The sequence below is a fragment of the Silurus aristotelis genome (assembly GCF_946808225.1).
Source record: "Silurus aristotelis genome assembly, chromosome: 7".
NCBI lineage: Eukaryota > Metazoa > Chordata > Actinopteri > Siluriformes > Siluridae > Silurus > Silurus aristotelis.
In genome coordinates, this window is record NC_139580.1 from 10,259,887 (window position 1) to 10,548,244 (window position 288,358).

General features: G+C 37.4%; 11 protein-coding genes, 1 long non-coding RNA gene and 1 pseudogene across 21 annotated transcripts in view; 7 read left to right on the forward strand and 6 right to left on the reverse strand.

The window, feature by feature from the left end:
- Positions 1-12,221: 12,221 nt before the first annotated feature.
- On the reverse strand, positions 12,222-80,387 carry gfra4b (GDNF family receptor alpha 4b). Of its 4 annotated transcripts, none has more exons than XR_014534450.1 (9): positions 79,929-80,387; positions 37,198-37,473; positions 36,192-36,272; positions 25,672-26,017; positions 23,474-23,583; positions 21,108-21,242; positions 18,531-18,694; positions 13,579-15,700; positions 12,222-13,524 (listed from the first exon to the last, which is right to left on the reverse strand). XR_014534450.1 is itself a non-coding variant. In XM_083547130.1 (8 exons), the coding sequence occupies exons 1-8, from the start codon at positions 79,969-79,971 to the stop codon at positions 15,560-15,562; spliced, it is 1,296 nt and encodes a 431-aa protein (XP_083403256.1). In that variant the 5' UTR covers positions 79,972-80,383; the 3' UTR covers positions 12,222-15,559. The 4 variants fall into 4 exon arrangements, 1 of the variants encoding a protein (XP_083403256.1); XR_014534451.1 differs by having other exon boundaries at positions 12,222-13,116; positions 14,130-15,700; positions 79,929-80,383; XR_014534452.1 differs by having other exon boundaries at positions 12,222-13,511; positions 13,567-15,700; positions 79,929-80,383.
- Positions 80,388-111,801: 31,414 nt separating this feature from the next.
- On the reverse strand, positions 111,802-138,262 carry smyd5 (SMYD family member 5). Its single transcript, XM_083547133.1, has 13 exons — positions 138,115-138,262; positions 137,664-137,772; positions 135,993-136,132; positions 130,682-130,803; positions 129,799-129,868; positions 129,497-129,601; positions 129,344-129,406; positions 126,588-126,658; positions 124,980-125,086; positions 124,707-124,763; positions 121,644-121,738; positions 118,441-118,511; positions 111,802-116,396 (listed from the first exon to the last, which is right to left on the reverse strand). The coding sequence occupies exons 1-13, from the start codon at positions 138,205-138,207 to the stop codon at positions 116,258-116,260; spliced, it is 1,242 nt and encodes a 413-aa protein (XP_083403259.1). The 5' UTR covers positions 138,208-138,262; the 3' UTR covers positions 111,802-116,257.
- A 201-nt stretch (positions 138,263-138,463) lies between these two features.
- On the forward strand, positions 138,464-147,877 carry LOC310729061 (heterogeneous nuclear ribonucleoprotein U-like protein 2). Its single transcript, XM_083547054.1, has 14 exons — positions 138,464-139,114; positions 141,677-141,803; positions 141,898-141,974; positions 142,249-142,388; positions 142,808-142,904; positions 143,046-143,158; positions 144,727-144,993; positions 145,120-145,242; positions 145,463-145,570; positions 145,809-145,977; positions 146,465-146,647; positions 146,825-146,886; positions 146,965-147,054; positions 147,516-147,877. The coding sequence occupies exons 1-14, from the start codon at positions 138,628-138,630 to the stop codon at positions 147,588-147,590; spliced, it is 2,118 nt and encodes a 705-aa protein (XP_083403180.1). The 5' UTR covers positions 138,464-138,627; the 3' UTR covers positions 147,591-147,877.
- Positions 147,878-147,887: 10 nt separating this feature from the next.
- On the reverse strand, positions 147,888-152,540 carry nudt22 (nudix (nucleoside diphosphate linked moiety X)-type motif 22). 4 transcript variants are annotated; one of them, XM_083547146.1, is made up of 7 exons: positions 152,384-152,540; positions 152,110-152,226; positions 151,377-152,016; positions 150,421-150,534; positions 149,955-150,052; positions 148,896-148,989; positions 147,888-148,434 (listed from the first exon to the last, which is right to left on the reverse strand). In XM_083547146.1, exons 2-7 carry the CDS (start codon positions 152,193-152,195, stop codon positions 148,336-148,338), a joined length of 1,131 nt encoding a protein of 376 aa, XP_083403272.1. In that variant the 5' UTR covers positions 152,196-152,226; positions 152,384-152,540; the 3' UTR covers positions 147,888-148,335. The 4 variants fall into 4 exon arrangements, with proteins under 4 accessions (XP_083403272.1, XP_083403270.1, XP_083403271.1 ...); XM_083547144.1 differs by having other exon boundaries at positions 152,110-152,244; positions 152,384-152,534; XM_083547145.1 differs by having other exon boundaries at positions 152,110-152,284; positions 152,384-152,521.
- Positions 152,541-154,664: 2,124 nt separating this feature from the next.
- On the forward strand, positions 154,665-158,359 carry exosc3 (exosome component 3). The gene is made up of 4 exons (XM_083547622.1): positions 154,665-154,998; positions 155,998-156,147; positions 156,249-156,400; positions 157,903-158,359. The coding sequence occupies exons 1-4, from the start codon at positions 154,768-154,770 to the stop codon at positions 158,108-158,110; spliced, it is 741 nt and encodes a 246-aa protein (XP_083403748.1). The 5' UTR covers positions 154,665-154,767; the 3' UTR covers positions 158,111-158,359.
- Positions 158,360-158,968: 609 nt separating this feature from the next.
- LOC310729214 lies at positions 158,969-163,916 on the forward strand. Its single transcript, XR_014534510.1, has 2 exons — positions 158,969-159,257; positions 163,442-163,916. It is a non-coding gene; the product is annotated as an uncharacterized lncRNA (long non-coding RNA).
- Positions 163,917-172,548: 8,632 nt separating this feature from the next.
- Positions 172,549-179,387, reverse strand: cdx1a (caudal type homeobox 1a). The gene is made up of 3 exons (XM_083547249.1): positions 178,923-179,387; positions 173,996-174,144; positions 172,549-173,128 (listed from the first exon to the last, which is right to left on the reverse strand). The coding sequence occupies exons 1-3, from the start codon at positions 179,338-179,340 to the stop codon at positions 172,931-172,933; spliced, it is 765 nt and encodes a 254-aa protein (XP_083403375.1). The 5' UTR covers positions 179,341-179,387; the 3' UTR covers positions 172,549-172,930.
- Positions 179,388-193,510: 14,123 nt separating this feature from the next.
- Positions 193,511-231,779, forward strand: pdgfrb (platelet-derived growth factor receptor, beta polypeptide). The gene is made up of 23 exons (XM_083546955.1): positions 193,511-193,764; positions 206,661-206,754; positions 208,480-208,770; positions 209,625-209,882; positions 212,605-212,735; positions 214,449-214,617; positions 221,756-221,936; positions 222,026-222,141; positions 222,256-222,379; positions 223,003-223,211; positions 224,753-224,847; positions 225,508-225,640; positions 226,484-226,588; positions 226,700-226,810; positions 226,911-227,073; positions 227,704-227,870; positions 228,374-228,489; positions 228,716-228,838; positions 229,363-229,474; positions 229,613-229,712; positions 229,840-229,945; positions 230,104-230,372; positions 230,666-231,779. The coding sequence occupies exons 2-23, from the start codon at positions 206,706-206,708 to the stop codon at positions 230,781-230,783; spliced, it is 3,246 nt and encodes a 1,081-aa protein (XP_083403081.1). The 5' UTR covers positions 193,511-193,764; positions 206,661-206,705; the 3' UTR covers positions 230,784-231,779.
- Positions 210,649-211,975, reverse strand: LOC310729335 (putative nuclease HARBI1; annotated as a pseudogene). The gene is made up of 2 exons: positions 211,935-211,975; positions 210,649-211,742 (listed from the first exon to the last, which is right to left on the reverse strand). The product of its transcript is annotated as a putative nuclease HARBI1 (transcript).
- Positions 231,780-243,172: 11,393 nt separating the features above from the next.
- csf1ra (colony stimulating factor 1 receptor, a) lies at positions 243,173-264,567 on the forward strand. 2 transcript variants are annotated; one of them, XM_083546966.1, is made up of 21 exons: positions 243,173-243,374; positions 249,241-249,513; positions 249,615-249,899; positions 250,016-250,152; positions 250,943-251,105; positions 253,358-253,550; positions 254,438-254,553; positions 254,823-254,934; positions 255,041-255,240; positions 256,272-256,363; positions 256,525-256,651; positions 256,800-256,904; positions 257,647-257,757; positions 258,338-258,491; positions 258,598-258,677; positions 258,796-258,896; positions 259,052-259,174; positions 259,528-259,639; positions 261,148-261,247; positions 262,120-262,225; positions 263,137-264,567. In XM_083546966.1, the coding sequence occupies exons 1-21, from the start codon at positions 243,326-243,328 to the stop codon at positions 263,266-263,268; spliced, it is 2,871 nt and encodes a 956-aa protein (XP_083403092.1). In that variant the 5' UTR covers positions 243,173-243,325; the 3' UTR covers positions 263,269-264,567. The 2 variants fall into 2 exon arrangements, with proteins under 2 accessions (XP_083403092.1, XP_083403091.1); XM_083546965.1 differs by having other exon boundaries at positions 243,254-243,374; positions 250,940-251,105.
- Positions 264,558-283,309, reverse strand: hmgxb3 (HMG box domain containing 3). Its single transcript, XM_083546940.1, has 21 exons — positions 283,168-283,309; positions 279,900-280,067; positions 275,711-275,885; positions 275,180-275,641; positions 274,604-274,702; positions 274,309-274,440; positions 273,281-273,618; positions 273,045-273,136; positions 272,862-272,948; positions 272,205-272,293; positions 271,357-271,455; positions 271,126-271,272; positions 270,008-270,351; positions 269,199-269,329; positions 268,911-269,042; positions 268,366-268,550; positions 268,031-268,250; positions 267,651-267,784; positions 267,397-267,516; positions 266,421-266,630; positions 264,558-265,290 (listed from the first exon to the last, which is right to left on the reverse strand). Exons 2-21 carry the CDS (start codon positions 280,040-280,042, stop codon positions 264,745-264,747), a joined length of 3,885 nt encoding a protein of 1,294 aa, XP_083403066.1. The 5' UTR covers positions 280,043-280,067; positions 283,168-283,309; the 3' UTR covers positions 264,558-264,744.
- Positions 283,310-283,698: 389 nt separating this feature from the next.
- The window catches only part of slc35a4 (solute carrier family 35 member A4), a 5,295-nt gene continuing 635 nt past the window's right edge, over positions 283,699-288,358 (forward strand). For both annotated transcript variants that reach the window (XR_014534457.1, XM_083547250.1), the window contains exons 1-3: positions 283,699-283,833; positions 285,485-285,583; positions 286,668-288,358. The exon at positions 286,668-288,358 is cut by the window's right edge. Coding sequence is in view for 1 of the 2 variants with exons in the window: in XM_083547250.1 (XP_083403376.1) it covers positions 283,819-283,833; positions 285,485-285,583; positions 286,668-286,868 (315 nt within the window). In the remaining variant the exon portion in view is untranslated. The remainder of the gene's footprint in view (positions 283,834-285,484; positions 285,584-286,667) is intronic.
- The window catches only part of LOC310729117 (putative UDP-sugar transporter protein SLC35A4), a 2,326-nt gene continuing 635 nt past the window's right edge, over positions 286,668-288,358 (forward strand). The window contains exon 1 of the mRNA XM_083547170.1: positions 286,668-288,358. This exon is cut by the window's right edge and continues 416 nt beyond it. Within this exon, the coding sequence (XP_083403296.1) occupies positions 287,086-288,066 (981 nt within the window). The 5' untranslated portion in view covers positions 286,668-287,085 and the 3' untranslated portion in view covers positions 288,067-288,358.

Consider the following 288,358-nt stretch of genomic DNA (forward strand, 5'->3'; position numbering starts at 1 on the left):
GTTTGTTTAGGATTTTTCTAGGTTCTCTGTGAGTTTGTCAAGGGCACTATAAACAGTGGGATGGCAGATGGTATATGGCAGATCAGAATTATAGCATCCAATGTCAAGGAGGCAAGTAACACTAAAGCTGTTAGTGTAATAGACTTGTTCAGTGCTGAGCAGGTCTACGCATCTGTTCTTTAAGAAATTATCAAAGATTAAACCATGGGCAAAATGGTTGGCTGCTACGATGAATCATTAAAGTAAATGCAACCCTAAATAGGATAAAAAGCTTACAGAAGATAAACAAATGAAGAAACCAAAGGAATGAATAAATCAATGAATTCATTATTTAATTATTTAATTAACGAATTAACGAATTAACGATTTAATGGTAATGCAGTAACTTTGATAAACAGTAGGGGGTAGTATATCTACAAAGGAAATACATGGCATTAAAGGAAAATTTTCTCACAACAACCACACACACACACACACACACACACACACACACACACACACACACACACACACACACACACACACACACACACGTTAAACAGATGAAACTTTGACTCATCGAAATTGTTGTATATGTCCTTTTGTTCCTGTACTCCTCCTCCTCATTTTCTTCATCTCCTCAACTCATTTCATTAGCAAATGTACATCATGAGCTCATGTCTATTAGAAAATGTGATTCAGGGTGCTCAGCTGTGTCTGTATCCAATTTGACCAAAGTTGGACTTTCTGAACCTTAATGAGAACAGCAGTGCTCAAAAGAAGAAAAAGCTTGAGGCAAGAAAAAAGTAAAAAAAAAAAAAAAAGAAAAGAAAATGCTCTACTTGGTATCCCAATCAGCATTTTTAGAAGAATACCTATTAGACTGTTAACAACTAATAACTTTGTCTGATTGCGTCTGAAGAACTAAGATGATTGCCTTTGCGCAGGGTCTGATTGCAACCCACAGTAGAAAGTTCATTGTGGTTCACAGGTAATATATTTCTCTCCACTCATCTCTCGTACTCTAGCGTGAACTTTTAAAACTTTCATCTCACGTCCTCTCCTAAGGTCAACTCCTGCAGAAATATTTAACAAATGAAAGCAGATCAAGAGATCGGATGTTAATATCAGAGCATTCTCCATGTTTTTTTGCCATCTACTGACAAATTGTGGGCCAACAGCAATCCGATACATCAACACGCAGCGGACAGAAAGCCATTGTAGGTTCAGGGGAAGGAGGCCATGCTCTGTGTGTCAGGAAACGCTAGATCAAGGCTTCTGTCTGTTTTAGCCCAAGGTCTGGCTGGCCACTCGGAGATGATGGACGGGCACTGATAGATATACAGCTGGAGCCATTGCACTGGAAATAAGCTTTAACTGCATCACAATCCCAGCCAGAAAGAAAGCAAAGAGAAAAATAGAGAAAATGTGCCAATACGACAGTTAATCCTCGTCTCAATGGCGGAGGAACTCTCAGCAGGCAGTGTCCTCCTTGCTCTAGTCAACACATATGCCAAACCCATGCCAGTCATTCAGTAAAGTGTGAGGCACAGCAAGACTGAGAGCTTAGAGCCAAACTTCCAGATCTCTGCAGTCTGTTTTAAATCTTTGCTTCACCATGCAGCCATGAATTTATGAATATTGCTTATTCCTCCTGTTCTGTTCAGGTCAAAACGATTATACAAATGTCACAAGTGCAGACAAACATGCCGTTCGTAGCTACTGAAGTGAATACATAAATCTTGTTAAATGATGACCTGTCGTGAGGCCACACATAACCCCACAGTTGTGCCAAGAGTTTGTGAGTAGTAAGTGTACTTTCACTGTGTGACAGCAACAATAAGAAATTCTAGGAACAGAAGGTTAGAATGGCCCACTGAATCACATCAAAACTAAAATGTTAAGAAAGGTAAAAGTTACCCAAAATGAAAATAATCTGATAAATTCACATAAAAAAAGCTTAATGTTCATCACTGTAAATAATTATATCCCCAGTATTGAAAAATCTTGGGCCCCTTTTCCAAACTGTATCACCAAACTCAACCACATTGAATGTTTTTTCTACGTCAGCATAATTTTAACAATTATTTTACCTTTTTTGTTAGTTATTGTAGCTTTATGGTTCCCTGGTTGTCTAGTGTTTAGGATGCGGCGCTCTCACCATGGCCCGGGATCGATTTCCGGTCAGGGAACCAACCCCAGCCATTAGGGTTGCACAAGCCAGGGCACTCTTAGTGCCGATCCCAAGCCCGGTTAAATGGGGAGGGTTGCGTTAGGAAGGGCAACCATCGTAAAAAACATGTGCCAAATCAAACATGCGGATCATGAATATGGATGATCCGCTGTGGCGACCCCTAAAGGGAGAAGCCGAAAGAAAGTTTGTTAGTTATTGTAGTTGGACTTGAGTGAAAATTTACTACACACTGCTGAAAAAAACTACATTTTCAAAAGTGTTATAACTGCTAAGCTCATAGGCTTTAGTTTGGAGTGCTTCAAAAAATATTTTTTAATGCATCATGTGAAAATAATGATGTGGTTGATATTAGCCCCAAAGTTTAACAGAGGGTCTGCTGAGAGATAAAAATAATCTTCCTGGATGCTAACTGTGTTTTTTTTTAATGGTAGTTAAAATCATTGGATATGTCCACTTGTATTTCATTGTATATTGGAAGATTTGGACTAAGCCACATCACACCCCCTTGTTGTAGATTGAGCGTTATATTTCTAGTAGATTATTGAATTCTCAAATGATTTGCTATTCTTAAACAGTCACTCTGACAACAGTGCTGTTTCCTCACTCTAATCATTGATAATACTTTACAATAAACCACAAAGCCATTGTTTCGGAAGACTTTCCCACGTTGGAAAATTGTGCTTTATGTCAGGACATGTCACACCACCCTATTGTTGATCATTTATCTATAACAGCTTGTGTTTGATTCCTTTGCCGCTGCATAGAGTTAATAAAAGTTTTCTCTCAAAATATTTTTTAGTCATTTGAGCATTTCTTATAACTAAATAGGTCGCAACAATGTAGAAATGTATTCTAAATGTTGTATAATGTAAAAAGGCATGCAGAAAATCTGATTGTTTTTGAAGAATATGTTCTGTTTTTTGGCTGAACTAAAACTGTGAACTGGTTTGCAGTAATGTCAAAAATGATTATCCTAGGGAATAGTGCAGTCATTAAAAAGTGCTGAACAAAATCTAATGGTAAAACTGGTCTTAACTCACAGTTAGGGTGAATAAACATGCAAGAATATTTTCTAAGCTATAATGTGATCCGCATTAACAACAGACCCGAATAGGGGTCTTGAATTTATTGCCTTAAGACAAAAGCCTCAATTTGTTGTGAAATGATCTGATGGACTCTGTTTATATAAATTCTAGAGCTCATGGCCGTAATTATCATAAAAGCCTATAAAAAACAAGTGCTCTTTTTTCATTCAGCATGCATGCTGCAGAAGTCATTTTGGCTCATAAAGGGTGCTGTTGACATCCATCGTTTCTGTTTGTTCAACCTGGCAACCAAGTGCATTCCAATTAGTTGGTTATATAATAGGGACAGGCTCTTCACCTCCTGTTCATCACCTTTCTTCTATAGACTGAGCTAACATCATCTGTAAAATATCCTTTTCTGCCTGAACACTAATGCTTTTGTTCAACCTTACTATTGATTTGCGGTACCTAATTCCTCGTTTATTGAACATTACAGTATATCTGACCTTGGGCTAGCTTCAAGAAGGAAGGTAGTAGCATTACAAATGAATATAGTATTACACATTTACCGTGCAAAATGTGTTTGTAAACACCGTTATCCACAGAGAAAGTGGCTTTTACACACTGTGCACAGTTCACGAAAGAATAGAGCACTATGGCTTATCGGGAGAAAAATAACTATTTACTTAATGACACAGGAGGGAGTGGGGAGGATGTCAGCCATGGAGAATGAATCTTCCACAGTGGAATGAGGAGCACGGCATGAACGCAAAAAAAAAGCATTAAAACGGGTTTGAAAACACAATCCGCATATAGCACACAAGAGGAAACCAATACCGCTACTGCTCAAATTGCTACAGGATTCAAGTGCTACATTTAAGCTAATATTGTGTGCAAAGCCCAAAGACCATTACTACAAAGTTATATTGTACCTGTAAACATTAAACACATACATGATAATTACTGAACTTAAATTTTCTACATTCTGTGCTTTTATTATGTTTTAGGTAAAATTTTAAATCTTAGGAAACACAAGGGCAAAAGTAAAGACACAAAAATAGCTTGCTAATTTGATGCATGGAGAGTCATTTTCCCATTTTGTTTTTGGCTACATTTTTAAACTGAGTTAAATGGAGTGCTTAACACCTTCCAGTCCAGTGGTCATGTGTAGCATGTTTTGTGTTGCTCCCAGGGGTGTGTGGTCTCTAGAGGATAGGCCGGCTATCCCACAGGACATTGGGTAAGATGCGTGACATGGGTCAACTATTTGAGTCACTTTATCTCACTTTGTAGACACAAGGGATCCTACGATTAGTGGGCATGAGGCAAGGATAAACCCTGAATGCTGATTCATTACTAGTTACATTGCAACTAGTTGGGCAGAGCTATTGAGGAATGGGAGTAGATAGACAGGTCTTACAGAAGAATTAAGGTGGCAGGGCTTGTCAGTATTAATGGATGCAGTCATGCTGCAAGGTTCTTGAGGGTCAGAAGTACTTGGGCAGGGTTGACAGATGCATTCATTGGTTAGGGACCTTTTAAGTCAAAAGCAGTTGGGCAGAGTTTAAACATACAGTTATAGGGAAAAGTTCTTAAGGGTCAGAAGTAGCTGGGCACGGTTTACAAATGCAATCATGGAGCATGGCTCTTGGGGGCTCTTGAAGTAACTTGGATGCAGTTATAGGAAAGAATCCTTAAGATAGCTTGCCAAGGTTAAAAGTAGACATTGCAAGATGAATAGACTCTGGCATTATATAGGAAATAAATGTGGTCAGCAGCAAATGTGTGAATGGGCTGGGGCATTCAGACAAAGCTCTGGTAGTGTTTATGGGTCCAGTGTGTGCTCTGAGGACATTCCCTACTTCATTGCACTGCCACTTCCAACCTGCAATTTCTATTAGTTAAGGTTGGGCCTACAGATGTATGCTGTTGATGGTGGGTTCGGACCCAACAACTTGTGTGTCGCAGATTACTCAGACCAGGCAACACTTCCTAACAGTCTTTGGGTATCTGCTTTCAATCCTGCATTCTCTGTGGCTGTGAGTTCTTGTGCTAGACTGATGAGAGTGGTGTCCTATGTTGTCCCCTGCTGTTGTGGCCTATCCTTCACACACACCATGTTTAATATGGACATTAAATTAAACTCTTGAATACTATTTCCATTATGATAAGATTTGCACTTGCAAATTGGATAACTGCATGTAAAAGCCATTGAACAACTGTTCTTCATGACATGAAGGTATATGTATATTTAAAATTAATAGGAATTACTGTTTATATTGTCTGTGTGTATTTGTCATTTCCTAAATATTTGTTTTATAATGTAGATACAGAGTAAGTTAAGCAAATAAATTTTTTATTACTTTTTGTTCATCCTTTTCTTTTATTATTATTTTGCGTACATTTAATTTTCTTAATACAATAAAGGACCCTGAGAAACCCAGAGGTTATTTGTGTCTTTTTGCCACATTCAATGCATACATAGAGCACAACCTCATTCATTCGGCATCATTATATTCATCTTTACAATTGTACATTTCTAACAGTGCCACTTGAAGAAAGCCAGACTCTACTTTACTTAATGAAAAACCTTTTTTTCGGCTTCTCCCGTTAGGGGTCGCCACAGCGGACCATCCGCATGTTTGATTTTTCACATGTTTTTACGCTGGATGCCCTTCCTAACGCAACCCTCCCCATTTATCCGGGCTTGGGACCGGCACTAAGAGTGGCTGGGGTTGGGTCCTTGACCAGTGATCAAACCCGGGCCGCAGCGGTGAGAGCGCCACATCCTAACCACCAGACCACCAGGGAACCTCACTCTACTTTACTTGATGAACAAAATCTGAATCTCAAAATCCAAATTAAAGGGTCAAAACCTGAAAAAGGTGAAGGTACACAGGTAAACAGAACCAGAACTGTAGGTTTTTATAAGTATTTGCAAAGCAAATTGAATACAGCAGTAGATACAAAAAAAACATTAATCAAGAACATGTGAAAGTAATGGCTAATTGAAATAAGTAACAGAACAAATACACAAAGAGTAAACAAGGGAAGCCAATGTGGAAAAATCCTGTGAACCTGCCCAAAGAATTACAGTAATGAATCCCATGCAAAATGTTTCTTTTGAATGGTCAATTCTGTGAAGCATTACACTGGGGATTTACTCCTTTTCTATAATTTAGGCAACATTCTGACAGATAAAAATCATGTTTTTTTATATTTAATTTTACAGTATTGTATTTTTAAAAAATGGTGAAAAAGTTAGTATTCTGTCATGTGGCAAATTGTACAAACTGCATTGTGTTATTTGTTAATTAGGAAGGACTTTAGCACAATGCTGATTTGAGAAGCTATTAATGCATGATATTAATATGTTGCTTTTTATAGCTTTAAACAATGTTGAAAATTTTGTCAGTTGCTGATTGTAGGTCATTGTTTGCTCCTCTGCTAAGCAAAAGAGAACTTTAGATGAAATTGCATATTAGATGATGAGAATGGTGAGAATAAATGAATCATTGCCAAGAGGTGGTGTATATGTGGGTTTATATTGCACATTATAATCGAGTATAGCTCCAAGAAGAAGGTGATATAAATGGTCTTTAAATTGAAAAATAAGGGTCTTTGTGACATGTTGAGGCATAGATTGTGCACATCTGGGAACCTGTGCCCTACTTTAACACAATGTTTAAATTAATTTTAATTCAAACTCCAGCTAAGGAAATAATAGCTGTGTGTGCAAAGAGTTCCTATGAATGGCATAACATCCTTGGGAGAGAGAAGAGTAAACAGCCAGATATAGAGTCCAGATGAAGCTGGCATGGAAAGAGGTTTCGACCCCCCAGCACACTTCTCAATTGTTCTTATTGATCATGCTCGACTTTAAAACCTTGTTGGAGATGAACTTTGGAGAAAATAGGATTGCCAGCTCAAAATAAGACTCTTAGTGTCCTACATAAAAACTATGCTGCAGCAAGCAATAGAAAATAACAGCACTCCCATCATCAGCAAGATATTAGAAGCACCAGGTTGGTATTTTGCTTATGTGCAATAAGCTTTATGTTTATCAGCCAGCAAAACAATCTCCTGCTTGGTGTCCTCAACCCTTCTTTACTGAAATCTAGCTCAAATGGCAAGCACATATGATTTTTAAATGCTGCCAATGAAGAGAAATACATCCACAGCTCATATAGCATTTCCTGTCACTTAGAAAAGTGGGTCAGGATCAGCTCAACAGAGGAATCTCCTTATAGTGTCATACTCATTTAAAAGTCTTCTAAATGGATCAGCCATATCTAAATGGCGTTGATCAAAGCTGGTCATTATGTGCTGGTCATTGTGCTTAGAAAGGCATTGAAATTTCAGTGATATATGGAATGGGGTTCTTAATTTTACCCATTACTTACTGTTCTACAAAGCAAAATATCTGCATAAGCAAAGCCAGTAGATTCTTTTGATATATTCTATTTAAAAAATCTATATTTTGTTATAATATCCAGTTTTGATAATAATAAATGCTGTTTTTAAATGCAGTTGTACGATTAGAGAAGTCACAATGGTGTCCGATAAAAAAAAACAAAAAAAACCCTTATATATATTTTTTATTTGATTAATTTTATTCTTGTAAGTATTAAAAGTAATATGCAGAATGTATGTATGTTTACACTATATATATATATATATATATATATATATATATATATATATATATATATATATATATATATATATATATATATATATATATATAATTTCAATTTTCTTGATATCTCCAGTCATGCTGCAGTATATATAAATTTAATAAATATATTTTTTTATAAAAAGTTTTAGTCTGATTGCTTTAAAAAAAAAAAACTAAAAAAAAAATAAATAAATAACTATTGGCTTTATTAAACCAATATGTATGCCAATTCTCATTAAGGCTTCTTTGGCAATTGTCTTAGCTCTGTTGGCGTTAAAACTCTGCTCCAAATCTGTCACATTCGAGTAAACTCGTGCCCTACTGTTTCACCTTTTATTCAAAACTCAATCAGAAATAGAAAGGAAATTGCATTATGATTCACATTTCAACAAATCTATCAACCAATTACCCTTTCATGCAGGAGTTAGATGGATTATGACGTGGTGGGTTTCTCTTCCCAGGCAGATCAATTAAATGAAAGAGATGGAAATGAGGAGATGAGAAGCCTGGTTTGTGTGTGTGTGTGTGTGTGTGTGTGTGTGTGTGTGTGTGTGTGTGTGTGTGTGTGTGTGTGTGTGTGTGTGTGTGTGCACTATATTACAGCTTCATGCCCTTTACTTCTCTGTCCAGGGGCTCTTTTTGAAACAAACTGCTTTTAGCTAGGCAAATAGATTTAATTGATTTCTCCCAACCTCAAGATTATGCTGAGTTTCTATTACAACCGATCCAAATGCCTATAAAAATGAGTACTTAAACCAGTCACTTTAAAAGGAAAATGCATAACGGCCTCATGAGGGAGCAATGCAATACATAAACAGATGCATGTCAAGAGCTTCTGTGAATCGTGACATCAAACTTCCAGATGTGGAAATATGTGATCACAGGGGTTTGGCTGTGTTATAGTTGTTGGCATTTGATTAGCTGATTTTGGTATTTTTTTAGATGTTAATCTTCTGAGATTTTCTATGAGTCTCTAAAGTTAACCCGGAATGGTGTAAAAACCAAAAACGTAATTGTTGAGATCAGTCAGAGGAAATGGGTTTGAGTTGACAGGAAGGCTACAGTAGCACATATAACAACTCTTTAAAACCATGCTAAGTAGAAAGGAGTTTAATAATACATAAAACATTTTAAAAGGATGGGCTAATAAGCAACATTAAAACAATAAAAGCACACACTGTGGTCCACTTCTGTCAGCCAAGATCTGAAACTTATAGTTTTCGATGTTAGTGACTCCAATTGTAATGCAACAGATGGAAAACCTGTGCAATACAAACCAAGCAACCAAGCTCAAGTAAAAAAAGCTTTTGATATTTTATTCAAAATAGGGGGTGTAACATTAACACCATCAATGTCAATGTAAAATTCAGAGATCCTGAAGAAGCAGAGAGCCTTATGGTTGTTTATGTGACCAGTAAAAATGCAATTCTAATGTGAATTTACGCTTTTTTGTGTGTGTTGGAACAAGGAAAATTATGTGTGTTGGAATTTGATTGGTGATGAAAAGGTTGGGCTCAAAACTACAGACATCTCTTTTATGTGGATTAAAAAGCTTATCTATAGCTTCAAAAAGAGTTTGGGGTTTTCTATTGGCCCCATTAATAAGAGAGGACTAATAAAAGGAGTGAGCACCATTTACTGCATTCCTTTACCTGAATAAATGTTTGCAGGAAGCCAGTAAGGTCAGTGTTTCATAAAAGCACTCAATATGCCAACCTGCACATTTCATAACATAGAGCTTGAGTTTAACAAAGGAGGGTTGTGAGTAAATGTGATCAGTCCATTCCTAAGACGAGCAAGGTCACTGAAAATGGCAGAAATAAATGATTATGGGAGATGAGTATATCAACAAGATTGGAGAGATCTGTGATGTCAACAAAGGAGGTTAGACTGTACTGCTACCAAGATGGCAGAAAGGTCGAAAGATTCTTTGGTCAGTAAAGATAAGAGTGGGTGCATATAAGGGTGTTAATATGAAAACTGAGATTAGTTGACCTGAATCCACATCCAAATGATATATATTTGAAAAAAAAAAAAAAAAGAATATGAGGTTTTAAATAATCTTCTACACATCTTAATGTGTTGGGATCATCATCATTCGTATCAGAATAGCTATTATTTGCTTATTAATAATAGGATATACACCACTAAACAAAAAACCAACAAACAAATAAATAAATAACTAGGCCAAGTATGTAATGGCAAAAAAAACTAAAAAAATCTGAAAAATAGGCAAGAATTAAACAAAATGAACTTCGGGATAGTTTTTTTTATTTTTATATATATATATCTTTAAATGTTTAAGCCTTCTGGGTAAACTTGTAGACAGCTTTTTACATAAAAAGAGCCATTCAATTCAGAAGGCTTTAAAAAGCTGATGAACAAGTTGTAAACCCAGACACGAACCAAACCAAACAATAGTGAACAAGTAAATGGTGTTTCGGGAGTGTTTTTGTTTCAGTCTTGCTACTTTTTGGACCAATGATTTAATAATAATACTATTAAAAACTTTTAATATCTTGCCAATTATTTTTGTTGTTGTTATTCTTCTTAGGAGTGTAAAGTATGTCACCATGGAACATGTTATTCATCTTATTAAAGATTTCTGATCATTTTTAAAGTGCATGATGACCACAGCATCATTGCATTTGAAGGTTAGTGAGGTTCTTTAGTGTTGGTTTTTTAATTGCCATTAACAAATCCAAATCAAAGTCATGGAAATGACAGTGAAATGTACAAGAAGACATAACATGGAACATGACATGACACCAGGCTTACAGGTAAACAGACTCACAGATGGCTGGTGGGAGAGTTACTTTCAAGATACAGATTGTTTCAGTCTAGTCAGAGTGTTTATGAAGCATGAAGTAAACAAATAATTCAGCTGAACAACAGACCTGTAAAAATGGTTAACTTCTACCTCAAACTATACATTTCTGAATAATTTTATACTTATTACTGAAAGCTAACATCACTTCCTAGAAAAGAGTACTGTACCAGGGTATAATTAAGTCTACTTTATTTAGAGTATATTGATTGACAGATCAAGAAGCTGGTTGGTGACTTGTTAAAAACGACCTTATGCTTAAACAGCCATAACGAACTTGACAAAGTTCTTTTAGCTGAAGTCATAGTGGTGAAATAATTGTTTCTAAAAATGCTCAAGTTTTAGATTTTTCTCTTTTCATGTGTATTTAAATGTCTTCTCATTTCAGGTGGAGGAGAACTGGGAAGGATAAGCCCCAGGATTAATGACATCTTAAATATATTTATAAAGCTCTTAATTGTTTTTTTTTGTTTTTTTTTTTTTTTTTTACAAAAACAGCCATTATCATGTGTCCTATTGCTCATACTTTTAAAACCAATCCCAACAATCAGCAATCACCATTTCCTTTCGACCAACTGCCAATCACCAATTTCCAACAACCAACCATTTAGCACCATATATTTTTAACAATCACTTATCACCATTGTTCCAAACAACTAACCACTAATCACAGTTATCTTACTTTTGTAATTTTTTGTTCATTTTAAACTCCTTAGCTGTACTTACATTTACATTTAATCACTTGGCTAAAATAAAAAAAAATTAATAAAAGCTAGTTCTTCAATGTTCAAATGATGCTACTGTATGTGACTATAAAGCAGAATGTTACCCTAAAACTGACTGTAACTAAAAAAATGGCAGCAACCACAAATCTACTGGCACATAGACATATGATATTTCATATATTTTTCATATATATATCATATATTTCAGATTTGCATTATGAGTGTTCTAATGACAATCCAAAAATTATCATGACAATTTAATCAATACAATGTTCTTGAATATATGTTGATTAGTATATTTGTATATTCTTTTTGAATATGTGCTACATATAATATTTAGCCATTTTGCTAACAGAAAATAGAGAACAGGGAAAATAGCAAACTGATACACCAACCATGTCACCAAGAAGGCCACGAAAAACAAATGCTTATGCAAGTGTATTTTATAATCGACTGGGTGCTGTGCTAACCAACATGTGCAAATAGGCTTTTAATTTAGGTTGACCTTTTTTATTATTTCTATTTTTGAGATCTCTCCTGCTGAGATGCAAAGAGCTACTCTGTGCCACAAGTGATATTTCTACTGACATTTTTACTGAAGAAAAGCACACGTTATATAGGGAATCTGTGTCAGGTCTTTTATTTCTAGGACTTTGGGACTAACACCCCCTCAAAACTTATATTAAACATGACATTTTTTGACATAAGTAAGTGACAAAATGTTTGAAAATCTCAAAAATGTTCCTACTGTTAACATTACTACCCTCAAAAAAAATACAAAAATAAATAAGGCTTTAAATGATCCAGCATTTTTATTGGCAGCAACTGATAGCGAATTTCCACAACCTTTAAAGGAGATAACCATGTGACAAATCCCCCTTTGTGAATATGATCAAGTCTCCGTTTTACCTCAAGCTTTCTCAAGTATCATAAATATACATCCACATTTACACTCCTAAAAAGTGCTGGACCTCTACGCATTGCTGACCATATTCAGAGTTCAGGATTTAAGAAGTGAAGATTAACATTGACACAGGGAAAGTTCCTCATATTCAAAATTTGGGTTACAAAGGTACAGAAGCTAACATTCTGGGTGGCCCAATATGGTCATTTAAAAGTAGAGAGGGGTGAAAATTATAGACTGAAAAAGCAAGTTCTGTTTTATTTTTTTTCCGTTTTTTTTTTCTTTTGATGTTTAATGGATAATAATGGGTTCTTAAGTTTCAGAAAAAGGCATCTGGTTGATGATTGAGTAGTAATCCAAAGGCTAACACTGTTAGAGAGTTCAACATACAGCTTAGCAATAATAATAATATTCTTAAGAAACATTTGTTTATAATTTGTTCCTTATTGTTTGTCTCAGTACTTGACAATTCTGTTGATTTACAAGTACAACACAGTGAATGAATTAGTACTATTATATCTCTGTATTTACACTTCATTGTCAATTATTTTATTTGTTTGTTTTTTACCCAAAGTTTCCATAGATTTTACAACCCCAATTAAAAAAAAAGTTGGCACAATGTGTAAAATGTAAATAAAAAGAACGCATTGATTTGCAATGAATATTTCTCATAAACCCATATTTTATTTACAATAAACCAAATGTTTGGTCTGAGGAAATGTACCATTTTAAGGAGAAAATAAAGTCATTTTGAATTTGATGGCAGCAACACAACTCAAAAAAACTTTGGACAGAGCAACAAACGTCTGAAAAAGTAAGTGTTATTAAAATTAAACAGATGGAGAAACATATACTAATTAACTAATTAGGTTAAACAACAGGTCAGTAAGATGATTGTGTATAAATGGTGTATCTTGGATACACTTGGATGGTGGAGTCTCTTTCAGAATTAAATATGGGCAGAGCTTCACGATCTGTGAAAGACTGTGTCTACAAATTGTTAAACAATTTCACAGTAATGTTCCTCAACAAAAATTGCTAAATAATTGATTATCTGATCATTTCCAGTACATAATAACATCAAAACTTTCAAATAATCTGTAGTTATCTCTGTGCACAAGGGACAAGGGACACAACATCAATATTGTATGCCCATGATCTTAGAGCCCTCAGGCATCACTGTATTTAAACAGTCATGATTCTGTAATAGAAATCACTGCATGAGATTATTAACATCTCCAGAAATCATTGTCTGTGAACACAGTTTGCCATGTTATCCACAAATGCAGGTTAAATATCGATCATGTAAAGAAGGAGGCATGCATGAATAGGATTCAGATACCCTCCATCCTCTCTCTTAAAGCTCATTTAAAAAGTACTGAGGCAAAGTGAATTCTGTTGTGTGGTCAAATAAATCAACTTTTTTATTACTTTTTGGAAACCGTGGACACCACGTCCTCCAGACTAAAGAGGAGAGGGACCATCTGGCTTGTTATCATCACTCAGTTCAAAAAGTATATACAGCTTTTAGAGCAACGAATGCTTCCATCTCAAAAACACATTTTGCTAGAAAAGGCCTTGCATATTTGAGAAAAACAATGCTAACTGCATACTGAATCTATTACAGTAGCATGACTTGCTGCAGTCTAGACCTTTCACCATTTGAAAACCTTTGGTGCAGCATGAATTGAAAAATACAACAAAGGAAAGCCATAACGGTTTACCAGCTAGAATCCTGTTTCAGACACATATGGGACAAAAACTTTAGCAACTGGTCTCCCTAGTTCATAGATATACAGAAGACGTGTTGCTACACAGTGAAAAACATGGCCTTGTGCCAATTACTTTGAGACCTGTTGCAACCATCAAATTCAAAATGTTTTTCTTAAAAACAATTTTTGGAATTGGGGTTGTACTATGACATATCGGCTTTGGACTGAATACTTTGTCTAGCTTCAGGTCGATAGCTCAAATTGCCAAAAACAATACTTCTATTTAAGGCCTTGTGTGCAAATCTAAGTCTCTAGTTATGTCTGAAATTAACTGAACACTGATGTATGGTTTTTTTCTGTATTAACTTTTCACTATGTGCACATATCTTAACTCTGAATATGGCCGATATCATGCTGGTAGAGAAATCCACACGAAATATGAACCAAAGCTGAGTTTCCCCAAATGCATTATAGCTATAAGAACATTATAAATACTGCTTGTTTACCAGTGTTAATTCAATACACTGAAAATGTGCTTCAATTGATTGTATGTTACTGTGCTCCTGGACAGTTTGATATTTTCTCTCTAGTTTTACAGGATTTATTTGACACATCAGATTGTCAAATATGTCTGAGAAAGTAAACAAAGAAAAGAATAAACAAACAATAAACTATACAGAATTTGAGTGTGTAAACTCAAAGGTAAATAACATTGTAGAATTGTCCACTATTTGAATTATCCATTGTGCTTCCACAAGACTAAAGCAACAGATATCACAGATGTTTGGTTTATATTTGTTCTTCAGTCAGGCAAAGAGAAAGCGCTTACATTCCTGAACACACACACGCACACAAACATATAATACCTTGGAACGATCTAGAAACGCGTAGATCCAAAATGCCGGTTTAAACGTCGACAGGCCTTTTGTTTACCTCCACCCAAAGGCTTTGCAGTCCGGATATTGATCAGCGGCAGCCCAAGTCTTCGTCTTCAGTCAACTTGAACAAAATGATATTAAATCTCAGTTTACTCCACAGGCGCCTCTGAACACTTGAAGTGATGCATGAGGAGCTATTGAAAAGAAACAGGAGGCTTTGACTCTTTCCTCCACACATTTCAGCCTAGTTTAGAGCATTGCACATTAATTTGGTTATGAAACGCTGCAGGCACCACACTCATAAATGTCCCTAGAAAATGTAGGTCTTGGAGCTGAAATTACTCACAAACAATAAACTCTGATATTGACTCTGCATACTGATATGTACATATGTACATATGTACATATGTACATATGTACAAAGGATGATTTCTAATTAGATTCTACCATCAGGCATCACGTCCATAATAAATTGTCTTGCCAAATCCAACCATTCCACAGAAATACACAGATAGCACAATGAAACATGGAGGGGCTGTTGGAGGCAGTTTTTTCCCCCACAGTCTTGGTTACGAAAGAAAGAAATAACATTGCAGTTGGTCCTTTGGCCCAGGATTTGTGTCTGTCCCACACAACTTTACTGATCACAGCTCAGCAGAAGGATGAGCAGCAGACAGGTGAGTACTGGCAGACACACATGAGTGGAGACCTGTCCAGAGTTACGTTGTTTGTTAAAAGGAATGGTGGAGTCGCCCCAAAGTCTTTCCCTTTCGGTGTCCTAAAGAAAACACATATAACATATAAGGTAAATTAGCTACTTACTCAATATTTCTCTGTAGCTGAATATGTTTTTTAATATTTATAGCCCTCTTCTTTATTTACTAAGTTGAAACTGATTCTTAAAATCATTATTGTATTATTAACATAAGTATAATACATCTTAAAATAATACAACAAAAATAACATGACCTGTTGAAAAACAGATTAAGTGACTATAGAAAGATAATTTGATTTATTCTTGGTAAAAGATGATAATAATAATAACAACAACAACAACAACAACACTAATAATAATGATAATAATAATAATAATAATAATAATAATAATAATAATAATAATAATAATAATAATAATAATAATAATAATAATTGTGAATAGTAGAAGCTTTAGTAACTAGATTAAATGAAATACTTATGGCTTGACCCCGTACCCCAGCCCTTTTTGATGCATTATCATATGGACACCCAAAGAGATTTTAACACAGAAAGACAGATGGCTGTTGACCTGAGTAAGTAATGGTAATGGATATTTAAAAATACATAAGCATATGCAATGGACAGGCCTTCTATCTCCCAGTGTAGCCAGTCATCCCAGGATTTGATGTGGATCAACAAAGACCCTGACCAGAAGTGGTTACTGATAATGAATGTTTAAATGAACAGAACAGAAACATGAACATTAACAGAAAAACACAATGAAACTAAATCAAACTCAACAAATAATCAATGTTTGAATACATAAAATCTGGAAATGTTAAAACCTGCCATAAATTAACCCATGAGCAAAGTGCACTATTTGATAGAATGGCAAATCACTGATTATTTGGAACTCTTCTGTGGGTAATGGTGCAGGAGCTCTTGTAAAGATTGATGGCATCATGACTTCTGCTAAGTACCCGGATACTTTACCACAAACTGGGTTGCCTTTGTCAACAATATAATGACTCCAACATAGAATTGGTTGCAAATATTAGAATCTCGGTGTTTGAACACTACTGAGAAGTTTAAAAAAGAGTCTGTAACTATTTAGATACAGATTACAGACAGTGTCTCAGGCTGTTATTTTACCCAGTGGGGTGCCAGTAATTTTAAAAGCAATGTCAAGTTTATGTGACATTTAATGTGGCAAAACAAAAATGCAATACTTTTTTATATTAAAAAGAAAAGAAATCAACTATGTGCGTTTAAACTCACAATAAGAATTTTAAGAGTTAGATAGATAGGAGAGTGTAGATAAATACATTTAGTATATTATTAATATTATTATTAATAATACTATTTATTATTAACTATTAATAATTAACTCATTATTATGAGTAATTATTAATAGTAGCATATATGTAATTGAGACTTAAATTTTTCCTGCATAACTACTGGAGCCAATACTAACTTTGGCTCCTTTAAAATGTCTGCTGATACTAACATTAACTTTCAATAGTAAAACCGTGCCTTCCTCATGGAGATGTTCTACCTAATATACCTCAGCCTATTCCAATACCCCGGTATCTTATATATATATATATATATATATATATATATATATATATATATATATATATATATATATATATATATATATATATATATATATATATATAAAGCTGAAATACCACTGACTGACTGACTCACTCATCACGAAATCTCAAAAACCACTAAATGGATTGCAAAGAAATTTGGACCATACCTTCCTCTTGGGTCTTAGGTGCTCACTAAGAAAGGGTTTTGAAAAATTCGGCCTGGATCGTGGCTAACTCGCGAAAAACGCGATTTCTCACGCATTGTAAACTCTTCGAAATAACATTACAGATCCTAATGAAACTTAGTACATTGTTTCTCATTAGATGTTAGATGCACGATAAAAATTATTTTCAAAGTAGTTTGCCCTGTATCCGTACTACAAAGGGGTAGTACGTTATTTGTTGACGTTACGTTCTGATCTCTGATCATTCAGTCCTGCTCAGTGCTTACTGCTTATTGCCATATTGCTTAGCGTTCTGCCTTTCGTAGCGAAGCACGGGTACTTTCTGCTAGTCTACAATATAAGTATTTACATTAATTATTTAGGTCTCCCCCGAGCCATGAACATGGAAAGTCACTGGCAATGGCTAGAGTGTTACTGGGTTGTTTTACTGATGGTAACAAATATGTGGCACAGTAAGACACATAGTAATGATAATATTTAATATTTGAGAATTAAATAAATATTTCTCCAAAACGATATCTGAAACGTTGTCCATGAAGAACTTGGAACCAACTGCTATATTCCATGGTTTGCTATATTATTATTATAAGTCATTATTGTCCACTTCTAACTGAATAAAAACACCTAAATAGGAATTGTAATAGGTTGAGGTAGGCCGGAGGAAGGTAAAGCTATTAGGAATTAATATGTTCAGTAATAAATCAGTAAATATTATAATATCAGTTTTGCCAGAAAAATGCATAGCTCAGTAAATACCACTTATATTTCAGTTGATTCCTGCATCGCTAATTATCAAGCCCTAGCATTCTTGTAATAAGTAATTAACTAATTGTTCTTAGTGATTTATATAAATAACATAGATGTTAATATGTTCCATTAGAGCCGATTTTTAGTACTGTTAAGTACTAACCGGTATTAGTTAGTTGCCATAACTTTCACAATTGCAAAACAGAACAGCAAACTTTAATTTCACTACACAATTTCTGCTTTGTGTGAAATTTCCACAACTCCACAATACACAGTATCTCTGAATCTACAGAAATGAAAGGTGCTCTTTTGCTTTAGGGACGTGTTATGATGAGAGCATCAGTAAAGTGCCATCTTCTCTCCACTCCCTAACCTTCACCTGTGTGGAAATGGTTGGGCTCGCAATGTTCTCTTCTGTATCCATGGAGACATAGCCAGAAGAACTGTTTCGTGCATCTTTGTCCGTCACAGGGATTTGACGATCTGTTTGGCTCGGAGAAGGCGTCTGGTCGATCCCATTCCCAAACATCAGAAGAGCATTGTCTGTTCATAAAAACAACACACAAGAGGTCAAAGGTCATATATTTTTAGGTGTTAGAGCAATAAATACAGCCTGGTAGTGTCCCAAATCCCACTTTTGGCTCTATTTTTTTTTTTTTTTTTTACAAGGCGGATATTTGAATTCAGAGCTGTGAGAGAGGCAGCCGGACAGCCCGCCTCGAATAGGCAAGATGAGCACTCAGTATTCCTCAGAGGTCCCTGAGCTGCACCTGCCTCTCCACTTCCTCTCATTAACTCTCTCACAAGTGGCTCAGCTAAATGGCTCTCAGGATCCACAAACTCCTCCGCACACGTCCCTTATTTCAGAAAGGAGCAGGAGAGTTCGTTTGCATTAGACATCTCTGTTTGAACAGGCTCGCGGCATCAATAATAGAGATGAATCACGGTTTATAATGCAAAAGAAAAAAACAGGCTTGTCAGCTATGAGTATGTGCGAGAGTGACAGCGAGAAGAGGAAGAGAGGTGGGCATTAGGATGGGAAGTGCCTGCTGAGTTTGAGAGGAACTAAGAGGGGAAAAAAGCGTTCCTCAGACACTTCCCACAACGGATCCTGGCCATTTGCCTTGTTTTGGATCATGACAAGCTATTACAAAATGAGAAGAGAAACACAGAATAAGAGATAAAGAAAAAAAAAATAAGTGAGAAGCAGTGAGTGAGAAAGAGTGAAACATCCTCCAGTGATTCATATGTCTCATCATGATACATTGACATGTGCATGCATTTTCCCTATTTAAAATATTAATAGCAAACATTTACATGAATGAAAGCAATGGGAAAGAAATCCTTCCCACCTGAATGATGCATGAGGACACAAGGCATGCAAGACAGATGGTCTGACTTTGATTTAATGTGTTTGTTGTTTGGTAGAGCGTGCACATGTAAAGCGATTGGGTATCGCCATTAAAACAACAACTTTTTAATACTCTCAGTGGAAGGCCATATTCATTAATCATTATCCAATAATGCCCCATTTCAGAATGTGTTATTCCTGTAAGTAATATCTTGTTAACAGCAGTGTCACTGTTCATTCTAATACCAACTTAAAAATGGTGTATAAAGTAATTATAATGTTTACAATTTCATCTGGGAGTGCACTATTATGAGCAAACACTATTGTTATATTTATTTGTAAATTAAATTTGTCATAGACAGTAAAAAATAAAATAATGTAATCACTGCACATCCTTGAATTTAATGATCAGTTAAAAAGAAAAACAAAGAAAGAAAAGGTATTAAAAAAAGCATTAGAATGTATGTGTATAAATACCATTAATTATAAAATACTTAAATGATGAAAGATATATATATATATATATTAGAATATTTAAATAAATTATGTTCTGTATATTATCTGTTTAGCAAAAAGTTAGGGTTACGTAATGTATATTCAATGTGCATAACAAATATTGCTATGAACTACAATGCCTTTTCATGAGCAATTACAAAAAGCTGTGCATTTCCTTATGAATGCACTCCAACAAATTATAAATGAATGCAAGGGTAATTATACAGTGCATATGGCCTTCATAAAAAGCACTGCCGGTATGTTTAAGAGCATTATTAATTACCTGGAAGTGTACCTTTTAAATTATTATTGAGTTTTTATGAAGATGCGTGCAAGGAATCATTACTTACTTAAAGTTTGTAAAATTATTTATGAATATTGGCCAGTACTTTTTTTTTCCCTTCAAAAAAGTTGAAAGTAGACCTGTCCACCTGCAACTCATCCTGCCATAACAACAATTCTTGTTCGAGGTTGCACTAATTAGAAGCATTCATAAGTATTCTCTTCAGAGGTAATCGTTTCTGATCTGCGCACTTGTGCGTCAACGTACTTGTTATACAAAGGCAGCCGTCACATCTCTCAGCAATGCAACAGAAAGCGAAGAAGGGCAACAGTCCCTCCCACTATAGCAGCTCATTAAGCAAATTCTGCCTTACAGTGCCCACACTTGAGTTTTTTAATGCAGGCATTAACTCGAACCAAGGTTGTTCTGCCATGATTATAAATGCAATATGGTTGTTTGTGTAATGCGCTTATTTTTCGCATCGGTGCATTTCTGGGAAACAAGCGCATGCCCCGCCACCCCCCCCCCCACCCCCCCACCCCCGGCCACACACACACACACACACACACACACACACACACACACACACACACACACAAGTTATAGAAGCAATTAAAATGCTTTTCTGATGATATACAAATGATGATGAATATATAAAAAATAATCAAACTGATAATGTACAAGTCACTGGACAGTTAGAAGCTCACATCATTGATTACAGCAATATTTCAGATGAGGTCAATGGACACATGTGGCTGTGGGGTTGTAATATAGACATATCAGGCTTCAGTGAGTATAATAATCAGAAGAGTGCATGGGAGACTTACTGAGACAGATGTTGTTGGTGAAATTATCCAGAAACTCTGTGCATTGCTGTTTCTGATTGCCACTCGCTGAGCATGTACACCACGGCGCCACGTTGGATGTGGTGTTGTCCGCATAATTAGGAGTGATGGGACTGCCTGTGCACAAGACACAGTTTATTTTTTTTGCTTTTAAGTACAAACAGTCACTTGTGAGATCATTAAATCAAACTGATCGAGTTTGACCACAATACCAGAAACACTCTTAATCTGAAGCATCAGACACTGCTGCCGAAAAACTTGTGTCTGTTTACAGTGCTGGAGTCTTTTGTTGCTTTCCTCATTCTGATCATTTGTCTTTTTATTAAAGTGTAAACAGCAAGAAAAAAAATTGGATATTCATTCATACATCTGTTCATTTATCTTCAGTTATCGATTTATCCTGGTCAGTGTTGAGGGGGACCTGGATCCGAGGAAAACTGGAGGCGAGTTGAGAACACATGCTGGATGGGATGCCAGTTACCCATCACAGGATTTGCACAGAGGGGAAATTTTGTATAGCCAACCTCAAACCCGCAAGTATTTAAGTGGTGGGAGGAAACCAGACAACCATGAGAAAACATAGTAAGAACATTTCCAAAGGCAGCATTTCAAGCACAGATCGAACCACAGACCCTGGAACCTTTTAGGCAGCAATACTACAAAACTCTAATTAAAAATTACTACAAAACTAATTCTCATTATTTCACTGATATCAATTTTGTCCAATCTTGTGTGGTTAGGAAGTTTTTGACTGTTCCATTAGGTTCACCTGACTCCTGGCTTCACTTGGAAAACTTTCACACTACTATATACTTTTGAGACTTCTTTGCATTGTAAAACCTTCTACAATGTTTCTACACACTCTAAAATCGTTCCTTATTCATTATGTTTCGCAGCGTTTACTGCAAGATACAAGTGCTTTAACATGACTCTCTAGAGAAGTGCTGCTCTTGAGTGGTGAAGCTTGTGCCTGTTTTTTAATACTTATTGTTCAATTGTTACCACAGTTTCCTCGTTTTGCTTGCATTTTTACGCTCTACGTTAATGGAGACTGTATATAAAACATGTAGCAACATTAATCATTTAATAGCCTTTCAGAGATTCACCCTGAACAAACAACAAAAAAACAGCTCCAGGATATGATGTGTCAGTATTCACTAAATAGAAGTATAGTAGTAGTATTATAGTAAAATAGTAGTATTTATAGCATTGACCAGCTGCTTTGGTATCTGCTTTGGTATCTTATTTTATTTCTCACTTGGATATAATTTCTATAAAGTTCTCTCTTGTCATCAGGTTTCTTTCTCCAAAGTTTTGTTAAGTCTTTATTCACAGAAGCTACAAGATCTGAAGTCTGCAAGGACGTTAATCTCTCACCTATCAAAATCAATCTCTAAGCTGTCACACTAACCTTCATTAATGTATTTACACAATTTTATGCCTTTTTACTATTGCTTCTTTTTTTGCATTTGCATTTGCATTCCATCCCTTCATTCTCTCCCACCTTGAATATTATTACCTTTACTGTCAAGTACAACAAGATATAGAACAAGTCCAATTTAGGATTAGTGTCAGCTTCAAGTTTTAAAGAAAATGTGAGTAACCAACCAGATGAAAAATCAAGATTGAGCACAAAGACTTGCAGGATGAGTGTAGACTTTGTGGCTTTGCTGCTTGCATTTGCATAATATTCACACAAAACACACTGGTTGTGCTTATAAAGTTCCATAACATAGAGAGGTGAGAAGCTGAACTCCAAAATTGTGTTGAATGCGTCATAAAAGGTTAAAAGTGTCGCTTTGCTCAAACTGCAGGTAGACTAATTAAACCATCCAAGTGTGAGCGTGTGTGTGTATGTGTGTGAGTGCATCAGGGTGTGTGTGTGTGTGTGTGTGTGTGTGTGTATGTGTGTGTGTGAGTGAAATTGTTGTGGTTGGTCAATGAGGCGCTGCTGGCAACACTTTTGAAATACATTAAGACTGTCTAGGTTTGTGTTTTAGAAGCTGTTAAAAAAAAATGCTTGTTTCCAGAGGTGATAGAAAACGGGGTGCATTTCAAGCCAATTGCCATCAAAGGCGTTTCAGAGAGCAATAACAACTCCTGCACTTCACAGACTGGATTTGGACAGTTTCATATCCAATCCTCTAATATAATATTCTGTGTCCATCCCTCTCATATCTGCACACACCAAAGTGTCTGTACCTATTATTTGTCTTTTGTTATTCATAAAGATTTTTCTGTTTTTGTTTCACAACAACCCATCTCTCTCTCTCTCTCTCTCTCTCTCTCTCTCTCTCTCTCTCTCACACACACTTTCAATCCACTTCCTTTCATCTTTTTGTACTTACCTATTAGGCCGGTGTAGGCTACAAGACAGGCAGCATAGTTGCCATGTTTGCAGCCGCTGGAAGACTGCTCATCTGGCCGGCAGTCATACTGAAACTGAGCCAAACGGGACCTGGAGAACAACCATAGAGCACATGATCTCTGTTAATAGGGGCTGAACACACATACACACAGGAGAGAGAATAAAAGTGACAGGCATCATGCTGGCCGATGCAGAGCAACACTCTCAGCACGATTATTACTACTGACATGGAGGAATAGTCGACTCTTAAACAGCATCACTATGTCTCCCTAGACATATTTCTGATCTTCGATTCAATTCAGTTTGATTTGTAGAGCACATTTAACAATATTTTCCTTTCACTTTTCCTGTTGGGGATCACATTGGAAACAAGCTGAGAAGGGCTGATCAGACTTCTTTATCCCAAGCTTAGCCTATAGTCAGTTTCTAAAATCTAAAATCACACAGCATACAGTACCATCAAATGCCTGAGTTGCATTGTATCTTATTCCCCACCCTTCATCTTACATGTGCTGAGAAATATGGCTCTATTTTCAGTTTCTGTGATGGGCTGATTACCAGATATGCTAGTTTAGATAGGATAGACAGGATCTTTTCCGGTATGAACTTTACATGGCATGGTCATTGGGATCACCTTTTGTCTGACCTCAGTCCTCCAGGTCTGTTCACGAAGCGTGTCTATATTGAAAGCGTTATTTTCCAGTGACATAGCCCTGCATTTTTCCAAACTGCACAAACCACTTTACCACAACAAGGTTATAAACTACAGCATGTCAGATAGAAATCATCACTAAAATGCTTTAATCAAAATCCAATAACAAAAGAATAAAGCAGTACAGAAATATCTGCTGAGGTCTCTGTCCTCATGCAACTCTTTCTTTACTTCTAGGTATTTTTCAAAAAGTTAATTTTCTTGGTGTTATTTATTATATCATATTCTACGGCTGAGACTCTGCAACTCGCTGGTCAATTTGTAAAAAAAATTAATAAAATAAAATTAATTAAAAAGAATGTGTTGGTTCAATTAACTAAAAATAATTTTGGGTTTTGCTGTAATAAAAATAAATTAATAAATAATACTAAAATATATGTAAAATATCTGTATAAATTCTTAAAAAAATTTGACAATGTGATTTTCTTTGTGTCTCATAGGTGAAGTGTACCTATGATGAAAATGACAGGCCTCTCTCATCTTTTTAAGTGGAAGAACTTGCACAATTGATGGCTGACTAAATACTTTTTTGCCCCACTGTGTGTGTATATATATATATATATATAGGTACACTTCACCTATGAGAGACAAAATGAGAAAAAAAATCCAGAAAATCACATTGTCAATATATATATATATATATATATATATATATATATATATATATATATATATATATATATATATATATATATATATATATATATAATATATATATATATATATATTATATACAATATATATATATTTTTTTTTTTATATATATATATATATTTTTTTTTTTTTTTTATGTAATAATTCATAATTTATGAGGGCAGGTGTCAAAATCTTAACTACACAATTAAACAATCCCCAAATACCATCATTTATCCCCACTAGCCATTTTGGACTTATCATTATTATAATTTTTATAATCATGTAATCCGGTCACAATATTCACTTGGGTGCCAGGCCCTGCTGTTCTTAATAACAATGGACTTCAATGAAATAGGATGGAAATTAAAAACAGATTAACAAAATAGTTTAACAATTTTTTTTTTTTTTGTTCCTCATTTATGTATTATTTAAATAAGTAAATGTATTTCTATAAATTACCATAAGAAAAACCTTTGCTTTCTGGTCACATGCCTGCTAAAAGCTCTCAAGAAACTATAGTTTTAATCCAGTACAATGTTTTAATAATGTATATCACTAAGCAATGTACAATAAATGACTGTCTCAAACAAACTTCAAACCTGAACTTTTGAACTTTCCAAGAGATTTATTTGTTCCCTGCCAGCAGTTTTAGCTTATTTAACCAAGTTCATTCTTAAGATGAGAAGCTTGAAGGAAAAAAGTCACAGTCTACTGCTTTCTGTAGAGTCCTATTGAGAATTTAAGGCCCTACCTGACTATTCAGCAGAGTTCAAGTGCATTGACTCATTTTTTTCCCCCACCTACACAACACTTGACTCACATGTACTGACCTGCAGATGTAGTCGGCTCTGCAGCTCCTCATCTGCGTCAGGCAGCTGGGTTTTTCTGGCATCTCATATGAGCAGCCAGGCACGATGGTCTGGCGTCGTCTCTCTGAGCACGCCATATCGCTGCAGGGACAGAAGAGTAGCTCGTGCGTGTATTCCGGGGGCACACGGTCAAAAAATCGGCGCAGGGCCTTGTTGCAGCGGGATCGATTGCATAGGCCCGATTTGCCTGAAGGTTTGATACACGCTGACACATATTCAGTGCGCAGCCTCTGGCACAGGTCATCCACGTTGCAGGCTTTGGCCGCATCCAAGCACCGGTTTGCCGTTGAAAGGCCCAGATCGGAGTCTGCAAAAGGGAGCAGTGGGGGCAGTAATGAACATCAAGTGGTGATCAGAGGTGAGATTAAATTACTCATAACCTTTGCTCCTGACATTATTCTTTGTTGACACAAAACTACGGCACTCAGTTTCAGGGTTTCGCTACGTTCTTGGGTGAGAACAAAGTAAAATGGAAGAAGTTTGCCACATCTCAATCGAAAACTGGAAAGAAGTTAAGGTCAGTAAAACAGAAGGGAAATTAAAATAATAATAAAAAAATCAATCATCAGCTCTTGTGTCTGCCTGCCTTGCTCTTTCATTAAATACTCTTTCAAAATTAGAGTTTGTGGTTTGGGGGAAAAAATGCAGACAGACCCTATCTGCATCATTGAAAGAGAGCAGCTTTGTTGGTATTTGCAGAGCTGTGGAGAAACATGTCTGTGAAGCAGAGTCAACAAATACGTTTCGTGGTGGAGTTGAATGAAAACATGGATTAAATTGGGAGATAATGCAGAAAATATTATTTATAAATAAACAAATAAATCAATAAATATATACATACATACAAACACATATACATAAACAAACAAACAAATAAATAAATACATATTCAAATACATATTTAAGGTGGCCGGCTGTTTCCTTGCTCAGCAGTGGCCCGTGTTACATTTTGCATTTAAATGAAATGGTAAAAGATAGCTAAACACAAGCTGAGCTAAAAAAAAGAAAAAGAAAAAAAAGACACATTTATGATTGCACATACTGTATTATCTGTGTTTGTGGCAGCTCGAAGATACAGAAAGACATCAGAGGCACATGAATTTATTTACAGAATTAAGCCAAAAAATGTTTCACTGTTACTTGAATGTGTAAAACAATATTTACTGTCAATCCCTGTTCTAGCTTTTAGACATGTCAGACACATAAATAGCCCAACCTGTACCAGCAGCTCAGCACAACTGAGACTTCAAGGACTCTAGCTTACAGGCAACAGTGGGAGATCAAAAAGCTATTAGTCCTCGTCATTAACACATTAATGTCTAAAAAATGGATTCACACAAACACATAAAATTAACACCAATGTAAACCATCACAGAAATTCTAATGGTATAACTTAAAAATGAAATTTGAAGTGCACTATTAAATCATTAAATCACTAAACTAAAAACCACCACAAAAACCTATTAGAAACTAAATGCCTAATGTCATTCTAATGGTCTCTATTAGTGTTCATTACATACCAACATGTGATCTACAAGTTGCCAAGGGTGTTCTGTTGATCCTTATTCACCAAACATCACAAATCACAAATAGAAGGCAACAATTACAGTTTTCATTAACATTAAAATCTTTTACCTCGGTTGCTATTGTTTATTTGGGGGATTCTTTGCAGCAGGGCTGACTAAAAGGGCCTGATCTACAGAACAGGTACATTGCATGTCATTTACAAAGCATAAATGTGCAAATTATTTCACATGCAAAATATGAGCAGAATATAATATTCAAATAGAGTTTGCATATGATTATTGTCTCCTTACAGGACCCTATAACTAAAACATGCCCTGACACATATTGCAAAAATAAGATGTATTCTCCTTAAGCACAGTTTGCAGGGTTATTTATTAAAGGTGTCTTAAATGCCTATTAATAGTAATAGAAATAAAAGACTAGATTGGATTTTCAAACTTTTCAAAACAATCTTTTCAAACAAAGAAAAGATCGTTTGGAACCACCAGGACTCTTCTTAAAGTTGGCCACCCGACCAAACTGAGCAATCGTGGAGGAAGAGCCTTAGTCAGGGAGGTGACCAATGGTCACTCTGAAAGAGCTCCAGCGTTGCTCTGTGTAGAGAGGTAAACCTTCCAGAAGAACAATCATTTCTGCAGCACTCCACCAATCAGACTTGTATGGTAGAGTGGCCAGACAGTAGCCACTCCTCAGTAAAAGGCACATTAAAGCCCACTGGGAGTTTGCCAGAAGGCACCTAAAGGACTCTCAGACAATCGAGAAACAAAGATTGAACTTTTTGGGTGAGCATCATCTCCAAAGGACACCAATACCATCCCTAAAGTGTAGCATGGTGGTGGCAGCATCATTCTTTGGGGATGTTTTTTAGTGGCAGAAACTGGAAGACTGGTCAGGATTGAGGGAAAGATGACTGCAGCAATGTACAGAGACATCCATGATGAAAACCTGTTCCAGAGTACTCTCCACCTCAGACTGGGGAGACATATCATCTTCCAACAAGACAAGAACCATAAGAAAAGAAAACAAATAAGTGGCTATGGGACGACTCTGTGAATGTTCTTGAGTGGCCCAGCCAGAGCCCAAACTTGAACCCGATTGAAAATCTCTGGAGAGATGTGAAAATACTCTTCCCATCCAACCTGATGAAGATTGAGAGGTTCTGCAAAGAAGAATGGGAGAAACTGCCAAAAATATAGTTGTGCCAAGCTTGTAGCATCATCCTCAAAAAGACTTGAAGCTGTAATTGATGCCAAAGGTGCTTCAACAAAGTATTGAGCTAGGGCAAAAGTTATTTATTTTATTTTATTAAATTTTTTAAATAAATTAGCAAAAGTTTTAAACAAACATTTTCATGTCATTATGGGTTATTGTTTGTAGAATTTGGAGGAAAATAATTAATTTAATCTATTTTGGAATAAGGCTGTAAGATAACAAAATGTGGAAATTTTCTGAATGTGAAAACTGTGAGAACTGTTGTGAAAACTTTTCTCACAGTTGTGAAACTTTCTGAATGCACTGTACAGTATATAAATTTAAATACTTTGTTGTTTCTATGGTAACAGCTCAATCAGAAGAACTAACGTGGCATATGCTTCATCTAATTTAAGTCTAGCAATAAACAAGAACATGAAACATTAAAAAAGTAATTTAAATAAAATATTTTACAGAAAGATTAATAAAATGTTTACAGTAGGGGAGAGTTTATGTTTAACATTTTGTCGGAATATTTTCCATTGTGGGAAATGATAAAAAAAAATTTTTCTATTATTAACTTTGGAGGATGTTTAAGGAAAGAGCTGTGATATATGAAATCACATAAGTGATAATGCATGGTAACAGGAAGAAACTTGTTCACAGATGTTACACAACAATACTATAACTACAAATGGATAATTAATTTATCTTTACTTTAACAATACAAAACACTATTAAAGAGGTAGCAGTAACTTCACCATCAACAGTAAATTTGATCACCCTTTTGTTGATTATTTACCTATAACTGCACACCTCAAAGTGCTTTATTTATTGCATATCACTTATTTTTAAACTTGAACATAATTTTAAAAATGACTGTTCAAATAATACTACCTTTTGCAAATGTAATACCTGCCCTTCATTGGTATTTTCACATGCATTCGCCAGTCCCAAAGTGACTTTTAGGCTATAGGAATTTGCACAGCTGGTGCTCAATTATTCTATTACATATACCCACTTTGTATTTGGCATTTTACAGTAGTAACATTGCACATTCACTACAGAAAAAAACACTAAACAGATAAAATGTGCAGTTTTAGTCACATGTGTAATGCAAGCTTATAAATAGGGCCTTACTGAATCAGCCAATTAAGTTAGTACTTTTTAAATATATGTAAATCATTAGGAAATCAAAGCCTCTGAGTTTTTATGGGCTTAAAGCAATGTCATAGTATTTCTAAATTTATCCCATGCAATAATTAGTAATTTGTCAAATTCGCTGAAATCAAAGTTTTTACCACTGTATTAACGCATTAATAAATCATGAATTTATAAAAAGAACTACTGTATACACCATACTTACAAATGTGTCAATTGTTTATTTTAACAACCAACCAAACAATCCAAACAAATCATCAACAGAATCAATCAATATTTAACAATAGTAAAATTATTCCCACAGGAACCAAAATGAACACCTTAATGCCTTAGTGAACATGATTGTGCTTGTTATCTTGCAAAATGCAAAAGCAGACCTGAATAGTAAGTACCAAAATATATACTTTATTTTAGACCTGAAAATCAGACTTCAACAAGTTATCAACATTCGTAAACATGCTGTAAATTATTTTTTGCTAATTTATGTGGAGTTATGTGTTGCATAAACATGTTTGTGCAGATGTATTTAAACAAAAGATAATTACATTGACACACATTTGGCAGACACCCATATGCAGAGCAAATTTATACAGCTGAGAAAGTTGAAAACTTGAGAGTTAAGGACCTTGCTCTAGGGCCCAGTATTGGCAGCGTGGTATAGCTGAGATTTGAACTAATGACTCTCTGATCAGAAGTTCCAAATCATAGCATCACCATCAATGTCAATTGAAATCTAACATGGTTAGCTGATAATAAAATGTATGGATTGTGGATGCTATTTTATGTTATAAATACTGTTACTAAACCTTATTGCAAAAGCCCCCTTTTCCAATAAAACTAGACTTTATTTGTGCAAAAATATTTTCCCTGCTGTCCACTAGATCAGCCATTCAAAACACCAAATGCTTATTAGACATGTAGAAAATGAGTCTAAAAAATCTCATTTGCCTTTATATTCTATAAAGAAAAATCAATGAACAATGCAGTGTCATACTCAGTGAACTGCATGCTTAGAACTTATGCACAATAATTCATTAGTTCTTAAAATATTTTCAGTTTGCTTGCAGATCAATTGAGCTGTTAAGTAGGATTGTAAAACAAGATTACATTTCTCAGTGGGTACTTGTAGGCGCATTTCATCACCCTAGATCTTGGCTCTCAGCAACTTGGCTAATTAATAACAATAATTGAGGTCTTGTCAGCTCTTATAAGAGCATCAGAGACATTAATTAGAGGTGATTTAAATCTAGACAGGCTTTGCTGTTATTCCTGTATTTGTGAAGGGCTTATGAGTTATATATGGTGAATTTACTATATGTAAAAAAAATAAAAAAACAGAAGTATAAAGCATCAATGATACATAATATATGAATCAAATAAATAAGCAACTAAAATGCAGAAATGAATACAAAATATTCCATGAAACAAGGAAATGTGTTACTGTAAGCATTGTCAGACCCCACTTCTAATTCGCCACAACTCCAATTCCCAGTAGTCACCACAGCCTTGAAACATGGCCTCCACAGACTTAAAATCCCAGAACACACTCACTCACACATTTAGCCAGTAGCTGAAAGTGACCTCAAGCACAAACACACCGGCAATCAAATTAAGAGACTTTTATTACAAATTTGCAAACTAAATGCTTTCTATGAATTTGTTAGTTGATGTTTACCAAGCGTCCTATAATTCTGCCTTACTGCATCAATCAGGCTAAAACTCTGAGAGCAAATTGGCTTAATTTAATTACAGTTACAGACTTAGCTGTTTGCACAATAAGTGAAACTTCGTTCCACCACCTAGGTGTCAGAACAGAGAAAAGGCTGGAAGCATGCCTTTCTTGTACTCTAAGAGATAGTGGGACCAGTCAAACAATGGTTAAGGATCTGAGGGCGTGTGGTGCAGTGCGGCGTGAGATAAGTGTCTTTGTAGGCTTCACAGGCGAGTGTCAGTATTTTAAATCTGATGCAGGCAGCTACAGGAAGTCGATAGTGGGAGTGTAGCGGTGGTATGGCGTGGGGAAACTAGGAAGGTTGAAATCAAGTCATGCACATGTTAACCTGCACCCTGTTTATCAATATTTAAATGCAAAACACTTGCTCTTTAGTTTTCTATTTGCTTACTAAGCAGAAGTTCACCCAAAATAAAGTCAGAGCAAATCTACAGTAACTACAAACATCCTTTCCCCTTCACTGAGCTGACTTTTCTACTGTGTGGATTTTATTCTCATTTGATTGGATCTCTGCTTTCCATGGAAAAGCAGAAAAGTGTAGTTTTCACGTTTCCACCAATTCACTGTAGTAATGGAAGAGCTAAACTGTCACTAATGCAGGCTAGAAGGTTAATGTCAAATCCTAAGTCCAGATTCACATAAAAAAGTGCACAAGTTAAAAAGGTTTAGTCAACCAGCTGGCTATTTCTACCAGTAACCTACTAATATAAAAAACAACATACTGTATATTACAAAAGTCAGTTGTTTTTACTTAATGACTTGTTTGGATATCAGTGGTAGACTGTAAAATTAATGAAGTATGCTTTTTCACGTATCTGTACTTTACTGAAGTATTTCCATTGAGTATACAGAAGCTCCCCACTTTACAAACATTAACTTTACGACTTTCGCCTATACTAACAAACCTGTCCTCAAAGTGAAATTTGGTCGGTGCCTAAAAAAAAAAAAACAGAGGAGAGCCACCGCTAGCTATTCATCAACAGCAATGAGTCTACATGATGCGCACTTGACTATGGTGAATAAATTTTTTTAAGTGAATTATTTGAAATACATTTTTATTATTTTTCTACTACTTAACACAAAATATTGTATTGTATTGTATTCTACTGTTATTACTATTATTGTATACTTTTATTATCAGTGTAGCAATTGAAGTTTTAGGTCATCGCAGAAGTACCGCAGCTTTAAATACAAACTGTAAAAATAGTACCGCAAGAACAGAGAACCGCAATTTGGTGCCATGGTACAGGAGAGTCTACATGGGGAGAGTGGGGCTCCAAATCGTGGGGCATTTTTTCCAGCTTGTATTTAAAGCTGCTGTACATCCTCAATGACTTAAAACTTCACTGTTCACTTTATATATATATATATATATATATATATATATATATATATATATATATATATATATATATATATATATATATATATATATATATATGACATTATAGAAAAAATAAATCATAGCCCTTTGGATACTTAAGTAAATTTGAAGGCAAATACTTACTGTACTTTACTCAAGTGAAAGTTTGAATGGATCGCTATTAGTTTTACTAAAGCAATATTTTGCTAAATGTTTCCCCTTTTATTAACTCGAGCTGCATCAACAACTCTTTGGGAACACTTCCGTGTTGTCCACGCTCTGAATCACAAGTGTAATCAGTCCAAAGGAAAGTGCGGCATCACCGCCGGGGTGATGTCACAACCAGGAAGCTTTAAAAGCATGTTAAGTGAAACCGCTAGCGCTAGCTGCTGTTTGTTCAGGAAGCGCTCTGTGTGTAGGTCTTTATAGTAAATGGTAAAAAAAAAAATTATTCCCTTTCGAAGAGAGCGCACAGCCATGCCTCTCTTCCTCTGTGGAGGTGTGTGGCATGAGCTATTGGAGATAGTGACCCGAGACGTAGCCAAACTTTATATCGAGTGGCAGGCCGATCTGCAGAAAGCACACCCGACGAGCGCTTCCCGCAACCTTGCCACTGCCTCCATGCCAGGGTCTGCCCTTTTTCTAAGTCATGCACCCAAAGTTTTATAGCAAAATCCCAAAGTCTCTTTATATTCAAAGTCGGATTAAAAGAGTGTGGCTATGGGACGATGCCTGAGTTGAAGATAAACTTTCTAGCTATCTCTCCCTGGGTGCTATGTCATTTCTAAAAACCCCGGCATTGCCCACCGAGCCCCTTCAAGCCACTTCAGAGCTCGTGGCAAGGCTTATGCCTCTACAGGCCAAGCCGCAGGCTGTCTGCACATCATGGCTGTACTACATTTACATTTACATTTGCGGAATTTAGCAGACGCCCTTGTCCAGAGCGACGTACAAAAGTGATTTGAGTCTCAAGCAATGAATAAATGTACACTGGTATGCTAGATTACAAACTTAATATAAATATAACTATTGAATTAAACAAAGCAAACTTGGAAAGTGCTAATTTAAGTGTTTCAGGAAGAGGTAGGTCTTCAACCGCCGCTTGAAGATAGCCAGGGACTCCGCTATATGAAGGAAGTTCATTTTACCACCTCGGTGCCAGAACAGTGAAGTATACTTACCTCTCATTCTGAGAGAAGGTGGTACCATTCGAGCACTGCTGGAGGATCTCAGACAGCGTGGTGCAGTGTCAAGTCAAGTCAAGTTTATTTCTACAGCGCTTTTCACAACAGACATTGTCTTAAAGCAGCTTTACAGAAATATTGTGAGGTATGATGAGGTCTCTGAGGTAAGATGGTGCTGGTCCATTTTTGGCCTTGTAGGCAAGCATCAGTGTTTTGAATCTGATACGTGCAGCTACTGGAAGAGAATGAAGAGAGTGCAGCAGTGAAGTGGTGTGGGATCACTTGGGCAGATTGAACACAGCTGCGTTTTGGATCATATGCAGTGGATGAATAGCGTTCAGAGGAAGACCTGCCAGCAGAGAGTTGCAGTAGTCCAGTCTTGAAATGACAAGAGACTGAACAAGCACCTTGGCAGCCTGTGTGGACAGAAATGGTTAAATCCTTCGATTGTTGTAGAGAAGAAATCGACAGGAACAAGCCACATTAGCGACATGTGAGGAGAAGGACAGTTGATTGTCCATAGTTACCCCAAGGTTACGAGCAATGGCTGAAGGGAAGAGCAGAGAGTCAAGAAGAGTTATTCAGAGATCTTGACCTGGAGATGAATCACCTGGGATGACCAGCATTTCTGTTTTGCTGGTGTTTTAGTCGATGAGCACTCATCCATTAATATATGTCTGTCAAGCATGCCAAGATCCGAGCGGAAGCTGTGGTATCTGATGGAGGGAAAGAAAAGATGAGTTGAGTTAAGTCTGTCTGTACTACAGGCCTATCAAGCTGACCTGCTACAGGACCTAGACATGGGAGGTACTTCAAGCGGTCAGGAAATCCGTGAGCTTCGCTGTGTTACAGACTTAGCTCTCAGGACAACAAAAGAGACTACTAGGGCCATTGGCCGGTCCATGGCAGCCCTCATGTCTAATGAAAGGCACATATGGCTGACAGGGATAGGGTTGTGTTCCTGGATGGCCCTCTGATGCCGACTGGCCTGTTTGGCAACATGATTAATGCGGATAAATTCCAGGATTTCAAAAAGCAGTCAGGTGGTGTTCCAGCAATATCTCCCATGTCGCTTTCATGGAAGACCCAGCACTTCCAGGCATCGTGAGGTACAAAGGCAGAGCGCCGAAGCCCTTGGAGCTAACAGATAAATGACCACCTGGGGACCCCGCCCTCAGTAAGCCGGTTTGTTAACCACGGCCAGCTCCAGCAAACACACTTCTCGGTTTTCCGACCGGCACCATAGCGGACTTGGGGAGTTCGCCACCCCTAAGGGAGCCCCTAGAGCTGCAAAAGGGCATAGTTCCAGCTCTAGGCTTAACAGAGGTCTACACGGCCACACTGCCTGCCTCCCTGCAGAACTTCCTTCCCTTTTTATAAGCTCTGATGTGCTTTTATAGCTTCCTGGACTGATTACACATGTGATTTAGAGCTTGGACAATGCAGAAGCGTTCCCAAAGCATTGTTGATGCAGCGTCTCGCTCCCTCTGGGAACCATGGTTACATATGTAACCTGAATACGATCTCTACTTTTACTCAAGTACATGGTTTGTGTACTTCGTCCACCATTGTTGGATATTACAGTCGCTTGGTCACGAAATGATCAAGATTATACTGCATAAATCAACACCAAATGAAAATACAAGCCTACTTTTACTCTCCAAAAATCTTGACACGTGCAGCCCGTTTTTTTTTTCCCTGCTTAGCTTCAGTAATTGCCCAAGTTCTCCTGCCTAGCACCAATTATACATATCTAAATTATCTCCACCTCCTAATGGTAGTTAACGTGTCAATCCGAATTTTGGGCTCTGATTATTATTGCTTCCCACACATGTTCTTATACAGCTTTACATTTAATAAAGTAATAACAGATTCTGACACATCAATTCCATTTCTGTTCTAACCTTGAACACCCTAATCTCCATTCTGTTTTATGTGTAGGTTAGAATGAGTAAAGAAAAGTTTGCCGAACAAAAAAAAAAATTTTCTACAACTTACCTACAACAATAACCCGGTTCACCTGTTTATGTTCACAGAGAATAAAGAATTAGCCATGAACCTCTCTTTATGCTGTACTTGCAATAATGCTAGCTATTTTCTTTATAAATCCTACTGGATGCTTTAATACCTTACAGAATACATATGCAGTTATTGTAGATGCTATAAGCACCACTATCCGGATAAAAAACTAATTTATTCAGTATTATCTATGCTTCCTATTTCTTAGACTTCTAATCTTAGCTAATGAATTGAAATAAACTGCTTCCCTCTACAATCATAGAATGTTAAATGTGCATAGTCTTATTAAAGAATACAAGCTTACCTGCCGTAATGGAGGCTAGACGAACATAGTCATATCCTTTCTCAACTGTCTCGTATGGATAGCTTTCCACCAGGTTGAGCCCTAAAAGACACATGATAGCACTTGATTTCTAAGCATCTCTCATCAAAACACAACAGTTTAACCCTTCTTGAACTTCAGATGTCAAAAAGACCGGCTTTGCAAACCTTTTTCTTACAAATACACAAATATCCTATTCGCTTTATCGTAGTTACTGAATAATTCATGGTGTTTACTGAATAATATACTTGAAGGTGAAGAACTGAATAATAAAGTAGGAATATGGAGGTCAAGCAGGCCTAAATTGTAAAGTTTATTTACCCCAGGGTTAAAGAAATGCAATTTAAATCTCTAGGCTGATAAGTACTTCAAAAGGACTAGAGTGAACATTTTAGACCTGAAGTATGATTGTGCCAGCTAGACAACAAGCAACGGCTGAATGATTTCACTATATGATATTGACATTGCGATTAATTATGTCACTTAATGATTTCATGATAATGCACTTCTGAGATATCCTGCATTTTTTCATCCTGCAAAACTAAATACCATTTTTGCTGGCAATAGGTTACAAACCTAAATATTCCCGTTGTATCATGTATACAGTTTTTTTTTTTGTTTTTTATTATTAAATATTTCTATTTATTTATCTGGATTTTTGTTTGTTGGAAGATCCCATCAAAAATATAACAAGTCTGACATTTATGTTGTTATTTCTGTGTTTACACTTTAAAAACCTGAAATTTTTTAAGGATGTGTAGACTTTTAATATCTACTGTATACTGTATATACATGATTCATATCTAAAATAGCATATTCATGTTTGGCAGTTTATGACCATAAATCTAAACACTTATGTACAACAACTTCTTTGATGTATAATCGAATTATATGTGGTTGTTTATGCATTTTATATTGTTTTTTTTTTAAGAGCAATAAAGACTGCTACTTATCAGTCTGTAGAAACTGTCAAGATACGCCATCTCACCATGTATGCCAGACTGGTATAGACTCCAGTATATACTCAGGCAATTCTTTTCTCTCTTCATGCCACGTCGGCACTGGCAGCCATGCAGTGGGGTAGACAGCAGAGCAGACACGGCATTGGCACACTGGCTGCGTGCACCAGGACCCAGCTTCATGCTGCCGTCTCCGGCCACACACTGACGGAGGGTCCTAAGGCGTGGGCTGCATGTCTCATCGCTGGAGCATGAGTCCCCAGCCAGCAGGCAGTCTCTTCCAACACATAATATCACCTGCAGTGCTGTAACATACACACATAACAGCATCACTACATTCTCATTTAAAGTTTACCATCTCTAAAAAAAAAAAATTATATGACTGATTTGTCCTAATAAATAAACTATAAAGTCATTTCATAAGGTTGGACTTCAAGGGTTATTGTTATAACTGTCCATTATAGATAGAAATTCTTTAATTGACATTAGGTTATGCATAATGAGTGCACTAGACAATAACATTAGGGGTGCCAAAACATTTACTTTTGACAAAAGACTTTTGACACTCTGCTCCCCAAACCTACCACAGCACGCTATTGTTTGTTATCTTCATAGGAGTACATAAATGAACCAAAAATTATGTTTGCAATTTTATTAATTTGAGGAAGTAAAATACAGCAAATTGGGAGCATGAATAAAGCAACTTGTGTAATTATGATTCGATGACCTTAATTTAGTATCTTGTGGCCACAATGTGTAAACAACATAAAAAAAGATTATTCTCCTGTTCTTCCCAAGGTTCTTTAAAGAAAAGAATAATGAAAAAAAAAACAGTAAAAGCTAGTTATAGAGATTTTTGGTTTCATCATCCTTCATAGAGGGGAGATGTAAATTCTTGAGCATATTTCCGCATTTCTATGAGTAAAGTATGTCACTTTCTTGCCATTTCTCATTATTTAATAAAACTCTCTGCAAAAGAGACCTTGTTTTAATGCATTTTAATGATGTTTAATTCAAAGTGTGAGACATCAGCTACTTCCAGGAGTGAGGCAGAAAATACTGAATAACTACGGGCAAGAAGACAATCATTCAGCTCATAAATGTAATTGCATCAGAAAAGAGCTGTAGGCAAAAAGTTCAAAAACTAAATGACAAAACGTGTGTTATTTTAAACATGTTAAAGCATGGGTGCACTTCTGAACAGGCAGATTTGTCTCTGCAGATTCAGATCCTGAGCAAAAACAGCAAAGAAAAATAAATAAATCAGTTATGTTTACTGTTCATTTATAGCTGAATGTTTTCAGACAAGCCACATCTTGGGAGGCTCATAATATATATATATATATATATATATATATATATTTAATATATATAAAATAATGACAATCATTATCATATATATATATATATATATATATATATATATATATATATAAAGTCACAGTGCCTTTATCAGGTGAGCAGGCACGTGCAGGCATTTCTGCGGAGGCAGCACACACTTAACTAGCATGACTACACACATGAGGATAAGTGAAGATGACAGAAGACAGAATGGGACCTTGTATTGTGCTTGAGCAGTGTTCTGCATCAGCAGCTGAACGGGATTAAGGGAAGGAATAATGTCTTTGATACAAAGCTGGCTAGCAAGACTTCGATCAAACAAAACACAATGAGACAATGCATTATTTAGATCCTTAAGCTTTCCTCTTTCCCATCTTCCATAAGGAGACATAGAAATAAATCCGGCCCCTTTTTCGAAAAATTTCAATTGTTCTTTTTTTCCTTTTCTATTTTCTCTTCTGTTTATTTGTGTTATAATAATTAATTAAAAGGCTATATAAAATACATGATACTGAGTTCAATAAAAAAAAAAAAAAAAAACACGGCTTTGTTTGTAAAGTGCTCTACGATGAGATGTTAGGTTTGGTTCTTTGATGTATAATGATGTTTAGTAAGTCATTAATGATTGAGTGTTTTCACACTTGGCTTGATACTCCACATCTGGGACTGATTCTAGGTTCAAATACAAATGGACCCAAGGATGGTATATACTGTATACATGAATTTATTACAGGGAAATGTCAGAACAGCTGTAGACAATTTGGATACATGAGGGAAGTTACAAATGACAAGGCAGGGGAAGAATCAAAATAAAAACACATGGCTGCAAATAATCCAGAAAATGTGGAAGTGTACTGTAGCACTGCAGGCCGGCATAACACTCTAACACACATTAAACATTAAAAGTGCACATTTGAACAATATTCTTGTGTAAGAGTTTCGGTTATGTAGGCCATCACAGGATATGCATTTTGTTTGTTTGTTTTGAATTGTTCGGAATGTAAGCAGACACACCTTGAAGAAATATGGATCAATATATAGAGTGATATTGGTTGCTCTATATATCGATATAGAAACCATATTCTTACAAATCTTGAACAAGGAAGTACTTTGTCAATTAGCTTCACCTTACATGATACATGTTTCAAAACACTATCACTTTATGCAATAGTTCTTGTGGAAAATTTCAAAATAATTTATAAAAAGGACTGAATTCAACAATTAATGCAACTAATTACAAAACTACTTGTCAGCCTGGCCAAGGCTTTCACACACTTCCGGCAGGTCAACGCAAACTGCAGACATTAGTAGTACCAAGCATGTCAAATCGAATTGCAGATTAATTCAAATCTTTCAAACCTTCAATAACAAGAGCAGTGCATTCAGGTGTACTGGTGCAGAGGTTTTTACTTTCATTGGTCAATGACCTGTCATTTCCTAATTCTTTACTTTATTTCTATTAATATAATGAGATTTTTGCTACACTAAAAAAAGACCCAAATGAGGCCCAGATTTTTTGTGATTAAAAAAAACATTCTTTATATTCATTGTTAGCTGATTGTTCTCAAATATACATCACACTTTTAGGATTTTCACATGACCCCCCCTCTTATACAATAATTTAATTTAAAGAAAATGTAGCAGATCTCAAGCCACTGAACATCACAACACAGATTATTTGATTAAAAAACTGTATTCAACTTAACGTAGCGTGGGGCAAAATTTGCATATCCCTGTATATAATGTATACACAATGCATCTGAGAACGAGCACATAAAGGCTACTGATATACCCTCCTCAAATGTGCCACAAATTAAAGCCTCAACTACAACAATTTGTAGAAACCCCACAAAAAAACACTGACTACTGGACACAAATACTAATTAAATCAATTATTGCCATCAAAGTATTTTTCTGATGGTAACTGATATACAGAATATTTAATATCTAAACACATGAAACCTTTATGTCTCAATCAACTCGCTACATAAGCACTGTACAGAAAGTTTCTGGAGAAATGGGTTGCTTCAGCAAATGTGGATGTAAAATATTCTGTATGAGGTAAAAGCAGTTGTTTCCTAAATAGTTATTGGTTTGATGTTTTATGTCACCTTATGTAAAGAAAGACTGTGACAGGAAATGCATATAGTGGTGCTTATTAAGGTGAGTTTGGCTTGTGATATGTGACATGCAATGGCTACAGGGAAGTGTACTTCCTGTTCTACTCTGATCAATATACCTATTTTAGATTAGCTTTTGCAAACTGGGGTATAAATATATTTAATATAAAATGATATAAAACATATTAGGTGAACTGAGAAAAAAATCTTGATGTTATTAAAACCATCTCTAGACTAAAATACATTTTGTACTATATTTTAAAGAGCAGAGAATTTCAACTGCTGGTTATACTTTGAGTACCACATAAAGCTAGATATCATTGTTTAAGTTTCATATTTAAATCGAATTCTGCTTACTTGTATTTGGAAATAATAGTAATTAAACTGCACCTGGACTGACATTGGACTGCATTCATGACTCCCCGGCCACCTCGCTTAAGCAAGCGTCATTTCTTTAAACAAACCTGTCAATAAATACATTAAAAAAACAGGCTGTTCACATTGTGCTGTAATCTATTTTCTCCTACACCAACAGGACCATGTTAATCACAGACTTTCTACATGAGAGCACTTGAAATGTGCATATGTTTGCTGCAACATAATGACACAGACCTAGCAATGCCTTTAGCTTAGTCATAAAAACCATGCAAACTCACTCTATTAGAAATGTATCAATCCCAATCTTCCAGCTGTGTTGTAGATCAGAATTTGTAAAGAGAAATAAATTTGTGGTTGGATAAATGATATACTTGCATAGACTGTGTGAATATCTTAATCTAAAAGATTATTGACTTCAAATCAATGTGGGATCTCTTTAGGGAAGATGTCACCGGGTTGCAACCCAGTCCTGGACTATGGAAGAGATTCTACAGGGTTGCAGAAACACTGGTGAAATTGTCTATAATGATAAAATGTGGGTTTTGCCCTTTTAGAGCTGCTATCCAACAACCCCAGCATGCATATATACACACACACACACGCACCAGCGGTTCAAAGTGGGCCATGGTGTACAATAGGTCGGAGACCACAGCTTGCATGACCAAATTAAAACTATTCAAATGTTGGACAAATTTCGAACACTGAAAGACCTGTGTGAATAAAAAATTTTATATGATCATTTGTATTTATTTATATGCCATTTTTATCAAACCATAGAACAAAGAGAAACATTGCTGCAAAAAATTAAGTGAAAAATACAATAATAATACGTAGTCCTAGAAAAGTTCCAGAATGGTGCATAGCATTCCCTAAAAAAACCAGAAAGAGCACTAAACAAGTAAAGAGATTCAGTGCCATTTATAAAGCCAGCACTAGTGTTATTTTAAATGACAAGAAAACAACATTTATTTTACCTTGTTGTTTTTCTTTACTTTATACTTTTTGTTTGAATGTGCAAGTCAGACTTGGCCATCACCACCAGGGAATGATTGGTAATGCAACTGACATTCTTAGTTTATAACTTAATGAAATATTACAGAAGGAACACATGATGAAATAGGGCACCTTAGTCCTTTTGGTATCATCCAAAAACAATTCAATTCAAGAACTAAAAAAAAGATGAAAAATAAAGACTACGTTCACAGGTGGGCAAATGGCAAGTCCTTTCTTCTGAGTTTGTTGACGCTGTTCTAAGATATTTCCCCAAAACTTCCTTTTTTTTCCCCTTTGAACATCTGGTTGAGCAATTATCAATTTACCCCTACCTCTGATTAGGCAAAGACAGATGGTCAGTTCTAAGATTGAGAAGGCAGACTGAAACCTCAGCCCAATCTCCACTGCAATTTGTGTCAGTTTATGCTGCATTGGCAGGAGCCAGAATGGATGCTGTACATCATGAATGCAAATGAAGTGCCTGATTTGACATCTCCAATAAGCCTGTCTCTGTGTACCGGTGGGTGTAGCCAATTAGCCATGTCAGTAATCAATGCCTTTCAGAGCTTGTTCTAAATCCTTGCTTATCCTAGCACATAAATCAAACACCGATTAGTTGATCAGTTACCCAGTTGCATGAACTTAATAGCCCACTTTAAAAAGAATGAGGCTGGATATGAAAGTTAATGAACTCTGTTAGGATGGCATCAACCAAAATGCCTTTAGACCTCCATAGAAAAATTCCTGCACAGGAAATACAGTGATGTTGCTCTACAGTGACCGGGCAGCAGATTTATGATCTCCAGCAAGTAGCTAATCTCGTGTTTCTTATTTTACTGTTTGAAGGACTTGATATACTGCTCCCTGTTTTATAATACTACAAGGAAGAGTTACACTAGAGTTACATAATCACTTCAAGAGTTCATCATGAATCATAGAACTAGACAAAAACAAAAAGTCAAAAAAGAATGTAGACAGAATACACAGAAACAACTGGGATTACTGGGGTAAAAGAAACCCTTTGTTTCATAGTCATAACAGCAGAAGACCAAGTCAGGTGAAGAATAATTCAAGAGTGTAAAAATACTTCTTGGTCAGATAAACCCAGGATCCTTTTGTATCCTGCTGATGGAAGGATCAGAAAAAGGCAAACAGTGGGAGTCCATGAAGCCACGTCAGCTGTACCGTGATGCAGCGGTTTGATGGTGTTAATATCATATAAGTGTTCTGAAATAATAGAAAATGGTTAGTGAATCTAGTAGGGTTTTTTAGACTCCCCCTATGGAAGAATCTTTTATCCCTCTTCAGATGTTCAATATATTGCTGCAGCAGAGTATTTTATGTTGATCTCCAGAAAAATCTAAGCTAAGTGGAATAAAAGGTGCATTATTTTTCCCCACTAGAACCTAGAACATTCTAAAGCCCTACAAAAGAAAATATAAAGGCATTGAAGATGATTTCATGTAGAACTGTTTTAAGGGTCCCATAAACTAGCACTAGAACCCTTGAAGAATATTTGGAAGTCAAGGACCATAAACTAGCGATAGAATATTTAAAGAACCTTTTTCTAGGAGTGTATAATGTTAAAAAAATAAATAAAACAACAACAACAACAGTGCATTTGAACACGTCATTGTACAGGAATACAGTATGACGAGAAATTCTTGTATATGAAGAGTTTTAGCCACTCAGGCTAAATGAGGAGAATGAGAAGATCGTAAGATCACTACAAAACTGAGACACCCTATCTTCTAAAGACGGCAAGTTTGAATCCCATGATGCTCTATTTCTATGAAGGGTCGCATCTGTCTCTTCCCCATGTAATTCAAAATGGCACTAGCCAATCGTATGCATTCCTAAAACCTATGATTTCATGTATGTTGAAGAGGACACATAGTTATGCTGCCCTATGACATATCATGAGTTCAAAAAGATACGCTTGGTTGGTTCCATGTGTTTCAGAGGAAGCATGTGTTAGCCTTTACCTCACTGCTTAGTATCTGTCAAATAATCACGTTACTTGGCATGCAGTGCTGAGAGCGGTCAGCTTTCACACTTGATGTGGACTGCAGCGTTGTTCTGTGGAAGCGAACCCCAGGCAACCCTTTTCAATAGGATTAGGAATTGTTTCTCTGCTCCCAGACTAGAAAAAAAAAATGCTTTTACACTTTACTAAATGTACAGATCTTCCAGGCTAATCGACTCTTGGTTGCAAAAAGAATCCAAGTGTGAAAACAGCCTATGATTATACATTATTAAAAATAAGGTTACATTTAGAGCACTTTTGGTTTTCCTTAGTTGCTTTGAAGCGTTTCTCAGATCAGAAATTAAATCTTTAAAACTACTTGTTCAACCTCCACATCATTTAGTCATTTATGCTCATCATAAGAACATTTCTTGTTGCTTTGATCAAATTGTGAATGCTTTGGTACATTCATATAATAGATTGTGTACAATTGTTACAAACCGTTTCCTACACTATCAGATGTTTATGTCATGTTGATCGAAATATATTATACTGGTTTCACCTAAATAGTCTTAACCCCACAACATCTCATCATCAGTTCATTGGTTAAAAATGGTTAAACCAGTTGTCATTATCTGTCAAGCTTAAATCCAATTCCATTAAACTTTTTGGGTAAATGTGTTGAATTGATGAATTGTGCAGATGAATCTTAAATTTTACTAATGCAGGCGAGTGAATGGCATCAGATTAACCAATGATTAACTAGTTCTCTAAAACAGGTCAAGGGTGAATCTTGTGAACCTTCAATTGGAGAGTGTATACAGACAGAGCAAAACATAGAATTATACATTATGAAAATGAATGAACAACCAAGAATAGAACGGAAACTATTACAGTACAGTTAAAGTGTGAATCCTGTCCGGTCTCTTGCGATCAATATAAATCAAATATGCAATTAAATAAATGAATGTGTGCTGCTGAGATGCCAAACAGGAGAAATTCAACCTCGTGCATTTTCAATCATTATTATCCAAACAGTAGTTTATATCAAGAAATCCTGAAACTGTGCACCGTCATACTGACAACACGATTAAACATTTTGATGATCTTGTTTGTGAACAATGACAAAGGGACTTTTTATTCTGATGGGAATGACATGTTCATTGACTCAAATACTTACTTTTGAGAGATGGACTAAGGATTTTGAGAAAAGAACAGGATTTTGCAAGAAATCCAATGTGTTGTACTGTTTGTACAAATTTGTTTGAGAATGCACTTACTGGGTTGCAAATATTAAGGATGATTCGAGAAATGCTCCTAAGCAGCTGAGAAAAACTATAAGACTATTTAGTTAAAACTAGTACAATATATTTTGATCATCATGACATAAACAACTGATAATGTAGGAAACAGCAGACAATTGTACACAATCAAATAAATGAATGTACTAAAGCATTCGCAGTTTGATCGAAGTAACGAGAAATGTTTTTTTATTATGTGCACAAGTAACTAAATGACATGCAGGTTGAACAAGTAGTTTTTCGAATTTAATTTCTGATCTGAGAAACGTTGCAAAGCAACTGAGAAAAACTGTATGGTGTTTTAAATTACATAAATCATCAGGACACCAAACGTAACTTTTGCTATCTTTCCATACAGAGGGTTTTAACTGCCAGATGTGTGCATCATGGCGGATTTTGGTGCTTGATTTAAGTCTTGGTGCATCAATAACACTAATGTTTAAAAGTAATTTTTCAGTAGAGTTTTTTTTTTTTTATATATCTGAGTAAAGAAAAGACGTCATGAATAAATGTGTTGCATTCTTTTAATTTCGCTTTTGTTTATTAATTTTTTTATAAAATGAATGAATTTGCGTTATCGTGTTTTTAACGCATTTATACTGAACGCCCTAATATATCTCTAGTATACTGTATGTGGCATATATCTTCAGTGGTCCTTGTCAAACTTGCGCAAATCTTTACACTTGCCTATTTTTCCCATACCATGATAAAGAGATAATCAGTGTTATTCACTTCACCTGTCAGTAGTCATAATGTCATAACGGTATGCCTATATGTAGGACTTTCATTTTAATGGGAAGAATCTGTTAAATAAGTCTGTTGTACGTAAGGGGAGGGGGGAAAAGCCAAACATAAAGAGGAGATGAAAAGCTTAATTAGATATTGTCATAGTTTTATGTTTTTGTTGTTATTTTTATTAAGTGCCATAACATTTACACAATCCAATATTACAACTGTATTCAACTGGGTTGTGACATTCAATATCTTGCAAACTCCAGTATCCAATTGGTTAAAGTCAGCTGCTTATTAAGTGTCTTCCGTTATATCTATTACGAATTAGGCAGGCAGGCAGGCAGGCAGGCAGGCAGGCAAGCAGACAGACAGACAGACAGACAGACAGACAGACAGACAGACAGACAGACAGACAGACAGACAGACAGACAGACAGACAGATAGATAGATAGATAGATAGATAGATAGATAGATAGATAGATAGATAGATAGATAGATAGATCAGAACAGAGAAAGAATATTTACATTTGTCACTAATTCCAAATAGAGGAAAATAGAATAATATTATAGTTGCCTTTTTTTTTTTACTTACACCAACTTTTATTTTACCCATTCAGCCATATACTAATTACATTCATGCTTTTTGATTATATCAGTCAAAAACCCTGAGGTTTTAAATGTAAAAGACAAGCTCCTGGCTCCGACTTTAACATTAAATGAAAGAGAAGCCAAAAAAAGAAAGTAAAAAAAAACTTCATGAAAATAAAATGAAGTTGTCATTTTAAGCAAGCCTAGACACAATTAGTCATTTTGGCACAAAAAAAACACACTGACTTCAAAGGCAATTAGATTGCTCTCGGAAATTTGACACAGAAAAACATTTCACTTTGTTTTTAAAATGTACTAATCCCAGCTTGAATAATCTTTATGTAAGACATCAAACACTTTTTTATTTTTGTATACTTCAGATATAGCCCAAAGCAAAGACAGGTTTGCTTGTACAGTGTTTTGATAGAAAAGTTATTTGCAGAAGTCAGTTTCAGGGGAACTGTGTCCTTCTTTTCGTCTTCCTCAGTTTAAGGATGAAAAAATAATGGAAATTTTATCAGCTGTTCTGCACGCTGAGAAAGTTAAACTTCATTTCCACCCACTTGGCTTGCCCTCCGAGTTATCATTACAATTATCAGCCTCCACTTGCAAATATTTTAGATGGGCTCTGATTCTGCATGCCTTTGGGGTTATAACAGAAAAGAAGAGAAAGAAATTTAAATAAATAAAATGCATATCCAGGCCCAGAATCTAAAACAAAGTCTTTTTTTTTTAATGGAATGCATCTAAAATACAAAAAGTATGCCCAACCAAACAGGAAGTGAGCCAATGTCAACAATGCCCCATGAATGTTAAGCAAGGAAGTGAAATGCAAAACTAATAATGTTTTTGTCTCTTGTTGTGAAGCCAGGTGTTTTGTTAGAAGCATGTGTTACACACACAGGAATGATTTCCTTCATGAACTATGAAGCGGAAAACCAAGTCAAGTCTACATTCCGAAACACTGACTCCTTTGTGAGTCGGGGGGTATGGGTGGTAAACAATCCATGATGGTCATGAATTCGGCTGTCAAAATGTATCAGCTCACCTACCGTATGGATATCATCATAGCACATCATCCTAAAACACGGGTTAATGGATCCGGCACTATGCAAACAACACCCTGGCCTCCTTGAATCCACACAATCTACTCACGAATTGCTGTTTACTCCTCGCCAATTGCTATTTATTGTGATTTATCAGTAACCGTCACTAAAGGTAGAAGCATGTCGCTTCTATAATCTTTCATGGAGGCATGCAGGCATGCAGCTCCCCATAACAAATGCGCAACGCACTACCCCCTGGGAGTGATGCAAAGACAAACATTTCTGTACAAAACACTGTCTGGCATGGCCTGTGATTTCCTTAAGGGCATCCGGAATCTGATAGGCTTCATGGTAGCTCAGAAGGGAAGCTTCAGTGCACATTTACAAATACCTGCACATATTGCTTTATAGTGTTGTTCAGACATGTGGGGGTGGGTTAAGGTAAACAACGGAATGCACAACAAAGCGAGCAGCTAAAACTTATTACAAATCAGCACAAAGCCCTGTTTGGATGGAATGAGTTTTCTGGACAGCTACAGTAATTTGATTGATTTGGACTGGGTAAGAAAACCCTGTATAAATTGCATAGATGGGAGTATCTTCATAATGTTTTTCTACACTACTCTCATTTTAATACAAATCAATTCTTTTGATCATATAGATAGATAGATAGATAGATAGATAGATAGATAGATAGATAGATAGATAGATAGATAGATAGATAGATAGATAGATAGATAGATAGATAGATAGATAGATAGATAGATAAATATCTTAAAAATATATATCTTAGAAAGAAAATACAATAAAAGCTGTTTTCTATATCAATTACAATTATTATATATAATTATAAAGAAATGATGTGCTAATTAAAGCGAGAAATTATTTGTTTACTATTATTACTAATTATTTGTTATTTCAAGCTTTAAATAAATTGTGATATTCAATTGATTTATTTTCTATTAGACACATTTATTTAATATATTCATCCTGCTAACATAATTTTTGGAAATGCAACTACTTGTTACACACATATCCACTCCGCTACCTGAAAACCAATGCAAGTCATTGTAAATGTCTATATTTTATTGTTCTGCTTTTGTACTCAGGCAGTGCTTGGTTTCATTTCGGTTTCAGTGGGAAAGGATAAAAAAGGGCGCTTCATGAAGTGAATTTTTTACTAGCATAATAAATTGGACAGGCTATAGATCACCCAAGGCCAATTTTTAGAAGGTAAAATACAGCATAATCTATCCAGACGTGTGCTTGCACTGTCTGTAAAAATGATGGGACCTAGATTTTAGAGCTATTCTGTTAATACTTACATTAACTCACCATGTAACACTAATTCGATCTGGAATGGAGTGAAACATGTTAAACCAAGTATAAAAAATGAATGCAGTCTATTGAAATTATTAATGACTGGACATTTTGACAGAGGTGAGAGCACCCGAGTTCAGCGTAGTGCAGGTCACCCTAAAGGCCCTGACAAAACAACAGGTTCAGAAATGATAGCAATGGTACAGGACGAGAGACCATGGCAAGTTTCCAAATTCCCTACTCCATATAAAAAGAGCAGTCACTGGCAACATGTTAATTACAGGCAATGCCCAACATGATAAGGCAGAGCACGTTTTCTTATTTATTAAACTGGAAGAGCCAGAGACAAGCAAAGACAGAACAGGATGCACAAACACACACAAACACAGGCACATAAGACACATCAAGTTTACAATTATCCACACACAATTTTTACAATTAGAAAGCAAAAGGCAGCATTCCAGCTATTTAGCCGAGGTAGTAGATAGAAGCTAAGCATTTATCATAGCCTCAAAAAAGGGAGAGGACTCCTTATCCATTTTGTAGAAAGACACAGTCTGAATCTATATTGTCAGCTTGCATAAACTTCTATTAATGCATGAAGGGCACATTGGGTTTACATTTCAAAAACATTTCTGTTGTGGCCAGATATAAGCAGAATCCATACAAATACAGTGAGATCCAGATATGTGTTTAGAAGAGGAATTGATTGAAGTGCTAAACATGACAAGCAACGGCACAAGCACACCTTACACACATGTTAAATGCAGTCAAACATGAGATATCTAATTTACATATATTTGTGTTCTGAGCCATTTTCACGTTATGACCAAAACATACTTACAGCTAAACAAAACGTGCTGCCAACCATGAACTAATGCTTTTCCTACATAAAAGAAAGAAAGAAACGAAAGCACAATTTAAAGAAGACAGCTTTCTTTCCTTTTAATGTATTAAATGGGGCCTTAATGGGCCTGTCTGATCAAATCAGGTGATGACAGATTCGGTATTCACCATGATGGCCTATCACACTCAACCTCAACATCACCCACAAAAGCAAAGATATCTCCAGATATGCTTTGAGTGACAGCAGGGCAGCAGCAGGGTCTGTTGCTTCTTAAGAGTAGCAATTAACTTATCAGCATATTGTCCTTCGGTGTGTATGAGAATGAGAAGCAGTGTGACTCATGCCCTCGCTGCCAAACAAAGCAACATCATTAGCATCGGATAGTTTTAATGAGTAACTGTCCGGGTTGAAGGTAAACTGTACTCAGAGGGTATATTCAGAACAATGCAAATATGTGAAGCATGAGAATCTATTAGCTATTGTTTTACGAACAGGTCATAAGCCAGTACTATAAAATAATGTAGCAACTAAATTAGCAAGCATAAACATCAAGCACGAATAGTTTATAGCACATAAGATGCTGACCATTAGAGAGGGTCGTATTGCCAAACATTTGTGTCATAAAGTACTACTTCCTGAACGACACACTATTAACAAATGACTATAAGATCTGTCTCTTTTTACAAATGTTCTGCACACACCAAATTGGGCAGATTTGTAAGTACTGACAATAAGATTCCATCTTATACTTTAGAGGGGGTGAGCCATTTCATGGTAAATGTTCCATCAGAACATTATCCATCACAGAAGCTTTCTGGACAGCCTGGTGATCTGCCACATTTGGATTACATTCATTTCTTAGAGTTTATCACAAGTCTTCACACTCAAGGGTCAATCAGACTTCAGAAATCTGAGAAGCTGCCAGGCATAGCAGTGGACACACAGTGTTGTTTAATAATGCAGTTTAGAAGCTTTTGTATGAGGTTACTTTCAAGTTTCTTGGCACAGATAGAAGCTGGTGTCTTAGGGACCACTCATGACTGCAGGCCCATTGGTCATCCTCTTTCAGTCTTGTGGTGCACTAGTTAGGGATTTTCAAACACAACACTATATAAATGAATTCTGTTTCACATACCTGAAAACCTACCCTGAGGGCCAAGCTGCTTCCATTCTGAAGTTATACAAAAGTAACATTCCTTGTGCTAGCTCAGAGTACATTTTCCTGGTTTTCTTGGGCAACACGGGAAGTTAATATGAAGTTAATAATTGGCAAAATTTTGAAATAAGGCTAAAAAGCAATTTCTAATAATTGTACCTGGAAAACAGACTTCAACCACTGATCAGCATTTAGAAACTATTGCTTTGTAATTGTTTATTATTTATAATAAAAAAGTACTATGTTAACACAGAAAATTATATTATTTAAGAAAATAATAAAAAAAAATTACAAATAAATTACAAATTAAATGAATAAATTACAACCTATCCTACTTGTATCCCATGATTTACAAGCCCCTTGTCACATACTATAGTCTACAATATCTACAATCCTTTGCTCCCACCATTTGTTTTACACAGCCTACAAGATATTGGATCCGAATTCCTACAAAGTCTACAAACCTCTGCTTTAATCTTTAGCCATTTAAGGTGTACATGCTCCTCTGTGCATCCTGTAAGGTCTACAAACCCCTACTTGCATTCATCAGTATTTAAGGACTACAAGTTCCCACTTCCCTCCTGAAACTGACAAACTATACAAGCTGCTTATTTTAGTCCTGCAGTCTACAAAGTTGATCCTCTTAAACAGCCATCCTGAGGTCTTATTCTATCCTGAGGTCCTTCTCCTTGCGCATATGTAAAGTAACCTTACCACTAAATTATACTCTATAAACCAGAATATAAATAGCACAGAGTGCTGGACAATAAAGCATAAGCCTTGGATCTGTTCTCTTAACATTTATTAAATTGAGTTTGTGCTTTTCAATGCCACTCTTAAAGGTCAAATCCAGGTTTGTGTTGTACAGAACACTATAAAAAATACAAAAATTAAAAATATTTTCCAAAAAAACAATAAAAACTAATTATGCCACAAATATGGTATAAGACTATAGCTCTTCATATATATATATATATATATATATATATATATATATATACAGTGAGGAAAATAAGTATTTGAACACCCTGCTATTTTGCAAGTTCTCCCACTTAGAAATCATGGAGGGGTCTGAAATTGTCATCGTAGGTTCATGTCCACTGTGAGAGACATAATCTAAAAAAAAATAATTCCAGAAATCACAATGTATGATTTTTAATTATTTATTTGTATGATACAGCTGCAAATAAGTATTTGAACACCTGAGAAAGTCAATGTTACTATTTGGTACAGTAGCCTTTGTTTGCAATTACAGAGGTCAAACGTTTCCTGTAGTTTTTCACCAGGTTTGCACACACTGCAGGAGGGATTTTGGCCCACTCCTCCACACAGATCTTCTCTAGATCAGTCAGGTTTCTGGCCTGTCCCTGAGAAACACGGAGTTTGAGCTTCCTCCAAAGATTCTCTATTGGGTTTAGGTCTGGAGACTGGCTAGGCCACCCCAGAACCTTGATATGCTTCTTACAGAGCCACTCCCTGGTTATCCTGGCTGTGTGCTTCGGGTCATTGTCATTTTGGAAGACCCAGCCTCGACCCATCTTTAATGCTCTAACTGAGGGAAGGAGGTTGTTCCCCAAAATCTCGCAATACATGGCCCCGGTCATCTTCTCCTTAATACAGTGCAGTCACCCTGTCCCATGTGCAGAAAAACACCCCCAAAGCATGATGCTACCACCCCCATGCTGTACAATTTTGTCTCTAGTGTCTTTGGACAGCTCTTTGGTCTTGGCCATCTTAGTAGTTGGATTCTTACTGATTGTATGGGGTGGACAGGTGTCTTTATGCAGCTAACGACCTCAAACAGGTGCATCTAATTTAGGATAATAAATGTAGTGGAGGTGGACATTTTAAAGGCAGACTAAGGTCTTTGAGGGTCAGAATTCTAGCTGATAGACAGGTGTTCAAATACTTATTTGCAGCTGTATCATACAAATAAATATTTTAAAAATCATATATTGTGATTTCTGGATTTTTTTTTTTAGATTATGTCTCTCACAGTGGACATGCACCCACGATGACAATTTCAGACCCCTCCATGATTTCTAAGTGGGAGAACTTGCAAAATAGCAGGGTGTTCAAATACTTATTTTCCTCACTGTATATATATATATATATATATATATATATATATATATATATATATATATATATATATATATATATACACACACACACACACACCATGTATGCAATTTATTAAATCAAAAGTATTTCATGTAGGTGGTTTTGGGTTGTATTTGTGGCTGTAAGCAAACAAGCAAGATGTGTAATGTGAGAATTGAGAGAGCGAGAAATGGAGAGGGTGATAAGGTTATTACATTATCACTGCCTTGAGCATTCCTGATTTAAAACATAAAAGATAGGATCACCAGACACCTGAGAAAATAATAGTAAGAATGAACAAGTTATAATTCTCTTACAACGATATATGAAAGAAAGGATGGGTGAGGGGGGTTGAAAAAGTGAGAAAAAAATCTACGTGTTTGGAATGTCAGGTTATTTGAAGAACATAGAAGGTAAGGAAATAAAACGGGAGGAAAAAAAAAACGACTTCCACATTTATATCACAAATATGTAGCTTATCGATTTGTTGCACAATAGTCTATTCGACTTGCAATGATAAAAGTCAATAAAACCTATACAGCCATTTCCTTTGACTCAGATCCTAAAGTTATCCATTTTTAGAACCTTCGTCATCTGACTGAATCCCATAAGTCAAGCTGATGCATTCAAGTGAAGCTGATGATAAATTTCAAAGAGCTCATCCAGACAAATGAGGCAGTGAGTATGCCCTAAATTACCATCCAACATCCCACAATCTCATACTGCTGCTTTAGAAAGTCCTAGCAATGCACATGGGAGTGGAATTTGAGTGGGTCACGCAGTCCTGCCTTCAAGGTAGACAAACTTGCACTGGAATCACTTTTGCACCAGTCTGGATTGTATCCGGACATCCTCTGCACACACGGCAGCAACTGGAGATGAATTAACAGCACACATCTGGATGACCAGGTGTGGACACACAGGTCATCAATCATGTTTGACCCAATCAGTGTTTCTGGGATCGAGGGAGGCTGGATGAATTTGAAGCGAACTCACTTTGCCAAGACATGTATGAATTTGGTCATCTCAAATAGCTGCAAGAATAACTGGACTCCGTTTGTTGATGAAGTTAATATCCATCTGTCCATTTTCTACTAATTATTCTATATAGGGATGCCAGAAGCCAATCAAAAGGAACTTGGGGCATAAGGTAGGGGACACCCCTGATAGGGTGCCAACACACACTCAATACAGACACAAACACACACTACAGACAGATAGAAAATGTCAGTCAACACATGTGTATGGACTAAGAGGGAAAAAAGCATACACAGACGAAACCCCCAAAAGTATGGACATATACACACAGGGCAGAAAGCAGGGATTTGAATCCTCAAACCAAGGCATGCATGGCAAACATGCTAACCACTATAAATTTTGGAAAACTTTATTATAAGAAAAGGCCATCAAATAGGCAACTGGATTGAATGAACAGCAAGAACAGTTCAATTTTAAAACGATTTAAGATTAGTATATGGCTACACATAAGACAATTCAAAGTGCTAATATTTAATTTTGCAGTGGTGTATTGAAGTAGAACTTTTTCTATCACTAACATTTTTAACAAATTACATATATGGTCAGTTAACTAATCAGACCAGAAAGGGCTAATAAAATGAACTGAGCAGTTGATAAAATGTGCAGATATGCAAATGTTAAGCCTCAAGAGAGGAGCTGATGGCTCATGTTTACAAAACATGAGCTGATTTATTTTTTTTTAAAATAATGTATAGGTTTTTCTCCAGTAAATTTGTAGATCAGTCTAATTAAATATTTGTATACTTTTTTGACCACCCGATCTCAATAGGTCAGCATATAAGCTAAATTAATGGTTGTTTCATATCCATATTCAAAATAGCTATAACTATAAAAGTGATCTGTGGGAGAAAAAGTGGTGGCAGCCACCTGAAAACACAGGACAGGTGGTCTGCTCAAATTATTCCATCTGATAAAACCATTTAGGGAAAGGACTTTAATAGTGGTATTAAAAGGATCATTTATTCTCTGACAGTATAATTCTGTACCACTAAAGTAAAGCCAAAGTAACAGAGAATGATTTCCACGATTCACATTCCTTTATTGGAACCCCTTTTATACTTTCTCTTTAATTCGTTTAAAAGGAATTTATAAATCTTTGCCCTTTGAAGTTCTCATTCCATTGCTGTAAACACATCATGAGGCGTTTGTGAAAGACATTACCTGCATTTCCTGTCATAACCTATTCCACATGCACATGGCAAGCTGTTCATTTTTGGACAGCCATAAAGGCCAGACTGCCAACGTTCAAGCTGCACTCACTGGTCAGTCTGTATGGATGAACACAAATTAAGAATGCCAAGTCTCATTATTACGAAGGCTATAATCATCATCTAAAAGGTTTTATTATGACACAAATGGACTAAAACACTTGAGCTGTGTTTTGTCAAGGTTGCAGTAAGACATCTGAAATCACTTATTCCAATCGTTGACAAATTGTAAAGCATAATCAACTCAAACAAAGTCTGGGGTTTGTTTTGTACCAGAACAAAAAAAAGATAATGGATAAATGAATAGTACCTGGAGGTAGAGAATTCTTTTTAATTTGCTCTCATTACCTTCTCGCCCCCTCACCCAGCTTGTTCTGTGATCTGCCTCGAATTGACTTTTGAAGGTCACTGTAAGAACATCTCTACATATGAATGTGTGGGGGATTTCAAATAAATTTTTACAATGTTCATTGCTCTTTTTCTCCTGTTTTTCATGAAGGCTGTCATACATGTGTCATGTTCCACTTGATAAAAAGACAGTGGCAGCCATCTTCACTAACATAATATTTATTTCAAAGCAACACTGTTGAAGGTGAACATGTTTCACAAGCAGCCTCAAAGCTCAGAGTTTTGTATTCAACAGGAATCCAAGACCATTGAAAGGAACAAATTATGACTTTTATGTGCATCTATTAAAAGCATGGTTTATAGAGCTTTTAAGTATGGTATTATTTACTAGTTATATGGATGGATAGATGGATGGATGGATGGATGGATGGATGGATGGATGGATGGATGGATGAATGGATGGATGGATGGATGGATGGATGGATAGATAGATGGATGGATGGATGGATGGATGGATGGATGGATTGCAGAGACTTAAATGGATGGACAAATGGCTGATGCAGAATAGATTAACAAATGCATAATACTGTGTGGATAGATAAATGGATAATTTAATGGATGTAGATAGATAGATAGATAGATAGATTGATAGATAGATAGATAGATAGATAGATAGATAGATAGATAGATAGATAGATAGATAGATAGATAGATAGATAGATAGATAGATAGATAGATAGATAGATAGATAGATAGACAGACAATAAAATTGTTGGTATTTTTTTGGTATTAAGTAATGATCTAGAGAGCCAATTAAATTCAAATCGCATAAAGTTTACCGATGAAATATGAAATATTCTAATAAACTTTAACTAGACTAGCTAGTAAAATTCAAAGCCCTCGTATTAAAGTACTTCAAAGTCTATTTAAACATATCTTACAGCCTGTACTGTAATGAGGTTTCCAGGGTGCTTATAGCTCTGCACAAATGTCATTGGTAAATGAGCTGCCATTGCTCTATATTCTTAATGGGAATTTTTGTTCTTCTTCTCTTGCTTAATGGAAAAATCCATTGGTGGATAAATGGTTGGTGTGTGAGGCAGAAAGGCAGGCATTATCATCGTGTCTTGCTGGCGAGCCGGTAGCAGCCAAATAAAATATGCCCCCCTGTCTTTACTCTTCCACGCTAGCTCTCGTGTCACCTCCAACCCCTGGCCTTTATTTAAGAATCGGATGCTCCCAGAGAGACAGGCCCCTAATGGAAACAGTTTGTCACTTTTTTAGGAAACATGGCCATGCTTGCCAGAAAGCCTCCATGCTGCGAGAGATGATGGACTTATCCTTGTCCCAGAACCCAACTCAGTTCAAGCTCCACTCTAATCACACAATATTTTTATCAACATCATCTCTGTCCAGTTTGTTTTACCAGACTGCTGAAGTTTACGCATATACTACCTTCTACGTGTTGTAAATTTCCAAGTATATTTAGTAATTTCTAGTTACAGTTCGTGCTAGAATTGAGAACCTCCTTAAAAGGCATCAATTTATGCCGCTGACACTTGGAAAAGTTTACATAAAAAAACAACCTGCATCTCCATATTTACCAGAAAGAACTCTAAAGTCTGGGGGATTGTGGTAGCAACCACAGACCATATGTTGCTCTGTGACCCAAACAAATCTATCCTGAAGTGTAAGCATTGCATGGCACAGGACTGCTATTCCTCCGCACTTCTGCATTGGAAGGTAACATCCAGCAGCTGCAGGCTATTCATCTGAATCAACGAAAACATCTATAAATGGGTTGAACCATATGGTGCTGCTAGTGTTCCTCTGCTGCTAGAGTAGGTACAGAGTTTGAGATAAAACGTAAAAATTCCTTATCTGTTTTTACCGTGTATGTTTTGCTGCAAAGAAGAGATGCATAAATACGAATACTAGTATTGGATATCTGTCCGAAACTGTGTTTATGTACTTATATTTTGTAGTCATAAAAAATGCTCTCAGGCCAATATTAGTCCAATGCAATGTGATACTATGATACCATGTTAGCCTAGTAGACATGTCATGCTAGAAAAAGATAGGTTTTAACAGGTAATAACAGTGATCTGAATGTATTTTGTTTAATGATACCACGCTTAAGCAGATCATATTTGTTGGAATAAAGACTATTTTTTTTATATTTTTACATACAGTGCAAACTGTGCTTTTTGAAAATGATCGAGGTACTACAGCATCTTCCCAAAATGCATGCAACCTGATAAAACATCTTGAACATCAAACTTAACATTACATTTAGTATTCCTGCAGCAGTAGCCAGCTAAGGTTAGAGAACAAAGTCTAAAGATAACCATAGGTGAAAGTGATAATAACAGCAATTCATTGTTCTTGACAATCAGCCAAATGGAAGCGTTTTTCTGAAGTGAAACAAAATCCACACATGTACTGTAATTCAAACTTAACAAAAATTGTCAATTACAATGTTTTAGTTACTACTTTAAAATAATTAATACAATAATAAAATAGTTTTTTAAAAAATTTTATGTAATTTATTAGTACAAACTTTTGAGCCACTCGTGGCTTCTCGCAAACTATCAGATTTTTCCTGAGTTACATATATATATATATATATATATATATATATATATATATATATATATATATATATATATATATATATAAATATATGCAAACACACATGCCCACACATAAAGCAGTTTGACAGCAAATGTTAAAAGAATCTATTAATCATAATTTCTTTCATTCCAGTGGGCAAGTGAAGGAAATCTTTGTATTGAAATAAACTGTCCCTTGCGACTTCTCAAAAGCAAATATCTATTACTCACAGTGAGCATTATCCGAACCAAAACAATAGTTTGATTTGGGCGATCATTTTCACCCAAGAGAATAGATAATAGATAATTGCCACATTGACAGCATCAGGAACAGTGCTACAGTCTCTAGGATCTGGTTGTGGACTTGTTGAAAGAGACCCAGATTGCTCAAATTGAACTGGTTTCATTGATGCTATTTGTATGCTTTCTGTGCTTTTGCATTCTAATAGCTCACCAGTGAAGCTGACAGGGTGTACATTAAGACATTTCGTACATTGTAGCTGACAATGTGGCCATGGTGGAAATTGTGTCCAGGTAAACCAGGAAGGTTACACAGCCTCATTATACCAAGAAGCAATAAATGTGAAAAGAAACTTTACCAGCCATTTGCAACAACCGCTCCTTAAATTAGAATAGCTGACAAAGGTATGAATGGATGAAAGCATTGCCAATGAACACTAAGAGCCATATGTTTGGACATGCTGGATATATTTTTATTGGCTTAAAGACATTATTTTTAACCATTAAAGACTTAAATTATATTAGTGAAGTTAATATCCGTGTATTAATAAATTTTTTAATCCAAATGCATTTAATTGGTCTGTTTTAATACTTTTCATGGTCATTGCACAATTCCAACTGTTAATGTTTTCATTATTATTTTATAATTATAGGGATAGAACAGATTTTATATTTTCTTTTAGAACAAAAAAAATCTTTCTATGAACAGCTTTGATTATATTTTTTTAGAACAAGCCAACGAAAACAAACAAACAAACACACAAATAGATTAAACCAGGTCCAATCTTTAAATATTCACTAGTTCCTTCATTCATTTATCTTTGTAATCTACTTTATTCTGGTCAGGGTCATGGTAGATCTAAAGCCTATCCTTAGAACACTGAGTATGAGGTGGAAATACACCCTCCAACTCCAGTCCATTCCATAGCATTAAATAATCAATGGAAACCAAATGTTGTTGTCTGGAATATTCTATCAATAGATTTTTCTGGCAGTAGTCACTCATATAGTGACATAGTAACATATTGTAACAATGCTTCAATTGGTCACAATTCACACAAGGTAAAATCCCTGCCTGCGGTGCCTGAAAAACACATAAAAACATATTTACAAACTCTGAAAAATAACACAATAATAAAAAAATGCAACAAAGCCTGTGAACGACAGCTGCTAAACATAGAATCAAGATAATCTAAATAAGAAAAGTGATATGCTATGCTCCATAAAGAGTGGCTAACAGAGCGAATGTAAGGTCCCTAAAGAGACAAAAAAAAAACTTTTTAGCAAGGCAAAACAGCAGCACTTTTACTATTCAATGAGCCAAACAATAGCACAGCCAATTTAACTCATGCATGCTGTAGGCATGTGCCTGAGCCCACTGACTTTTTTTGGACTTGTGTTAAACAAAAATACACCATACATTATATATCAGGCATGAAAGAAGGTTCAAGGGCTATAACTAATAGTGCTGTAAAGCCAGTGTTGTACCAGAGAAATTGAACCTGAAACATATCTTCAAACTTTAACCATCATTAACCCTAATTTCTTTTTAAATATATGTGTGCTAACTCACTGAGATAAAACTGAGTTAAGTATAAGTTTGCAATTTCTGAATGTTTTAAATTTAAAGAAAGTAAAGTTAGTGAGTTTTTGGACCACAGATCATATCAGCTTTTATTGAATGCCCCATACCAGATTTATTTTATTTTTTTTACTGTTATAATAATCCCACTCTTCTGGGAAGGCTCTCCACTAGATTTTTTAACATGGCTGTTTAATTATGTGATCACCAAGCAATAAAAACTTTAGTTAGATCAGGTATTGTGTCTTTGTTAGAATGTCTGGGGTGCATTCAGTGTTCCAGTTCATCCCAAAGGTGTTTAGTGGTGTCAGGTCAAGGCCCTGTGCTTTGTGACACAGGTGCTACAGCATTCCTGGCAAACCATGTCATCATTGAGCTTGCTTTGTGCACAAGGGCACTATAAATGCTGGAACATGTTTTGGCTTCTCAGTTCCAGTGAAAGGAAATTGTAAGGTACAGAATGTTAGAAAGATATTTTAGTGTGCCAAATGACAGTGTGTTAGCTAAATAGCTAACTTTACTTGGCTAGTTGATTGTGTTTATCTGTTTAGCACTCTAGCTAGCTACTATTCTCACCACTTTTTGGTGCTATAATAACTTTCCTTTCAACATTGTTGCTGCTTTAATTGTAGGGTTTTTTTTAAACAAAATTATTATGTATTTTCAGTGAGAAAATAATTCTTAATCCTCTCTGGGAAAAAAACAACTGAAAAACATCTTAAGGGTCTAATTGCCACTGTTTCTTTTACATTCTGAAGCTGCAAATGTAAGTAAGCTCATGAACAAATAAACTATGAAATACGTTCGTACTGGAATCTTTGGACTGTGATTTTTAGTCTTGTGCTAATTTGTTGACTGGTGCTGTTTTTTCATTATTTTTATGGGACGTTTTCTGCCCCTTGGATGTCATGTTGCTAATGCAGTTGCAATGATTTAAAAAAAAATAAAAATAAAAGTCACAAATATGAATAATAACAATCACTAAGAGTTCTTAAGAAAAACAAACAGGGTCTTTTTTCCTGTTTACCATTTTACAATGGCATTCAAGGTTATATTAATGAGAAATCCAACAGCGAAGTAGTGAAGACCACATAAAAGCAGCACAAGCCTACAGTCTGCAAGCTGAAAAAAAGCTGCAAAGTTCTACAATATAAAGCAGGTCCGCAAAACATTTGTACTTGGGTATAGCAGCGAAAAAAGAAAGCATCAGGTAATTGAATGGCATTTAGGGTACAGTATGAATGTAAAAATAAAATAGATGCTTGAATGCCACTATAAATGATAAAGATTCTAATAAAGATATAAACGTATGTCCTATAACATTTAGATTACATTTTTCATTTAATGCTCCCCTTCAAGCGCGTTCAACTGCTAAGTAGATGCAGTTGCTGGCTTTACTCAACTTAAACGCAGTGTGTTAATCTTCAGACCCCAGAGACTTCCGAGTGGAAATTGGTGTAAAAAGGCAAACAAACAATGAAAGCATTGAAAGATTTGCTCAGGGCAATAGATATGGAAACATGGCTACACATAATCACAAGTATGTGAGACACTGGGGAGATGACCAATGCCAAAGACATACCTCACTAGGTTAAAGTACTTAGAAATGGAAATTCTGCAGGTGCTCGACAGCAAACACACCCCTGGTTAGTGTTCATCAGCACTGTAATTGTGCTAATTAACAACCAGTTACCCAGCTGATGAGCATGGAAGCTTCAGGGACAATTTGATGAAAGTCTAATGTAACGTTCATGTTATCACGATTGAGCTCATTAACATATCAGTGGTGAATGCTGTTTGATGTTAATTAAAAGAAAGGTCAGCATTCCTGTTGTTCTTTTAGGATACACACTGTTATTTAGACGTTTACCTTAAGACCTGGTCTAATTCCCATTGACGCTGTTCGAGAGAGAGAGTAAACACGCCTAACATAGAGTGATCTCTCTCCAGGGGAAGTTTCTCGGCACGGAGCCCTGTCTTTTTAAGCGCTCTTCACAGGAAGCTGTCAAATGCTTACTGACATTTCCTCCATCCAGTTCATTTGGTTCTAACAAGCCGAGGGAGAGTTAGAGGCCCAAATGATGACAAATGTTTCATCTGATATGCAGCAATACATTTACGTGCTAATAAGATAGCACTAATAGCATTTTGGGTTAGACCACTGGAGCTTAAAATAAAATGTCATTCCTGCTACAGGCCTTTGATTCACTCTTTAATCAAAAAAGAACAATCCTAATTAAATAGAATATATTCAACAAGTTGGGATGATGTGGTTGAGTGCAAAAGTTAGCCTCCCCCTAGGATTCAAATTGAAAGAGAAATTATTTGTGTGGGTTCATTCATTTTGTGTATTTATTTATTTTGTGCTTTGAAATATAACACACACACACACACACACACACACACACACACACACACACACACACACACACTATTTCTCTATCTATTCTCTCTCTCTCTCTCTCTCTCTCTCACACACACACTCTCAAGCAAATCTATAAATATACAGATGTCTATTTTTATTGACAAATCCTCCCTTATCATGAACAACAGCTTTACACACTCTTGGCATCAGTACAGTCAGTTTTTCCAAACATTCAGCTGAAATCCCTTGCCATGCCTTTTGTAAAACTAAGTCAAAGATTCCTTACTAGGTGGTGATTTCATGTCTGATCTTGTGATCCAGTTCATCCCAAAACAGTTCAATAGGAATTAGGTGCATTGACTGGGCAGGCCATTCTATGATATATAACACACCAGCTGAATGTTTGCTCCCTAAATAATGCTTTCAGAGATTAGACATAAGCATTGGGTCATTGTCATGTTTAAGAATGGAATGATAGCCATGTTGATTAATTATTCCTTTGACCTGAAAAAAGTTTCCAAAATTTCAGCTCCAAAAAACCCCCAAACAATAAGCTTTCACATCTACATTTTGACTGTGGTTGTGAGGCAGTCTGCTAACATCTCTCTTGTTCTCACTTATATAAATTCTTCTGTTAGAGCCAAAATGTCCATTTTGTACTCACCTGTCTACAGAACTTTCTTTCAGTCATTCACAGTCCAATTCTTTTCTCTAGTTTGTTGCATATAAACAAAAGTAATATGCACGTGTTTAAAAAATGAAATAAGATTAGATGTTTCCAAACTTTTGTCTGTGTGTATGTGTGTATATGTGTGTGTCTGTGTGTGTAATATATTAAAACACATTTTAAAACATACATATTAAAACAATATCTATAAACAAAAGCTCTTGTATTTTACAAGTATTTAATTGTCATCATTTCTGATTCATTTCACAGTAGATTGCCATTATGCCTGATGTCCCACTAATATGGATCAGAACGCTAATCACTGGCAACAAAATTTACCTTGCAAGTACGACAAGTAACTTATGTGCCATACTACAGACTATGGAAAATAGTGGCAACCTTCATCTCAAAAAGGGATGACTTTTATATAGCCATACTCTTTATCTTTTCTTCATGTCTCTGATGATGAGCTTTATCCTCTTTGCACCTTCAACAAAAAGACACAAATTTTTTTGGGGTAACATTTCAGCTTTGAGATGTGGTGATAAAAACATTGTTTGAATATGACTACTGCCTTAATTTTCGCTCTTTGAGGTGACTGTGTGTGGTGAAAGCATTAGAGAAGTATAGCAGCTTTTTCACTTCAAAGTTTTGATGCTTTTTAAATATAGCACAACAGAAATATATAAAAGACTATAACATAATTTATACAGATTCATGTCATTCTAGAGTAATTAACTTCTGCATCTATAGAGACTATTTTTATCATATAATTTTATTTAAAAACAGACACCTCCAGAGCACACAACCTACCAAATTAAACACAATATATTTGTGTGCTTTTATGAAAGAAAAATAATTAATTTCCTGTTTTGGTGTGCCCCTTGTTTTTCTGTTATCAAGCTGAAGCTAAAACTGAATGAATGCCATGATCATACATGAACCAGAAACAAACCTCTATATTTCAATTTGATCCCCAGAACCAGACAATTCAAAATTGATTAAAAGTAATGAAATGTATTCTGGAACAAGACAAGAATCCCAATGCACAATGCAAAATCAACCGGAAAAACTTTTGAAATCAGAAGCTTTGCCATGAATCTCCTCGTCTTCAAAAGACAGAAGACATCTGGCAGAGTTATAATGGATATGTCAAGAAAAATAGCGAAGATTTGCCAAGCAATCTGGTATAGATAGAACGACTATATAAAACAACGTGCAGAGGGTCAGTTTGGGGCGAATATAACTGCTAAAATGATTCAGAAGCTGATCATATGGTATAAAATACAACTAAACTAAAGGAAAATGCAGACATTTAAACTGATACAGTACCTTTTTTCCAAGCTGCTATGAGTTATTTGGTCTTTCTATGCTTACCCTAAGGATATGCAAACCCTTTGCACTCGGCTATATGCTTGCTGTGCAATTCATATAATGCTGTCTCATGCATTCTGTGTTTTAAGATAAACTGCCGCCTCACTATGGCTTTTGAGACTGTATTAATTGGTTTTGATAGAAAGTCCTCAAGGACATAACTCCGGACAAGAAATGGCAAATAAATATTCAATCACAGATGTCATAAAATTAAATACGTGGGAATTTAAAACAAGCGCTGTGTGCATGACATTAGCAAGTATTGCTCTTCTTTTCTTTTTCTTTTTTTTTTTGCTACTGCTTGCAATAATTAATCACAAGAGGTGGCAGGCTCTCTCCAGCAGAGCAACAGCTGTAAATCCACAGTGGCTCAGTGAGACAGGTGCCCTCCAGCCGGTTTCTGTCTACTGCTCTGGTAATGGTTTCTTTCTTGGTACTCTGGAAAATCAGCTTGCACCCAAAACCCTTGTTGCACCACCATCTCATCTTTACTAATTTTAGAATTTCAGCTGAGCGTAAATTAGACTAAAGTGTCACTTCTCCCTACTGAATTGCATCATGGTATGGTTTCCAGAAAAAAAAAAAAAGCCTGAAAGCTAAAAAGTGCCTTTGAGGTTTAAAAGAAGCTTTACTGTTGTCCTTTTACCCTTTATTCTTATCTTTAAAGAGGTCTGAGTATATGTGATGTGATGTAATGACTGATGTCAGTTTTATGAGTCATGCAAGTCTTGCTTGTCTTTTAGCCATACAGTTATACCGCTTATTTGTTCTTAATTCCTTTCATCTTATTTTAATGACATCACAAACACATATTTGGTTGAAACACTAATAAAAGCGAAAGAAATGATGCAAAAGTGGCAATAATGTTCAGCATAGCATAGACATTTTGTAGATTGTTCAACATCCAGGGTAACACTTTACAGTAACAGTACATAAATAAGCATGTACTAATATGTAAACTAAATGCTACTTTATTATTTAGTATAATTCAATTCATTTTTATTTGTATAGTGCTTTAAACAATGAACATTGTCTCAAAGCAGCTTTACACAGATAATGCAGTGATAAAGAATGAATAAGAATGTTCTTTATAAGTGTAAGTTTGTCCTGGTGAGCAACTTACGAACTAATGATGAGTTAAGGCATATACGAATCAAGAACTAACCTTAACTACACCACGAGTCACATGAACTCATGTGTGAACAACTGCTACCTTTTTTGCGTTAGTATATGTGTGTTAATTTATTTATTAATTAACAGTTTTGATTAAGCTAAATGTATCTTGCTCGTTGAGAAAGAATATGAATTAAGAGTGCACTATTTAAAATACATTACAAGCATCTAAATCACATATCATTCAGTGCCATTTGGTGGTTTGTCAAGAAGTTCAAGAGCAGAGCTGCTGTGCTTACATATAAACTGTTCATTATGATATAAAGACTGATTAGTACTGACACGATAAACCAGTCCACAGAATAGCCACGGTAAAGCAGCAGAAAACCATCATCTGTTGGCTAAAGCTGATTTGTAGTTTGGAAAGTAACGTCTGCTTTATAAATACATGTTAGTGTTGTACTTTACTCATGAGGACAATGGAGCAGTGCCTTGTGGACCAGGCCACTGTAACCACTTAAGGTGGGTAGAATAGATGAGAAAGGTAGGAATGATCAGGTGTAAACAGGTGTTTATTATTGCGCCTTTGTGCATTCCATTAGGAGTATAATTCAGCACCATCCAATGGTGTTTGTAATGTATTTTAAATAGTGGACTTTTAATTCATATTCCTACTCACAGAGTAAGTTATATTTAGCTTAACCTAAAGTTAATTAATACATTAATTAAGAAGCATATTCTAACATGTAATTAAGGTAGCCATTGTTCACGCATGAATTCATATGACTCATGGTGTAGTTAAGGTTAGTTCTTGATTAGTATATGCCTTAACTCATTATTAGTTCATATTTAAGTAGCAATAATTTATATATTAGTAATTGCTTTTTTATGTAATGTTATTGTAAAGGAAAACCACATATACATTTAAAAAAACAAAAAAAAACCCCAGAAAACAGAAACAAAGTAGAAATACAGTGTACTGAACATATCATAAAATTGTTAATGGTACATAGATAGCTAGTTAGCTTTATCTAGCTAACCTAGCATCCAACAGCTCTCAGTTTATTGGTTTCACTCTGCAAATGCAGAAGAGTAATTTTCTAGTTGAATAGTTGTTAGTAGTTTTTGTCACTGTTATAGATTATCTCTGAGGAATTATTTGCCATAAGAGAGACTATGTATAGTAAATAAGAGCAAGATTTAGAAGTTGCACCTGTGAGGAGGCACCTTTATGTAGCCATAGTCTCTATCCTCTTTTCATCAATTTCCTGGTAATGAATCCATCAACAAAAGGCAGGACATTTTTGGATAACTTTTCAGATAGGAAATGGTGTGGTGTTCTCTCACCGCACTTAAATACATTATTTCAGTGTGACTAGCACCTTTATTTTCACTCTGTGAAGCATTGTGAGGAGACTGTGTTATGTTAGAGTTATGTAATATTTTTTTTTGTGCTGCCCTGTACTGTATTTTACAAAACAAAAATATTTCTGTCAGAAAAAAATACTGGAATAGGTGGGGGTTTTTCAGCTTTCTGTCCATTTTTAATGAACCTGTGCCTAATGACCTTGTCATTGAAAATGGACAGAAAACTGAAAAAACATCACCTGATCCAGTATGGGTGAGTAGGTGCCCACTATAGCCTCAGATTTTTGTTCTGGGCTGAAAAGGATGACATTTATGCCCATCCTCCTCAACGTTCCAAATGCTGTGTGTTCTGAGATGTTTACCTGTTCACATTGGATGTAAAGTGTGGTAATAGGAGTTAACAAATACTTCCTGTCTTGACTCAAACCATTCTGGCCATTCTCCACCAACCAAGTCTTCCTGCCAACTTATGTCAAGCAAGGATCAAGAGTTGGAAACCAAGATTAAATTCAAGTAAGCTTTATTTGCCTTAGTACATGAAGCAGGAGCTTCCAGAGGGGCAAACACCGAAAAATGGGTAGAGTACAAAGCATAGGAAGTCCAGGGATGCTCTATAGTGCAAACTGCAGATTAGATAGTGAGCGAATAGGAACGGGTGGGGGGCGGGGTGGGGGGGCCTTAAAAAGGGGAGTGTAGATTGGAGACAGGTGTGGGTGATTAGTAGGAAGGATAGGTTGAGCGAGTGTGCTGAGTGCAAGAGGGAGGCATGGCTGGTGGTTCTCTGACAACTTAGCTACTTTGCACTGGATTTTGTTTTTGTTTTCTTGCACCATTCTGCAAAAACACTGCCTCTGCATGATTGGCTATATGGCTAACTGTATGATTACATAAATGAGTAGGAATACAGTTGTGAGTAAATATTTTTATTTAAAAATCTGCTATTATGAGATGAACTAGATAGAAACACTTACATAAACATGATAGAAAGATAGAAATACTAACATAAACATGTTGTAGGATGTAGGTCTAAAACATGCAGTATATTGATGCTATGCATTTCAATGTTATACATGTTATTGTATGTTTTTATTTCATTTCTTTTCAAAATAATGCTGTGCAACATTAATCAAATTTTTAAAGGAATAAATCAACTTTGTAGCTGTACTTGACATTGTGCTTTGTTTTGTTTTGTGTCTATGTGTATGTTGAGAGATATTTTGCTGCCATGAGTTATAAGAGTTAAATTAGGTTAGCGGGGTCAATTTTCAGGATCTCCCCAAGAGCCTGCGACTCCCAGAGGTCAGCTCAGCTGTCAAAAACCACTGAGACTAAAGCATTTCCAGGCAGAGTTGATCACTGAGAAGAACCTGCTTCATTGATTTGTTTCATTAAAAGTCCATCCATAAAAGTGAGGAAACAGCAGCACTCTCAGACATTAGCGTTTACTCCTGGCTTAATCTGGTGGCAACGCGTAAGGCTGTATATAAACAGCGGCCCTGCAGCAGCTGATAAAACCGCTGTTTCATTCTGCAAGTGCTGTGAAATTTACCTTCCTAAGAATATGAGCAAACATTTGAATAGGCAGATGTAATTAAATGCCAGAGATATTGAACTTGCATTGGTATTTATTAAACGGAGTGATAATAAAGAAAGGAAAAAAATGAAACGGAAATAATACGTGCATATCGTACAGATATAATACCTGTTCTGTGTGAGGAGCTCATTCATCCTGGCTGTCGTACATGGCGTGGCATGACTACAATGAAATCAGACAGGCGCATCCATCACTGCTTTACTAGTGGCATCCACTTAGTGTTTTCTATTAGTTTATTTTCTCTCTGTGCTCATTTACACTCACTCTCAAGCGCTTGTGCCCAGTCATTTCATATCACTGCTAGAGTTTGTGTCCTCACATTCACCAGTCTTTCACTCAAAAATAACTAAAAAGGGAAAGTGCTTCCTGTCAGGCATGACTGTTAACAACTAGGTGAAAAACATATTAGATTCTCCTGGACAGGGGTGTAGTCAGAGATGAACTGTTGATCAGTTCCAGCGTGTGTGGCAGAGAAAAAGATTATGTCAGGATGATTCTTGGGAAACAACAACTCTTTATAACAGGAGCAAAAAAGAAAACAGTGGGCCAATAGCACAAACCTCAGCTGACGGAGTGTGAAAAAAGGCTGCTGAGATGAAGACTGACCCTAAACATGTCTTACAGTAAAACTGACTGCTTCTAGTTGAAGGTCTGACACCTAATTTAAGAGCTTAGAGTCCCTGAGGTGCTGCCATTTGCTGCAAATTCCAGAGACAAGGGTTTATCACAGGTAAAATTGAGGACATAATATACTTTAAGTCTACTTATTCACCACCTGGAAAAACATGATCCGTGGAATGATGCTTAATCCCAAACATCCTGCGAAGGATTTTGAGGAAATAGATAATCCTTCCATCATTCATCATGCTAGCAAATACTGCAGCTTGATGTTGCCAAACACGTCTTGTTTGTTTTTGTTAAACTGCCATGTTCTCTGCAGAATAGCTAAAGCCCTCTATTTGATTTGATGAGATGCTGTCGCTATGCAGCAGAAGAAAACTAGTCGATTTCCTGTTTGTGTGGTGGGCTGGAAAAACCCACTGGACATCACTCAGGCGGAATTGTTTTAGTCAAAAATTATGCGCCATGCCCACCAACGGCAGTTTAAAAAATGAGAAATGTAGAACAAAAAAAAATAATCTGGGATTATTTTGTAATGGATGTAAGAGGCAGACTGCGATCAGTCATGTAAGACGTCAGTCATGTAAGAAGATGTTGATGATGCAAGTCATTAGCCAATTTCCTGTTAATCTTTGATTAATTGTCTGTAATGTGTTTAACAGATTGTGTAGATTAGAATGAGCAAATATATAGAGATGACATCTAAGGACTCAATCTATTTCTAAAATTAGATGAGCATACAAAATGTATTGCTCTTTTTTATTCAAATGAAGGATATAATAATAATAATTATTATTATCATTATAATTATTATTATTATTATTATTAAACTTTGAATGACTGAAAAATAGATGGCACTACTTACTTCCTGTCTTGCAAATACTTGTAAGTTTAATTATTAATTTTTCAAACTATCAGCAGTCAGTCAATTAAGGACACTATAGTTTTCAAATCCTGTAGGCATTCCTTTTATTTCTCAACTGGTGGTAAAAGCCCTGGCTTTCATCCCAACCAAATGCAAGCACTTTTGAAAGCACTGTTTCAGTCGTAGTGGTAATTTCCAGCCCGCTGCGTGGCAAACATTTTAAATGACCTGTCACCAAGATTAATCCTGGCCAAGGCCTCTTAGGTTTCTCAACTGTGACTCCATCTAACTCCCAACATTATGTACTGTTTGGAGCTATTATGGTTTAATATTGTAGGCAGATGACTGTGTGCAGTACTGAATAATGTCAGGATGAAAGGTCAAAGCCATCAAACTGACTGGCATTAGTTGAATGGCAAAGAGCCTGCTCAACAGCAAGGTTTAAGGCATCTATAATTAAACATCGGAAAAAATTTTAAAGGCCATTGATATAGCAGGGGAAAAGAAGGTGCAGTGTGAGCAACGTAGTACACATTGCAGCACATAGGTTCCCTATGGTTTTTAATACACCTCTCTGTCAGTGCAAACAATACGATCAAACTCTATTACGTCTGAAAGTACTCCCGTCCATCAAGATGCATCAGTTCCGTGGACCAAATCAAAAGTGAGCAGTGAAAGTCAAGCAAAAAAAATAATTAGAAATTCTGAAATGGTAAATGAGTCCATTGAAAAGCACAATTAATCCCCTATAAGAGAAAAAAAGGAAGAAAAATGATACTGTTCAAAATGACAACATAATGATAGCCTATATTGTATATAATAAATGCTTTATATTCATAGGTTATAAGCTTTGATCCATGTAGATATCTTATCCATGTTATATTTCCCCAACAGTGAGGTGACTCTAATAGCTGTGCCATTTGAAGAACATGTCACATCTAATACACCCTTCATTATTAACGATCTCTGTTTCACTTTCCTTCCAGAAGGAGCCAGAATACACTTGCCGACACTGCTCTCTTTTTCTTTCTCTATCTGTCTCCCTATTGCTCCAAGCTTCAGATACAGATCTCATCCACCATCCACTGTAGAAAATACGAGAACAATGTCGGCTTTATAATAGTATTATGAAAGACAACGCTCTATTCTTTCACTGATGGTGCTTTGATTCTCTGTTTCTTTTTAATATAACAGATAAGTCCTGCCAAGCAATCAGAGATCACTGTCAGTCATGTTATCAACGAGGGGAAAATTTCTGCAAAATCCTTTTCTTTTGTCATATATCTCACCTAGGATTGTCTTCTTATCATTCATTTGATGAAAAAAAAAAAGGGTTCTGGATCCCACCAGGGATCATGTCTTATCTTTGCAGAAGGTGCCATTTATATTCAACCCACTTGCATTTACCTTAAAGTTAGACTAGCTTTTTAGGACGAAATGGCAATGGTGTGACTATGATAAACTATAGCTGGTTGACAAATAATTAGAAACCAAGAAGGGCCCCACTTTATGTGAGTGCAGTTAGTTTTATATCATGCAGCTTTTGGAGGTCTGTCATGATGAGTTCCTCTGCACATTTGTCATGCAGATAAGATCAATGCACGGACTGTGTTTCCCAGCTGTGAATTCTCTAGTGCAGATCTAGTGGCTAACCACTGGGGAAAGGCTGAATTGGATGAGAAAAACTCAGAGAAACGCACAGTACATTTCAGATTTTTTGACTAGTTATAGAAAAGCCAGCTTCTTACAATCCCTCTAAATGTGAAGGCTACTTTTTTCATGCTGTGGGTATGTTTGTTTAACCCAGGTTTATGTACAATACATCTAAATGAAGGTAATTATATATTTTTTGCTGCTGAGTCATTGTTCATATTATTCCAATTAACATATTATTCCAATTTTACTGCATTTTTAAATCATAATAGAGATGTAATGCACATTTAGTGTTATTTACCAATACTAAGAATAAAAGGGAAAAAGTGTGTGGCAGCCTGGGGAAAACCTTTTACATAGTCAGACTGACATTTTATAGTCAAATAGTCAAATGTTTGTGGTCATCTGACCGTCACACTCATACCTGCTTGTTGAGCATCCCATTCCTGGTTTAGTCCCATATTTTTCATTATAATAACTTGCAGGCTTTAATTCAATTCACGTTTATTTCTATTGCGCTTTTCAAAGTGGACATCATCTGCAAAGGCTTTTCACTAGACTTTGAAACATAGCTATGGAAATGTGCTCAGGGATTAAGGCTGTGGGTTATTGTTGGGAAGGTTGGGGGTTCAAGCCCCTGTATCACCAAGCTGCCCCTCTATGCTCCAGTGGTGCTGTATCATGGCTGACCCTATGCTCTGACCCCAACATCCTAACATCAGTGGAATATGAAAAGAAAGAATTTCACTGTGCAGTAATGTGCATTAAAGTGGCAAGTATAAGTATAAAGTATAGAAAGATCTTTTTGTGTGATCAACAAAAGCATTAATGTGATCAGATGCTGATGTGTTCCTGTTCATCCCAAAGGTGGTCAGTGCGATTTAGGTCAGGGTTCTGTGATCAACCTTTGCAAAGCTGTGTCTTCCCGGAAAAGGATTTATGCATAGGGGAATTGTCATACTGGAACATATTTTGGCCTTTTAGTTCCAGCAAAGAGAAATGTTACTGCTAGGCTTTCTAGACAATTGTGTGCTTTGAACAGCAACAGGGTAATGGGTAGGAGTCCACAGAAAAAAATAAAAAGTAATTTTTGTTCAATTTTATTTATTAAAATCTGAATTTATACCTCTGAATTAACTCCAAAAAAATTGCATTGAATCAGTTGGAGTTAGTTAATCTATTTGTGGTGGCTCAGTATTTAAGGCTTTATGGTACAATTCAGAAGATTGTATGTTCAAATCCTTGGGTTGCAATGTTATATCCTGCATTGAGCAAAGGTACTGGATTATACCATTAAAACGTGTACCTGTAAACATGTTTTATAGCTGTTCACTGTAAACTTTACACTACCCAAATTAGCAGTAAATAACTGTATGTAATCTATAACATCTATAATACATATTAGCCGTTTATATATTAGGGCTTCAAATAAATAATGTCTCGATTTTGTATTAATGTACTAAACACTCTTTATTGTAAGTGAGTAGACAAGCATTAGAAATCACAGTCAAATACAGTCTGCCTCAATGTATTTTCTTTTTCTTTTTTCTTTGCATATCCCCTACAGCAAAATCTTACACTTACCTAATTGTTATACAAAGGTGTTTCTTCCTCTGAATAAGGGACTATCAATAACAATGTAATATATGCTGCAGGCTACACTCTTGCAAGAAGCTGGAGCACAAAAATGCAATCAATATTGGTGTAGTTGTGATGTCAATAACAATAATGAAATAACAAGGTCAGAATTAACATGTGACAGTCATTCCTTTGGATAATGGACATTGATAGAGTTTCTACTTCACAGGTTCCTAGAGCACAAATCGACCCCTGGCTCAGATAATTGGAGGGGAAGTGGCTGCCTGTCTGTCTTCTTTGCTGACAATGGAATTATCTGAAGACAAATTGAATTAAATCCTATATTAGGTAGGCATTAACTTTAATTCAACCTCTCAAGCTGGGCTGAGCAAAAACAAGTTTAAAATAAGCTCTTCCTTTGGTTTTCTTTGTTTAGTTAGTGGTGAATTTAGCATTGATTGCAAATGTCATTGTAGTGAGTGGTCCAAGGACTTTGTTTGTGATATATAAATACCAATAAAATGCACTCGACAAAACAGATAAGCATCAGAAACAAGGATGTCTGCTCAAATGTATGACTTACTGTACTACGCCAGAGACACAGATTTGTGGATGCTCATCCTACACAATAGCTAACAAGTTTATGTCTGCATTTGAAACCTTTGAAAGGGAACCCTTTTTTGTGTGCCTTCGATGAGATTCGCTAAAGAACTCCTATCAAAAGGTTCACAGAATCTTTGCATCACTGCTAGGGGACATACTTTACTCAGGGGTGCAATTACAGCACAGAGAGGAAAACCTGGGATATTATAAGAACCATTTTTTATTTATACCATTAATGAAAATAAGGAGGGAAAAAGACAGCGGAAATGAATAATTCATTACTAAGATATATGACACAGATTCACTGTTATTGGCATTCCTGGGTATAATACTTCCTGCCACAACGTCAACTTGCAAGGTTAATTACAATGAGTCTATATCTATGCTGTTAAAGATAAAAACATTTTGAAAGTGATCCATCCTCCACGCATATATGCGTGGAGGATGGATCACTTTCAAAATGATCCATCCTCCACGCATATATGGCAATTCATTGACTACATATGCTCAAGATAGACAGGGCCCAGACAACAGGTTTATGTCCAGGTTAATTTACCAAACTAAGGTGGAAATACCAAAATACAGGGTCTTTGTTCTTATCTAGTTGGGCATTTCAAGGTTAAATCCCTGTATCCTTAAATTAGCTAGCCCTGTAAAGCAGATTATTCAACAAATATTGTGTTATATGAATAGATTTCACTTGACTTGGCTCAAATATAAACGTACTACAATGAACATAAGAGTATAAAGGTTGTTGGATTTTTTTCATGCCATAACTGTTCTTTATTAAATATCATGCAAAGAACAAACCACATGGTGCGTGCAGTTTGAGAAAAATAATCAGGGACCGCAAATCTTGATATTTTCAAATAACAGCATGCCCTTAAATGTTTTTATTCTTCTAAAACCACAGCAATCTGCGAATGATTATATGTTTCAGTATATAAAAGAATGACACGTCATACTTTTATACATTGTTAGTTTTGATGTTGTGAAAAGTCCACAAGTCAGTGCTTGTAATCCTACTTAAAACTGTATAAACGCTAAAAACACTCGAAACACGCTTTCTTTGTTTTATTGAAGTTGATTAGAGCTGTCACAGAATCAACAGATTCTGACCAAACAAATTTAGGAATGCAACAGCACTGTGAAAAAAATATATATATAATTGTTTTAACATTGGTTAGTTTTACAAACAGATATAACTGTTTGTTTTTACAATAGATGTCTAACCTTTTAGCAGACGGATGTAATAGTTACTTTTAGGTTTCCATCTAAAAATTCATCCTGTCAGTGAATGATAATAATGGATATTTTTCCATGTAGGTAACAACTGAATGAAATCTAATTGTGTGAATTCAGTTGTAAGAAAAGAAACTGGAAAAAAAAACAAAAAAACAGATTTACCCCCAAGAAATGCTCTTCGGAGCAGATAATTGTACGTCAGTCTTTGTCCATTGTTATGCTTCTTGGTCAATTTTTTCCACTATCTATTTCAAAATTTATTTCCAACTGATTTGCCTGTGTAGCGTTTCAAAGCACACTAATTAATTGCAGCTCAAATCAATCACTGTTGGTGAAGTGACAGACTGATTTTGGTCAGGGAAATAAAAAGTAACCTCCGGAGACGTTCTGTAACGTTACTGTCTTGAAACGGTCAGTAAACAGGTTCTAAGTGCATTGTGGAGTTTATTTGAGATATTACACAGATCTGTGTGCATTATAGCATTTTTATATGCCCAAGTGACACAGTAATGGAAAATGGCTCTAGTTTTGTGGTTTATAGTATTATAGATATAATGCATTTTTATTTATGTATTTATTTAATTAAATTTTAATTCAGGAGTCTCTAATTAAATTACGCTGGCTACATTACAAAATTATAAATGAAACACATTTGAGAAATGTTTTGAACACAAATAATATTAATGTTGGTACACAATTACTTGAGGCCTTGTTCTGTGATAAACCACAGAGTCTACAGGCCCCAACCTTGTGCACACACAATTACTATAGTCAAACATACATTCTCCAAAGACCCCAGTGATCAGACACACACACACACACACACACACACACACACACACACACACACACACACACACACACACACACACACACACACACACACACACACCTAAATCACATTCTCATTCAGGTCAGGTTAGAGATCTCAGTGTTTGGATCACCCTAGAGGGAATGTACAGCTATAGATTCAATACTAGAAATAGGCCTCATTTATCAACATTTTAGTACCATTGTGTGTGTGTTATTTATTTATTTATTTATTTTGCAGGGCAATGCTAAATAAAAAATCCCACCAGACTTACATGTTCTGGTAACACTGATGTTGTGTCTCTTGTTTATGTGTTAATAAATGCAAATTACTCATAAATTAATGAGCAAGTTCACACCACACCTCCTTCACTTGTAGTGACACTCACAAAAGTCCATTAGAGGGAAAAAAAGATCACAGACAAAAAAATCACTACATTTCACTACTAATAGAGAATAAGTGCCATTTAACTATACCATGGACTCAATCTTTCTGCAAAGCAGCTTAACCATTGCATTGCATCACTCACTTTAGACACAATTAAAAATTTCACCTTCAACTAATTCGTCTTGAAGCGTTTACCAAATTCGTACATATATTTGGAATAGATAAGTGATTTAACTTTAAATACAGAGTATTTCAGTAGATTTAGGAGTTCTTGAACGATTCTGATTATCACAATGGATCACAAAACGATTAATATGTCTTTCAAATAAACGTCATGTCTTCAGACAGCAAAAAAGATCCGCAAAAAATCAATTGTGTCATATCTCATAATATGTGTTTCCTTTCAGCCTGTCTTGTATCCTATACAAACCTTAATAACCTGCTGTCTGACTTGCTGAGCAACAAAACATCTGTCTCTGATGCATCTTAGCTTCAATTCGCTCTGCTGCCGAACAAATAAAGCCGAACATGAACAAGGGATTCAATTCTGAAAAATAAAAAATTTAAATTTTTGTAAATCAGAGCAACTTTGTGATTGTTAAATGAAATTTTGTTCATTATTATTATTATTATTATTATTATTATTATTATTATTATTATTATTATTATTATTATTATTATTATATAGGAGCTTAGTTTATACGATATAAGGTCTCAGTTTATAGCGAGTATCTCATTAGGTTATAGCTAGTCCTGACTTCGAACTCTACAAGGAACTGGCTCATATCTGACCATGCCCCCTTTTGTCTACTCAGCATCATCACTGCAGCTGAAACCACTAGATTTCCATTAATACAGTATTTAAATATTCCTACAGTTTACAATTAAACACATATTTTCCAGATTGAGCTTAAATTGAGCTAAAAAGCCAAAAAAAAAAAAACTAAATTCTGATTGATCATACAGTAAAAAATTACCTTTTTATCCAATAAACACCTAATTTAGCTGATTTATGACAATATTTGTTTATTAGACATCTACTCAAGGGATTTATTTGTGCATTATTACCACAGTGACATTCGAGTGTCCCTGTATAATAAAGGTGATCAGAAGCAGCTGAATGAATTTTTTTATTACAGTACGGACAGGAAAGCCACGTGCATAATTTAGGATTCTTCTCAGCCCCTTACAGTTTGAGCCGCTCCCATCTGGCTGACATTTTTTCATTTCAAGGACCAGAAGGGACACGTATAAAAGTCTCTTTGTTCACCACATTGTCCAGGTGGTAAATAGCTATAGGTAAGAGATCTGAATACTGAGTACATTATTGTGATGCTGCTTGATTACTGATTTGCACTACAACAATGCTTTGTATAGTTATAATATATATTTTATGTCTTTTACATATGGAGATGTCAAAGGCAAACTTTACACAAACTATCTATCTATCTATCTATCTATCTATCTATCTATCTATCTATCTATCTATCTATCTATCTATCTATCTATCTATCTATCTATCTATCTATCTATCTATCTGTCTATCTGTCTATCTATTTGTCTGTCTGTTAAGCTTGACTCATTATTTTTATTATTATTATTTTCCATTACTGTCATTGGACTAGCTAGTGTAAATAAAATAAATAATGAATGAGTCAGGTGAAAAAATAAATAACAACAGAAATAACAACAAAACGTATTTCTTGTAACTATTTACATTCTTACAGAGAAATGCTAAAGTACGTATTATATACCAATTTTATCAAATAAATGATTCTTAGAATTTATAATCCCTAGTTTTTTTGTTTGTTTGTTTGTTTGTTTATAATAATAATAATATTAATAGGTAGAAGAAGGTCAAAAAATAGATTTCAGCTCTTGCATAGTGACTTATTTGGACAAATAAGAATGCTGAATATTTCCTTTGTTAAGTATGGTGTGACATAATCAATTTGAGATCCCAAGCATGAGAACTAAATGAGAAAGAAAATCACCTATCCCGAAAAAAAGTTTTTTTGTAATCTGTTATTTAATTTAATTTGATTTGCAGTTTGTGTTTACAGTAAGCTTTCAGAATTATTTTTATAATAGCATTGATTCATTTTCCTCTCCGATGAATAAAATAATCTAATTATGAAGCTATTTTGCAGCTAGTGGACAAGACCTCTTAAAAGTACAGATGACATCATATATTCGTGTAATTAACCCAATAGTAAAACCTTACTAAACTCTGACAAGATTAATGCCAATTCACTTCTTTCAACATAAACATGAGCGCAAACAAACATTTAAATCAACACAGCAACACAAAATCAATGTTTCGTAATGACAAAAACATATTAGTCACACGTTCTCAGTGAACTCTATTGAAATCCTGTGAGTGAACATAGACAAATATATATGAGCTTGTAATGCTCTGCGTAGAGGAGGGTTCCAGATACTCTAGAGGTGTTTCCAACCATGTAACCATGTTAGACATGACAGAAAATGTCTCAGTGCTGTTAATGATTTCCACTGAATAGCAATTGCGGTGGTACAGATCATTTGAGAGCAGTAATATGCCAAGGAATCTACAATGTTTAATAATAATAATAATAATAAAAAAAAAAAGATCTGTGTTGAAATAGAGCATGTATCTCTCTGTTATACTGTAGCTATCTGCCCATCTATATTGATATCATTATCATCACTATTATCCATCTATTTTTATATAGTTATCCTACACAGGGATACATGAATCCTATCCCAGGGAACTCTGTGAAAAAGTCAGGGTACTCCCATAGACTAGGTGCTAACCAACCACAGGGCACAACTGCACACCCACTCACACATACTGTCACACACACACACACACACACACACACACACACACACACACACACACACACACCCATTCACACATTATGGACAATTTGGAAATGCCCATCAGCCTGCAAGGCCTGTATTTGGAATGAGGAGAGGAAACCGATGTCCCCGGAAGACACACCTGAAGCACAAGGTGAACATGCAAACTCTATGCACACAGGGCGGAGGTGAGATTTGAACCCCTGGTGCGAGGCTAATATCGATCTGTTCACAAAATCTATCGTGTCACAAAACATGTTATCAAACCAGATGAGCAATCATTTGGGGTGATAATTCTGGAGTCGACTTTCTGTCTATTATAGCCAGCCTATTTACTATTTGATGGTGATGATTCTATCTATCTATCTATCTATCTATCTATCTATCTATCTATCTATCTATCTATCTATCTATCTATCTATCTATCTATCTATCTATCTATCTATCTAGCTATCTAGCTGTCTGTCTGTCTGTCTGTCTGTCTGAACCCATGATTAGTATTGCTGTAATTGGTTGGTCTCTGTCTCTCTGTCACAAACTTCAGTTATAATCAGTTACTTTCCGTAATACAAAATCTCTCACATCTCACACAATATAATTTTTTGTCAAGATGAAACATTTGAGGCGCAGCTCGCCATCGCACGAGCAAGCATCACGAGCTGCACGTATTGCGCGTTTATGTTTGCGTCTTTCAGCAGCTGGACTTTGTTCATACCGCGGCTTATTTCCACAGAACGCGCTCGAGCCACTCACCTGAGAACAGCAGCTGCGTGAAGTACAAAGCCGTCAGGTCCATTCTCTGTGCCTGTCACGAGGATCTCTAATCCCGACTCATATATGTTCCGCTCATATATATATATAACCACCAAAGCTGTGGCAGAAGAGGCTTCCGATTAGAAACAGACCGGAGCCGCTCCAGGGTCCGAGCGCTGAGAATCAGACGCGCGCGCCTCTTTGACGAGTTGCACAGGGCTTCAGTGAAAGTTGCCCATGCTGGGGTTCCAGAAACTCATACATAAACTCAACTTTTAATGCATGCACAGAGCCACAAACGAGGCGAATCTCATACTGTCAGCGCATCACAGCTGAAACGCCGTCAAACGCATCACAGAGAGAGAGAGAGAGAGAGAGAGAGAGAGAGAGAGAGAGAGAGAGAGAGAGAGAGAGAGAGAATATGAGAGTGCGCGCTTCTGTTTGAGGCAGGAAGACGGCGAACGTGCGCGCGTGAGAAAAAGAGAGAAAGAGAGAGAGAGAGAGAGAGAGAGAGAGAGAGAGAGAGAGAGAGAGAGAGAGAAAACGTGTTGGAATACGAAAAATAAATAAATAATTAAAAATGAGAGAGAAGTAAGACAGGTGCAGCGAGCCCATCGCTTGAAAGTGGCCCTGAAATCAAAATAGATGTTTCAGAGCTTTTTTGATCAGTCACCTAGTGTCTAGACACCCATTGAATAATATACTAATAACAAATTATATATATATATATATATATATATATATATATATATATATATATATATATATATATATATATATATATATATATATACTGTACTGCAGTACAGTAGCTCGTCTGTTGGATCGGACCACGCGAGCCAGCCTTTTCTCCCCACGTGCAATCAAGGTTTTCCCGGTCTGCAGTGATCAGTAAAAGTGGTGAACTGGTGACAGGGTCATGGGCGGCCAGGGCTCATTGAGTCCGATCTAACAGATGAGCTACTGTAGTGTAGCTCAAATTTAATGCTGTTATGCTATATATATATATATATATATATATATATATATATATATATATATATATATATATATATATATATATATATATATATATATATAAAACGTATTATATTACATATTATATTATAACCATCCCCAGCCACTCTCAGTGCCGGTCCCAAGCCCGGATAAATTGGGGAGGGTTGCGTTAGGAAGGGCATCCAGCGTAAAACATATGCCAAATCAAACGTGCGGAGGATCCGCTGTGGCGACCCCTAACGGGAGAAGCCGAAAGAAACTATATTACATATTATATTATATATATATTAGGGGTGTAACAGTACACGCATTCGTACATAAATCTTTCTGTACATGGCTTTCGGTTTGGTACACATGTGTACACGTGTACCGAATGCAGGCCTTTTTATGATCTGAACATTGCTAAAATCTGAGTTCCCTCAGGAACACATTAAGTGGCTGACCGGAAGTTTTGTTTAGTCTCCGCCTCACCCTTTGAGTGATTTTTTTGTTATTATAAAACATACACAACAATGCCAGGGGTATATAAAAAAAACTAGAGTTTGTAACTGTCCCAACTCACTCCATACCATAAGTAAGATTAGTTTTGTGCATTCATAAAAACTCGGTTAGCGGCTAACGCTAGTGCTACGGATTCTTTAGCGGTTTATGTCCAGCTTCAAGAATTTCTCTTAAAAGGGGAAAATCCTGACAGTTCTGCAAATTGAGGGAAAGAAGGAATGAAGGAGGAAAAGAATGACATTTGTTAAAGTATGCAGAAATAAGTAGAACATATCTTGAAATAATTAAATATTAAATGTAAAACACACACACAGTTCTGAATTACACAAATGGGGTCTAACAAATGTAAACTCTTTAATTAAAATTTTCTTTAAACTAAATTGTTGGAGACTGCAGTTTTGTCTTTATAAACTTTTGTAACTTCTCTATCATTAAGGGTAATCTCAGTTCATCTCAGGGAGTTTTTCCATGCCACTGTAGCCACTGGCTTGCTCATTAGGGATAACCTTATGGACACTAACCTTATTGGCACTAACATATACATTTAATTTTATAACCTTATTACCTTTGTAAAGCTGCTTTTCGACATTTGTTAAAAGCACTATACAAATAAAACTGAAACTGAATTGTATTTAAATAATTGATTTATCAAGAAATCTATTATAATTCTCTATTCCACTTCTTTTAGGTTTGCAAGAAAGCCTGGGGCCTATCCCCGAGGAACTGAGGGCACCCTGGAAAATGTGCCAATCCATTGCAGACTCACACACTCACACACTAGGGACAATCTGAAAATGGCAATCAGCCTACCTCCACATGTATTTGGACTGGGTGAGGAAACTGGATTACCTAGAGGACACGCCACAAATCCATGTTAAATCCATGCACACAGGACAGATGTAAGATCCGAACCCCCTAACGCAGAACCATTTTGCCACAATAGCTTACTATATCAAAGATTCTATTTATTTACATTTCACTCCATTTGTATTAATCAATCCAGGAATATCAGATGCTAATTATGGACATCCGAAATACTGCTCAGATAAGGTTTGATCTAACACTTTGTAACAACCTACAAAATCATTTAAACAAACAACACTTCTTTAGCTATAAGTCTTCCATTCGGATACGTTAGATGTTTCCCAGTGATGAATCTGCATCTCTCCATCACCACTGGTCCTACTTATGGTCAAACCTCTGCACAAAACATCATTTCAAAACACATGACACTTATCCACTATATTATCATCCTAGTTGGAGTCGACAAATGTGGGTAAAAGCAAAGTTGAGAAATCCTTCAAAAAATCCTCCTAACCGTTCCTGTATAATTAACTGCTTCACTAAGCTACTGACAAGCTTGTTTAGAATCCCACAAGTGTGAGTCCACAAAGTGGTATTAATCTTTAACAACGGTACCAAACTGGAGAGCAGGGATAACAACTGCAGATTAATATTATTCACCATCTTGTTTGCTTTGAGCTGAATGGGTCGCATGACCAAAAGTACATCAATGTTTTGAATATCTGTGTTTTCTGCATTTTTTCAAATGTGCCAGGTTTGAAAAAAGTCTTTGAAAAGCTCTGTTTTGTACCTGGACAAAACAATGTCTCATTATGAGTGGTAAGGGAAAAATGTACAGGAAAAATGTACAGAAAAAAATGGATTTTTAAATGTATCCACATTAATGTGGACAAAGCTGTAAAATCATCAACAGGAGGGCAGGATAGTATGCCATGAAACTCATAAGCTACAAATATGCTATTGGCAATGACAAGAATTTTCAAACCATGCTAATGAAAATAACTAAACATCGTAATTATCTCAAATTCGTTTTTCTGCACCAGCCCAGACCATGCTAGTTAAAGACATAAGCAAAATGTAGTAATGTTCTTATATCACAGGTAAATCATTAGATGATCTACATTGTAAAATGTGAACATTACTTCATAGGATCATTCTACACAATATTTAAATAGCAGTACAATCCATATGTGTAAAACAAACTTACATGTTGACCCTTATATCTTCAGCAACTAAACTGTTTTCCATTCCATTTTCCTGTGTAGCCGCTAGTAAATTTTTCTGTAAGGTGGATGTCTCAATTACCTTTTCAACTGAATGCATGTTTATTGCTTGCACATTATAATTATGATGAAAGGGCTCTGAAAGATGTGTCAGCAGCACATGTGACCAAAAATGCTGAAGACATTTGATGAGTTTTGCTAGATGAGAACAAACGGACAGCTGCCTGAAGTAATGGTCGATCTAGCACAAGTGATTTGCATTGACAACTCTTGTGGTGATTTACACCTTGATTTCGAGACCAGATCCAGTGAAAAGGTTTGCTGAACATGCTTAAAGTTCAAATTGCATCCCTGTGATAATCAGCAATGGTTTTAGGTCCCTGCAGAAAGAAGCTAGTTTCATTATAAAGTAAACTTGCTGTTTTATGCTTTTAAAACTCCTTGCTGTGGGCCAGCATACATAAAACTACTCTGCAAGTTCAGCCTTAGGCAGCTAAATTGATTGTTTTTTTAAAGGTGGGCCTAAAATTGATTTCTAGACAGAAGTGGATAGCACATGTGAATGTGGATGTATATTTCAGTGTGCCTGTCTTGGTTGTTAATTTACTGTGTAGTCCAATGTTCTGAGTGTACTACTAATAACAGTTTTAATGTTACAAGCCTTGGGGGAAAAAAAAAGACAAAATAAAATTTTCTGCTAAATTATATTTCTCACACAATACCAATATTCTTATACAAAACACAATACGATTATTCTTCATTAAGGGTTCAAAAAGATTACCCTTTCTATTGATATTACTTCCTCAAGGTTAAAAGGTGCTAATGTACTGTATAATAAGTGCACATTTTGCAACATCATTGAGAAAAATACAGAGTCTGCTGGTTGATGATTAACAGTGTGTCCTAGAAACATCTGTGTCTTACATTTAAACACAATTTATTTTAAATACGGTATCACATTTATGCAGGCTTTTAAATATATTCAAATTTCAGAAGGATATTTAAAAGGAAAAAAAAGAAAAGCTGTTCAAAATAATTCATAAAGTGTCCCTGAAAAATATGTGTACTGCGATGAATCTCAGTTCAGACCCAGTGATTTTAGGCAACATGGTGTTAGATAAATTTGAAAAGCTTAATGACTCATTTTATATAAAATGATTTGAAAAAGGTCACATTTATTAAGATGATTTATTTTAATGAATAGTCCTTCGAAATCAAAAGTTTTCCTTGTGGAGGAATTCACGTTGGATGTTATCTGTCATCTCAAGAGGGTATTTAGCTTGAATTTTACCACCAGCCATGTCAGCAGCATCTTAGAACTCCTATATAACCGTCTGCCTATTTTACATTTTGTGTCAATTTATTTATTTCTATTTTTTTTTTGTTTTTGGGGGGTGTCTACAAATGCCATAACATAGTTGCATATCAAAGTGTTTACAAGGTACTGAACCTATTTTTTTAACAACATGGAAAAATAAATACAAGAAAACACTGGTTGTTCACTGCCCCTCAGTCTCATTTTTATAATTACATCTGGTATAAGGCTTAATAATGAAAGCTCACGAGTAAACTAGATGTATTACCAAATAGGTAGCACCTGAAATAAGCTTACTCTGTCAATTAAAATACAATAACTTTTAAAATCTCTTCAATAATCACCTGAACTTGAAAATATAACCCAAAATTGAATTCTGGAGGCAGAATGCATTCAAATCAATGTGCGTTCTTCTCCTGCTAGTAAGCCATAAGGAAACAGACAATGGGAATTTAGTGTACAGGACATATGCATACTGTGTTTACCTTTTTTTTTTTTTTTTTTAAACCTACCTGCCTAATCTTTTTTAGGCCCCCCTTGTGCCATCAAAACACATATGACCCATTGTAGCATTGACCCTCAGCAGACCTCTGAAGGTGTGTTGTGGTAGCTGGCTTCAAGATGTTAGCAGCAGATTCTTTAAGTCTAGTGAGATGTAGCCTCCATGGAGTTGAGTTGTTTGTCCAGCACATCTTACAGAAGATTAATCAGATTGAATTCTGCAAAATTTGGAAGTCAAGTTAACACCTACCACTTTTGGTAAGTACTATCCACTGCATACCAGCAACAGCCCAAAAGACCTGCTGTTTTTGGGATGCTCTGAATCTACCACTCTCAATTTGAATCTTATTAAAGTTTATCAGATTCTTACACTTGTGCATTTTTCCTGCGTCCAACACATCAAATTCAAGAACAGACTGTGCACTTGCTGCATAATATATCTCCCCCTTTGACAGGTGCCACAGTAATGAGATAATCAATGTTATTCACTTCACCTGTCAGTGGTTTTAATGCTATGGCTGATCGGTGTATGACATTATTAATGTTAACTGTAGAAAGCTGATTCTCTAGCTGATGTGAAACCAGAGCAGTAAATACCACAGATAAATTAGCAAACCATGATTAAGACCAAGTAAATCATAAACAGCTGGTTTCCCCAGTAAACCGAAAACTCTGTCATGGCATAGTGTCAATATAGTCAAGATGTTCAGGTTTCTGAACTACATATAATTAAAGGTTGAATCATTTTCATGTAGTCTTAAATTATAATTTAAAACTCACATCTGCAAATCACTTAGCTAGCACAAAATGTTATCAGGTCAAATTGAGATTACTGGCAAGGTGCACATCACAGAATATTGAAAACAGTTTATTCTCAATACAACATTATACTTTATTTCATGAAATACAGTATATACATAAATTGAGATGAAGCGTAGAGCTGATTTGTTGCTACGACTTGTTAGTGAAATGCTAGTGAGATTGCACAAGAACCAGAGCACATAAAGCCCAAATAAAAGAGATGGCTAATTTGAGTCACCACTTTATTTTAAAGCACATTCTATTTGGATTTTGATGAAATGACTCACTCAAGAGACAGGCCTTGTTGGGAGTAGCCTAAATGTTACACTGCAGAAAGACAGATGCAAACCGCTAACCAGTTCTGTGTCTCAATCCTAGATGTAGTATTTCCTGTTGATTGTTTCTGATTGGCAGGTGATGGTGAAATATGTGAGGTAGGTAAAAAGCTCTAACCTACAATCAGTTTTTACTACATACTTTCACATACATACACATACGTTTTAAACTTCTCTCAACGTATGGATTAGGATCAACTTTGCTCCCTGACTTAAGCTTGTGCAACTGACTCTAGAATTCAAAAGGAACTTAGGCTCACATTTATAGCTTATAGTTTGTGAGGTGGTTCATGAGGGTCTATAGTGCACATTCATTAAAAAAAAAACATTATAAAAAATACATACCATGGTGCATTTGGTATAAAAACCCTTAAGCTATGCTCCATCTGTCGGTTATTTTATACAGAGATGAACAGAACTACATGAATATGCATTTTCTTATGTACTTTATTACAAAGATTTCCTTAATGAAATGTAACATATCCAAGTCCAAAACTGGTGACACACTTTAAAATCTCTGCACACAGCATTTTAGAACAACTGACTATCAATCCATATTGTTGACAACAAGACCGGGTTTATTAGATAAAAATATTTAGTGTCTACTAAAGTGAGATCTCTGTTTTTATAGTTGTATTTTTTTTTTTATTTACACTGCGTTCCCAGTTTATTAGGTGCTTGATAGGTGTACCTAATAAACTAGCAACTCTGTGTAATCTTTCTGTCATTGGTGACACCTTGAATTATGTGTTTTTGCTTTCGGTATTGAAGTGGCTTGCACTACTACTGGCCTGTGTTAAAGTCGTGCATTTTCATTTTCGTGTGCAGTCAGCCAAGAAACGTGACTGTCTGAGAGCTCATCTGAAAGGAAAGAGTGCAGTCTTTGTCCTCCTTATTGCTATACATCTGCACAGTGCTGCAGCAGATTGGAATGTCGTCGTCTGAGCATGTTGAAGGACTCCACAGTGCAGTCACCGCTTGTTGGAAGTGATGGGCTAAAAGGACCCTGGCATAACAGTTTTAGACTATCGGTCCTTAGAGACTGAAAAAACCTTACTGTAAGGCTATTCTCTGATGAAGCATTTAAGCCTTGTGACTTTTCCAAAAGCAAACATTTGTATGATATTAAGAAAACATCAACATCTTATTGCCAATGGCATTTTGGTTTTTAAATCGGAACAAGATTCAAAAAACAAGCTTGAGTGTTTAGAATGAATAAATTAGTGCTAACATCCACACTAATGGCACAAGCATGTTATCAAGGCACAATATCACTAAAAATTTAATTAAAAATTAAAGATGAAAAAACACTTTCTAATTCTCATCATTTTTTCCAGAAATGCACATGATGCAACGTTCTGTTGAATGTATTATTTGTAGAATGTTCCATATAATGAAAATGGATTGAGTGAATGGTGTAAAAAATAAAATATATACTTTTCAGAGCCTATAATGGACAATTCGTTGAAAGGTATGATTACGGCATAAGTTGTAAAATGGATAGATATAAAAAATAGTACATAATATGAATTCTTAGAATGATTATGCTCCAAGGAACAGTGCAGTGAGTAGTTAGAAGCGTAGACTGAAGCAGGCAAATATTTGTATGTGCTGTAGAGGTTTTATTAATGCAAAGATGTTTATCTGAAATATGCAAACAGTTTGTCGTGAAGTACTTCACCTATTTACTTTACATATTTACATCTTTGAAAATAAGATATAAGTAAGTGGAAGACAAATGCCGCAACACCCATAAGATCATTCTAATTCTTCTATCCTTCAGTGTGCGTGCCTGGCCTTGGACACATCATCTGATCGTTAATTTCCTTTTTTGTTAATTTAATTAACTTATTGACTTACTTGTGCTTTGTTCAGTGGTTACTCTTATCTTTGTATAGAAATACATATGGAGTTCTATCTTGGTCAGGGTTGTAAATTATTTAGCCTAGGAAAAATGTATACTTGTACTCATATCTAGAGTCACACGGAAAAATGCCGCACATTGAGAAACATACTAATTAAGTGGAATGCAGGACCAAACCCTGGACTCTGGAGATTTGGTGGAACAACGCTACCTGCTGTGCTACCATGCTGCCCTGCTTGACATTTGGAACAGCTTCAACAAAAAAGGGTCTGTACTTACATCCTGTTGTGTCTGTCTCCTATTTTTTTGCATTAAGTTCAAACTGGTCATGCTGTTGGTTAAAAAGCACAGGATTAAACCTTGGAAAAGCTATGTACATATATGAAAGAAATGAATGGAAATCTGAACTTGCTAAAGGGCTTGGTTTTAAGGGGTTAACATATGCCAAGATTCAGGAAGCAAAGAGACTGGATTTCCATTGTTTTGCTTATAACTGTGGATAAAATCGAACACAGTAGTCTCTGATTCCTATAATGTGTGCAAGATTGGATTGGGTGTATAGGCAAGTACATCAGACAATTCTGCTGCCTGTGCTACATTTATCCTAAACAGATGCATCTACCAAGAATGTGCCCCTTTTTTTTTTTACTTATGCACTACCCCAATGCTTTTCCACTATGAGCAACACCGACATGACATCAGTTTATTTGAAACCTGAATTTCTTACAGCTTCCTGTATAAGTATTTTATTTTTATCCAGTGTTTCAGCTTTTCTACACAAACCATCACAGAATTTCACAATGGAATCATGCGGATGTCCACGTGTAGACACTAAGAATCAAGAGAAATGCTGAAAATCCATCTCTCTTTTTGTCCAACAAAACAGAATGTCCAAAACCATCAGCATATGTTAAGCACTCATGCTGCACCAATCTGACACTGCTGTCACAACACAGAGATCTAGCTCAGGTTTTGCCAATGCATATCAGGCTTGCTACAAAACAATATGCAGGGCTTTGTCACTTAGACAGATTTTTGGCCATCCACACAAAGTTTGTGATCTACAAACAAATCAGAGAGTATTTAAAACTTTGGTCAATCAGAGGGATATATCAAATATATAAAACAAATATAAAAACACTTAATCTGTAATTAATTATATTTATGGACTCATGTCAGTGGTAGAAGAAAAATTACTAGCTAGCCTACTAGGCCAGTGAAAGCTCTAATGTAGAAGATGGCCAGTGTTTCGGATATGAGCTATGGTGTTTTGTCATCACACTGCAGATATAAGTTATGTTATAAGTTCAGCTAATATCCTTATTTTTTTACAACACATTTCACCAGATTGTGCCTTGTGTATTTAATCTGGCAAATTTATTGGGAATGAGTTGCTTGTACTGTAGGTATAGTAATAAGGTATGTTGCAAAGTGCATTAAGTTTAAACATAGCATTGACATTCAACATATGGACAAAGGTATGTGGTTTTCCACAAATGGCTACCAAGTTGAAGGCACACAATTGAAGAGGATTCTTTGGATGCAGAAGCATAAAATGTTCCTTTCACTTGAACTATGAGACCCAAACATGTTCCAACATGACAATGCCCCTGTGCACAAAGTGAGCTAAATAAAGATGTGGTTTACATGGGTTGGTGTAGAAAATCTTGAGTGGCCTGTTTTAGAGCTCTGACCTCAACTGAACATCTTTGAGATGAATGAACATTGTCTGCACCCCAGGCCTCCACACCATACATCAGTATCTGACTTTAATTTACCTTTGTGGCTGTTAGCAAAACTCCACATCCATTTTCCTAAATCTAGTGGAACATTATGGCATAGCGGCAGTCAGCTTTCACACCTAACAATAAAAAAGAGAAGGGCTTTGAATTAAATATTTACATTCAGTTGCACTGAGAACTTTGAGGATAAGTATGTTCATGCCGTATACGACTAAATGTTCTCAATGAACTAATAAATAATAAATTGTTGTAAATTCTATTGTATGAAAAAGTTTTGCTGTTAGTACAATTTGCTATAAGAACGCGCTACATGGAATTAAAGTCCCTGGATAAGATTCTACTAGATATATGCGTTTGTGCATATATAAAGTTTATTGCATTATATAAAGCAAAAAAGTGCTGAGTGATCTGAAAACAATTACTTAAACGATCATGTGTTTACGAACAGAGCAGAATATTTGAGGTAAAAGTTCAACTGCAAAAGATGACATCAAGTGGAAATATTTACAATATAGTCACATTCACTTCCTATTATAAGATTACAATAAAAGAAAATGCAATTTTATTGAGTATTTCAAGCTAGAATTACATTTAATGATTGATTTATTGTAATGTTATAAACGAGGGTCTATTTAAGGTGACTCTATTTAAAAGGTGACCTTTTGATAAGAGACTATATTTAAAATATTTTCATTGCTAGCAGGATTATTTTTTTTTTTTTTGCAATGCTTAGGTGATTGAAGATTATTATCAGCATCAGAGCTTGAATCACTTGACCATGCATTCTAAACATGCATGTTTGATAAAAAAAAAAAAAAATTAAAGGAAAGCACTGGTTATTAGATCGTCTAGTAAAACCTGGCACATTCTAACATTTACCAGACTTTCAGAGTCAGATTCATTCGTAATCAGTGGATTAATTCTAGCCACCATGTGGACTGGCAATAACTCTAAATCATGTATTCGGCATGTGTCATTGACTGAATAACAGAGGCATGGGATGGGCCGGCAGCATCTGCTTCATTCCTGTGCAGATAATCACCTAATCACGTCTGCGAGTTTTATTAACGAAACCATTTGGCGCAAAGACAACAGTCTTCACTCTGTCTTCATATTTGCTAAAAAATGAACATTCCAGACTATCAGCCACTTTTATATATTTGAAAATATTCTCCAACAGCAGAGACCTGGGGAAAAAAGGGGATTGGTCTATTGGACTACTGGTCAGTAGAGGATTACATGGAGGATTGAGCTCGACCCTGAGATTTCCACTGCGGTTGCAGTGAAGCAGAAGATCACAAAGCTGAGCACAGCTGCCAGTCCTCAGAGGAAGGATCTGAATGAGAGTCTTCTCTGTAGAGTACCACGCTTTGAATAGTCGCGAGGACACGGGTGCTGGAGACTCGGCTGCTGGTTGACAAGTTGTTTTAAAAAACAGGAGAAAAGAGACGAAGACATCTTGCAAATTGGATGGTTTATAAGAGGTGGTATTTCAAGCTGGCACTGAACATGAAAGAAGGAGGGGGGGGGGCAGCGGTAGGTTGTAAGAGGGTCTGGGGAAAAAAAAATCAGCAATTACTTGAAAATCGAAACGGTGCATCTGCAGAATAGTGTTATCCACCAGGGCTTAGTGAATAGTGTAGAAAAGAGCTGCCTCATTGTGCTAAGTGCAGTTGAGCTGAAACGATTGCATAGAGAAAGAAAAAAAAAAAAACAGAGCCTTAGAGTTTTGTTTTAAGACTGGTCAACTGGTGAAGTCATCAATAATTTTAAACTCAACAGCGGAATTTCTTTAGCATTGGGGTTTTTGTGTTCGCACAAGGAACATTTTTTTTTTTAAAGTACAGTGCAACACACACAGTCAATGTACAATCAACTCCCAGTTTCCCAAAAGCTGTTAAGCCGATCATGCCCATTAGAGAATGGATACTTATCCGACATTTCACCATGTATTCAGTGTTTTCTTAAACCCCACCCAGTAATGTAAAACGAACACAGTGATTCTAACACAAGTGGACATTTCCAGCTAGGTGGTGAGCCTCGCTGACACCGAGCTAAATGAGGTCTATGAATATTGTATGAATTATTAAAAACCGCCTTTGGGATCTTTCAGCATGGGTCCAAATTTGTAGCATATATTTGAATTTGTAATTCAAATTGATGCTAAAAGTTGCAAGGAGGTACTCTTCGAAAAAACTCACCAAGGGTCAGGTTTGATATAACTGTAAGATATCGACACAGCTATATGGAAGTTTGCTGGATTGAACAGAAACATGGTGTAATCATGTGAAGAAAACGAATGCTGTGCAGAGACTTCTCTGGTCGTCTCGTGCAAATGGCAGCTGGGGGAACTCTGCAGCGAAACACACAGCATGACCAAGCCTGTGATTGATCATTACAAATGAGACGATCCCAAGCCTATTCATTCCAAGTCGTTTTAAAGTATTACAAACATCTTAATTTGCTTTTCCTTTTTTTTATATATATCAATATGGAGCAGCAGCTCTTTTTCCTTTTGTGCTATCATCTGTTTATATACATACCTCCAACTCCTACATCATCAAAGTTGGTGTAAAAAGTGTGCACTTTTCTTCCAGTACTTCTTAAAAAAAAAAGTCATGAAATTTGAATAGTGCCAGCTGCAGGACTGGAGCACTTGTACACAACAGCCATTATGAAACCGCATCCAGAATGAGAGCTGCAAACCTGTGATGTTTTTGTGTTGGCGCAACCCTCTCAAACGTCATCTATTAATTAAGTCAACACACTACTCCATTCGACTAACCTTGACCTGCGTCACTTCCAATACGGTGTTCAACGAAAGCCAGACTAAAGATACAATGCACAGTCACGCAGCATCATGGGAAACACAGAAAGTCTGCACAGCTTTACCATGTGCAATAGATGATTACCTCTTTCAGTTTTTTCTTTCCTCTCAGTATCCATTTTGCCCGACTGGGTGCAGAGCACGTCAGGATTATTGATGGCTGCACTTATTTTCCTGTGTCGTCACCTCTATGCTTTAAAGTCAAGAGTTAATTCTCTTAATATCACTCTGGTAAATGAATGCATTGAAAGCAAGGGGCCAGGTTTTCAAAACGTGACAGCCAATGGATTAATGTAAGAACTTGGAGAACTCACTACGAATGTGAATCGTAATGCACAAGTTTGACGTCTACAGTACAAAGCCTTTTCGGGTCTGAGTAGTCATTAAAATTGCAGATATTTTCTCCAGGCTCCAGAGGAAATAAATGGAACATGTGCTTTTAAGCAGTGGATGGAGTGTGGACAGGCACGTTTCAGTGCTTTATAATAGCGAATGCCATTGGAGCATGTCTTTGTGTCCCACGGTGATGATGTCACAGAAAGGGATCATTTGCACCCAGCATGGTGCCTGCTCTCGACTCAGTGGGAAATATCTGTAACTTTTCTTATCTACACTCTCTGCAACCGAGCTGCTGACGGAGCTGTGTAAGACGAACACAATCAGTATTCAGTCTGTAGATGACTCACCCACCATTTCACCCCATACATATGCATTTTCTTTCCAAATTATCTGATGATCCCGTCACGTGAGGAAAATTAATTTCACTTTTTTTTTTTTGCCTGCACCCTGTCGGCATGCTCGTGGAGGAGAAAAGCAGAGCCATTGTTTTCCTTCTTGCCCTCTTTAGTGAAGAGGTTATTCTTACAGATTTCTCCAAGTTTTTAAGTGTCTCTGGAAAGTATTAAACACCTGCTTTAAGGATAGAACAGTGCCTACAATGTGAGGAGATTTCGTGCTGAGTTTCCAAGCATGTAATCACCTTTTCACCTCCTACAGAGACAGATGGAGTGCATATTAGCTGCTCACACAAATACTGGATGTAGAAGATTGGGTTACAGTGTCTTTGTGTTTGTCCTTAAATATAGTCTTCTTTTCACACCCTACATTTGCACATAAGGACTCTCAGTTGTAGATAAACACCTCTACATTCTGCACATCTGTACAGTTCTAGACACCGGCACACAGGCGTCTATAGAATACATAACTCCTCCATACACCTACATAGTGAAATAGAGGACACTATGCAATTATGCAAGCCGTCATAAAACATAGGAATTGTGCAAGGGCAGCTGTGGTGATGCAGATCTTAGAACGCTGACTCTGTCTGTCCCTTTACTGCAAACAGAACGGCTCTTTGTCTTAGCTGGAGCATGGACATAAAACATAAAAGCTCTGTCTCATGTCTAAGAATTGAATGCTTTATAAAGCTTCTCAGTTTCTTTAGATTTAGCGTGTTTAATAGGAGATTAACATGACGTGCACTTTCAGGCAAGATCAGGTTCCTCTGGAGGTATTACATGCCAAATGTTCTCTAATGGGACCCTCTGTATCTTTAAAGAAGGTGCAAAGGTTGAATCATGCTCAGGCCAAAAATAATCAGAGGGCACCTGAGTCAACACCAGACATTATTTTAAAGGTTATAGCATATCCACACGGGATGCATAGGAGCCAAGACCCTAAACCGATCCAGAGCCCAGAGGCCATGTTGTACAATAGCCGAAACGCATCCTATAGGTCACTAGCTGCAGGACATCATGGTGATCAATGTGGAACAACTGATTTGACCTGGTTTTGGGTTCACAGCTGTGTGAAGTAAGGGTGGGCTGGGCCTGCATGTGCGTGTGCATGTTGCAATTATCCAGATTAGGCTAGAACAGCTTGTAGAGTCAAAGGTCAAAGGGGAAACTGATGATCAGAGCAGCACAGGGTGCTGAACGAAGAGCAGAACTGCAACACAAAGGAAAAAACCATGTGGTTTTGGTGAAAGTTAGAGCCAAGACTAAAAACACAATAAGACTTAAATTAAATGCTTATAAGTATCCCTACTCTCAATTACACCCTGGCCAAAGTATTCTCACAAGAACGCTCACTTTCATTCTTTTTGAAAAAAACTATTGATATTTCACTTGCCACATCATTTCAAAATGTAATTTCTCTACTCTTTGTTTTCCAGTTCCCTGTCTTTAATAGGCCCACGAGTGAGTAAACGAATGAGACGAAAGCCGCAGCGCTTTAAGAAGAAAGATGCATTTGCATTTTATAATGAGTCTGCCATCCTGAAGTGGATGCCACAAAGTACCCAAACAGAGGTTTTGCTCATCAGCATATTTACAGAAGCTTCTGATTAACAAACCATGCAGAGGAAAAAAAAACTGGCAAATTATCATTCGGCTTCCCAGAACATTTATATAATTTTGAGAATCACATTCATGAATGCTGTGATGTGCAATAGTGCCAAAGCATCACTGCAAATCCTTGAATATGGAGAGATGAAGAAAACTTGATGAATTTATTCTCTAAGATTTCAGATGGCCTTCATATTGCAACAGTCATTTCATAATTTCATGTAAAACATTTTTCTTTAATCCATTCCACCCCCTTTCCGTTTGCCTTTATCATGGCTGATTTTATTAAATATCTAGAGGGCTATTAAAATACCCAGGTGGCTATAAAGAAAGATGGCTAACAACAATGGTATTTGGTAAAATAGGGTGCTCTGCTACACATGCACTTGATTTCTTGCAGCTTCCTGCTTGTGAGTGTTGGTTTACCAGAGCAAATATTAAAAAAGGACGAGGAGTGCACATGCAGGTGGATCGATGTGGAAAAGAAGAAGCATGAGCAGGACAAGAGCAGGTCAGACATGGTTCATTGAATATCTCATGATGGGCCCAGAAGAAAACTCATTGTAGAAAACTTTCCAGACTGCTGAGTACAGAACACTATAAATAATAAGCCAATGTTATTAGAGTGTCTGCTTCTACACCCTTAAATAAATAATTGTTAAATGTATAATACCTCATGAACTACAGAAAATCCTATTTGTGGTCGGTGGCTGCATTTTTTGGCAAGGGCATTCCTGATGTTTTAGCTTTGGGATCATATTAGGTGGTGGCAGAGCCTATTCTTGTAATGGACAAAGTAATATTTAGAAAATGTCTGATCATTTTGTTGCAAAAATATATGGCAGCATAATCACTCGTATCGTATAGCTGCCTCCTCACAAGCTCCACAAGCTCCTTAAGACAAGCAAATCTTGGATTTATGTCTCTGCAGAGTTTGGTATGTCCTCCCTGTGTCCCTGCTGGTTTCCTACTGGTTCTCTGGTTTACCCCTGCAGAACATGCATGTTGGTGGATTTGGCTATGCTAAATTGCTTGCATATATGAGTACATCCACTATAACCCATCCTAGGTGTGCCTCCATCTTGCCACAGTGTTCCAGGGATAGGATCCAGATCACACATGACCCTGAATAGATGATGAATAAATTAATAAATAATCATAATCACTGTCTGCTAGAAGTAAGGATTAAAACAAACACTGGGTATGTTCTTATAAGAAAATAATGAACCATAGATGGCTTGACTCAAAGTATATACCTTTTACCATGGTGAACGACAACATAAGAAATTAGCTTCTCTTATTATTTACTTCAGAACACCTATAAACAGCCAATCACTGATGAATCTGGCTTTCTCTTTAACTATCCCTCAATCGTAAAGACTTTCTCTTAGAGGCAAACTTATTCTGATTATTACCAAGCATTGACACTGGAGACTCCTTCCATAAATGCTAATTAAATACCTAAAAAAAACTCACCATATCAACAATTATATTATTATTTAACAATTATTTCAAATCTGTTTATGTGGTGCTCTCCAGAATTCAAAACCCTAGGTTAATGTTATTATTTAAATGATAATATATGAAAACAAACACATTTATATAAATTATTTATTTGCCAGTTTAACTATCAGAGCTGTTATTATTAAAATAAAAAAAAAATAATCACCACATTCTGACCAAACAGATTTAAGAATTCACTAGCGCTATGGAATGAAGTTAATTAAATCTGAAGAAAGAAATTGATAAAGAAACAAATAAAGAGACAATCCAATCAACTGATGGAAGCAATAAGGTTCCATATTAAACCAAGTAAAGGGGGGAACATAGAAAAGATGAAAATATGCAAAGAATCCTTATCCGTTTATTCTCATATGTCTGAAGCAATTTAGGGCATATGGCATTGTCAACATTAGCAATGCAGTGAGACACCTCCGGGCATCATGTGGTGCAAAGACAGAGTTCTGCGCACTTCCCCCAAGATCCGGTACGATGCTCAAGGCTGAACCCCTTTGAGATGGCAGATCTTCAATTGAAGCGCTACACTAAAAGGTCAAGACATAGTACCAATCTTGGAAACCTGCTGGGAAAAGGTGTTTTGCACCCCACTTTATGGTGCACACCCTGCCCTGGCACCCTCAGGGAGCTCCAGTGAACACCCTCCTCGCTTTTCGCCCAGCACCGTAGCGGATGTGGGGAATTCGCCGCCTTTCAGGAGGTTTGCTTTCGGGGCAGAAGCTTACTTATAATGGCTTCTTCCGTTTGGTCTTGCCCTCTCACCCCACACCTTCACAAAGTGTGTGGATGTGGCACTGGCCCCGCTGAGGCTTTGGGTCCTCCACATTTTAAATTATATTGACAACTGGTTGATATGGGCTCAATCAGAACACCTGGCAGTCCGGCATCAAGATGTCATTCTTGCCCACATCAAGGAACTGGGGTTAAGGATAAATGCCAAAAAGAGTGTGCTTTCTCTATCACAGAGAAACAGTTACTTGGGCATAGTATGGAATAGGGGACAAATGTGACCACATGAGGATCAAATTTCCTATGTGGTCACATTTGTCCCCTACTCGTGTCAAGTCCATCCTCTCAGCCATCAAGAACGTGAGGGAAGGCCAGTCACTCACTGTAAAGCAGTTTCAAAAACTTCTGGGTCTGATGGCAGCAGCATCCAGTGTGGTTCCACATGGCCTCCTGCACATGACACACCTTCAGTGGTGGCTCAAAACCCAAGGATTCTTCTGGAGGGGATATCCACTTCTTGCGATCAAGGTCACGTGGCGCCCTACATGCCTTAGATGTGTTGAGAGATCCCGGGTTCTTGACTAAGGACCCCATGTTGGGAGTTAAAGGTTCTGCTCAAGGTTTCTGGGGGAGGAATTTCCTCCCAGACCTCGGAGGCCACCATGTGTTGGTCTGTATGGATAACACTTCGGTGGTTTCCTATATCAACCAACGGGGGGGGGGGGGGGGGGGTCTACGATCTCGCCTTCTGTACAAGCTGGCATGTCAGATCCTCCTGTGGGCCCATGGGAAGCTGCTCTTCTTGAAGGCAGCATATATCCCAGGCTACTTAAATAAGGGAGCAGACACCCTCTCAAGGCTAAGTTCCGTTGAATGGCGACTCCACTCGGATGTGGTGGAGCAAATCTGGAAAGAATTACAGAGCTCAGGTGGACCTGCTTGCTGCTTGGTTTTCCCTAACACCCCACAGCCCCTCTATGGCTTAATACTATGGCCAAAGCCACGCCTGTACGCCTTCACCCCTGTCACGCCGCTCCCACCACTGTACTGGCGGGAGTTTGCCGTGACGGAGTCCATCTCCTCCTTGTGGCCCTGTGGTGGCCGGGCAGGCCATGGTTTGTGGACCCAGTAGCCCTTCTCGAACACACTACCCTGGGAGATTCTGCTCAGGAGGGATCTTCAATTTCAGGCAGGGGGCTCCTAGTCATAGTCAGTTGCTTGGTAAGAACCCATTGGTGACACATTTTCTCCGCGTCAGCTGTGGTACAACCCAGAGAGCCTGCTTGGGACTTGGCTATTGTCTTGGAGGCCCTGTTGGAGCTTCCCATTGAGCCTTTGACCAAGTGAGGTGCCTCACAGTTAAGACTGTGTTTCTCTTAGATATCTCCTCTCTCAAGAGAGTAGGGGATCTTCAGGCCCTCTTTGTGGCCCCTTTTTTCCTGGAATTTACTCCAGGCTTTACTCAAAATGTGGCTGCCTCTAAGGTTTAATCTCGGGGAACCATGGTTATATACGTAACCTGGATACGATTCTGGAGAATGTTGACATGATTGCATTATGCAGTCACAGCAGATTTTCAGCATGCCCTCCCATGAAACTTCCCCTGCTACCACATCCAAGAGGTGTTCTACTGGATTTAGATTAGGTGACTGGAATAAACCACTAATAATCGCCTCGTGATGTACTACACAATATAGTATAGTATACACATGGTCAGCAGCAGTACTAGTAGGCGGTGACATTCAAGCAATGATTGCTGTTAACAAACCCTAAGTGTGACAAGCAAACTTTTTCCACAACTTTAGACCACCTATTATCCTGGACTTTTGATCACCAGCCAGGTTAATTTCATTGTTTCACGCTGCTGGTGACCCTACCATCTGTGTGTTTCATCGGAAAAAAATATTTATCAGTCAAAGCTAAGTCTTAAACTGTCTAGTTTTGGTGACACTATGCCCACTTCAGCCTCAGCCTTCTATTCACGGCTGACTGAAGTGGAGCTCGACATCTCCTGCTATTGTAGCTCATACACCTCAAGGTTTAATGTGTTGGGCATTCTGAGATGCTTTTCTGCTCATTGCATTTTGTACACAGTGATTTATCTAAGGTTTTTTTTTAGCCTCTTTGTCAGCTCAAATGAGTCTGGCCCTTCTCTGTTAACCTTTCAACAAGTTGTTTTCATTCACAGAACTGGCACTAACTGGATGTTTTCTTTTCTTTATTGTACCATCCTAAATGAACTCTTGAGACTGTTGCATGTGAAAATCCCAGAAGATCAGCAGGTATAAAAAAATTTTTATAAATAAAATCTAAAAAATTAAATCTGCCTATCTGGCAGCAGCAATCATGGCCTGGCCGGAATAAGGGGTCACATTTTTCCTTTATTCTGATGGTTGATTTGAACATTAGCCGAAGCTGCTGGCCCGTATCTGCATGATTTTATGCATTGCACCTCTGCCACATGAATGGCTGATTAGATAATTACATGAATGAGTAGGTGTACAGCTGTTTCTAATAAAGTGTTTGGTGAGTCTATGTACCACTGTGGAATCATTGTTTTAGAGTAGGGGCTTCATTCATGCACTTTATCCATGATAGTTTACCTCTATCCAGTGTCATTCACAAGATGATGGGTTTAATTTGAGTCTGGTTAGTCACAAGATTTTTCCCCAAGTCATCTTAAGTACATCTGGATTTCTTAAAAGCTGCCTGCAATGCCTTTTGTTTGTAGCACGGTTTAAATAAAAGAAACTGAAGTAAAATTGTGCAGTGTCTCCTATTCATGCTGTGCAGCTTTTGTCTGCCCCTGGTCCCCTGACCCTACTGTCCTTTGCAAACAGTGCAAGTAATCATCAAAGATGTCAAAAACACACCATTCGCTGCAAGCAATCAAACTTGGCACATCTTCCCCATAATACTCCATTCAGGCTTTTCACCTTTGATCAAAACGTGCTCAAAGGTAAATATAATTGATAGATGCCAGTCATTTAATCAAAACCTCAGAATTCATCTCAAATTGCATGTTATAGGCACAATACCTTATTTGTGAGTGTGATGAAACCAATCTACTGTCTATATGCATAAAAACCAACACCTAATTAAAATAAGGTTTAATTTAAATGATAAATTATTGTGAATTATTTTCATGTAATTACAATGAGGGATGCATGTGCAAGGAAAACAGTAAAATTTTGCCAAGGATACTAAATTGCCCATGGACTCCCCTTGTCTGTAATGATAAAAGTATTTATTAGAATTATTTGTATTCAAATGAAAAATCACACATTTTCATACAGTCCTCCCAGGCATGATTTAATTTATTCATTAATTTCCTTGCTTATTTGTTTATTAGTGTGTTTGTTAGGAAATAATATAAATAATAAAATATTTATAATTTACAATTGCCTGCCACTTTTAACCAAGAATGATTTTGGCACCATATTACATTTTTATATATATATATATATATATATATATATATATATATATATATATATATATATATATATATATATATATATATATATATATATATATATATATATAATAAACCCATAGAACCATCTCCAATAGTAAGACCACAAATTTTAGTGAATGATTTAAATAATCTATATGACATAAATGAATGAAAGAAAAAGTCTGCACCAACATGTAATATCTGCTTATAGTGATATGCAAACATGATCACCCTGTTTCACAACCCCTGCAAACTAATGACTGCTATGTGGCCAAAGCAAGTTTGATGGCATTAGTCAAGAGGTGGACACTTGGGTAAGTGGTGGAACATTTCAATGAACACAAGTCCAGACGCCTTGAGTAACTAGTAGAACACAATCCAATTACAACTAAATGGTATAATTACACGATGTGCATTAAAGCTGGGCTGAGAATTAACCTCATTAAGCTCTTAAAGGTGGAGAAAAGTTCACTGAAGCCTTGTCATTTATCCAGAGTTTCTCCTGAAAGGAAGAATTTTTTTTTTTTTTTCACATTTGCCTGCTTTTGATAATGAACAAAATTTTGCCCACTAAAGCAATGCCTTTAAAGTCATTCTTACAAAACACTTAAGCTAAAGTCTCCTTTAGTTTCTATTAATATTTCTTTCCTCTTGATGGTAATATCTTTGATCAGGTCTAACCACACACCCACAACAGAGCCTCTTTTCATCTATTGTGTCTTTATAAATCAGGATCAGCTCCATACAGAATGTCCATTATGCCACATTTCGTCATGACTGACTGGTGGAATGCGTCAGTTTGTTCAACCTGCTTCTCTCCTGTGTTTGTAAAAGTGTTCAGAGGAAAGCTCTGAAACCACAACAAACTACAGAGGCTCACTGGTCATCAATAGCAACTATGCCTATTCACACAAAGACTGTAACGCTGTAGAGTTGAGTTTTCAAAATCCCATGTAAAATGAGCTGGCCTCAGAGCTGCAAGCTAACACTGCGCACATCTGGTCTGGCAGTATTCTACAGGGGTTTGACCTCTGTGCTTGGAGATTTGAATCACTGATGAGCTGTTTCCTTGAGCTTAGCTAAAATGAAGCACTAGCATTAAACTTCAGTGGTAGAGAAATAGCCCGAAGTGCACGGGTAATTCACTATGTTATTATGTTATCCAGTTCAATTAAGTAGCTGTTTGGGAAACTCTGATGAACTCTGGCTGCTAATGCACTGTTTTAGATCATGGATAATTATATTAATTAGTAATCTATTGTTACAGCCATATTCACAGAATTTTTTGGTAAACAAAGCAACTTGTCTAATGCTCATGCCATGCATAAAGAAACATCAATGTAAATTGCAAAGATGCAAGTATAATAAAACCAATTTCTGGACATTTGTGCAAATGGAAATACTTAATGTTTTATCTTGCTAAGAGAGGCCACCCACCTTTCAGAGTCAGTCCAGTGAGGTCCACAAGTCTCCCGTAAATTAAAACTAAGCTCAGCGAGGTGCTGGAGTAACCCTTGCTGCCTGCCTCTGGCTTGGGTAATTGATTAGGTCAAAGGTCAGGGGCTAAATGACAGTGGCTGAGGGCCAGAGGAATTTCCTGTTTCTGCATCTATAATTCAGTGGTTTCCTGAGTGTGTACATTCACAACGTGGCTCAGCAGGCATCCCAACCTGTCCAAACCAGCCTCCTGCCAACACAACTATGGATTCAAGGTTCTTTCAGAGAAAGACGGGATGTAATGATGTACAAATACTTCACTATTTATTTTACTTTTTACTGTCACTTATTAAATATTTTACAGAAATATCTGTACTTTTTACTTCTATTTTTAAAACTAGTCTCGTTACTTTAGTTTTGATCTATTTATTGACATGAACAATATTTTTTTTCTTATTATTGTGTGCTGTTTTTAACCAATCAACCAATTTCTTGTCATTGCATGTTTTTTCAACCTACCACTGGTGTATCATTTCCTGGCTCTCACATACCACAGATCTAGGCTAGTTTAAGAAGCTCATAAGGAGCGTGGCAGAAGGCAACAAGAAGTCTGGGGCTAACGTGGATGAAACAGAAACATTTCTGATCACCTGATCATCATCATCATCTTTTCTCTGTTTGTGTTCTATATGATGAATGTTCAGCCGGGATATATTATTCATAGATAGATAGATGGATGGATGGATGGATGGATGGATGGATGGATGGATGGATGGATGGATGGATGGATGGATGGATGGATGGATGGATGGATGGATGGATGGATGGATGGATGGATGGATGGATGGATGGATGGATGGATAGATAGATAGATAGATAGATAGATAGATAGATAGATAGATAGATAGATAGATAGATAGATAGATAGATAGATAGTTTATTCATCCCAGTGGGCAATCTACAATTCATATAGATATATTCATTAGCTAACAACATTTAAAATTCTTTTTAATTAATTAATTAATATGATGTAAGATCCAGTTACCAGTGTGGCACTAAAACAGGTAGTAGTAATGGCTACTTTTTACTTAAGTACATGTCAGAGCCCAAAGATCTTTACTTTAACTTGTGATAAAGGGTAGTCAGCACTTAAACTTTTACCAGAGTCTTTTAAAACATGAGTATCTGCACTTCTACTTGAGTGAAGGATGTGTTTACTTTTGCCATCTCTGCTTTTGGATGTTCTACTTGGATCTCAGCCTTTAATCCAAAACAATCTGAAACCCTGGGAGTTTGGACTGCATTTGTTATCACTTCAAAGGTCCACAGGCCAATTTGGATGAAAATAAACTGAAGAATAGTTGAAGCGTAGTTTGAAATAAATTTGTATTCACAGCAGTCTCCAGTAAGATTTCTATTGCTCTCATTTAATGGTCTCAAATAATTATTCTACATCTAATTCAATTTACAAAGAATAATCTGTGACAGGGTGTGCTTTAATAGTTTGTAGTTATATTTAAAGTTGTGGAACATCCACGGCAAGTTTATTCCTATTACCAAATAGCTATAAACATCTATTTAATCACCATCCTACTTATTGTATTTTTTCTTTATACGAAAAAGATACAGTATCATATAACCAAGAAACCAGAAAGCACATTTTCTGTCATGAGGACTTTCCCATGGTGGTGGAAAATGAAATATCATGGGAGTTATTTCCATAATTGTTATACAGCATGTTCTTACAAATAACTTCACCATTTCTGAAATTGCCTTTCTTTGCTAAATTATGTGTCTTAGAGTAGGCATATTAATAATAATAAAAAAATTAATTATTTAAAACCTTCAGTGCTGCTGGTATAGAAAATGAATAAACAACCAACCCACCAAATAGATTTCAGATTTCACCAGTGCTGAGAAATTAAAATTGATGATACAGTAATCCTCTGTTTATCGCGGTGTTTATGTTCCAAAACCGCCACCGATATACAAAAAAACGCGATAAACAGATGCCACCCTATTAATGCTATTTAATGTATACAGTACTGTACTCTATTTTACTTCATTTTATAATAAAAAAATATTTTTATTCATAAATATCATTATTTTATTTTTATTTATTTTTTTATTTTTTTATTTTTTATTTTATAATAAAAATTAATGTTTTTTTTCATAAATATCATTATTTCAACATAAAACTTTTTTTTTTTTTGGTCTAAACGTGCTATCCGTGAGAGACCGGGAAAATCAGCCAAACAAATTAGTTATGTGACAAATGCAATTCCGTGATAAACTATGCACGAGTTTCGAACCGCGGTAAAGCGTGGGAGATTACTGTATACTGATTTTATGGTATACCATAAAATAAACTAAGAAATTTTAATGTAAATTCACAGGGCCTGTAATAAATTGTTTTATTAATAATGCATAATAATTAATAAAGAGTTGTTTCATTCTAGAAGTTTCTAGGGCATCTAAAAAAAATAAAAAAAAGATTTGGTCAGTGTAGAACCAAACAATGACTCCATAAACTCAACATAGATTTAATGTGGAAGCAACAAAAGAACAGCACCATTATTTATAAACTGCTGGCCATGAATGTCACAAGAACATAAAAAGGACTCACAGCCCATTAAAACCTCTCTTAATAAAGTGACCAAATGGCCCAAGAGGTGACCATTTGGTTCAGGGAAAGTGACCCATGCCAAAGGATTTTTGGCCCTAAGGGTCCGAAAGCAAAAGAAAAAATCCACCAGACAATGATTCTTTACCCAGCGTTGTGTGCAGCTGCTCATGAACTGCAGCATGCAAAGTAATAGCAGGAATTTTATAGCCTTTCTCGGGGGGGGGAGAGCGGGAATACTTCATGCAGGGATTTCAGCAATGTGGGATTAAAGCTTGCCGCTAGATTCCCAACAGCCCAACAGTGACAAAAAGAAAGAAAATCCAGCACTCTCTCCAATATTTAACAGAGGCATATATCAGTTTGGCAGCATTAAATGGGTTTATAGTAAATAAAAGCTAAATGTTTCCTCTGGAGCGGTGCCTGCTACGATTCAGACGCCACGTGAGGCCGGATGGGCCGGATGGGACTGCGTTGAAGCGGCTTTAGTCAAATTTTCTGGCATTTATGCTTGCCAAAGTTTATGTGATGTAAGGCTGGGAGCATCCTCAAGTTCACACAGTAAAACTTTTCTACGGGAAGACAAGACTTCAAAGCCAGAATTGGGGATGAGTGCAGATCAAAATAAAATCCTCTGACACCTGAGTCATGCTGGGAATGAATGGAAAATGACACCTCTTTTTCATCTATGTGCAGGAATATGTAGGGTTTGCTTATATAAATCTTATAAACTTAGACGTTTTGTAGTTAACAGTTTGCATATTTTAATTTATGGGCACAAAAAAAAAAAAAGAAAGAAACACTGCTGGGACTCAAAAACTAGCAGCCATTTTGTATGTGCTAAACACATTAGAAAATAACACCCTCTGGGTACAGTTCACACAAGTTTCTTCACAGGTCTCACATTTCACTTAGATATTCTTAGCAATACTTGTTTAAAGAGGCATTCCAAAGACATGAAGTCTATCGAACTAAATAGTAGTTATTAGTAATATACACAACTAGTTGAAAGAGCAAGACATTGCAAATCCATTAATGCGATCAAGGCTGGGTCTGTATTCAAGATGATTCTGTCACGCATCTACTTTAAAACATGGAGAGTGGGCGTATGATTATTTTCCACCATGCAATAGTCATTTCGCAGCAGGCGGATTAAACATGCACACCTTTGAAAGCACTTCAACCAAGCCAGTGAAAGAAGACAAATCTCCATGTGAATATCGGTAATTTGTGTTCATACATACACTCACACTCTGTGGGGATTTAGAATTAATAGAATCACGAATGTAACATGCAACATTGAGCTTTCAAATGTCACTTTAAGTAATTGTCTTCACAAATGCGTGTGATTATTTGGAATTTGGGGATGGGGGGGGGGGGGGTTGGGGGGCAAAAAACGAAATGAATGACATCCACTACAGAGCCACATATAGTGTCATAATGTAATTGGCACTGTTGGGCATACCGCAAGCAGAGAACTCATTTAACTTCAGCACACTGGGAAGACTGCATGGATTGAAGTGTGAGACATTTATTAACCTATTTACAAAAAAAAATAAAAAATTAGGTTACCTTAGATAATTGTGTGCATATGTGTGTTGTGTGTGGTGTATGCAGCTCTTCCATTGTGGTGTTAGACCCACTTTTTTTAACATGGTAGTTTAAGCACTTTTGTTTTCTTGCTCCGAAAGGAATCACAATATGAACTCGAAAGGAAACAACAATGCCGGAGAGGTACAAAAGACAAAAGCAGTGTGTTGTTTTCTCTAGTCAACAAAAACAGAAGGATTGTATGGAAACCAAACACCTACATGACTGTTTTTTGTGCAATCAATTGAAAGTGAGGGTTTCTGGAGGTTTTAATGGCAGCGTCCATGACTGCAGGGCCCAAAGGGGGAAAAAAAAGGAATGTTGTTCTGTTCTAGAAAGAAACCATTTCATTCGGGACTGCTGGCTCCTACTGAGTATATGCCAAACGAGTGATGTGTTACCTTTAACCCCAGGAAAGGAGAGTGAGAGAGTGAGACAGAGACTCCTATTGATCTTTTATAAGTAGTTAATTCCCAAATGGTTTTCTGTTCTCCTCAGGGTGTACCCATAATTCCCACAGGTTCCAACAAATGGTAGCACAGCAGGTGAAAATGTTGGTACTGCTGGCAGAAAACAAAGCAGCCAATCATTGGGGCTAATTTTGCTACTGTGCTGCTGTAACAAATGCTGAAACAATTTATATTAAAAGGTCCCTGTACCTTAAAGGTTCTTTGTACAAGTTTATAACCATGTTATTAGACTTAGAACCATAAAGAACTATTACAAAAGTATTTACAGCCCACCAATAAAACAATTGCAATAGTTTCACCTATCTCTAAAAATATCAATTATGTTTAATGAGCTCTAATATTTTATTTCACACCACAGCATTAGTAAATCATCTGTTTCCTTCAAACATACCAAATGCATTCCTTTTTATACCACATAAAATGCTTTCCCTTTTATATTTATACGAAATGTTAAATCTGCAAAAAATAAACATAAAATAAAAGTGTATCTCCTGCTAATACATATGAGTTGCAAACATTCATTCTCTTCATTTCTTTGGAAAAACATGCATTAAGTTGCTTGTTATAGAAAGACACATTATCTACCTGCCTTGATATGCTGGCAGGACTATGTATGCAAAGTGATGGCTTTATGAAACTCCGGCAATGACTATTCATCCATCTTCCTTAAAAAGAGCTTCACTTTATCAGTATATGTTTTCTGTGTTAAATAACAACACAGTTAAATTAGTAGAGTATTAGACTTAGATAACATCGAACAAGTCCCATTGAATTAGGACTTAGGACAAACTCACGATATATACATTTGATTTTCATTGATATATGGAGCTCATTTTATGGAAATTTAACCAACAAAAAATGACTTTGCTATAAAAAAAACATTAACCACTGCAAGACTTATAAGTCACCATCCATCCTTTGAATGCTTTAAAGGAAACCTTTGGTGTCAAGTGCTTTAATTTTTCTATATAAGAACAGTAAAGACAGTAAGCAGGATTCTTGATGTCACCTTTAACATTCCACATCGAATGCTTAAGCTACAGGTTTAAATCCAATAAAATTCAAACAGATTCTTTTAAATGTGTGCGTAGACAATTTGTGGAACAATTGTACAATGGAAAAAACAAAAAAAAACAGAACATGACTGATACAGTATTTCTGTGTTGAATGGGAGTTTATGAACTCTACAAAATCTATGCTGGAAAACTGGTTATTTCTAAAATTAATTAAATAGTGGTGCAGTGGGTAAGGTCACTACATCATAGCTCTAGGCTATCCAGGTTGATCCTAAATTTGGACTACTCACCGCATGTTCTTCTTGTGTCTGTGTGGGTTTCTTCCAGGTTCTCCAGTTTCCTTCCAACTCCCCATAGTGTGCCAGTAGGTGAACTATCTACTCTAAATTGCTGCTCCGAAAGTTTCAGTGTCTCTAAAGATACATAAAAAATTTAGCAACAACTTGTAGTATTCTATGTTTTTTTGAGAAACCATTAAAAGTTCTATTTATAAAACTCTGCAGCAGTACATTTCCCCATCATTTCAGCCCCTGAAACAGTACTGTTGTGTATGGCACTACTGAAAAGTTTTGTGTCTGTAGTGCACATTGATTGCTGTAGGAACGTGTACATGATGTATGTATGAATGATGTAAGTCTGTGCAAGAAAAAGCAAAACTGCATTAAAAGAAAAGCAGATCTAAATTACCTAGTGAGTCTCCCCAAGGTTGGATGTATATAAGAAAGACAGAACAACTACCAGTTTAGTAAGTTAAAGGATACTTAAATGAGAGGCTTTAAGCATCATTAAGTGTTTTATTTGTCTAAATAACCCTTGAGGTATAATTTCTAAGAACATCCAGCCCATCTTTAGGCAGTTATTCCATCACTTTCAATTAAAGACCTGCTGCAGTGGTTCTCAAAGTGAACTCCTCAGGGATTTATGAAGAATAGCCAGGGGTGGGGGCAGAAGGGGATCTGAGTCTGGGGTCTGAGATTTTCAAATTTTGTTGTTTTCAGTGGTAAAACAGTAAGCACTTATGTTGACCTAATGCGTTGCATGAATAGAACAATCAGGTATAAAACCTTCATTGCTCTACTAAATAGGAAAAATATTATTTCACACTCATAAGAAGTATATTTAATATGAATAGTTGGTTTGCTCCATTAAGATTCACTGTCTGTCTTTTGTGAGATGAAATCGAGAATTTAGCCATATACTGTATATAATTGTTGCAGTATTGCAAAATAAACCATCTGAGCTTTCTGAAAACAAAACGAGATAGCAGGAAATGCTTTTTGATTTGGTTGTTTCAATTCAGCCTTTTTTCCTGCACATATCCATGGTCACTGTTGCTGCCGGCGTCCATGGCATTTCAGCTGAGCTGCTAATTAAGGTGACTTCACAGGGGCGCATCATTGCGTTTAGTCATAGCAAATTCAGATCAGCCAAGAGCAATTAATCAGCTGATAATGGGGGAGCAAACAAAAGGGCATCAATTCTGAAGAGAAAGCCACGGCTTCATTGTATCATCATGCTGGAGATTAGGCTTTAGTCTCTCGCACATTAGTTTTAAACATGCTTTTCGTTTAATGACTGTAAGCATTCAGAATTCAGACGGTCTTCTCATATGGCAGCGCCATTGTTTGCCTCTTTTTCCTAGACCACAATGGAATACCAATGTTCACAATCAGCTGGAGTCTGCATTCAACAGTGGTAGTGATTATGTTTTAGATCCAACATTTTTAGGCAAACAACACGATTAATAAGTTGTTCATTAGAGGGTGACATCTATTAAATTGGTCATTTGTGTCATTTCAGGCTGAGAGCTGAGCTGTGAAATGGCTGCTATGCATGGATGAAATCTCTGTTCTGTCACATTGTGGCATCATGTTCATTCTGCGGTATTCACAAAATATTTCTCAAATAACTTCTTCATGAATATGACCTTTTGTCTAAAGTGCAGCTATCAAAAAGTTCGCCCTCTGGATGTGAAACAACCTCTTGCGAATCGGGAGGAAAAAAAGGCCTATCTTGGCAGAATATCTTGCCAGACATCTAAGCATTCTGACTGCCGGCATTGGTAAAACATAATTGCACATTGTTCCTTCTTTTGTCCTAGCCAGTTTAAAATGCCAAGCTGGGGTGTAAGAACAGCTTCTTCTTCTTCCTAAAAAGGGATGTGCAAAAAAGAATTAGAGAAGCAGATAAGCAAACAGAAGCCTGAATGACCGGTATGTTTCTGTCATCTTTATTTAAGATTCATGGTACAGGGCTACAGCTTTGGCCTGGTCTGCAGGGCTGAAATCACCTCTGTAGGCACATGCAGTTTCCTTCGTAGAGCCGAGCGTGGCTTTATTTTGATTGTCTGAGCCTCAGAATTGGATAGGGTTGGCCAAGTTTAGCAAATGTCAACATATCCCAGTGGTCTTAAGGCATTTGTGAGTGGACAGAATAATTAAGAAGGAACTGAAAATCCATTTGGTATGCTGAAAACATGCAGTACAATTGCTACTGGAAACAAATAGCACATAGAACCGCACGTGTGGATTAGTTTGTTATATGTGCATTAAAAAAAAATGTGGTAATTTAGATACATGTCTGGAATTGTAAAACAGGGTGAGAATCTTTGTGCAGAGGAAGCTCCAGAGATGCACATGGGTCTTTTTCTTGTAAGGACCAGTTTGACAAATGTCCACCATTTCACTTGCACTAAGGGAAATGGTTTGTTGAACTTTCCAGAAAATTAGACCGTTCCATCTGAACGTGAAACGGTGTTGCTGAACTGCAGGACATTTATACTGGAATTATAGCGTCGCAGACTTAGTGTTTATTTCGACTGGGTTCTGGGGAAAATGGAGCAAACGATCTCTCCATCAGGCCACCTGGGCAGGAGCAGTCCATCATACAGGTTTATAGCTTCAGCTCGAGGGCTTTCGAGCAACTCATCTGGATGGCTTAATGTTGACTGCTTCCACATGTTGTGCATTTTAACTCGAGAAAACTTTCCCAACGAACCAGGTCCCTCATTTGTTATACATACAAATGTGGCGACTGTGGTATACAAATAAGCTTACATCACTATGTGTCAGGAGGTTAAAACCACAGCGCGCTTACACTCCATTTATGCATTTAATTACAGAGCTCATGCTACTTGAAGTAATTTTAGGGCTTACTGTTTCATAACAGAAATGAGGAGACCCATATTATCCTGCACTTTCTACCATATTTTCAAAAATGACAGTTGGCTCAAACATGAACCCACTGACTTGGGTTTTTTTTTTTGTTCATTTTCCATGAACTTTCATGGACAAATTTAGAGAAAACAAAACATTCCATAAAACAGGAAGGAATTTGGGAACATTTGGAATTTTTTTCACAAAGTTGACTCCTAATTGAAATAAAGAACTGACTTCCACTAATACTAATCTAATAAAAACCTGAAGACCTGTGATTTGTAAAGTTGTTAAAATGGTTATATCATTGCCATTATTTTTAATCTGTCTACCTGTTTTGGAAATAATGTGAATTCTATATAGCTGTTTATTGTCTTACACATTATACGGTATAAAAAGGTTCTCTCTATTTATCTTGTCAGCTAGCTTTAGAAAAAGGTCCTCCACAGGGGGCTGCAGGATTTCATGAGGTATTATGACCTATTTTTGTCCAAGCAGGTACACAAAAAAGAGAATACAACAACAAAAAAATGGAAGAAAAAAATAATTTTAACACAATGAAATGCCCTGAAGGAATGGTACGTCATGTCACGACAGAGAACAGCACACCGCTGAGCGAAGGAATTTTGCACTTGTCTTTATTGGTGTTGTTTCAGTGGAACATGGACTGAATGACAGAAGTTAATGTAGTAATAAGTAATCGCAAAAAATGCAAACATGCTGTGTGCAAGTCAACTGGAGCGCTCAAATGAGAGCTATTAACATTGTGACAAACTGTAAACAACCAAATGTTAAACCAGAATTGCTTTCTGTTATAAATGCAGGCAAGTTTCACCTCTGAATGTCAAATATGCTTAAAAAAGATCCAACCATTATTTTTTTTTTAAATCACAAGATGCAAATTAGACTCTCATTTCCCCTGTGTGAGTTTGCAATGATCCTAATGTGGCTTGCTTTCATTGCCCTTATTTTAAAATCAAAGCTCATTTACGAATGTAAATGCGGATTCCTTGTGGCCTTGATTTGGGGCAACTCTGTTGGCCTTCTTCCTCTCATGGCAGACACTTTGACCCCTCTCTTGCGGCCATGTGGCAATGTTGAAGGGACACAGTTGTATGGCTGGAATCACAGCATGCCGTTTTGCCAGCACAATGCTGTTGGCCTGAGCTCAGAGGTTTTTCCTCTTAGACACGGCCCCAGGTGTCTATACTTTCTCCTTCATATCTCATCTGATTTTGTCCACTTACAAGATGTTGGGCTCACATTACACCCCTATTCGCCAAAAATAACTATCAGTGGCTTTCGGCCAAGATGTTGTTTGCAGATGCAGCATGTCTAAACACGTGGAGTTCCAAAACTTTTCCACATTTTGTAACAGTGACTTGGGGGTTTAAAAGTAAAAATCACTACACATACCAATGACCCACATTTATAAATTGTCATTTTCACAGTTTCTGTTCATTAACTGCTGATGACTGGAAATTGACCAATTATACATATTTATCAATTATTCAAAAAACCTCCTGTAAAAGTTTGGGTATCCAAAATCAAGCCAAAAAAAAAATCTTTTATCTAAGCTTACATGACACATCTGCAAACCGGTCAAAACATCTAACATAAGCCTGTTAAAATATTCTGCTGGCTTGTTTCTACAGATAAAAACTCCCACTTCATTTCTGATGTCAATTCCATTGCATTACAACAACATAGTTCCAAACCAAAGTCAGTCTAGAGGCTATCACACTTGACTTGTGCTACAGACTACTATCTATTGATTTTTCTTTTTTTAATAACTGAGTAATAAGCAGTAGCGAGTTGGTGACATACATTCTTGAATTCAACATGCGCTCTAGCAGCTTGTTTTCAGTGAATTTCTATGTACCTTCATTCAACTGTGTTGAATACAGCAGGTATGTTTCCTGTCATCATTAATCAGCCTTGCAATGTTTCAGAAATGTTCCTGCCCAGCTACATACAAAATGCCATACAAAATGTTTTTCTTTTTTCTTTCTCAGCTTTTAAATTGTAAAAAGGTAACTATTGTGCACAACCATTTAGATTATGGTTGTGTACATTATCCACTTATTAATCCATCTTTCCTACCACCAATTTTTTACAACTTATTTTACATTATACAACACTTTAGTCTGGTCTACTAATTTGGTCAAGTAGCATTCCAAAAGTCCTGTATTCCCTATAACCACAATGGGATATTTCACTGTTTGCCAAAATGTCACTTAAGTAAATCAGCACAGCTGGGATTGCAAATCACAGTCATGCTAATGTTCAGAATATGAACCATACTCTTGCCTGTGTAACATTGCTTTAATAGAAATGTATAACCAAGACACTGTGTGCAGGATTTTTTGCTGTATATATCTTGGTTACAACAGAACAATTTTATACTAATTCGGATTTTTAAACAAAAAAACTGGCAACAGTGTGTAACTGCCCTGTCCATTGTTCCTCCCTTACTGAAAATGTCCATAGACTGAGTATGGGGCAGAGTGATTTCTTCCCAAATGGGTGTTTTAGTGTTTGTTGTAGTTCTCAATCTTGACCACCAGGTGAAAAGCTTGACACCCCAAGATTGTAATGTCTTCAAAAGGCAAATAGGTAATAAATTATTTACTGTACTTCAAAACATACAGATTTATGACTTTAAGAAGATCAACATTTGTTTTATAACACATCCAATTAATCTTAGCACCCGAGTTTAACAAATTATGTCAACAATTAAACAACAGGCGGATGCCTTCTATAAGTGCAAGTTTGTTACTTGAAACTTATGTAGCTATGCAGCACAAATCTTTGTCCTTATGTTACCATCCTAAACTTCTTAGAGATTTGTGTCCATAGAAACAGTGTTCATTGTGCTAGCTAAAGCAAAACTTGATTGTAGTCCAGAACTCTGGCTCTGAGAAGTTATCTGCTCAAACCCTGATAGCAGAACAAATAGAAAGTGTGTGTGTGTGTGTGTGTGTGTGTGTGTGTGTGTGTGTGTATATAAATATCAAGGAGGCGGATGTTGCACTAATGAATGCTAATCTACCCATTATTTGGTCTGTGGTTTCAGCAAGATAAAAAGCACCGACGCTCCGAAATTATTCAAGAAACGTTTCATTTCGTGTTCCGATCACGCTTAAACTGTCACATGATTATTATTGCATTTCAGAGATATCCAGTTATGGTAATTCAGCATCTGCCGCCTTCGATGTTGAATTGTTCTGGCATGATGTTGATGAAACTGACAGGGTTTGTCAAGAACACTATGCACGCAAGGAAAAAAGTGCGAATGTTCCAATGCGAGTTTCATAAACACACGATGACTCTATTAAGTGCTGGGGGATTATGACAAGTGGTGGAAAAAGCAATCGACTGCTTTTTCCTACCTCCTGTGACACCAGGGTGAGTCCTTGCTCAACATCAAAAACAGAATCCTGAGGCAAAATGCATCTGCATGGCAACTGATGTAGTGAAACTAATGCTGAACACCTGAAACATAACTTTAGATCAGCTAAGACCTGCTGTGAACTACAGACTCATCCAGAATATCAACCCTGGCAGACCTGCAGTTTGTTTACTGTGATGTCTAAATGATAAACTCCTTAATGTCTCAGCTTACTGTTCAGGTCTTCATCTTAATGTGTACTATTCACTTACATTTACGGCATTCAGCCGAAAATCTAGATAGTAAATTGTTATTCAAAAACTACCGTGAACGAATAGCAAATATGCAATGAGCTCCGTAATTATTGGCATCCCCTATTTAAAAAAAAAGCCTAAAACAAATACATTAAAACGCATGTACAATAAGTACATTACAATAGTGCATTTATCTCTTCAAAACTTTGGTTGCGCACCCATACAATTAATATTCTGTGACTCCTGCCCTAAAGAGAATACCAACACTGAGTCGCTTTCTAACAAGCCTGCAAACACGGCGAGAATGACATTAGGAAGGGCTTTTTTTTTTCCTCGCAACAGGAAACACTTTGAAATTGACAAGCACAAAAATAAATGAAGCTGTGCAATTCTGAAACTGTGATCTTCAGGCATTTTTCTCGTTGCTTCACCATCCTCATCAATTTGCGGAGAGACGATGCGTGCATGGGTCCAATTCCTGGATAATTCTAAAGACTTTCAGACACTTTTTTGTATTGCTTTAATTCCACTCAATTGCATTTCCCAATTTTATGGGTTTTTTACAATTGTGTGTTTTATGTGCAACACAGTATTTATACCCTAGGGAAACAATACATGGTTCAAGGCAACAGCAGAGTTCCTGGGGGAAATGAGGAAAGAGGAAAAAATGAAAAAAAAAAAAAAAAAAAAAAAGATAAAAAATGAAGAATGCTAAATGGTTTGCATTTCTTACTGACAGAAAAAAAGATAAATAGTTCCATTTATTGTACAAATGGAAATTTTGAATTACTGTGTTCAAGGTTCTTTTTTTTTTTTTTTTTTACTATTTCAGCAAATTTTTTATGAAGGGTGCCAATAATACTGGACTGGGCACTGTAGTTATGAGATATAGAAGGCTGGAGCAGCTGACAGATCTGGAAAGTTTAAGAAGGTTAATAAAGGCCTACTTGTTCCAAGCAAATGTTTTAAGCAAACTAACATACTGGAGGACATCACATGGCTGGTTGTTATGTCTACAGTCCAGCAAGGCTGATGAAATGTGAATTAGTTTGTCTTTGAAAGGTTTCATGCTGTCTCAGAACATCCATAATGTATCAAAAATGTCAGTGCATAGATGAAATATGTTCATATTTTATCCTTTTTTTTTTAAATCAAGGTGAAACAGATCAGTCTGAGAGAATGGAAATGGAAGCATTCTTGGCACCACTAATGTGATGGTAATTAAAGGTGTAAAAGTGAGACAAAACACTTTGCATAGCCCAGAGTGCACTCTCCTATTGCATGAACGGACCTGCAGGTTCGTTATAGTGACCCGAGTGGTTTTTCTTTATGATGATATGAAAGTGTAAACGTTCACACAAAAAAAAAAAAAAAAAAAAAAAGATGGGTATGAAATAGGTTGGAAATGATGAAACCGGAAAACAGATCATCATCACACGTCCGTCATCTCGTCCTCCATTTCGTCCCCTTCTGTTTCTCCTTCCGCTTCGTCCTCATCCTCCGAGGTCACGTCAGCGTCATCCATCTGGGCCATGCACTTCTGACACGAGCACACGAACAGGTAGTTCTCTCTGAAAGAGTGCCATGAGAAAAGACTAAACGTGTGGAATGTTCACGTGTTCTAGGTCCCCAAGTATGAAAAAGCTCTCCTAAAAACTTAGACATAAGGAACTTTAGAATTCGTTGGAAAAATTACAAGCTTAATTAGAGGCTAAATTATCTAATATTAATTATCAGCATCAGTTGACTATTGCCCTGAAAACATTGGATTCATATTTGGCATTTTCTTTTTTTTCTCCCAGATAATTTATGACCTCTTTTCCTATTTATGCAAAGTTGAGTGGCTAGGATCATTATTTATATTTTCTTGTTCACCATTAGCTGAAAAAAGAAATAAAAAACAAGTCAAATTGTGTGTCCTCGTACTTTCTCTCTCTCTCTCTCTCTCTCTCTCTCTCTCTCTCTCTCTCTCTCTCTCTCTCTCTCTCTCTCTCTCTCTCTCTCTCTCTCTCTCTCTCTCTCTCTCTCTCTCTCTCTCTCTCTCACACACACACACACACACACACACACACACACACAAACACCAGAATTAAAAAAAAAAACAGAAAAATGTTCAATATGTGGAGAATAATACTGAAAAGCATATAATTAGTCTTTAGTTCTAACCAGGTTAGTGTAATTGACAATTTTTACAACCACCCTCTCCCCTTTGTATGATTGTTACCCATTTTTAAACCAGTTTTAGTCATTGTGAATTCCTAACCACTAGCTAGTGCTTCTCTACTGTACGACAGCTACCCTACCAAGCAGGGTAAGGACTAGGACACTGTCACTGCAGCACTGTCTTCACATCTCAAACTGCTGGTCATGTACAGTCACAGCTCAGCCAACAACCCCCCTCCGTATACATGACAGAAGCCAACGATGACTCGTGTTACTCTAATTGACAAAAGGAAAAATAAAATCGCTATTCCTCCCACAACGAAGAGCAGAGGCAGTCATATCACTAGCCTTGATAAAAACTAGATTTAAAAAAAAAAACTTCCTTTTTCAAGGACATGTGGGAAAACAGTAATGGATACATCAAATCAGTAGTCTGGGCACTTGTTCATTTTATAATTCATAGTTGCATGAAAAGAGAAAGAGGTTAAACCAAATTCCCGATTGACTTTCATAATAAACGTCTCATTTTGCACACAATGTGGCCAAAATGTATGTGGACACCTGACTATTACATCCTTATGTAGCTGGGAGCAGACAGTTGTTTAGAATGTCTTTATATGCTGTAGCATTACAATGTCCCATCACTGGAACAAAGAGATGACATCTGCTCTTCTGGGAAGTCTAAGGCCGGAAGAAAATGTTTAAAAAGCACATACGAGTGTGATGTGAGGTGCCCACAATCTAAAGCACTTTCTCAAATCACCTGCTGCACAAAACATGGCTTGTAGATGGTTGTAGATTTAAAGAAAAAAAAAAGAAATTGCAATATAACTCTGCTGCTGTAAGTAACAGTCACCTCATAGTTAGACATCTCTCAAGAGAAAAGTATGAAGCTTGCCATACACTGATAACTTTTATGAGAACAATGCTAATGAATGTATGCCTTGTCGATCCCTAGATACATTGGTTACACTCATTTAAAGCACTACATGAGCTCATACTTAAGCGAAATGATGCTTTTAGTATCCAGTTCTACACAGTTTGTTCGATTGAGAATCATCACACGAACAAGAATGCATTTCTAATTTAGTGCAACTTCAGACTTTCTGAAGGTCTCACCGAATCTGCAAACACACGAAGCATCAGTAATAAAGCAGGCAGCTTTCGCTCGAGCCCCACAGCTGGAGACGTCGACAACAGTGTTTGAAGTCGAAGTGAGACGGCGCGCAGGTGGAGAAAACTGAATGTGCCTTAAATAAAATGGCATTTCCGAGTGAACATGTTTTATTTCTTCCTAAATCACAAATCAGTAAATAGGTAGGCGATCAATATAAAGCAAAGGTCCAGCACTAATCCCCGTCCCTGTGCTCTCACTAGCATAAAGCGTTGCGCTTGAATTGATCATTTTTGGAGGGACGTATAAATTCTTAAACAAGCTGAAGCATTCATTACCTCAGGATCTTGTGCCGGCTATGGCGACTCCTGTCTCGCTGGCAACAATCCAAATAGCTGATGCAGATTTCCTACAGAGAGCGCCGAAAAGAAAGACTTTAATGAGAACAGAGTTACAGTCAATTAGCAACTAGCATCAGAAGTCAAAGTTAACTCAGGTGTTGAGTAGCTGTAAAGAGATTTCCACAGCCTTCCGCTTTCAGTTACAGCTCAGTTATAAGCCAAGAACACGGATGCATTTATTTGGCTCTGATCTGATCTGACTCGCACTGAATGGATGGTTTTAATCATGTAAGGTGGCGGATGCAACAAGGGGGAAAAATAAACATCACAGCACATCTGTGACATGCCACATCTATTCAGGACAAAAAATATAAAAATCAGTGTACAGTATTCCAAATTTGGAGATTGAAAAATGTAATGGTATACAAATATTTAACAGCAAACATCTGCTTCCCTTAAGCATTTTTTGTAATACTACTTTTCACAGTAATAAAAACATTTTATTTAACAAAACCTGATCCACCATTACCTTGTTACATAAGAATTTTAAATGCAATTAGACAAGCATTTGCCCAGCATGGGGCTCATTTACAGGAAATATACAAACGTACAATATTTAATGAATAATTCAGAGTAGAAAACTATAGAACTCATTGTACAGAACTGTAATATTTAGTGGAATACAACATCTGTTTCAAAGTATTGGCACCCCAGTAAAGAAATGCCTTTTTGGTTGCCTTAAATATCACAATGAAGATATTTTAGTGTTTGCTAACCTCAAGTGATATTTTTCCTATTTCTTTTTTTGGCATTGGAAATTGGAATATCATGATTTATAATGCTTGTGTTACTAGAGGGACCAAATCAACTAGAAAGTTTTGTATGATTCTGGCAAATCCTCATAAAAGTTCAGACAAATTCTGACTGTGTAGAATCCAGTCATAGCTTTAAAAATCTCAATATTATTACTTTTCACTATTGTGTTCATTCCAACAGCACTTAGTTTTAACGCCAAATGTTTCAATGCCACTATTTAATTTCTCAATGCAATTTAACTCAATAAAATTTGCTGTTGAAATTCTTCCCCTTATATATGTAAGTAATAAATATGTCTCATTTCACATGACCTAATGCTTGCCTGAAGCATGACGACTCAACAGTGAAAAAAAGGCTCCATGTTTAATACTATGTTTTAAATATACAATTCCCAACATCTACACATACGATGACAAAATGTTGGAAATGAATGAATGGGTCGTGTAAGTCTAGCGTAGATCTTACTCAGAACATGATAATGACTCTTTACCCACAGTGAGCAATTATCAAGAACTTTTTCACCCACAAGTGTCTAGGAATAAAAAAAGAAACAATGACTCAATATTAAACCGGTCATTTATATTGATAGTTTCTGTGGCACTCCAATATGATTTCATACTAATATTAGGTTTTACTCAGCTACTGATTTACATATGTACAAGTAATTGGAAATGCAGGCGAATCATGTTTTATAAACTTTCACTAGGATAACGGCTACTTCAGTAATGTGAGATTTGAATAAATACACAATGTTCCATATAAATCTTCAGTCAGAAGCACAAAAATAGAACATCTATAGATAGAAATATCCTCCTCATTACAGCTGGCACAACAAACACTGAAGTAAACCACATAGAAAAACATGAAGTAAACAACATAGAACACAACAACTCGAAGCGTTTCAAAATGAATGCCACGCCCATTAGCGTGCAGAATATTATATATAATAAATAAATAATGTTATTTATTTATTTATTATATATAATATTCTGCACGCTAATAGAAACTGTGAGTCATTGTTTCTATTTTTATTCCTAGACACTTGTGGGTGAAAAAGTTCTTGATAATTGCTCACTGTGGGTAAAGAGTCATTATCATGTTCTGAGTAAGATCTACGCTAGACTTACACGACCCATTCATTCATTTCCAACATTTTGTCATCGTATGTGTAGATGTTGGGAATTGTATATTTAAAACATAGTATTAAACATGGAGCCTTTTTTTTACTGTTGAGTCGTCATGCTTCAGGCAAGCATTAGGTCATGTGAAATGAGACATATTCCCTTCTGACCTCACCGTGGCCGACATATCTCAAGACATTATTGTTGAAGAAGGAGGTCTCCACATGCCAGATGTAAAGTGAAGGATATTGCCATCTATAGAGGTCATATTTTTGTGCCTTTGACTCAAAGTTTATATGGACTATTCAAGGATCATTCGTGTGTGTATTAAGAGCTCACATTATTGTAGCTGGGGTTTTTTTCCCTCGTAGATGTATATGAATCATGACTTCTCTGCATATTGAATTACTAAATTACTGGTATTTATGTACATCAGTAGCCAAACAAAAGCTCATAGTGTGTGTTTTTTATATAGATAATTTTAATATAATATATATATATATATATTAGGGCTGCAACAACTAACCTAAATTTAAAATAATCGATAATGACATTCTTTGTCAACGAATGTTGGGCTGCTCAAGTTACAGGTTACCGTGACGCAAGATAACACAGACATTTGCAAAATGGCAGAGAGAACAGAGTAAACTGGCAGCTGGAAAAAGTAAACACACTGGTGTCACCGATAAAGGTGAAACATCAGCACGGTAGGCAAAACTGTGAAAATGGCTATAGCACTGGATCTGTTCTGTCGTGACTCGCGAGCATCAGGTAGTGCAGTCGCCTCGCTCGTGACAGTGATAATTTCAATTAAACTGGTGCAAACAAACTAAATCTAAAAGCAGCTAATAACAGCAGTGTTAAACAAAAAACCCTCATGCAGTCCTCAACAAGCAGCCACTAAAAGCTTAAAAAGTCAAAAGTATAGAAAGTTAAACTCAATATCTGGCTTTTGCAATATCTAAATAGATATAATACCCTGAATAATGTTATATATAGTTATAAGAAGCTTTTTTAAATTTTTTTATTATCCGATTAATCAACTATTCTTAAAAAAAACAAAACAAAAAAAACCCCGGATTATTCAAAAATCATAATACTCATTAGATGCAGCTCTAATATACATATAAATATATACACACACACACACATATATATATATATATATATATATATATATATATATATATATATATACATATATATATATATATATATATATATATATATATATATATATTAAAAAACCAAACCCCATCTGACCTCGCCAGGTTTGATGTCACTCAGGGCGCTCAGGTGAAGCAGGAAGTTGTTGTCAGGGAAAGACGCCTCCGCGTTCGGTACGCAGCTGTGGTTACCTTGACAACAAATCATATAATTTTGAGTGACCTTTCGATGAGTTTAAATTACATTAACAGTAAACTCAGTAAAGTGTTAGGTAGAAGCGTTAGGTAAAGAGACCCCCCCCCCCAAAATACATACATACACACACACACACACACACACATATATATATATATATATATATATATATATATATATATATATATATATATATATATATATACACATACATATACATACACATACACATATACATATACATACACACACACACACACACACACACACGTGCATCTCAATAAACTAGAATATCATTAAAAAGTTTATTTATTTTAGTAGTTCAATACAAGAAGTGAAACTCGTATATTACATAGATTCATCACACACAGACTGATATATTTCAAATGTTTATTTCTTTTAAATTGGATGCTTTTGTCTCACATTTATCAAAAATCTATACCAATCTCAAAAAATTGTATTGCTTCATAAGACCAATCAAAAAAAACTTTTTAGCTAATTGTTGGCCTTCTAAAAAGTATGTTCATTTACTATATACAGTGGGTACGGAAAGTATTCAGACCCCCTTAAATTTTTTACTCTTTGTTATATTGCAGCCATTTGCTAAAATCATTTAAGTTCATTCTTCTTCCTCATGAATGTACACACAGCTCCCCATACTGACAGAAAAACACAGAATTGTTGACAGTGTTGCAGATTAATTAAAAAAGAAAAACTGAAATATCACATGGTCCTAAGTATTCAGACCCTTTGCTTGTGACACTCATATATTTAACTCAGGTGCTTTCCATTTCTTCTGATCATCCTTGAGATGGTTCTACACCTTCATTTGAGTCCAGCTGTGTTTGATTATACTGATTGGACTTGATTAGGAAAGCCACACACCTGTCTATATAAGACCTTCCAGATCACAATGCATGTCAGAGCAAATGAGAATCATGAGGTCAAAGGAACTGCCTGAAGAGCTCAGAGACAGAATTGTGGCAAGGCACAGATCTGGCCATGGTTACAAAAAGATTTCTGCTGCACTTAAGGTTCCTAAGAGCACAGTGGCCTCCATAATCCTCAAAGGGAAGACGTTTGGGACGACCAGAACCCTTCCTAGAGCTGGCCGTCCGGCCAAACTGAGCTATTGGGGGAGAAGAGCCTTGGTGAGAGAGGTAAAGAAGAACCCAAAGATCACTGTGGCTGAGCTCCAGAGATGCAGTCAGGAGATGGGAGAAAGTTGTAGAAAGTCAACCATCACTGCAGCCCTCCACCAGTCGGGGCTTTATGGCAAAATGGCCCGACGGAAGCCTCTCCTCAGTGTAAGACACATGAAAGCCCGCATGGAGTTTGCTAAAAAACACCTGAAGGACTCCAAGATGGTGAGAAATAAGATTCTCTGGTCTGATGAGACCAAAATAGAACTTTTTGGCCTTAATTCTAAGCGGTATGTGTGGAGAAAACCAGGCACTGCTCATCACCTGTCCAATACAGTCCCAACAGTGAAGCATGGTGGTGGCAGCATCATGCTGTGGGGGTGTTTTTCAGCTGCAGGGACAGGACGACTGGTTGCAATCGAGGGAAAGATGAATGCGGCCAAGTACAGGGATATCCTGGACAAAAACCTTTTCCAGAGTGCTCTGGACCTCAGACTGGGCCGAAGGTTTACCTTCCAACAAGACAATGACCCTAAGCACACAGCTAAAATAACGAAGGAGTGGCTTCACAACAACTCCGTGACTGTTCTTGAATGGCCCAGCCAGAGCAATGACTTAAACCCAATTGAGCATCTCTGGAGAGACCTAAAAATGGCTGTTCACCAACGTTTACCATCCAACCTGACAGAACTGGAGAGGATCTGCAAAGAGGAATGGCAGAGGATCCCTAAATCCAGGTGTGAAAGACTTGTTGCATCTTTCCCAAAAAGACTCCTGGCTGTATTAGAGCAAAAGGGGGCTTCTACTAAATACTGAGCAAAGGGTCTGAATACTTAGGACCATGTGATATTTCAGTTTTTCTTTTTTAATAAATCTGCAACAATGTCAACAATTCTGTGTTTTTCTGTCAGTATGGGGTGCTATGTGTACATTCATGAGGAAGAAGAACGAACCTAAATGATTTTAGCAAATGGCTGCAATATAAAAAAGAGTGAAAAATTTAAGGGGGTCTGAATACTTTCCGTACCCACTGTATGTAGTCAATACAAGACGACTTTGGCCCACTGAGCAACAGTCCAGTACTTTTTGTCATTGCCCAGGTAAGACACCTCTGACGTTGTCTCTGGTTCAGGAGTGTCTCGCCACAAGGAATGAGTCAGTTGTAGCCCATGGATACGTCTGTGTGTGGAGGCTCTTAAAGCACTGACTCCAGCTGCAGTCCACTCTTTGTGAATCTCCCCAAATTCTTAAATAGGCTTTGTTTCATCTTTTTCTACCACATTATTTCCTTCTATTCAATTTTTCATTAATGTGCTTGGATACAGCACTCTGTGAACAGCAGCTTCTTTAGCGATGACCTTTTGTGTCTTACCCTCCATGTGCAGGGTGTCGATGATCGGCTTCTGTACAACTGTCAAGTCAGCAGTCTTCCCCACACAGATGATTGTGCAGCCTAAGCCAGACTGAGACACTGTTTAAAGGCTCAGGAAACCTTTGCAGGTGTTTGGATTTAATTAGCTGATTAGAGAGTGATGTCATGAATCTCCAATATTAAACTTTTACAAAATTTGAAATTTTCAGAGATACTGAATTTTGGGTTTTTATTAGCTGTAAGCCATAATCATCAATGTGTCCGTGTGTGATAAATCTATATAATATACGTGTGTATATATATATATATATATACACACACATACATACATACATACATACACACACACACACACATATACATACACATATATACATACACACACACACACACACACACACACACACACACACATTTTTTATTTTATTTATTTTCTTCCATTATTCTTACATGAGCTCTGAAGAAGGAAGAGACCGGATCCTTCACAGTTGAGGAAGTCGCCCGTTTCTGTAAGACGAGCAAAAAAGAAATGATAGTCTGTGAAAAAACCTTTCATCCATCAAACCTATTTCACATTTCACTACATATATTTCAAAACGAAGTAGCAGTAGTAATAGTATGGGAATCACAAGTAGTAAGTGCTTTAGTCCTCCAACATTTGCAGCACAGTGGGGTGTGTGTGTGTGTGTGTGTGTGCATATTGTATTGGATGTAAAAATTGACCTTTATCGATGTCCTTGTATAACTGGTCAATAAAGGCATCCAGCTGCTCCCTCTGCTGGTGAGGAAGCTCCAGTGCATCACATGCATGAACCCATTGGCTGAGGGAACTGAATAAACAGCAACAATCAGGGATGCAAACCGACCATCTTTCACATCACATCATAGCAAAATAAATATATAAAATAAATAAATAAATAAATAAATAAATAAACACAAAGAAATTATTAACCCCTCATTTTTGAAGCTATGACTAAAATTTGTTTTAAATCCATAATGATTTTTATATTATTATGAACGTTAAACTGTCATTTAATATCCATTATGCTAACCGAAAAGAAAAAATAAATAAATAATTAATTAATTTAAAAAAAACTTCAATAGAATATTAAATGTTATTATACAACAGCATAATTCTTGCTTCTGATTGTTCAGAGTTTTTCTGTAACAACAGGTCTGACCATATTTCATCTGCAATACAAACTGCAGATTTACTGTTCTGTCTAACTATTGATATGTAGATGTTTTCCATGAGAACCAGTTTAGCGTTTAGAGTCTAAAATACTGCTTTGTAATAGAAGAAAATCTACAAGTTTTCCTAGACCATAAATAAATCTGCAAAAAATTATAAAATGTTTTCGTTTCTTGAGAACTTGACAAACTTTTTTTATAATTAGCTTCCAAAGAAGAAGGAGATGCTTGTAAAGGATCTACTGTAATGCAAGTGATGCACCTGTCAGTGGACATTCGACATCAAACATAAAGAGAAAATGAATTAAATGGACATTTCACAACATTTTCTATTTATTATTCTGAAATGGACATTTCACAATAATAAATAGAAAATGTGCAAATAAACACATTCTTTTTTGGCCAAATATCTCTAGTAAAAGAAGAAATCAAAGAAATCTCCCAAAGTGTTCTATTCTGTTCCTAGTGTTTAGCTTAGACCGAGTCAAAACAAGAAGTAATAGAGGTAATATAATTTTTTTCAGGATATTGGATATAATGAAATATTTGTGCATTTAATCAGCCTGCAGGGACTGTGTCTTTTGATTTACTTTCATTTCTTAACAAGCTCCGAGGGAAAATGATATGGACAGAGAAAGTAATATAAACCTTGGCGAATGCAATGTGTTAATATTCTTCCTCCTAGTGAAAACTGACCTTGTCTGAATATCGATTTGTATGTAAAGGATACAAGAAAAAACACTTTATAATCTAGATACATCTTTAAGCTGGTACATCCAAGCATGAAGAGGGAAAAGGTAATCCTCATTGATTTCCTTTTCAATGTAAATTTAGGATGCGTTTTTACATGATGTCATAGTAATATGAACATACACTAACTAGTTCACTCATCCTTATTTCAATATAAATCACACGAAAGATAAAAGATCTTAAAGATAAAAGATCTTAGAAAGTTAAAGATTTCACAGATGAAGATACAAATTTTACAATAGTCACAGTTAAAGCTTTCAAAGAACTGCCATCCACTGTGTGCGCATGTGTGTGTGTATGTGGTGCGTGGTACATAACCTAAAGAGAAGTTCAATTGCTTCTTAAAAGAGAATTACGGTGCAAAAGAAACATAATTAAAATGGCACGAACCTGGTGCCAATGCCCTGCCCGTTGGTCCCGATGAGTGCAAAGAGAGAGCGAAAGCCATCTGGAGTGAACCACTGCAAAAGCAGAGGACTGATTAAAATGTCCACATACTAATTAACACACACTTCATTATTCAGGTTATTACACTTACATTATATTCGTTCCACTGGTACTTATGTTGGAACATTTTATAAATATTACACTGCTATTAAGGTTACACACTTTTATAATCATGACACTAATATTAACATTACATCCTTTTACAGTTCTTAAATCATTAAAAATTACTTGTTACACTGTGACGGGCTTTCCTCGCGCTACGCCGTTACTGTGACGGGCTTTCCTCGCGTTACGCCGTTACTGTGACGGGCTTTCCTCGCGTTACGCCGTTACTGTGACGGGCTTTCCTCGCGTTACGCCGTTACTGTGACGGGCTTTCCTCGCGTTACGCCGTTACTGTGACGGGCTTTCCTCGCGTTACGCCGTTACTGTGACTGGCTTTCCTCGCGTTACGCCGTTACTGTGACTGGCTTTCCTCGCGTTACGCCGTTACTGTGACTGGCTTTCCTCGCGTTACGCCGTTACTGTGACGGGCTTTCCTCGCGTTACGCCGTTACTGTGAAGGGCTTTCCTCGCGTTACGCCGTTACTGTGACTGGCTTTCCTCGCGTTACGCCGTTACTGTGACGGGCTTTCCTCGCGTTACGCCGTTACTGTGACGGGCTTTCCTCGCGTTACGCCGTTACTGTGACGGGCTTTCCTCGCGTTACGCCGTTACTGTGACGGGCTTTCCTCGCGTTACGCCGTTACTGTGACGGGCTTTCCTCGCGTTACGCCGTTACTGTGACGGGCTTTCCTCGCGTTACGCCGTTACTGTGACGGGCTTTCCTCGCGTTACGCCGTTACTGTGACGGGCTTTCCTCGCTTTACGCCGTTACTGTGAAGGGCTTTCCTCGCTTTACGCCGTTACTGTGAAGGGCTTTCCTCGCGTTACGCCGTTACTGTGAAGGGCTTTCCTCGCGTTACGCCGTTACTGTGAAGGGCTTTCCTCGCGTTACGCCGTTACTGTGACGGGCTTTCCTCGCGTTACGCGTGGACAATGTAACAATATTAGTGTAACACAATGAAATCATGTACGCCGTTACAGTACCGGCTTAACGCGAGGAAAGCCCGTCAGAGTAACGGCGTACATGATTTCATTGTGTTACACCAATATTGTTACAGGCTTTCATTGTGTTGTAATCATTACGCAATTATTAAATGCTACAGGTTTTTAGTATTGGTTACGTGGTTGTTGATATTTCAGGATTTCATATTGGTTATGGAAGGATTTGGAACCCCTGCTAGTATAATTAATATAATTTTCGTATAAATTCATAACTTACATAACAGGCTTTTACAGTTCTTATGACTATGAACATTATAGGCTTTTATATTCTTTACAGTTAATAACAGGACTGGATTTCAGATATACTATCATGTTATTCATCTTACAGGCTTTCATATAAAAACAATGAAGTGTTTGAATGACCACCTTATAAAAAAATTTAATAAAATCCAATTTGCTCCATCAAAAGAAAAAACACATTTCTCACATGATTTTATAATGTGAAAATTCAGTATTATTATTATTATTATTATTATTATTATTATTATTATTAGGGGTTCAAACACAGTGCAGTACAATCTACACTATTGTGATTGTAGAGATTACACTATTATAATTATTCCACCATAAAACTCTTTGTGCAGACCAAACCGTAAGACTTAGAGACTTAAAACTTGGCCAGAGGGTAGAGCTCAATTTGGGGAGAGGTTGACAGAGTATCGACCCAATTGGCCAAAGGGGAGGGCTAGAGTAAAAAAAAAAAAAAATTATAATTCCACACATTGTTGGCCATAGCTTATACACTGTTGTTGACTCAAAAGTTTTATATCCTAATCCTTTTATATCCCTACTTTTGCAAACTAGTCCTAGACTTGTCACCCGATCGGAACCAAATCAGTGCAGAAATGTTTCCTGGGCAGTGAATATAAATAACTATAATATTTTACAAAAAAAAAAAAAAAAAAAAAAAAAAACTTTAAGAACTTTTTAAAAGTTTAACTTTTTACTCATCGTTGCAAAGGGTTGCCAAAACATTTGAAATAGGCATGGCCACTTTTACTAAAATGGCTATAACTCCTGAACGAAATGAGATACTATAACTTCACCACGTGTGCATAAGCTCAATATTTGGTCAAACTAAACAAGAGGGGAAAAAAGGGATAAACGGCTATAACTGTGCAACCGTTTGGTTCGATGGACCTGAAACTTGCCATGCAGTGTCTCTGTCCAATGTGCCATAAGGGTCTATAAGGACTTTACATATCTAAAAAATATAACTGCTATCGGCCAATGAAGTTCGCGCACCTATTACACAAGTTTAGCAGTGGCTACTAAAACTCTGTGGGCATGTTGCTAATGTTTTTTTCTTATGTGCTTCAATGCATTATGTGCTTGAACCACAGTAATCGCTGCTTGCAGCTATAATTATTATTATTATCAGATCTTATCCACAGTACTTAATATAATTTTCCTTTATACATAGTCTATTTTTTTTACTTTTCTATCCAAGGTCTTGTTTGCACTCAGAGAAAGCACTTTTTCTTTTTTTTTGCGCTGTAAATACGTTTATTACCCACTGAACAGGAGACTGTGTACACTTGTTTTTAAGCTGAAAATCTATTCATATGAAAAATATTTTTGTGTTTACTGACCTGACTGAGGTGATCATCATAGAGTGCAGTTGTAAAAAGGTTACGCAGCAAAGCCAGTTGGCCCTGAAGGTTGAAGTGAATTGTGTCAAAGCCAGATATACTCACATGTGTACAGTCACAGTTGCATTAGGTTAAAAGCTTCTATAATTGTACCTGGAACTTCTCTCCTAGTAGTTTGTGTGCCATTTCCTCTTGCTCGTTGGCTGCACGGCTGCAAAAGTGGGAAAACAGCCTCTGCCAGCGCCTCTTGTCTTGAGCCTAAAAGGCAGGGAACATAAAACTCTTATCACAACAAGCAAATCAAAAAGTTTAAAATTAGAAAGAAAATGGATCAACTATCTACCAAAGGCCATTCACAGCACTCAGACATAAAAACCCTTCACCAAGTCCCTCCATGGTCACAGATATAACTGATTTAGCTTTTAGAAAAACAGTGAAGAAAAAACAAAACATACCTGCTTCACAACAGCAACCATTTTGGCCATTAGCATGATGCTGGAGGTTTCTGGAGGATAGTGTGCACTCCTAAAAAGAACACGCACATCATAACACAAATAAATACATCAATTTATATATTACATTTGTTTTGCTTTCACAAAGTATATGGTGTCCGATAATCGACTGATACCAGCCTAAAATACCTTTAATTGTTTTTATCTTCACAGACTTTACTGACCATTATTTGATTATAATAAAGGCTAAGCCTGACTGACCTAAAAGTCACATGTCCTCCAATCTGAAAGGTCAACAGCATGTAAAAAGTGATTTAACTCAGAATTGAAATGTGCGCATCACTAGATTTGTTCAGACCCCAGAAAGGAATGATGATTTTTGTTTGATCAAGATATGCCATGCTCAAACCTCTGTGCCATTTTCTTTATATGCAGTGTGTTTGTCTATATATTGAAACATACACTTTTTTTCCATGCCGTCACATCCTACATTTTTTGTTTTTAACATACATTTGTTATAATATAATGCTAATCTTAAGTGGTCAAATTAAGTGAACTGATCTTGCATATTAAACAAAAACGTTTTTTTTTTTTAGTTAGTTTATTTAAAATTTAGTTAAAAATTATTTAATACTTCTGAATACTAAGCCCAATTTAATGTTAAGAATGTAATGCACCAGGTCCATGTATTCATATGTATTTATTTTATTAATTTTCTTATATTTTCCGAGGTTTCATCAGTTCACAGCATTAAAACCTGCTTAAAATATTTTTATTCCCTCTCTTTTTTATTGAAAATTGCTTCGAGTAGATTTACAAAACAAGCAACACAACTAAACACTTTTCCCCTCACGAGATTATAACAAACAGTAAATCAGTGTCTCACCTCCAAGCATCCTGCAGCTTGTTGATTGGATGATCATGATCCTGATGTGAAGAGCCCAGACACAGGACCTGGTGATATTGATCCCAAGCAGCCTGCCTGCACTCACTGCTACAGTACATCACCTACAGGAGGCAGCAAGCACAGGGATAGTCTGTTAGGTGTCTGGGACATTTTTATAGACCTATTATTAACATAAATAGATTACACACAGTCAGCTAAAATAAAGAACCATGAGGAGTAAAAACATGCACTATATTGCCAAAGGTTTGCAGACACCTGGTCAGATGTATGGTATGGGCTTTTTGAGCGTCGCTTTTCACATTAAGTCCCAATTCTAATTCTTCTAACTGCCTCCACCCTTCTTAGATTTTGAAGAGTGCTTATGGAGATTCATTTAGACGCAAGAGTGTTAGTAAAGTCAAGTACTGATGTACGTGAGGTGAGGAGGCCCGGAGTGCATTTAGCGATTCAATTCATCCCAAAGGTGTTCAGTAGGGTTGAGATCAGCACTCTAAAGCAGGAGATCTTCACTCAAACACATGCAAAGCATATCTTCATGGAGTTTGCTTTGTGCACAGGGGCATTGTCATGCCAGTTCAAGTGAAAGGGAAATTTCATGCTACTGCATTTAAAGACATTTTATACAACTGTGTGCTTTCAGCACAGAACAATTTGGGAAAGAACCAAATGGCTGGGGAAATTTGGTTTCAATAATTTTGTCCATACAGTGTACACAAAAAACAAGTTGGTTGATGCTGATATTTTACATTTGTAACAAATTAGTGTAATTTTTTAAATAATTTTTTTAAATAAATGTTTTTGTTTTTATATATATATATATATATATATATATTTCTTTCTTTCTTTCGGCTTCTCCCGTTAGGGGGCGCCACAGCGGATCCTCCGCACGTTTGATTTGGCACATGTTTTACGCTGGATGCCCTTCCTAACGCAACCCTCCCCAATTTATCCGGGCTTGGGACCGGCACTGAGAGTGGCTGGGGATGGTTCCCTGACCGGGGATCGAACCTGGGTCGCAGCGGTGAGAGCGCTGCATCTTAACCACTAGACCACCAGGGGACCATATATATATATATATATATATATATATATATACATACATATACACACACACACACACACACACACACACACACACACACACACCAGACCAAAAGTTTGGACACACCTTCTCATTCAAAGAGTTTTCTTTATTTTCATGACTATGAAAATTGCAGAGTCACACTGAAGGCATCAAAACTATGAATTAACACGTGGAATTATATACATAACAAAAAAGTGTGAAACAACTGAAAATGTCATATTGTAGGTTCTTCAAAGTAGCCACCTTTTGCTTAGATTACTGCTTTGCACACTCTTGGCATTCTCTTGATGCCTACTTTGAAGAACCTACAATATGACATTTTCAGTTCACTTTTTTGTTATGTATATAATTCCACGTGTGGATGGATGGATGGATGGATGGAGATATATACATACACACACACACACACACACACACACACACACACGCACCATTTTTAATATACTAAAAATATTTAAATTAATATGATTGTTTAACAAAATTCTGGAAGGTGAGAGGATGTCTGAGGAATGGAGTAGGAGTGTGCTGGTACCGATCTTTAAGCATAAGGGCGATGTGCAGACCTGCAGTAACTACAGGGGAATTAGGTTGATCAGTCACACCATGAAGTTATGGGAAAGAGAAGTGGAAGCCAGGCTGAGAGAAGAGGTGACCATCTGTGAGTAACAGTATGGTTTCATGCCGAGGAAGAGCACCACAAATGCCTTATTTGCTTTGAGGATGTGGATGGAGAAGTATAGAGAAGGACAGAAGGAATTATATTGTGTGTTTGTAGATTTGGAGAAAGCGTACAACAGGGTGCCGAGAGACAAGTTGTGGTATTGTATGAGGAAGTCAGGTGTGTCAGAGAAGTATGAGAGGGTGGTGCAGGACATGTATGAGGACAGTATGACAGCATTAAAGTGTGCAGTAGGAACGACAGACTGATTCAGGGTGAAGGTTGGACTGCATCAAGGATCGGCCCTGAGCCCTTTCCTGTTTGCAGTAGTGATGGACAGGTTGACAGACGAGGTCAGACAGGAGTCTCCCTGGACTATGATGTTTGCGGATGATATTGTGATTTGTGGTGAGAGTAGTGAGCAGGTTGAGAAGAGCCTGGAGAGGTGGAGGTATGCAGTGGAGAGAAGGGGAATGAAAGTCAGTAGGAGTAAGACAGTACATGTGCGTAAATGAGAGGGAGAGCAGTGGAGTGGTGTGGTTACAGGGAGAAAAGGTAGTGAAGTTGGAGGAGTTCAGGTATCTGGGGTCAACAGTGCAAAGTAATGGAGAGTGTGTTAGAGAAGTAAAGAAAAGAGTGCAGGCAGGGTGGAGTGAGTGGAGAAGAGTGGCAGGAGTGATTTGTGATAGTAGGGTATCTGCAAGAATGAAAGAGAAAGTTTATAGGACTGTGGCGAGACCTGAGATGATGTATGGATTAGAGACAGTGGCATTGAGTAAAAGACAGGAGGTGGAGCTGGAGGTAGCAGAACTGAAGATGTTAAGGTTTTCGTTGAGAGTGACGAGGATGGACAAGATTAGAAATGAGTTTATTAGAGAGACAGCCCATGTAGGATGTTTTGGTGACAAGGTGAGGAAGGCGAGATTGAGATGGTTTGGACATGTGCAGAGGAGGGACATGAGTTATATTGGTGGAAGAATGCTGAGGATGGAGCCACCAGGAAGGAGAAAAAGAGGAAGACCAAGGAGGAGGTTTATGGATGTGGTGAGGGAAGACATGCAGGTAGTTGAGGTGAAGGAGGCAGATGTAGAGGACAGGGTGGTATGGAGACGGATGATCCGCTGTGGTGACCCCTAATGGGAGCAGCCGAAAGAAGAAGATTTAAATTAATATAAATATTGTCTGGGTGTAGCAAAAATCTGTGAAAATTTGCTAAAGGTTTTCGGTAACTTTTGATCATTCCTCTGTAAAAAACAGGTTCAGCTCTGAGATGTTGGTGGGTCCCCTCTAATGAGCTGCTTGCCTCAGGTCTTTTCACGACATTTCTAATAAAGGATAGCCAGGACTTTTATGTGGCCATTCTAAAACATTAACTTTATTCCATTTTCTTTATAATTACTTGTGTGCTTAAGTTTGTTATCTTCCTGACCCACTTTCATTGAGACATATTAGTCCTGTCAGTTCACAGACAGATATTTATTTTTTCTGAAACAATTCAGAATTTATCGATCCATCAGTGATGGCAAACCTTTCTAGCCGATATGCAGCAATACAGCAAAATCATTAAACTACCACCACCATGCACTGTTTCCTTTCTCCAAACAGAACAATCTCTTTTAAACCAAATGGGTTAATTTGGGGCTCCATTTTTTCCCCCAGCAGCCTTCTGGTTAGGTCACCTGATCTTTGGCAAACCTTTTTCATGATACCCTGGCATGCACACCAAGGTTGTTCATTGTTTTCCTTATAGCAGAATCATGAAAAATTAACACCGGCCAATGTGGGAGAGGCCTTTAGTTGCTTAGAAGTTCCCCATTTCCTTTGTGACCCTGCAGACTATTATCCATTTTGCTCCTGGAGTGATTTTGTTAGTCAGTTCCTCCTGGGGAGGCTAACAATGGCCTTGAATTTCACTCATTTGAACACAGTCTGTTTAATGGTGGATTGGTGGAGTCCAAAGTCTTTAGAAATCGTTTTGCAACCTTTTCAGTCCTGAAGTGCATCAACAGCTCTCTTTCCTTTTATAGAAATCTCCTTTGTTTGTGCCATGATCCACTTCTACTTCAAACTATCTGCTAATAGTCAAGTCAAGTTTATTTCTATAGCACTTTTCACAACGGACATTGTCTCAAAGCAGCTTTACAGAATTTAACAGTTAAGGTAAATGATGTGTATTAATCCCTGATGAGCAGCCGTGGAGACTGTGGCAAGGCAAAACTACTAGTGGTAGACATGCAGATAGATTTTATTGAATCATTTCCCAAACAAATATATGATCAGGAATGCTATTTTTGTTTAAATGTATTTTATTTGTCAACATTTAAGACTTGTATGAAAATCTTAACCTTGAAATATGACCATAGACATTATCCACCAATACAGAACATTTAAGGGTTTACAAACATGACATATGGTAGCACTTCTGTTTTGCTGATGTGTTCAAACTTCAATATTAAATCTAGATATTGTAACATAAACCAAGCCATTTTTTTTTTTTTGCTGAGGTGGAACAGGGTGTGTTCAAATGTAATGTTAATAATGGTAAACATATGAGACAACACATGCTTCTATATAGATATATTAAATAGTAATGCGAATTTCACGCTCTCACATGAAAAAGCACTTGTTTATTTAAATAACAAAAGTGAAACACTTCACAGAAACTCTAACCGAGATAAAGCGCTTCATCAAGATGCATGAACATGAAACTTCTCTGAGCTTTAATAAAAATTGCTCCAAACTCAAAAACTCTCATTTAAACATAGCTAGATATACAATATAAAAGGACTGGACTGGCACACACAGATAAACAAACTAACTGCAAGCAGTTTTGTTTCGTTTCACTGTGTACTGTACATGTTTGAAATGAAAATTCTAATCAAATTAAATTTTGATTTAATTTAAAAATTACAGCCTACTTGAAGTGATCTTGTTAAAAACAATATTTAAATGTCAGGTTTGGCATACTACCTCCAACTAATGTAAATGTTTTGAGCTTTAGGGTTGTCCCTGTGTTTTCCCTGGTGGTCTAGTGGTTAGGATGCTCTCACCGCTGCAACCAGTTCGATCCCCGGTCAGGGAACCAACCTCAGCCACTCTCAGTGCCACTCCCAAGCCCGGATAAATGGGGAGGGTTGCATTAGGAAGGGCATCCAGCGTAAAAACATGTGTCAAATCAAACATGCGGAGGATCCGCTGTGGCGACCCCGAATGGGAGAAGCCGAAAGAAAGTTGTCCCTGTGTTTTCACTAATTTTGCTTCTTAGATCTCATAGGTGGACTCATACGACGAGTACTACCACTAATATTTTTTTTTATTATTATTTAGAAGATGATGAAAAATTATGAGTCTGTATTTGTTATTAGCAAGTAAGAACTTCTTGAAACTAAATAAATAATTTTGTAATGGGACACATTTGATAAAAACTGAAACATTATTAGAAGTCTCATTGCATTATATTGATAGATGTAGGTATCCTAAAGCACTGGAATAACTGAAAATCTTCACAGAGACTGAACTTCGTGAAGTAAAAGTAAATCATACAGTACCTGGCAGTGAGGGCAGGCCTGCTGCAGCTCAGGTCGGACCTTACACAGCTCAGGATGAGGCAGGCTGAGGGCAGGTAGAGCGCTGAGCCTGCGTGCATTTTCTTCTGCTGTCTCCAGAGCACGCAGGCAGTATTCACATGCTATAGGAAGCACAGACCGATTAAGAAAACAACTCCAGCCATTGTTGTCTTAACTGGCAACAAAAAAAAAGTGAGTACACCCTAAATGAACATGTCAAAACTGCATTCAAAGTGTCAATATTTTGTGTAAACACCACCATTATCCAGCACTGCCTTAACCCTCCGGGGCATGAAATTCACCAGAGCTGCACAGGTTGTTGCTGGGATCCTCTTCCACAACTACATAATGACATCACAGAGCTGCTGAATTTTAGGACACATGGTTCTTCTGCACCTTCTGTTTAAGGATGTCCCACATCTGATCGATAGGGGTCAGGTCTGGAGACATAATTTGCCACTCAATCGCCTTCACCTTCCTCAGCAAGGCAGTTGTCATCTTGGCCCTATGTTTGGGGTCATTTTTATGTTGCAAAACTGCCGTACGGCCCAGTTTCTGAAGGAAGAGCATCATGTTCCGATTCTGATTCAGAATGTCACAGTATATGTTGGAATCCATGTTTCCCCTCATTGACCTGCAGCTCCTCAGTACCAGCAACACTCATGCAGCCCCAGACCATGATGCTACCACCACCATGCTTCACTGTAGGCAAGACACAATTTTCTTGGTACTTCTCACCAGGGCATCACCACACATGCTGGTTAACATCTGAGCCAAACAAGGACATTTTAGTCTCATCAGACCACAAGACATGGTTCCAGTAATTCATGCTTGTGAACAGGTCGACTTCAGCAAACTGTTTGTGGGCTTTCTTGTAAACCAGCTATAGAATAAGTTTCCTTCTGGGACGACAGCCATGCAAACAGACTTGTGTGTGGTGTATGGTCTGAGCACTGACAAGCAGACCTTCTGCAACCTCTAAAGCAATGCTTTATGCACTCATGTGTTTGTTTTGGAGAGCAACCATTCTAATTTTGAAATCCTTAAAGCGTCTTGGCCATGAGGTGCCATGTAGAACATCCAGGGGTCAGTCTAAAAGAACTTTACTCAAAGCACCCAATTCTAACTGCTCTAATACAAGATACACAAATTTGAATGGTCCTGTCAAGTAGAAACATAAACAAAAACATGAACATAATGAATAGGACGAGTGGCTTTGCATGGTTACCAGTTATTTTGACAATAATTGCTGTATGTTGAGTTATTTTTAGAGGACAGTAAATGTATACTGATATACAAGCTGCACATTTACTACTCTAAAATATCCAAGTTTCATTTCTATAATAATGTCCCTTAAGATCTACTAAAATGGTTGCTGAAATGTGATCAGTGTACTCACTTTAGTAAGATATTGCAGGTCTAACACTTCTAAAGGGATTATACATAGCCAAGACACTACATGACACTGTTAATTAGATCAAAGATGATTTATAGAGTGTATACTGAATATTGTTTTCAGAACAGAATAACCGCTGTTGTATTTATGCCAAATTAGGCACTGATGACTTAGAATACCACAGGGTCAAATCTGAATGTTTGTATGTATGCATGTAAAGGACTTCTTATACAACTATGAAACATAACACGCCTTACCTTTATACTTGTACAAGGCATTCCACAGGAACTGAGCAGACACAAGGGGACGCTCAATAAAGATAGCCTCGCCCTTTTTGAAAGGTCTCTTGGCGAATAGTCCTTTTCCCTTAATAAGTGACACAAAAAGAGTGTTCAGGGCCTCAGGCCTGCTTTGGGGAATCTCGACCAAGTGCCACGTTTTTGTTAAGGGCAACCAGCAGCCTGTCAAAAGCTTCATTCACCAATCGAAGAACTATAAGACCAAAATTACTACATTAATACCTGCCAATAACCGCCATAGTCTCAAACGCCATATTGTGACTCAAAAATGTAGCGTTTAATTCAGAAAAGTAACTACAGATCTGCGGGATGAGATATCTAAGAGCTGGGAAATAATTGTCTAAAAATAAAACGCATAGCAAAAAAAGTGACATGTTTTTATATAAGCAAATTGATTACAGATACACACCTTGACATTGTCGATAAAGCGGACTTCCACGCAGTTTGCTGTTTTACCGGGATCAGCGCATCGCGAAAACATGTCATCCAAGGGGGCCGCCATGTTGGAAACTGTGTCTCACCTTTGACCTCTGTGAAGTTATCCAATTGGACGGCTCCTTTTTCGATGTGCGCTGACGTTGCTTATGATTGTGAATTATTTCATTTTATTTTGCATGAATAAATCACCATTAAATAAATGTAACTATGTTTTTTAAAACCCCAAAATCAAAATATTAAATTTTATTATTATTATTATTATTTCAATAAATTGTATTCACTGGAAATGTCACGGTGTTATCAGGGCGCTTTGAGTAGGCGGGGCATAGAGCTGACTGACCAATAAGCGGCCAGGATGCTTTCTTGAATTTTCCGGAGCAGCTGCTGCGTTTTGTGTTGTTTTGCAGGGTTTTGGGCAGCTGTGCAGCATCTCGAGTTTTTTGTAGATTATCATTAAAGTACAAGTTTGTTCCTCGTCATCGCGATGTTGTTGGAGGAAGTGAAGAAGCTGAAAGTGTCCGAGCTGCGGGCCGAGCTGCGGGATCGGGGTCTTGACCCTAAAGGGCTGAAGGCTGAACTCGTTGCTCGTCTTCTGTCAGCTATCGAGACTACAGAACCTGATCAAAGTCCAGATTTAAGACATTTGGACACGGAACATGTTCAGACTGCAGAGGAATCCTCTGAACTAATATGTCAGACTGAAAGCACAACAACCCTCTCTACATCTGCGACAGAAGAGCAGCAGCAAACTTTGGATCAAAATCAGTCAAGTCTTGAGGGAATCTGGAGGAAAACGAGGTCTTGTGTCGATCAGAGCACACAGACAGAGAATGACACAGCAGTCCAGATCTCCCAGACAGGGTGCTCTTGTTCTAACAGGAGAGAAGAAGATCATCTTGAACCCCAGTGTGTCCTCAGTAGCAGAGACAGCTCTGATGGACATCAGAAGGAAGTCCAGTCTGCAGCACTGTGTAAGTAAATCCTAATAGGGAATTAACAAGAAAACAAACGTGGAAAATTACAGACCCTAGATCATTTGTAGGGAAGTGGTGTCTCAACAAGGGTCTTGGACATTAGAAGGTTGGTGGTTCAAGCCCCAGCATTTGGGCCCTTCAGCAATGCTTTCATCCCTCTCTGCTTCATCCCTCTCTCGTTCATTCCACTTTCCTTCACCCCTCTCTGCTTCATCCTGCTCTCCATCATTTCTCTCTGCTTTATCCCTCCCTCCTTAATTTCTCTCCTTCATTCCTCCTGTCTTCATTCCTCTCTTTTTCAGCCCCCTTCCCTTCATCACTCTCTGCTTCACCCCGCTCCGCTTCATCCCACTTTGCTACAACCCTCTTATCTTCATCCCTATCTGCTTCGGGTGGTAAAGGGTGAAAAGGAAAGCTCTCTTCTTCAGTCCTCTCCTTCATCCCTCTCATCCCGGATTTCCATCTTTCTCCTTCACTCCTCTCTGCTTCACTCCTCTCTGTTACAACCTTCCCTGATTTCCGTCTTTCTCCTTCACTCCTCTCTGCTTCACTCCTCTCTGTTACAACCTTCCCTGCTTTACATCTTTCTCCTTCACTCCTCTCTGCTTCACTCCTCTCTGTTACAACCTTCCCTGCTTTCCGTCTTTCTCCCTCACTCCTCTCTTCTTCACTCCTCTCTGTTACAACCTTCCCTGCTTTACATCTTTCTCCTTCACTCCTCTCTGCTTCACTCCTCTCTGTTACAACCTTCCCTGCTTTCCGTCTTTCTCCCTCACTCCTCTCTTCTTCACTCCTCTCTGTTACAACCTTCCCTGCTTTACATCTTTCTCCTTCACTCCTCTCTGCTTCACTCCTCTCTGTTACAACCTTCCCTGCTTTCCGTCTTTCTCCCTCACTCCTCTCTTCTTCACTCCTCTCTGTTACAACCTTCCCTGCTTTACATCTTTCTCCTTCACTCCTCTCTGCTTCACTCCTCTCTGTTACAACCTTCCCTGATTTCCGTCTTTCTCCTTCACTCCTCTCTGCTTCACTCCTCTCTGTTACAACCTTCCCTGCTTTCCGTCTTTCTCCTTTACTCTTCTCTGCTTCTGGGCTGACTGTGCACTCTGACTCCAGCTTCAAAACAACCTGGGTAATGTGACAGACACATTTTAACTATTCTTCTTCTTCTGTTCTGTTCTTCTTCTGACCACATTATTATTATTTCTGAGGCTCATAAAATGTTTTGGATTGCAATGTGTGCTCTGCTGATATGAGTGTGCCAGGTCCAGCAGCCGGTTCCGGATTGTAGATCAGAACCCTGTAATATATTTAGTTACATTATATAATCTATAACATGACTGTGCAAAAAACACAGATTAGCCTATACAGAAATACAATCTGAAAACGATAACCCGAAACAAAATTTTCTTTCATCCTTTGGAGTAATAAGAACCTCAAATCAGGTCCTAAGGACATTTTCTGATCGTTAGCATGATTTGTATCAGTATCCAGCGGTCTTATGAGTTTTGGGTCACCCTGTGTTGTCCTCTTAGCAGTTTTTTTTAACTAGTGCTATAAAGCATACTGAGGTCCTACTAAAGCTTTAGTGCAATGGCTGGAATGAGAAAGAGTCGGAACAGCAAAGAATCCAGACAAGACCAGTTTTGTGATTAGGAACTAGCAATGCTTAAGGATGTTCAAGCAATTGTAATTGTGCACTGTAAAAGTGACCATTGGATTCTAAATCTGCTCCTACAAAGTGGACAAAAAAAAGGAAGGTGTGTGTGAGATGAAGTGAGAATTAGGACTATGTGGAGCAGTTTGCATATGTTGCCATGTCAGTATCAAACATTTTCGTGAGAATAGTTTAATAAAAAGACAGGACAGACTGTTGCAAATATGTCAAGTCAAGTTTAGAAAAGAATATATAGAATAGAATAGCTATTTCTATAATGCTTTCACAATGGACATTGTCTCAAAGCAGCTTTACAGAATTTAACAGTTAAGGTGAACAATGTATATTTATCCCTGATGTGCAGCCGTGACAAGGAAAAACTACCTTAGATGTGTTATGAGGAAGAAACCTTGAGAGGAACCAGACTCAAAGGGGCAACCATCCTCATCTAGGTGAAAGCAAGAGTGTGATTATAGTATAGTATAGTGATATATAGTGTCTTTAAACAATACAGAACACTGGAGTGTAAGAACTAACATGAGCACTGGAGTGTAAGATTATGAGTAATGTCCTTTCTACAGTCTTATACAGTCATTTGAGATTATGGAACCAGAAGATACTGAGCAACTCATAAAATAGCTTAACATTAAACACTCAAAGAAGTCCAATGTTCAAACACTACATGAGGTGGAATCCAAATGGCGCTGGTTCGTCTCTAGATGGTTCGGGATGTTTGTGGGGTCGGCATCTTCTTCTTTAAAGGTCCACAATATGTATTACTGATCACAGTTATGTACAACTTCACCTACAGACCGACCTGCATGTTAGATGGACCCGATGAGATGAAAAACCAAATAAGTAAAACTGATGGAAAAGACATTCTGTCCATCCATTTCCCACAGTGCCACACATGACTCATGTTACAGCGGAGACCGGAACGGAAATGCAGGAGTCTCAGGACATCAGCATATCTCACGGCGAGAGGGGCCGGGATTATTACGAGTTTAAAGAGGAGATTCATTATATGAGGTATAATTTTTAGAACCTGGATTAATATTATAATGTGTAATTAACTGATAGCTACATGACTGAATTATTGTTTTTTTTTTTTTGTTGTCATCAGAGCCAAAACACCAGAGCCTGGTCCTGCAAGCGAGGATGAGATGGACATTGATGATGATACGGTTCGGCTAGATCCCAGTGAGATTCTGATTTTCCAGACTTGTGCTCGTTATTAAATAATACATTGACATACAGTGCAGCTTTAGAACTTCTGTATTATCATAATAATGTAATATAAAATATTTTATACATTTTTCGAGCTATTTAATTGTGGTGTCCAATCAGCCTCATCTCTAATTATAATAAAAGCATATAATTTCATATTACAGTGTTTACAGATCCTTTGTAGCCCAGTGTCTATTTGGATCTATGACCCATCTGGGTGACTCATCTTCATGTCCTCGTTTTACAGATAACAGCGACCTGCATTTTGAAGTGGGTACAGACGGGAGCAGCGGTCAGCCTTTACTCTGGGAAAAGTTTCCTCTGCTGCATTCAGGATGTCGACTGACCCACGGCTTCACTCACGGAAAAGTGGGGTTTGAAGTAAAGGTAGGATTTTATTATTATTTGCTGATTGGTTTATTATTGAGTTGCTGATTATTAACACATTGTTATGTTGTACATTGAGAGAAGGACTGGACAATAATGACATTTATCACATGGATATTGTGTAAATTTGACATTATGATTATATATTAACGCTAACATAGGTATTGGTAACCAATGGCGTATTAGATGTTAAATTTGGTGTTTGTTAGTAACTAATAATTTTTTAAGATATAATTATATAGCATTTATTTAATTTTTTTTACATTTTACCTGTGTCCCTGCTGTTTTGCTAACATGCTCTTTAACAAATCTGGATATCATGATGTATATTGTGTATTTAGAAATTGTTTTGATATATCTGATTGTATTTTACGCTTTTAAAGTTTTGAGTATTGTTAATTTTGTCTTTTATATTGGAGTATGTGAAGAGCTTGTCAACAACTACAGTTACAAGTGTCAACCTTGAGCATGTCCTCAGAGTGGGCTGGTCTGTGGATGGCTCCAGCCTTCAGCTAGGTAAAAAAACGCTTTCATTTGTGGGCAGTTTTTGTGTAACAAGGTTTTCTGTTAACTGTAAGAGGGCACTTTTAGGCACATATGTTACAAAAGTCTGTATTCCTAAATGTACATTTTATACATCTTTGTCTGGTGTATCAGGAGAAGAAGAGTTGTCGTATGGATTTGATGGCGCAGGCACAGCAGTGACTGGTGGAAAGATGGAGAAATTTGGCGAGCCATTTTCAGAGGGTGATGTCATCGGATGCTATGCGGTATGGTCTAAAGCAGTGGTCCCCTACCCCCGGGCTGCGGACCGGCACCGGTCCGTGGGTCAATTGGCCGCACAGAAAGAATACAAAACGTACATTATTTCCGTTTTATTTATTATCTGATTCTGAGCGATGTTTTATTTTGTAAAATTACCAGATTCTCTCCACTACACTCTCACTCTACATGCATGTCATGATGCCTTGTAGGCACATGTCTTACCTCCATCCGCTACCTTCTTAAAGGAGCTGCTCCGGCCGCTAACACACAATACATTACCGCTAAATTCCAACCCCCAAGCGAGCAACATGAACAATAAACAACACAGTGGAGTCACGTTTATTATATTTTTTTATTATTTGTTTTTATGCGGGTCGTATTATTTTATTTTGTTGCATTTATCCGGCACACCTTAAAGGCCGGTCCGTGAAAATATTGTCCGACATTAAACCGGTCCGTGGCGCAAAAAAGGTTGGGGACCGCTGGTCTAAAGAATAACGTAAAACCGATCCAATGCAGGAAAATGTGAAACTCAGCGCAATTCTGGCCAATAGCATTTTATATATTTCCAAAAAAGTTGGGACACTGAACAAATTGTAAATAAAACCAAAATGTAATGATGTGGAAGGTTCAAATTTCAAATTTTTTTCAGAATACAACATAGATGACATATCAAATGTTTAAACTGAGAAAATGTATAATTTTAAGGGAAAAATAAGTTGATTTTAAATTTCATGGCATCAAAACATCTCAAAAAAGTTGGGACAAGGCCATGTTTACCACTGTGTGGCATCCCCTCTTCTTTTTATAACAGTCTGCAAATGTCTGGGGACTGAGGAGACAAGTTGCTCAAGTTTAGGAATAGGAATGTTGTCCCATTCTTGTCTAATACAGGCTTCTAGTTGCTCAACTGTCTTAGGTCTTCTTTGTCGCATCTTCCTCTTTATGATGTGCCAAATGTTTTCTATGGGTGAAAGATCTGGACTGCAGGCTGGCCATTTTAGTCCCCGGATCCTTCTTATATGTTGGAAAATGCAAGCTTTTCCCTGAAAGAGACGACGAGCATTGATGGTGCCTTTCCAGATGTGTAAGCTGCCCATGCCACATGCACTCATGCAATCCCATACCATCAGAGATGCAGGCTTCTGAACTGAATTTGGGTTGTCTTTGACCTCTTTAGTCCGGATGAAATGGCGTCCCAGTTTTTCAAAAAGAACTTCACATTTTGATTCGTCTGACCACAGAACAGTTTTCCACTTTGTCACAGTTCATTTTAAATTATTCTTGGCCCAGAGAAAATGTATAGCACTCATGAAATCCAAAATGAGCCAATATTCTATTGTGAATAAAATATAATTTTATGAGATTTGTAAATTATTGCATTCCTTTTTTATTCACAATTTAAACGGTGTCCCAACTTTTTTAGAATCTGGGGTGGGTGTGTGTGTGTGTGTGTGTGTGTGTGTGTATATATAAATAAAAATACAGTGTTTGGCATAATCAGTGTATGTGATTTCAGTCCTAAGTGGTCAGTGGACATTTACTAATTCCAATCTCTTCTTTCTCCTTTCAGTTCATCAGCGATAGTGGAGAAACGGAATTATCGTTTTCTAAAAACGGGCACTTTCTCGGGGTGGCGTTTCGACTCGCTGACTTCACTCTGGCAGGTCGTGCGCTCTACCCACACGTCCTGTGCAAAAACTGTTCCATCTCCCTTAACTTGGACTCTCAGGATGTGCCATGGTATCCTAGTCCTCCTGGGTACTGCTCTTTAGCTGTGCTTTCGCCTGCAAATCGGATTCAAGCTGCGCTTCCTCTATTACACAGGAAAGACTGCGAGGTACCTTCTGCGATTCTATTTAAAAAGGCTTTAGCTGTCGAAAATAAACACTATTAAAAAATATAATAATAAAAAAAAGTAAGCCATTGGTGTTTTTCATTCATATTTCACCTTTCTCTTTTTCAGGTGCTGCTGATGGTGGGCATGCCCGGTTCTGGAAAGAGCCATTGGGCTGAAAGCCACATGGCCAAGAACCCAGAGAAGCATTATAATGTGCTAAGCACAAACACCATCCTTCACACCATGAGAGTGAGCACAAAAGAAAAAAATACTTTAACATTAAAGGATACATTTACATAAGGATAGAAAGTGGATAAAACTTTGTCTTATTTTTACATTAATATTAAATCTTTTTTTCTAATATTACAGGATTATTTTTTAGCATGAACTGAAATTTGTGGACACTTGAAATCTATACATGAGCATACAAAGACGATATTACATTTTTATATCTGTTTTTTGTGTTTAGCTGCCAAACCCAGAACACAAGGATTTAATGCTGCAGCAGGCCACACAGTGTCTCACACACCTCATCAAAATAGCAGCAACCAAGAGAAGGAACTTCATCCTGGACCAGGTTTATTTCGTTTTTGGTCAATTTAAATGTAATTTGGTCAAATATATATAATTATTATATATTTTTTTAATTTATTCTATGTTTTATAAGGTCTCTTATGCCTCTTTTCTATTTTCTTTTTTTAATATAAGAATGATTACAGTCCCAATGTGCATGTGTCCATGACTATTGTATATGCCATATACACAGACGCTCTGTGTACAATCCTGCCCTTCTCTTTTATTTCCTCATTACCTAGGCGAACATTTACCCGTCTGCTCAGAGGCACAAGCTGCTGAGTTTTTCCGGTTATCAGAGGAAGGCGGTGGTGCTCGTCCCCTCGGATGAGGAGTGGAAAAGACGTCTGCAGCAGAAAGAGCAGAACGAGGGTGCAGTGCTGCTTGAAATATCACTGCTGAAAAGCAAAGGTCAGATCATACTAACCCTTTACCATTTCATCTTATTTCCATCTAACTCTAGAAGGCCTCACTCTCGATTATTACTTTTGCTATTAAATTAATTTGGGCAAAGTTTGGAAATGTTGACCTCTGCCATGCTACAGATTATGAAATTCTGCTCTTATTTTAACGCTCTTTGTTAGTTTAGCGTTAAAATAAACTGGCGTCACCCTGCATTTAATCAGAATTTCTGTAGATTCAGCATTCGAAAAAAAAAATAGAAGTAACATTAAAACAAAAAGATTTGCGACAAACTTGAAACAAATTAAGTAAAATTAAGTACATAGTAAAAGTGTAAAAAAAAATGTTATGATACATGTATTGTAGTAATAGCAATGATTTGGATAATTTTTTTCTTTTAAATATATATATGTGTGTGTGTGTGTGTGTGTGTGTGTGTGTGTGTGTGTGTGTGTATATATATATATATATATGTGTTTTGTTTCTGGTCCGGCAGCGAGCTTCACCCTCCCAGAGAAAGGTGATCTCCTAGAGGACATCCTGTTTGCTGAGCTCTGCTGTGAAGATGCAGAGAAACTCCTCACAAGCTATAAAGAGGAAGCCACCCGTCTCCTACCTACACCCCCTAAACGCAAGCCGCACAAAAAGCGCCCCCATAAACGTCACATCCAAGCACACGGTGAGGAAAACAGAACAGAGTGTGAGACTGGATGATAATCATAACGATAAGGATGGAAACAGGAATAATTGTTGTAGTTAAATAACACAAATAGTCAAAAATTACATCTGCTTTCCTATAATTAGATACTGGCACTTTTGTTACAAATGTGTTTAATTTTGCTCTTCCATCTGCCAGGAATGACCCAAATTCGCAGTCAGTATGCGCAACAGTCACAGTGGGGATGCCATAAACAAAATGTAAGTATAATTTTTTTTTTTGCATTAAACTGGTCTTGTGCTGTTTAGACCTACATGCGGTAACCTTCTTGTCTTCAGGGATGGAACTTTTCTGCTTTTGCTCAACCTTACGGCTGTAACAGTGATCCACAGCGGTACAGAGATTACTATCAGCCCTGCACCGAACAGGTATCTAACCGTATTAGTGACACTATTTACACATTGCATGGAGTTACTAACTGGAAAGACATCAGCATATTGGTATTTGGTTTTTATACTCTGTGTAGGTCAAATGACTAAAATATTAAATCCGTGTTCTAAGAAAACACCTCTCTTCCTAGTACTCTTTTATTTTTATACTCAAGTGATTCTAACTGTAGCTTTACAACAATTTTTAATAAAAAGATTATATTTTGGGTCCTGCGTCGGTTTTCAAATATTTATTTTGTCTCAGTATGCCTAATTAAGTGTGTTCGATATAGGCTAGTTAGCTTATTTTAATTATCCCTTCAAATATTTATTGATTTTTAAACGTTTGTTAGTGAATAATAGGCGAATGCAGTGAACGCACACATTTGTCTTTCTTCTTTGTAATTCGGGAAAAAAAAAAATATAGATTCTTGTTATAACATTTTTTCTTTCTCTTGCAGTGGAAGCTGAGTAACCAAAATCAGAGCTACTATGGCAGCCAAAGCTATTATTTTGGCAACCAAGCTTTTTGGTGAATCAGAACAGCAACCCAATTAGATCTCTTTTATTCAGTTGGCATTGGACTTTATCTTGGAAAACTGCATTCCAAGTTGTTTTCCTCAGAGAACTGAAGCAGCAGGAATGCTCTAATGCTGACATTTTAAATTTTAATCCTTTGTGCATTCTGTACAAAGAAATGACCAGATTCTGGTTTTACTACAGTATTCTCAAAAAGCTTTTCCTTTTTAATTAAAGTTCTCTTTTTATATTGTCTGAACACTGAAGACATAATATTTAAAAGAAATAAAAAATATTTGCACAACCATGGCTCGTTCATGTAGAATGTTTTATTGATTTTTATGACACATGAAGTGACATAAAAAAAAAATTGGTCACATTTCAGATGTTTAAATAAATTCAGAACCCGTTTATGTAAAATATATTAAGCTCTAAAATACAATAAAAAAGTATACATTATATAGAGTCCAGAACCTTTACAGTTATAAAAAAATAATAATGTTAAAGCCCTATTTTGCCTGAAAGGCGAATAACAATTGGTGTAAAAAAAAATATCAAGCTTCTTTACTCTCCCTCAACCAGCTCCACCTGCTCCACTTGGACTTGGGCTGAAGCTCATTTTCAGAAAAAAAAAAAGAAGCTCCAGTTCCATAGTATGGCAATGTTATGAAATACAGTTTTCAAAGATATATTTAAAATCATTCATGATTTATTTAAGACCTGGGAATCTTTTAAACCAAACATTTGTTGTACTTGTACTGACTAATCAGGTCTCACTAGTTGGTACAGCAGCACGGCTCCTTTAGCTGAAGGGCACAATTCTGACCACAAGGGTGACTTCACATCCAACTGCAACATCTCCTATAATATAAAAATCAGTGATATGAGTGTGTATCTTTTTACACTTGTAAAACAAGGTGAAAGGAGTTAGTGTATTAGGCCATGTCCACACTAAAATGTTTGGTTTGAATACGCATATTTTTCTCTCAGTTTTTCAGCCTTTCGTCCACACTGAGACGGCGGCGCTTTCGGTCAACAAAAAAAACGGTTTTCGAAAACAACTGAAACCGCCGTTTTGTGTGGACTGTGAAAACAATGACACTTTTTAGTCATGTGACATTGACACAAAGTTTTAGAGCCGAAAATTAAATAAAGGACGCGATTTTACACGTTTCAGTGTGGATGAGCAACTTTAAAAAAAAAAAAAAAAAAAAAAAAAAACGACTGAAAGCGACAGTGTGGACACGTAGCGTTTTTAGATGAAATGCCGTTTTCAAATGTATTCAGATTAGTGTAGATGTTGCCTTAGTGAATGGCCTTACTGATTTACTCAGGAACACTATATCTGTAGACTCATGAGCTTCAGGACCTCCACGCCAATAAAACTCCTTCACCTCCTCCTCCGTCAGAGAACACCTGCCCACAAACAAAAGCAATTCATAGAAATCTATATATTTTCACATATGTAAGTGAGCAGTTATATCGTGTTGGGTGGGTTTTTGTTTTTTCCTTTTGTTCAGTAATTGCAAATAATGAAATAATATTTCTCCCAAAATCTATCAATGCATTTCATAAATGTAATTTCTTTCTTTCAAATGTCTTTAAGCTACATGACATTGTATAAAATACGGATTACACTTAAAGTAAACTGTAACGATCTACTTATCTTAAAAAACATCCTGAACAGTTTCACCTTCAAACTCATTAAAAAAAAAAAAAAAAAAAACTGCATGGGGGGGCCTCTAAATGGCCACCCCATTATAATCTACACAATTTAAACAAAAATCTGTTGACACCTGAGCCTAAGATTCGTATGTGCTTCCCATAATTAGTCCACATTTGCTGTTATAATAACCTTCACTCTTCTGGGAAGATGTTCCACCAGAGTGTAGTTGTGGAGATTTGTGCTCATTCAGATACAAGAGTGTTAGAAAAGTCAAGGAACTGATGTAGGTGAGGAGGCCTGGGGTGCAGTCAGTGTTCCAATTCATCCCAGAGGTGTTCAATAGGCCACTCAAGCTCTTCCACCTGAAACTATGTAAAGCATATCTTCACGGAGTTTGCTTTGTGCACAGGGGCATTGTCATGCTGTAACAGGTTTGAGTCACCTAGTTCATGTGAAATGTTCTGCTACTGTAGCCAAACTACCTCCAACTTTGTGGTAACAGGTGTTGGGGAACAACCACATATGGCTGGAAATGTCAGGTGTACCAATACTTTTGTCTGTGATATTTACAGTATGTTTATAGATTATACTAATACCGGAACATTACTACACACGTTTTGTAAACCTCATATCCACCAAGTGAAAGAATTGCATTAATCAAAATCCCCTTTTAACCACCCATACAGGACATCATGTTCTTTGTGTTTTGTTTTACCTGATGAAAAACTCTGCACTGGGCCGTCCTGCGCTGGTGTGGTTCAGTGCTATTCCCATCAGAACAGGTGCGCTGAGAAAATCCAGTGGAACATTTACCTGCAGTGATGCGATATTCAGAAGTTCAACATCTCAACCACTGAGCTACCACTTTCAATTTCCTTTACGACCAGACAACGGAATCTACTTGCTTACAAACACAACATTACATTGTGCTTTAAAAAATTTTTGTCTTGGTGGGCTTTAAAAAAGGCAGAACAGCAAATTATTGTACTGTTTGCATCGTTTCGTTCTTAGTTTACTAAACAGAATCCATTAGAAACGATTGCAAGTGGGATGCAGACAGAAAAAGCGAAGCAGCAAACCCGGATCGCTCACAAACGCGCACACCTCCAAACCCTCTCAGACGTTCCAATCGTTCTCGAACACTATGTTGTCAATACTTCTGTCGTGTAAACTGCACACACCTCGTCCCTGACCTCAGCACAGATCGAGGAGAAGATCTCTGCCACGACAGCTTTCTCACGACCCTGTAGGAGTTCGATGCTGATCCCCTCCTCACTCATCCCCTGACACACAGCCTGAGGAAATAAACAAACATGTGACGTGCATGTTTATTTGGAAACCATTTGCAAACTGTAATCTAGCTGAAGTGTCAAAGACTCTACTAGAACAATGCTGTCGAATTCCAGATTGGTTTTGGAGGTGCAGCTCGGACAATGTCTGGCTTTGAAACAAATCGGATTTATATGAATGTATTGTAATACATGAGCGTTTCTAGAGCAGGGGTCTCCAATCTTTTCCAGAAAGGGCCGGTGTGGGTGCAGGTTTTCATTCCAACCAATCAATGGTCACAGCTGATAGTCATTGAAAATGAAGATCATTAGATTTAAACAGGATTTGGTGTGGACTTGCTTGGTTGGAATAAAAACCTGCACCCACACTGGCCCTTTCTGGGAAGGATTGGAGACCCCTGTTCTAGAGTAACAAATTCAAGCAAGCTAATGCATGGAAGTGTGGCGAACATGACATTTATGGGAAGAAGACTTCAATCTCAGTGCATTGTGACAGTTAAGGCCGTTCCTTATTGTGTTTTTTTTCTTTTCTAGAGGTGAGGACTTGCTTATTTTCTCCATAATCTAAAATGTTGTCTTCAGGAGAGCACAGAAAGCGATCAAAATCTGGTGATCTCGTCGGTGAAAACCAATCAACAACCTTCTTTATGCTGACTACATACAGCAAAATAAACGTATTGCCCCATTTAACTTCTATCAGCGTGTTGCCGTCGTGCAACATTGAATGCAATTACTGTCCAATCAGAGATGAAAGAAATAGAGTCCATATAAAGCAACATACATGAAAGACCTGTTCATTGTTCTATTGCTTGCATCTATTACTTTCTATTACACCCCTTACACATCACCTTAGGCTCAGGATGCCCACCAGGTATGTCTAAAAGCCCCGCTGCCTCTGCGACTCTCTGACTCCTTCTCAGCAACACCACCTGTTCATCTGAGGTAAGAAGGACCGCACCGACACCAAGAGGCTGTGCCAGAAGAGCCTGAGGATCTCCCAGCTCCAGCTGTCCACGCTTCTGCAGGTTCACAGCCTCCTGTGACCAGTTGGTTCCTAGGAAGTCTTTATAACACGTCAAACCCAGCTGCAATCTGACCATCACCGCAGAGGTTCCTTCATCCTCAAGTTCTCCTGCACCTTCTCTACAGCTGCTGCTCTTCTCAATTATTGCATTAACGGACAAACCATGCATTTCTCTCTGAGAGGCATGCTCTCCTTTACCAATGCAATGCAAGGTAATATGATTTCGAGCTGGATAATTCCCAGGCTTATCGTGAATCTCGGCTGTTTCACAGTGAACGGTTTGCGAGGCAGGAGCTTCAGCCGTGGTGCAGAAGTGCGTATGGGCCTGAGGAGGTTTCGGGTAGAGCTCTGCCAAGTGCAGTCTGAATTTAGCCCCGTTGAAAAGCCACGGTTCTTTGGTCACACGCTCGTTCCACACCGCCTCGATATGTTCCTCGATATCAGGAACACTACTGCGGTTAAACCTGCACAGATTTATACACAAGAAGGTTCAGAGGAGCAACGCACATCCCACACCCATAAGGCATTTTTAACTTCTCACCAGGTAACATGTGTACCTGCTGGATATCTCTGCTTCTACTTGGTGCTCTTCAAAGCCCTGAGCTGGAGCACAGTGCAGCATCACAGACACCTCATGGTCCATTTTGCTGGGGTTTGTGTTCTCTGAGGAACTTCTTTTTCAAAACAGGAAACTGTCAAAAAGCAGAAGCATGGCTGCAGCTAGCCAGCTAACTTTCATTCCTTATCACAATTAATATTTACACAGCTATACAAAACATTTAATTTATGAATGAAACTATAAGCTAATCCTCACAAGTTCATAAAGCTCACCTGCTGCCCAACCTTCTATCGTCCAAACTAACTGGATTTTCGTCACTTCCGGTTACCGACCGTACTGCAATCCAATAGTAATATTCCTATAAATAATATTCCTCCCTTCACCTGATTAATTAAGATAAAATCGATACTACTTGTTAGCAACGCGAAACCAAATATTTGATACTAAAATTATGTTTAAAAACATTGACAATAAAAACAGGAAATGACGTATTTTATCATCCTTCAAAATACAACGACAAGTGTTGCAATTGATCAATAAACCAAAACGATTTATTTGCACTCTTAATTAATATATTACACTTTTACAGCATATATAAAACCTTTACTTAATATATAAAACTCTCATCATATACAGTACCAGTACAAATGTGGACATTCTTATTCAGTGGTTTTCCTTTATTTCTATTATTTTCAACATCATATATTAATACTGAAGAGACTGAAATTATAAAAGAACAAAAATGGAATTATGTAGTCTACAAAAATGTGTTAAATAACCCAGAATGTTTTATATTTTCAATTATTCAAAGAAGCTACTTTGTTTTGATAACATTATGCCATTTCTCAGCCTCATGAGGTAGTCACCTAGAATGGTTTTCCAGCAATCTTGAGGAGTTTCCAGCATTGTTGAGTGATTGTTGGCTAATTTTCTTCACTCTCCAGTCCAGCTCATCCCAGCCATCACAGCTGGATTTAGATCAGGGAAATGTGGGGACCAGGTCATCTGATGCAGCACTCCATCACGCTCCTTCTTGGACAAATAGTTCTTACATAACCTAAAGGTGTGTTTGGGGTCATTGTCCTGTTGACAAACAAATGATGGTCACACGATGCTGGCCCCATGCTGGTTAAGTGTGAACTCAACTAAATCACAAACAGTGTCACCAGCAAAGCACCCCCACATTATCACACCTCCTCCTCCATGCTTCACAGTGGGAACTATACATTCATCTGTTCACCCTCTGTACATTTAACAATGGCATGACAGTTAGAACCAAAAATCTCACATTTAGACTCATCAGAACAAAGGACAGTTTTTCAATAATCTAATGTCCATGTCTATCTAAAGTTCATTCATCATGTTTCTTGGTCAAGGCAGGTCTTTTCTTGTTGTTGGTTCTTTTTTAAATTTGTCTGCCACTTGAACACCAAGTAGCAATTTTATTTTTTTTTTTTTGCAAATCGGTGGTTTTTTGAGGCTGGTAATTCTAATAAACCTATCCTCTGCAACAGAGGTAGCTCTGAGGTAACAGAGGTAATCTTCCCTTTCTGAGACAGTCCAAATCCTCATGAGTGCCTGTTTATAGCATTTTAAGGTTTTGGCAACTGCACTTGGTGTCTTGATGTCACTCAGATGAGGATGGGTTCCACTTTTGAGTCTGGTTCCTCTCAATGTTTCTTCCTCATAACATCTAAGGGAGATTTTCCTTGCCACAGTCACCACCGCTGCTCATCAGGGATAAATACACACCATTCACCTTAACTGTTGATTTCTGTAAAGCTGCTTTGAGACAATGTCTGTTGTGAAAAGCGCTATAGAAATAAACTTGACCTGACTTGACTTGGTGGATACACTTTAAGTTCTTGAAATTGGCTTACCTTAATTTAAAAAATGAATGATGGAATGTCTTCTATTTACTTGCTATAATTATAGATTTGTATATTAGTTGTAGTAGCACTAATATGACTATTGAGTCACCCTTTCCTCTGCACAAGATATCTGATGGACTAAAGCACATTAAGAAGGCAAGAAATGTCACAAATGAATATTTGACAAGGCAACCCTGTGAACAGAAAACTATTCCGGGTGTCTACCTTATAAAGATGTGTCTAAACTTTTGACTTAATTTCTTTTTAAACTTTTAATTAAAACAATATTTTGTCAAAGTTGTTGTCATTGATGCCATAGACATGGTGTTGCGGTTAATTATATTGTAAGAAATCAAAGCCCATTCTTATCACATTTTATTATGCCTGCTTAGACGTAACTAGGTTTTTGTTAATTTGTTTGTTTACAGAAGAATTACAGATACAAACACTTCAGATTCAAGCAATCATTTACCCACTCAACATCCTGTGTTACTATAAAACATATTAAAATGTACACAAAATGGAAAAAAAAGCCTTGTGAAAATCTGCAATCTGTATTAATTTTTTTTATTTATTAAAGGTGGCCCCTGACTGTAAAACGTTTAAGAACCCAAAGCAGAATGAGTGTATAAATGAATAAATGAATCGATAAATAAATCCGAGCTCTAGCCAGCTAGTACCGTTATTTTGAATGGTTGCTCCAATACCCGGAAGTTTACCCGCACACTACCCGTTCTTCACGTGGGTATGGTGAAAGTGTACACTGTAGTGTCTCATATCTCAGCATGGACATCATCCACTCTTGTTTTAAAGCTCAGATAGGTGAGGTGGTTTTACCAGGAGATGTCTTCCGGTTTAATGTGTCCTCTGTGGAGGAGGACAGCAGAGTTAAAGCTGAAAAGATCATATGCGGACCGGGACTGCGCCGAAACGGAGACGAGATCCTGGTGTATAAAAGCGGCGTCCTCCGGTATAAGCAGCCCAATCTGTACTGGATAGAGTCCCAGCAGAAACGCGTAAGGAACTACAGGCACAGGTTTTCCTCTTACTCCATATGCAGCCATGTGGTCAGTTTTCATTTCCCTCAATGCAGTTGCCTACTGATGGTCTACTTCACCAAAGTACAGGGAAGAGGTCAGACAGGGTGAAGAGGTGCTGGATGATTGGGCAACTACTGCAGGAGTAATGAGGGAGACAGCTAGAAAAGTACTTGGTGTGACATCTGGAAATAGAAAGGAAGACAAAGAGACATGGTGATGGAATGAGGAAGTGCAGGACAGCATAAGGAGAAAGAAAAACAGAATTGGGATCGACAGATTGATGAGAAAAGTAGGCAGGAGTACAAGGAGATGCTGCAGCAGGTGAAGAGGGATGTGGCGAAAGCCAAGGAAAAGGCATATGAGGAGCTGTATGAGAAATTGGACTCTAAGGAAGGAGAAAAGGATTTGTACCGATTGGCCAGGCAGAGGGACCGAGCTGGGAAGGATGTGCTGCAAGTTAGAGCAATAAAGGATGGAGCATGTTCTAGAAGCAGCATCATGAATAATAACCATAACAAATTATGTTATTATCCGCGATTCTGTGATAATGCAGCTTCTATAACACGCTCTTATGCCAAAATACACAGAAACAGTTAAGTACTGATCATAAGGAATGGATAATAATGGCAAAACAACTTTCGATATGTCGAAAATATTATAATGCATGTACTCGTAGGACTTCCGTATGCTGATAACTCAGTGAACACCATCGTTTTTTATTTTTTATTTTTCCACTGGACAGCTCCCTTAAATAGCTTTAATGAAATTTCTTTTGTCCTACTTCCTATAAAATGGTTTCCCCATGTAGTGTTTTTTTATTTTTTTTTTAGGGGCAGCAGTAAGCTGAATAGTAGTTACTCAGATAATAACTTGTAACTAAGGTACCTTCTGTAGTTACTCAAGCATCTGCAATCTCTACAGCTGCATACTTCCAGTCTGGATATTCAAATTTACTTTGAGCAAATTTCTTTCCAGTATGTTCCGATTAAAGGCGAAAGCGTGATCGGCATAGTGACGGCGAAGTCCGGGGACATCTTTAAAGTGGACGTCGGGGGCAGCGAGCAGGCCTCGTTGTCTTACTTAGCCTTCGAAGGGGCGACTAAAAGGAACCGTCCCAATGTGCAGGTATGATTCCGACACTGTCTGCTCGTATTGCTTGTCATTTTTGTGTGCACTGAAATGAAATGTGAGTTTTGTTTTATTGTTATTATTTTACCACTGTACAGGTTGGGGATTTGGTGTACTCCCAGTTCATCATCGCAAACAAAGACATGGAGCCAGAGCTGGTTTGTATTGACAGCTGTGGCCGGGCGAACGGGATGGGAGTGTTCGGAGCAGACGGGCTTCTCTTCAAGGTGTCTTTGGGATTAGTGCGCAGGTATGCAGAGATCCATTACTGGCACCACGATTAATATTAATACACTGGGGTCCAAAATTCAGGTGAAAATTCATTCTTTGTGCAAGTTAACACACGTTTTGATTACAAGTGATATCAGCAATAACTCAAGCAGAATCTGAAATATCTTTCCATGTATTTTTCTGAGTTTCTATTATGTCCTCTTTTTGCTTTAGTGACAGTGTGCACTCAAGCTGAGTTTGAGATTTACCCTCATGTCGTCTAGACACACCTTTTCTGATGGAATGGGATTAGACTCTTTTGTACAAAGAAGTTAACAATAACAAACATATCAGTATTGCAAATTTGCTTGAATATTAAATCACTATAATTTTGTGCATCCTTTTGTTGTTCTAAAATTTTTCTCATTCTAAAATTTGTTTACTTTTTTGAATCATTTCAGAATTTCTGCCCCTAGTGTATGACCTGGGCTGAAAAAATGTAAAATACATTTTAAATATGCATTCTAGAAGTGTTCAGTATTCTCATCTTTTTTGCACACAAGATATCTTTAACCGTTTAGTAGAAATTGCTGGACATTACTACATTGCACAAGCACATCTAAAATGCACACATTGTCTTTTTTTTTTTTTTTTTTACAGTGCTCTTGAATATGGATTTAAAATATTTATATGGAATTCCTTGAAATGAAGCTGATGACAAGGAGTGATGCCTAGTTATCGGCCAGATAATTTAACTATTTACATACATATTCAACTGTGAATTAGATTTTATTAAATAAATCGTAGGTTTTAAAGCATTTTGTTCAGGGTTACACATGACAATATAAACACATTACCTCTCAAGGTAACTTTTTTTATATAAATTCTGTGCGCGCGTGTGTGTGTGTGTGTGTGTGTGTGTGTGTGTGTGTGTGTGTGTGTGTGTGTGTGTGTGTGTGTGTGTGTGTGTGTGCGTGTAGGAATAAAATATGGACGAAATGTGGCCCATGTGACTGAACATTGGACATAAAAACTCCTGCAAAATTATTCAATAATTTGTAGATGCTGAATTTTTTTAATTTGCTGAGTATAAAACGAGGAGTTTGAGGGGTTTTATAAACTAATGGATGGAGGAGTATCAGGAAGATCACTAAGCAGAACATTTTAGGGACAGTTCCAAGCAGCATAAATGCAGCTGCAATTAAACATTTTGCAGTATTATATTTATTGATTATTTTAGAAGTAACATTAAGTGTTTAAATGTTCTGTTATTGAACAGGTTTTTTGCTTATGCCTTGTTGGGCACACTCAATAAAAAAAATGGCGAAGATATAATAAGCCATTGTGTGTTTTCTTCAGCTTACGACATTCAAAACAACACATTGTCTCTTGACTGTATCCTCTTTTTTACATTATAAATTTTTTTTTTGCTGTAATATTGAGCCATTCTTTTACATTTTGCCTTGTTCCCCCTACAACCTTTACAATTGCATTCTAACAGATGGTTAGAAATTAATTCTGCTCTTTTTTTCTTCCCCTCAGGCTCCTCACATCTCAGAGCGAGATAGTGAAAGATCTTGAGAAGATCTTCCCCTTCGAGATGGTGGTGGGTTTAAACGGCAGGGTGTGGGTGAAGGCTAAGTCCGTTCAGCAGACCCTGATCGTGGCCAATCTTCTGGAGAGCTGTGAGAACATGACTGCGCAGCAGAGACGCGCTCTGTTCAAGAAAGTAGCAGAGGGCGCCCTCTAGGGCATGTGCCAAGTGGTGTTTTTTTTTTAAAGCGATGGCTCATGGACTCATCAGCACGGGCCAAATGTAGCTCACAGGAGGGCACGTGAATCATGACTGTTCCATGGATTGAAACTGAACTCTAGATGGACTTCTGTTGTGTAATGTTGGATTTGGGATCTCATAATCTTTACTTCTGTTTTAAAATATTTTTTTCTTCTACTAGTATCTTGATTTGAATTTTAATATGAATAAAAATTTTTGTCTGAAGTAAGTTTCATCAGCTAGACATATGATATGATATTCTTTTGACATTTCAATACACATGACGATGGTGAAATTGTTGTTTCTTATCTTGCACAAAAATGGATCAAATCTGGAACATAAGATCCTGATAAACTAACAATCTTTTATTTACATTTGTATGTGGCTGGAAAAGCCGTTAAAAATGAACCAGATGTCATGTTTAGAGAGCCAATGAACTGGTTTAGCACCTTAATCATCTTTAACACCATGCAGTTAACAATGTTCATACTATAGCTTACATGCTAATGAGACCAAAACAGGATTTACACATGCTATGTCTTAAAAATTCTTATAAATGGGTATGAGAAAGAAATTGTGTTTATATACATATTGTGGCTTATAAACAGCTGAATGGCTATGAATTCTTGAAACACAAGTTATGACAGTCCTTGTAATAATATATAATAATATAATCTTGAACAACTTTACTAGTGCGCCTTTAGGTTACGGCTCAAAGCAGGGTCAGTGTTCTGTTCACTCAGTATTGACATGAAACTTTTCCTCGTAAACACAATTATTCATTCAGCTCATTTTTATATAAGCTTATATAAATATATATTTATAAAAAAATATATATATTAATTATTTTATTAATCATCTTATTTTATTTTTGGCTGCAGTGTCTTGGACAGTCTAGCACCTAAGAAGGAATACAGCCTGAATGTGATACCTGTTTATCAACACGGCATCACTGCCCCCGATTCTGCCTACTATGATATTTTACTAAGTTGGTTACATTTTTTTTAAATTTTAAACAGGAAGAACATAAAACCACACAGACATTGAACCAAGCTCAGGACTGATCAGGGGATTATGGTGCTGTTTGGCTGCAGTGATGCTAAACACAAATGTTTATTATACAGTTTTGTACTTTTATACAAATTTAACCCAGCCATTAGGGGGGCACAAGCCAGTGTACTCTTAGTGCCGGTCCCAAGCCCGGGTAAATGGGGAGGGTTGCGTTAGGAAGGGCATCCAGCGTAAAACATGTGCCAAATCAAATATGCGGATCACAAATGAGAATTTCATACCGGATCGGTCGAGGCCCGGGTTAACAACGACCGCCACAGGTATCGTTAGCCGACAGTGTACCGGTGGAAATTGGGCTACTGTTGGCCGAAGGAGGAGAAGGAGAGGAGGAAGGCGTCTACAGAGACGGCAGGAAAAGGAGCAGTGTAGGAGAGTAGAGGTTCGGGTTGGTACTTTAAATGTTGGTACTATGACGGGTAAAGGGAGAGAGATAGCTGATATGATGGAGAGGAGAAAGGTAGATGTGTTGTGTGTTCAGGAGACCAAGTGGAAAGGGAGTAAGGCCAGGAACATTGGAGGTGGGTTTAAACTGTTTTATCATGGTGTGGATGGAAAGAGAAATGGTGTAGGGGTGATTCTGAAGGAAGCGTACAGTAAGAGTGTAGTGGAGGTGAAGAGAGTTTCTGATAGGGTGATGATCGTGAAGGTGGAAGTTGAAGGGATGATGATAAATGTCATCAGTGCCTATGCTCCACAAGTGAGCTGTGAGATGGAGGAGAAAGAAAGATTCTGGAGTGAATTAGATGAAGTGGTAGATGGTGTACCTAGGAAAGAACGATTGGTGATTGGGGCAGACTTTAATGGGCATGTAGGTGAAGGGAACAGAGGTGATGAGGAGGTGATGGGTAGGTATGGTTTTAAGGAGAGGAATGTGGAAGGGCAGATGGTGGTAGATTTTGCTAAAAGGATGGAAATGGCAGTGGTGAACACGTATTTTAAGAAGAAGGAGGATCATAGGGTGACGTATAAGAGTGGAGGAAGGTGCACACAGGTGGATTATCTTCTGTGTAGGAGATGCAACCTGAAGGAGATTGGAGACGGATGGTGGTCTGTAGGATGGTTTTGGAGGCGAAGAAGAAGAGGAGGAAAGTAAGGTTTGAAACAAGAATAAGATGGTGGAAACTGAAGGAGGAAGAGTGTAGTGTGAGGTTCAGGGAAGAGGTCAGACAGGGGCTTGGTGGTGGTGAAGAGGTGCCGGATGATTGGGCAACTACTGCAGGAGTGATGAGGGAGGCAGCTAGAAAAGTACTTGGTGTGACATCTGGAAATAGAAAGCAAGACAAGGAGACGTGGTGGTGGAATGAGGAAGTGCAGGAGAGTCAAGTCAAGTCAAGTCAAGTTTATTTGTATAGCGCTTTTCACAACAGACATTGTCTCAAAGCAGCTTTACAGAAAACAACAGTGAAGGTGAATGGTGTGCGTTTGTCCCTGATGAGCAAGCCGTGGCGACAGTGCCAAGGAAAAACTCCCTTAGATGATATGAGGAAGAAACCTTGAGAGGAACCAGACTCAAAGGGGAACCCATCCTCATATGGGTGACATCAAAAGTTTGGTCATTTCAACAATACAGAACAATTTGTGATCATCATAGATCCAGCATCAGCTTCTCCATGCCAGGGCCTTTAAACACTCGGCATCTACTTCTCCATGATCATCCATAGGTCCATAATCTTCACGAGGTGGGACGTGACTGGAGCTGGCCAAACCTCAGGATGCCTCGGGATGGGGAGAGAAAGAGAAGCAGTGGAGAGGAATTAGCGTAGCTGCTGTTCATGATATTAACAGCACAAGTTGATAATGTGCATGTGATCAGATGTTCTGGAGCACAAGGTTATGATGTGATGTGTGTGATGTGTGTTATGTGTAGGCTTTGCTAAAAAGATATGTTTTTAATCTACACTTAAACTGGGAGAGTGTATCTGAGCCCCGAACACTGTCAGGAAGACTATTCCAGAGTTTAGGAGCTAAATGTGAAAATGCTCTACCGCCTTTAGTGGACTTTGCTATTCTAGGAACTACTAGAAGCCCAGAGTTTTGAGATCTCAGGGAGCGTGACGGATTGTAGCGTGTTAAGAGACTGGATAGATACATGGGAGCCAAACCATTTAGTGCTTTATAAGTGAGTAGCAGTAGTTTGTAGTCTATTCGAAACTTAATAGGAAGCCAATGTAGGGACGATAAGATTGGGGTTATATGATCGTATTTTCTTGACCTAGTAAGAACTCTTGCTGCGGCATTCTGAACTAACTGAAGCTTGTTTATTAATGATGCAGGACATCCACCTAGTAATGCATTACAGTAGTCTATTCTAGAGGTCATAAACGCATGGACGAGCTTCTCTGCATCAGATATAGATAACATATTTCTTAGCTTAGAAAAGCATTAGGGGAAAGAGATTGGCAAAACAGAAGTGGGATTGACAGAGTGATGAGAAGAGTAGGCAGGAGTACAAGGAGATGCGGCAGCAGGTTAAAAGGGATGTGGCGAAAGCCAAGGAAAAGGCATATGAGGAACTGTATAAGAGGTTGGACACTAAGGAAGGAGAAAAGGATTTGTACCGATTGGCCAGGCAGAGAGACCGAGCTGGGAAGGATGTACTGCAAGTTAGAGCAATAAAGGATGGAGAGGGAAATGTGTTGACTAGTGAGGAGAGTGTGTTGAGAAGATGGAGGGAGTATTTTGAGCAGCTGATGAATGAGGAAAATCAGAGAGAGAGAAGGTTGGAGGATGTGAAGTTGGTGAAGCAGGATGTAGATAGGATTAGTAAGGAGGAAGTGAGAGCAGCGATTAAGAGGATGAAGAGTGGAAAGTCGGTTGGACCAGATGACATACCGGTAGAAGCGTGGAAATGTTTAGGAGAGATGGCAGTGGAGTTTTTAACCAGATTGTTTAACAGGATTCTGGAAGGGGAGAGGATGCCTGAGGAATGGAGAAGGAGTGTGCTGGTACCGATCTTTAAGCATAAGGGAGATGTGCAGACCTGCAGTAACTACAGGGGAATTAAGTTGATCAGTCACACCATGAAGTTATGGGAAAGAGTAGGGGAAGCCAGGCTGAGAGAAGAGGTGACCATCTGTGAGCAACAGTATGGTTTCATGCCGAGGAAGAGCACCACAGATGCCTTATTTGCTTTGAGGATGTTGATGGAGAAGTATAGAGAAGGACAGAAGGAGCTGCATTTTGTATTTGTGGATTTAGAGAAAGCGTACGACAGGGTGCCGAGAGAGGAGTTGTGGTATTGTATGAGGAAGTCAGGTGTGTCAGAGAAGTATGTGAGGGTGGTGCAGGACATGTATGAGGACAGTGTGACGGCAGTAAAGTGTGCAGTAGGTACGACAGACTGGTTCAGGGTGAAGGTTGGACTGCATCAAGGATCGGCCCTGAGCCCTTTCCTGTTTGCAGTGGTGATGGACAGGTTGACGGACGAGGTCAGACAGGAGTCTCCCTGGACTATGATGTTTGCAGATGATATTGTGATTTGTGGTGAGAGTAGAGAGCAGGTTGAGAAGAGCCTGGAGAGGTGGAGATATGCGCTGGAGAGAAAGGGAATGAAAGTCAGTAGGAGTAAGACAGAGTACATGTGTGTGAATGAGAGGGAGGGCAGTGGAGTGATGCGGTTGCAGGGAGAAGAGGTGGAGAAGGTGGAGGAGTTCAGGTACCTGGGGTCAACAGTGCAAAGTAATGGAGAGTGTGTTAGGGAAGTAAAGAAAAGAGTGCAGGCAGGGTGGAGTGGGTGGAGAAGAGTGACAGGAGTGATTTGTGATAGAAGAGTATCTGCAAGAATGAAAGGGAAAGTTTATAGGACTGTGGTGAGACCTGCGATGTTGTATGGATTAGAGACAGTGGCATTGAGTAAAAAACAGGAGGTGGAGCTGGAGGTAGCGGAGCTGAAGATGTTGAGGTTTTCGTTGGGAGTGACGAGGATGGACAAGATTAGAAATGAGTTTATTAGAGGGACAGCACATGTAGGATGTTTTGGTGACAAGGTGAGGGAGGCGAGATTGAGATGGTTTGGACATGTGCAGAGAAGGGACATGAATTATATTGGTAGAAAAATGCTGAAGATGGAGCCACCAGGTAGGAGGAAAAGAGGAAGGCCAAGGAGGAGGTTCATGGATGTGGTGAGGGAAGACATGCAGGTAGTTGGTGTAAAAGAGGCAGATATAGAGGACAGGGTGGTATGGAGACGGATGATCCGCTGTGGCGACCCCTAATGGGAGCAGCCGAAAGAAGAAGAAGAAGTACTTTTATACAAATTTCTATGATTTTTTTGAACACTTGTCAATCAAAATTTTGTCAAACACATTTCTAGATTTATATTTGAGTAGAATGTGTAAAACTATGGTGCTTCTATTTCTATAGTCTGAAACTATACATTTAAAGGTTCTTTAATTCCCCTGAAGGAACTGTAACGGTTCACTTTTTTTTTTTTTTTTTTTTTTTTTTTTGGAGAAAAAGTTGAACAATTTGAGTTCATATAAATGTTTCTTGAATAACCATGTCTACGAATGTAGGTCCATGTCTTGAAATTCTCATGAAAGCATCTTATGTAAGGCATCGTGTGACTATATAATGATTGAATATGTTTTTCCATGAACGCGTCCAACATCACTATTCAAAAAAACACCCCAACTATGTACATTGAGCTGTGACATATTTAAGTCCCTTGGTTAAACCTATTTACAATCGATATGCACTTTCTGTGCATGTTCTTTTTGTGTCTGCTTGGATTTTTTTTTCTTCAGCTTCCCTGATGTCTTCCAGTCTACACAAAACATTCACTGTGATTTGTGAATGTGTGTATATAATGCCCTATTATTGCCTGAAGTGCATTCCTGCCTTACAGTCCATGTTCTTGGGAAATTCTTCAAATCATCCTTGACTAAAATAAAGCACTGATGCTGAATGAACAAAAGAATGTGCTTCTAATTCTTTAAAAAAGCTGAAAACGAATGTGGTGTATGTCATAATTATAAAGCAACTGTAATTTCTTTAGACTTACTCACAGGACTTTATTAGTAAAAGAACATGATTAGAAGTCCAAGGATTTGTTTATTTGTATTATATCATTCGAATTTTTGAGTCAATATTAGCGTTTATAAAAATGATAAGGAATCATTGGCAGCTTTAGTTTTAGAAGCAGAGTTATAATGATTTATAAAAATTATAAAGAGGTGGGCTTCATAGAAATATCTCTCAAATAAATAAGCCACCTTTGTGATATTCTAAAAGAAATTTAAGATTTGGCAGTTTTGGCATTTGGTTTTTATGTTAATAATTATTAATTGTGTGGAGGTTTAAAAGTAATTTTCTTACAGTTTGTAATGAGCTACAATAAGGGGATGAAACCAAATTTGTAAAACTAGAGTGCTTTATAAGATACACCTTATGGACAGTGGTAATACTTTATTACACCCCTACAGTATGTGTTGCTTCACCAAGCTGTTGCCACAAACTTAGAAGCAGTTGAAAAGGATATCCTTGAAATGTGTAGAATATGATTTTGTCTTCACTGGAACTAAGGGTACAGTATTACCATGCTCCAGTGCAAATAAAGAATCTAGCTGTATCATATTCTAAAATAAATCGAAGCTTTGGTGCTCTGTAAATTTCCATGAAAAGAGTTTGTGATTAGTTTGTTTCTGCAACCTAACACAGAGTTTACAGCCCGATGTGGTGAATATTCGTGTTTCCGGGTTTAAATGCCAACAAACAAAACATAGGGCAACACAGGATGAACATGAATCAGGGATTTTATTACTGATAGCAAACCACGTAGCAGATAATGACCAAGGCTGAGCTTGGTTTTGGGACGGTACAGTAAACTACGGTCATGGAGGACAGAGAGCGAGATAACACATCACGATCATTATAACATGAAACATACAGAGCTGTTTATGTCCCAACTCAAAAATAAGCCATGTGTAAGTAGAAGTTGTAGTAATTGTAAATCTATTGCATTCAAAAGTGTATTCAAGATCGTCTCCTCTTATGGAATACTACATATAACATATATAGCTTTTATGCACACCAAAAAACCCTACTATGATTAAATGTTTCAAAGAAAATAAATGTTTTGTCTTTTTAAGGTTTCTTCAAATTTTACATTTTCCTTCATTCTTTAAAGTGAGCGACAGGATTAGAAAGGAGGGTCAAAGGTCAAAAGTATCAGAATGAAGAGGGACATTATCTTTACAGCCCATTATCACCTCATCCAGAGGAGCTCTTTACTGCTTCCGCATGGTTAATGTTTGATACATTACCAAACCACAAGCTAAGCCTTTTTGTTTTCAACATCATTCCTGTAAACAGCCCTTTTATATCAGGTGAAGAAAAAGAAAGCAGAAATTGTGCAATGAGTAGTGTGAAGGTGCTCACACCTTAGTGCACCTGACCTGCAATGTACAGTTTTAATGTGTATGTGTATTTCTCACCTGGAGTTATTTACATGTGATCAATTGGTTAAACTTAAATGTATGCTTCACCAGGATATTCCCAGAAATGTAAACAATGCCAGAAAAGGTATTCATGAAAACATTTACATATGGAAACAAGAGCTAATGCAGAACTGGTCTATTCTCTGGTGCCACTTACCACAACAAACAAACATGAGCAATCATTAATCAACTTTTCTTTAATGTTAAAATTGTGTATTATTTGGAGGCTTAACAGTAAATTTCTTCAGTTTGTAACAAGCTACAATATTCTTGTGAAACTGAATTTGTAAGACTACTTAACCTATAAGTTATACACTTTATAGACAACTAAGAAGCACACAACTGTATAAGTTATGTGTAGAAATAATATTTCTTCTTTACTAGAACTAAGATACAGGACCCAAGGTTCCATCATGGCAATGTTCCTGTGCACAAACCCACAAAGTTAATGAAAACATAGTTTGCCAAACTTATAGTTGAAGAACTCGAAAACGCTGAGCTCAACCCTATTAATCATCTTTGGGCTGAACTCTCTCCAGACCTCAACTAACACAGGTGCCTGACCTCACAAATGCTCTTGTAGCAGAATGATCATGAATACTCACAGCCAAACACCAAAATCTAGAAGAAGCCTTTTTAGAAGAGTGTAGATTATTATAACCTCAAAAATGGGATTACATGTAGAATCAGATTGTCAACAAACACATATAAATGTAATTGTCAGTTGTTCACAAACTTTTCACTATATAGTGTAGCCTAAAGTTATAATAGATAGCTATGATAATTTTAGCTTAGGTAAAAAACAAACAACATTGTGATCAGATGTGTGTCTTTTATTCCTGAAGAAATTCCTATTCAGGCCTTACTCAGGGGTATTTTCAAATTATGGCACTTAATTTTATGGATGTGGGTTGGTATTTTAACTACCCTCTAACTGCAAGATGTGTCAATGGATCTCCAATTTCCCAACAGACAGACCACAAGCCGTATGTGTGGGCAAACACACCTCATCCACCCTCACCTTAAGCACTGGAGCTCCCCAGGGTTGTGTTCTGAACGCCCTGCTGTACTTAGTGTACACACATGACTGTGTGGCCACTTCCAACTCCACCACCATCATCAAGTTTTCTGACGACACTGTTGTGGTGGGCCTGATCTCAAATTACGACGAGATGGCCTACCTACAGGAGATTAAAAACCTGGAGAGATGGTGCCAGAAGAACAATCTTCTGCTGAACGTAAGCAAGACTAAGGAGTTGATAGTGAACTTCAGCACGAAGCAGAAGCGATCATACCAACCGCTAAACATCAACGGGACCACCGTGAAGAGATTGGACAGTTTCCGGAACCTAGGTGTTCACATCACACAGGACCTGTCTTGTTCCTGTCACATCAACACCCTGGTGAAAAAGGCCCAGCAGCATCTATACCATCTGAGACACTTTAGGGACTTTAAACTACTCTCTCAGGCGAGCACCACTGAGAGCGTCTTGACGGGTAGCATCACTTCCTGGTTCGGGAAAAGCACCATGCAAGACAGGCGAGCCCTCCAGAGGGTGGTGCACTCAGCTGAACGTACCATCCGCCCCGAGCCACCAGACCAGGGCCAGGAAGATTGTGAAGGACCTCAGCCATCCCAACAATGGATCCCAACTTTTCTCTTTTACGTTCAGGGGAAGCACTTCCGCTTCTTGAAAGCAAACACAGAGAGAATGAGGAGGAGCTTCTTCCCACAGGCCAATCGAAGTTTAAACCAGGAAACACCCAGGATCTAGTACTGGACCTCTCTCTGTCTTCACTTATTTCACTTTTTTGCACTATTACTGTATACTACTTTATTTTTTTATCCTTATATTCTATTATTTTTTTCATGCTTGAATGCTGGACAGTTATATAAAGCATTTCACTGAATGTCATACTCTGTATGTATGTGACAAATATAATTTTAACTTGAACTAAATAAAAAAAAATTAACTAGGGGACACCAGAGCGGATCATCCGTCTCCATACTCCCCTGTCCTCTACATCTGCCCCTTTTCAAACCAACTACCTGCATGTCTTCCCTCACCACATCCATTAACCTCCTCCTTGGCCTTTCTCTTTTCCTCCTTCCTGGCAGCCCCATCTTCAGCATTCTTCTACCAATATACCCCATTTCCCTCTTCTGCACATCTCGCCTCCCTCACCTTGTCTCCAAAACGACCTACATGTGCTGTTCCTCTAATAAACTTGTTTCTAATCCTTCTAATCTTCAGCTCTGCCAACTCCAGCTCCACCTCCTGTCTTTTAGTCGATGCCACTGTCTCTAAACCATACAGCATAGCAGGTCTCACTACAGTCCTATAAACTTTTCCTTCCACTCAGATACACTTCTATCACAAATCACTCCTTACACTCTTCTCCACACACTCCACCCTGCCTGCACTCTTTTTTTCACTTCTTTAAAATACTCTCCATTACTTTGCATTGCTGGCCCCAGGTACCTGAACTCCTCCACCTTCTCCACCTCTTCTCCTTGCAACCGCACCACTCCACTGCCCTCCCTCTCATTCACACACATGTACTCTGTCTTACTCCTACTGACTTTCATTTCCCTTCTCTCCAGCGCGTACCTCCACCTCTCCAAGCTTTTCTTCACCTGCTCTCTACTCTCACCACAAATCACAATATCATCTGCAAACATCATAGTCCCGGGAGACTCCTGTCTGACCTCGTCCGTCAACCTGTCCATCACCACTGCAAACAGGAAAGGGCACTGCAACAACACAAAAAACAGAGAAGAAAAGTCAAACTTGATTTCACACAGAACTCAAAAATTGACTGGACAAAATTATTGGCACATTGTCAAAATTGTAAGAAATAATTGCTTTTCAAGCCTGTAGTTTGTATTTAGACACCCCTGTGGCAAGTAACAGGTGTTAGCAATATAGTAATCACACTTGCAACCAGTTAAAATGGAGAAAAGTTGACTCAACCTTTGTGTTGTGTTGTGAGAAAAAATTGTTAACAATCTTTACAGTTTTACAGCCCATGGCACTGTAGCAAACCTCCCTGGACGTGGACAGAAGTGCAAAATTAATAAAATCACAATGAAGGATTGGTTAAATGGTGATCAACTTCCAAACAAATTCAAGCTGATCTGCTGACACAGGGTACAACAATGTCAGCTTGCACTATCTATCACAATCTGAATGAAAAGGGACGCTATGGTAGGAGACCAAGGAGGACACCACTGCTGACACAAAGGCATAACAATGCAAGACTGGAGTTTGCCAAAACTTATGTTACAAAACCACAATACTTCTGGGAGAATGTACTGTGGACAGATGAGAAAAAATTGGAGCTTTTTGGTAAAGGACATTATGGCACTGTTTACAGAAAAATTAGGCCTTCAAAGAAAAGAACACAGCCCCTACAGTCAAACATGGTGGAGGTTCAAAGATGAGGTTGCTTTGCTGCTTCTGCCACTGGATGCCTTGAACGGTATCATGAAATCTTTTTATTACCAAAATATTTTGGAGCTCAACTTAATGGCCAGTGTCAGAAAGCTGCGTCTCCACCAGAGGTCATAGGTCTTCCAGCAGGACAATGACCCAAAACACACTTCAAAAAGCACTCAGTAATGGTTACAAATAAAACGCTGGAGAGTTTTGAAATGGCCAGCAATGAGTCCACATCTGAATCCCATAGAACACCTGTGGAGAGATCTCAAAGAGTTTGGCGCTATTTTGTATATTGTGTTTTGTGTATCTGTCCCACACTGTCTTGTGTTGTCTGTCTGAACTGTTTTTTGTCTGCACTGATTGCACTCGGTTGCACACGATGCACGTTATGTGGTGAGGACACTTACCTCAATCATGATGACTAGTTCGCTCTGTGTTCTGTTATGTAGCTCTATGATATGTGCTGTAGCTCTTTGTTGTTTAATGTAGTACCAGGGTTCTGGAGGAATGTCGTCTTATTTCACTGTGTACTGCGGCAGCTTTATATGGTAGAGATTACAATAAAAGCTTCTAGATTTGACTTCACTTCACAAAACAGCAGTCTGGAGAAGGCATCCTTCAAATCTGAATGACCTGGAGCAGTTTGCAAAAGAAGAGTGGTCCAGAATTCTAGTAGAGATGTGTAAGAAACTCATTCATGGTTATGGGAAGTGATTGATTTTAGTTTTCTTTTCCAAGGAGGTGCTACGAAATTTAATTTAAGTTAATTGAATCAGATTAGACTTTTCTTCTGTTTTTCTGGGTTGTTCCAATGCAAACCAAAAAATAAACATGAGTAACAAAACTCTTGTTGCATTAACAAAAGGTTGCATCTTCTGACAGAATTGCAGGGGTGCCAATTTTTTGAGCCATGACTGTATATATGTACTGCTAATAAATAAAAAGGCTGTAGAAGTGAAAAATGTGCAGACACTGCTGTGAAAGTACAACAGGTGAATAGTTATAAGACTATGGCAGTGATAAATATGCAGAGTTTTGAAAAGTACAAGTAAAAAAGGGAAAGGCAGTGAATAAATGTGCAAAAGATGAGTACACTAAGTATATATACATATATATGTGAAATATTAGTGCAGATCTATGTAAGGCACAGTATGTGTAGGGAATGAGGGGTATATACATTTTATAAATTGCAATATGCACATTATATGTACAACTGTACAAAAGTTATTCACAGTGTTTATACAGTGTGCTAACGGTGTAGTGTAGAGTTTAGTAGGGTGATGGTGGATGGAAAAAATCTTAACCTGAACCTGCTGGTCCTGGTGCGTATGTTCCTACAGTATATCACCTTCTTGATGGAAGGAGGTTAAACAGTTTGTGAGTGGGAGGTAAAGAGTCCTTTATGATGTTGTGAGCTCTGTGCAGACATCTGCTGTGGTGAAGGTGCTCAATGGCAGGTAGTTGGGTGTGAGTGAGGCGATTTTGACCACCCTCTGCATGGTTTGACACAGTGGAGATTCCGTACCATACAGTGATGGGGTTGGTCAGGATGCGCTCGATGATGCAGTGGTAAAAGCTTGTTAGAATCCTTGGGGACAGATGAGCTTTCTTGAGACTCCTCAAGAAGTGCAGGTGCTGTTGTGCCTTTTTAACCAGAGCTGAAATGTTCTGGTGCCAGGACAGATCCTGACAAATGTGAACTCCCAAGAACTTCAAGCTGGGGATCCTTTCTACTTCAGTTTCATAGATGTAGACCGGGGAGTGTCTCCTGCTGTTAGATTTCAGAAAGTCCACAATGAGCTCTTTAGTCTTCATGACGTTGAGGGTCAGGTTGTTGGTGGCACACCACTCTGTCAGGCTTCGCATCTCTTCCCTGTAGGATCATTCATCGCCGTTGCTGATCTGCATGCTTAATGAAGATGTTGGAGTTATGCAGATGAGCACAGTCATGGGTGAAAAGGGAGTACAGTAGTGGGCTCAGAACACAGCCCTGTGAAATGTTCAGAATGAGGCTTGAGGATACGTGTTTGCCCTGAGATCTGAGGTCTGTTGGTGAGAAAGTCCAGAATCCATCTGCATGTGGAGGTGCAGATACCCAGGTCACTGAGCTTAGAGAGGAGTGTATTGAATGCAGAACTAAAGTCAGTGAACAGCATTCTGATGTAAGTTTTGTTTTTATCTTGGTGGGTGAGGGCTGAATGAAGACCCATGGAAACTGCATCCTTTGTCGACCTGTTTGGACATGCATAATACCACCCCCTCCCCGGCCACATGCGCTTTAGTGAAATGTCAGTGAAGTTCATGTGTTTTTTTCTCTAACGGCATACTGTATTGGATAACCTACATAACACACAATATAAGCTGTGATATATCTCAAGGTAGGTCAGCCTTCATGCTATTTATTGATCATTTTGGTGTTGATCCACAACTAACCTTTTATCAACAACCCTTGGTTACCCCATTTTATACTTCTTTATTTACACTTTTCCCTTTAGGTCAAGCAGTGATTATTATGACCTATTATGACCCTTGTTTTATCTGACATGAGATCACTCCTCCCAAAGGCTGGTGATCACCCTTACGTCAAGCTTTTTTTTGCAGTCTTAAGAGTGAAGGGTTCTTTAAGGCCATGTCAGGGCTTTGTTAATAGTTTATGTACATATTTTATGCCCGAGGCCTAAATTAATTTGTTTTCTTCTCTTAAAGTTCCTTCTGGACCAACATTCATTTATCCAACAACAAAAAAGAATATTTATCGAGTATAAGCTAATCATTTCTTTATTGGTTTTCATATAATCTTTCAGTAAAATTGCTTGAATGAACAAATGTTATTTGCTTATTCTTTCTATTGATAGCTTTTGTTCACTGTTGGATATAATTTTTTTAAACAATATTTCCAGATGTACTGTGTAATATCATTAATTTGACCTACATTGATCTACCCTAACACAAAACACACAACTTGGTCTAGGGTGAACCTTATGTGTAGTTTTTATAATCCAATACACAGAGCACTTTGGGGTTTGTCACAGAGGGTTTGTCATTAAAAAAAAGTTCTGAATTTTCCATGAAAAGGTTTATTTTGTTGACGTGGTATCGCATGGGGCCAAATGTGGAAAACTATCCTGTATCTTTGTATCTATAATTAAGATAAATCATCTGACTATGAAGTGATGTGAGCAACTTTGGCCATGCCACACCCAGCACTTAACGATCAACAGGTCAAAGTAACTCCTTTTGCTGAAGGGACATTCCTCCATAACCTTCTTATCCGCACGACAGGTGTTCACCAGCCAAGTTTTTTCACATGACAACTGTGCATTTATTTACCATGGACACCACCAAATGAGACCACTTACAGCTATAAAACACAACACAGGTGCCCTCCTACAACTTTTTTGTTTTTTTTGAAGAACTACAAAATTCTAAAATTTTACACATTTTATTTTTTTTATTATGCATACAAAGATTAATGTATCATATTTATAGTTTATTTACTTATTCAAAATAGTTAATAGTCTTATTGGTTTAAAACACAGTACAAAACATTTCACACATACAGTTCAAGCAACATTTCAAGTGTAGACTAAAAAGTTACATAATCAATAATTAGTGAGAGCTTTAAAACAGCTGCATATCCTGGAAGCATATGCTTCTCCTCAATCATGATGACAATTTCTATTATAACTGAAAAGCAATTAAAATACTGTGCTTCATTTGCTATTTCTTATGTAGTAAAATTTCATGTTTTTTGTGACTTTGCTGAGAGTATAGTGATGTAAACGTTTGGTTTCTGTAGTTTAACGTCCACATTGCATGTTCCACCTCTGCTATCAGCACACTTTTTAGTATTCTTCTTTAATAGCCGTAGATAACGTGTCTGTCAACAAGCTGCCGCTGGTGCTCGCAACTATAGCAGTGTTCACATGGATATCAACGGCTGGTGGAGTGGCTGTAGTGGTGGAGGCCTGCTGTGACTGCTGGATCTTCTTCCTGTTCAGCTTCCTCTCTTTGGCACGTCTGTTCTGAAACCAGATCTTTACCTATTCAGCATAAAATAATCAAGAGGAACAGAAATGAGTAGTGCAGACATAGAAAGGTACAAGGTGATAAATTAGTATAAATGTTCTATCACTAAGAACTAGTCAATATATATTTTCCAGTACTTTATTACACTTGCTTTATTAATACATATTTCAGATAAACTCATTAAATATTATTAATAATATATTATTATGTAAAATAAAAAAACGACATCTCTGGGTTTGTGTCTATAATCACATTAAAAATCACATACATCACATACATATTCCTACAGTCAAATAACACAAAAATAAGTCATGACATAATTAATATAAAAAGAAGGCATGTCTCAGAACTCCTAGTTAAAATCAATCAAACCAAAAAGTAGGCCAGATATAATAGTGACATTTTTTTAATTGTGAAATATTAATGATAAATTCATTCTGAATTTGTTCCAATAAAATTTCTAAAAGTGAAAGGAAAACAAAAATAATTCATAAACTAAGATATAAAAAATTTAAGAAAAGGTGGGCCTTTAAATCCCCAAATTAATATACAATAAAAAATGTAAAATTATAATTAAAATAACTAAAAAATTTTTTAATTGTGATAGTTCATGGCATGTTAGCTAAATTAGATTTATCTCAAAAATTAAAAAAGCAAAGCAAATCGGCCTCAGATAACCAGCATAAAAAAAATAAAATGTCTTAATCAAACTTAATTTGCTGTAAACATTTTAAGATTACCGAAACATATTCAGTTCTGCAGCAAACCTGTCTACCAGTTTGAATGTTAGGAAATACACTGTTACGGCTACAACTTAGTTAATTATTCAATTCAATTATTTTCCTAAAAAAATTTTTTTTACTTGCATATATCTTTTTTACCTGCCGTTCGGAAAGATTGAGAGTAACGGCAAGCTCAGCCTTCCGCCTGATTGTGATGTAGCGGCTGAAATGAAATTCCTTCTCGAGCTCCAGACGCTGGTGGTCACTGTATACCACCCTGTACTTGTCCTTTGTCCTCGTTTTCCCTCCTGCATTAGGAGAATAAACATTACAGTTAGAGGAATATCACACCTTTTAAGTATTTGAATAGGTTCTGATGAGTACATTTCTGTCAGTTATTTTTTATATTTTGGAGGGTAAGAGTGCATGAGTGTAAGCTACATGACTACACATATAATATTTTTATTTTAAATGAATGCACTATTTATTCAGTATTATATAATCAGATTCCAGGGCTGATCTAGAGATGAGCAATGACACCTAAATATATTAGAGATGAGGCCTAATACTAATAAATACATTTTATATTTATCAAGAAACATTCTATTTCTATTCTATGAAAGATTTTTTTTCTTATCATGCTAGCTAATGTTCAGTTTAAGGAATGAAGCTTGAGGAATGAAGCTTTTATTAATGTATGACTCAATAACCAAAATACGTGTACGATTGGTAATGTAGAGAAATGTAAGAGTTTATACATTTTACTTTAATTCAATTGAATCTAATGCAACATTTACCAGAGTATTTATTAAGATTAGTATTTTAAATAAATATTGCAAGTAATTTTGCTTGTCTTTGACCAATTTAGGTACTTTTAAACATTTTGATGTGAAAAATATTTACTTGGTAAATAACACAACCTAAGTTCTAGAAATAAACGACTAAAAGAGCATGAACTACTTTACATGCCTTGATGTATCAGTTTCCCATCATGGACATCACATTGTGCATTAATATTTGCTTATGACACAGAGTTATACCACAGCACACAAAAACGTCTCTGTGTGTCCCTGGAAGAACAAGGCTCTGTGCAACAATTATTAACTACTTCATTTTGATTAAAAATTAATCAAACACTGAGAGTCCTATGTATTTTAATGTGTAAATAAAGTGCAAATTTATTTGTCATATTGTATTTATAAATGACTGTACCAGAAGACAATAGCTTGCTTTTTGTCTTCAACGATGGGTCCAAATTAAATCATTTATCTTTATGAACTGGATTAGATGAACTGGATTTTGTAACAAATAAAGGATTTAAGGCAAACAATGCTCAATATGATATAATAATTGAATGTAATCCAATGTCACTGGAATTCAATTTATTTGGACTAAAGTTGAAATTATTAAACATTTTGTTGTTTAATAATAAAACATATTAATAATAACAACCCCCCCCCCCCCCCAGTGTTCTGCCCTTACAAAGTCTACCAAAAATTCTTTAAAGTTTATTTTTGAATGTAATATCTCAATGTATATAATGCATACCCTACATATACGTTGTATTATAAATCTTTTACAGGGTCCACAAACACCAGGCTAGATTTTGTGGTAAATCTTATCAAATCTTGTTTGCACTGTGGCAAAAACAGGCCAAAAACAAATATATACACCCAGTTCTTAAGCTGCTTTAATCACTAATGGAATTGATCTTGAATGTGTGGTGACGAGACACTGAGCTGATGATATATTGATATAAGTCTAACCTGTTAGATAAAACATGCTATTACCGGCATGTTAACCCTGGCACCTTAGCACATTGAGCAAGCAAACGTGTACTATACGCAGGCTTCGACACTTGTATAAGTATTATATAAACACATCTGTAGTGTGAGTGATAGTTATTCTTAGACATATTGAGATAACTATAAACGGCTTGGACGAATTCAATTTTGCCAAAAAAAGAATGACTGTTTGTTCTGTTTGTGACTAAGCATTCAAATTCCAGATCAGAAATATTAATTTTGACTTTATCTGAATGTGGATTGCATAATTATTTTACTTGTTTCCTAATGTAGTCTAAGTTTCCACTTTCATGCTCCCAGGTAGTTGACTGTAGTTATGTTCGGGATCTCTCTTTCTTTTACTTTTTCTCACACACACACACACACACACACACACACACACACACACACACACACACACACACACACACACACACACACACACACACACACACACACACACACACACACAGAGTTTAACTATTTCTCTCTTGGACACACGCACACACCTACACACATGCACCCCTGTCCGTGTTATCAGTGTTCATGGGTTCCTCCTGAAGTGGACACAGCAGGGTGCGGCCTGCATGTCATCAGACAGCCTGGCTTCTGCTGTTAGCTTTTCAGAAAATCTTTCACCAGGAGACAGGCTGCTGCGTTCAAGGACGCCTTGCGCTTTGACCCAGTGATGGATAATACACTAATGTTGGGCAACACTGCACCACCTTTGGACATGAAACTTCACTGTAGTGTGAATTCATCTTTCGCCATACACTATGAGGAAACACTGACTCACTGTCCCTCACTAACCGAATCCAACTGATCATATATCATATATACATAATATCATATAAGCACATAGTATGTATAAATAAATTATATTTCTTGCTAATTATTATTATTATTATTATTATCATTATTATTATTATTATTATTATTATTATTATTTTCATTATTATTATTATTATTATTATTATTATTATTATTATTATTATTACTATATAAAGGTCTCAAGCGGATGGTGGAACTGCGACCCAGTACAATAGATGTAATGATTTTTGAGAATACATATTAATGTGTACAAGTAATGTGTTTTTTTTTTTTTTTTATGATTCCTTTCAACACTCCAGCACTGTTTCTGATTCTTTGATATACAGAATTGTAGAAACCCCAAATCACATCTGTTTTAAAGCTCACTAACTTTTACTTGCGCTTCAACTTCAGCAGTTAACATAGTGTAATTGTACTTCTTATCAACCCTAATATTGTAATATTGTGATATTGTAATATTGCATGATGGTTACAGCAACGAATCTGGGATGGCAGTATGTTTCTCCTAGCAAGTGTAGTACTTTCTGACTACCAACTGCAAACAGTCATGAGTTAAAAAAGGAGCTTGGTGGAGATACACACTGAAATGAGGCTAAGCAATGAAATGATATGTAGTAAAACTAGGAAGTGTTCTATTTGGTGAGCACACATATCTGATGTGTTTTAGATACATCAACTACGAACTGTAAATCAAAAGTCTATTCCTATTTTATACAGTTACAGACTTTATAAAACAGCTTTGCTCCTGTTGTTGGGATTCACTTAGGATTAACTTAATAGTTCTCAGGAATTCAGGTTCTTGTTAACAACAGAATACCTATTAGTTTTTCCTAATATACAGCCCTCCACAATAAATGTGCATTTAGATTATGTATAAAGCATGCTCAGAGTGGTGGAATAGGGGGAGTTCAAACGAGTTGGAAGTCCAAAGCTTCAGTGGAGCTCATGGAACATTGCATTCAGGTCATATGAGGTAAAGTAAGAAGTTGGGTATAAATCTCAGGATATTTCACCTCAACCAGGACTTTTTGGAGGTGAGAAATCACATAGTTGAGAACTGAGAGCAATTAATTATTCATAACTAGTATGTTACAATGCACCTAACCCATATATATATATATATATATATATATATATATATATATATATATATATATATATATATATATATATATATATATATGGCTAGAGTCACAGTATGCAATTAGTATGCATATTTAAAAAACTTTAGTAAACACTGCTTGTTACCCTTTTTCAATCTACAGAAATATTTAACTATTATTTTGCAGGTAGCCTAATGGCTCATTAACACAATCTGTGGCTCATGGATAGAGTAAAATAGTGCATGTCAATAAAATGATAAAATACAGTAGTAAAGCTTCTAGTTGTGAGGTTAATTGGTAACACTTGCTATATGAGGTCTCAAACCTCATATACTACTCAAAAGATAACCCCATAACAGGCGTTATAAAATAGTCTATATGGACACTTAAGGTCATAGAGACACACTCCAGTAGCCTCTAATAAATAAATAAATTCATAAACAAAGTAATTAGGTTAAATAAACACAAATGTAAATACTACACTTTAATGACAATTTTAAATAATTGTATAGTAATTAAATTAGCCATGTCCGAATGTGACGACACCTGCAAGTAAATCTTGTACATGATGTTGCAAACAAACAAAAATCTTTTAAAAGGAAATGCAATATTATTAGTCGTTTTTATTATTATTAGAGTTATTAGAGTTTTTAAGGGGCTTCTGATGAAAACGTACATGATATGAGAGGACCGCTTTCTTATTACCTCATAAACTCTGAGCCCGTATTCCACACTGATAAGGTTGTAGAAAGCCTCTAATAATGTGTAAATTATGTGCTACATGAAACCTCAGGATACAAATTATTACCTGAGTGTTTTAAATCACATATTTTTCTGTTGAAATTAACTTATCTCGTTATTTTTCATTATAGTGAAAAAAAGATGAATGTGAGCTTCCTTACAACAGCCAAAGAAAAGGTTTTTAGAACATTTCCTTTTATAACAAATATAATTCACTATGAAATTTTATGAAATATAAATAGCTTCTAATAGCCTTAGTCAAATAAGGAAAAAAATTCTCAAAGGTTGTTCCTAGATTAATCTTAGGTTTCTTATTTATTTATATTACTTTTGCAATAAGTGCAAAATTATTGCAATATGATAAGCAAGTGTACTTTTGCTTTTATCCTTTGACCCGACTTAAGAAGCCCAAAATATTAGTGTGAGGGGGTCAATGGAAATTTGAATCTGCTTGAAATATATCTATTGTGTGTGTGTGTGTGTGTGTGTGTGTGTGTGTGTGTGTGTGTGTGTGTGTGTGTGTGTGTGTGTGTGTGTGTTATTAAAATGTTTTTGCAAATAAACTTTTAAATTGTTTTAAAGTTTCATAAATATTTCTAACAATTTTACAGCGCGTGGAGAACTCGCCTGTGCTTGGAACCGTCCCTGTGCGTCTCGCCCACTCGGTCTGGTCCCTCTCGGACACAGGGGACAGCTGAGGGGGCCCGGGGACACCCTGTGCGCTGCGCTGCTCCTGCGGCGCCACCAGGCCGCTGACGTTCCCCGCGTTCACCTGCCCGAGGCTCGTAAAGGGCGCGTGAGTGGCGCCGTGCGCGTACAGTGGCCACTCGTCGTGCGCAGGCGCGTACACGGGATTCCACGCGCCGCCGCTCTGGGCTCCGTGATGGTGCTCGTTCCCCACGGCCGAGACGTGATGGTAGCCGGCATAGTCCGAGTAGGGCGGCGACGGGTACACGTTCTGGTGGCCGTAGCCGATGTTGACGTGACGCGTGGGGTTGCTGTACATCGCGCCGCCGTCCCTGTCCAACAGGTAGCTCACGGACATCCTGGCGAGCTGACTGCCTGGTGCATAATGGACCCGGAGCCTGCTGTCAGCCGCCGCGGGGCAAAGGCGAGTTTTACTTTAACTAAACCCTCACCTTCCTGGTAATGCTCACCTGTCGGCCACACGGCGGATGACGTAGTGTTTGCTAAGTACCTGGAGGGGTGTGTGTGTGGGGGGGTGCTTAGTGTGCCTTATACTACAGTAGCGTATGATTTTACAGCCCTAGCACAGGGACCAACACCTCCGTCCACATGAGAGGGGGTTTTATTGGTGGGTGGTGCTCGACAGGACAATGACCAAAGATCACATAGATCTTCTTACAGGAGTAGATTTTCCTGTTGATTATTCTTTCCGTAGAAATATAGGCATAAAAAAAGAACTTGTTTAGAAAGTGGATGCACACTTTCAGTTAAAAACTTCAGTTCTATTACCGCAAGATGAACTAATAGAATAGAACAGAATAGAATAGAATAGAATAGAATGTTCCTAACATTTTATTATACAGGTTTTTGCTCAATGATCAATTAAATTCAAATCAGCTCTATTGTTATCTATTCTTTTTTTTTTCAACAATAAGAACAACAATAATAATAATAATAATAATAATAATAATAATAATAATAATAACAATAATAATAATAACAATAATTATTGTTATTATTATTGTTGTAATTATTATTATTATTATTATTATTATTATTATTATAGTAATAATATTAAGCATAAGAAGAAAAAGACAATTTTATTTCAGTTCAAATTTCATTGTATGTACCTTACTGTAACCTATAATTTGCACACTGATTTGTACAGTTGTAGACAATGATTAGTACATAGGCACTGTTTAGTATAGTAAAATACACTGATTAGTACAGTAGTATGCACTGATTAGTGCATTAGTAGGCACTGATAGATAGAGCAGTATGCACTCTTTAGTAGAGTAATGGGCACTGTTTAGTACCGTAATGGGCACCGATTAGTACAGTAGTGGGCACTGATTAGTACAGTAGTATACACTGTTTAGTACAGTAATGGGCACTGTTTAGTACAGTAATGGGCACTGATTAGTACAGTAGTGGGCACTGATTAGTACAGTAGTATACACTGTTTAGTACAGTAATGAGCACTGTTTAGTACAGTAATGGGCACTGATTAGTACAGTAGTGGGCACTGATTAGTACAGTAATGGTCACTGATTAGTACAGTAGTATACACTGTTAAGTACAATAATGGGCACTGTTTAGTACTCTAGTGGGCACTGATTAGTACAGTAGTATACACTGTTTAGTACAGTAGTGGGCACTGATTAGTACAGTCGTATACACTGTTTAGTACAGTAATGGTCGCTGATTAGTACAGTAATGGTTACTGATTAGTACAGTAGTATACACTGTTTAGTACAATAATGGGCACTGTTTAGTACAGTAGTAGACACTGATTAGTATAGTAATGGGCAATGATTAGTACAGTATTGGGCACTGATTAGTACAGTAATGGTTACTGATTAGTACAGTAGTATACACTGTTTAGTACAATAATGGGCACTGTTTAGTACAGTAGTAGACACTGATTAGTATAGTAATGGGCACTGATTAGTACAGTATTGGGCACTGATTAGTACAGTAGTATACACTGTTTAGTACAATAATGGGCACTGTTTAGTACAGTAGTAGACACTGATTAGTATAGTAATGGACACTGTTAAGTACAGTAGTGGGCACTGGTTAGCACAGTAGTATACACTGATTAGTACAGTAGTGGGCACTGATTAGTACAGTAGTGGGCACTGATTAGTACAGTAGTATACACTGATTAGTACAGTAGTATACACTGATTAGTACAGTAGTGGGCACTGATTAGTACAGTAGTAGGCAGTGCGCATGGGAAAGCCTCAGTTGGTGAAGTTTCACACAGAAACCGCGCCGCTCGCTGACGTGTGTCCGCCCTTTTGTCTTTTATTTCCAGTTCCTAACACTTCAAAGACTTTCCTCAGACATGGCGGTGGGCTGACAGGCCGGAGTTGAGAGGAGGGGTCGGCCATGTCACATTCTTTGTGACGCCAGTTATTTACATCGGAAAGCGCGCGCGCATATCAAAGGCCGCGCAACAAGGACATCAAAGCCGGAGTAATAAAATCTTACAAATTGGGTCGGTGCGCTTTTCACACACGTGAAGCATGAAACCCTGTATGCTAATGCTGTTTTCACCGAGGCTTTCCTCTCTCTCTCTCTCTCTCTCTCTCTCTCTCTCTCTCTCTCTCTCTCTCTCTCTCTCTCTCACACACACACACACACACACACACACACTCTCTCAATTTCAATTTAAATAGCATAAATGTTTACATACAATATTGCCAGTAGAAAAGAAATGAGAAAAAATACAATAATAATATTCATAAAACACAAGATGTAAATAATGAAGTAAAATGAGATATAATGAGATGAGAAAGTTGAAGATAAAAAAGTATAAATAATAACAACAACAACCAAAATAATAATAATAATAATAATAATAATAATAATAACGTACAATAAATTAGAATATAGTAAATAGTTAAAACTATAATATTATCATCTTCATTATCCTTATCATCATTGCCATAATAATAATAATCATTTTCATTTTTATCATAATAATATTACATTACAGTACATACATTAGACAAAAAGTGCATACATTACACAGTACACATTATACACTGAGAAACGGCAGCACCATGAAGATTATTATTATTATTATTATTATTATTATTATTATTATTATTATTATTATTATTATTATTATTATTATTATTATTATTATTATTATTATTTTTTTTTTTTTGCAAGAGCTGAGCAAGAACTGTGCAGAAAATGTGCTTAGATGTATTAGATGCAGAAAGAGCCTGGAAATCAAGTTCTGGATTATGGACCAAAGTTGTGGTTTGAGATAAATGTACATTTGGTTGAAACTTGCAATAGAAGTTTGACAGACACCTTCTCCTTCTGTGTGTTTTCTTTATTTTTTTATTATTTTCAAAATAATACATTAATACTAAAGACATCCAAACTATGTAAGAACATTATGTAAATTATGACAAAATAACAAAAAACATGTTAAACTGCCCATAATGTGTTTTATATTTTAGAAAGCCTGAAGTAGCTACACTGTATAACTTTCATGACAGCTTTGCAAACTCATGGCATTCTCTTATCAGATTTACGAGATAGTCACCTAAAATGGTTTTCAATTCACAGGTGTGCCTTGTCAAAAATTTCATTTGCTACATTTTTTTGTGTTCTTAATATGCTTTAGACCTGTCTTGCGCAGAGGTGAGTGAGGGTGAGTACAGAGGTGATAGTCATTATAGTGCTACTACAGCTACTGTACAAATCCATATTACGGCAACAAACACTCAAATAGGTAAAGAGAAAACGCAGTCATCACTTTAAGAAATGAAGGTCATTCAATCAGAAAAATATCAAGAACTTTATCCCCAAGTGCAGTCACAAAAGCCATCAAACACTTAGATAAGTCAGGAGCAAAAAAAAAAAAACATTCGAAAGAACAACATGCAGAAAAGACTTGCTTGGGCCAAGAAACATGAGGAATGGACATTAGATAAGTGGCAAACTGTCCTTTGGTATGATTTTTTCAAATTTGACATTTCTAGTTTCTATAACAATTGTAACGGACTGTTCCTGAATGCGTGGTTCCCACTGTGAAGCATGGGGGAGGAGGTGTGATGTGTGGGGGAGCCTTGCTGATAACACCATTTTGTCAAAATTGAGGGCACACTTTACCAGCATGGTTACCACAGCATTTTGCAGAAACATAATTTGTCTTCGAACAGGACAATGACCCCAAACACCCCTCTTGTTTATGTAAGAGCTATTTATCTGAGAAATATAGTAATGGATTGCTCCATCAGATGACCTTCACAATCACCCCATCTATATCCAGTTCTAATGATTTTAGATAAGATAGACCAGATAGAGAAGGAAACGTAGGAGAAAGTGTGTCTGAACCTCTGGTACTGTATATAGTCCAAGCATATGAAAGATGAAAACAGCTGCAGAAGTATGTTCCAACAGACTAAGTGTAATCAACAGCAAATGATTCAAAGAAAGAAGAAGAACAACACACACACACACACACACACACACACACACACACACACACAGAAACTGCACACATGTACATGCAGCAGCATTTAACTATCGCTAAGTGGTCATTTGTATTGTAATTAGTCAATTTATTTTCACAACAGTGCACATAAACACTTGTTAAGGAAATAGCAGCCTTGAAATCATGAAATCAGCCACATGCAAGTCGCACTTTGGCCCCTAGTTGGCAGCAGACACCTAACAATTTTAAGTATTTGAACTATTTGTGGTTTAAATATTGTCCAATACGATAAACACAAATAAGTCCACATAGTTGTAGTAAAGACACATGCAGGATGGGTGTGATAATTTTTCCTCTTCTTCTTGACATTTTAAAGAGATATGAATATAAAAAAGGGGCTGAGTGGAGCTGCATATTTCTCTAATAAAGAGGCACAGGAATCATCCAAGACCTGACATTGCATAAAATACAAATGCAATTAATCAAATAATAATTAATTCTGTTAATAATTGAATAAATCAGTCAATTCATTAATTAATTTATCCTCAGTAACTTCAGCTTCATCCTAGCCAGGGTTGCAGTAGAACAGAATGTGATTCAGCATGAAAAACAAAAAAGGTGTTTCACTGGGACCATCACTGGATGAAGTGTCTATTAACTGGACAGACAGGAAGAAAGAAACACAAATAGAGTAAGAAAAACACTGGAGAGAAACACTGTGTAGAAAGGAAATTTAGTTTATAATGTTTCCAATAATTTCTTACTAACAGTAGGGTGTGTGTATATATGGTAAAAGAGTGTGTTTGTGGGATTGGACTTTGCTGATACTAAAATGCTCCACTGAATAAGTGCATACAGTGAGAAATTCAAGCACAACACACACATACATAGATAGATAGAGAGCGAGAGAGGAGAAGGAGGAGGAGTCTGACTTGAAATGGAAACCTGATGGAAAACACTGACACGTGAAAAACGCATTACTTCCCCGAGCCTTGACTCTGGAAATGAGAGTCTGCGGTCTGTTTTAAGTTAAAAGCCTGAACGTTTCCGACTTCTGCAAATGGAGTGTGGCGATGGAACTGTTCTTTTTAAGATACAAATTGCCATGTCAATTAAACTGGACTGATTAGGATTTATTCTTTATTATCAGTGCAGCTGACCTGTGATGTAACTGTAGTAAATGTCTGTCAAGTCAAATGTCTTGAAAAATTGAGGGGAAAACAAAAAACTAATTTATTACGAATAATAAACTATAAAAACACATTTATTCCAATAACATGCATCAGAATTTTTTATTGAGGATATCACTGCATATTGCTCCATTCAGGTTTCCCTCTAACCCTGACCAGTTGCCAAGTCCCTGCTGCAGAAAACAACCCCACAACATGATGCTGCCACTTTCATGCTTCTCTTTTGGAATGGTTTTGTGCAGTTGATGAGTATTCCCTTATTTCCCCTTAGACTTAACGTTTAAAACCAAGTCAACCTTGGTTTCACCTGAGCAAATAATTTTGTTCCACACAGTCTGAGAGCCCTTCAGGCTCGCACGTGGGCTTCCATGGGTTTTGCACTGAGGAGAGGCTTTAATCTAGCCACTCTGCCATAAAGCCCAGATCAGTGGAGGTCTGCAGTGAAGGTTGTCCTTTTGGAACAATGTCCCACTGCACACAGGATCCCCAGAGTTCAGTCAGAGTGACCATTGGGTTCTTGGTCATCTTTTATTACTAAGGCCCTTCTTCCCTGATTGCTCAGTTTGACCAGGTGACCAGCTTGTGGAAAAGATCTGTTTGTGCCACACTTTCATTTGAGAATTATGGAGGCCACTGTGCTCTTGGGAATCTTCAGTGCAGCAAACATTTTTTTTGTAGCCTTCCTCAGATCTGAGCCTTGCAACAATCCTCTCTCTTTTCCACAGATGGAGTCTCTGCAATGATTAAGAGAATTTAACGCCATATGATCTAAGTGTTGTTGAAAAGGGTCTAAAAATTTATGCATGTGTAGTATTTAAGTTTTTTAAGTGAAAAAAATGTACAGACAATTTTAGAATTTGTCTTTTACTTCGATAGATAGATAGATAGATAGATAGATAGATAGATAGATAGATAGATAGATAGATAGATAGATAGATAGATAGATAGATAGATAGATAGATAGACAGACAGACAGACAGACAGACAGACAGACAGACAGACAGACAGATAGATAGATAGATAGATAGATAGATAGATAGATAGATAGATAGATAGATAGATAGATAGATAGATATGTATAATTTAAAAACATTCATTATATAATGTCACAATTAAATTTTATTCTAATGCATACATTCTTTTTTATTTCATTTCTTTATAAATTTTTGTTAGTTATAAAAAACAAAACAAAAAACTAAAGCTTTACAGATATTTGTATTTTTTTCTGTAATTGTTGTTGTTTAAAAAAAAAAAACGTTTTAACTACAATTTACAAATTTAACTCCACTTTAATCATGCCTGTATCGGACCCTATATTAATGGAATTGCAAATAAATGTTGATTGCAATGTTTTGTAAAATACCCAAAAGTGAAAATTTGAACACACACTGAATGATTTCAAAAACATTTTATATATATAAAAAATAAATGCTATCATAATTGTGGAATAAATTCTATTTTAAATAACATATATAATACTTTGTTATAAAGTGTGAAGTTTTTTATGTTTTATTAGAACTATTATTGCCACAAATAAAATTATTATAGAATTCAGAATTCAATAAAAAATGTAATATTTTAGTTACATTTTTTATTGTTTTTTTTTTTTTTAAAGCTCCTAATGGAACTCTAAATAAATGTTTTATTACAGCCAGGTGCACTTGGAGGGTGAAGCCTATAGACACATAACTCATAGACCATGCTAGTATTAACAGTAACACATACACGTGTTATGTGTTTAACAATGTATAGGTGAATATGAATAATTGACCACATTTTCAAAGTGCGAAGTAAGCAGGTCAGTGAGCACAAGATGCACAGAAGAAAAAAATAAACCAGTTGCAAATTCAGGAAACTACTTTTAGCCAGTTGGGGGCATTGTGTTATTCCAGCATGACTATTTAACTGAGTGTATGTGAAAAAACGTATGGGCAAGGAAGATTGTGCAGGCTAAAGACTAATAAATGTAAACACAAATTATATAATTGGTCATTAGAATTGAATACAACTATGGATATGCCAACATTTTAGGTTTTTAAAATGATTACAAAAATTGAAAAAGAGAAAACATTTTTTGTTTATTTTATTTAAAAAAAAATTCAAAAAGAAAATAAGATTTCTGTATTTTTGCTGTTGTTATGATAATGTTCTCTCCTGTTGTCCTGTTTCTCTGTATCCTGTTTTTTTTTCCGTCTGTGCTCTGTGTGATTGTTTATACGTCTCTCTCTCTCTCTTTCTCTCTCTCTCTCTCTCTTACACAGACACTTTTCATCACATTTTTCACCAACGTTTCCTGTTTCAGACATCAACATTACAGCATGTTCTCCATCCTGTCTCCACAGACTGGCCCGTCCCTGCCAGCGGTTCCAGACCGCTACAAAAATAATGAATTTAACTGCATAGAGTATAAAAATGCTGTATTTTTCCATGCCATAGTCTGTTTTGGAAACCAAAGCTCCTCACCTCATGTGACCAGACTTTCAATTATAGGAGAAGTAGTTTCACCGATTGTTAGTTCTGCGGGAAATGGATTTACCTGAGCTGCTTCATGAGCAGTGCAGCAGCTTCAGTCATGCCACATGATAGCTGTGCAGAGGTATAGATTCATAGTGCGTGTATTTTCCACATCTGCTCATGCGATCCAAACCACAAATGCTTTAAAAAGAACTCATGGAGCAGAAAGTTGTGCCCTATAAAAAGGCACATTCCCTTCTTTTGACAGTAAATGTGCATTTGGAGGTTGGATCTTTTTAGAAGCGTGTGCTAATGCTCATCAAGATTGCATTAGGTGTATCAGAGGGCTCGGTCTGTGAGAGCATAAACCGTGAACAAGGCTTTTAGTCACATTTGTAAATAGACGTTGGTAAACAAGGCTAATGCTTATGCATCCACTAATGAGTTTTCTTATGAGCTGTTGTTGTGGTTATGGGTGCAGTTCAGAAGCACTCAACAGAAACACAATAAGTGTTCAGAATCAGAAACTATTTATATTGAAAAAAAAATGGTTGCACATTTACATACAGCAAGCTCTTTATGCATGCTTATACAGACACTCAAAGTAGTAGTGTGTTGATTGTCAATGAGTTGACTCTTTGAATCAGCTCTTGAAAGTTGGGAGTCCTATTGTGTATTTCTATATAATGTGAAAATGTGTATTTAAAAGATTTTCTGTATGAGCATATTGTGAATAGGAGTCCTGGAATAAGCACAGGGCAGTTTTTATGATTACAGCATTTTATGATTATCCACTAAAGTAATAATATGATCTAATAAAGGGTATAAACTGTTTTCGGACAAAGAAAATCTGTAGGAACCCAGCACAAATGATTAAGCTACAAGTACAAGTAGCACAATGGGATGAACCAGACAAGTATGGTTCTTGAGAGTGGCCACAGCAATAAATCTGTGGCAGGGTAACGATCACTGTTGTTAATAGCACTGACTTATAAAATATCTGGAATTATAATATCTAATACACAAACACACACACACACACAGACACACACACACACACACACACACACACACACACACACACACACACACACACACACACACACACACACACACACACACCGTTCTGTCAAGTACTTCTCTGCAAAGTTATTGATGTTCAGTAGTTAGGGCCTAAGGCGAGAGACAGAGTGGGTTTTATTTTTATTTTTAATTTAAGTTCATAGTAAATATTTTGCAGAGATTATTTTTTTTTCAATTTCCATAAAGGATAACAGGAACAAAAAAACCCACAAATAATTATGTTAAACTTTTTTTTAGACTTTATTAAGATATAGAGTATATAATGTATAAGGTATATAAGGTACAGATTGATAAGTAGTTTTGTTGTCTATAAACCCCGAATCAGAATATACACTGAGAATCCCCCAAAAAAGTCAACACCTAGATTTAACTAAGCAAATATGTAAGCGCCTGTATTTGGATAATTACTCCATGGCTGATTATATTTTAGCTGGCAACAAGTTATTCAACCCTAACTGATGCAGTGAGTAGCAGTAGTAGTAGTTCTCATTTATTAAACATGTCCGAAGACACATCCTGCAGTCGTGGAAAAGATGTTAATCTGTTTTAGAAGGGTCAAATTATTGGCATGCATTAAGCAAAGAAAACATCTAAGGAGATTCCTGAAACTACTGAAGTTGGATTGAGAACTGTCTAACGCATTATTAAAAACTGGAGGAATAGTGGGGAACCATCATCTTCAAAGAAGAAATGTGGTCGAAAAAATCTTGAATGATCGTGATCGGCAATCAGTTAAACGTTTGGTGAAATCAAATTGTAAAAAACCAACAGTAGACGTCACGGCTATGTTTATAAGTGAAAGTAAGAGCATTTCCACACGTAAAATGCAAAAGGAATTTAAGGGATTGGGAATAAACAGCTGTGTAGCCTTATAAAAAAGCCTTAAAAAAACACCTATCAGCGAGGTTAATCAGAAAAAAAAAAGGCTTCAATTTGCTAGGGAGCATAATGATTGCACTCTGGAAGAAGTGATAGAAGGTAGAGGGTCTGATGAGTCCAGTACCCTGTTCCAGAGTGATGGGTGCATCAGGCTAAGAAGAGAGGTGGATGAACTGATGCACCCATCATGCTTAGTGCCTACAGTACAAGCCTGTGGGAACAATGCTATCATCTGGGGTTGCTGCAGTTGGTCAGGTCTCGGTTCAGCAACATTATGTGCCCAAAGAATAAGATCAGCTGACTACATGAATATACTGAATGACCAGGTTATTCCATCAATGGAATTGTGAATTGTGAGTGGTTTAAGGAACATGAGACAACATTCTCACACATGGATTGGCCACCACAGAGTCTAGACCTTAACCCCATTGAGAATCTTTGGGATGTGCTGGAGAAGACTGTGCAGTGGTCCAACTCTTTGATCATCAATACAAAATCTTTGTGAAAAATGACTGCAACTCTGAATAGGAATTATTGTTGTGACATTGCAGAAGCTTATCGAAACGATGCCATAGGAAATGCACGCCGTAATCGAAGCTAAAGGCTGTCCAACGAAATATTAGTGTGTGACTTTTTTTATTGGACAGACAGTGTATAAATTGATAAAGACTTCGGAGCACTTTTGTAAGTAGTGGCCGTCTGCCAAATGCCATAAATGTAAATGTAAGCTTGTTGCATAGCCACAGACCAGACTGATTGCCCATGCTGACCCTTGTGTACCACTGAAAGCTCTTAAATTTGGCACTGAGCATCATGCTGATGTCCGAGTGAATTGCTTACCTGGAAAAGAGATGGCACCAAGATGTATTATAGGAAAAAGACTCAACAATGTCTCAACATGAGTCAAATCTGCTTTTCAGGCAAAAGGTGACCTACACATATTAGGCAGATGGTTTTAATGTGCTGGCTGATTGGTGAAGAGTATGGTACAGAGAATTAATTTCTTTGCAAAGCAGGATGCTGGGGTCAGAGATGATATAGCAGCCCTGGAGGAGAGAAGGTTAAGGGCTGTTTATAACAGTGGCAGCTTAATGGTGCTGAGATTGAAAGGATTATATGGCCAGTGCTTAATTAACTAAGTCCTAAAATAAAAAAGTCCCCAAAATAAGAATAAAAAGTGTTTCAAAAAAGCTTTAAAAATCATGCACAATGAGACTTTGGAGTGTTTAAGGTGATATGAAAGACTGAAAGCTGCAGATATTACAGATTTAACATTTCTCACTGATGATTATGATCTCTGACTCAGCCCTTTTGGGTTTTCCCATTTCTCAAGCCAAGAGTGAAAGGCCCTGATCTGGGATTAGGTATGGCAAGCTTGAATAAACACGAGTGACATTTTCAAGATATGTTCCAGATAAGCTCTAGAGATGTCAGTCCTACTGGAGTGGTCACTGAGGTCAGCATATTTCCTGTGTCTCTCTGTTTTATTTTCTGTCTTGTCAGATGATTGATGATAAGTTCTGTCTGTCCCAAACAAACTTGCTTAAAAGTAATAAAGGAGTGTATTTGTGTCCATGTGCCATGCAGTGTGTGCTTTGCCCTCTTAGGCTTATGAAGATAAAAAAATAACGTATGTTCAGTATCTTTGACTATCTACATTCTTCCCTAGTTAAATCATGGATACATGGTTACATGCACGTCATTAAGAGTCTCTCACACACACACACACACACACACACACACACACACACACACACACACACACACACACACACACACACACACACACACTTTTCACTGTTTTTAATCCATTTTTGTTCCACAAAGGAAACAATATATGACTCATCACATTACACCGATGTTTTTGTTAACATTCTTCATTCTAAATACCACAGAGTCAGATTTAGATTCTTGGATTGTCTCCTCTTATCTGTTTCATGGTATTATCATGGTGTTTCCATTAACAATGTTATAGTATCTCTGACAGAAAGTCACACACATGCTAAATCTTCAGAATTAGTTTTAAACACCTTTGAACATGTTTTTGAATACACAAAAGGAAAATTATTATTATTTATTTATATTTAAAAGCAAAATTGTCACATATTTGGGGCGTATCTTTTTTATTTATATTTATTTTCACATTTGACTTTTGTTTTTTAAATAAACAATCCACTTATTTTCCAGATTTTACATGTAATATTTTACAATATTTTTTTTCAATAAATTATTTTTTTCACAAGATTTTTATACATGACTAGTGTATTTTCACATGCAGAGATTTATCTCTATTGTCATCTTTAAAGTTTTGCATGTAGTATTTTAATTTCACATTTTTGTACACGATTTTTTTGCATTGTAATAATTTAAATTAAGGACAAATCATTTTATTGTATAGTTACTTGTGTACTAGTAACTTTATCAAGTTAGCTAGTGGTTGACAACTTTTTTAACAACTTATTTCCATTTAAAGAAAATACCCAGCCATTAGAGTTGCACAAGCCAGTGCACTTATAGTGCCGGTCCCAAGCCCAGATAAATGGGTAGGGTTGCTTTAGGAAGGGCATCCAGCATAAAACATGTGCCAAATCAAACATGCAGGTCACGAATCAGAAATTCATTTCCATTTAAAGAAAATGAGAAACATAACTTACCACATCAAAATTTGAAATGTATACATTTATCACCAATGAACAAAGTCAGAGGTACCAGTGGGAAGAAAAAACTTGCTAAAATGTTATAATGAAAAAAAAAAATTTTAAAAAGTAAAAATAAAATCCACTTCTTACTGACACTGGATAATATAATTATAAATCATTTCCTTTGTATAACTGTATACTATAGAGTCAAACAGATTGTTAAGTTAACTGAGTTAAGAGGAATTTAATTATGTGCTTACATTTTTAGATTTTATACTTAATTTCTGTTATATCCAATAAAGTAATTTGCTGTTAGGTTATGGAGATCTAAATGCAAACTGTTCTTAGAACGGGGTTCAAATTGATATTTATTTTTTTGACTGAGATTGTATAAGTCCTGTTGTGTCTGTGTCATGCCTCTGCGTGGTCAGGACCCCAGACTTTAAGGGACTGCACACTAAACCCCGATCACCACAGCATTGCACATACACTAACAATCAGCCTTTACTCTGTCCTGCAGCTGCATTTTATCTTCAATCAGCCATCGGAGGCAGTGCAAAAGCACAAATCACCGAGCTGTTCTGCAGTATGCTTGCATGTTTGGACTGCGGTAAACAAACAAGCTGCATAGAATGAACTGATGATGAAGGGGTTAAAATGAAAGGGTTAAAATGGTTCAGAGATCCAAGGAGTGTTAATACAATGTGACTGCCCCGTTCTTCTCTAATTACTGCCTGCTCTTTCATGACTGCCCTCGTTTTTTTACTCACACAATTAGAGGAGTGAGCATGCCAGCTCTCTTTCTCTCCCTCTCTTTCGCTCTCTGTCTGTTTTGGCCTCTCCAATAAAGAGAAAAGTCCTTACTCAGCTGCTGGATGCTGTTATGCATTTTCAGGCTGCTGACTTCCTAGGACAAAGAAAAAGAGAGAGTGAAGGAGAGAGTGCAAAAGCAGGACAAGATCCAGGAGTGAAAAAAGAAAATGTGTGTGTGTGTGTGTGTGTGTGTGTGTGTGTGTGGAGGAGTGAATGCTTGCTCTAGTCACTGTATGGCACTTTTCAAACTCCTCATCAAAACATCTCCTTTTCTCCCATCTTTTGCACATTTCTATCAGAGCAAAAGTTTTGCAGGCTGATTTTATTTTGTTATTTATTTTTTCCATTTCAGATTTGTTCTCTTTCTTTTTTCTTCTTTCTTGTAGACTTGCCAGTATCCAAGGAAGGCTCTACTATCTTGCCACTTATGTTTTCAGGAAAAGAAACAAAAATGGACCTCTGTTGCTAAGGAGACCTGTGTGCATGGGTAACTTTCTCTCTCTCTCTCTCTCTCTCTCTCTCTCTCTCTCTCTCTCTCTCTCTCTCTCTCTGCGTGTGTGTGTGTGTGTGTGTGTGTGTGTGTGTGTGTGTGTGTGTGTTTCAAACAGATTAGTTTATTAAGAACAAAATACCGTTTTGGTCAGTATACATTAGATATATTTCCTAAAATAGCTGCATAGCTGCAATAGCATTCATTATATATATATATATATATATATATATATATATATATATATATATATATATATATATATATATATATATATATATATATATATATATGTGTGTGTGTGTGTGTGTGTGTGTGTGTGTGTGTGTGTGTGTGTGTCAGTTTGGTTTGTTTTAGTCCCTCTGTGAAATACGTTAGAGTGTGTAAATGTGTAAACAGTGTAATATACAAGTATCAGTTTCAGAGTTTTAGATCATGGTAGCTTAAGTGTTCGTCTTACTAAATAAACAGATGTCTGGCCCTCCCCTTTCCTCAGGACTCAGGAGTACACACGATAAACACTCACTCCGTCAGCACAGAGCAGAGTTTTAACCCAGCCTCCATGATACAAAGCTCCACATCATTGGAGACCGTTACTCACATGTAAGAAGAGAGACTGGGAGGCAGGGCACTGTAGTGAATCAGAAACACAGCAAGAGAGAGAGAGAAAGAGAACGAGAGCAGTACTGGAAAAGACAGAGAGACCGATAGAGGCAAAGGCATGTCCAGAATCTGACTCACGAACAGGACTCAGAGAACTGAAAAGCTTAAGGTAAGAAATATGAACTTTCCTTTTTTTCCTGCATTTTTTGAATAAGCTGCTCCTTTCCTCTTTGTGTCTCTGAGTGATTTTAATCACAGCATATTGACATGTACATTCTCTATGCAGGCAGCATGTACCCAGAGAGAGAAACAGAGTACATTTTAGCTGCAAAATACATATTTAGATATTAACACTCGAAGGCTTCCTGACTGTTCACTCTGAGCACACTCTTAGATGTGCCCTGAATATTGAAAGAACCTGGACAGCTCACACCAATCTACCCAACTTCAGTTTAGTTTTGAACTCTGACTCATAGCATCCCCTTGAAGGAGAGAGAGAGAGAGAGAGAGAGAGAGAGAGAGACACACACACACAGAGAGTCAGTGTCATTGTTTGATGCATCAGTGTCCTCCTTTATGACAGTGATTATTCACACATTTAATCCACAAATAGACTGTTTGGAATGCCTTTGTATATGATGAGTGTTGTTGTGGCAACTTGTTTCTTCTGGTAGCTGGGAATACCCACAGTTTTCCAGGACACTGGACAGCTGGGATCATTTGTGATGCAGGTATTTGTTTGTGTGTGTTAAATATGTGGCATCTCTTTGTCACTCAGTGTGAGTAAACGTAATAGGGTGCAGTTACACATGTTTCCCTTTTCACAGAAGTGCCTGAGAAATTTAAGATGTTTACTCTCTCGCTAAGCGAGTGTGTTTGGCCAGCAGTTGAGTCCAGTTTGTATGGGGCACCATTTTGGTGCTAATAAATTGTTTGTACAGATCCTTGTTGTAACTGGTTCCTTGTCCTGAGATTGAGTAATAGCTATTGTGCTGCTATGTACTAAGAGTTGTAACATGATCTGCATGAACGTATGCCAGTTTTACTATGATGCTGAATCTTTCTTCCTTATTCAGTATTTTGTCTTCAAAACATCTGGTGTTTATACTGTCTGGTCCAGCAGGAACTAATTTTGCACTTTTTGCCTGCAGAAATCTTTTTCCATGTTGGTGATTCTTCCTGTTTACTTGTTTATCAATCTCCGTGGCTAGCGTGAGTCGTGCATGCGTTACTACAGATGTTTGGCACAGATGCTCTGCACCTGAAGTCTTAGTGCTCCAGGCTTGAGGTTGGCAGTGCCATGCTTTTTCATGCATATCCCCCTAAAAACATCCTTTGCTGGACCATGCTGTTCTTTCGACTCCCTGTTGTAGAATTGGTATTGAATTTAAGGCTTCATCATATTGGTGCATTCCAAAGGGATTTGTGATACACGATATCGTAATAATCATTAAAACACTGTTAGTGGGCACTTTGTCAATAAAGGAAGTCCGATTTGAATTGGCAAGACTGGTTTAAATAGACAGGAAAGCTACAGAGAACAACTCAGACAACAATTTCTTACAATCATGGAGAGCAGAAAAGCATCTCAGAATTCACCACATGCCACAATAACAATAATACTTTTTTCCCCCCTAAGCTTTCAACCAAAAGAACACAACATGCTTTGTGTGTGAAGCCTTGAATTAAATGCATTCAAGCCACATGATGAACCTAACAGGCTTAAAATTAAATGAACTTAGTAATAAATTCGGGTTGCGATCTCCAATGTTGTAAGTAAAAACAACATAACAAAACAAAAAAATATATATTACAGACTCCAAGACTATGAAATCCTGAAGGACACTGCATTGAGAATCTCTGATGTAAAGCATTGTGATAATTTAAATAAAAACTAAGTATTGTAAATATTTAACAGTATAACAGTTTCCACAAATATGTCACCAAATTAGTAAGAAAAAAAAAAAAGAAAAAAAACACAAAAATTACACTATACAAACATTTAACATTAACTTCACTCTAAACCTTGATGGGTTTTGGCCATATTGAGGAGCATTAACATTGTGTGGAAGGTTGAAATTGTAAAGAAAATGACTAAAATAGACCACTTTTTGAGGATGAGCAATATATTTTGTTCTTTAGAACTATAGTTCTAAAATAAAAAACAAAATAAACAAAAAACCGTCTGAAGTCATTTTCTTTAATTTTACTTGCTTCTGTTTTCTGTCTTAGTTCTTCTTGAATGAGGTAGTATGCTGAATTCGGAGAGAACGTCTCATGCTAAAAGCGCTGTCTGTGTGTCTCTGAAAGGAGTTATGCTAACTTTGCGTCATCAGCTGTTTCCACTCCCCCTCCCCTTCCCCCAGCTGTGCTGCATGCCAGGTAGATGAAAACATGTGGTCCACGTTAAGATCAGTCTGCAATGCCCGCTGCACAACGCCATGTGCTTTCCATCAACTCCACTGACCCGCTCTGCTAGCACTCTGCTGTGTCATATGCAGTCTACATTTGACTCAGATCAGTTCTGCTGGAATCTTCTGATTTATTTGTCTAGGTGGTGAATAAGTGCCGTTCGTGCCTAAATATTTTTTCGGTGATTTGGTGATTTTTAGAAAAACTCCTCATGAGTGGTTTCCCAGTTTGCAGTCACAGTGTCATTATAGTCCTATAACAGGTAGTGTTTCTGCCTTACAGGCTGGCTTTTCTCCCAGCTCACTAAATCACACTGGTAGGTCTAATATCTAGTCTAAATTGGTGTGAATAAGTGTGTTAATATATATTTCTGACAGTTTTTTCATAACTTGATGTTTAAAAAGTAGAAACAAAAGTGGGGTTTTGGATTGAATGCTCTCAATCTAAACCATACCTTTGTAACTATCTATATCGCTTAAATCATGACAGATGTGATTCACTTGCAAGTGTGACACTATGTCATGTTTTTAAAAGAAAAGAAACTAGTCAGAAATCAGCCAGATTTGATTATCTTTATATTTTTCCAAAAGATTTTATGGTGCTGACGATATTGGAATAGTTTACACAATTTGCAAAATTAGATATATCTGTAACTGAACTGTAAGCTCAAGCTAAACCAAATCAAATCAAATCAAATATTTTTTTCTTATAGTGTTTGTAAATGTCGAGTTGCTGAAGATGTGAGAATCCAAAGCTGACATTGAAAAATTTAGAAACATTACATTTGAATACTGTAACCATAAAAGTATTTCAGTGTTGGAAACTTGCAAATATATTAGGTATAATCAATACTTAAATTATTATATATAATCAATACTTTAATAATTTAAATGAGTATAAACAAAGCATAAACTCATAAACAAATCCAATACCTAGACAGATGAAAGTTAAAAAAATAAATATCACCTGCTGGTTTCCCTTCATCTTCAGCTGTACAGTTTTGGCAAGCCTGTACCCACAGTAGCCTCAGATTCCTCTTTGCTGGCAAGGGTTGAACCTGATGTGGTTTTCTGCACTGCATTGAGGTTTGTCATGTTTTGTCCTCTAAAATGATTTTTTACTCATCACAGTTGTTGGTTATTTGAGTTTGCACTATTCTATGTAACTTCTAGTGTGAAAATTATAGTTTATGATATACAAATATATGAACTTTCCTTTGTGCATTTTTTTACTTGAATAAGCTGCTTCTTTCCTCTTTGTGTCTCTGAGTAATTTTAATCACAGCATATTAAAATGTACATTCTCTATGCAGGCAGCATGTACATTGGCATCGAAAACGATGCTATGTGTCCCTCTGGAACTAAAGAAATATTCTTTGAAAAGTGATAGTACTTCTTTCTCATCAGCCTAAAGCTGTGTTGTTTTTCAGCATTGCGTCCAAATCAAACAGGGGCATGGATAAAAAAGTGTCTGTAAGAAAGTAGGCTGAAAAGTGCACGGGGTAAAAGAAAATATTATCAGACTTTCTATTGGAGATAAGCAATATTTATAACTGCATCTAGTGCCATGACATGCCTTAAGCCTGACTTCCACATCTCTCATTTTTTCTTTGTTTTCCTTGATATATTTGTGGAAGTGGAAAAAGTGGATCTAATGCCAGAGCAATAATTGTGTTCAGCTGTTAATTTTTTCACCCTCTTTCCCGCCCTCTCATACTTTGTCCATATGTTTCTTGCTCACTCATTTTTGATGAATGCTGGCGTGCTGAGGTTCTCACAGGATTATTGGGGGGTGGGTGTTTAGATTAAGGGATTTAGGTCAGTGTGTGTGTGTGTGTGTGGGGGGGTGTTCTTAAAGCTCAATGTATATTTGTTTGTAAAGAAATTAGCTTAAAACCAGCTGAAATTGTTCTACTAATGAATAGACAAAAAGTTTCAATCTAAAACCCTACGGCATTCTGGAAGATCCTTTTATAAAGAACATTAAATTTGACAGTTTTCCTATCAGATAAGGTTAATTACACTTAGGATTAGAGGTTATACCTATTGTACAACACCCACATACATTGCATGCAATCGATCAGTACCTTGTATCAGGATCATGTAATCAGTCTTAATGAAGTGATTTTATAAACAAAGAACTGAAGGCTGTATTTTTTCTGGGAACTGGTGTCACTTGGACCAGATGTGGCGAGCGGTTTAAGGGTGCAGTTTGTTCCCTGGGCCCCTGCATCCGGTGCATTCGTCACAAACGAGAATTTTTGTAATCCTCGGATGACATTACTCTGGCGCTGCTGTCCTCCTCAGCAGCTGAGCACAGTCAGCGAGAGCAGAGAGCGAGGAAATGTGATTGCGGCTGTAAATATGAAGATATATGGTTTTGATTAAATAAGGAGGGACGGACACTCCATTAAACTTAAACTGCTTTAGGGCTTTTAATTTTAAATGGTTTCCAAACACATTTCATGCCAAAAATTCATCCTTAACAAGCTTTAGAGGCGAGCAGATATAAGGCCACATTAGAAAACACCCAAACCTCTGTTTTACCACACAATTCTTTACTGGGTTAAAACATCTTGACTTGTTTTGATGAATGGGGACTGCTTGCTTATCATCTTTAAAACAGAACCGGAGGTTTTTCCATATGTGGGAGGGCATAATACCAGTGGTGTGTATTCCAGATAAACAAAGAGTGAATCTAAAAAGAATTTGAATAACATTCATAACTAGAAAAATGTTATAATATGTGTGAAAACGAGGTCTTAAGCTTTTTCTTCATCATTAAAACACCCCAAAGAAGCACCTACTTCTATTCCCCGTAAAAAGTATGACTGAAATTGCAAAATAAATAAAATATAACACGATATAATTTTTTTATGAAATTGTCAAAAACACTTCTGTGGTGTTCAGGTCTTCCTACATACATGCTAGTACAAGCACAGTCGCAAAATTTACGAAAAGCTGTTACGTATGCAAAACTAGCGTTTGTAAGGATGTATTCAGAGATCACTTCCTCCTTGCAAACATATGTCCAGAAATGAATAGTGCTTTATTTAAATCACTTGGAGGCACTGAACTCTTAACACCAGGAAGGTCCGTAGCCAATGGTAGTTGATAACTGTGGTCTACCACACACTACTTTCTGCAGGTTAAATGAGTGTTTCCATGCCAGAGGTCTTAACCATCACGTTGAGTTCAGCAGTTATCAGTTCTGCAAAGTGGTAGCATCTGGAAAACAATATTTCTGTAACATTTGCTTGGATAGATGAACCTAATCTAATTTAATTTAACCTGTAAAAATAGCAGAATTATTGGAATTGCCAGTCAGCACCCTTCATTTGGTATGCTATTCATGTAACCTATCCATGATTTAATTAATTTTGAAGCGCTTGGTAAGCCATGTATTATTGAAAAAACAGTGCAGGAATTCTGTATGACAGACCAAACCAAAACCCATGCCATGAAAAGCCCTTCATTTTCTTCCCTTGAGTGAACAAACTTTTTTTCCCTGATTACTTCATGTTCTGATTAAAATGTTGATGTCATGCTGTGTTCTTGTTGTTGTTTTCGTTGCTAGTGGGTACAGCTGGTTTTTGGTGTGCTTTGTCATGTCTCAAAAAGAAACTTTTCTTAAGCACTTATATTTTTGGAGATTGTTGTGTTGTCTACTATGACCTAAAACACTAATACATTGTTTATGTACATGTAACTGCTTGCTTAAGACTGATATGTTTTTTTTTTGTTTTTTTTTTTTTACAGATGATGCAGGTCTTTCTGTTGAATCATGCATTAACACTTATCATTTAAAACAGAATAAAAAATAAACAAAATATATGCCAGAGCTTTAAATCTTTCTGCCAATGGGAAACTATGTTCGGAATGTACTCAAGGCATCTCCTGCTTTTTCCTTTGAAATAGTTTACAAATCTGTTTATTTGAGAAAGAATTTGGAGATGCTTATCAAGCCTGTTCAGATATATCTCTGTGGCTTGGTATGTAAATAGTGCATGTGTGAAAGCAAATCAAAATATATGGTATATATTATTCCATAATTTATCATATAATATTTTTTTTTTCATATAATAACTTGCTCATATAATATATCATAACATATCATATAATAACTTTAAACCATGACACAGTTGAAACATTTTTATGCTCTTGAGAGCTGCTAATAGTGTGATTTTCATTTTTGCTAATGTTTTGGGTCAGTGATGGAGTTGACATGGTTTGAAGTTCTTGTGGGGGAAGGGCCAGGGCTGTCCAGAGAGCTTTCAAGATAGCAGAAGTCTTGTCTCAGGGGAACGGAGGGGTGAAAAAAATGTTTGTTTTGACAGGAACATAGTAGATCAGTTTTCCCACAAGCGATGCCAATATTTTGTATTGTTAGGGGCAACAGACACTTGTTTTAGCCCTGTCATGTATAAATGGCTAATGATTGCAGGAAGGGGGGCATAGAAAAAGCCAGTGTGTGTGTGCGCTTTGCAGGTTTTTTGGCAGGTTGCCACTCTTTTTAGATTTGGACACCAACAGCTTCTTCTTACATTTCAGCCTCATTAGGATTATGGTATGTATGCTATAGAGCTCTGCAGATTATTTATTCTATATGTATTTACACACATAATCACTGGGACATCATTGTTTTTGATAGATACAGCGCTTTAAGTAGATGCAGCTCTCACAGGATTACAATTCATTTTGCTGAATGCTGCTTTTGTCAGCAGGAATGAGTCCCAGGTTCATTGGTTTGAGAAAGGATTGCCTTTGAGTCAAGTGTGAGTCAGTGCAGCAGTGCTTCCAGATTATTGCTTTACAATGTATACATTATGTAAAAGATCTTTAAGCTCACTGAGTAAAAACGCACCAATGAAACCATCAATCAAAGGGCATTGTTGTTTGAAGGATATTCCAGGACACTTGGCAACACAAAACTGAAACTGTCCTTTCTACAGGCCAATGGGTTCAGCTGTGTTATCTAAAAAGTGAAGCAACTAACATCAACAGAGACTACTGGCACACAAGGTGAAACTAACGGTACTGTTGGAGATACAAAACTGCTTCACAATATGCAACACCAGTAGATACTATGATTACAATGTGGTTTTCGTTTCTTTATATTTATCAGCAATTAATTGTAATGTAACTAAAGTATAACAGCAATAGGATGTGACATTGAAGGAAATTAATCAATAAAGGGGTTTTCTATAAAAGCAGGTCCTAAGATATTTATTCTCTCATAACACATATATTTGCCAATGCTAACCTATATATTTATTAAAGACAAACCTCTAAAGTTCTTCAAAACAGAATTTTTTTATCCAGGATCTGCTTTACTTTAGAAAAGTACTTTCATTAACACTGGAGACTTCTTCCATGAATAAAGAGAACAGAAACCTTCACTATATCAACAATTACGCATAAATTTTATTTACGTGAAGCATCTGCAATGAAGCTTCTCATATAGAAATGATATAATTTCAGGATGCTCAGTTGTGTAAAGAGATAAACATTAGTGTCTCTGTATAAAGAAAATGTGTAAGATGTAGAATTTTTACTTTCATAAATGTCATGTTCATGTTAAAATAACAATACTGCGATGTTGTTGTTGTCAGTATGAATGTTCTAGTTGTTTCTTAAGGAGATAATTGATCTAGTTTTGGGTGATTAATAAGCATACAGTGAAAAAAAAAAGGCGAAGACTTTTTTCCAAACACAACATAACCCTATCACCATTCTAAAAGTGCATTCAAGTGTTTTTTTTTGTTATTGTTGGCACTACAAAAAAGCCAGTCATTGCTATAAATGACCGCCGTTTTGGGTAAATGCAAACTTCAGTAAGTTCCCAAAGGTACATAAGTGTCCACATGCTGAATTTCTGTGAACAAATAAAATGTTACCCAAAGACAAATGCATGTGGCTAACAATTTCAGTGTGTCAGAAGGGAATTTTCAGGTTCCATTTTTACACAGCATGTGTGTGTTTAGCATGCGTGTGGGTGTGTGAGTGTTCAGCGATGGTTGTGGCTGCACTCCACGTTTGTCTCTTACACATGTTTCTCACAGGAAGTTAAAGCTCTCCAGCTGTGTGTGAAGGGAAAAAAAACGATACAACTTCTCTCTCTTTCTCTCTCTCTCTCGGTCTGTTTCTTTTCTCTTGACTCAAAGATGTCATGTTTTTTTTTTCCCTTGGGAGACCTTTATATGCTAAAATGACTCCCCCTTACACACACTCCATTCTTTCCGAAAACAGAGTGAACACATCAGGAGAGAACATCATTGCCAGATGTTTAAGTAAAACAAACTGATGTATATAAAGATATTCCCATAGGAGTGGACAACTGCACCAGAGCAGTTGAGCAGAGTGTAAAAGGTTTCACATAGACACACACGCACACACATATATACACAGCATATCTTCAAACGGTGTGATGCTTTGTGGGAATGATGGGATACAGTTGATGTGTTACGTTTGATTGTGTTAGTCAGGGACCAGGATAGTGGGAAGGGTCAAGTAGACAAGAGATTCCCATCAGCACATATATACACACACACACACACACACACACACACACACACACACACACACACACACACACACACACACACACACACATACATTTAATTGCTAGTGTCTCTGTTTTTAATATTTCACCGGAAAAGCAAACACTGCTATACAAGAGTGCTGCTATACGTCCTGTTTCTGCTCGCATTACATTATAAATATGAGTTGATTTTAAAACCTCATATCCCTAAACTGAAAAAAAGAAAGACTTTTAAAATCTCTTATTTTTCACATTACCCCCAAAACAATTCACACCTTTTCCTGGGAGTTCTGTATGGTTTCAGTTTATAATACGAACAAAATAAGCTCTAAAGCTTCAAATGTACCTGCACAATATTACCTGCAGTACCTGTGAACTAAGCTGCTTGTTAATGAACCTAGCTAATGTTAGTGACAAATTCACTTTTGTGGTTTATTTTGACAAAATTTAGTTTATTTGAATTAAAAATGAAATCAAAACAGTTACAGAAATTTAATAATTTGTGTCTATCTGTATCAAATCAGGCTAGTTAACTAGCACCTTAGGCTAGGAAAGCTAGCTAAATATTGTTGTTGAAAGGAAAGTTCAATTTAACAAATTCTTAGAATGGAAATAAAAATCATAAAAATCCTAGACTAGCAGCTGAAGTTCATGGTTGCATTTCTGAGGTGAATATTCATGTACAGTCATAGACCCTGGCATGTTTAATGAGGCTAGTGAAGTAACTCTTATTATATCATGGACATGCTACTTAACAGCAAGCATATTAATTATTGTATTTTTTTTTCATAGACTTTTTATTTTATTTTTGAATATCACGGTTAGTGGTCCTTTAAAACCTGCCCTCTGTTTTGAATGTGTGTCTTTAGGTTTATGCCAGCTCCTGTCAGCTGCTTTGTGAAAGCCACTCATACAGGTTAGCCAGTTGGCTATGGTTACACGTTTGGCTTTAGACAGATCTACAAACGTGAGTGGGGAAAATCTGTGCACATCCATAGACCACTTCCTGAAATTGACGTCAAATTCGGCCTACAATCTTCACCATGCCTACATAATACCCCCTGGTTTCTCCTCACTTTTTTCATTCCCTTTATTTCTCTCTATTGCACTCTCCTTTTGTCTCTTTCTTTCATTACTGCTCTCTTTCTCTTTCTTTTTTCTATCAAAGGAATCTATTTAGGGTGCTTTTCATTTCCGTTGCCTTTACCACTTGGCAGTGAACATGGCACCTTATTCATTTGTTTTCAGCCAACCATTATTTCTCCCTGCTTTTCCAAACCCACTTCAATCTAAGACTGTGGTTGGGTTGTTGCTCCACAGCAAATATAGTTGCTGAAGTTTAGTCTGCTTTCATACATAATGTTTTTTGCATTTCACTTGTTTTGATTTCTTGTCACTTCTTGATAAAAGTCCTAGTGGAAAAACGTTTTACATCTTCATTTCTACCCTCCAATTGTAATTTTTTTTAAAGACGTTCTACACCTAAAAAAAAATCATACAGTTAAATTGTTAATGTTTATTAAGGGCAAGTTTATTATAATTAACAATGAGGAATCTATGTTAATGATTATACTGATGATGATTTACAGTTTCCCGTCGGGCTAAGTGTTCCCGGGTGCTGTCCTTACTGTAAGCATGACCCTAAAGGGCCTGCATGCTCTCTGCCTTGTCCCATGTGTATCAGAGACCATGGGAAAGGAACTCAGTCTTATTCTGGGAACATGGCCTGCAAACCCCCTGCCTTAAAATAATTAAAACGCAAGTCCTGCTTCCTTTTGCATGTTTATTTCTATTCCAGTGAGGGACTAGTAGCATTTTTTATGAAGTGAACATCCCGGAGTAGTGTTTTAGGTAATAGTCCCAGAGAAGTGTGTGTGGGTGTTTTTATTCCTGACTTAATGAAGTTTCACCTCGTTTTTTAAAAGCTATTAAAAACCCACACTATTTCCTGTGCATTTGATGGTTAAATAAGGGGTGAAAATGTCACACAATTATTAACTAAACCATAAGTCAAATAAATTCTCCAATATTCCCATATTCATGATTTGTTTGCAGAGCAAACTCCAGTTTTAAAATGAAAGTATATTTAAGGGGAGTGCAATAATATACAAAATTTTACGATACAATATGTATTGTCAGTTTTGTACAAAGATATGATAGAAAAAAGGACAACATATGGTTACCATTACTTATTATAACACCTTAAATATTTAGACAACTTATAATGGGTTTATATAATTAATTAATAAAACAGAAAAGTGACTCTCCTTTTGGTAATTATTAATGGCGGTACAGGATGTGATCAATAATACAACTATGTAGAGTTAAAAATGTAGATTACAACCAAATAGCAGTCCATTGAGTCATTTGTTCTTGAGCCATTGAGAAGCAATCAGATACTTATTCTTCTTGTCCCAGATGCCTCGCTGCCTATTAGTTTTTCAGAAGTTTAAAGACATTGAAATAAACGCATGCAGTACTAATACGCTAAACTTTTTACCGCAGCACTTACTCACCACTGAGGGTCATTGTGCTCTTAGGCCAGGACTATTACTGTGCTCATATCTCCGATATGCATTACAACAACCAGACTAAGAGCCAGCTATGGGTCAGCTTTTACTTTTTTTTGCCAGCTTTGCTGTAAAAATAGCCGTTTATTAAATTGCAGTATCTGTGACAAGAACATTTCCGTGACGTAATAGTCAGCTCTTTTTTTACTAACCCCCATTTTTGTTTGATTCCTCCTCCAGTTTTTTTGTCCTCCACCTCCTCCAGTTCTTCCGCCTTCGCTGGTTTTCCCACCCTTGTCCGGGCTTGCGTTTCAGCTCTAACTATTTCCAGACCTCATCAATCCCCCACCCTTTATTTCTTCATCTCTTTCCACCCACAAGAGTCATGCCTCTCTTTTTCTGATTACTCCTTCGCTAGTAAACTCATAAACTCACACAACTTGAGACTTTAAGACTTAAAGGCAAACTCCGTGAAACATATCAAATATGTTTTTTATCAAAATATTTATTAATTTTTTTAACAATTCTAGTGCCAAGTTATTGGCAGGTTTTGTAATGTATTTTCAATCCTGGTAAAAAATTTGTGGTTTGATGCCGTGATGATGTCAAATGTGGTGATACTAGTGTGGTTATCGTTGAATCGAAGCAGAGACTCGGCTGATCTTAGCGATCTACAACATGTTAAGCAGAGTGCTGCTGGTGGTGGTGTTAGCATAAACGATTTCTATTTGAGCAGTGTACAGATAGCAAATGGACAGACCAAAAGGACTAAAGTGCTGCTTCAATGTTAATCATTAACACCTTTTCTTACAACTTCATTTGTAGGAAATTAAACAATTGAACCACAACCACTTTTGTTCAAAGTTGAAGAAATATCTCAGATCAATTTCCCCTCTCTTTCTCTCTCTCTTTAATGCCAGTTTTACTTACTGACACTCCTGACATTTCTCACCTTTGACCTCTCTCTATCAGTGACCGTTATATAAATCTAAACAAGAACAGGATCACTGTTGTCACCAATCACCCATATCTACAAAACACTAATGTTTATTTCTTTAAACAGGTGATGAGTGATGTAACCAAGCTTTTTTCAGGACTGCTGCTTTCACATTTACTCTGAATAAACAAGGCAGCTCATTCACTCTGTGTCCTGTGCTGATGTAAACCTGTTCATGCTTTATCTTTCCTGTACTTCATGCATTTAATGCCTGCTAAAGGAAACATTCATTGCTATAATTTATCAGTTTACAGTGCTATCGGTTCACGATAGAGAAATATAAAACAATGCTGAAGGTAATTGAATTAAGCATAGTCCCATGAGTGTAATGGAGTGAGGATTGGACTGGATTTTCCCCAGTGTTCTCTGTGTGCTTATATCTCTGCTTGGATCAGCACGGAACAATTTGGTGACTTGATGAAAATGAAGGAAGATGAGAACCATTAGGAAGTTCACTTTTTTTTGCTGATGCTTTTAAAGCACTGCTGTTCGAACATTTATGTGCTATTAAGGATAAATACCTCCCTTTAGGTAGGATGACCCTGTCTAAAGCATTTAGGAAATGCTGGACTTTATACTTTTTTTTTTTTTTTTTTTATTTGCAAGGGGTGAAGAGTTGTTTGCAGAAAAAGACGACACCAATCAGCCACTATGCAGAGAATCCATGTCAGCCTTCTCCCACTGGCACCCTTAATAACAGGTAAGAAATTAAATTTAGACTGAGGTGGTTTATACATATGGTTGTGTAACTGCAATGAATCCTTGACATTTTAGACATTTAAATATCTAAGAATATCCTTTTTTTAATTTACACAAACTATATTGATAATTATTAAACATATATTTTAGTAAGTTAAGCTACTTATTTTGGATACATATTATCATACTAAGTTTTTTGTAGCTAGCCCCTACATACTAAATTTGTTTTCTAGCTAACTCTAACATACTAAAGGTTTTTGTAGCTAACTCCTACATACTAAAATATTTTTTGCTAAATCTAACATACAGTACTAAAGGTTTTTCTAGCTAACTCTGACATACTAAAAGATATATAGCTAAATCTAACATACTAAAAAAACACCTTATACACAAAGATTTAAAACAAAGCACATTTAGAGCCCTAGAAATATTACTACTGAAATTATTTTTTAAAACATATGCAAAAAAATTATAGTTTGACAGTAGTATCAAATCCCCACAAGTGCAGAGAAAATTAGAACATAAATAGTACAATCCTATTTCACGTCTTAAATACATGCTTACCACAAAGAGCATATGATGCATTATGGCTGTACAATATTGTGCATTAATGCCTAAGTCAATATTGAACAAATAACCCCCTTAACGAATCCAAAATGTTTTTTTGCCTTGCGAGTAGTTCAATTAACCTCAGAGACTCAGACGAGTGTTTCTGTGGGCGTTTTAATGAGTGCCAGCATTTGCAAATGGAAACAAATGGAAATTTTGCTCAATTGCTTTTTCATGTTACATCAGAGGTAAATTACCAATGGGTGATTGAAAGCAAATGTCACCTGTCAGGAAAAATCAACACTGTGAGCACAGAAAATAAATTCCATTTTGAACCGCTTACATAATTCATATATATTTATTTTGTTTTTGGTTTATAGTTTATTTCTATTTTGCTTATGTTCCTCAACAACTAAATGTGCATCCATCTGAATGTCAGATGACTGATCCAGATGTTGAAATTATTTAGTAATGCAAAATCTGAAAAATAAAAACCTTTCCTTGATTCAGGACTCATGAAGACTTTTTTTTAAACCTCTTCTGCAAATGGCTCGTTAAAACATTCTTCCATCGTAGGCTACAAAAAACATTCACACACAGTTACACTAAGCACACTCACTCCAAATGTAAAACTTAAAGTAACTCTTCAGGTTCAACAGAATATTGCATTATCAAATATTTCTAATAATTATGATAAAATACAAATTCTCTAATTTTTTTCCCCCAAAGGTATTGGGACTGTCATGTCATTGTGAAAATGCAAGCCTATTAGCCAAATTATAGATTGAAAGTGAAAGTAAAAAGATATATTTATGTACTGTAAATCAATACTTTCTCACTGGTAATGTCTAGGTTATTAGTAGCGTCTAATGAATGGTAGCTTTTTTGTTTATTTGTCAACTCTGTTACTAATTTAATGGAAAAACTCACCATTAAAAAGAAACCTTTGAATGTGATTTAGGATTAAATGTTGGAAAATGATAAAAAAAATATGATATTTCACAGAATATGCCAGAATGAAATTACTGTACCAGATTTTGTCGTCCCTTAAATACTCAATGTTAAAATATTGAAGTCTAGGTTTTGCAGGATTGAAGATAACAAAGAATATTCTTTATTTGACCAAATGTTGACAGCATAGCCTAATAATGTTAATGTTGTTGTTTGTGATCTGAAGCCCTCCTGATCCTCCTGCTGTGTTCAGCTGGTTCTGGTCTTGAACTGAACCCCAGCACGAAAGAATTCATCCTGCTCGCTAATACCTCTATCTCCATTACCTGTTCTGGCTGGGCGCCTGTCTCCTGGCACTACAAAAGAGATGAGAGGGAACATCAGATCAGAACAGAGAACCGATCACGCACCTCGAGCATTCTCCACCTGGCGAATGTGACATGGAGGGACACAGGAGTGTATGTGTGCTCTGAGAATGGTTCAGCGGAAAGCAGAGAGGTGACTGTCTATGTGCCTGGTGAGAAGCAAAGCATTTGCACATTCACTGATGATACATAAACAATATTACATTCAAACATTTCATTATATATAAATAATATAAAAATATATTTTTTAAATAACATATTCTTAATTGAGACCATGGAATTATACTCTACATAGATACATGTAAGGTACTTGAGATGACACTTCACACACACTTTCCAGTGGTGTTTTTCGTCCTTGTACATAATTTGTAAATAAGTATTTTTTATAACTTCATTACTCTCTCTTTTATTCACTCTTTCTCTTTATGTATCAGACTGAGATTGTAATCGTAGTAATTTATGTTTATATTAATTTGATGGATAATTGAGTATAATTCATTGAGCTTATGAGCTTATAGGATTTGAACATATCTGCAGCATATCTAAACATTTTAGGGATTTTTCTCCTAAAATTGGTCACTATTTTCCACCCAACTATCCGGTTCTCTTCAGGCATGTAACTTCTAATAAGGCACAGAAAGGTTAACACATGCTTTCTATAATACACATGAAGCAACCGTCAGCATCATTTCTCAGTGCTGCATATTCTCTGGCCCACATACAGTAAAAACCTCTTTTGCCATCTTCCACATTCATAAGCTCACAGGCATCTGTGATTTGCTAGTATTGCTGTGATTGGCATCTCTCCCACTTAAGGAGCAAGGCCAATTTTACTCCATTGTCTCCCAATCATTGATGGCAGTAGCATCATTTGGAGTTGAACTCTGAAGTTGAATTTCTGTTGCATTTTCACCACATAAGCTCAATTACAACAATCCTTTTTATACAGCATGTAATATTCCTTTAAAACAAAAAAAATGTTTTCTATTCTGTTTCCTCATTTCAGACCCAGACAATTGGTTTTTGGAGAACGACTTTCATGCAATCACTAAAACACGCGATGAAGGGACAGTACCATGTCTGGTGACAGACCCAAAAATAAATGTAACACTCTTTGAAAAAGAGAGTGGGAGCCAAGTGGCAGGCAAATATTCACCAACGAGTGGCTTCACAGGAATACTGGAAGACAAGATTTACAAATGCAGAGGAGAATGGAATGGAGAGGAAAAGTGGACAGAATCATTTTATGTCTTTAGTATCATTGGTAAGTGCATATGGCAATAAAGGACATGAAAACTGTTTATTTCATTGTTTATAAGTCTTCCTTATAATACAATAAATAAATAAATAAATAAATAAATAAATAAATTTGAATATTGAATATGTAATATGGTTTACATGGGTTGGAGTGGAAGATCATGAGTGTCCTGATAGAGGGCCTTGACCTAAACCTTACTGAACACCTCTGAGATGAATTGGAACACTGATTGCCCTCTAGCCCTCTTTAACTCACCTAAATCAATATCTAATTTTGTATTTTAAACTGGTGTCTATAACAAATGAAAACTCTCGAAATTAAGTTTTAATAAGTTTGTGTACCTCATTAATGTTTTTTTAAGGTAAATTTATGAACAAGTCAAGTCAAGCTTGTATTGTCATTTTAACCAAATATATAGCTGAGCCAGTACACAGTGAAATTAAACGTTTCGCCAGAACGTTGTGCAACATTAAACAAGATAAAGCTACATCACACAACATAGAGCTAAATAACAGAACACAGTGCTAAGGACTGAAGTAAAAGCGTGCTGTTTTACTGACTTTAAGATCGACCTACGGTGGCCGAGAAGTGCAAAACACATTAACAAATCCGAAAACAAAATAACAAATCCAGAAACAAATTTACAAATCCAAAAATATATTCAATATAAATTATATATATATATATATATATATATATATATATATATATATATATATATATATATATATATATATATATATATATATTCATCACAATCGAAACTATTTTTGTTTTTAGAATATTTATTAGTGATGCATGCAATGATTACAGAATAACCCCAAAAATGCAAAGAATGGCAATCACTGATTTTTTAAATCCAAAACAATTCCAAATCAGAAATAGTGTCTAACTATTGCGTCCCTTGTTGCACGTCCTGTTTGCTCGTTCTGGCAAAATGCAGGAGGTTGGTTAGGGTCTCCAAGGGGCTCAGGTGCATCATTGTCAGCACAGAGAGGGACATTGCGCTTAGTAGCGATGTTGTGCAGGACAATACAGGCAAGGGTTATGTTGCATGCTTTCTGTGGTTCCGCTCTCAGGGAGGTAAGGCATGCAAAGCACCTCTTAAGAACTCTATTTAAATGCTCAATTGTACATCTTGCTCTGCAATGAGCAGTGTTGAAGCGTGCCTGCGCCAGTGTATTTGCTGTTAGAAAAGGAGTCATCAGCCATGGTAGGAGTGGGTAGGCACTGTCTCCTAATATTATGCCATCCGGTCGGTTGGTTTGAAGGTCTCTATATAGAGCGCTCTCCCTTAGGATACGTGCATCATGGACAGACCCAGGCCACTTGACAACGCAGTTGGTGATGATGAGGTCAGCATCACACACAAGTTGGACATTGATGCTGTGCCTCCCCTTTCTGTTTATAAACTCCCATTCATTCTCACGAGGTGCTTGTATATGCACATGTGTGCAGTCGATTGCTCAAATAGTATTGGGCATATTCCCCAAAAGAAAAAATCTGCGCTTGGCCTGGGCAATCTGGTTGTCCTTTGGAAAAGAAACAAATTCATTGACCAAGCTGGCCAGTGCGATTGACACATCTCTCACCACATCACACACAGCTGATTTCACCACTCCCATATAGTCACCAACAACCTGATAGAAAGTCCCACATGCATAAAATCGGGGCGCAATGAGGATCTGGTCTTCCACAGACAGACCGTGACTCCTTTGGGTTCTGTGTTGAAGTTTTGGCCTGAGAAGGTTCACAAGGTACTTTATATCAGCCTTCCCAAAGCGAAACCGGACATACAGCTCCTCAGTGGTGTATTGCTCCAGTGGCTTGGTACGTTTAACATACACCCTTTGACGGTATCCTTTCCTGGCAAAGTGGTGGTGGCGGTGGACAACACCTCCATTTCACTGTTTCTCTGTGAATCCTCTGAGAAAGGCTGATTTATATGTAGTTGGTCTTTCAGACACACCTATTACAACTGAGTAGTTTTGGCTTGTGTTCAATTGAGCAAAGGCTTGAAGCACCCTTCATCAAACAAAGATGATGATTACAAGGCACTTCTGCAAAAAGAGACTGAAAGGGCAGAAGCACAGCTTCATCTGGCAGAGGAACAACTGACTCTGACCAAACTGCAGCAAACCAAGGCCAGATTTGAGATCCGCCTCCTAAAGGCTACGCTCAGACAAGCTGGTCTCTCCACATCAGATGAGGAAGTCTGAAATTATTGTGGAGTATTTGACATTAAGTCTTTTTTTTTTTATTCAATACATCTATATTTGAAACTTGTTATAAATATCCTCAATGTACAGTGGCTCAAGAAGTAAGGTGGATTACGTGATCACGGATCGCAAAAAAAAAAATTACTAAATCCGGATCAATTTTATCAGGATTAAACCTGTTGAAAAACCGGGCCAAGATGATAAATGAACATAGATTAGAGTTTAAGTCTGACTCATTTCAGACCACCTCAGAAAATGAGCACAGTGCTGAGACTGAGCAAAAAGTGCACACTACATTATTTTAACAATTCTGTTTATTAGTTCTTCAAAACACAACAGGTCATGAGTACCATGAGTACTTATCTCTGTGTTGGAAGAAAAACAATATCTTCACATTTGCACAACATCTGTCCACTTTGTTTTCCCAACATTTCTTTTGTATTGATGTTCCCTTTGCACAGTCTTCAAACAATGCTTGTAATGTGTGTCTCTTGTTCACATGGCCACAGTTCCTGAGGCACTGGACACCCACATCAATGCTTCTAAGACGGTGCTGAAACAAGGCGAGCCACTCAGCGTCAACTGCACGGCCCACGGAGTTGAGCTTGTCTTCTTCTCCTGGGACTTCCCGAACAAAGATGTGAGTGGGCCGAAAAATAAACTGCCCCATCTCATTTTTCTTCCAGCTTCATGACCCCTTAAGGAAAAAAAAAAAAATTACAGTCCAAATTATCTCAAGATGTTCTTCCACACCTAATCCCTGAGAATCTTCAATGGATAACACATTTTTCTTAAAGATTTGAATCTGTTAAAGGAAGACAGAAACATATAGGAGTAGAGGGAGGAGAATGCTGAGGAGAAAATAACTAAATGCTGAAGGCTATGAGTCAAGAGTCAAGAAGCTTTAATTGTCATTTCAACCATATATAGCTGATGCAGTACACAGTGAAATGAAACAACGTTCCTCCTGAACCCAGGTGCTACATAGAACAACATAAAACAAACAGTACAGAACAGAAGATTACACAGGGCCGAGAACTAAGATCCTCGCCACATAAAGTGCATGTGTGCAGCTGGTGCAAACAGTGCAAAAGACAACACAAGACAGTGCAAGACAACACAGGACAGTGCAGGACAATACACAATACACAATGCTAGGATTTACACTGCTCAACATTATTAGCAGGAAGCTGTCAAGCTATTAATGTGAATAGCATGATTCATGGTGTTGTGGGTCTTTGATGGTTATCAGAAAACTATTAGTCGCATTTTATATATAATCAAAGCGTTGTGCTTTTCAGTTTGCTTTGCCGATTAGAAGAATACATGTATTGTATGGCTCTAAAGAAGTGCATTAAGTGCAATGAGAGTTGTGTTCGATTAGATTCATGTTGCCCTTTAAATCTAGTTAAAAGCTTTAATTGTTGCAGAGTTTTTGCCTTCTTTTTGTACTTCTTAATCTCTAGATTAGACATGTGATCTCTAGGTCTTGAACAACAAATCAATAAAGCTTCCACCTAATTAAAGGGGATGCCACACGCTTAAGTAATAATCGCAAGCCTCATCTCCTTCAAACAGTGAATGTTCAACCAAGTCACATTAGATTTAATCTTAAGTATCATTATATGAAGGCAAGATATAATTATCTATAAATTTACTTATCGCATGTCTCATATTGCTTTCTTTAGGTATAATATACATCGTTTAGAATTATTACAGAAAGGCCATACAGTATATAGAAATAAAGCATTTGTATTATGTTATTTAAAATCACCCACACTAGTCATTGTAAATTATTAACAGATTAACAGATTTAACTTTTTAAAATCATTAATTATTATTATTATAAATAATTCTCATAATTATATACATTTTTAAATGTGTTTTATGATTTTATTGATAATTTCCAACTGATAATTCAGTAGGACAGATCTCATTTTTTAAAACTAAAAGGTATTGGGGTTAAAATGCAACTTGCTAGCAATCTACACTGTATAAGCATAATGAATGTTTATAAATAATTATAACAAATGGATATAAAGCAATATGACTGCATTGGAACTTGAGATGAATGTAATGTTTGTCACAGAGCACAGCTGCAGTGGATTAGTCAGAGGCTAATGTGATTTCTTGTTGTTTAAATCAAAACTCTGACTTATCTAAAAGTAATTTATATGAGCTTCATAACACAAACGTGCAAAAATAGCATAAAACTAATTTATAAAACTCAATTCCTTTTAATGTAAAATATCAATAATACACAGCTTTCAAATGTCCCATAATGCTTAGCTATGCATGATTAATTCTTACCTGGTGAATCTTTTTGACATTTTGGTTACGTGTTTAACCATAGGATGGAGATGTGGAAATCTTGACAGACATAATCTCAGCGACCATGAGCATGCGCTCGTTCCTCAACATTTCCCAGACCACTCTGGCGCACACTGGACAATACGTATGCCATGTTCAAGAGAGCGTGGGCAACCAACGTGCATCTATTAGTATCGACATCACTGTGTTGGGTAAGAACATAAACTTTCATCTCACATTATAGCACGTGTGGCATTTACTTTCATTTAGCTAAATGGTCCACTGAAAATAGAGAAATATTATTATTTGTATATTTTTCCATCATTTACTGTGCTATAAAAGGAAAGGTAGCTAACATGAGTGAAAGTGGCTGGATTTGTAAAAAAGAATTCTAAAATTTATAAACAAAAAAATTATTCAGCATCTGTGATGCTGCTGAATAATTTCCAACAGTGCATGACTTGCTTGTGCAGCACTTAACAAGTTAGCTGAGGCATTAGTGTACATTTCTGGTTAAATAATGTGTCTAGGTTGTTTTTTTATTTCAAGTCAAGTCAAATCAAGTCAAGAGGCTTTTATTGTCATTTCTACTATACACAGTGGTACACAGTACACAGTAAAAAATGAGACAATGTTCTCTGGAACCCTGGTGCTACACTAAACAACAACATAGAGCTACAACACAACACAAGCTACATAAAGTGCATTGAGTGCAACCTAATGCAAACAGTGCAGTACAGACAGACAGTGCAGACAGACAACACAAGACAACACAAGACAAGACACAAAACCTGAGATAGCAGTATTTACTTTTTTAAAGTATCTAAACAATGTTTTAAACATAGATCATTCATGTTAAAATGTGTAATTATTTCCAAAAGTTTTGCCAAAATCAACACAGCTCCTCCAAATGACCAGTTCTGAACTGTATGTAATGTATGTAACCATGGTTCCCAGAGGGAATGAGACGCTGCATCAGAAACGCGTTGGGAACGCCTCTGCATTGTCCAGGCTCTAAATCACATATATAATTAGTCCAATGGAAAGCGCAGCATAACCGGTGGGATGTAACATTTAAACAATGTAAGGACATGTAAAACTTCAGGGTGGACGGAGCCAACCATTTGGCAAACTGTTCTTGAAGAAATTCCAAAACTAAGCCGACTAGGCAGTTAACTAGATCTAGGCGGTGTTGTTCCCACCATGCCGTGAACAGGCACCATGTTGCAGTGTACAACATCCTCATGGAGGGAGCTCTGGATTAAAGAATGGTCTCTACCACCTCGGTAGAGCTGTGCCCCTTCAGGGGCCACAGCCTCCACAGCTTTAGGCGGGGGTGTATTATTGCGCCCCTGCCTAAAATAGAAGATAGAATCCCTCCTAAGAGGAAGCTCCCATGGAGGGTGTTCGAGAAGGCTACCATATGCAAACCATGGCCTGTCCAGCCACCATGGGGCCACCAGGAGGAGATGGACTCCGTCCCAGCGGACTCTCTTCAAAACTCACTATGGAGCATACCATGGCATCCAGCCCTAGAGGGGCTGGGGTTGTTAGGGAAACCCAGAGGAAGCAGTGTGACATCTCTTGAGATGCAAGCAGGTCCACCTAAGCTCTTTAAATTTGTTCACAAATTTGCTCCACCACCTTGGGGTGGAGCTGCCATTTTCCGGGTCTCGGCCCTTGCCTTGAGAGGGCGTCTGCTCCCTGGTTTGAGCGGTCTTGTCTCTTAAGGGAATCAGTCTCTTGAGACTGACCTCTGACATACCTAGAGCCAGAGCAATGCCCTGGAGCAGCTCTAGGGACCTCATGAGAGGTGGTGAACCCCCCACATCAGCTACAGTGCTGGGTAAAGAGCAAAAAGGATGTTTGCTGGAGCTGGCCAAGCTCTGAAGCACAGAGAGTGGCAGGGTTAAAGATCCAGCTCACTGAGGGTGCCGGGACGGGGAAGCACCGCATAATGTGGTGCACGGTGCCCCTTCCAGGTTTAGTCGTCATCTCCCGGGGCTTCGGCCTTGAGCGTTGTACCAGATCCCTTTTGTGGGGAGTGCACATTGCAACAGTCTGTCTTTGCACCATGCAATGCAGGGAGGTGCCGGGTTCTGGTGGTAGGGGCTGTGCCCACTGAGCAGCCCCACTGCGATGAGATGGAAGGAAGGTGGGAGGCTTCTTGAAATCTGTAGACAACTGCATTAGCACCGTCGCCAAACAGGCCAACTGGTGCCAACTGGCCTTTGAGCCAAATATGCCTCTTTGTGGAGGGAAGGGTGGCCATGGACCGGCCAATGGCCTTAGCGGTCTCTTTAGTAGCCCTTAGGGCCAGGTCTGTAGCACAGCGGAGCTCACAGACCTGCTCACCAGCTGGGACATCTCTCACGTCCAGCTATCGCATAAGATCGGCCAGATAGACCTGTAGCACAGCCATCTTTTCAATCCGGGGCATCGCCCCATAGCCACACTCCCTCAGTCCTACTATATTCGAATACTTTATTTATTTCTGATGCAGCTTGAGTTCCTCAAGGTGAACTACATTCCATTTCTGAGGAAATTATGTCTTCTAAAAAAAAAAAAAGGAAAATGAGAGAATAACTCGGGGAGTGGTGGCTCCAGCAGTTAAGGCGCTGGGTTGCCGATCGGACGGTCTGGGGTTCAAGCCCTGGTATCACCAAGCTGCCACTCTTGGGCCCTTGAGCAAGGCCCTTAACCCTCTATGCTCCGGGGGTCCCTTACGAGGGAAATATCAAGGTCCGTGACGTGGGGCCGCCTTCCCGTGGGCTCACCACCTGCAGGAGGGACCGTAAGGGACGGTGCTGTGAGGATTGGGCAGCGGTCGAAGGCGGGGGCCTTCTTAGACTGCTGCCCCCGCGACCCGAATTACGGATAAGCGGGAGAAAATGAATGAATGAGAGAATAACTCATGAGCAGTTTATCCCCTAATTTTGGATATTTCCCCTTGCTTTTATATTATATTTGACAGCACAGTGTCTTTATTTATTTTTTATTTTTTTTACAACGGTTGTATAATAATGCTGACTGCAAAACATGTTTAAGTCAGGTAATTTTTTGTGAAGTGGTACCTCAGTGGTTAAGACATTGGAATTTCAGTAACACCAAGCTGGTCAGCTGGTTCTTAAGCAAGGCCCTTATCCTCAGCTGCTCAGTTGTATGAACAACACAATTGCAATTCACTGTATATACAGTATCTCACAAAAGTTATTACACCCCTCACATTTCAGAAAACATCTTATTATATCTTCTCAAGGAACACTACTATAGAAATTAAACTTAAATATATTTTAGAGTAGTCAATGTGCAGCTTGTATAGCAGTACAGATTTACTGTCTGCAGAAAATAATTGAACATACAGCCATTATTGTCTAAATAGCTGGCAACAAAAGAGTACACTCGAAGTGACGAACAGCTGTATATACAGTGGGTACGGAAAGTATTCAGACCCCCTTAAATTTTTCACTCTTTTTTATTTTGCAGCCATTTGCTAAAATTATTTAAGTTCATTTCTTTTCCTCATGAATGTACACATAGCACCCTATATTGACAGAAAAACACAGAATTGTTGACACTGTTGCAGATTTATTAAAAAAGAAAAACTAAAATATCACATGGTCCTAAGTATTCAGACCCTTTGCTCAGTATTTAGTAGAAGCCCCCTTTTGATCTAATACAGCCATGAGTCTTTTTGGAAAGGATGCAACAAGTTTTTCACACCTGGATTCAGGGATCCTCTGCCATTCCCCCTTTTTGCAGATCCTCTCCAGTTCTGTCAGGTTGGACGGTAAACGTTGGTGGACAGCTATTTTTAGGTCTCTCCAGAGATGCTCAATTGGGTTTAAGTCATTGCTCTGGCTGGGCCATTCAAGAACAGTCACAGAGTTGTTGTGAAGCCACTCCATCTTTATTTTAGCTGTGTGCTTAGGGTCATTGTCTTGTTGGAAGGTAAACCTTCAGCCCAGTCTGAGGTCCAAAGCACTCTGGAGAAGGTTTTCGTCCAGGATATCCCTGTGCTTGGCCGCATTCATCTTTCCCTTGATTGCAACCAGTCGTCCTGTCCCTGCAGCTGAAAAACACCCCCACAGCATGATGCTGCCACCACCATGCTTAATTGTTGAGACTGTACTGGACAGGTGATGAGCAGTGCCTGGTTTTCTCCACACATACCGCTTAGAATTAAGGCCAAAAAGTTCTATCTTGGTCTCATCAGACCAGAGAATCTTATTTCTCACCATCTTGGAGAACTCCATGCGGGTTTTCATGTGTCCTGCACTGAGGAGAGGCTTCCGTCGGGCCACTCTGCTATAAAGCCCCACTGGTGAAGGGCTGCAGTGATGGTTGACTTTCTACAACTTTCTCCCATCTCCCAACTGCATCTCTGGAGCTCAGCCACAGTGATCTTTGGGTTCTTCTTTACCTCTCTCACCAAGGCTCTTCTCCCCCGATAGCTCAGTTTGGCCGGTCGGCCAGCTCTAGGAATGGTTCTGGTCGTCCCAAACGTCTTCCATTTGAGGATTATGGAGGCCACTGTGCTCTTAGGAACCTTAAGTGCAGCAAAAAAATTTTTGGAACCTTGGCCAGATCTGTCCCTTGCCACAATTCTGTCTCTGAGCTCTTCAGGCAGTTCCTTTGACCTTAATGATTCTCATTTGCTCTGACATGCATTGTGATCTGAAAGGTCTTATATAAACAGGTGTGTGGCTTTCCTAATCAAGTCCAATCAGTATAATCAAAAATTTCTGGACTCAAATGAAGGTGTAGAACCATCTCAAGGATGATCAGAAGAAATGGAGAGCACCTGAGTTAAATATATGAGTGTCACAGCAAAGGGTCTGAATACTTAGGACCAAGTGATATTTCAGTTTTTCTTTTTTAATAAATCTGCAAAAAGGTCAACAATTCTGTGTTTTTTTGTCAGTATAGGGTGCTATGTGTACATTCATGAGGAAAAGAAATGAACTTAAATGATTTTAGCAAATGGCTGCAATATAACAAAAAGTGAAAAATTTAAGGGGGTCTGAATACTTTCCGTACCCACTGTATGTCATGTAACCATGCAAAGCCACATGTCCTATTCATCATGTTCATGTTTTTGTCTGCTTGACAGGACAATACAGATTTGTGTATCTTGTATTAGAGCAAGTTTAATTTCTATAGTATTGTCCCTTTAAAGATATACTAAAATGATGGATAAAATTCTCACTTCTCACAAGAATTCTCACTTTTGTGAGATACTCTAAGGGCTTCTGCCAAATGCCATGAATGTAAATGTATTTTTTAGTACAGTAACAGTATTTCTGTATTTACTCACTCTGTGTAAATGTTTGTAACTAACTTGTGATGTCAATCATAATTTATTAAATGAAACCTACATCAACAGCTTCATTTAAACGACATGTTAAATCAGCCCCTCAGTCTTTAAACGAATGCTGGCTTTCATGGCTTCTCCTCTAACTTAAAGATTTGACTTTAGAGCAACTCACAGTTGTGAATGTTGACATTCTTTTGAAATGAGGTGTGTTATTTTTAAGCAGCGACCATTTCAAAACTACACTTTACATGCTGCTACACACACTGCGGTGCATTTATTCTTTCCCTGTATCCCTGAATTCCTGCATTCCCAACTCCTCCAAACACTGAGTATCTATGTGGGGAAGGAAAGAGCTGACTGGAACCAAACCCAGCTGAATAGGCTGCTTTGTGAGAGCACCAGTGCTTCTGCAGCACACGTGCAGCTTTACATAGTCTTAATGCGCTTCACAAAGTTCATGACATTTGCCTGCTGAAAGTGATAATGAACTCGCCTGCTTTTAGGTGTGAATTATGTTTGGTGCATTAATAATAAGGCAGAGTGGTGATGTTACTGATATTCTATTACTGCTTATGATGTTAATATGTATATATTCTTTATTTTTTTCGTCTTTTCTTTTTTTTATTTAATTAAAAAATTAATTTGTTTTTTTGCATTCTTAATTTCTTGTTACCCCTGGTGTATTTTTAATTACTCAAAGCCAAATAGCTTGTCAAACCTATATATAACGTAAGATTGAGTAAAATAAACATTGCATAATTTACATTTAAATGACATGATGACATTATGATTTTACAAACTATACTAACAACTTAAAGAGTGCAGTATTAAAATGCTAATAAACAAATATTATAACAGCAAAAAAATGTCATATTGGTATACATTTATAAATTAAAATGTAGTGTCAATTGTTAAAAAATATATATAAATTAAACTAAACCGAACTGCATTATTAAATTAAGAAATAGTGAAAAAAATAAAGTGCATGCCAAAAATGCTGCGAGGAAGGAAAGGGTCACAACCTCTTGCTTTTATTTGCAAAATGTCAACACAATATCTAATTATAAAACATTTTCGTACACAATTTACTTAATATAGTCATAAATTCAAACATCACTGTTTTTTGTGATTTTTCTATTTATCCATCAGTTGCTCAGGTCATTGATAGATGAGTGCTAAATTATGAAATGTTTTATATTTATAAAATCTTTGTAAACAAACATTCATGACACGTTGAGAAATTTGTAGAAGGTACACACAGATACTTTAAAATACTTTCTTTCAGCTTCTACAAATAGGGGTCACCACAGCGGATCATCCATATTTGTGATCCGCATGTTTAATTTGGCACATTTTTATTTATTTATTTATACACTGGATGCCTTTCCTAACACAACCCTCCCCATTTATCTGGGCTTGGGACCGGCACTTAGAGTGCACTAACTTGTGCAACCCTAACAGCTGGGTTAGGTTCCCTGACCGGGGATCGAACCCAGGCCGTGGCAGTGAGAGCACCGAATCCTAACCACTAGACCAACAGGGAACCAGACACTTTAAATTAATGCACAAGTAATACAAAATAAACGGTACAGTACAAATAAAACAATGAGTTTAAACATTGCAAACACCACTGACACTACATCTCACATGATCAACCATAGGGATCACCAATTGCACTTTTTTTCCCTTCATATAAAGGCAAAGTAATGTTTACTGTAATGTTTATTGCAATGTTTAGAATGTTTTCCGGTATTGACAAAAAGATTATCTCTTAGAAAATATCTTGATGAGAGACTATTGAGATGTTTATGAAGGTCTAGACAAGATACCAGTGATAAACCATCATGACTATATTATAATATCTTCCATGACATGGCATTGATATGTAAGTTTTCTGAAGCAGGGTTCTAAGGCACTAGTGACAGAGTATATAAACCTTAAAGCTTTTGAAGTTTAAGATGCAAATGCTGCACACAGCATGAGTGGGAAACTGGTGTATTGCATCTTGTTTTTCTTTTTTTGTTTTTTTTCAGAGAGAGGCTTTGTCAAGCTGAGCTCATTTCTAAACCCCAACGTCTCAGCATTACCACATAAGAATGTGGAGCTAAGGGTGGAGATAGAAGCCTACCCCAAGCCTCACATCCGCTGGAGCAAGGATGGAGCCACGATCAACGGAGACAAGGTCATCAGCATGAGACAGGAACAGGAAACCGGGTAAGAAATGACCCCATTAATGCACAAAAGAAGCAATGGTAGTTTATTTGACTGCTTGCTTACTATATGCGCGTCTCACGCTACTGTAGGTACATCAGCACATTAACGCTAGTGAGAGTCCGTCTAGAGCAGAAAGGATATTACACCATTCATGTTTCTAATGAGGACGATTCCAAAGAGATGACCTTTGACCTAATGGTTAAGGGTAAGAAAGTTGCCTAACTCTTCTCTCTATCTACTGTCTATAAAACGCTTTCCAAGCCTTAGGCAATTTTTTTATGCGTAAATAAATCTACCTGAATATGTTTTCTGTGCTCAGTTCCTCCTCAGATCACCGAACTTTCAGATCATCACCTGCCGGAGAAGAAGCATGCCGTCACCTGTGTGGCAGAGGGAGTCCCATCTCCCACTATTCGGTGGTTCAGCTGTGAAAGCATTCACAAGTGACTACACACTTTTCATCATCACAATCATCCTCTTTAACTGTCATTCAGATGATTTTTGTTCATCATTAAGACCACAGAATATTTCAACTTTTGTCATGTGATCTACATGTCTAGCCTCCTAGAAAAAGAATGCATAAAACGTACACTTGAAACTTAATATAAAATCATAGTATCTCACTTAGAATGTGCTCAACTGGCAGCTGCTTTTTCCAAAATATCTTGCAGTACACTTTTCCTCCTTTGGGTGGCCCCCATTCATTAAGAATCACTCCAGCTGTAAAGGCCAGCCCCAGATGTTACACAATAGCTTAGGTGTCTTATAAACCTCCAACCTTTCTGACACACTAATGTTTTTTATTCAGAATAAGAATAGACATAGTGTAAGTGTTTCCATTATAGTTGGCTTTGAATATGCCTTATATCATGCTGAAGAGCTTCTGTTCCTGGTAAGCATTAAGTGAGCATGAGAACACTTTTGCAAAAAAATAAATAAATAAAAACAATTTCTATGATTTATTCATAAGCTGTCATCTTAATGCCCTGCAGAAACTTCAGCTTGGCAATGAGGATACTCTCATCCGGCTTGGTTTAATGTGTTTCTCTCCAAATGTCTATTTCAGATGCAGCAACAAAAGTGCTGTGTGGAGCCCTCTAGTGGCAGATACAGAAAACATTGACATTGTGACTAACACCACCTATAACGAGAGCCGCAAGATCCACCAGGTGTACAGCCAGGTGATGTTTCTCCATCCTCAGCACATCACTGTCCGGTGCCAGGCCGAAAACGAGAGAGGAGCTCTGGCACGAAACATCAGGCTTGTAACAAACAGTGAGTGTCCTGGTTTGAATTAAATTATTACTAGAATTATTATTATTATTTGTATGATTATTATTATTATTATTATTATTATTATTATTATTATTATTCATTGATGAGTATGTTGTCTAGCCTGCTTTCTAAGACATTTTTGGTTTACAGGTAAAAACAGAGATGATGGTACATATGCAATGGAGCAAATGTAACTGTGAAAAGACAATCCTTTGGATCCAAGGCAACAGGCCAATTTTGGAATGGCAAAACGTTAAGCTTTAATTGTCTTAATAACAAATCACTGGTCTGGAAATTAAATTAAGAATTTAATTTGTTCAGAAATGTAAAAATAAATAAATTAACCAAGCATTGGATTGATTTCTTTAAATCCTCATTACTGTTCCTTTTAATGTTGATCATTTCAAATAGTTGATGATTAAAACATTTTGTGGACCCAGACATGTGTTCAAACATTTTAATCATGAGCATGATTTTAACTTTGCATAAAAGAAGACTGTAAACATGAATTTCCCTGTTTCTACCTTTTTTTCCCCCTGACGCTGTCCACAAAAGTAAACAAGCTAATGGTGGCAGAGGAGCTCTTCTTAGTGCACTTATTTAATTCATACTCATTTTTGCTGCCCAGGGGTGTACATGATTGCATTCTGAGATGATAACCAGAATGCACAAACAAAAATAAAAAAGATCTATTTCTTCTACAGTACACTTATATTAGAATTAAACAATAGGCAGAAATTAGTTTTACTATTGCAATATCTGGCTGTTCATCAAAGAAATTCAAACCCATGGTCTCTCATGAGGGTCTGAAATTCCCCATTCTTGTTTATACTTGATCATTCAGATTTACCTCGAGTCAGATCAAATTAACTCTCAGTATATATAAAAATAAGCAAATTCCCATTCTAAGCCTCATGCTGTTTCAGCTCCAAAAACAAGGATAAAAAGCCCCATATTGCCGAATCTCACAAAGACTATAAGAGAATAGGAATATAATCGACTAAACATCATTTAAAATAAACAAAAAAGTGAAAGGAAAAACCCTGTAAAACAGGTCAAAAATAAGTAAAATGTTAAGTATTTTAGTTTTTTTTGTTAAATGAATGCAATAGAATGCATATAATAACATTTGAGCGTGTTTAATTAGTCCCAGTGTGTACTCTCTTAAATGCACAATACACAAAAGAAAGACTTAATGAGCTCATAAAGATTCATGCATGGCTGTTTTGATTAACCAATTACATCATGCCACCAACCATCTCATCTATATTTTGATAAATTACAGTCATTACAGTTGTCTTTTCCTTTTTGGCTTGTTAATTGCCAAATATTGTGTGTATATATATATACATATATATATATATATATATATATATATATATATATATATATATATATATATATATATATATATATATATATATATATATATATATATATATAAATAAGTGCTGAACAAAAATTTATTGTGTATGCTGAATCTATTGCCAGATCTGGTCTTGCATAACTTTGCTAAATAATATGTGTCTTTGTCTTTTCAGCTCTGTTCTCACAGGTAGCTGTTTTGGCTGCTGTTCTAGCACTGGTAGTCATAGCCATCATTTTTATTATCATCCTAATCGCTGTGTGGAAGAAGGTCAGTGGCATTTCAGTTTTATACATGTATTTTTTTTAAATGTTTTTTAAGTTAGCACACAGTGGCCTTTCTGCAATTACATACATTTTCAAATCACACACTTTTTATTTACATTATTACATGGCTTTTATTTGAAATAACTTTAATGGGCCAATCTGTGTCTAATATTCTGAATACGTATTTAGCTGCAAAAAAACATGAATAATTTGCCATGTTTCCAAGGCTTACATAAGCAACCCATTGTAAGCAAACAAACAAACAAAATCCTCATTAAACAATCAATGTAATCATAATTTGTGCATATAAAATGAATGGACATTAGATTTCAAATGTAAGAGATATCTTAATTTGTGTTAGTGCTTGGAGTTGGTGCCACCATGGCCTACTGTGACAATAAATAAAACTTACATATATAATATACTGTACTTTTACCAAACTGCATTATAACTATAAAACAAAATCAAAACTCTATTAAAAATATACGAAGAAAAATAGGAACCAAATGGATTTCCAGGTAAAAATGTTAACCCTGATATAAACACTACAGTATTAACACAATCATGTGCTTGTGTGTGTGTGTTTGTGTGTGTGTGTGTGTGTGTGTGTGTGTGTGTGTGTGTGTGTGTGTGTGTGTGTGTGTGTTTGTGTGTGCTTTTGCAGAAGCCACGTTATGAGATCAGATGGAAGGTGATTGAGTCTGTGAGTCAGGATGGACATGAGTACATCTACGTGGACCCTGTTCATCTTCCCTATGACCTGGCCTGGGAGATGCCTCGAGACAGTTTGGTCCTTGGTACATGCTAGAACTTGATTACAAATTCAAAACTTAACTCTTATAGACCGGAAATATTCCGTTACATCTTTCTTCACATTAATGAACAAAATCCAAGTAAAAAAACATAGAACCATGTCAATGGGAAGGCCCATGCAAACTTATTTACACTCTTTCATACTGGGGCATGTGATTGTGCTCAGAATTAATTAATAACATTCAAACTCATGATCATACAGCTGTGATCAATAAAGTAATGGTGATTAACTCCAAATAAAGATCAGCTGTTTGAGCACAAGTAAGGACACTTACTTAGACAATGTAGTGTGTTCAAACTAGTGCACTACTTAATATGCAGTGACATGACTACATCATACATACGTATTCCAACCTTCCAATTTTACACATTCTAATAATTAAACACTTGAGTAATTAGACAAACGATATTAGGAACATCAAATAAAGTTAAAACCACTCACTTAAGTAATCATTTGAGAGCTACTACAATGATACTTACACTTTTTAGACTAAATTGGCCATTTTCATTGGTGCTGAGACGCTTCAGTAAATATGACATCATTTGCAGTAAGGAAACATAGTGAGGATGGATGATCCCTAGTTTTTGAGGTGCATTGTGGGAATTTTTTTAGGGAAGCAAAAATTCCAGAGCACTGAAAAGCTTTTGAGATTAAGATTCTTAAAATGGCCGAATCCTTGATCAGTCTACTGACAACTAAACTATGGAACTGATTAAGACACAACCGTCATCCAACTACTTTGCAAAAACAGTTTGAAAAAAGCTTCCTGTCTGCTTCTGTTTGAATGTTAAAAATAAATTAAACTGTCTTGTTTGACCCTGAGCAGGTCGCACTCTGGGATCAGGAGCATTTGGCAGAGTGGTGGAGGCAACTGCATATGGACTCACCAATTCCCAATCTTCTACTAAAGTGGCTGTAAAAATGCTCAAATGTAATGCAATAAAACATGTTGATTTATCTAAAACATCTTCCTAACTGCATGCTTTTTCATTTAATATTATGGCTAATATAATTGTTAATTTAACTTTGTGGTGTCCTCTAGCGACTGCACGTAGGAGTGAGACTCAGGCTCTGATGTCTGAGCTGAAAATCATGAGTCACTTGGGGCCACACCTCAACATTGTCAACCTGCTGGGAGCCTGCACCAAACAAGGTAATGTACTGTAAAATAGAACATGAGCCAAACATATGGAAAACACAATTGGTTCTTTGTGGAGAGTAAATGTATTCTCATCTCATCTCATCGTGTGTAGGTCCTCTGTACCTGGTGACGGAATTCTGTCGATACGGAGACTTGGTGGACTACCTACACAGGAACAAGCAGAGCTTCCTGCAGAACTATGCTAACAATAGCCAGCTCATTAATGGCAGCAACAGCCACATCAGCATTGACTCTGGTGTGCCTTCTGGGAAAGGGTATGACAATAAAACATGCTTGTGATGCTTCTTAAAAGTTTCTGGCAGTCTTATTTAAAGAAAAACAACATGTAATAAATAGTACCAGTAAAAAATAAAATTCAGAACCATTCACACCTACAACACCTAAAAAAGATTCTTCCTAAAAGTATTAACAGAAGTGCTTTTATTTATTTATTTTTTTTACATTCACTAAACCTGGTCAATGCTTTGATAAATAGCTATGATTAATTTCATAGGCTTTAAAGTGATAAACTTAATTCAAAGAAATGTAGCTGTATATGTAATTTTTTATCATATAAGACTGAAAATATATGATCTAGCCTTGAAACTGAAGTGTTAGTCATTTGTATTTGGGGAAAAAAGTAAAATAATGGCGAACACATGGAAACAAATTTAGACTGGGTCATGTAATTTTTTCCAGGATCTCAGGAACTGCTCCAGAACTTCCTAACCAAATTTTAAACTGTCGCTAGGTGTAAATTAATGTGTGACCATGTGTGTACAAGTTGCTCCAAAAGGTCTACAAAAAAGAGAAAAAAAAATTGTATTTCGTAAAGAAAGTTTAACCATAAGTCTTTTTGCGCTCCTTATAATATGTTATGAAATATTATGGTCTTCATCCTGTAGCTATGTGTCATTTGGCTCTGAGAGTGATGGTGGTTATATGGACATGAGGAAAGAAGATATGACTGAATACGTGGCAATGCAAGAGCTGACAGACAACATCAAATATGCTGATATCCAGCCATCTCCATATGAGTCACCATATCAGCAGGACATCTACCAGGAACAAGGTAGACATACATTAAGACAAAAAACATTGTCTTAGTGAATTGTACAGTCGAGTGTAAAAAAAAGTAATAGTACAAGAGGCTTGTTTGAACAATTATTCATTTATTATTTTCATTTACATTTTTGGAAACAGTCCTTCTTATATCATTAATCAGTTTTTCTATCTTCCTAAACCAAAATAAAACAAAAAAGAAAAGCATCGATTTGAGAGGATATCCACTGAAGTGGACCATACACTGTATTTAAAAAAACTTCCTTTAAAATAAACCCTTAAAGGCTGAAATATTATTAAAATAAAATCATGGCTTAGTGTGTATGTATTTTGGCACCTAGACATAAAATGCCTGAACATTCCAGCCAGCTGTTGAACAGATGTGTTTTTTTAAAGGTTACTTCAGAAAAAAAGAATGCTACTGGGAGTATAGTCATTTCAGGTCTATTATTATAATCATGTAATGTTGTATGTATTAATAGAGTAGTGTGCTTGTGTGTATTTGTGTTTCAGGTCACAGAGTAGACCTCTCACTGGTCATCAGTGATTCTCCCATTCTGAGCTCTACTGATCTGGTGGGCTTCAGCTTTCAGGTGGCCAAAGGCATGGAGTTTCTGGCCTCCAAAAATGTACGGGATGAGATTTCTAATCCAAATTTTGCGCAGACAAATGGCACAGTGAACGCATATAGTTACAAGTTTAGTACTGTGTGCTGTCAGTTTACTATATAATCTGTATTCTTTACTGTATTTTACATATTTATCCCAAAAACTGTTAGAATATCTATTCATAAATATTAGTCTGTATTTAATAAAAGATGAATGTGCACTAATATACGCTCTTTGGGTCTTCCAGTGTGTTCATCGTGACTTGGCGGCTAGAAATGTCTTAATATGTGAGGGAAAACTAGTAAAAATCTGTGATTTTGGGCTGGCCAGAGACATCATGCATGACAGCAATTATATCTCCAAAGGCAGCGTGAGTAAAAACCCTAATCCATTCATGTGACCCACTTAATGTTTTCTTATGACTGTCAGCATTCTGAGTATGTTGTATATCAGTATAAAAACTTCTTGGAGTTTCAATTCAATACTTATACAGGTTAGAATACAATGCTATTAAATCCTTCATTCATGTATAGTGTTATTTATGTCTGTACTTTTAAGACTCTCTAACAGCTGGAACCAAATTAATTGCGTGTGTAAACACACTTGGCCAATAAACTTGATTCTGATTCTGATCAGTCAAAACCTTCTGTAGAATCCTTTTGTAGAACAGCCATTTGTTCCAGGTGGTCCAAATCACAGGTTTATATAAATGTACTCTCATAAAGAGTGATGTTTTAATTTACTAAAGTTTAAGTAAAAAAATTAAAGTTGAAATATTCCTCCACAGGAACAATTTAAGTCAAAATGTCTTTAGTGCTTTTTGTAAGCATGTACACTAATCTGAATGACTACCATCGTTGACACTAAATGTTGTTGGGTTTGTGTGTTTTGCAGACATTCTTACCACTAAAGTGGATGGCCCCAGAGAGCATCTTCCATAACCTCTGCACTACCCTCAGTGATGTCTGGTCTTATGGTATTTTGCTGTGGGAGATATTCACTCTAGGTGAGATCTTCATTATTTTAATCACAATTACATCTGGGTACGAGTAAATGTTTTATTGTTTAATTTGTCCATCTAGGATCAAAAACTTATTAATGGCTGATTCAAATATTATATTTCTTCTAAATACTATTTTTACAGGAGGAACCCCATACCCAGATCTGCCTATGAATGAGCTCTTCTATAATGCTCTTAAGAGAGGCTACCGGATGGCCAAACCTATGCATGCTTCAGATAAAATGTAGGTCTTATCTAATTTGTCCATTCTGTTTAAATAACTATCAGTTACTTAATATAGGGGAGTTCAGTTTAATGCAACTGTGAAACATCAAACCCAAGAAATCCAAACCAATTTTTGTTTCTTTCAGTTATGAGGTGATGAAGAAGTGCTGGGAAGAGAAGTTTGAGAAGAGGCCAGACTTCTCCTATTTGGTGCAGGAGATGGGACACATGCTTACTGAAGGCTATAAAAAGGTTTCCACCACTCTTTTTTTGTTTTCATTGCACAATGATGCACAAAATGTTCATGCTCATGTTAGTCATCAAGTGTCGAATGCATAGTAATCCTTCTCTAAATCCAGACTGTCAGACTGCTGAATGGCAACAATGAATCTCTCTGTTTCTCTCTCCAGCGATACTCCCAGGTCAACGAGAGCTTTCAGAAGAGCGATCATCCAGCTGTGGTACGAAGCAAGCCCAGAATCCCCTCTCCATTCCCATGCACACTCCCTCCCACTTCCCCTTCCACCATTTTCCCTCCATCGTCCACACCTAACCGTTGCCTGGAGGCTGATCAAGATATGGCACCTCCACTTTATAACGGTTACATCATCCCTATTCCTGACCCCAAGCCGGAGGAAGAGTGCCAGGAAGTCAGTATGCCAACAGAAATTAATTCAAGGTAGGGAAAAAGCTTCCTGTCCAACATAAATACATGGATTAAACTGCCAAAGACACAGAAAAGATGCTGCAACAGTCCTTTTATGTTTCTCAGATTGCTCACATGGGCATGGTCTCACATGGTTGGTTACATGCTTGGGCCATTGTCTGTTTCTTTTAAAGAGATTAACATATAAACAAAGTTTTTAAAATTATAAAAAAAACAGGTGTTCAAATAAAATGCATTGAATAACTTTATCATGGACTCCTAAGATATACCTATTATATGTTCATTTTTTTCTCTCGTATCTGCAGCTCTGCAGGTTCTGAGGCAGAGACAGCATCATTGGAGGCTCCCAGTGCAGAACACGAGTTTGCTGATCAACTGAAGGAACACTCTTTTACTCCTGATGCAGAGGAGAGCTTTCTGTAACACCATGTTGCTTCCTCTTACACTGGAGAAAATCTGCTACTGACATTCAAACAAAAAGCAGACACAACACCTGCCACTGAGGTGAAACAGTAGTTATTTCAGACCACTAATTAATATGTTGATTCCATAAGTTAATATTTCATAATGACACTTGAACTTGCAATCCATTGTACTTAGAACTCAAACTCTAAAAGTGCTTCGGCCATTGCTAACAGCAAGTTTCTATTTCTATGTCTAATCTCTGAATTTGAAATTAATTAGATATATTAGTCATATTAGTGTGATAACCAAAAATAAATTGCATATAATATGTCAACTGTCTTGATTATCTTTGCTTGCAAAACTTTACAATCACAATGATCTTATCATATTATTAAAACTGGTTGGAAACAGTTGAATCTAGCACTGAAAGCTAAAATAAGCTTAGAAAGCTTTTAAAATACCGTATTGTAACAAAAAGCTATCAGGTACAATCAAGATTTATCAACTTTGAGTTTATCAAGTCTGTATATTATTGTTTTACCATATTTTGTAATTCCAAACTAAATGACCATTCTATTGAACTTTTTCCAGTCGGTGGTTAGTTTTTTTGGGTTCCAAGTACAATGGATTGCATTGTAATTATTTTGTGGGCACAAATTACACAAGTGTTCATGTTACAGCATCACTGAATCCATTACATGTCATTCCATAATGTCCGAAATATTTTAATTCATGGCCAAACTGTCTTTGTTTTTTTGTGTTTGTTTGTTTTTTATAGCCAAACCTTGTTTTGTTTCTTTTTATAAGAAATTGCATTGTATAAGTAAGAACCGTTAGAATAACTACAGGCAACTAATATCAGATGTAGAATTTCTTACAGGGCAGATAAATTCCAAGGAGAATATATTATACTGGGATAGTATACTACTATTATAGTGGTAACATCTGCCCCTGTGTTGATAGGTATCAGAGCTATATAAAAAATAAAAAGGAACAGTCTGTTTTCCTCAAAAAGAGTGTTAAGAGTTTGTTAAGATTGTAAATGTTGGTACATTACAAAGTTGTATTAATGTTACTTAAAATAGCCAGAAAGCAAATGGTATTTAGGCTTTAAAAATGCCCATTGGAGATCATGGTTATATATATATATATATCGGGTTTATTTCAGTATGCCAGGCATGCTCAGAAACTAGCAGAAATCCCTGCTTTAGGTTGGGGAGAGTATTCTGTAAATCTGCTTATTGCTTTTAGCTGAATATATACATATAGTACATTTTCATTAATTTTGTTCATTGAAACATATAGATATTGACAGTGGTCCAAGTTGAGGCTTGCTTTGAGCTGCCCTTATATGTTTTTAGTGCTTGGATGTAAAACCTTTAAAGGTAAGGTAAACAATGAATGTTATTTTTTTTTTCAAACTTTCTCAATATCAGCTGAACCCTGCCTCGGGCTGTCTCCTATTGGCTGACACATAAGTAGTTCCAGTGAATGCAATTTTTATGGTTTGATGAGTGCTGATTTCAGCACCTTGTCTTTAGTAAAATAAATGGCATGATGTGCATTTTTGAGAGATCTGACACATTTAATTTTAAAGTTTTATGCCGGCGAAGTCAAGCGAATTTTTCAAGCATGTTACTATAGTATATTAAAAACCTGCAACTGATACACTCATTATTAAAGGTATATGTAGTTAAGGAAAGTACCTAACAATCAGGTTGTTCCTTTTTTAAAGAATATGGAATTAAGAATGGTACATTATAATATGCGTAAACGTCTATAAAATGAATGTGCAAACAATGCATCATCAGTATTGAAATGACATTGTATGTGGCATCGGAAAGTGCTCTCTCTTTTATTAAGAACTGAAGACAGTTATTTTGTAAATTCTTTATTTTATTTCAGATATAGAACAGGAAGTGAAAGTTTTTGGAGGACAAATCTATGAAAGTACTATTTTACAACTGTTGATCAGAGCCTTATGCAAAAGTACTACATATATTTGTTTTTTGTTTGATTTTTAAATATGTTTTTCTTATATATAATGTTTAAGAAGAAGGAATTCTTACAGCCTTGTAGCAAATTTGCACTTTAAAATTTAATGGGAACTTATGACCAATATATTTTTATTTTGTTTTTATTTTTTTGTTAACTTTAATGAAATTAAAGTTACATTAAAGGAAAGTGTATTATATACTGTTAATGCAGTATTATAAAAAAGATTGATTTTGTGCCTTTAGCATTGCAAACATCTGACTGAAACACTAGTGAAATAGCACAGGTTCCTGTACTAGATACAGTGCAACTCTTATGTGTAAACTTTTATATTTTGTGTTTATTTTGCTAATGGAGCTTCTGTCTCTTTATTGTTGTGATGTTTGGATAGAATTATAGTGCAGTAAAAGTTTCTTTTTACAACAACAAAATGCCAATCCCATCTAAAATGTCATAACTTTACTAGAAACAGTAAAAACTAACCTCAAAACAGTAGTAGCAGTAGTAGTAACTAGTAACAGTAGTTATCCGTAATTCTGGTCGCGGGCGCAGCAGTCTAAGCAGATTCCCCAGACACTTCTCCGTGTACAGGGATCGGGCTGTCAAGGCCCCCGCCTGCTGTACAATCCTCTCAGCACCGGTCCCTTACGGTCGCTCCTGCAGGTGGTGAGCCCACGGGAAGGCGGCCCCACGTCACTCTGACGTCATGGTCCTTGGTTTATTTTGCTCGTAAGGGTCCCCTGGAGCATTGAGGGTTAAGGGCCTTGCTCAAGGGCCCAAGAGTGGCAGCTTGGCGATACCGGGGCTTGAACCCCCGGCCTTCCGATCAGTAACTGAGCGCCTTAACCGCTGGAGCCACCACTCCATGTACCTACTTAAATAGCCTTTCATTTAGTAAAACAGATAGAAAATATGGTGTTTCGCTTTCTTTTTACATTTCTAGATTTTTTGTAGCCTTTGTTTCTTTTTTTTCTTTTTCTTTTTTTTTTGTGTATATGAGCCAAACCTTATTTAGTGCCACATTATAAAATCACACTTTATGAGGAAATATTATACACGCTATGGTACCAAAGCTTCTTCATTGTGTATGTTTACAAGTGTATTTTTGTATAAATATTTTGTATATTGCTCTTTATTGTACTGAATGTACTATATGTAAAGGAAACCTATAATAAAAAAGGGAAAAAAACTTTATGCCTTTTTAAGTGCTAGGTATCATTTATAATTCATGTTTCGGTTTGTTTGTTTTTTATGCTTTTTTAATTGAGGATACATTGGAAAGGGGGAACAGAGTTCTGAAAGAGTTTTCCAGGAGATTTCGAGTTTTAGCTGCGAAATGAGTTGTAGTTTTGCAGATTTAAAGACGTATCTGAATGTTGATCTATGCATGACCTCATTAGGGCTGTTTGGTGGTTAATATAAGCCAAACCAAGGGACTAACCATTAAATACAGAAATACACCTGATATGGGAGATCTCATTTTAAGCTCGTAAGAAGATTATCAGAGATTACCAACTACAATTGAAAAGCAACATGCACCAATTTTGTCTGCATGCTAAACACTGAATGTGAAGAAAGCTGTCATTAAATACACTTCAATAGCCACAGGTGGGATTTATTGCCACTTATTATTATAAAAGGCTGTGCTCTCTGGCTCCCTCTAGTAACAGAAGCCAGTCTGACAATGTCTCTGGTAATTCTCTGTCTCTGTGATGCCAAAAGGCAGAGTAAACTTTGGCCATGCAATTTTTAGTATTTGATTGAATATTTATCAATAATTAAGAAGCTATGACAAAAATAATGCTACTATAGTGATTGACATGCTTGGTTCCCTGGTGGTCTAGTGGTTAGGATGCTGCGCTCTCACCGCTGCGGCCTGGGTTCGATCCCCGGTCAGGGAACCAACCCCAGCTATAAGGGTTGCACAAGCCTTAGTGCCAGTCCCAAGCCCGGATAAACAGGGAGGGTTGTGTTAGGAAGGGCACCCATGTAAAAACATGTGCCAAATTAAACATGTGGCTGGTCCGCTGTGGCAACCCTGAATGGGAGAAGCAAAAAATAAAGTTTTAGTGCTTGACATATTTTTATTATTTTTTGAATAAATTTTTCTATCTTGAATTGATGAACAAGAGGACTGGTTTGTATATGTAACAGGTCATGCAAATAAATTATCCAAATATATGAACCAAAATATATTGCCATATTTAACATGACCTCTAGATTTTCAGATACTCTTTTCCCAAAGATGTAGAATGTGTGAGGTGTTTTTCTTTTTTCACGTTCATATTCCCCTAATTAATTTTCCTCAGGGCTAAACAAGGGTTCAACTTTTAATTAGTTATTTACTTAGTTATTTACCACTTATTTATTAATAAGGTTTACAAATAATTTTTGTTAGATTTATTCAAATGTTTTGCATTTATTGGTACATAAATGTGTGCCAAAGCAAATTAGCACATTTTTGAGACTTGCTACAATAATTAGAATATGTCTTTCCAGACAAAGGAATTATTACTTTTTTAAAAGAAAAGAAAAGAAAAGAAAAGACAACACAACACAACACAACACATTAATACTATTTTGGAAAATGCAGAAATTCCAAAAATTACTCTATCTAGGCAAATTAGGAATACTTAGCTATCTAATCCATTTTTTATCCATGAGTGTAAATATTTTTTACTTTACTTATAGGAACTATGAAGAAATATAATCTAAGGTACATTATTTACAATTTAGGAAACATTTATAATGTACCATTCAGATAGTGTTTTATTATGGCGTATACAATTTTTACATGAAATCTAACTGCATTTTTATCCCTGTAGCTGTGAGGTACTAAAGAAGTGCAGAGAAAAGAAGTTTGAGATAAGTTCTCCTCTCTGGTGCCATGGATGAGGAACATGTTCAGAGACAGCTATAAAAAGGTTTCCACCACTCTTTTTTTCTGTTTCCTTAGATTTCACAACAATAACCAAAACTTCCATGCTCATGTTACTCATCGGATGTCGACTATAGACTACACTTCCTCTAAATCAAGACTGAGAGGAAGTGTAGTTCGAATGCCATGGAGTTGATGAGTGGAATAATAGCTGGAATTAGAGAAACAACTATAGTCAATATAAAACACAAAACTTCAATCACAATTATTTAACAATGACACAACCATTCAAAATGAGAAACTCTATTTATATCTCTCCTCAGTATTACTCCTAGTTCAATAAGAGCTTACTGAAAAGTGATGGCCATGGTACAAGGTAAGCCCAGAGTGCCCTTTCAAATCCACCGCATACTAATACATTACTTTACCCATCCTCCAGCCCGGATAGTTTCTGGAGGCTAATGGATTGATGGCCCTTAAAATAATTACAGCAACCCTACATACCGGAATCCAAGCCTGAGGAAAAGTGCCAAAAGAAAAGCCCTTCAGGTATAGTGGATGTAAAAATTCTACAAACCCTTATGAAATTGCAGGTTTTAAAATATCATTACTGGACAACTTTAATTAACAACTTACATGTCAGACATCTTAGATCTTTAATGCAATATTCCAACAAACATAAATCCAGAAAAAAATTAATATATAATTATTGGCAATACAGTCAAGTTAAAAAAAAACAAAGCTTGATTGGATGTTTGCACACTTTTCCCAACTAATACCTTTTTTTTCCTTTACTATGGCATCAAGTCTTTGCGAAGTGTCTATTAACCTCACACATCTAGAATTTAAACATTTATCCCACTTTTTTATTTGCAAAAAAGTTCCTTCAACTAACAAGAAAATCTCATGTGCACTGCTCTTTTTAGGTCATTCTAAATGTTTTCAATGGGACTGAGGTCTGGTTATCCTTTTTAAAAGCTGTGTCTTAGTTGATTTCAATGTGTTCTTTGGGTCATTCTCATGTTGAAATGTGAAATTTCTCTTCATTTTCAACTGACAGACAGAGGACAGAAGATTTTGTTAAAAAAATCTTCCTATTTGGAAATATTCATTCTTCCATCTATCTTGACAGTTCCCCTTGATCCAGTTGAAGACAATTAGCCTAAAGAATAATGCTGTTGTTCACTGTTGGTAAAAAACAAATGGTTTACTGTTGTTACAGTGTTTCTTGAAGGATGCTCTGTACCGGCTTTTGGAATTATGGCTAGAAATGTGTCTCGTAAGACCATAACACATTTCCTGCATGGTTTGGAGGGACTAAATGAACCTTTTGCCATAATTCAGATTGGCTTGCATTTTCTTTTTTGTAAGTTTTTTCTTTGTGCAGAATACAGGACGTGCAAGGAGTGTCCAGTACCTGCTAGAAATTCCTTTAGTTCGTCCAGTGTTCTGTTTGGCCTCTAGGCAACATTTCATGGCTCTAAATAGAATGCAATCCCAGACATTCAAGCAAAAACTTGCTTGAATGTTTTTTTTTCCTCTGGGTTTCTGTTTGTTAGAAGAACACAATAAATATGTAACACGTCTAACATTTATGTTGTTATTTTTATCTTTATGATTTAAAAACCTCAAATTTTATAAGTTTTTTTTATATCCACCACATGAACAAATACACAGAATTGATTTAACCACAAACATACCATTTTACCATAAAGAGATTACTCATTAGTGCTCGCTGTGCTAATGCGCTGTGGTTAAGGTTTTTATGAATTTATAATTTTTTTCTATGAACACACAAGTCCAAAATTGGAACAATCAGAAGTAAGGCAAGGCATGGTTCGTTAAAAAACTTTTATTTTGTAACTTTTAATTTAGGGGGAGTGGTGGCTCCAGCGGTTAAGGCGCTGGGTTGCCGATCGGAAGGTCTGGGGTTCAAGCCCTGGTATCGCCAGGCTGCCACTCTTGGGCCCTTGAGCAAGGCCCTTAACCCTCTATGCTCCGAGGGTCCTTTACAAGGGAAATATCAAGGTCCGTGATGTCAGAGTGACGTGGGGCTGCCTTCCCGTGGGCTCACCACCTGCGTAAGGGACGGTGCTGTGAGGATTGGGCAGCAGTCGAAGGCGGGGGCCTGCTTAGACTGCTGCCCCCGCAACCAGAATTGCAGATAAGCGGGAGAAAATGAATGAATTAAAACTAAAATATCATGATTAAATTCTCATCAAAACTATTTTCTGAAAAACAAAAATTGAAGCATTTCATATACTTCCCTTAATTTATTTTGGTATCAAACTAAAAGTAGTTTGGTTTGAAAGAAATAATTATATGCAACTTTGTAAAATGACACAAAGACAGATGCATGTGTCAAATATGTTTAGGAGAGATGGCACTGGAGTTTTTAGCCAAGTTGTTTAACAGAATTCTGGAAAGTGAGAGGATGCCTAAGGAATGGAGAAGGAGTGTGCTGGTACCGATCTTTAAGATTAAGGAAGATGTGCAGACCTGCAGTAACTACAGGGAAATAAAGTTGATCAGTCACACCATGAAGTTATGGGAAAGAGTAGTGGAAGCCAGGCTGAGAGAAGAGGTGACCATCTATAAGCAACAGTATGGTTTTATGCCGAGGAAGAGCACCACAGACGCATTATTTGCTTTGAGAATGTTGATGGAGAAGTATAGAGAAAGTCAAAAGGAGTTGCATTGGGTGTTTGTGGATTTAGAGAAAGCGTACAACAGGGTGCCCAGAGAGGAGTTGTTGTATTGTATGAGGAAGTCAGGTGTGGCAGAGAAGTATGTAAGGCAGTGCAGTAGAACGACTGATTGCCCTGATCACTCTCCTGAGTAACTTTGTTTTGTTTGTCTTTCTGTTACTGACCTGTTTTCATTCGTACCTTTCTGTCCTCCGGTTTCCCGACCGCGCCTGTTATCCCGACTCTCCCCTCAGCTTAACGGGTCTACTCTGCTCACACTGAACAAGCTACTACTCCCGGCTCGGTTCTGCTCGCGCTCAACGTGCTCCGGTTCCTGGCTCAGCTCTGCCCTGCATGCGCTCAATGTGCTCCGATTTCCAGCTCGGCATCCTCGCCCTCCCCACACGTTGGCTCTCCGAATTCGTCTCCCTGAATCGACTCCCGGAATAGGCTCCCTAAATCGGCTCTCTGAATCGGCTTTCAGAATCTGCTCTGAATCAGCTCTGCATGCTCACTTCTTCCCTGCTCTCTTTGCATCCGCCTTGGTTCCTTAAACCTGAACTTTCTGACAGAACAATCTGGCCAACATGGATCCCGCAGATGTAACAGAAGCAACAAATTCAGAATCTCTCTACTGGCGTGCAGGAAATCATGGGATTTTTGCGCACACGTTTTGGTGACAGACTCCCCACAGGTGCTTCGCCGCCGTCATCGCATTCTGCCCAGGCTCCGCCTACCACCCCCCCGGCTATGCGTGAACCTCAGCTTGTGCCACCAGCCCCATTTTTGGGTGACCCAGACTCCTGCCGCTCGTTTATTATGCAGTGTGATCTAATTTTCAGCATGCAGCCCTCTCAGTTCGGTACAGAGCGCTCCAAGGTGGCCTACGCCATTTCCCTCCTGTCAAGCCGAGCACTAAGGTGGGCCACCGCGGAGTGGGAAAGTCAATTGGCCAACTGCAGATCATTCGCTGCCTTTTCTGCCGAACCCCGGAAGGTTTTCGGCTCATCTACGCCACGCCAAGATGCCACCCGCTCCCTGATCTCGGCCACACAGGGGCATCGCTCTGTTGCAGAGTTCGCAGCTGACTTCCAGACCCAGGCCATTGACAGCGGGTGGGATCGCATAGCACTTTACCTCCAGGGCCTCTTCTCTGCCGTTAAAGACGCTCCTGATCCACCCCAGGATCTGGATTCTCTGATCTTCTTGGCTACACGCATCGATCTGCGCATAAGGGAACGCCACCGGGAGCCTGGTTACCCCGCTCAGGCCCTAGGTCCTCACGGCCCTCCATCTACAAGCAGTTCCCCACCTCATGCTTCGGGTTCTGGCACCCGTTCTTTCTCTCCGCCGCAGGCCATGGAAATAGGACGCCACCACCTGACCCCCGCCGAGAAGGAGAAGTGTCGGTCGCTGGGTCTATGCCTCTACTGCGGAGGTAAAGGGCACATGGCCGCATCCTGCCCATTAAAAGGCAAGGCTCGTCGGTAAAGGAGGGAGCACCCATGAGCCACCCCTTCCCTGCTCCCTCCAAACCCACTATCTTGGTCCACCTTCAGGTTCCGGAGGCACGGAATTGGCTGCCTTTGTCGACTCTGGGGCTGATGCCGAATTCATCGACCTCAAGCTTGCCCAGCAACTACTGTTCCCCATGGAACCCCTACCTGAAGCTCTGCTGATCAGGGCCCTGGACGGCAGCCTTTTAGGCCGGGCCACGCACCGCACTAAGCCTCTACTCATGTCATTTGGGGAACGACATCAGGAGTGGAAAAGAGGAAGACCAAGGAGGTTTATGGATGTGGTGAGGGAAGACATGCAGGTAGTTGGTTTGAAAGGGCAGATGTAGAGGACAGAATAGTATCGAGACCTATGATCCAATGTGGTGACCCCTAATGGTAGCAGCCGAAAGAAGAAGAAAAAGAAGAAGTAGTGTGTAGATGTGTTTTGCAATCTTTTTGTTTTTTTGCAGCTATGTATGGTCTAAGGCAGAGAAAAAGCTATGTCAATGGAGACTCCAAGTGCAGAATAGGGATCAAGTAAACAAATAAAGAAATACTCTATAGCACTTTTGTGACACCATGTAGAAACATTTTACACTCTGTTACACTGGAGAAAATCTGCAACTGACAAATACAAAACTGACACAGCTTCTAGTTAATATCGAATAAAAAATCTAATAAAATCAATGCAATGATTCAGTGGCAAGTTGTAACAACAAATGTATATGTTGAGGTGATGAGTTGATATATTGAGATAACAAGTTAAGCACACTATATGCTGAAAAGTTTGTGGACATCTGACCATTACACCACATGAAAAAACATCGCAATCATGTCTTTATGGACCTTCATTTGTTTACAAGGTGATGGTCATGCTGGTGTAGCACTTTTTGTTACAGTCAAGGAAAACTGTACTTCACAACATACAAAGACATTTTGTACAAAATTTTGTGACAAACTTACAGTACCTTGACAATTAAACTGAGGTGTTGCATTCTTCAATATGGACATACAAACAACGTACAAAAATTGGACGCTGGCTGTCACCGATGAGGTGACATGACCATGAGTATAAAGCACATATAAGTGAAGGGAGCGGCAGCTTCTGTAAGGGAGAAGGAAGCGCAGCAGGGACGCCAGAGGTGTGGCATAGAGATGCAGCATCTCGTTCCCTCAGGGAACTAGGGTTACATACGTAACCTAGAGATGTTTCTATGGTTTCTTTTTCCTCAATGGAGTGTCTGTTCAGAGTTTCTTCTAACATGCTACAGTCCGTCACGCTCCCTGAGATCTAAAAATGGACTTCTAGTAGTTCCTAAAATAGCAAAGTCCACTAAAGGCGGTAGAGCATTTTCACATTTAGCTCCTAAACTTTGGAATAGTCTTCCTGACAGTGTTCGTGGCTCAGACACACTCTCCCAGTTTAAGTGCAGATTGAAAACATATATTTTTACCAGTGCCTACACATAACACACATCACATCATAACCTTGTGCTCCAGTACATCTGATCACATGCACATTATCAACTTGTGCTGTTAATATCATAAACAGCAGCTATGCTAATTACTCTCCACTGCTTCGCTTTCTTTACCCATCCCGAGGCATCCTGAGGTTGCTCCAGCCCCAGTCACGTCCAACCTTATGAAGATTGTGGACCTTTAAAGAAGTAGATGCCGAACTCACAAACATCCCGAACCATCTAAAGACGTACCAGTGACAATTGGATCCCACTTCATGTGGAGTTTTGACATTGGACTTCTTTGAGTGTTTAAAGGTTTTGGCATGGAGAAGCTGGCGTTGTATCTGTGACGATCGCAAATGTTGAGCTATTTTATGAGTTGCTCAGTAGCTCCTAGTTTTAACCACAATGACTGTAAAAGACTGTAAAAAAAGAACATTACTCATAATCTTACACTCCAGTGCTCATGTTAGTTCTCACTCTCCAGTGTTCTGTAATGTTTAAAGACTATAATTACAGTCTTGATATCACCCAAATGAGGATGGGTTCCCCTTTTGAGTCTTGTTCCTCTCAAGGTTTCTTCCTCATAACATCTAAGGGAGTTTTTCCTTGCCACAGTCGCCACGGCTGCTCATCAGGGATAAATGCACACCATTCACATTAACTGTTAATTTCTGTAAAGCTGCTTTGAGACAATGTCCGTTGTAAAAAGCGCTATAGAAATAAACTTGACTTGACTTGAAGTATTCGACGGCGTGACAAAAGTTTTGGAAGAACCACATTTAGGTATGATGGTCATATGTTCACATGCTGTTGGTCATTATATGTATAGTGTATGAAATGGTCATTAGTTATTATTTTGCAAAAGTTGTTATTTTAATGTTTTCTTCAGAGCATGTGATCTAGTTCACCCAGAGCAATTCAATAGGATTTATGTCTGGTGACTGAACAGGTCTTTTATTGATAGATAACACTTTAGTCCACTGTTTGCTTTCTAAATGACACATACAGCTTGGTTTTGATGGATTGAGCTAGTGTCTTGTACGGTGAAGTTGATGGAATGGTAAGCAATTTGGTTCAGTATTTCTTTTACCAGGTATTAGTCTCCAACATTCCCCAACATTCCCAAACAACAAATCCAAAACAATTCCATTCCATGTTTGTCTGTGGATGTGAAGCAGTCTAATAACATATTCTCTCGTCTTATGTAAGTTCTTTTGTTGAAGCTAAAAAATCATAAAATTCTGACTGATCCGTTCACAGACCTTTCTTCCAGTCATTTACTGTATCATTCCCTTGTGTTTTTGCCTTTTACCTAAAGGTTACCCAGGGTTTCTCCAAAGATTTCACACAAATTAGATGCTGAAAAGATTAACTTATGACCTAAAATGTGTATTTAAATGCATGAATATCACCTTATTAAATATCTTTGTTCATTTTAATTAATTCTTATGAACAATGCATGTGTATGTCATTAGAATTACTACAGGAAAAACTACACTGATCAGAGATAACATTAAAACCGCCTGCCTAATTTAATGTAGGTCTTTGGGGCCACCAAAAAAGCTATGATTTATAGAAGCATGTACTCCACAAGCTCTTTAAAGGTGTGCTGTGATATCTGGAACTGATGTGTTAGTAGCAGATCCTTTAAGGTTGGGTTTCTGTAAATCAAAATATTTCCGAAATTTCCCCACTGTGGGATGAATATAGGTATATCTTATCTTAAACAGGTGCTCAGTCAGATTATCAGAGAAATTTGTGGTCTGAGGTAAACTCTTTAACATTATTATTATTATTATTATTATTATTATTATTAAATAATTGATTCATACCAAAGGTGTGCACATTTGTAAGCACAACATGTTATTTGGACTGTAATGGTTTAAGTCTGCACTTATGTCCTATGCTGACAGTGTAAAATGAAGAAGTGGAAGTTCTAAGTGTCTTTGACTGCCTTGAAGGAATAGTCACTTCTTATTTCCATTTAAGACACACAACAGAAAAGACGTTAAGTGTACTCAGACCTCAGCGGTCCGAGATGATCCTCTTCACCTGCATTGTGGGACTGCTGTCCTGTCAGGTACAAGGTAAGTGTTACTGACACTCTCACAGAACTTTATTTACAAAGAATTCCTCCAGAATTTATATTAATTTAAAATAACCTGATTCTCCTTCTATGCTTGATTAATATACACGCCATATATTTAGATGAATTGTATCACAGTGAATTTCCTTGGGACAATTAATTAAATTTTTTCCTCCATTTTGGCTGTATTAAGTAAATGTATTGAATATTTACCCACTTGTTTACTTTTGTTTTGTTTTATTATTATTTAATGCCCTTTTGAGTATATTTTCTCAATGTTTTAAAGAACTTGTGCTCCACGGCTACAGTGAACATTTGATTGTGGTAACAAAGGTTAGCTAAAGAAGTTAAAAATGGTCACAAGATATAAATATTTTGTCAAATTAATCAATTCCTATTTCTTTCTGGATTTTTATTTTTGTCTTTTTCTCACTATAGTCCGTCATAATTATCAATAACAGGAAGCTCTCAGCATAGTTTGCTGAGTCCAAATTAGTTTGTTAGAAACAAACTGCACAGTTTATGCAATGGCAAAAATCTCACTTCTGTTTTTCCAGGATAAAGAAGGTGTTGTTGTGTTTTCAAATCACGTTCTGAAGTGCACATTTCAGAGGGTACACTTTTGTTGTATACATTGTGTTGCCCTTTCTTTATTATTTAATCCGATACTATTTAGGAAGTATTTAAATTTTAGCAAATAAATATAAGTTGCACACTGGTGAAGGAAGAAGGAGTCTAATGTGACAAAAGGTTCCCACACACACTTTGGTTTTTGCCATGTATTAAGGCAGGTAAGAAAAACTACAAGTGAAAAATAAACATATCCACCATACTGCAATCGATAGTGCTACAATATTATTATTTAATCAATATATTCACACATATTAAATGTACTGTACTGTATATTAAATATTTTTTTTTAAATGGCTGTTATACTACCCGACATGCCGTTTTAATTACGTTATCTTATATAATTGTCCAGTGTCTTTAAAATGCCTTAATTTCAGTCACATTTCCTACTTGTAAATCTATGTTGTTTATGTCTCCTTCGATGCCTAATGTTGTGCACAAGTCTCTTCCTCTGTCCTTTCAGGCAATTTGTTTTTGTTAATTGGGTACCTAAACTCTTGTAAGCCACCTAGTAAAACTCTCAATTGTGAAAAGCAAACCTGAACTGAAAGGAAAGAAAGAAGAAAAAAAAATACACTACAGCATAAAAATGCATATAGCGAGCAGGTTCCTCTCATTGCTTATCCATGTAAGCAAGTTGGCTTATGCTCTGGTTTGTAAATGCATCCCATTCTAACTGAATTATTTTGCCTTGTGCCCAGTTTTAGAAGGCTGTGTGAAACAAACAAAAAAACAACAACTTTTAGACTAATAAACTATATAAAGTTTATGGTGTCTGATTCTTTATTTACAGGAAATCTTGAGGCCAGTTTTAGTTCATTTTTTCACATCTAGCGTTAGATAGATATCATTGAAAGTCAGAAAGAAAGAGAGAGAATGAGGGAGAAGTGAGAGAAGGATGTTAGGGTTTTGCCTAATGCTGCAATATGCGGTATAAAATCGTTCTGTTCTCTTCAGTATTTCTGCAGATGGATTCACACGGCACTTTCATTTCTAATGGATCACTGCAGACATGTCATAAACACATCATAGAACAAAAGATTAGTTTAGATTAGATTCAACTTTATTGTCATTGTGCAAGGTACATGTACAGAGCCAATAAAATTCTTTTAGCATCTAACCAGAAGTATAAGTGGCCTATTTACAATAAATAGCAGTATGATACATAGGGTATGAGGTTCATATTTACAGGGGTGAAGGTGAATAATGTACAGAAGGTGCAGTAGGTAATAATATATGAGATATATAGTAATATACATATACTGTGCAAAGATAATGCATAGATGGACATGTCAGAAGATCTTCTTCTTCTTCTTCTTTCGGCTGCTCCCATTAGGGGTCGCCACAGCGGATCATCCGTCTCCATACCACCCTGTCCTCTATATCTGCCTCTTTTACACCAACTACCTGCATGTCATCCCTCACCACATCCATGAACCTCCTCCTTGGCCTTCCTCTTTTCCTCCTACCTGGTGGCTCCATCTTCAGCATTTTTCTACCAATATAATTCATGTCCCTTCTCTGCACATGTCCAAACCATCTCAATCTCGCCTCCCTCACCTTGTCACCAAAACATCCTACATGTGCTGTCCCTCTAATAAACTCATTTCTAATCTTGTCCATCCTCGTCACTCCCAACGAAAACCTCAACATCTTCAGCTCTGCTACCTCCAGCTCCACCTCCTGTCTTTTACTCAATGCCACTGTCTCTAATCCATACAACATCGCAGGTCTCACAACAGTCCTATAAACTTTCCCTTTCATTCTTGCAGATACTCTTTTATCACAAATCACTCCTGTCACTCTTCTCCACCCACTCCACCCTGCCTGCACTCTTTTCTTTACTTCCCTAACACACTCTCCATTACTTTGCACTGTTGACCCCAGGTACCTGAACTCCTCCACCTTCTCCACCTCTTCTCCCTGCAACCGCATCACTCCACTGCCCTCCCTCTCATTCACACACATGTACTCTGTCTTACTCCTACTGACTTTCATTCCCCTTCTCTCAAGCGCATATCTCCACCTCTCCAGGCTCTTCTCAACCTGCTCTCTACTCTCACCACAAATCACAATATCATCTGCAAACATCATAGTCCAGGGAGACTCCTGTCTGACCTCGTCCGTCAACCTGTCCATTACCACTGCAAACAGGAAAGGGCTCAGGGCCGATCCTTGATGCAGTCCAACCTTCACCCTGAACCAGTCTGTCGTACCTACTGCACACTTTACTGCCGTCACACTGTCCTCATACATGTCCTGCACCACCCTCACATACTTCTCTGACACACCTGACTTCCTCATACAATACCACAACTCCTCTCTCGGCACCCTGTCGTACGCTTTCTCTAAATCCACAAATACACAATGCAGCTCCTTTTGTCCTTCTCTATACTTCTCCATCAACATCTTTAAAGCAAATAAGGCATCTGTGGTGCTCTTCCTCGGCATGAAACCATACTGTTGCTCACAGATGGTCACCTCTTCTCTCAGCCTGGCTTCCACTACTCTTTCCCATAACTTCATGGTGTGACTGATCAACTTAATTCCCCTGTAGTTACTGCAGGTCTGCACATCTCCCTTATGCTTAAAGATCGGTACCAGCACACTCCTTCTCCATTCCTCAGGCATCCTCTCCCCTTCCAGAATCCTGTTAAACAATCTGGTTAAAAACTCCACTGCCATCTCTCCTAAACATCTCCACGCTTCTACCGGTATGTCATCTGGTCCAACCGACTTTCCATTCTTCATCCTCTTAATCGCTGCTCTCACTTCCTCCTTACTAATCCTATCTACATCCTGCTTCACCAACTCCACATCCTCCAACCTTCTCTCTCTCTGATTTTCCTCATTCATCAGCTGCTCAAAATACTCCCTCCATCTTCTCAACACACTCTCCTCACTAGTCAACACATTTCCCTCTCCATCCTTTATTGCTCTAACTTGCAGTACATCCTTCCCAGCTCAGTCCCTCTGCTTGGCCAATCGGTATAAATCCTTTTCTCCTTCTTTAGTGTCCAACCTCTTATACAGTTCCTCATATGCCTTTTTCTTGGCTTTCGCCACATCCCTTTTAACCTGCTGCCGCATCTCCTTGTACTCCTGCCTACTTTTCTCATCACTCTGTCGATCCCACTTCTGTTTTGCCAACCTCTTTCCCCTAATGCTCTTCTGCACTTCCTCATTCCACCACCACGTCTCCTTGTCTTGCTTTCTATTTCCAGATGTCACACCAAGTACTTTTCTAGCTGCCTCCCTCATCACTCCTGCAGTAGTTGCCCAATCATCCGGCACCTCTTCACCACCACCAAGCCCCTGTCTGACCTCTTCCCTGAACCTCACACTACACTCTTCCTCCTTCAGTTTCCACCATCTTATTCTTCTTTCAAACCTTACTTTCCTCCTCTTCTTCTTCGCCTCCAAAACCATCCTACAGACCACCATCCGATGCTGTCTAGCTACACTGTCCCTGCCAACACCTTACAGTCTCCAATCTCCTTCAGGTTGCATCTCCTACACAGAAGATAATCCACCTGTGTGCACCTTCCTCCACTCTTATACGTCACCCTATGATCCTCCTTCTTCTTAAAATACGTGTTCACCACTGCCATTTCCATCCTTTTAGCAAAATCTACCACCATCTGCCCTTCCACATTCCTCTCCTTAAAACCATACCTACCCATCACCTCCTCATCACCTCTGTTCCCTTCACCTACATGCCCATTAAAGTCTGCCCCAATCACCAATCGTTCTTTCCTAGGTACACCATCTACCACTTCATCTAATTCACTCCAGAATCTTTCTTTCTCCTCCATCTCACAGCCAACTTGTGGAGCATAGGCACTGATGACATTTATCATCATCCCTTCAACTTCCACCTTCACGATCATCACCCTATCAGAAACTCTCTTCACCTCCACTACGCTCTTACTGTACGCTTCCTTCAGAATCACCCCTACACCATTTCTCTTCCCATCCACACCATGATAAAACAGTTTAAACCCACCTCCAATGTTCCTGGCCTTACTCCCTTTCCACTTGGTCTCCTGAACACACAACACATCTACCTTTCTCCTCTCCATCATATCAGCTATCTCTCTCCCTTTACCCGTCATAGTACCAACATTTAAAGTACCAACCCGAACCTCTACTCTCCTACACTGCTCCTTTTCCTGCCGTCTCTGTAGACGCCTTCCTCCTCTCCTTCTCCTCCTTCGGCCAACAGTAGCCCAATTTCCACCGGTACCCTGTCGGCTAACGATACCTGTGGCGGTCGTTGTTAATCCGGGCCTCGACCGATCCGGTATGAAATTCTCATTTGTGATCCGCATATTTGATTTGGCACATGTTTTACGCTGGATGCCCTTCCTAACGCAACCCTCCCCATTTACCCGGGCTTGGGACCGGCACTAAGAGTACACTGGCTTGTGCCCCCCTAATGGCTGGGTTGACATGTCAGAAGATAACATGCTTAAATAACATGATTATGATGACTATGAAAGTATAACAGTATATACAGAATAAATATGGGCGAAATATACAGTAATGCAATGATAAACGAGAGTTATGGATGGCGATGCGTAGTGGATAATGCAGTGCAAAATACACAGAAAGTGACAATGCAACAGTGTATTGTTAACATTTTATGATGATCAGTTGTTCAGTGCAATAACAGCCACAGGAACAAGGCTATACTTTAGTCTATTTGTGCAAAATCTGAGGCATCTGTAGCATCTGCCTGCAAGACAGGGGAAAGATTTATGCATTTATTAAATATCCCACTTACCAAGTGAAAGCACCAAAATATGTGTATATATTTGTATTGAGCATACAGTAACATATACAGCAACATATACTGTTGCTCCACTTACAGAATATAATTAAAGAAATGTTTATCTTTACTCACCAGGCAGGGGTCTTTATTATCACAATAGTGGTGCTCTTCCCAAATTGGCTTCTGATTCCTCTATTATCCCAAATGTGTGAATCCTGAGCACAAATCCTATATTATATACTAGTCTAATACTGTATTCTTGACAAGAATGTTGGTTTAAGTTTTTTGATTACTGATTTAATGGTTTAGAGCTCAAATTCCAATAACTTGGAATTACAGTACTAGCCAGTACAGTACTGGATTCCTAGATTCATCATGACCTTGCTCTGGATTAATGGGTTACTGAGAATGACTGAGCGAGAAAATGTATACATATCATATCTTTTGTTCTTTAAATTGACAGCTTGGTCTCAGCCTTGGATAAAGGTAAACGGTCAAGATCCAGGTGAATCTGATGTGGTCATCGATGCTGGTTCTCTACTCGTTCTGACTTGTGAGGGTGATGGTCCGGTGAATATTATTCCTCGGTTAGCCAAATTCAAATCATACAGCAAGGCTAATGGGAACATCTGCACCTTTGATGTTCAAAAAGCCACCTCCCAGTTCACAGGCACATATAAGTGTGTGTACACTAGCGGAAAGTTTTCCAACTCATCTGTGTACATATTTGTAAGAGGTTAGTTGAAAGTTTATATATGGATTTATAGAGTTTATTGAGAAGGGGATTGGGTAACAATGTTTTTATTTATAATGGATTGTTTTCTTGGAAATCTACAGATTCCAATTTTCTTTTTGAGACCCCAACGATTCGACAAATTTCAAAGAAGGAAGGAGAGGACGCCCTCATTCCCTGCCTTCTAACTGACCCTGCAGCCACTGATGTTCAGCTCCTAATGAATAATGGTTCTCCACCACCTGCCAAAATGAACATTACTTATGACCCCAAAAAAGGAATGACGATTCGGAGTATCCAGGTTTCTTTCAGTTCACATATCATCTGCAGTGCCAAGATAGGAGGAGTAATGAAGGGGTCCCCAGTCTTCAATTTACAAGTCACCAATAGTAAGTGTTTGTATTGAATATTTTTATTCTCTTACATTAGCTATAGAGATTCTTTTACAATATGGATACATTTGCAACAAGATCTTAACATTTTTTTCTATTTGTGTTTTTCCCAGGAGCCTATTTTCCACCCAGTGTCTCACTGCAAAGTCATGAGCACATTCGACTGGTTGGAGAGAGACTAGAGATTATTTGTTCCACCAGTAACCGTAACTTCAACTACAATGTCACTTGGAAGCACTCATCACGTTTGGTAAATTTTAAAAAGTATATTTCTGAAGAGTGTGAAACTCTACAATAGTGTTTCATGTTTTTGTCTTTGCCTCACATCCTGAAACACATATTCAAGCATTTAAGGCTTACATGTATTTAAAGGTTTTCCTCCTAGACATTTCAACATTTCTGTGAGCTCCTGAGATGCAAAAAAAAGGCAATTAATAATAAAACTGAACTTATGTACTGTAAAAGGAAAATATATATAACACAGGTTTACTGCATGTCCATGTTCTCCCACCTCTAGGTTTCTTTGATCTCAGTTACATTTTATTTTGAATATTTGGATGATGCAAACTTCATAAAGTCCTTAAAGTCTACTCAAAGTCCATCATGTGAACTCTACTAAAACAAATTATAGTCAATTCACAATTAATTTAGACAATTGGTGTCAGCCAAAGTACTGTACAATTAAATAAAGTAATTAAATAAAATACAAAAAAAGGACCTAAATCAATAAGCAAATAAAACTATTTCTACTGATAAAACCTATTCTGGTGCAGCAAACAGAGTATTTAATGCTTAAACACCTGTGAGAATACATAAGGCTTTTAAAAAATCCAAATAAGGAAAAATCCTGGCCTTCTTTAATCCTTATTCTTGTTCAGAAAAATGCAAAAAGAAGAAGAAAAAGTAGAAGGAAAAACTTGTTACAAGATCTTAAAACTCTCAAGCTGAAATATCTGCAATATAGTTTGGTAGTATGTAATGAAGTATTCTGTGATTGTTGTAGTCATCTACAACAGGTAATGTAATTTTTTTGTCAGCAGTTACCAAAGTCAGAGATGAAGCCTTCATGGAAACCTGAAAGAGTATCAATCAAGAGTACATTGATTCTGCCATCAGTTACCATGTCTGACTCGGGTAATATCACCTGTATTGGAACTAATACAGTTGGTGTCAACAGCTCCACCACACGCCTGCTGGTTGTAGGTAAAAAAAAAATGTCAGCGTTAATGAAGATTTTATATATATTACATAAATATATAGTGCAATCACATAATAGATATACATCAATTCCTATTTTCCATAATATTATATATATATATATATATATATATATATATATATATATATATATATATATATATATATATATATATATATATATATACAGTGCCTTGCGAAAGTATTTGGCCCCCTTGAACTTTGCGAGCTTTTGCCACATTTCAGGCTTCAAACATAAAGATATAAAACTGTAATTTTTTGTGAAGAATCAACAACAAGTGGGACACAATCATGAAGTGGAACGAAATTTATTGGATATTTAAAACTTTTTTAACAAATAAAAAACTGAAAAATTGGGCGTGCAAAATTATTCACCCCCTTTACTTTCAGTGCAGCAAACTCTCTCCAGAAGTTCAGTGAGGAAGTTCTCTGAATGATCCAATGTTGACCTAAATGAGTAATGATGATAAACAGAATCCACCTGTGTGTTATCAAGTCTCCGTATAAATGCACCTGCACTGTGATAGTCTCAGAGGTCCGTTTAAAGCGCAGAGAGCATCATGAAGAACAAGGAACACACAGGTCTGAGATACTGTTGTGGAGAAGTTTAAAGCCGGATTTGGATACAAAAAGATTTCCCAAGCTTTAAACATCCCAAGGAGCACTGTGTAAGCGATAATATTGAAATGGAAGGAGTATTAGACCACTGCAAATCTACCAAGACCTGGCCATCCCTCTAAACTTTCAGCTCATACAAGGAGAAGACTGATCAGAGATGCAGCCAAGAGGCCCATGATCACTCTGGATTTAAAGTTTGCCACAGGCCACCTGGGAGACACACCAAACATGTGGAAGAAGGTGTTCTGGTCAGATGAAACCAAAATCGAACTTTTTGGCAACAATGCAAAACGTTATGTTTGGGCGTAAAAGCAACACAGCTCATCACCCTGAACACACCATCCCCAGTGTCAAACATGGTGGTGGCAGCATCATGGTTTGGGCCTGCTTTTCTTCAGCAGGGACAGGGAAGATGGTTAAAATTGATGGGAAGATGGATGGAGCCAAATACAGGACCATTCTGGAAGAAAACCTGATGGAGTCTGCAAAAGACCTGAGACTGGGACGGAGATTTGTCTTCCAACAAGACAATGATCCAAAACATAAAGCAAAATCTGCAATGGAATGGTTCACAAATAAACATATCCAGGTGTTAGAATGGCCAAGTCAAAGTCCAGACCTGAATCCAATCGAGAATCTGTGGAAAGAACTGAAAACTGATGTTCACAAATGCTCTCTATACCATCTCACTGAGCTCGAGCTGTTTTGCAAGGAGGAATGGGCAAAGATTTCAGTCTCTCGATGTGCAAAACTGATAGAGACATACCCCAAGCGACTTACAGCTGTAATTGCAGCAAAAGGTGCAAAGTATATACAAAGTATACAAAGTATTAACTTAAGGGGGCTGAATAATTTTGCACAAATAATAATAATAATAATTTTAAAAAAGTTTGAAATATCCTATAAATTTCGTTCCACTTCATGATTGTGTCCCACTTGTTGATTCTTCACAAAAAATTACAGTTTTATATCTTTATGTTTGAAGCCTGAAATGTGGCGAAAGGTCGCAAAGTTCAAGGGGGCCGAATACTTTCACAAGGCACTGATATATATATATATATATATATATATATATATATATATATATATATATATATATATATATATATATATATATATATATATATATATATATACACACACAAGAAAAGGGCTTGCAAAAAAGGCTTGTTTGGATATTTATATACATTCTATTCATTAAAAATACCCCTTAGGTTGTAGGTCTTTATAAAATGCTTTTTATTTAAAAGCTTATCTTATCTTTTCTTTTCTATACAATATTTAAGCAACAGTTTTTCACCTTTTTGATAAACACAAAAGAAGCCCTAATGAAATGCTTTACTAATTCTTAGCTTTTTTTTATAAACAAGAAAAGCATTTTCACTGTCCTGCATTAAATCAGATTTAATCATCAATCATCATAAAAATAACAATTCAATAAAATCTCAACAAAGGACTAATAATAAAAAAATAAACTATTTGCATTTTATTGGCTCTTGTACAATCACAATAAAGTTAAATCTAATCTAATCTAATCTAATCTAATCATATATTCGATATTAATGAATTGATTTTTGTCCAGGGAAATTAATAAAATGAGAATTTCTCTGTTGTTGCAGATGAGCCATACCTCAGGCTGTCCCCTGAGCTGGCCCCCCATTTGATCCATAAGGGTTTGTCTATTAATGTCTCTGAGGGGCAGGATGTAGAGCTAAAGGTGAACATAGAGGCTTATCCACAAATCACTTTTAGCCAGTGGGAGGGACCAACGCTTCACAGCAACTCACACCACGAAATCATCAGTAATAGCAGGTCAGTTTATGAAGCTGTAGTCTATAAAGCACCTAATAGTTATTAATAGTGAAGAATAGCTTTTAATAGTAAAGAAAATGTATATAATTTTTTTTTTTACCACAGACATGTTCATGTAGCTGCTGTCTATGAAATCATTCACAAATAAATCAGCTCCTTGATTCAGCTTTAATTATTATATTATTGATAGAATAATAATTATAGTTATAATGCAAATAATAATAATAATTATTATTATTTAGTTCCTTTAGGTAAATGTTTGGTCAAGAGAATATTTTTTCTATATGAAGCAGGAAGTATAATTTATTATTCTCAACTCAAGTCAATTAGGCTTTATTTTCATTTCAACCATTTACCTGTACAGTGCAGTGCACATTGAAATGAAACAATGTTTCCCCATTACCAATATAACATAAATTAACAAAAGGAGCACAGAACTACACAGAGTTTTAAACTAAAACTAACTAAAACACAAAGTGCACATGTGAAAAATTTCATACAAAAAAACAAAAGACAATATGAGACAACAAATGACAACATGAGTCAATGAGACAGTCACAGTCACACTGTAGCGCTGGTCAGTATGGTATGGTTTTAATACTAATAATAATACTGAAATAATAGTGTGTGCAGACGTTTAACAAAGCAGAAATTATCTTATTGCTTTTGCATGCTGTAACACACTTATTCACTTCATTACTACTGACCAGTGGCATTCTCTCATTAAATCAGCCAGGACCCGTTTGCTTCAGTCAGGTTTTTGTTTTTGTCATTCCTGACAATCATATAGCACATCAAATGATAAAACAATTTATCTATTTGTTTAACAGAAAAATATTATTTACCTCAAACTGTTGTTTAAAAAGTCTTTGGGTGTGTTCATGTAGGGATGAAACAGTGCTGCATCTAAAAAGACTGAACGTCAAGGAACAGGGCAAATACACCTTTTATGCGAACAGCAGCAAAGCTCATGGCTCCACAACATTTAGCATTCATGTTTATGGTAAGTAATCACAAATGTGATTCAAAACAAGAAAAAACAAGCAATTATCCACAAGCAAATATTGTGCATTTTACACATATTTGCTTACATATTCACACAAAGATTAAAAAAGATCGGATTGTAAAAGTATTCAACCTCAGTACTGTGAAACCCACAACAGTACAAACTGTGAAAAGGTCTAAAGATAAGTGAAGAATTATGCAAGCCACTGTATTGGTAATTCAACATTAAACACTTTATTTTATATTCATTGTTTTTGTTGTTATCAGAGAAGGCGGTTATTGTGGACAAAAGAAGGAATGAGAGTTCCTTAATATGCAAAGCATCTGGCTACCCAACTCCCATAATCCACTGGTTTCAGTGTGAAGGAACCAGACCAACGTATGTGACTCTATCTATCTTTCTATCTATCTGTCTATCTATCTGTCTGTCTGTCTGTCTGTCTGTCTGTCTGTCTGTCTGAATCAATAAATTTGAATCTTTACAGGTGTTCAGAGAATTCCACAAATTTGGAGACTCACCAGTTGTTTACAGCTGACACAGTGGAGGTAAAGAAAGACGAGTTTGGACCAGTGGAAGTGGAAAGCTTTATAACTGTCACACCATCCTATCACAAGTTGACCATCGAGTGTGTGGCATCAAATTTAATTGGACAAGACAGCAATGCATTTCCTATTGACCGCTCTGGTAAGTAAGATTATTTAAAACACTATTATTTTGTTACTTCAGATTATAAGCCTGGGTCTGTGTAAGTGATAATAGAAAGCTATTGACTACTACATTATTAGAGTTTTTCTCAGTTGCTTTGGAGCGTTTCTCAGATCAGAAATTACATTCTCATTCTATGGTGCCAGAGACGTGTGGTGCCAGAGACGTGTGGTTGAAGCACTGAGCACAAGTGTTAAAATAAATTGCTAATAAAAGCGGCTTGATTGCCTTCAAACCTGTCGGGGCGTTCCTTTTTCCCGAACTTATACGCTCTCCCACATAGATGAACAACCAAGAAACAAATGAACACTTGTATAGTACAATCAATATAAAAAAAATATGCATTTAAATAAATGAATTTGTGCTGCTGAAATTCATAGATGCCAAACAGAAGGAATTAAAATACTGTGCATTTTTAATCATTCTAACCCAAACTGTAGTTTATATTAAGAAGTACTAAAACTATGCACTGTCATACTGACAACACGATTAAACAATTTGATAATCTTGTTTGTGAACAATGACAAAGGGACTTTTCATTCTTATGGGAATGACATGTTCATTGACACAAATACTTCATTTTGAGCGAAGAACTAAAGATAAAAAAAAAAAAAAAAAAAGCACAGACATTTGGAAGAAATACAATGTATTGTGCTGTTTGTAAAAAATTTGATTGAGAATGCACTTACTGGTTTGCAAATATTCAGGATGATTCGAGAGATGCTCCAAAGCAACTGAGAAAAACTGTAATAATGGAAGCATTGAAAGAAAATCATATCTAGTACCACCGAAATATTAATGATAAGAAAGCATGTACAATTGTTTGCATTTCCTTGAACAATATTATAACAGTATAATTTTAACCTACTCCAAAAGCAAAAGCTACATAATATATGTCCAGAAATATAATATCTTTCAAATAAGTCATATTAAGGAAATATCTTTTTTTCCCATTTATTTTTCAAGAAAAAACCATAACTGTATTTTTCATTGAACTTACATTGCTACAGAGAAACTGTTTACTTCAACATTGATTGGAGCAATATGTGTGATGGTTGTTCTCCTTCTATTTCTCCTAATTCTCATCTACAAGTACAAACAGGTAGGAAATGTAATTAAATAGAGTAGTACATCAGTATTATATTTCCTTCTCTGATACTTGTTATATTGAAAATATAAAAAGAGAAATAGAATCCTTATAATGGCAAGTCTGCAATGACGTATAATGCATTTCACTTTGCTTGTGTAATATACTGTGTATAGAAACCTAAATATGAGATTCGGTGGAAGATCATTGAAGCCACAGATGGGAACAACTACACATTCATCGACCCCACTCAGCTTCCCTATAATGAAAAATGGGAATTTCCAAGAGACAAACTTAAATTAGGTTTGTATGACAAATAGTTTGTAAATTCTTATAATAAATTACTTCATTCTGTGACAAATTTAGACCAGTGATGACAGATTATTAAACAAATTATTATTGTTTAAAGTGATTTTGCAATAGAAAGTAAACATTTGCACTGGATTTGCAGGAAAGATTCTGGGCTCAGGGGCATTTGGGAAAGTGGTGGAGGCTACAGCATATGGTCTGGGGACAGAGGACAATGTGACCCGTGTGGCTGTGAAGATGCTCAAAGGTAAGTGTTTCTGATTACAGTTCAGTATGTACTTTATGAAACCCTTACGTAATTAAACGTGGTGTATTGAAGCAGGAAAAACACAGAAGTGGTAATAGCAACCCAATGTCTTTAGTCAATTGTGTACTGAAAGCATGATTAGAAGTAATTACACTTCAAAAAAAAAGTGCTCTATGAAAGTCTTTGGTGATTATTCACCAAGATTGCCTAAACAAGCAGAGATTTATCCCCCTGAAATAACGTACAAGAACTGAGTCTGATTTATAAAATCATGAAACGATGTGGAAACTCTGATCTAAGTACAAGTGCATTATGAACTTTTCACTCTGTGAAAACATATATGCCTTCCACCAGTTGCCTATTAGCATATCATCGGCAAACTGTACACATCTATTGATGCTAAAAAATATCAAGTATGACAATATTTAAGGGATAGTATTTGTAAAAAAAAAAAAAAGCCTACAATCGATAAAACATCTTAATGCTGTTATTGCCTGTCACAATAAAACATAGTTAGAAGTTGGAAATACAAGATTTTAACCAGGTTATAACCAAGTTTGGGTTTCACAAGCAGAGGAATTAAAATACAAGGTGTCTGAGATGGTTTCTCAACACAGTATTCCATCATTCTCAAATTCTCACACACAAATTAATCTTACTTAGATCAATAAAAGCTCTTCATTTGAAAGACATATAAATGATATTGTCATTTAATTAAGCGGAAGACTGTCCTGTTTCACAGCCAGTGCCCATTCAGACGAGAAGGAGGCTCTAATGTCCGAACTAAAGATTCTTAGTCATCTTGGACAACACAAGAATATTGTTAACCTGCTAGGAGCCTGCACACATGGAGGTAAGATCTATGAAGGAAAATAAGAAGAGAGAGAGAGAGAGAGAGAGAGAGAGAGAGAGAGAGAGAGAAACAAGCAGTAAATAGGTATGAAAGTAAAGGTATATTGGAAAAAACATAGGAATGGAAATAAGTACAAGTAACAAAGTAAGCAAATATTGTAAGTATGAAAGAAGTTGAGATGGTATAAAAAAAAAATTAATAAGCAGGAAAGCAAATGAGAATTTAAGTTCAAAGTTATATAGAAGTACTTTAGTATAAAAGTTTTTTGTATAAAAGTAAGCAGATACGTCAAACCAAGTAAGTGACAAAATACAAAAGTATGCAATTGTGTCTGAGAAAGTAAACAGGTGTGTAAATTAAAATGTATCAAACAAATAAATGAATAGGCCCATAACCAGAGCATAGTAAGGATGAACAAATGGGAACTGTAGTTAACTGTTTGGAAGACAGGTTCAGGACTAGTGACAGTTTAGCTGATCGAAAAAGAGGTTATGAAATTAAAGACCCAGAGCTTTTTAGTATTGTATAACTTTGTAATTCTATGTATTTTGAAATTCTTTAATACTTGTCTACTACTCAGGTCCTGTGCTGGTCATCACTGAGTACTGCTGCCATGGCGATCTTCTAAATATTTTGCGTCATAAAGCACAGAGCTTTTTAAACTGTGTGGTTTCCATCCCTGAGGATAGAAGCAGCTATAAGAATATCTCTACTGACAAGATGTATTTTAGAAGGTAGTGATGCTAATAAAAATATAAATTTATTGTGTTTTTCGTTGTTTTGTTCTAATAAAAATCATAGCCTGTCATTTATGTAATTTATGTTATGATCATTTCATAGTGACAGTGGGATTTCCAGCATTTGCTCAGACTCTTACTTGGACATGAAGCCTTTAGTGCCCAGATCTCAGTCTGCACGCAGTATGTAATTCATAAATTGTTTATTCTTTCTTTTGAACACAGGAGAACTCATATCTAATCTTTTAAGAAAGAGTTTGTAAGTGTGTCAAAGTAATTCTAGTTCCTTGTTCTGGTGCAGTTCCTTCCTGCAGTCAAGAAGGAGATCTGTTGGAAATGGATGACCTACTCAGATTCTCCTACCAGGTGGCCCAGGGACTCGAGTTCCTCGCAGCTAAAAATGTAAGTTCTGTTTTTTTAATGATTGAATTATCAAAAAGAAGGTACAAATATTTAAATATGGAAGCAAACAAAACCAAATGATTACTACTACTGTTGCATGCACTAGAGTTTGGAATGTTTATGTGATTTGGGATTCTTGTGTTGTCTTTCTCAAGTGTATTCACAGAGATGTTGCTGCCAGGAACGTTCTTCTGACAGATGGGGGTGTGGCTAAAATCTGTGACTTTGGACTAGCCCGTGACATCATGAATGATTCGAACTATGTGGTCAAAGGAAATGTAAGTAAATAAAAAAAAAAAAGCACACATATTTAATTTTCTATCTTACTATAGCTGACTCCAAGCAAAACAACACTTTTTCTTAAGAATTCTTTAAGTTTAAGTCTAAGCGCTTTTAAGAATTTCGTAAAAGGTTTTTATGAGAAGTACTGTGGTGATTACAACTGTCCTAAAAAGCTGGTTTCAAAAAGTAAATTATTTGTATCACTTATTAATATTGTATCACTAATACATAATAGTGTTGGATATAAACTAATTGCAGAGGTTAACATGATACATGATAACAGGTTAAATATTATATGTGCTAATGCATGTGTGAATGTGTGGGTGTCTGTGTTGGTGTTGGTGTTTAGGCTCGTTTGCCTGTTAAGTGGATGGCTCCAGAAAGTATCTTTGAGTGTGTGTATACGGTGCAGAGTGATGTTTGGTCGTATGGTATTCTGCTGTGGGAGATCTTCTCTCTGGGTATGTAAGCACATCAGAAATATTACAAAATGTATGAATGAAGATTAACAATATAAATCTTTAATTCATAGTCCCTGTCTATTGTCCCTTAAGAATGAGTCAATGCAGATCAAACTAGATGTTCATCATATAATCTGAGATTTGTAATCAGTCCTTACTTACTTAATTTAAAATACTGGTGCCTACAACAGGTGACATGCTTTTGATATATTAAAAACATTTTTGAGGATAAATAAATGGCAGGCAGAAAAGCAAGCACTCTTCGAAGCAATGACATTCAGCACACCACACTAGTTCCTGTTTCAGTGAAAAATGCTTAAATTGGTACAAGAATTCAAAAGGTTTCTGGAAGTTTCGTCAGCTCTAATTGTGCTCTGTTGTTCCTCACAAGCTTATTAAAGGTCAGGGTGAAGAAAGTTTGATTGTCTGCATTTAAATAAAGCGTCAGTTGTGGCTTCATTTAAAGTTTTTAACCCTAAATATATACCGGTGCCAGTGGCGGGCTGTGCATCTGGTACCTGGGCCTTCAGTGGGGATTTATCCAAATTAATTCACCTCTTAATACCACCACAATCACGTCGCAATTATAAAAACCATCAATACAATACAGAAACACAATTATAACAAGGTGTGGCATTACAGAGAGAGAGACATTTCGCAAATGGAGGCTGAATACCATTTTACTAAAGCAAGCTCCAAACCTCTACACTACAACCACAACTATGCCACCTACATCATCTGGAGCAGTTCAGAATCTATATTTGTCTAATAACATGACAAAAAACATAAAAATTGTAATAGAATACAACCTACTCACCAGAGATGCAGACTCATAATTTGCACCGCTCCTCATAGGCTGTAAGCCAGTGGTACCGCTCGTATTCACTGGTCTGGAAGTGGTGAACAAACCCTTTAGCTAGCTTCAGGGTTGACCGATCTCTCCTCACGATGTCTAGCTTTTCTTCAGAATGTATTTTTAAGTGTGTTTGACACCAAATCAAATTCTCTTTCTCCGTAAGCATAAAAAAAAATCTAACTTAGATGTATTAATGTGTGCAGCACTACAGACATGTTTTGCCAGTCGAACTTGGCTGTAACAGTTTCCCTCTGACCAACCAATCAGACGATGGAAAAATGTTGATGCTATTCTTGGCTAGCTAGCTGCCCTGTGAGGCGAATATGAAATCTGATTGGTTAAAGAAACAGACTCAATTATAATATTCTCTATAGTGAAAGAGCCAGCAGGACTGACTTTGCAGGTCCTGGGCAGATTAGACTGACATGGCAGCACATAAAGGCTAAAATCTGATTGGACAAAAAAAAAAAGTAAAGAGACATATCCCAGCTGTGCTTGCATCCCAAGGTGGTTCAATCAATTATTGATTTATTTTGTGTTTAAATAAACTTTGTCCCCATTAATTAAATCTCTCCTAATTGAGTTTGTTTTTCACTTGTTTTCTCCACCCATAAGCAAATCAGAAATATTTTCTCTTCTTCTTATTTTACAGGTAAAAGCCCATATCCAAACATGCTGGTGGACTCCAAGTTTTATAAGATGATAAAGTGTGGCTATCAGATGTCCCGTCCTGACTTTGCCCCACCTGAGATGTAAGTGGCTTTTCAAACTCACCAAAAAGCAAAATGGTTAAGACAATAATGTAAGAATTATACAGTAAACCACTTACATGCCAATAGGCATATAAAACATGTACGTTAAAAAGGAGAAGTAATAGCATGAGTACTATTCAAGTGAGATAAGTTTAAGCATGTCTGAATTAGCTATGGATATCAGTCCCTTTGCTTCCTAAAACCAGACTGTAAAAGTGGTGTACAAGCACAAGTGACTCATCAGAGCTTGGCGTCTTGGTGTCTCTTTGTCTTTTTCTCCACGGTGTTAATTCTGCATGCCATCTACATGTTACCTCGTGATAGGCAGCTTCCTACAATTTGCAGATTGTAAATACAAAAACAGCATGTGTTTTGCACCACTGAATAAAACAAATCTTGATTCACATGAACTGGATTTGACTTTCCTGGTCTTTTACACACCCTGACAGTGCTGCATTGTGTATGTAGGTCACAGGGTTTACGCCCTTTACTCCCAGCTTATTCATCAGTTAATCATATTTAAGCATTATTTGGTAGTATTTGTGTGCAGCAGTTACAGGCTTTCCCAAAGGATCCTAACATTTGTTAATCCCTTGATTAACATGCATGGAAAACCTACTGGGACAGTAGATCAATCTAATTACCATTACAAATATAAATGCACAGATAGAACCAGTCCCAAGGTTGCCCCAGTGTAGAAATTCCATTATTGGAAAAGAGATTTGAATGATTTTTCATTATGATATAGAAAAGCAGTACTTTAATATATGGTCACTCTTATCTCTTGCAAATCCCATGATATTCAAAATTGCTGCACGAAATCCAGAATGGCACTATAGTCAGGATTTTTTCATAAACATTTCTTTGTTCAGGTATACCATCATGAAAAACTGCTGGAACCTGGAACCTACAGAACGGCCGACGTTCAGCAAGATCGTTCAGCTCATTGAGAGACTGCTTGGAGAAATGTCAGATGAGGTAAACAGTAGAAATTTATAAAAAATTCAATGGTTCAAATCAAATCTCACCAGAACCTTAGAGGAACACCCAATTACATATGATTATCATGAAAAGCCTTTTTTTTTTAAGCTATAACATCATGTGACATACAGGACTCTGTAACACACTATATTTTCATGACAGCACAAGAGAAAAGAAAAACCAAAATCTGCATCAGCTTGAGAGTGTTGCTGTGCACAAAGCAATCTCCTTCAATATATGGTATATTTTCATGAGATGGAGTGAAAGATCTTGAGTGGCCTGCTATAGAGTTTTGAACTCAATCTTATTGAACACCTCTGGAATAGTTTGGGATGAACACTAAATGAACCTAAATCACTCTACATCAGCTTTTGACTTTACTAATGCCTTTGTTGCTGAATGAGCACAAGTCTGCAAGTTCATACTCCAAAATCTTATGAATCATCTTTTTAGAAGAACACAGGTTAATATAACAGCAAATGGGGATAAATGTGAAATGGGACGTTTGACAAAACACAAATCTTATTATCGGGTGTCTACAAATGTCCATATAGTGTAGGTGTCTTTAATGCAGGGTGGCTAGGAAAAAGCCACTTCCTTCTAATTATATGGAGCATGTCTTAGGTTGGTAAAATTGCATTTAAACAAACCACAAACCTTCTGGAGCAAAATTCTTAGCACTGATAAGACCAAGGTTATTTGGTTGTTTATTTACAATGTCTGTATATTGTAGTGCTTCCTCTGCTCACATGACATGAGTAAATACACTCAGTGATTAATTGCAAATTATCTAAAACAAGGACAGTCATTTATCCCATTACATGCACAAATTATTATTCATTATTTAGGATTGTATTAAACCAGAGCCATGTTTAGTCCTGTGTTTCTGTCTTTGTTGTTAAACTCAGTATCAGAACCTGAAGACAGAAGAACTGGATGAGGAGCAGCTGGAGGCCTGTGATAAAACTGATGAAGAATCATGTGAGCAGGAGGAAGATGAGCAGCCCCTGATGAAAGCCAACAACTATCAGTTTTGCTAAGACTTGAATAAACTTTGTTTTAAGGATACTTCAAGGTGCTACAGTCACAGGAAAAATAAATCCAGGGTCAAATTCAGTGTGAGGGCTAAGTCCCCACTGATTCTAGTCTCTTTTACATTCAGTGAAGACATGTGTTTATAATTGGATGATCTGCGGGTTCTGGCAGATTTATTTGTCATATCCTTTGTCTGACTCGCTTAGTGTTGAATAGCAGTTCCCTTTTCATACGTGCGTGAAAAGAAAAAAAAAAGCCAATTCAGCATTTAAAATGTCCAGTAAAGCTTGCAAAGTTCACTTCCACATTTTTTTTCCCCTCAGAGTTTTTCTTGAAAAGTGGAAAAAAAGAAAATCAGGGACATTCTGTTCTTATTCATATCTACAAGTTTTTAAAGCATTTTTACAAGTTTGGTGCAATTCTTTATCATGAACAAATCCATGTAATATGCATTAATTGCTTTTGGGTTTTAAAAGATCTAGAACCTTATTTAACAGGAGTGTAAATCTGTGATTCATCATGGAATATGATTTATAACTAGATTAAAAAACTTTTAAAATCCACTTATTTATGACATGTATCACAGTTTTCTGTTCTTTCATCAGATATTTTTTTTTGTCTATTAAAACTGTATATTATGTATATGTGCATTTGATGTAGCACAAAGCAAACACTGCCATGTGTAAATTTCTCAGCTTATGGGACATAAGTTGTCAGTCGTGGTCTATGACATGTGGTCTACACGTGGATTACACGTAATCATTTTAATCTCATGATGAGTTTAAATCACACCAGGTGACCTGAAAATGCTTCCACTAAAGTTCTCATTCAACTGTTGAATATTTCATGTTATAGTTATATATAGCTATAAAAGGTTCATATCCAATTTCCTGGCACTTTTATCTCTTCAGGTAACTTTGCTAGTCTGTGTTTTTCTCAGCCAATTTGTCATAAGCTATTCAGAAAAGTTAAGAAAACATTGCAAAGATTAAGGAGTATTATTATTATTATTTACTAGGGCTGTTATCTTGTGCATTAGCACAGCTGTGATTGTTGTTATGGCACATGTTTAAAACATAAAAAAGAGAACAAATGCAGTGACTGAAATGAATATAATGCTTTAGCAATGTATTGTAATCATGAACTGTTTGTTGATTTAGTATTTGCTCTTAATGGATCAGTAAATGAATTAATTGTACATTTTGAGGCAGCATGTAAGAAAGCACAATACCAAAATAATCTTAAACGTTATAAATCTTTGAAATATGGACAATCACAACAACAATAAAAGTTGTTCATTCGTACTCGGAGTGGTAATCTTTAATATGAAAATGACCACAGTTTCTTCATTAACACGATGATTAGCAATAAATACTATCATTTTATATTATAGCCTGTTAAATGCAGCCTGCACAGTGTTCTCTTGTAGGTACTGTTATAAAAAATCTCACAGTGTTTCAGTACAAACTTCTCTACCTCCGTCATTCGAGCACCACATCATCCACAGCTACAGAGACTACGTCTTCCTCGGTCTCTTCTTCCTCTCTCATGTAGTCCCTCTCCTCATCCTCTCGGTTCAGCTGAGCCACGCCGAGCCTGTAGAGAGCGTCGCGGATCATCACCACCTCACCCTGCTGGCACACCCGTAGCACCTCGGCCATCTGCTGGCCCACTACGTCCCGGCTGCTCAGGAAGTCCACTAGCCGGTTGTAGAGGTAGTAGTGTGCTGCATTGTTGAACACAAGCATTTTTTGCCTTTCACTGAATTCGGACTGGTTTTCTTCTAAACCGGTGCTTATGGATGACACCAGGTTGGAGTAAGACTGCAGCTCCTTACAGAGAGTTAGGGCACGGTGGGGGTCTGAGGAAGAAGAGGAAGAGGTGGAGGAAGAGGAGAGGGAGGGATCGCCAGGGTGCACAATATAGCGCACAGTGGACTTAGTGTAAGGGTGAACATAGGAGTTGGAGTCCACAGAGGAGAGGTCCATGCTGTACTGCTGATCTTGGAGTTCAGGACAGGAGACATACTGAGAAAGGAATAGAGGATTAATGTGTGTGTGTGTGTGTGTGTGTGTGTGTGTGTGTGTGTGTGTGTGTGTGTGTGTGTGTGTGGTTGCATATGTGCATGCTTCGGCCTCATTCTAGTTAACCTTTCCTGCAAATCAATTCCTTTTCCTTTTTCAATTTTTGAACTAATATTATAAGGTGAAGCAACACTGTACTTCTGGACATTACAACGTTCAAAAGAAGAACTAAGTCTCTTTGTCACGAACTTTAGCCCTTTGTCCAGTCTCTTTGTCACACACAGTAAGCATGAAATTCGATAGAGGAAGTGAGACAAGCTTATTTTCTGGGAAACATAACCAATTCTCTATTCAGTACCAAGTTCTTATTATAATAACCTACAAGCATGTTAATGATCTTGTGCCAGTGTATACCTTCTCATTTCAATACCCCAAACCACACAATTAGTTCCCTGGGATCAGTCACGGTTTAGCCATCTAGATCCCAAAGTTTGGAATTCCTTCTTTAAAGGCTCTGACTTCTCTCCTTTTCTGAATTTAAAGCTAAAAATAAAAAAATAAAAAACCACCTTAATTAGTGATATTCCATCTCTCTATGGTTATTTATGGTTTCTGTTATTTGGAATAGGGTCACAAACTTTACTATTGTTACCCTCAACACTATTCACATCAGTCTTGATGTCTTATGTCTTTTGCGGTTGTCTTGTTCAGGGTCAGGTTTTGCTTTACTCGTTCATGCATTTTGGTAGTTTGTCATTTCTTTTTGTGCATTTTCCTGTTTGTATAGTGTGTATGTGCAATTTAAAAAAGCTGTCTTGCACTTGCATTTGCCCCCTAAATATTATCAGACAGTTATGACCTTTAGTGTTGTTCTAGCATGCTTATGTTTCTCCTTTGTTTTGTCCCTTGATTCTATCAATCGATCATTCATCTTATATGTGAATCATGTGTCAATTTATGCTATTTTGATGCAGCATTTTTTTCTAAATTATCCCTATATGTCAATGTTGATAATATTGTATGTAGGTGTTTATCTAATTCCAAACGTCACTTTTTAATCCAAAACATCAACAAAGTTGTTGCAAACATCAGCTATTATCAGGATAAATAGGTTATGTAGAAATTGTGCTAACCTCTGCAGGAGTCATGGGATCGGAAAAGCAGCCCTGATTCCTCCCCCACATCTGTGACGCTAACTCGGGGTATAGTGCTTCTGTGCACAGCGCCACCTTCTGCGCACAGTCTGCTACATACACAGGAGGCCAGAAACGCGAGGACACCAGCAGGTCCACATGATCACGAGCACTCTCTCCACGCACCAGGTACTTAGAGCCGCACACCACCTGACATGCATTTACAGGCATTACAGTTTACAGGCATTATAAAAAAACGGACCAAAAAAAAAATGGCTGAATCTTTTGTACTTTACCTTCTACATCTGTAGTGTAGTGTAGTGTATGTGGGAGAAGCATGGGCATGAATTTCAAATGTTTCTACAGTAATTACTAACTGTAAATTCTATTATATAATTTATTTAAAAAAAATAATGCAACTATTTATTAATTTGTTTGATTTTTTATTCTATTTTTTGTAATAGACCAGTCATAAAAAGCATCTAACTGCATGTAGTACAGTGTATGGCTATGTGGTGTTGTTTTATTCAATACATAAACAAAATGTAAAGAGTAAAGGTTAGAAAGTAGAGGTTGCAGATTGCTTGTTGTATACAGTATGAAATCTGATGCAAATTAATGAATTGTGTATTAATAAATTAAGTTTGAATCAACCACAGTAATTCTTCTGTCCATTAAATTATCAGCCAAATCTTACTCTCAAGACAAATAATGAACAATAAATATTTTATTACAATAAAACATTACATTAAAATAAATAAGCCACCCAAGGATATTCATTATAATTCATTTATCAGGGTTCTTACGCATTATGAAAAGCAGATATCACTGCCTAAACAGGTCAATATTTATGATAAAAATCACATTCACTATTATAGTCTATTAACAACTGCCATTAAAAGTCCAATAGAAGTTAATTAGTTTAATATTTTTTTGTCCTAAATGTTCTAATGACTGGAAGCAGACATGGATTTACCTGGTGAGGACACATCTTGCTGAGTTTTCCTGCAGTGAGGTGTTCAGCAGGTTGAGGAGCTGTTGAAAGGCCATTTTGTACTTGTATGTAAAGCAAACACACAGACTCCATCAATTCATCCTGCCAACAAAAATACAACCATACAACACTGTTTTTATGTTTCCAAGAAAATTACTATTTCAGCATAGAGCCAGTGAACATAAAGTAAACAGGAAATGGTTGTGATTTTACATGTGATGTGTACTATCATGTACCTTGGTGCTGTTCGGTGCTGAAGTTACTCCACACTGCTCCAGTATGGACCTCAGCTCCTCCTCAGTGTGCTGCTCCATCTGCTCTGGGCTCAGCTGACCATCATGGATTAAATGCATTAAAGTACACATGTCTCCTGTGCAGACAACACACGCACACACACGCACACACACGCACATAATCATTGTTATATTGTTAGAATTAGCTCTCATAATGATACAATATAATATAAGCCTTATTCTCATGGCAATCTCAGACTCATAATTTGTCTTTAAAAAATTATAAAAATATTTGACAACTAAAACAAGTTGATGCATGTACCAGTGAATAACGATAGTGATGTTTGTGTAATAGAGTTACAAGCTTTCGAAGTAAATTCCACCTGTGTGTTTTGTGTTGGTTTTGATCTTGTCCTTCTCTGTATTTATGACCACAGAGCTCCTCATCAGTGCAGGAAAAAATGGAGCGATGATGGAGGCATCAAAGCGTGTGATGGAAACATTGGAAGGAAACACTGCCTGCTCTAGTGCCTCGCTCTCCATTGCCAGCCAGAACTCCTCCACCTGAACCTCGTCTGAAGCCTGGAACTCTGGCCATGTGAACTTCAGGGAAATAAGAAAGAAAGAGGACTGAAATCTCTGTATAGCTCAGCCAAGTGTTTCTTACAAACCTAATTTTCCCAAGACTATGCTGCAGTGAGACAGATTGTCCTTTTACCTCCACATTTTTGAGCTGTAGAACACTGTTCATATCACGTCGTGCGATTTCCAGTTTGGGAGCGATGCCACAAATTCCACAGATCATATCGTTGAAATCGCGAACTGTCAAACACTCAAATGCCCAGTAACCGCTACACAACATCTCCTGCACACGAGCCTGTTCATCTGGACTCAGTACACAATCTGAGAGGAGGCGTTAGGGGGGGAAATAAAATCAGGTGAAGATTCAAAAAAGGAAATTGAGGAAGATATTAAGAGAGGAGCACAAAATCCAAAAAGGAATCAGGAGACTAATGAAAAGAGTAAACAGGAAATTAATCACAATAAACATCAGGAAAGAAGTAAAAAAAGAAAACTAGAGAAGAGGGGACTAGATTTTGTTAAAATAATAATAATAATAATAATAGTTCTAATAATTATTTAATTATTTAAAATATAAATATGCATTTAAATTGTAATTCATTTATACTACTGAACTTTGAATAATATACTTTCTGCAATTTGAATAATGTAAACGCATGTATTGTATAAAATCTCACATACCTGCTGGACCGTGTGTGTTGTTGATTATGTCGAGGGCTGCGAGTAAAGGGTCCTGTCCCTGTTTAATCTGACTTCGGATTTTGAAGAACAAATCCAAGCTCACCAGCAGCTGATTCCCCACATTAAACAAACCTGAGACACACGTAAGCACTTTAGTTTTGCCACTGATATGATAAATATCTGTTGCAACAAAGAAAATGTGTTGCATTAAAAGCACATTTTTTTATTTAGGTATACAGAATGAGGTGTTTGGGGTAATTTGTATTCCGTGTGCGAGTGTGTGTGTACCTGGGTATAGGCTGGTAAAGCTGTGTATAGCCAGGCACTGTGAGTTCAGGCACACCTTTAGCTGCAGAGACACTGGCTGCAGTAGAGACTCAGTCACTAACCAACACTGCTGCAGTCCTGCTATAGGACAACTATATATGCACACAGACACAAACACAAACACAAACACAACAGTAGTTTTTATAAAACCTCTACTACTCTTAGTTCAAGGTTGCTGTGTGCCTTATCAGAAGTGCTTTATCCAAACAGCATGAGCCACTGAACCGAAAGCCACCTTTATCATTTTTTGCATTTTGCATACCCTGGGATGAACAGGATGCCAGTAAAGACAAAACACCATTCACAAATACATTTATGTACTTATTCTACATACTAATCTACAGGCAATTTACCTACTGTTCTGGTTTCAGAAAATTTGGGAGAAAAAGTACAAGGACACAAAGAGAATACACAAACCAATGTTAAAATTAAAACCAATTAAAATGACTGACCATTGCATTTCAAAAACATGCCCAACGACCCAGGATTGACTGACCAAATAATGACTGAGGAAAAATTAAACAATATTATACATTAATTATAAAAAGTAAACAGTCACTATAATGAACAATGCTGTTGTAATGGTATGGAAGTGAACTGTGTCACCCAACTAACAGGAAATACATTGCTTGATGGAAAAGAAATTGTTGAATAGTAGCACTCGTCAGTGCTGCTCTGCTATTTGGTCAAATTCATTTAACCTTCTAAGCAGTCACTGGTTCAGTTCTGGGATTTTACACACACCCACACCCACACCCACACCCACACACCTCTCTCCTCCTTTGTATAGTGGATATTGGCACAGACTGCAATGAGTAGCTGTCGGCTCATAGAAGCTCGGCCATCCGTCCTGTGCGGAGACACAGTGCTCTTCCCGTTCTACATCCTTCTCTTCATCCTTTTCATTGTCGTCTACATCTCTCTTCCTATCCGCTTGGTTGAGGTTGTAGATGTGATTTAGGATGTCCTGGAGCTCGGCTTCATTCTCTGGAAACTGTAGGCTGTGTTTGAGCAGAGTCACTGTGGACTGACGCTGGAGATCTCTCTGGGCTGGGGTCAATGATTGTGACGGGTCCAACAGGAGTGTGGACATATCTGCTGCCTCAGGAGACGACTGCATGGAAGCAAGAACATTTACATTATCAATTTGATGAATTATGCTGATTTTAATAAGAATTTCCCAAACAATTATTACTATCCCACATATTACTTCTCTTCTTGTTGCTAAAATAATAATACAATTAATAATAATTATTATATATATATATATATATATATATATATATATATATATATATATATATATATATATATATATATATATATATATGAATTAATCATTAATGATAATTACATAAACAAGCTCAATGTATTTCTGAATGAAAACAGTTTATATATTTACACAGTACAAAAGATAGAAGGTTATAAAAAAAAACATTTAAGAAATACAGTATAAATCGCTATAATGTTAATACAAGCTCTTAATTATTAGCTAATGTATTACAAATATTATAAATATATAACAAAATGTAAAATAAAAATTATGTATTTAATTAAAAAAATATATTTGCATAGATTTTTATTAATCTACATGAAGTACACTGTCAAATCTTTTGTATCTTGAACTTTCTGGCCTTAAAATTAAATGTCTATCATTAACGTTCCAAAAAACACATTTGTAACTATGAATAATAAACAGCATTATTAAATAATTAAGCTGCTATTGTTTATTTTATGTGTTCTGTGAAATGATCTGCTTGATCTAATCTCATTATTTAGTGATTTATAGCATTTATAGGTCATTAATTGCAATTACAGCATAAAGTTCAAAATGCAGTGCCTTTAAAAAAACAAAAACAGAATATCTTTGCTTTGATAAGAAACTCACTGGGAATTTGGGTTTCTTGGCTGTTTTTGTGGCGAGTTCACAGCCACAGCTGGGGCAGTGCTGAGGTTTGTGTCTGTTCTTATAGATGTAATCGCAGGAGGGGTTTTTACATCTGCCTCTACCCCGTGCCGTGGACAAGCCTAAATCCTGTCGATGCAAACAATCAACAAATAAACATGCAAACAATGATATTTAAATATATATGCTGTGTCTGTATTCTAAAGCACACACCAGTGAAGAGCCTAAGTTTTTCTTCAAAGGCACCATAGAGAGGATCTTCACTCCGCTGTCAGTCACTACATACTGGCTACTGTTGATTGCAAGTGGTTTCTTGTATAGGAAGGAAAACAAGGAATTATTTCAGAAAGGAGTAAAAAGTGTAGTATATATTATAAAAGGAAATGTGACAAGAATCAGCTAGTACCAAAATTATAATAAAAAAACAAGACAAAAACTAAATACAATTCAACTTTATTAGTTGCACATTAACCCATTTTTTTCATCTGACTTTTTGTCCATTACACTCTAATGTTATTTTGCTATTAATTGTTACAAATTCTGGATAATTCTTGATAATCCTCAATACATGTTTAATGAAGTCCAGCCCCTGAGACAGTATCAGTAGTTATGAAAAAGTGCTACAATTGAGCAGACATTTAAAATCAGAATTAGGTTGATTAGTTATTCATTTTCAGCAGGTCAGGAACATGGTGGACCTAAAGTCTATCCCAGTACGACTAGGCATAAAGCGGGTATACTCACAGAGACACAGACAAACATCTACACATTCGTACTCTCTTTCAGACAAATCTATTATCCATGGAATGTAGGAATGCGTAAAGAATCCATAGAACAAGAATAAACCCACATGCACACAGAGTAACCATAATTATGGAAACCTACCATGACTGACAACCTTATAAATATCTTTAACTGAAGACTCAAGCCTTTAACAGCAATTTGTATTTAACTTTTATAATGAGTGTTTTATATATTTGATTATAAAAGTTTAAAAACAAATTGCTATTAAAGATTGTGTGACACTAGGAACTACAATATTAATGCTAAGCTTTTCTCACCTGCTCTAAGGCACTCGGAGGCACAGAGTGACCCAGCTGCTTCAGTGTGCTGGGTTTCAGGCTCAAAATCCTCTCATTTTGAGTCTTAACTAAGGAAATACACACAATTCACATAAAATGGTCATGAAAGTAATCACAAATAAATACATTTTCACATGATTACCAATGAATGCAAATGTAAAGTAAAAGATGGCAGATAATGGAAGTGTGCAATACTTAAAGGAAGTTTGTTTAATATCAGACATCACAGGATTTATTTCACAGTTTGGTATCAATCTCCATTTCTTCAGATTACAGTTGAAAGTGTGGCTTTCCAAATATTAGCTGTGATAATATTGTAACTGTCCTAATTGTATTTATAAATGCTGTAAATATATATGGATACGGTCACAGTGTGCTACTGTTTTAAAAGCTGTTAATGTAAAATTAGAATTACTCAGCCAATTAATATTATTATGTGACTTGATGCAAAACTAGAAGCTGGTGTTTTACATTATTCAAATCTTCAGGAGAAAAAAAACAAAAACAAAACACCAATCCAAACTCTCAATAATACATAATTGAAGGGTGGTTACATTCAGTGTAAAGTAGAAGTTTGTGTACACTTCTATGCACAATTAATAGTATGCAATGGCATTAAAAACTAGCAAATATTACCTGTTCTAGTTGCGATTTTTGTGTCACCTTTAATCTTACTGGAAGGCACTGCTATCCACTGGACAACAGCTGGTTGAGAGGGAATGCCTGTTCAATATTCAGACAAACAGCCATTATAATTCCACTGATTAAGTCCACCTACAACTTAGATAAAAAGTCAATTATGCTTGATGGAGTGCTTACTTGGTATAGCAGGAGCAGGGAGAATGGTCCGAGTGCGCCGTTTCTGACCCATGTCATTGCTAATGACCTGGACTTGACCACCACTCAACCCACTCCACATGAACAGGGAGCGCAAAAATAAATTGTTAGAAATTCAACGGTAAGCTACATTAGTTACAGTTATACATATTTGTGTCAGAATTCTTTTGAAGAATATTTGTACACACGTCAATGCAAAATCAAACAAACCTACTCACATGACAGCTGTTGATCCTGACAGCTGAAAGGATTCAGAATTTTTGTCAGTGGCGCCACCAGGTGGTTGATAAACTGTAACAACACTCATCTTCTCCCTGCTCCAGGCTCCAGGAACATTTGCAGGTGCTGGAGAGACGTCGGTCTGAACTTTTGGAGGAAGCACAGATTTGTCACTTTTGCTCTTGGGTGCCTGTGCTTGTCCTGTGACCGTGTCAGATTTCTTAACACTGCTCTGAACAGCACCTTTTGAGGCAACTGCAGTGGAACTGGAACCATCCGTCTGAGCTTTTATTTTTTGCGGAGATGACCTGCTAGCTGGTCCGGCTTTTTTGGCTGCCTGTAATGAGGAGACATTAACTCCCTCAGTAATAAAAACCTCACATCACATGTAAAATCTGGTTAGAACATTTATTGCAGAAAGAGACTTTTCGTATTTTTCGTATAGCCACATAGTTCTCATAAAACTGTTGTATTTTGAATTTTAATTGGTCAGCAGGTGGTGGTTTAAATGTAATTATATAATTATTAGGGCTGTCAAAATTAACATGTTAATAATGCGTTAACGCGACACCCACGGCGGAGGTCTGGAGTGCGGCGACGCCCTCCATGGGACTTTAAGGCGGAGCGGCACCCTCCGTGGGACTCTGGAGTGGACTTTGAGGCAATGCGGTGCCCTCGTCGGTACGACGCCCTCTTCGCTTAGGGGCGGAGCGCCCCCCCAGAAAATAACCTAGGTGGAGCAACACCCCCAGTAGAACTCAAGAACTGAGTGGCACCCCCAGAGAGGAACAACGGTTGGGCGATGCCCCCAGTGGGGCTTGAAGACTGGGGATTTGGTAGGCTGCAGGGACAGCCAAACTGGAACCCTGGTTCCTGGCAAAAACCAGGACAGCCTGGGCAAAAGGTACTCTGGCGCCCAGAACAAAGTTTTAGGATGCATCCTATTTAATTCCTTATTTAATACACTGAATGCCATTCAACCATTCCACAGAGAAATGAGGACTGCAGAAGAGATAGATTAACTCACGGATGGAACCCACTTTCCACCGAGATGCTGTCCACAGTCAGGGCACTGAGGCGGTTTATGGCGAGTCACGTAGATGAAAGGGCATCCGGGAGTGCTACAATAGCCTCGGCCTCTTCTAGTGTACTTTATAGACTGAAACCAGAGTTCACAGTACAAATGTTTCACTATTAACAGAAAATCAAAGCTTATAATAGTGCACAACTATTAGTATCAATCATATTATTCATGCATACATATTTTAACAGTCCAAACTGATATGGAAATAGAGCAAGAAGCATTTAGAAACACTACTTACCAGTTTAAAGGAAGGTTTAGGCTCTGGTTTGGCATTGTTCACCAAGGGAAGCATCATTATTGGACTGACTGCAGGGAGGACTTTGTTATCTACCAGCTCCTAAAATGTAGAAAACATAAACCATCTACCCAATCTTTACTTGTGTGACAGAAATTAGTGCATTTTCTTTTCGAAAGATATACTGCACAGTAACAAATGTTTATTTAAACTCCAGAAATGCATTAGAATGTACATTATTCAGTAAATATTGTTTATTTGCTTTAGACATACAGTATTAGATACATAACATGTATGTCTTTTGTCAGTACAATATATATTTTTTCAAACCATTGTAAAATAAACTGGGCAAAAACTAATTTATTTGATTATGTTTCAACTATGAACAAGACATATCCTTTATAGAAAATGCAATACATATATATGCTGCATATAATCAATACAGAATACTGTACTTTGTTTTTGTTGCACAAATTAATCATCTTATATGTAATTGCCATACGTTTTTGTTTCTTTGACCACACATTTATTACGGAAAAGAAAGCAAAACTGATAGAAATGACCAGGATGAAATCTTACATGACTGGGTATGATAGCAACCAGATGAGTAGCTTCAGCTTTGACTTGTGAGACTGTAGCCAAGCCCCCCTCAAATCCCTCTTCCACTTCCACCTCATAACCCCTGACTGATGTCCCGCCTCCATCTTCCTTAACCACCAAGCTGGTAGACTGGAGACTATGCTGCGGCAATGTCAGAAGTCTTCCAGCTGAGGTTGAACACTGTGGCAGAATTCCTTTGAGTGCTCCACATCCACTCGAAGAAACAACTGTGTCTTCAGCAAGAGGTTCTACGGTGATGCACTGTTCCACCAGTTCCACCTCACTGCCCAAAGTCAGAGGGGAATCCCCTTCCACACAGACGTCTATGGAAGCCCCAGGCCTGTCCTCCCCCACAGACGTCTTCGGGAGGAGAACATAGTCAGTTCTCGGTAGAATTCTACGGAAGCCTGGGATGTCTTGAGAAGCTGATGTCTGTGTGTTCTGTTGAAATTCAGAGGTTAAAATGTGTGTTCAGGTGTAATTTTAGTTTAGACAAGCGTCAAGACTTACTGGGTCCACGCCATCTTTCTCCATCTTGGCCCTCTCCAGGTAATATCCTTTATCAGCCACATTGAGCCTTTTCCAGCTGTCACTGATGCGCTTGTTGATCTCAGACTGGGGCATGTCGGGATGCTCTTGCTGCAACCTCTGATGCACATCAAAGTAATAAAGCAGATAGGCGGACCTACAGGAGAGTAGTAAAGGGTAAAGGTGACACTTCGATTCACTTCACTCCAGCAGTTTTCAACCAAATCCGTATCTAATGTACCTGTGGCATATCCACAGTTTGCATGAACGACACACGATCTTAACACATTCCCTGTACTGAAAAACACTCTGAGGAAACACATTTTTATAAAATACATTCATGAATAATGCAAAGATATTTGACAATTGAGCTTTTAAAATATGTATAATTTGTATGTACATGGAAAGAACGAATTTTTCAGACTGTTAAGATATGTGGTTATGTGACACCACAGAATCTTCTAAAAACATTAGGAATTTGAGCTGCTTTTTACATTGCTTCAGTGTTTGAAATTATTATCAATGATTTTGCTAAAATATTCTTCCATGAATTACCTGAATTATTGGTATCTCCTTGAACTGCCACCTTAACGTGGTGGAGGGGTTTGAGTACTCGAATGACCCTAGGAGCTATGTTGTCCGGGGCTATATGCCCCTGGTAGGGTCTCCCAAGGCAAACAGGTCCTGGGCGACGGGTCAGACTAAGAGCGGTTCAAAACCCCTTATGAGAGATACTACATCAGGGACCGTGACGTCGCCCGGTATGGCGCAGCCAGGGCCCCACCCTGGAGTCAGGCCCGGGGTTGGGGCTCGTATGCGAGCGCCTGGTGGCCGGGCCTTCCCCCACAGGGTCCGGCCGGGCTCAGCCCGAAGGAGCGACGTGGGGCCGCCTTCCAGTGGGCTCACCACCTGCAGGAGGGACCGTAAGGGGCCGGTGCTAAGAGGATCGGGCAGCAGTCGAAGGTGGAGGCCTCGACAACCCGATCCCTGGACACGGAAGCTAGCTCTAGGGACGTGGAATGTCACCTCGCTGGCGGGGAAAGAGCCTGAGATTGTGCGTGAGGTTGAGAGGTTCCGACTAGAGATAGTCGGGATCACCTCTACGCACGGCCTGGGCTCTGGAACCACACTCCTCGAGAGAGGATGGACTCTTTACAACTCTGGAGCTGCCCATGGTGAAAGGCGTCGGGCTGGTGTGGGTTTGCTTATAGCCCCCCAGCTCAGCCGCCATGTGTTGGAGTTTACCCCGGTGAACGAGAGGGTCGTTTCCCTGCGCCTACGGGTCGGGGATAGGTCTCTCACTGTCGTGTGTGCCTACGGGCCAAACGGCAGTATAGAGTACCCGGCCTTCCTGGGGTCTCTGGGAGGGGTGCTGGACAGTGCTCCGACTGGGGACTCCGTCGTTCTACTAGGAGACTTCAATGCACACGTGGGCAGCGACAGTGACACCTGGAGGGGCGTGATTGGGAGGAACGGCCCCCCTGATCTGAACCCGAGTGGTGTTCAGTTATTGGACTTCTGTGCTAGTTACAGTTTGTCCATAACGAACACCATGTTCAAGCATAAGGGTGTCCATCAGTACACGTGGCACCAGGACACCCTAGGCCGTAGGTCAATGATCGACTTTGTGGTTGTTTCATCTGACCTGCGGCCGTATGTCTTGGACACTCGGGTAAAGAGAGGGGCGGAGCTGTCAACTGATCACCACCTGGTGGTGAGTTGGATCCGATGGCGGGGGAGGAAGCTGGACAGACTCGGCAGACCCAAGCGTACTGTGAGGGTCTGCTGGGAACGTTTGGCCGAGCCTCCTGTCAGAGAGATCTTCAACTCCCACCTCCGGCGGAGCTTTGACCAGATCCCGAGGGAGGCCGGAGATATTGAGTCCGAGTGGACCATGTTCTCCACCTCCATTGTCGAAGCGGCCGCTCGGAGCTGTGGCAGTAAGGTCTCCGGTGCCTGTCGAGGCGGCAATCCCCGAACCCGGTGGTGGAAACCGGAAGAAAGGGATGCCGTCAAGCTGAAGAAGGAGTCCTACCTGGCCTGGTTGGCTTGTGGGACTCCTGAGGCAGCTGACGGGTACCGGCAGGCCAAGCGAACTGCAGCCCGGGTGGTTATCGAGGCAAAAACTCGGGCCTGGGAGGAGTTCGGTGAGGCAATGGAGAAGGACTATCGGCTGGCCTCGAAGAGATTCTGGCAAACCGTCCGGCGCCTCAGGAGGGGAAAGCAGTGCCCCACCAATGCTGTTTACAGTAGAGGTGGAGAGCTGTTGACCTTAACTGGGGATGTCGTTGGACGGAGAAGGAATACTTCGAGGATCTCCTCAATCCCGCCGTCACGTCTTCCATTGAGGAAGCAGAGGCTGAGGGCTCAGAGGCGGACTCGTCCATCACCCAAGCTGAAGTCACCGAGGTAGTAAAGAAACTCCTCGGTGGCAGGGCACCAGGGGTGGATGAGATCCGCCCTGAGTACCTCAAGTCTCTGGATGTTGTGGGGCTGTCTTGGCTGACACGCCTCTGCAGCATCGCGTGGCGGTCGGGGACAGTGCCTCTGGAATGGCAGACCGGGGTGGTGGTCCCTCTTTTTAAGAAGGGGGACCGGAGGGTGTGTTCCAACTATAGGGGGATCACACTTCTCAGCCTACCTGGGAAAGTCTATGCCAGGGTACTGGAGAGGAGAATACGGCCGATAGTAGAACCTCGGATTCAGGAGGAACAATGTGGTTTTCGTCCAGGCCGTGGAACACTGGACCAGCTCTATACCCTCTACAGGGTGCTGGAGGGTTCATGGGAGTTTGCCCAACCAGTCCACATGTGCTTTGTGGATTTGGAAAAGGCATTCGACTGTGTCCCTCGCGGCGGCCTGTGGAGGGTGCTCCGGGAGTATGGGGTCGGGGGCCCTTTACTAAGGGCTGTCCGGTCCCTGTATGACCGAAGCAGGAGCTTGGTTCGCATTGCCGGCAGTAAGTCAGACTTGTTCCCGGTGCATGTTGGACTCCGGCAGGGCTGCCCTTTGTCACCGGTTCTGTTCATAATTTTTATGGACAGAATTTCTAGGCGCAGCCAGGGGTCGGAGGGTGTCCGGTTTGGTGACGACACGATTTCGTCTTTGCTCTTTGCAGATGATGTTGTCGTGTTGGCTTCATCAGACCAGGACCTTCAGCATGCACTGGGACGGTTTGCAGCCGAGTGTGAAGCGGCTGGGATGAGAATCAGCACCTCCAAATCCGAGGCCATGGTCCTCAGTCGGAAAAGGGTGGCTTGCCCACGTCAGGTTGGTGGGGAGTTCCTGCCGCAAGTGGAGGAGTTTAAGTATCTTGGGGTTTTGTTCACGAGTGAGGGAAGGGTGGAACGGGAGATTGACAGACGGATCGGTGCAGCTTCTGCAGTAATGCGGTCGATGTACCGGTCTGTTGTGGTGAAGAAGGAGCTGAGCCGCAAGGCGAAACTTTCGATTTACCGGTCAATCTACGTTCCTACTCTCACCTATGGTCATGAGCTCTGGGTCATGACCGAAAGGACAAGATCCCGGATACAGGCGGCCGAAATGTGCTTCCTCCGCAGGGTGGCTGGGCGATCCCTTAGAGATAGGGTGAGAAGCTTAGTCACTCGGGAGGAGCTCAGAGTAGATCCGCTGCTCCTCCACATCGAGAGGGGTCAGCTGAGGTGGCTCGGGCATCTGTTCCGGATGCCTCCTGGACGCCTTCCTGGGAAGGTGTTCCGGGCGCGTCCCACTGGGAGGAGACCCCGGGGAAGACCTAGGACACGCTGGAGAGACTATGTCTCCCGGCTGGCCTGGGAACGCCTTGGTGTCCCCCCGGAAGAGCTGGAAGAAGTGTCTAGGGAGAGGGAAGTCTGGGCATCTTTGCTTAGACTGCTGCCCCCGCGACCCGGCATCGGATAAGCGGGAGAAGATGGATGGATAGATGGATATTGGTATAATAGTTTTAAACAATTAAATGTTCTGCCCTATATAAACCAAAATGTTTTTTTCATTGTTCTGTACATAGAAATGTATACATTTTGTGTGATTATCATACATGCATTACAAATATAGCAGAAAAACTTTAGTTGTAATACACTGGAGTAATCCTTTAACATACTTCTAATAAAAACAACTGAAAAGTGCATATAGACAGAAAAGATTTCAAGCTGTTTCAGGAATGATGTTTTACCTGGGTTTTTTGGGTTTCTCTGCATGTTCTGTGGTGCCCTTTGTCCTTCTCTTCTTCTTAGATGAAGTGAGATTAACTAGTGTACAACAACTCTCTACCTCCTCAGTCACCTTAACATCCATTTCCTCATATATGGCCTCCATCAGTAGTCCTGAAAACCACAGGATACTACAGGAATACCACAGAAGTTACTCAGGTGAAAATGAAATGTGTGTAATAGTTTTAAAAAATTTCTGTAATCAAATATGCTTTCACTTCAAATTGCCCACTGCAAATTTTTAATAATAGTAACATCAGTTAAATGTAAAATATTCCTCAGTAAAGTGTGCAATATTCACATACTACCACATACTTCATTATGAATATTTCCCAGGGGCAAAACATAGTCGTTGTAGGGAGCATTTAGCTAGATGATCACAAAACCAGTACAGAATGAGAAGATGAGTCAAAATGCAGCAGCAAAAAATTATGTTTTCTAATTGAATTAAGCAGCTATCAAACTTTATTTTATACAATAAAGTATTAAATGAAGTACCGTATTTTTCGGACTATAAGCCGCTACTTTTTTCCCACGTTTTAAACCCCGCAGCTTAAACAACTAACCGGCTTATTTATGAATTTTCCTGGGATTTTCCCGATTTTACAAACTTCAAGCCAAAAAACTGAACCCCATAACATTAGACCAATGAAATTTCCGAACGGGAACAAAAAAACAAAACAAAAAAAAAACAAACAAAAAAAAACCACGCACCTCCCCTGTGTTCTGAGCTGCACGGCATCTGGAGAAAAAAACGTTTATCTTAAACGCACGACGATGCAAAAGATAAACGCAAAAGATAAACTCCCGAGAAAAATAGTTGTGAAAGGAAGGAGGAAGACAGTGAACAATGACTTTCTTGGTAGGCTACTGTTTAGATACAAGCCGTTGTAGCGCGTTGAGTCTGGGTGAAGGGAGAGCTTGCTAACTCCAGTTGCAACAGAAATCATATAAGCACAGACAGGTTTCCAAAACTCGTGCTTTTTTATTTATATTTATAGGCTTATAGACAGGTGCGGCTTATTTATGTTTAAAATAAAAATCTTTGTCAAATTCAGTGGGTGCGGCTTATATATAGGTGCGCTTTATAGTCCGGAAATTACGGTATTAGTGTCAGGAACATGTACAGGAAGCTCTATACATTACATAATGAAGAGCAACTTCTTCAGCACCACAGAACTTGTACCAGAAATGGATTTGCATTGCTTTGACCCTCTCTTTGGTGAAAGATCAGTGAAAATGTATGAAAGTACCGGTTATAAAGAGGCCAGAATAGACACAAAAAAGAAAATGCTAATGTTTAGTGCATCAGATACAAATATCGGAAAAGGTGAACAAGAAAACGGTCTGTATAATGTGTTTTGCATCTATGTTTTTATGCATTGTAATATTGTTATGCACTGCTCTTTTATTATATATTGTGTAGTGCAGCATTAGCTAAGAAGCTAACATTCTTGGCAATTAAGTTGGCTATTGATTATAATTGGAAATCCCAGTTCCCAGTGTGGCCCTCTAACATAGCTGACTCAGCACATTGACCCCGAATTCCTTAAAAACTGGCCAATATAAAGAAAAGATTATAGTGGTTCACCTGCATGATGATCCATGGATTGTGATATTGTTATAAAGCTATAGTTACATTTATATGCATTAATTATTCTGGGATTAGGAGTGAGGTTAGGATGACAGGTGGTAGGTGTACAAAAAAGGTAGAATTTTGATTTCACTGACAAGCAGAAAGCCATTTCTCCGCTCTCAAAAATAGTTGCGATAACTCATTATCAGGGCCTACGGTGCTTTTAACCTTTTAACCTGTCCATTATCGTGTGTTTTTGTCACACATGAAATACACCATTCAGGCAGAACATTATGACATTATATCATTTTGACCATTGAAGTGAAGAACACTGATTATCTCTTCATCATGGCACCTGTTAGTGAGTGAGATGTAAAAAAAAAATGATAGCATAAGGATTGAGTGAGTTTGACAAGGACCAAATTGTGATGTCTAGACGTCTGGGTCAGAGCATCTCCAAAACTGAAGCTCTTGTGGGATGTTCCTGTTTGGCAGTGGTCAGTATCTATAAAAAGTGCTCTAAGGAAGGAACAATGGTGAACCGGTGATGAGGTCATCGGCGGCCGAGGCTCATTACTGCACGTGGGAAGGAAAAACTGGTCAGTGTGGTCCGATCCAACAGACGAGCTTCTGTAGCTCAAACTGCTGAAGATGTTTATGCTGGTAATGCTCGATGAGTCAGGACTGTTTTGGCAGCAAAAAAAGAGGGACCAAAACAATATTGGGCAGGTGGTCATAATGTTATGACTGATCTGTGCATAGATTTTCTGGTACACAGCCAAATCAGTATATAAAAACCAGTACTTAATGGGTGATGAGCACAACATACAGTGTTTAATTTTTTGACGGGTGTTTTGTCAAGAGTAATAAATGTGTCAAAAAGAACAGATAGCCAATAATTAAAATGATTGCCAAGACAGGGTCATGAAGCAGCCACAGATTAATTACATGGGTTTTTTTTTTTTCAAGAAAATAATGAGGTTACACATATGATTTATCAAGACTATGTTTTGATTTCGCTTTTGGGTACTTGCCATAGAAATACTTTTTTAATTCTGATGAATAATGTCATCATCTTTGACATCACAACCCTGGATCCTGAACTTGGTTTATTTCTTTACTTTGTATTTTAACTTAGTAACTGGATTTGTTGGTATTGATAATAATTGATAAGGTTTAAACTAATAAAACATGAAAACAGCAAGGATGTCTGTCTGGAGTGGAGTGGTGTGAGAACATCCATGAGAACCTTTTGGTTTTATTAATCAATGTTATTTTATTAAAAAATAACAGATTATCTGCTTTTGGACAAAGCTTTCAAATGTTATCGAAATAAGAATTCAAACTGTTAGAATTACTAGTTTCTAAATAAACACGCGTAAAAGCCACTACATATCTGTACACTGTATCAGATGGCATGCAGGCAAGGCGCCCGAACACTGATACTAACTCCAAGCGATAGAGACCTGCCCAAATAACACCCCCTCTCCCTATAATAGTGCACTACACACTGTGTACCTGACTAGCTTCTGTGCCCTACATAGTGCCCTACAAATCCAGTAGGAAGCTATTCGGAATTCAGCCCTGGTGAACCTCCATACTGGTCCTGTGCAACACGAGCTGTCCAATGAGCGCCGGCCTTGTTGCAACCTTACCTCAATCGCGCCGAGAATTCGCTCCAAATATTTCATATCACATGTAAATCTCCCTGCGACGTTCAGTCATCTCCGGAAACATGCTCCATATCAAACATGAGCGGCCCTACTGCGTAGAACTGCGGGTTAACAAAAAAAACCAAAGGCGCATTTTCAGATCTTTCCGTCACCCGTGTTTCATTGAAAATGGCGCAGTGCTGCTAAACTGCACAACCAATCCAGTGACGCGATAAATAAATTACAACCAATCAGAAGCGAGCTTTTAAACACGTGGATGTTTTGCTGGTTGTGCGACAAAAACGCGCAAATACATGGGGATTTATCGGAAAGCAATTTATATACATATATATAAAAAATATTTTAATATTTAAACCATGTTGTTTTGTAGTGTTTAAAATTCATATTTTTTTGTAATCGAACATTTATTTGTACTTTTACATGTATTTTTTTTAATACACGCAGCTGTTTAATTCTAGGGTTGTAAAACAAATAAAATGAGTTAAATATAATATACATATACTAAAAAATAAATATATCTGATACTGATCAGGCAGAAGCAGCTGAGTGCTAAAAAATATTTTTTTTTCCTGCCCAGGCCAGAGGAATCGAGCACAGATGACATCGTACGTGTAATTAACACGAGGAAGAACTATGGCGAATGACAAGGTGAGTGAAGCCTGACTTTTACCTACAAATAAAGGTGCGTCTGGTTTGCGGGTGAAAATGGCGTGATGGTGCCAGTAAGATAACAATCTTAAGTAATCTTTTGAATGATAATCGTTCACTGTAATTCAGATACTAACCCAAAATACTTGCGGTGTTGTGGAAGGCTCGCTTGTGTTTTTTTGCAGTCTGTGAACTGATTAGAGTGAATTACAAAATCTACGTTCTTATGCTTATAAAAACATTTCATATTTATTGATGCATTAGGATATTAACGAAGTTTAAGTTTGTTTAGATTGGTCGACTAATGAGTTTTGTGGCAGAGTAATATTTAATCTGTGTTAAAATAGTTCATAAGCAATTTAAATGCTCAAATGCAGACACTTTCCTAATAATCACATCATGTTTGTACAGAGGCCTAGAAAGACCCTTCACACGTGGACATTTTGACATTACTTCATATCTTCTGCTATAAATAGTTTTGTAAACTTTCCTAAACTGAAAGTCTCCCCCTTTTGCATCTATCACAACCACATGTACAGATCAAGAGTGAGATTTATGCTCTTCTACAAAAGTGAAATTAATGTTTTTATTTATATAGATAGATAGATAGATAGATAGATAGATAGATAGATAGATAGATAGATAGATAGATTTATGAGATATATATATATATATATATATATATATATATATATATAGAGAGAGAGAGAGAGAGAGAGAGAGAGAGAGAGAGAGAACTAAAAGATGGCCCACTTATGGTCTTATCACCCAAATAAAAAGCCTCTCACTGCTTTTAAACACAGGACTTCTCTCTCAAAACACCAGTATTCTCTGTTCACACTATTAAAGTCTGTCTAGTTGTCTAAATGTCTTGTTTTTAACTTATGTAAACATTTTAAAACATTTGCTGCCAGAGTTGATGGCATGTATTTATCTGTAGACATGTTTAAACAGACCGTTTCTACTGCTGCGTTTGTTTAGTAGCAAGTAATCTTTATAGAACGCTAAAGGTAAAGTTATGAACGAAAACAACAACAAAAAAAAGCAACATTTTGCCTAAAAGTTTTAAGAAGGTAGAGATTATCTGCAGAAAAACCATTTTGTGGGGGTTCAGAATTCTGGGCCGATTTCCAAAACGAATCTACAGTCCGAGCAGTTTCTAATAACATCTTGTACCAGAAATAAATGTATTTAATATTTTCAGTATAATATTTTAAGGTGGGTAGAATAAACACCACTCAATTTAATGTACAATTAGAAGCCAGGCCAGTTTTGTTTATGTAATCTGAATAGAAATGTTTAGCAAATAAACTATAAAACAAGCCAATGTGTTTTATTCTCATAAATATACTCATTTAGCATTTTCTCTGTGTGTGTGTTAGTTGTATTGGTAAAACTTTATTTTCCTTCATGTACTGTTACTTTCAAACCTGTTTGAAGTCCTGTTCTTGTACGTTGTGCAACCGTAATAATCGTCATCCCACATTTTTTTACAAGTTGTGTCAGCAACAGTGGGCTGAATTTTTTAAACAAGAGCAAACAGTCTACAAAGTGTTATTAACGTTACCTCCCATTCACTGGACCAAATGAATGATCAGCATTTAGTCATGTTGTCGGTATTCACTGTGTTTTCTGTTGGTTGTGTGCGCAGGATCCCCTGAGCCAGCTGAAGGATCTGGCACATCTCAAAGATCAACTTGCAGATATTCAAAAAAGAGTAGAGGATGAAGTGCAGGTTGGGATACCACAGGTACTTTCTCTATCCATACCTAATTTCCAAAGTCATTTTTTAGTGACTCACAAAAAAGAACCTAGAATCCATTAGGTAAAAACCCACTGTTTGTAATTAATTAGTTTACATATAAACACCAGAGACTTGGAGGGTTACAGCAGGGGTCACCAACACAGTGCCTTTTCTTAAAATAGCTCACTTGCCAGTGAGCTGCATCAATTTTTTTTTTTAATCTGTCACGGATGGACTAAGAGTCGGAAACCGGAGTATGGTTAAACGTCTTGTCTTTATTTAGTCTGAACATATACAAGGCAAAGGCTTTGAGGAGAAGTATGAACCAGAGAATGGGTAAAATCCATAATGCGGGTAAACCATGGATGATCGCCAATGTGAACCGTTAAAGGTATTCCTATCTTGAGCTGCTGCTCTTCTTCTTCTTCTTCTTCTTCTTCTTCTTCTTCTTCTTCTTCTTCGGTAGGAAGTCCGGTAGCTCTCTTATGGCAACGAGTAGATTAGACAGTGAGTAAGATGAAATCGGGACCTTATAAAGGGGAAAGGTAATGGGGAACAGGTGTAGGTGATTAGAGCAGGGAGAGGCTGAGTGAGAGTTAGAGCCTTGAAGGGAGGCGTGGCTGGTGTATCCCTGACAAAATCACACTTGCATTGGTGTGAATTTAAAAATGACAATATTAAAATATAGATGACTAGATATAGATGAATATCATTAATTATTAATAATAACGTATATAGTCAAAGGCAAACTGAGCATTTTTTTCTTGTAGAATCATCACCAAATGTTGCAGAAAATCTGCTATTTTAGCCAAATTTAAAGCTATTCTCCCTCAACAGCAGTTACTATTTTTTCAGTCAATCATTTAAATCCCCAATTTTTCAGTTTAACCTATATGCTTGTGGTGGTTTCGTTCCATGTCGTGGAAAAAACTCTAATTGAGGGAACATAATTTTGGATGAATGGTGTTGATTCTTCCAAATAATATATACATTATAGCTGTTCTTTGACAAGAAAACCTGAATTTCAGTTTGAGGACTGTTCAGAATTTCTCTGCATTGTTAACATAATTGTGTGTCCTCTGTCCTGCAGGGTGGCTCACTGTTAGCCTCTCCATTTTTAAAGGGCTTCCTGGCTGGCTATGTGGTGGCCAAACTACGTGCCTCAGCCATTTTGGGGGTCGCTTTGGGAACCCTAACTGGCATCTACGCCACACAGACCTATCCGGTGCCGAACATTGAGAAGACCATCAAAGACTATTTGAACTCTTTGAAGAAAGGTCCTAATAATTAACACAGTGGAAGACAAGGAATCCTGACAGAGGAATCACAGTCAAAGAAAACTTGTGGAATAAGTTCATATTTAAGTTCCATAGCTGGCTGGACAAATTGGGTCTAAGGGTTATATTGCATTAAGAAAGAGTTAGTTTTTACTCTGTCTGCTTGTTAGTAAAGATTTAATTCTGCTATCTTTTTTATCATATTTATAACATAGGGTGCAAATGTAAAAAATGATCATCATTAAGAATGTTGGTTCTTGTGAAACTGCTCTCCCACGCACTAAGCGATGGCTCAAAGGTAGTCGTTGGGTCTTTCTCTTGATCATCTCAGTCCTCATCTACGGCTCTCACGCTCCTCTCATCGCTCTCACTAAATCGGACGGCCGCGTTCCCTTCAGCCCGTCATCCTGCGTTGTTCTGATCGAACTCACCAAGCTGCTGATCTCTTTCACTCTTCTGTTTGCTTCAGGGGACGTTCACACCATCCAGGTTTCTATATCCTTGGTTGCGGTGATGCCGTACGCTTTTCCCGCTCTGCTTTACGCCTTCAACAACAACCTGGTGGTCTTCATGCAGGCCTACATGGACCCCAGTTCATTTCAGGTTCTCAGCAACCTGAAGATTGCCTTTACCGCTCTGCTCTACACATCCTGCCTGAGAAAGAGGCTGCGCCGTGCTCAGTGGACGGCACTGGCGGTTCTCATGGTGGCTGGGGCACTACACAGCTACTCTAGCCTGGATTGGGGGAGATCTGATCAGGAAGGGGAGAATGCCAGAGCCGGGCTTTACATCACAGCATGGGGACTGCTGCTTGTGCTCCTTTACTGCTTCGTGTCTGGACTTGCTGCAGTCTACACCGAGAAAGTTTTAAAAAGTCAGCGTCTACCGCTAAGCCTGCAGAATCTCTTCCTGTATGTATTCGGCGTGGGAATCAATCTGATGTCACATTTCTACAGCAGTGGAACAGAGCAGGCGTTTTTAGATGGATATTCTTCAATGGTGTGGCTCATCATAGCCGGCCAGGCAGCTAACGGCCTGCTGATGTCTGTAGTAATGAAACATGGAACTGGAATCACACGACTCTTCATCATCTCCTCAGCCATGCTGGTAAACAGCGTGCTGTCTTGGGGGCTGCTGGGATTGCAGCTCACACCTTTTTTTCTTATGCCGGTGCTGATGATTGCATTGGCTGTGTACCTCTACTACAGGTAAATGATCTGTAAGTACGGTTGCACTCTTATTGCCTATCATGCTGGAACAGGTTTAGGTCCTAGTTTAAGTAAAGGGAAAATGTAATACTACCACATCCAAAGACATTCTATACAACTATGTGCCTCTAACTTTGTGCTAACAGTTTGGGGGAGAAACACATAGGACTGGAAACATCAGGTGTCCCAATACTTTTGTCCATATGGTGTATTTGTATTATTCAGAACATTTGAGTTTTACTATAATCAAATGTTTAAAGTTTAGAAAATATTGAGTATTAATATAATAGCAACAT

What these genes read in the sequence shown, in the direction of transcription:
- gfra4b (XM_083547130.1), bottom strand. Translation starts at nt 79,971, where the DNA reads ATGGACCTGACGGCTTTGTACTTCACGCAGCTGCTGTTCTCAG. An exon ending in CACCAACAACATCTGTCTCA is followed by an intron (nt 18,695 to 21,107) that starts GTAAGTCTCCCA and finishes TTTTATGAACAG; the next exon opens with ACAATGCTCTTCTGATGTTT. An exon ending in GCCCAACCATTTCCACACAG is followed by an intron (nt 15,701 to 18,530) that starts GTGAAGGTTAGG and finishes TGTTTTCTTTAG; the next exon opens with GACACCGAAAGGGAAAGACT.
- smyd5 (XM_083547133.1), bottom strand. Translation starts at nt 138,207, where the DNA reads ATGGCGGCCCCCTTGGATGACATGTTTTCGCGATGCGCTGATCCCGGT. An exon ending in TGCCTTGTACAAGTATAAAG is followed by an intron (nt 136,133 to 137,663) that starts GTAAGGCGTGTT and finishes TGCTTCCTATAG; the next exon opens with CATGTGAATACTGCCTGCGT. An exon ending in GTGACATCAAACCTGGCGAG is followed by an intron (nt 118,512 to 121,643) that starts GTCAGATGGGGT and finishes CGCTCTCTGTAG; the next exon opens with GAAATCTGCATCAGCTATTT.
- LOC310729061 (XM_083547054.1), top strand. Translation starts at nt 138,628, where the DNA reads ATGTTGTTGGAGGAAGTGAAGAAGCTGAAAGTGTCCGAGCTGCGGGCC. An exon ending in AGTCCAGTCTGCAGCACTGT is followed by an intron (nt 139,115 to 141,676) that starts GTAAGTAAATCC and finishes CATTTCCCACAG; the next exon opens with TGCCACACATGACTCATGTT. An exon ending in TACGGTTCGGCTAGATCCCA is followed by an intron (nt 141,975 to 142,248) that starts GTGAGATTCTGA and finishes CTCGTTTTACAG; the next exon opens with ATAACAGCGACCTGCATTTT.
- nudt22 (XM_083547146.1), bottom strand. Translation starts at nt 152,195, where the DNA reads ATGGACCATGAGGTGTCTGTGATGCTGCACTGTGCTCCAGCTCAGGGC. An exon ending in GAAGCAGAGATATCCAGCAG is followed by an intron (nt 152,017 to 152,109) that starts GTACACATGTTA and finishes AAATCTGTGCAG; the next exon opens with GTTTAACCGCAGTAGTGTTC. An exon ending in GTGCTGAGGTCAGGGACGAG is followed by an intron (nt 150,053 to 150,420) that starts GTGTGTGCAGTT and finishes GCATCACTGCAG; the next exon opens with GTAAATGTTCCACTGGATTT.
- exosc3 (XM_083547622.1), top strand. Translation starts at nt 154,768, where the DNA reads ATGGACATCATCCACTCTTGTTTTAAAGCTCAGATAGGTGAGGTGGTT. An exon ending in GGAACCGTCCCAATGTGCAG is followed by an intron (nt 156,148 to 156,248) that starts GTATGATTCCGA and finishes ACCACTGTACAG; the next exon opens with GTTGGGGATTTGGTGTACTC. An exon ending in TCTTTGGGATTAGTGCGCAG is followed by an intron (nt 156,401 to 157,902) that starts GTATGCAGAGAT and finishes TCTTCCCCTCAG; the next exon opens with GCTCCTCACATCTCAGAGCG.
- cdx1a (XM_083547249.1), bottom strand. Translation starts at nt 179,340, where the DNA reads ATGTCCGTGAGCTACCTGTTGGACAGGGACGGCGGCGCGATGTACAGC. An exon ending in AGGGACGGTTCCAAGCACAG is followed by an intron (nt 174,145 to 178,922) that starts GCGAGTTCTCCA and finishes CTCCTAATGCAG; the next exon opens with GAGGGAAAACGAGGACAAAG. An exon ending in TCAATCTTTCCGAACGGCAG is followed by an intron (nt 173,129 to 173,995) that starts GTAAAAAAGATA and finishes TATGCTGAATAG; the next exon opens with GTAAAGATCTGGTTTCAGAA.
- pdgfrb (XM_083546955.1), top strand. Translation starts at nt 206,706, where the DNA reads ATGCAGAGAATCCATGTCAGCCTTCTCCCACTGGCACCCTTAATAACA. An exon ending in AGCTGTGAAAGCATTCACAA is followed by an intron (nt 222,380 to 223,002) that starts GTGACTACACAC and finishes TGTCTATTTCAG; the next exon opens with ATGCAGCAACAAAAGTGCTG. An exon ending in TCGAGACAGTTTGGTCCTTG is followed by an intron (nt 225,641 to 226,483) that starts GTACATGCTAGA and finishes GACCCTGAGCAG; the next exon opens with GTCGCACTCTGGGATCAGGA.
- csf1ra (XM_083546965.1), top strand. Translation starts at nt 243,326, where the DNA reads ATGATCCTCTTCACCTGCATTGTGGGACTGCTGTCCTGTCAGGTACAA. An exon ending in AGGAGCCTGCACACATGGAG is followed by an intron (nt 257,758 to 258,337) that starts GTAAGATCTATG and finishes TCTACTACTCAG; the next exon opens with GTCCTGTGCTGGTCATCACT. An exon ending in GTGGGAGATCTTCTCTCTGG is followed by an intron (nt 259,640 to 261,147) that starts GTATGTAAGCAC and finishes CTTATTTTACAG; the next exon opens with GTAAAAGCCCATATCCAAAC.
- hmgxb3 (XM_083546940.1), bottom strand. Translation starts at nt 280,042, where the DNA reads ATGGAGGCCATATATGAGGAAATGGATGTTAAGGTGACTGAGGAGGTA. An exon ending in CCAAGAAACCCAAATTCCCA is followed by an intron (nt 270,352 to 271,125) that starts GTGAGTTTCTTA and finishes GCTTCCATGCAG; the next exon opens with TCGTCTCCTGAGGCAGCAGA. An exon ending in AACCAACACAAAACACACAG is followed by an intron (nt 267,785 to 268,030) that starts GTGGAATTTACT and finishes TTGTCTGCACAG; the next exon opens with GAGACATGTGTACTTTAATG.